The sequence below is a fragment of the Ursus arctos genome, unplaced genomic scaffold (assembly GCF_023065955.2).
Source record: "Ursus arctos isolate Adak ecotype North America unplaced genomic scaffold, UrsArc2.0 scaffold_6, whole genome shotgun sequence".
Classification (NCBI taxonomy): Eukaryota; Metazoa; Chordata; class Mammalia; order Carnivora; family Ursidae; genus Ursus; species Ursus arctos.
The window spans coordinates 16838441-17126798 of NW_026623078.1; the positions used below are offsets into that span (position 1 = coordinate 16838441).

At 41.4% G+C, this 288358-nt stretch overlaps 1 protein-coding gene and 1 long non-coding RNA gene across 4 annotated transcripts; one reads left to right on the forward strand and one right to left on the reverse strand.

Moving 5' to 3' along the window:
- Nucleotides 1-297: 297 nt before the first annotated feature.
- Nucleotides 298-62360, reverse strand: LOC130542898 (uncharacterized). Its single transcript, XR_008957774.1, has 4 exons — nucleotides 62191-62360; nucleotides 12983-13065; nucleotides 4844-4944; nucleotides 298-3626 (listed from the first exon to the last, which is right to left on the reverse strand). It is a non-coding gene; the product is annotated as an uncharacterized LOC130542898 (long non-coding RNA).
- A 25322-nt stretch (nucleotides 62361-87682) lies between these two features.
- FAM110B (family with sequence similarity 110 member B) lies at nucleotides 87683-236387 on the forward strand. Of its 3 annotated transcripts, XM_026516446.4 has the most exons (5): nucleotides 87683-88023; nucleotides 125957-126049; nucleotides 148072-148226; nucleotides 171710-171798; nucleotides 233523-236387. In XM_026516446.4, exon 5 carries the CDS (start codon nucleotides 233834-233836, stop codon nucleotides 234944-234946), a length of 1113 nt encoding a protein of 370 aa, XP_026372231.1. In that variant the 5' UTR covers nucleotides 87683-88023; nucleotides 125957-126049; nucleotides 148072-148226; nucleotides 171710-171798; nucleotides 233523-233833; the 3' UTR covers nucleotides 234947-236387. The 3 variants fall into 3 exon arrangements, with proteins under 3 accessions (XP_026372231.1, XP_026372230.1, XP_026372232.1); XM_026516445.4 differs by lacking the exon at nucleotides 148072-148226; XM_026516447.4 differs by lacking the exons at nucleotides 87683-88023; nucleotides 125957-126049; nucleotides 148072-148226 and adding an exon at nucleotides 166008-166524.
- Nucleotides 236388-288358: the final 51971 nt, after the last annotated feature.

The following is a 288358-nucleotide window of genomic DNA, read 5'->3' on the forward strand; positions in this document are numbered from 1 at the left end:
ACAGTGCTTATGTACAGGTTCATTGGCCTGAGCTTACAGACTACACTCATTTCTGAAGTTACTGAGGCCTGTACCTGCCTCCTCCCCTCCCCCAGCTGGCTTCATGTTTGAAAGAGGAGGAAAGCAGGAAATCATCAGCTGGTAAACTTTGACACTTTGGTGTTTCCACTTACAAATTAGAATATTGAAGCAGGAATGAAGAACCCACCACGCCGATCACAGTTCTAATACTTTATGTTAAAAAAAAAAAAAAATCCTTTGGAACAAGAATGAGACAAGCAGACTCTGGAAGGAAACTTTTTGTTGTTGTTGTTTATTTTTCAAAGAGAAATTGAGAACACAGAGCTCAGAATATTGATTTTGCTTAAGCTTAACTACCCGGCTGTCACTTTGTATCAATAGGCCAGCTACATGAACAAAAGCAAAGCATAGAAACAGAGATAAGAAAGTATCCTTGAGATGGAAGCATTTTGCAAGACTCAGACTCCCCAGGATAGAGAGCCCAGCTGCGTGATTTACCTTTTAAATTCAATATAGTCTCATATTCAAGTTATTTTTTTAATGTGCTTTTGGTTATTCGTAATTGGATTGTGAGATAGTAGTTTAAAGAGGTTTTAAGAATCAAACTTTAAGGAATCAAACTTTAAGGAAAAATTGTCTTTTTCAACTCTCAAAATGACCTAAATATTTGAGCACAACGTTGATTGGAAATGAAGTTTCTTAGTACTGAAAAATAAAGACAGATAATGGTGGGTTAATTCTTCACAACTCTTTAATTACTGGGCACCTGCCTCAGGCGCTGTAGCACCTACTTTAAGTAGTGTTTTCTCCTAATTAATTTTCTTTTCTTCTTGGTTGTATGACATCAAATGATCTAATGGCCTATTTTGAACAAAAATGAATAAATTGTCATTTATGGAGCTGAATGTATTTATCGTGATTATAAAGGAGTGAATATTTTAAATATATTAATTTATATAATGTATATATTGTGTTAGTTCAAGGTAGAATACTGACCAAGGGCAACAATAAAATCTAATTTCTAAAAGAGGCTATGCTTTCCCCCTTGAAGGTTATAATATCAAGATAAAATTTTATAACCATCTTTGACTACTTCATTTGGAATCTTAGTAAGATTTTAAAGCTCTTTCCTTCATTTGGAATTAAGTTTGAGGTTGCTAAAATTGACATTAAGAAAAAAAATTTTGTCTGCCTTCTTATCTCTCTCATCTTCAAATTTCATACACTTTTCTTTTTATATACAGAAGGGGAAAAAGATAATTAACCATTTTTCTACGTTTTACACCAAACAATGGCGCTAAACTTATTCGCTGAATTGATCTCTGTTGAAAGAACAAAGGCATAACAACTGCTTAAAAAGTGATCAATTTAGTCCTCGCCTATAGTGACTTTGTCAGAGAGTAAGTCCGTAAATGTCTCATATGCTAACTTCTAGCTGATGTCAGGTGCTGCTTACGTCCTGGGTTGAAAGGGATTGGAAAATGCAACATGGGGGCGCCTGGGTGGCTCAGTCGGTTAACCTTCTGCCTTTGGCTCAGGTCATGATCTCAGGGTCCTGGGATTGAGTCCCGCATTGGGCTCCCCACTCAGCAGGGAGTCTACTTGACCTTCTCCCTCTGCCCCTCCCCCTGCACACACTCTCTCTCAAATAAATAAATAAAATCTTTAAAAAGGATGCAAGCATTATCCGAGAAGCAGGCTGTGGGACACGAGTCATGGCTGTCCTCAGTGAGGAAACGAGAAGAGTGGCAGAAGTATGGTATATTCACCTTTTCCCACTTATAATATTGACCGTTTGTGATGACATGAACTCTGGCTTTAGAATCTAATAAAGTTACTGTTGCTTTATCTGATAAGCACTTATGATATTTTTGCTTTACACTAAACTGAATCCATTCTGGGGTTCTGACCATATCAATTTTTCCTGCTCCTGAGAACCAAGACCATAAAATATATTACATTAAAAAATATATATTACATAAAGCCTCAAAGGTGTCATTTTCTTAAGTAATTCTGTCTAAATCCACATTACCGTATTATCTTCTATGAAGGGAGAAATAGTGCCTGTTGGCTCTCAACTTCCTGCAATGCCCGAACTCAGAATTTAAAGTCATGACTCCATTGCGTAAACCTGGCTTCCCACCCCACTTATAAGCAAGTCCAAAGTTCTTACCTTGACCTCCCACCCCTATCCAACCTGACTCCGGACCCCTTCTCTGACCTCCCACTCCCGCTCTCGCTCCCTTCAATTCAGCCATTCTTAACTCCATGCAGGGTTCCTCGGAGGTTGAACCCAGTCTTGCTCAAGGGTTGGATTCTTCTGACTGCAACTCCTGCCCCAACAAGGTATCTGTGTGGTCCACTTTCTCACTCACTCTATTTCCTCTGCTCGAACATCATTGCTTTGGAAGAATATCCTGCAACAGAGCCTCTGTCTCCTCTGCTTTCTTTTCCTCCAGGACTCATCACTGTCTCGTATTATATTGAATACTTATGCACCGTTTTATCTTTCTGCCACTGGAAAGTAAACTCCAAAGGGCAGGAAATGTATCTTTTTTATTCTCTGCCAGAGCCTCCAACACCTTGAACACTAGATGACACTAGTAAATGCTCAATGAATGGATTCATTGATAAATAAAACACTGTCAGCAAGAGCTTTTTCTAGAGCCCAAACCCCAAGTCACAATCTCTGCCCAGACCCCAGAGACCTTAATATTGAGGGAAAGAGCTAAATCCCCACCCTTGAGGACCGGGGTTGAGTGGTTTCCATTTAAACTTCATGCACAGCAAAACCCCCCTTCTATACACACACACGCACACACACACACACACACACACACACACACACACACACACACTGTGGAATTCTAAATATATAAAACAGGATAAGAAGAAGTCCCGTTGGCCTGTTCAAGAGTGGAAGAACCTAGAGCACACTTCTTCCTCCCAGAAGGTCATTGTCAAGGCACTTCTCCAAGACCAGGGGCTCCGCTGGCTTCGCCGGGCTGCTGCCTGCTGAGTCTGGGCGTCTGTCTGCACATAGTCTGCACATTGTCTGGACACAGCCTGCTGTTCACAGTACACTCTCTTATTCTTGAGCCTTCAATCACAGAGCAGCCGATCTGAAGCAGAGTGTTGGTTTTTACAGGGACATTGTAGATAGCGCTTCACCGAATCAAGCGTTTCAGGTGCCGAAGGTTGAATATCATTCTTTTCTCAAACCAGCATGCTGGAGTGTGTGTGCCTCATAATAAGAATGTAATTTTTTTCACTAAGAATTATATAAGTTCTAAATTTATTTGTACTTGAGATAGGAATTCTTTGTATTTAATAAGCTTCCAGGATGCAATTGATGGCACTTATAGCAGCAATATTTAAATATTCATGAAAATATTATCATACTGTCTGCTACTTTGTCAGCTAAAAATAAACCATTAATAATCCATTTCCACGTTTGAGAACGCATCAGACAAGGAGTCTGCAAAGTCAGAATGTGTAGGTTTAATTGGAAGCTCAAGAAAATGACTTTGACGATGAATGTCCGGTAATAGAAAACTTACAGGTCTCAAATGGATTAAAATTCCCGTGGCTTCAGAAGTTAAAACCTAAGTAAGTAAGAGAGATAAATGCGGTGTGTAGGATGGAGGGAATGTAAGCAAGCCCAAGAAGGAAGTAACATCTTTCCTTACCTTAAAATTTTTAATTGATGTAACTTCACATGCCTTTCATCCAGGCCTGCCAGCTAATTTAAAAATAACACTTCATTTTAATCTCCAATGTTTAGTTGGAAATAATGAAGGGAGGGAAGTTAAGTGCTCGATCCAAATTGCTCAAGCCTTCAAATTCTTCCCAGCTCTCCTCTCCCACTCATGATATAGAAATAGGCAAATCTTTAAATTATATTGCTTATTCTCTATCCTTTGCTAAGGGTGCTAACATCTTCCACATGGACAATTACTTAAGAAGGGAGCTTTGAAAAATCTACTACAGGCCCGGCTCCTCGGATCCTGTCATCTTCACTCTACTCTTTTGTTATGTGCGAAGCTCTCACTCAAGAGGTTTCCTGTGTCTATAACTTTGCCAGCTGACGTGGCGCTGGCATTTTCTACACATGTATTAGTACTTTCTCACCATGTGGACAGAATCCAATTTAGGAACAGGTTCTATAGTCAATAAGCTAATGTGTTAGGGAAGTAATTTGGATCTGGAATATATTCCCTCATAGAAACAGGGGAACATATGGTAGTTAGGTTTTAAGGCAAGCCCACAAAGCCTATCTAATCTGTAATAAATCAAAATTAGCATACTAATGCATGGTTTGGAGGATGCCGAAGCCCATTTTCAGCTTTATGTCTATAGAAAAATGCACTCTGAAACCCAAATGGGACCCAAAGGAATATGTGTTTTCTGAGCAGGTGACACTGGGGGACAGGAACTCCATATGGAATGCAGTGCAAATAGTACAGGCAAACATCTTACAAATACAGTAACTTACAAATCTCTTTACCACTTCATTAATGAAGGCAGTGAGTCAATCAGACTCCAAACGATTTAATTCAAAAACGAAGGTGGTTACTCCTGATAAGTAGGCAAATCAATGCTGGGATGCCCCTGCCAGACTTTTGTGTTTGGGGTTCTTTGTAGGTCAAGTGATTATACATTGTATACAGATGAAAATCTGTTGCTAATGAGGCAGGCCCTGCCAGTAGGCTCTGCAGGTGTTTGTCAACCAAGGAGCGTGCCGTGAAGGGCCCTGAAGGATCCAGCTTCCCGGAGCGGCTTTCGCATTCACTTGCTTCCTTCTCTGGCATAACACACCCACCTTAGCGTAACGCAGGGGTTCGCAACTCACACATCAACAGGTCTGTAAGGGCAACTTCCACATTGAAAATAAAAGGATAAGACTCTTCTGCCCTCTTCTCTCTGAAAATACCAGAAAACAATCAAGATGAGGAGAGACAAAATAGTGACTATCACCACTGATGAAATAAGTAAACTGCTATAGAAATCTCTCTTAGCCTCATTTGACACCCCGGGAACAGCAAAGGACCCAAGACTGAACAAGGCAGAGCTGATCTTCCATCTCAGTGCCCAGGCTGTGTGGCAGCCTTGCACCTGCCACTCTGGGTCACATGGGGAGAAGGAAACGCCGAAGTCCCTTGCACATAACACCTGACCTATATCGCACTTGGCTTCACAGAAAATCAGAAGAGTTTGCTAATTGGTCTAGTTAGTACACATCTCTTTCAGAGATGATAATGAAACAGAAGGCTGGCCTCAGGCTTCTCCATAGGAGCTAGAAGTTCTAGAAGATAATAGCAGCATGTTTGACCAGGGAGAGAAAGCAGGACCCAGATAGTGCAAACCGAGTCGAAGACCACCTCAGACAAATGCACATGGACAGAATTTTATGAAACAATAGATCACTGCTCTTCCAAAATGTGAAGATGAAAAGAAACTGTCACTGACTGGAGGACACCACAGAAGGACGAGAAGTAAATGCAATGTGAGATCCTGGATAAGATCTTGGAAGAGGAAACAAGAAACTTATTCATTTAAAAACGGATAAAATTCACACAGAGTTTGCAGTATCATACCAAATCTAATTTTCTGGTTTTGGTAATTGTGCTCTCGTCATGCGAAATGTTTACACAGGGAAATCTAATGTGACTTTTACGACTTTCCCATAAGTCTAAAATGAGTTCAAAACAAAAAGTTTAAAAAGTAAGGCAGCAGATAATTATATTTAAACATGCAAGAATGTAAAGAGTAGATAGTATCCGTGAGTTCTTCTTAATAAACGTTAGAAGATAGATTTAAGCCAATGAGTAAATGAGGGGAAATCATGACAAAAGAATGGTTACTGGATCCCTTAAATATAGGATTGAATTTAAACCAACCTGTGGCTATAAAGCAAAGTGTGAGCATTTTACAAATTACAATGATGTATATAAATACTATTAAAAGGTGGGACTAGTGGTCAGAGATGAGAAGCAGGGGAAATACAATGAAGTATTTATGTATTAAAGTAAGGTTTCAAAAGATATATAAAACTGATCAATTAATTAGAAGTATAAGTACCTAAAAATACAGAAGTAAATGCTTGAAAAAACAATGATAAAGACTCGATCAGTCAAAATTGGGGAGCAGAAGAGGCAAAGTGGTAAGAAGTGAAAAGACATTAATTTCATCGTTGTTTACAATGGGTCATGAATAGATGCAGTCCCATGGAGAACCAAGTATCTTATAAAAGCCATTTATAATGGTACCACTAAAAGATTTGAAATCAGACTTTCTGAATTATAATAATGAGCACAACTAAAATAAGGATAATTTTTAAACTTAAGGAGGAATCATAAAATTATAATTATGTAGTTATAACAGCAGCATTGTTTTATAATAAATAGTAAAAGACCGGTAACAATCTCAATGTCTCTCAGTAGGGGGCTAGTTAAATCAATTACGAGAAATAAGAATACAATATATTTATTAACAGGAAAAAGACAGTATCTCTGTATTTTGATATGGAAAGATCTCTAAGATATATTAAGAAGAAAAAGAAAGTTCAGTACAGTTTGTGCAGCAAAGAAGAAAATGAAGAAAAAAAATCCCTACATCAGTGTTTGTGTGCTTATATCTTAGAAGGATACACAAGAAGCTAATATTGGTGGTTGACCTCTAGGGGAAGGAGTGAATTGTAGGACTTGGATGAAAGAACTCTCATTCACTCTAGATAACTTTCTGTGCCTTATATACATTTTGCATTCTATAAATCTATTATCTATTGAAAAGATAGGTAGATGATTGATAGATAGATAGTTGATAGATAGATAGATAGATAGATAGATAGATAGATAGATAGATAGAACTATTCACCTGAAACAGTGTTTAGAATAAAGCACAAGGAAATGCTGATTCCCAGTGTCTCCACATTACCTACAAAATTGTGCCAGCAGTGGAGGCTTCCATAGTTGGAAAACTCTGGCTCTTAGAGAGAGAGGCATGGTTCACATGGTGGGTGAGAGTGACCACAGAAGGGCTTTTGATCATGTCCATGCTCTTATTAAGTAACTAGGAAACTGTCCTGGAAGACAGAGGAGGTGACTTGGTCTTCTTATAACCATTCCTAGGGCTGATGATTTCATGACCAAGAATGGGTGTAAGGAATAACAAGGAAATCAAAGATGCCATGCAGAGTTCCAGCTTAAAAAAGAAGTTTGAACGTGGTTCCATTTCCAAGATAAAAGACAGGAGAAGTGGTGGTTTTTCCTAGTGGCTTTGGAGACGGGGGGATGGAAGTGGAGGAGGGGTTATTACTCTTTGCAGTAGTAAGTCAAGTGCACGTGGGTTAAGTTCGGTTTGTGCCTAGAGCACAGACATCCACACATAGATGCACATTGACTAGTTGGACTTAATCTCTATCTCGGAACAGAGATCTGCCTGGGAGATAATGATGTAGACATCAATGTGTGGCTTTAATTTCAGCCTTGGGAAAGGACAAAATTGATAGCAAGATAGGCAGACTGAGCAGGAAAGAATAGATGGAAAAGGAAAAAAAAATCAAAGCAAACCCCAAATGTAAAAATGGGCAGAGGAGGAAGAGCTATGAAGGAAACCAAGAAGAAGAAGCCAGAGAACTCACAGATTTCCCAGCATCCAAGGAAAAAGAACATTTCAACTCTTTCAAACGGAGAGCTGTGTTCAAGAGACATGCAGGGCAGAAGCTGGAGGGTGCAGCAGAGTCCAAAGAGAACTTTCTCAAGACAAGAGTCTTTGTATATTCAAACGCTAATGGGAGGTCCAGTGGACAGGGAGAGGCTTAAGATGAGGAAGTGAGAAGATTGGTAATGTTCCTGATGAAGGGGAGACCAGGGATTCAGAGCCTATGAGGAGGGTGAAGCCTTGGACAAGATGAGGACCACCTCTTCTGTCGTAAACAAGAGGAGGAAGAAAAGGAAAGGCACAGGTGCAAATACACTGCACATCATCAGGTAGGAGGGGGAAGTTCTGACCAAGAATCTGATGACAGTTCTTTTCTCATTGAAGTAGAAGGTGAGTCATCTCCTTAAATTGAGGGGTGAAGTGGTGAGGCTAGCAGATATTTTAAGAAGGCGTAGACATGTTATTATTACAGCTTCTTGGCAGAAAAAGAGAAACTGCCACCTAGAAAAGATGGGTGGAAGATGTAGGAATCCATCAATTTGTTGAGGCCAGAATTGGCAGGGTCAGAGTGGGCTTTGTTTTGGTTGGTTGGTTGGTTGGTTGGTTGGTTTTCAGCATCACTCAGCGATGGGATGTGGATACAAGCAAAGGGAAACCAGCTGTATTGATCCCGAGTGAGTTCAGGGAGAGAGACACAGGGAAAGGAGTTGGACGATATGAGGAGGTGGTTGAACTAACAGACCATGAGAGAGACCAGACAAAAGAGACACACAGAGGGCTGAAGGTCTGGAAGTCTCAGGTAGACAAACACATGGATACAATGTATACATTATGTCTACATCTATAAATGTAAGTTTTCAATACATAGCTAACAAAACTCTAGAAGATGCTTCTGCATAATTTTAAATGCAAATCAAAAATTTTTACCAGTCAGATTGGCAAAAAAAAATAATAGTAAGTTTGATATTGAAGTACCAAATGTGGTGAAGATATGAGGAAATGAATACCCTCCCACACTGTCAGTAAGACTATAATTTGGCAATATCTGTGAAAATTACAAGTGGCCACACTGCTTGAGCAGGCAGTTCCGTGGCTAGGAAGTGAGGTTAAGGACATACTCAGACAAGCGTTCCAAAAACGCCTGTAAGGGACATTCTCTGTGTCATGTACTTACTCATTCAGCGATTATTTACGGGGCACCTACAACGTTCAGGGGAATGATTGTCAAAATGTGATTTTCGAAAGTGAAAAACATAACACTCAGACAAATACCAAGTCAACACATGTCACTAACTTTATTCAACTCATTAATTATTGAGGCAAACAGTAATGCAGTAAAGCTGGTTCAAAGGAAACTTTGAGGAAAGGTGAATTATATGGTCCTTTAAAAAGAGAACATTAGCGTAAGATGGTTGGGGTGTGTACAAATGGGTTAAGTCCTACAGGAAGTAAACTGCCACCTTGGAAGTTATCTTTTCTACCGGACAAAAATTATTTGCTTCTTGGTAAGACACAAATCAACAAGTTAGGGTGTGTCCTTATGGAGTCAAACAATATATTCTCTTGGAAAAATAAATAATTTGGGGGTGGGCTTGTGGGATGATGCCCTAGTTTGACATTGAAAGAACGTGCTGCACTCTCTTGCACGTATTTCCAAATGCAGATAATTTTTCTTAGCATGACCTTGTGCTAGGGGTACAACAATGAACAAGGCAAACAAGTTCCCTGCCTTCCTGGAGGGAACATCCCAATGTGGGGGTGGTTATGTATGATACAGTATGTAGGATATGAGGAATAATTCTATGTTGACTCTAAAAAGACTAAAGTTGATTTGTAACTGCTGTTAGCCAGAGGCCAGAGGAAAGGTGTGTGCTCATTTCCATTAGAATGAATGACTTTGCATATTGGGCTAGAAGGAGCGCTCAGAATTGAGAAGCACTAGGGCTTCATTTCATCCCAAGGAAAGTAGAACGTCAGGAGGAGGGGAGAGGGCAGTGGAGGAACAATCCCTTATAAGAGTCGCCAGGAAAGCTGAATTGATAGTTAGGATGAAACAAAGTCCATCTAGCTGGAAACAGAAATTTGAAAGAGCACACTGAAAACACTTGGAAGGAAGGGGAAGGGAAAAGGGAGAAATAAGAGTGTGAGTCTCAGAGCAAAAAGCATAGAGCATGTGGAAATTAAGAGGAAGGGATAGCCTACTGGGGCCACCCAGGCTTAACACTGGTGGGAGTGACCAAGGATAATGGGGCAAGATGAGGTGATCGGACTCCATTTCTCATAAGAGTTCATCAAAGTTCAATTTCAGCTTCAAAATATAAAGAGCCTGGACATTGTCAACAACTGTCCCACAACTTCTCACAGCAAGAAAAAGCTGGAAAAACTAAAAATCAGTGACTTTTCTTAGACCTATCAGGGAACTGAAGTCATTAGGCAAATGGTCACCTCGGAATCCTGAGTAAGGTACCTCCAGGAAGATACAGAAACCAAGATCCACTTCCACAGAGCAAAAGCCACAAGAGCCATCAACTCGTAGGAACAGTGAAATGATAATGCTGACAAATTGCTGGGGCCCAAATGTGGACAATCATGAAGGTGAGAAACTCCTAAAGGTCACAGACTTAGAGACACTCCCTCACTTTCATGGTTTTTTTCTCTCCAGAAACCCCACTAGGTGCTCCCAGGGAGAATCCAAAAAGGATCCCCTATGACTCTGGCAGGCAGACGGGAAGAGCCTTCTCCATAACACATGGCTACTCTCCAGATAAAAGGAATTTGCAAGATCTCAATTCTAAAACCCCATCTCAGCTGGAGGAAGAGAATTCCTTCCAACTCCAGTTCCCTCCAACCTGCCTGTGTCACTTAAGGTGAACACACACACACACACACACACACACACACACACACACACACACACTCAGCAAGAGTCAGGACTTCAAGAAAATAGATTTGAAATCCTGCAGTCAGGGAAGGGAGTAGGGGGCAAGAGGTAAATAAAGAACCACTTATGAAGCTCATAGGCCAGAGACATAGGCCCTCAAAAAGACTGAAGTTTTATTAAGAGATTATAAGATGCTCTCTTCCCCCCACACTTGACAACCACACCAACAGGGCCCAGTATAATAACAGAGCATCTACCTGGAAAAGCTTCCAGACACAGATTTTCCAAGGACAAGTACTTAGGTAAGCCGAACATGAGGAGAGGAGACAAAAACAAGGATCCTAAAGGAATTTGATGCCTCTGGTACCTATCGCTACAGTAAATATTAAAACAACATAACATCTAATCAGGTTAATATAAATCCTCACACTAAATCTCTATTTATTTCAGTTCTTCTTACCCAATAAAATATACTTGAATTTCAGCAAAAATTTACAAGACATGCTAAAAGGCAGAACAAGGAGAAACACACACACATAGTCTGAAGAGACAGCAAACATCAGAACACACCGCAGATATGACACAGCTGTTGGAATTCTCAGGCCAGGAATTTAAAATAACAATGACTAATATGCTAAAGGCATTAATGGAAAAAGTAGATAACATGCAAACAAGTGGTTAACATAATGTACGCAGAGAGATAAAAACACTAAGAAAGTCTCAAAAACACCATCGTAGAAATGAAGAATGACTTAGATGAGCTCATCAGTAGACTGGACATGGCTGAGGAAAGAATCCGTGAACATTCAGAGAAATCCATTAGAAATTTCTCGAACCGACATGCAAAGAGAAAAAATAAAGAATGAAGAAGAAAAACCAGAACAGAACATCCAAGAATTGATGGATATCAGTAAGGATAAGATACACATAATTGGAATACCTGACAGAGAAGACAGGGAGAATGGAATGGAAGAAATATTTGAAGTCATAATGGTTGAGAATATCTCAAAATTAATGACAGACAACAAACCAAGGTACAGATCCAAGAAGCTCAGAGAACAAGGCAGGAGAGTACCATGAAACTCCTAGCCATGTCAGGGTCAAAAGAATCTACCCCAACACCCACCTGTTAAGTGGGTAGGTGGTAGGAATCAAACAGTCTGGAAGCATTTCTTCTAGGCATTTCAAACTTTTTGAGTTTGAAAGAGGCCTCCCTCTTTTCCACCTCTTACATCAAATTGCTCACAAAATGCTGCCAATTCTCCAAGAAATGTCTCTCAGATCCAGCATCTCCTTTATCTTCCTATTGCCAGTGCCTGAGCCCAGGGCTTCATCATCTGTTGCTTGGAATTATCACAATTTTTTTTTAATCTGTCATCAGTTTCTTCCCTACACACAGAAGCCAGCGTTATTATTAAAAAAAAAAAAAAAATCAGCTGGTTCTTTGGTACCTGCAAACTGAAATCCAAAATTCTGCTGAAAACCTGGCTACAGATCCATTTCCACTCCCCACCTGCATGTACCCAAACTGAGTTCAGTCCCTTGCCTTCCGGGCCTTGACACACGCTATTCTCTATTCCAGGATCACATTCACATCACTCTTCATCTGCCAACTCACTCATCCTTTCATATCTCGCTCAAATACTACCATCTCGATGAAGCTTTCCCTTATCCCCATTGTTAAATTAGTTGCTCTATAATATTGAGCCTTAGTGATTTTTTTTTTTTAATTAAAAGAGTGTGGGCAGAGAGAGGGAGAGAGAGAGAATCTTAAACAGGCTCCACACTGAACATGGAGCCCAACACGGGGCTCAATCTCACAACCCTGAAATCAAGACCTGAGCCGAAATCAAGAGTTGGATGCTTAACTGCCTGAACCATCCAGGTGCCCCGCCTTAGTGGAAATTTTATTAAACTTGCTGAAGCAGTTATATTACAATGTATTTGTTGACATGCTCATCTATAATCCTAGAATGAGGGCTCGCCAAGCCCAGAGGCATTCCCACATAGTAGTCACTTAATACATGTGTTGGAATAGAATGAAATAAAATGATCAGATAATTTTTGGAAAGGTGTTGTCAATAAAGGGTATTCATGATAAAGACAAAGGGAAATTTTCTGGATGAAAAGGAAGCCGTATCTTGGCATTTGAAGCTTGGCTTGGCATTTGATTTAACAATTTGGAAACAAGAAGCTGTTTTTGCACTTGTCCACAAAGTGAGGTGGCTGTGACCTTCTACACTTCACAAAAAGCAGGTCCCTAATACACAATCTCCTATCAGGGATTTCTTCACTAAAGCGAAGTCTAGGCACTCTCTTGATGGTGATGGTCCTTCTTCCCCATTATCTTTGTCTGGGCAGCTGTAAGAAAACATCACAGACAGGGTGGCTTATAAACAAGAGAAATTTCTTTCTCACAGTTCTGGAGGCTGGGAAGTCCAAGATCAAGGCATCAGCACACTGGTGAGGGTCCTCTTCCTGGTTCATAGCTCTGACCACACCTGGCAAAAGGGGAAAGGTATCTCTGTGGAGCCTATTTTATAAGAGGCACCACCCTCATGACCTCATCACCTTCCAAAGGCCCCAGCTCCTCATACCATCACCTTCATGGGTTAGGATTTTAATACGTGAATTTGGGGAGGATACGAACATTCAAACCATGGCCTCCATGGCTTGTCCTCACTGCCCAGCCTTGTCATTACTAGAAAAGCTTCATGCACCATGCCGCATAATCAAACTTCTGATAACCATGAATTATCAGAAAACTCTGTTAATAAATATTAAAATAATACATGCTTTAGGAGCATTTCCATCAAAAACTTGAAATTTTTTTTTGAAATGTTAGCAACTGAGGTTATTCCATTTTCTAATATTATTATCTATTTCATTTTGTTGGGGCCCAAATTCAGGATATAAGCTCAATTATAGTCATTCAGCGTGTAGTATTAAGTATCATTATAGTCATATAGTATTTTCTGGACAGGTTCCAAGAAGATCTGAATGCTTCTAGCTTGGACCTTTCTAGACTTCCCTAAACCTTGACCACAGTGAGGCCTCTACCAGTGTGGCAGCCCAGAGCAGAGGCTGTGGGTCAGCATGGTAAGCAGCAGGGACCGGCCTCACCAGCTGGGCTCAGGGCTTAGTCAAAGGAAGACCAAGCTCTCAACCACTCCCTTTCCTCACCGCAGGGTCCTGGACTTGGTGTTGTAGACGCTCGTGTGCTCTGTGGATAGAACTAGACTTAATATCATTGATTTTCTTTGAAATTCTATGAATTTTATTTTATGGCTTAAAAAACATCCTCTTGGAAAGTGTTCCATGGCATGAAAAGCCTACAAATGCCTGTAAGGTGTTCTTACCAAGGGATCATATTTCAGGGAAATATGAATCCCCTGAAATAGAAAGGCAACTTTAATGATATACGCCTTGTTTCTGAGAAAGCCCAGTGCTTTCACTAGGAACAAAACAGGATCTAGAGAGCCAAAGAGGTCCGAGGTGAGATTTCTTTATTTCAGCAGGTTTTGGGGTGGCTTTTATCGGCACCCCGAAATCTTGCTCCACCGTATTTCTAAAAACAAACACTATTTCTTTTAATTGCTTCTAGGTTTAGTGAAAGAGGGACAAATGAATGATGGGCGTGCTAACTGATCTTGCCTTTTGCTTAAATCCATTCATCCAGACTAGGCCTTACGAGCTCAGTGCTTCAGGAAGCCCTACCTACGTGACATCCTTGGGGTCAGGTTGAGTCATCTTGATCCGGGCATTTTACTCTTCCCCAATCTTTCTACAAATACTAGATCATTTTATTTTTAGTAAGTAAACCTGTATAGTATAGTAGAGTGTAGTTTATTACAGTGCAGTAGAGTAAGCATAAGTAAGTATAAGTAAGTAGAGTCAGCCTGTAGTGTAAGAATTAGTACCCTAGGGGTGCCTGGGTGGCTCAGTCCATTAAGAATTAGTACCCCAGTTTAGAAGGGGTAGAATCCAGGACCAGTGTGTTTTGGGGCAGAGTCTCGGCCTTAGCCTGATTCAGCAGGAGAGCTCTGCAAGGGAGCAGGCTTTTATATCCCTCCCCCACCTGTATCCTCTGTCTTCGTCATTGGCGGTGAGCTGCCCCTAGGCAATGGGGGGATGGGGAATGCAGACTCCCAGGCTCTTTCAACTCTCTGGCATGGGGTGAACTGGGTCCAGGAGCCTGAGAACAGTTCCATAAAGAGAGCCACAGGGGCCAACCATTAGAGGCAGAATCACACTGAAACCAGAGATGGGTGTAAAGATAAAGTCAAAGGGATTCCGGGGTTTTGGGTGGCACATTGATGGGATCTGCTACAAAGAAGCTGAGGGATTTTTCCAGGCAAATCTAAAATGAAAGATAGGCCTTCAACCTCTAAAATATCACTATTACATGGAGTCTCCCATTGTCTAGAAACCATGCTTTTTCAGAACATTTTTGATCTTCCTACTATGGGATATAGCTAAGACTAATTGCCACTCGATCCGTGCGGACTCTATTACAGCGCTACCAAAGTCGCTTAATAAATCCCAAATGATAAAATAACATGTCCTGCTAACTGATTTCTAAAAAAATCGGTAACATACTTTGTCAGGTCACTGGTGATGACTGTGGCTTCCCTCAACAAAACGCAGGCTGGGACAGAAGCAGAGAGACCAATGGCTGCTGAAAGAAGGGCCTGAATTGAATATCTCAAGTAAGATGAACGCACAGGAAATGAAACTTCATTAGCTCGGATGCCTCCATATGGAACTACTTGTTGGGTCAAGAGCTTTCCAGAAAACCATATGAAACCCTGGGAAATGTCTGTTTTGGATGCAAGAAATCTCAAGAGATTTTATGGATTCAGATCTTTGTTATGGAAAAAGGAACTTTGAGTTTAGCTTGGGAAGTTTGCTTTCTGGGAGATGTGCCAAACTCAAAGCTGACGTGATTTGCAATAACCTTGTTAATCAACCATAAAAATCACGGCTTTATCATTTTTTAGAGATAATCACACACAGTAATTTCAAATAGTAAGACTTATTGTGAGAAAACCATGTGCTTTAGCTAGGGTATATGTTTGTTTAAAAGACGACTGAACGTAAAAATCTCAGCCAAGAGCTTGCCTTGTACATAAATATCCAATATACTGATAGTTTTCAGATACCATTTGCCCATATTTTTAAAAGATAAAGTGACTTCAGAGGCTTTCCATGACTTCAACTTGGCTATAGTAATTATAGAATCATTTTTTAAGTAAAAGAAATTGGCTTTCACTGACAAAAGTCAGAAATTCATTCATCACTCACGAGTAGTGTGAAGCTGAATTTTTATGTAAACAAATCAGAATTTTGAAACCAAGACATAGGCAGACTCATTTTGACCCGCATGACTCTATCTGAGATTGTTATTTCTTTTAAATAATTGAATTTATACCTGTTTCTTTTTTTAAGCATATAGATTACCCGAGATTGTAGGTTGAAATTTTATAGAGAGCCTAGGAAAGCAGTTTTGAGAGTCTGGCAGGAAGAGAGTGGAATTGAACAGAGAAGCAGATCAGAAATGTCAATCCCGAGAGAGAGAGTGAAGAAAGCAAATTGAGCTTTCTCTCTCCCACTGTAGGCCCCTTCCCTTTTGAAAGTGCTTTGATGCTGCTCAGGATTCCACAGTGGATCTCAGCCAGATATGTCCAGTAGCAGAAACTAGAGAGCGTTTTTTTAAAAAAAGGTATAAGTTTCTGAAACTGCAAGCTCCCAAGATGTGTTCTAGTTACCCCTGGGGATCCCTGTGACAGGATCAGATGGCAACCAGGTCAAAACCATTTTCATAATAATGCAAAGATGTTATTCACCTTTTCACTTTTATTTTCCTTTTAGTAAGCAGCGGAGTTTTTCCAGAGACTACGTAATGTGTGATATCATAACAGATTGAATGCATGTTAAAAATAGCTAGAATAACAACTAAATAGACATAAAGCATATACTTTCCCAATAGGTATTGATGAAAAAAAAAAACAGTTAACTTGGTTTTGGCTCAGGTCCTGATCTCAGGGTTGTGAGGTCGAGCCCCACATTGGGCTCCATGCTCAGCGCACAGTCTGCACGGGACTCTCTCCCTCTCCCTTTGCCCTTCCCCCCTAAAATAAATAAATAAATAAATCTTTTTAAAAAACAGTTAAAAAATGGCTCAATCCCCTTCCCCTCCCAAAAAAGGCAAATAAAGAGGTAGTAGTAGGAGGGGCACCAGGGAAGAGAAGAAACAAAAAATTATGGAATACTAGAAAATAAACTTGAAAAATCACAATAAAGGTACATGGATTAAACCATTGAGGTAAAGGACAAAAATTAATCTAACAAATATTTTTAAAATAACTACATGTTATTTATAAGTAACACTGAAACAGAGTTGGCAAACTATAGCCTATAGGCCCTGCCTAGTCCCCCTCCTATTTACATATGGTCTTAGACGAAGAATGGTTTTTACAATTTGAAGTGAATTAGGAAAAAAAAAGAATATGTGACAGAGACTTCATGTGACCTACAAAGGCTAAGATATTTAATATCTGGATCTTTACAGAAAAACTTTATGAACCCCTCCTTTAAAATATAAAATTATAAGATCGGGAGGGGACACAGAATGGAGACAGATTTAGAACAGAGTCTGGTTTCCCTCCACTATTCAGATATTAGCTGGGTATAGGAATACGTTGGCACATTTATTAGCCTCCCTTGTAGTTAGCTATGGCCGACAGGAAATGAACTACAGCGACTTATACAGCTTCCAGGTCAAGTCTTCATAAAGAATACATCTGTCTCCCACTCTACTTTCCTTCCTTCCTATAGAAGAGAGAAAAAGGAGCCAGGAATGGTATAAGTCATCTTTGACTATGTGGATAAAGCCATCACTTGGAGCCCAGCAAAGTGATGAGATAGGAGCCTGAGTCCCTAGACAATTTATGAAATCAGAAGTATCCAGTAATCCCTGTTCTGTTCACCCCCAAATCATTACAGATTAGAAAAAAAAAAAATGGACTTCTCTTTTACTTAAACCATTGTTAGGTAGAGACGTTTGTTACTTTATACTTAGCCTGTATCCCAACTAATACATCAAGTAAATGTCACCTAAAAGAAATCTATGTTGCTATAATATCAGACAAAATAGACCTTAGAGCAAAAGAGAACAAAAGTGTCATAACGAATGGGGCGACTGCGTGGCTTAGTCAGTTAAGCGTCTGGCTTGCACTCAAATCATGATCTCAGGGTCCTGGGATTGAGTCCTGCATGGGGCTCGCTGCTCAGTGGGGAGTCTGCTTCTCCTTCTCCCTCTGTCCCTCCCACACTCCTGCTCCTGCTGTCTCTCTCTCAAATAAATAAATAAAATCTTTAAAAAAAAAGGTGTCATAATGGAAAGGCTCATTTCACAGGAAGATTCAATCATTCTAAACTTGAGTTTAATTCTATAATTTTCTGTATCTTCACAGACCTATAAGAAATTAACAAATCTACCATTCTAGTGAAATATTTAACACCTCTCAGAAATCAATGGATCAAGCAGGAAATTAGCAATAAGAAAAGTTAATATGCTTTATCTAGGGTATATAGAGACTGTTATATCCAACAATCGAGTAAGTTATATTCTTTTAAAGCACAAATAGAACGATTCTGAAAACTGACCACATTCTAAGTCACAAAGCTGGTTTTAACAAATTTCAAAGGATGGTAAGGTACAGAATGTAGTCTCTGACCACAAGGTAAATAAGTGAGAATTCAGTAACGAAATCAAGCAAAAGAAAAAAACGTATTTACAAATTTTATAAAACTCTAAATGACTCAGAGATCAAAGAAGAGATAATAATGCAAATTATAAAAGATCATAAATGACCACTAACTAAAATACTATGCAACAAAACTCGTGGCACGGAGCAAAAGCATTGCTTAGTGACAAATGCAGAACTGTGTTAAGTTTCATTGAAAGGTAAAATCATGACTCGCATACAGATACAAAAGTGAACACATGTTAAAAATTTTATCCTATTTATTAATCGACAAGGGAATCAACCCTATGTTACAACTGTTCAAAAGAGAATCCAAAGAATAGACACATTATAGATCAGGAATATTGAAAAGAATATGCAAATGGGAGTAAAACTGCATGTCTGTAGACAAGAATTAGTCTGTGTTGCTATCAGTTACTTGAAGTGAAATAAAATAGCTCAAAGACACTGACAACAGCAGAATCAAGGAGCCCAGAAGGTAGACCATGCATAATTTTCAAGGAAACACAGGTTTTTCCTTACAGTCACCCTCCTTATGATCAAAAATATTATCACAGAAAGATTATTCATAATCACCAAGTAAGGTTGATCTCATTAGCGTTGGAGGCCCAGCAAGAGTGGGAATTTTATCATATAGACCACTTTGAGATTGTTTTTTGCAGGGAACCAAACAGATAGCTTTTGAAATATGGGAGGAAGAGAGAGGGAAAAAAAAAAAAAAACAGCAAAATAAACTCAAAGAATAAAAGATACGGTGCATAAAGATAAGTGGGAAAATCATGAAAAAAGCAGAGTTCCTGCCCCTGCTCCAGGATGCAGAGAGCGGGAATAGCCTTGTACAAATCAGCCATACTCATTCCAAATTCATGACAGTGTTTGAGCCCATTGGGGAACTGAGGTGGCAAAGCAACAGCTGGTCTAAAATCAAAGGGGACATGGCACATGCAGGTAGAGGGGAGACAGGACAGCCAGCTTGGTGTGGCAGACATAACCGGACCCCAGTTAAACCATTAGACTAGAAGAGGTGAAAAGCTGGTGAGGATTGACTAGCCAGACAGCTGGTGAGGATTGACTAGCCAGACAGTGTGAACCCCCTGGGGGTTGCAGAAATCGAGTTTGCCACTGACTCTTTCTGTACAAACGCCATTGGCTGCTCATAGAAAGAGACCAGAAAGAGCCCTATGCAGCACACCGACTACTGAGCGAGTGAAGGAGGAGAGGAGAGGAATTCCAGAAGAAGTAAGAAAGGACTGCTGCCCTTAAGGCACTTTCAAAATCTCCAGGCAGCGGAGGAGGGAAACAGAGGAAAACCTTACACCTGGAGAACGAGAAGGATTACACCGACCTCACAACCACAACCAGCAAAGGGGAAGAAGTTCACATACCCCAACCTCAGATAAATATCGCAAGCCTGAATCAGAGGAGTAATCAAAACAACAGAGACCAACACGCCCAGCCCCAAGCTAACAAGCCTGAGATAATCAAGTACCAACAGCAGAATATTCAAGTGATCTTCTTTGAGGCACAGTTGCAAAGGGAAGACCTAAAACCCAAAATTCAGCTAACACCAGCCCCCCCATGCTAAACAAAAAGTATCTCTTAGAGCATTTTGAAACCTGTGGTATACTGACAGTTACCATAGCAACAACAAAGCTCCAACCCAGGCAATCTCTGACTCGGCCATGAAGCAAACTCAAATTTTAAAAAATAGAAATCACAAAATATGTTCTCAGACGATAATGGAAAGAACTCTCCAAACCTAATGATAAGAAAACAAATGACCCAAAAAAGAGGAGAGGAGGAAAGATCTGAGCAGATACTTTGTCAGAGGAGATGTAGATAGAGAAAATAAGCATAGACAAAGATGCTAAACATCACAAATTATTCAGAAAATGCTAATCAAAACAAAAATAGGGCACTTCTACACCCATGAAGATCTTAGAGAATGAAACAAAACACAACTAGAAATACCAAGTGTTCCCAACGATGTGGAGCAACTGGAACTCAGAGCAACTACTTTAGAATCAATAAAGCTAAAATCAGTCATTAGAAACCAGTAGTGAAACAAACATACTTCCCTTCCCTCAAGGCAAACAGACAGAAGGCACTAAAAAAATATACGTACCTATCCCTCATATCTTCCCCCAATTCCAATTCCAGTTATTCCAGTTTAGTAGGTTTGGGTTATACCCCTGACCCAGACCCCAGTAGACTTATAAAGATCCATGAGTGTTTCCAGGAACCACTAAAACACTCTTATTTTGAGCCCCACCATTGTACTTCATCTCAGTATCTCCAAATACTGTTTTAGATTAACTCTTTCCTTCCTTCTCTTTGGCCCCTCCCGTCCAATTCCAATTAGATGAACAGCCAGGTGGAACTCAGGCCATCTATGACTTTTAGGTTATTCTTTTCCAAGCAATGCCCTTAACTGTATAGGGTAATGTGAGAAGAAGCCATCAAGGCTTTTGGGGAGACCCAAAAAGGTTTGTCCAATCCCCGAGTTCATAAGACTGGCCCAAAAGTCAGTGATGGCAACATTCTGTTGGTACTAGGAAAATATCTGAAATCAGAAAGGGAAAAGGTGACTGAACTTTAATCAGACTTTGCTAAATAAAGCACAGAGTCTAGATCCTGGGGTGATGGAGCTAACATGGTCCAGACATTTTGCCATACTTGTTTCATGTTCTCCTTACAATGATCCCCAAAAGGAAGTAGATTTAGCCTCCTTTTACTTAAGAGAATACTTTCACTGGGCAAGCTTAACTAAACTGCTCACAGTCACACAGCTACTAATCGGCAAACATAGCGTTTGAAGCCAGATTTTGCTGACATTTAAGCCCTTATTAATTCTACTATAACCACGTGTCAGCTAATACGATACTTCATTTAAGTTTACTGTCAGGTGGCTGAAGTGATTTTTACTTGTTTTATTAGCTCCAAAACTGGCTTCACTTTCTTTATTTCTCCATGATCAACCTTTATCTTTAAAACTAAAGAATGAGCCCAAACCTCCCATAAAACTCTCATCTCACAAAAGAAATTTTCATAAATCCCATCTTGATTGACTCATCCTAGGGTGTTGAGGAAGACAAGAGATTTTTCATATCTGTATAAAACTAGGCCTGTTCAGTGTTATTATGCATGAACCTTGCCAGTAATTCTTTCTCTTCAAAGTGCTGGTATACCTGAATTCATTTGGCATAACAAGGCATTCTAGTCTGAGCCTCACTGATGAATTATGTCCCCAAAGGGATTTTTTTTTTTTTCTAAATAATGTTGAATTAGATTTAATCTGAGAACTTCTCCAGCCGGCTTATTTTCTTATAGCGAGTATTGAACTGAATCTCTCTCCTGACTCCCTTGGTTCTTTTCAGATGAGAAGAACCCATCTAATCAGTTCTACATCATTCTTGGATTTGAATAAAACCTTCAAAGCCTGTGGGACTTAGCATAGTAATAAATACCTCAAATGGAGGTAAAGAAGCAAAGGTAGGAAGAGCTGCCAGCATTAAAGGAAAAGAGGGAAAGAGTAGGCAGATAATCTTTTGGTTAATTGCAAATTAGGTCTGTCTGGCAAGAAGGGAACTCTTCCTGGTATATATTTTCCCTCTCAGGATCTTAACACAAGGTTACGAAACACTTCTTGATAGTAACTGCCAGTGGATATTGCCATTGTTTTGATATATATTATTTGAAAACTGATGTATGGAAGTCACATTCCAGAGTAACTTTTTATTTGGATGTTTACTCATCGCCCCAAACTCATCAAATTCTAAATGAAAATTACCAACTCCCTTCCTCCTACTTTGCCTAATATACATACTATTATACATACAGGTATATGTATCAGTATATTACATATACTATATTAATGGCTCAAGTGATTTTTCCTTCTTGGCTTACGTCTCCTTGGCAATGGCCTCACCATTCCCATACTGAACGTGGAATCATCTCTAATTTTGTATCTTCTCTAAGAGGAAGTATAGGGTGCAGAGGGAATGGCTTTGGAGTCAGATGAAACTGGGTCCAAATCCTGCCTCTACCCTTTATTGATTATGTGCCATTGCCTAAGTCATTTTAATCACTTTGAGCCTCAGTTTACCCATCTGTAATATGGGGATCATAAAGTCAACCTTACAAAATTATTGTGAGCATTAAATGAGATAAAGTACACAGAACATTCATCACAGGGACTGACGTATGTTAAGAGTTCAAAGTACTTACATTCTTATTGTTAAAAATAGAGGTGGAGTGTCCTTAAAAAAAATTGCCTGCTTTTTTACACAGGCCATGGAGTTAATAAGTCCATTTGAAATTTCACAATAAGCTGCCACAGAACAACGCAACCTATTTCAAAGAAAAGGTTCAATGGAAACATTCACTAAGAAGAAAACATCTTGGTTTATATACCCACCACTTTAAGACTAACCTGGCTGAGAGGAGAAATGACAACATTATCTAGAGCAGAATTCTCACAGTAGGACATGTGGTGGCAACTAGCCAGTCATGAATGTCCAACTGGTGAGTGGTGGAAGGTTCCAGAAGTACAGTCCTTTCCTTGGCTCTCAGGGGAGTGCACTGTTCACTTCCACAGTATTTCTAACTCACATTTGACTAAAGTTTAAGTATTGGTAACCTACTTCATGAGTGATGAAAGGTTAATATTAATTGATATTCATAAATAAGTGTATTTACTTGTTTAATAATGATGCTAATTCAGTATTCTACTATAAAGTACCACCCAAACTTAGCAAACTGTAAACTACGTATTTTGTATGCTCACAGAGTTAACATGCCTACAGTTTTCAAGAAAGCTGCTTTGAATTGGGCATTCAACCTCCATTTTTTTGCCAGATACTTACGTCAAGGACGTTGCTTTTATATAATACCTCCCACATAGGAAGTGCTAATAAATAGTAATTATTTGTGTGATTTAATTCCCCACAACCATTCATTTGCCGAGTCCTAGATATTCTTCCTCCGAAGTTTCTTCTATTTCTACCACAACCACCTTTACCCAGAATGGGATCATCACACAGCCAGAGAATTTAATACTTTCCTCTAATACTTTCCAGTCTTCCTGACCTTTCTGCTAAACCACCTACAGCTAAATCAAACTTCCTTAAATACCACTTCAGAGTAGAATTTATTGCCTCCCTCTTTCTTAAGATACCTAAATCGAAATGCGTGTGTGTGTCTAATTTTTAAAACCACCCTCCATAATCTGCCCTTCCTGTCCAGCCATCCCTGATTCCCACAGCCTGCCAATAAAAGTTCTCCATTCCTTGCAAAGGAAACTCTTCACAGATTCATAGGGGCCTTGGGGAACTCAAGAGTGATGTTCTGAGTCGGGGATGGGTGGAGCTTTAATAGCAGATGGGTGGAGATTTTTGCTACCCCTCTCCCAATCTTGCCAGTCATCAAGATCCATACTGATGCCTCTTTCAAACATTCTTTCCAAACCACTCTAACCACATTAATTTCCCCACTACCAAACCTCAGAGCACTTAAATACTGTGCCACCCAATCCGACACTTAATTATGCATTGTCTCACAAAGTTCTTTAACCACTCCATATATGCTTCCTATATATTATCCTTTCCTGTCCAACAGATAATTTCCCCAAGGATAGAAACTATGTTTTATTCATCTCCTACATTTTAAAATATTGATGGGTGTGTGATATGCATTGTAACATTTATTACTATCAGACATATTGCTAGGCATTTTAGCCAAATTATTTAATTTAATACACACAACAATCCTATCTGGTAGATATTTATTATTTTCCATGATAAAGATGAGTATTCTGATATTTGAAAGCAAAGTTATTTGCCCAAGGTCAGAGAGCTAATAGAAAGAAAAACCACAGGTTGATTCCAGGAATATCTGATCCCTGAGTCTTTTTTTTTTTTTTTTTGATATCTCATTATCTGTTAGAAAAAATTAAATTTATGGTAAAACATTTGAAACCGGTAAATCCAAGTCCCAGTCTCTGGTGAATTCTGCCAGACATTTAAAGCAAACAAAATGAAACAAAACAAAATATCTACCCAAATGGTTCCAGGAAAAGAAAGAGGAAAGAACATTTCAACTACTATTTTATGAAATTAGCATTATCCTGATACCAAAAGCAGATAAAAAGATTACGAAGACAGAAAACCACAAAAATGAATATCCCTCGTGGTTGTGATCCCTGAGTCTTAACTATAGTAGGTATTCAACACAAGGTTGATTGCGGATAGGTGTGTAATACCAGCTTCTTCCAATACAACTTCAGTAACCCCTACACCACTAAACAGAGAGTGGAGTCTCAAGTCTCAATAAATACTTGTTGGTTGATTGACTGTGGGCAAATGTCCTGCAATTAGCCAAATAAGCTTTCAGTATTTTAGTGGATAATACAGCCAATGACTACATTTTGCAAGATGACTGAGAATTGTTTCAGCTTATTTTCAAAACCTCAGAAGTCTACTACATATTTTCCATTTGGGGAAATAAACAAAGACTACCCAAATGAGAACACAGGCTGTTCATTCAGATCTTGTTACAGCAAGCGAGTCAACCATTATCACTTGCATTTGGCAGAGGCTCAAGGCAGGGGAGTGGGAAAGCTTTATGGTGGACAAAAGAGAAGTCTTCGGGAATGCCCTGATTAGCGATTGTCGGTCTGGAGTGGTCAGAGGTGGGCTAACTACAACAGGATATATTATGTGATTGGTTTGGGCAACTTGTATTTCTCTGGTTGGCTCTGAGTTGAAATGGGGGTGGGAGTGGCAGAAAATAGGGAAGCTGGAAGGAGCTGAGCAAGCCCTAGCCTTTCTGGGCCAGTTGCTGCAGAGGTTGTGGGTCAGAGATCTATTGTCCTATGTGTTCTGGCCATTATTCATTGGTATATTCATTCTCTCATATTTAACTGGAAGCTACCTTTTATCCTAATTTTTAGTTTGTAGGTATTTGGAATGCTGTTTGTGTTTTTTGTTTGTTTGTTTGTTTTTGTTATAAAGAAATCGAACAGCTTATTTCCAAAGACTTAATTTCAGTGGATCAATAAGTTGCTTTCTTAAGAAACGCAATTTTCTATAGAGGTTGCCCATTTCTTAAAAAATTAAGCTCTTCCTCCAAAAAATGATGAACAAGTAATTAAACCAAAAGATGACAGCAAATGTCATTTTCTTTACATAAAACAGTGAAATTCTAGTACGGATGAACAATGTATTTCAGAGACTGTAGATTATAAATAAGGATGTTGGCCTGGTTTCCACGTATACTAAAATGAACCCTCTCCCATAGCCACACTCAATACCATCTTAAATCTTTGATTTTGACATGCGTAGTCACTGGATGTCTTCTCCATTTTTACAGAGTCCTGCCTCACTTGTTTCTGTCAGTACCCAAAATACAAAAAGCAGAAATCCTATAAAGTAATGCTGGGCTGGGAGCAGGGGGTATTTGGGAAATCTCTGTACATTCCTCTCAATTTTGCTGTAAACCTAAATCTGTTCTAAAAATCAAGTCTTAAAAAAAAAAAAGAAACTTATAAGGTATAATATTTTTTTCCTGATAGCAACTCTATAACCAACTCACTTAAATTTTTGCCTACCAGTTTTGTCAAATCTGGGGCTTTAGGGACTTTAATCTCTGAAATACTTAACATTTGGAGATGTTCATTTTCCTAAATCACCAAGCCAACCTCTCCTCCTTGTCGTAAATTAAATGTTGTGTTTTTGTTTGTTTGTTTGTTTGTTTTTGCTGCTCACATCAGCTTGAAAGTCATAACTGCTTTTATTCAAAGCTTTAGTCTGGGTCCAAGAGAATACAATACTCCATTATTTAGAAGTGTCATTATCTCTTACCTGGAAAGAAGGGAAAAGTCAACTCACTCTTATCAAAACACTAAACAATTTTCTCAGGAAGAAAGTAAAATAAGAATCTCCTTAAAAATTAGGATTCTTAAAAATGAGAATTAGCATACAGTGTTTCGTGCTAGGGAGTAGACCAAGGGAAATGGGAGCTGACCTGGTTTTCAAGAAATTTTGATCTAGTCAAGCATTACACTCCTAAATAAGCACCAAACCCACAAGCGCAGGCAGTGAATAGAAAGAGGGAAAGACAAAATATTGGAATGAGGCATGAAATGCATGCCTATGGGAGTTAGGGAGGAGTACTAATGATTAAGGCTTCCTGGAGGAGGCCAATCTTTAGCCAACTCTGGAAACATTTATGATAATAATATATATTGTAGAATACTTAAAATATATTCTATACATCATAGGTGGACATGGTAACTCACCTGACCACTTCTACTTAGCTTGACTTCAACTTCCAAGGTATAATTTCTGCCACTATCAAACTATGAGCCTAATTCAGTCCCTAAATGGGGTAACATAAGGGAGATTTACTCAGAATTCAGCATTACATCAGCCCAGCTGCCGGTTGGAGTATTATGCCTAAGGAAATAATTTGCTATACTCTCTCCCAAATGTGGCTTCAGAACACAGTTTTCCCTTCTTCCTTTTTTCTGCTGCCATAAAAAATAAAAATAAGAAAGTCCAACACGCATGGTGTCAGAAAGCAAGCGTAAATGAAACATTAATGCACACACACTCACATACACAGCTTGACTCCCACAAGAGTGTTCCCTTTTTAATCCAGTTGAATGGATAAGTGGTATGGTCCAGGTAGGATTTGAACTTCTACCTCAGTCTGCTTCTTCGGTTATTACTATCCATGGAGTCACATGCATTTAGACTCAGGCTTGGGGGAGAAGAAGCAGCTTTGTTTGTGGCCCCGGGCCTCTCCTTCTAGGGAAGGAGAAATGCTTTCTCATTACAATTTCATGGCAGCTATGTCTTCACTTGTCTTCTCCACACTACACTGAATTTCTTCAGGGTAGGGGCTGAATTCCCCACAGGGAAACAACAACAACAACAAAATGACAATAACAGGGGGCCAAGATTCCCACCCTGCATATCTGCCCACCTGCATCTCTTTCTTCTTCTTGGCAAAGTCACCCTTCAGCTTCAAAAATTTTGAATTTCAGTCATCATGGAAGCCATCGTGAAATCACTTCCGGTTCGGCAACTACTTCCTCTGCTTCACCTCTGAAACCAGCAAAGCAGCTCTAACAATCTCCTGTGTGTTTGGCTGTGTTATCACTGAGCTCAATGCAGTTATTTTTTGATCTTTAAATAGCTCTAAATCTGACATTTCCAGTTGACAAGGATTTGGGGGGGATAAAGTTAGCACCCTTGACAGCTGCATTTGAGCTGGGTTTTGATGAACTAGACTAGAATGAGCCTGCCTCCAGGCAGGGCATGTGGGCCCATCTGTTTAAGGCTGATTATGAATAACTGATAATGAGTGACCAGACTGAAGTCATGCCCTGATAACAAGACTATTTGGAATAGCAAATACCACTTTTTAAAAAATATTAGAGAGAAATGCTATCTCCTTGAATGCCTGGTCTGGTAGTTAAGAGCCAGTTTACATTTTTCCAATTAAAGTGATTCATTTGGGGTTGTATTGGTGGCAAGAAAAGAAGGAACACTTTGGAAAAAAGAGCAAGTCACTAGGGCAAAGATATATTAATTATAAACAAATGATTTTAGGAGCAATAGTAACTATATAACCACTTTCTTTTTAACTTCAATACCAACATACTGATGAACAAGGAAGGGAAGGGAAGGAGGGAAAGAAGGAGTTTTTGGACTTTTTCAGATTTACCTGACAGTTTTGTTCTTCCTAACACTATAGCTGTACTATTAAAAGTATACAATGATAACTTATATGAAGTAACACATACTCATTATACCCACAGCAACCCAGATTAGGAGAGAAATAGAATAAGAATTCGAAATCCAGGTTCCTTTGGTGATAAATTATATTTTTATCAGCTTTAAAAACTGAAAAGGAGAAATCCAAAATCAACCAAACCAGTTATTGATGGAAATGTTTTTTAAAACAGAGTAATGAATATAAGCTTCCTGCACACAATTTTACTGGCAGCTCTGTTTTTTTCCACCGTTTCCAAAATCTGTGGCTTTGAGCCTGGCCCCATGCTGTCAGTCCACTTTAGCACATTTTGATGAAGGGAAAATGGAAAACATTGTTCTCTAAACTGCATCATAGTAATTTCTAACAGGGCCTGAATGTGCGCTAAGTATCTTGGTGTTCACACTTGATTTAGAAACCACTTTGAAGCTTTGAATTAGAGTCATCAATATAATAATTTGACAGCATTAATTCCACTTGGTAATAAAAAGTGCCTCTTTTTTGGACTCTTTTAGCATTACAAAGAAGCAAGGGCATTCCAATCTCTCCAACACACAAATTCTAGCTCAAGGGCACTTGTGTTCTCATATATATTCCGAATACATATTTTTGTTTAAAAATATGAATATCCATTAGCCTCTTCCCAGTCTCACCATTGTAATTTTATTTATCTTTAACATTAATCTCCCATGAATACTGAAGATTAAGGAATTGAAGTATAATTCACTTTGAGACATTCTGTGTCAACAGAATCTCAGCTCAAACCAGTTAAATATGATTTAGTTTTCTAAGGAGGGCAGGGAGTGTGAGAAATAAAATAGTCATTAAGATATCTAAGATGCTGCGGTGAGGGAAAATGCTCCAACCAAAAACCCCAATTAATGAGGAATTAAATAATGACACCATCTATGACACAATGGGGAGAAGGACAAGTGGATTACAACAGTGACCTATGACCCTGATCCATGACGTTGAGCAGGAAGAAGTAGGAGAATAGATGATACATTCAGGGCATGAGTAACGATATTCCCACACACATTTCCAAGATGGTTTCTGTGGTCCAGAAGACACTACATTTCTCTGTGTGTTTCTTAACGTATAGACATTGGGAAAATTTTCCTCACAATTGAGTTAACTAAGTAACGCAAAGTAAATCTGACTGTTGAAACAGGTGCAGGCAAATACCCTAGAATAATAAAATTAGTCAGCTGTAAAAACTACCAAAAGTGTTCAAGGATTTCTTACATCACTCATATTGTCAATGAATAATAATAATAATGATAACACCGTATAACTAAAAATTAGGACTGGTGGCCCCATGTAGGTTACTGAGAAAGCCTGCTTTGTTGTTAACTGCTTGCTCAAAATTAGCGAAATCAGAATTTGTGGGCTCTCGGCCAGATTTGAGGAAGCCAAGAGGTCTGTCTGTGTAGTATGCTGACTAACTGCCCTTCTCGTCCAACCCTGCCATTTCTTTCAGAGAATCCTGCCTATGTGAAAGTCCAACTAAGATGCCGCTTCCTCCAGGAAGACTTCCCTGAGCTTTCCCTATTCTGAAAGTTCCCTACTCTCCCTTTTCCCTATACATTGTGGCACAAATCACAGCAGCCTTGTCCACACAGAACAAAGACTGACTCATATTTGCGTTCCCATACCATTAAGAAGTTAAAAATAACAAGAGCTACCTGGTACACCAAGCTTAAACTATGTGCCAGGCACTGTGCTAGGCACTGTGTATCTATTAGCTCACGTCTTTCTGAGAACATCCCTCAGGTTAGGTAGTCCTTTGGTCCCCATTTTTCAAGTGAGGAACCTGAAACACAGGAGTTAGGTAAGTTGACCTAGATCCCAGAGTTGGCACACAGCTGACCTATCTCATGTTTTGTCTCACACCAGATAATTGAATGCCATGAATATGCCTAGATTTTATATTTGACAAACCAACCAAAATTAGCCTTGGAGAGTTAACCAAAGTCTGTGCATCCTTAACAACTTATTCTCATAGGGTGTGTGTGTGTGTGTGTGTGTGTGTAGGAAAGTTAAACCTACTTAGCCTCATAAATTGCAAATTTGCTTCCAAAGTGTAAAGACTTAGCACTGTACTAATTAAGCTCCGGCACAGTCTCCCACAGCCTGGACTAGAAGTTTGGGAGGGACTGGGTAGTGCCTGGCAGTACAGTGCTGACGAATCAGAAGTCCTGGTTGACTCTAGTCCTAAAAGAAAAGTTGCCACTCGTATGGGTATGGATATAGGCTCCCAGAAAAAAGGAAAAAAAAAAATGTGACATTCTTAGTTCCTTGTCTTTCCCCTCATTTTTTTTCCCTTTAGCATATTGGAAACAGTTATATTTTTTTTGCATTCTGTATTGGCTTTCTCTTGCTGTAGGAGCAAATCACCACAAGCTTAAAAAACAAATGTATGATCTCGCAGTTGGTAGATGTGCTCAGCTGGTTTCTGTGCTTTAGGTTTCACAAAGATGAACTGGAGGTGTCAGAGGCGCTATGTTACATTGGAGGCTCTAGGGATGAATCTGCTTCCACACCCATTCATGTGCTGAATTCGGTTCCTTGCAGCGGCAGCGCTGAGCTCCTTGTTTGCTTATGGGCTGTCGGGCTGTCGCCAGGGGCCTCTCTCAGCTTCTAGTCCTCCACTCACTCCTTAGCTCACCTCTCCCCACCCCCTCCCTCCAACTCATAGCCTGCCACCAGCAGGAGGGGGGATCGTGGGAGGGGAGCGGGAATCTCTCTCCTACTTGGAATCTTTTTGTCCTCCCTTTGTCCTCATCATCCACCACCCTCCCCTGCTTTCCTTTTTGTCATTTAAGGTTGCCTGGGATTATATTGGACCCATTGCGATAATCCAACAGGATTATCTCCCTGTTTTAAGGTTGGCTGATGAGTAACTTAATTCCATCTGAAAACTCCCTTCACAGCAGTGTCTAGATTAGCTCTGGATCAAATAACCAGAGGACAGGAATCCTGGAGGCATCTTTAGAATCCTGCCAGCCGCACATGTTGACCTTCAAAATGTAAACATGACAATGTTTTCTTAATCAGAAGTTAAGAACTTTGGTGCATTTTAATTTTGTGACTCCACATTCTGTGTTTTCGAACCTAATAGCTCTTCTGCCTATTAGGAACAGATATAACGTGAAACTAGAATTTAGGTAGATAGAATACTAATAAAAAGACTTTTACCAATGGGTGTATCACTTATATAACATCCCCTTATGATTCGTATACTGATAGAATTCAATGATACGAAATAGATGAATGTATTAACTGCTGGGTTTTTTGAAACTACCAATAAAACTGTTTATAAAATAATTTCAGCACCATGATTAAATTTTGCTTTGGATTTTGCATGCAGCATAATGATTCAAGCTTGCACAAATAATAAGCTGGGCAGGATAAAAATATATTCCTTAGAGATAAGCAAAATTAAATAAAATAGACCGTTGGTCACAGTTATATCATACTAATGGACAGCTGAAGAATTTATGAGAATTTTATGTATTCTGACGACGAAATCAATCGTCCTCAAAATCATTTTTGACACTATGCGGTACATAGTTGCGCTCAGTTTCTGCTGTTGAAGAATGAATGAATGAGATTCGGTGGTGGTAGAAAGTTTATTCATTGGCTCTATGAAATGCTCAATGAAAGGATCCAATAATTAACCTTGGCTTTCTTATCCGTGGAAGAAGTTTACAATCACATGTTATCTAATATCTCTCTAGCTTCATATCCTATGATCATGACTTATAATAATTATCATTCCGAGTTCTCACGGTTTATTCCACTAAAGATATTCACAAATGTTCAAACATAGAAAAAATGTGAATAGAATTTTTCCTCAGGAAAATTTAGAAAGCAATTAAAATAGGATTGCCATAAGATTTTATCAAGTGCATAGAGATGCGATTTGTTTTCAGTAACAGTTATCTGTCCAAAATCTATGAATCTCAAGGTATTAGTCAACGGCCCTAACTGGGGAGGACAGAAGCAATATGATGAGGAAGAAAGGACACGGCATTTCTTTTTTTCTTTTCTTTTCTTTATTTTTTTATTTTTTATTTTTGGCAGTAAATTGAAGGCGGGACTTTAGGCAAGGTACTTAACGTTTCTGACTCCACTTTCTTAATCTGTAAGAGAAACAGGGCTTGCCAAATGAGGGAATATTTCATCTAAATAATCAGTCTCACTCTACTGGGGCATGAGGCTGTTTCTAATGACCAGAGTCTTATGGGAAGTGGAGTTAGGAATGGCGGTAGACATTGGCTCTTAACTTCGCAAGTAGGTGGGTACGTAGGCTGTACACATTGAATGACATTGTGTGCCTCCATCATTGGAGAAAGACATGTGTCAATCTTTTAAAAATCTCCAGCAACGATTCTCCTGTGTCAGACTCTCACTGTTCATGTTTCCTCTCCTCTGACATTTCCACTGTTGCAACCAAAGGCCATTTCCTTTTGGTCTGTCAACAGTGGAAATTGCAAACAGCTGCTCACCAATCCCTTGGCTAATAGGTTCTCTGCACACAACATGTTATCAGATCTTTAGAGTCACCTCCAGTATCTGAAGAGGTCACAGAAAAGAATTTCAAAGTTGAAAGGGGCTTTAGTAAACATCTAATCCAATTTCCACCCAAGGCAGGAGTCCCATCTGTACCTTCTGTCATTGAGCCATCCTTCGGCCTCTGCACAAAAACTTCCAACAACAGGGGATTCATGACCCTCAAAGCAGCATGTTTCTTGTTCAGATTACTTGAATTGTTAGAAACATTATTCTTATATTTAAGTGGAATCAGATTGTAGTTTCTATGGAAATTTATTCTGTTATCTAGAATCAAACAGAAGGAGTTCATGTATTGTCTTTATCAGGTAGTTCACCTATAAGAAGAAATCTCTCCTGTTCCCCCAAATAGTTTATTCCAGTTTAAACTTTACCATTTCCTCGTATGAAATGGTTTACATTCAACTTGCTATCCTTTTTATTAGTTTCTGCATGTTCTGTATTTTGTGAATGTCACTGTTTTAAAAAGTTATTCGAATAACAAAATTTGCTACTTTTCAGTAAAAATAAATGATCTACAGTCATAGGCAAAAATGTGGCTGAAACTCACAAGCAGAATATTCCAGAAAATAAGTTGGACACGAAAGAATACAGCATATTTCCATTCATATAAATTCAAAGTCTCACAAGATTGCATATATAGATAATATAACTATAAAGAAAAGCCAGTTGACGATGTTTATGAAAGTCGTGATAATGCTTCCCTCTAGAGAAAGAAGGAAGTTGAGATCAGAGACATGGGGTAGGTTTGGGGGATGTTTTGGAGTGTCACTAGCATTTCATCCCTTAACCTGAGCGGTGATTTCATGATATTGACGTTCTAGTTTCATCGGTTTACATATATATCTATTTTTCTGAATGTATATTTACCAATTGTGCCCATTTAGCATTTTACTCTTAAAAATTTTCATACATACATTTTGACTCCATAATTCAGTTTCCAGAAAATTATCCCAAGCGCATAATTAGGGATATACACAAAGTTTTTAGCTCAAGGTATGTTTAATGCAACAATGATTATAAAAGAAGAAGAAGAAGAAAAAAAAGCCCAGGGTAAGTTAAATATTCAAAGTTAGACTGAGTTATTTGTGACAAAGGTATGTCTTGATATAAAAGTATATTCACAATTTTTTTCTGAATAAAAACATAAAAGAAGCTGCAAATCTGTATGATTATCTTTTTGAAAAAATCTGAAAAGGATTTCAATGAAATATTAATAAGCATTTCTCAGAAGCTTACTAAGGTTCATTTTATTTTCCTTCCTCTTCTTCATCTCTGCTTTTAGATTAATCTATAGTGATATGTGTATTGTATGCTTTTATAATAGAAATATTATCAAAAATAAAAATAAAACATAATGGACTTGGTGGGCTTGATAATTCTAAATGACACATGGATCATGCCCACTTGCGTCTTACAGAGTCTATTTTTCAGTGCAGTGAAATTTTGCACATGCTTTGTAGGAGTGACAATAGGACACTGTGAAAAAAGAAAGGGGGAAGAGTCAAGTTAAATACAAAACCGGCTGAATTCAACCCATATCTTTTTAAATTTGGTTTTTTTAAAATCAAAGTTATTCAACGGCATATAGTCACATAGCCTGTCAATGCCTTGTTAGAAAAAAGCAACATATCATGCCCCACCCTTTCCCTATTTCCTGCCTCCCAGACACTTTCAACTGTTTCCCCTTATTCTTTCAGTATATGTGTCTCTATTTTAAACAACATATTTACATGGCTTCGTTCTGTAGCTTTAGGTGTAACCTATCGACATCCCATGGCAGAAGGTAAAGATTTATCTCTTTTTCAGTACACCACGCACGCGCTTATTCCTGTCTTCACAACCTCCCAGTATCACAATTTTGATTATACATATTTAGTGTTTACATCGTCATGACAGGAATGCAATACTCACAGCTAAGTCATGTGCCATCCTTTGCTGAAATCCTTTTCGCTTTCCCTGGAGTTAATAATTATTTTTGTTTGTTCATTTGCTTGGGTTGCAATGTGCTTATCCTTCCCAGGTGTATAAACCCCAAATGCATCCCCCATTGTAACCACGTCTCAATTCAGCCAATGCCTCTTATATTTTTCAGGTTAACACATTTTTTTAAGAAAATTTTCCCAGAGCTTCTGACGGTCTCTAATCAGACCTGGGTGCTCACTCAGGACCCCTTTTATCTTCCTGGTTAACCCTCTTCCTCTCTCTTTTGTTGACCTTCTGTTTCCTGGATCCTGTGACTTCCGGCTTGGTGTACTCTCATTTTTTTTGTTTTTTTTTTAAGATTTACTTATTTATTTGAGAAAGAGCATGAGCGGGAGGGGCAGAGGGAGAGGGAGAGAAAAAAATCTTGGGATCATCTCTTTGTGAAAGTTCATCTATTTCACTCTGTCTGGATATTTTTTGAAAAATAGAGTCAGTCAGTTCAAGACTTTGTCTTGAATTCCTTCTTAAACAATTAATTCACCCCTGTTTTCATGCCTCTTTCTTTCTGAGTTTTCTATCATTCAAATGTTGAAATTTCTGAAAGTCTTGATTTTATCTTTTCTCTCCATTTTCCATACTTGTCTTTTGTTCTGCTTTCTAAGACTATTTCATCAAATAATTAGTCTCTACTGGGGGGCTGAGGCTCTTTCCACTGACTGAAGTCACTGAAAACTGTAGCTTCTAATCATTCCATTGGGGTTTCCCTTTCTACTATTATGCTTTTAATTTTAAGAGCACTTATTTTAATCTGTAAGTGGGCTCTTTTTTTGTGGCATTCTATTCTTATCTCATCAATGGAATAGCTTCCCTTATCTCTCTAATAATAGTTTTCATTTTTCATGTTTTAAGTAACCTTCTTTCTGTATTGTCTCTGTTTCTTCCAAATTGCCTTTTTTTCTCTCTCTCTTCTTGTTTTGGTCTCTTTCATATTCTGCAATTCTTGGTTGGGCACCAAAAAGCTGCTGGGGAGCTCTACAAAAGAGAATAGGGCTTGTCAATTATGGGTGTCACCGTAGGGTCATCTGGCTGAGCCCATTAGTTGGAGAACCTCCAATGTTCATATCTTTAGATCTTTTTCCCCGGGGGTTATTTGGCTGACAGAAGAATTTTCTAAAGTCTGCCTGGAGTGAAGAAGCCAGCATCCTAGGTCAAGCTGGGGGAAGAAGACTAGAAGTGGTGGTAAGGAAGTCTCAGTATTGAATATGCACACACTTTCATATAATCCCAACTTTCAATGACGAGCACCAGCTTTCAACTCCACCAGAAGTTATCCAGTTCAGCCAGAGATCTGCTAGTTTACGCTCCCCAGAGATGTACATCCAGTCTTCTACCAGAGCAAGAAGGGAATCTGAAAGTTTCCAGCTTCTTAAACATGATTTCATGAAGTCTTCCAGGCTCCAGGCCCACTTCTGGCCATCTTCCAGGGGGACTTGGCGCTGCCAATCCTTCGCTTTTAGGAGTTTGGTGTAAATCAGATGCTTCTCAGCTTTACCGAGCCAGCTGAGATTCAACTTTCTTTAGTGTGCTAAATCAGTAATCATTCGTTCATCTGCTTTCTAGCTTTCTAGTTATCTTCTCTTACAGTCTCTTTGCTCTTGTGGGCATATATATATTTTTTATTTTATAAATTTAGTATATTATCTATATATTTATAAAATAAATTTTATAAATAATCCAATTTATTAGGGATTTGGCAATATACACAGATAAACATGTGCATCTTAGTTGGAAACTACCCATATATTTTGTCCCATGAACTTCTCTTATGACCAGTTTTTCCAAATTTTATACATTTTAATGTATTTCTTGGCGGGGGAGGGCGGAAAGAAGGCATATATAGTTTTACCTTTTAATCTTATGCTTTTTTGCCCGTATTTCACCCTTTTCAGGTAATTTAGAAACTCAACCATGTGGTAGGAATGACAGTAATAATAAAGAGAGCCACTATTTTATGTGTACCTGACATTATACTAGATCAAAGTAATATGTATCCTTCATACTTCAGTGTTATCTGCACATCTGATAACCACATTTCTTCGTCTTCCTTTAAGTCATGGGTTGGCAAGTTACGGCCCGAGATCCAAACCTGGCTTGCTGCCAGATTTTGTAAATAGTTTTATTGGAGCACAGCCCTGCTCATTTGTCCACATATTGTCTATGGCTGCCTCTGTGCTACGGGGCACAGGTGAGTAGTTGCAGCAGAGACCCTATGACTTGTAAAGCCTAAAATATTTACTCTTTGGTCCTTCATAGATAAAGTTGGCCAACCCGTGCTTTAAGTTATTGATAAAATCTATTAAATAAGACAAGGCTAGATCTAATCCCATTGGTGAGTCACCAAACCTTTCCCATGGCTGACACTGATTTATTAACCAGTACAATTAGACAACGAGCAATAGGCCTGTTTAACTCGTCTTTCGGATTATACAGATCAAGTACATAAAAGGTAAAAACTTACAACAATTAATGCTGACTTTACATTGAATGGATTGTCTTCTAAGATAAGAAGTCCCTTTTCAGGGGCGCCTGGGTGGCTCAGTTGTTAAGCGTCTGCCTTTGGCCCAGGGCGTGATCCTGGCGTTTTCCAGGATCGAGCCCCACCTCAGGCTCCTCCGCTGGGAGCCTGCTTCTTCCTCTCCCACTCCCCCTGCTTGTGTTCCCTCTCTCGCTGGCTGTCTCTCTCTCTCTGCCGAATGAATAAATAAAATCTTAAAAAAAAAAAAAGAAGTCCCCTGTCAGTGTGTGTTTGAGCAGTGATAACATTCAAACACAAAAGAATCACCAAAGATGATATTCATGTACAGGATTCCTAAATCCTGTGCATGGGATTCTGGGGAAGCATGGAATCCTAAGGGATTCTAAGAATTCACAAAATGGGTTCTAAAAAATATTAGACCTGTTGAAGGGAGAAAACGGTTAAGGCTACTTCAAACTAGTGAGGTATTTTTTTACTCCATTCTCCCTTTTTGGCGATTCACAATATATTAGCACGTGAAAGATCCAGAAACTTCCTGCAAAAGAAAAACATGAACACCTTTGTTTATGCAAATATTACCCGTTGGAAATGATCTCTTCCAATACTAAAACTGTGATTTCATCATATCTGCATTTATATTATCAGAAACATTGTCAAATGCTTTGCTGACGTCATTGGTAGTAACCAAAATGAGTAACGGTATTTTTCAAGATTTTCGGAAACTCTAACAACTTTATGGTTCTCTGTCTATTATAGCAGTGTTTTACCTGGGAGCTAGTTTAAAGGAAGCTGACAGTTAATCAAGACAGAGTCAGAGCACCAAGATAAATGGTGTTTATCATTCATTGCTTCCCTCTCCCTTATTCTGAAGCCACCAGAGAGCAATGAGGGGAAGGTAAAGGCAGTAACTGTTGAGCTAAGGACCAATGGGATACTTGCCACAGCTGGAAGCAACTGGAATGCTCTGCGTTCCACAACCAACTAGCAAGACTGCTCCTTGGCAGATGTGTTCTGAAGTTTGTCCAGTCTGGGACAGTATTGGCCACTGCTTTTATGCTGTGCTGGTAGAGATCTGTTGAGGGCCACTGAGAGATTGTGGTCCTGTCATCTCTCTGTCCACTGAAATCCTCTCTATCGTACCAGCATTTCATTACTCTTTCCCCTCCCTATCAGAGGAGATTCTAGTCATTAATAAAAGTAATTTATTTGGGCACGAACTTAGTCCTCAAATTACCTAGTAATGACAAAATATAAACTTAGTACTTTTTGCTCACTACACACCAGGTACACATTCAGCAAAAGCCATCCTTACAAATTATTTCTTCTCACACAGAGCATAAAATGAAAAGGGTCCCAAAGGAATGAGAGGTTTTTCTCTACTTCCACAAACTTACAATGATTGATTTCCTGATACATTATCTCATTCAAGAATCAAGCTGCGTTATCATTTCTGTTTTACAAATAAATAAAACAAAGTTCGAGAATGACTAAATAACTTGTGGAAGGAAGGTCTCAGAAGGGAGCCCCAGGATTCACACTTAGATCTTCTATCTTCAAATTCCAAGCTTTTTTTTAACAAACATGCTGCTTGTCCAAATACTCTTTGTTGTTCTCATTCTCCAACTCCATTAGCATAGTAATTCTATTTAAAAAACAAAAAACAAAACTACAACTAAAATGGTTCACATCATATTTCAGTGGGACAGCACTGATCTCAGATTTGATGTAATCCCAATAAAATTCCCAGCAGGCCCTTATTATAGAAATTGACAAGCTCATTCTAAAATGTATATGAAATTACAAATAAATTGGAAACAGCTAAACAAATTTGAAAAAGAATAAAGTTGTAGGACATACACTCTCTGATTTCAAGTGTTACTGCAAAGTTGTAGTAATTAAGAGTGTGGTATTAGCATAAAGATAGGCATAGAGATTAACAGGGAAATATAAGAGTACAGGAGTAGATCTATACTTCTTTGGGCAATAGATTTTGAACAAGTACCAAGGTAATTCAGTGAGGAAAAGATGGTATTTTTAAGAAATGATGCTGGAATGATTGTATATCTGCATGCAAAAATAAAAATGAATTTGACCCTTACCTCACACCAATATAAATATTAATTGGAAATGAATTATAGGCTAAAACAAAAATAAACTTTTAAACTTCAGGAAGAAAAACATGATAAGATACATTCATGAGGTTGAGGTAAAAAAAAAATTCTTGGAAACGACACACAAAAAAGTATAAATTCAATGAATTTAAAAAATGATAAGTTGGACTTTATCAAAATAAAAAACATCTGCTTTTGGAAAGATACTATTAAGAAAATGAAAAAGCAAGCCGCAGACTAGAACAGAGCCACAATATGTAAATTTCACCAAAGAACTTGTATCCAGAAGGTATAAGGAACTCTGATAATTCGATAATAAGAAAACAAAAAACTTAATAAATAATTATTTGAATAGTTCCATCGCAAAAAATACATACATGTATAATGGTGTGCCAATAAGTCCTTGAAAAAAGTGCTCAGTATCATTAGTCATCAGGGTAATCCAAACTAAAGCCACAAAGAAATACCACTATGCACCCACTACAATGGCTGAAATTAAAAAGATTGACTCTCCTAAGTGTTGACAAAGATGTGGAGCCACTGGGACTACTATACATTCCTGTAGGACTACAAAAATGGTACAAAGCCTTTGGAGAACACTTTGGCAGCTTCTTATAAAAAAAAATATAACATACACTCCCAATGATGTAGCAATTGGATCCCCAGCTATTTACCCAAAGAAATGAAAATGTGTGTTCCCACAAAGATTTGTCCTTGAATATTCAGCCAAAAACTTTCCAATAATAGCTGAGTGGATAAACAGATCAAGGTATGATATTTGTATAATAGAATACTATGTGGCAATGACAACAATTGAACTCATGTAACAACATTGTTGACACTAAAATAAGATCTGAGCAAAAGCAGTCAAGACACCAAAGGGTGAATGCCGTGTAATGTCATTCTGGGAAATTCTGAAACAGAAAAAACAGTGTCTGATAACAGAAAGCAGATCGGTGCATGCCCCAGATTTGCAATACAGGTGGAGGGATTGACTTTATATGGGCAAGAGGGAGCCTTTTGGGGCAAAGTTCTATATCTTAGTACTGATGACAATCACATGCCTGTATATGTTTGTCAAAACTCATCCCAGTGCACATTTAAAATGAGTGTGCTTTGTACACCTGAAACTAATAGAACGCTATATGTTAACTACACTGGAATTTTTGTAAATTAATTAATCACATGGCTGTATTTTATTGTTTGTAAATTATACCTCAACAAAGTTGATTTATTTAAGGCATATGTACAGAAACAGAAAAAGATCCAGGAGCACATATGTCAGCATGGTAATGCCTAGATGGGAGAACTGTGGTTGATTTTTTACTTCCTTTATCTTGCTCCTCCGTGTAATCTAACATTTCCATTATTATATATAATGTTAGTGATAAAAAAGATAAAAGTAAAAACAATATCCCTTCATTAAAAAAGAAAAAAGCCACATCTGAGTTTTTCTCATCCCCTGTAGTAATTTTCTTATCTCATCATGAAGCCTCGGACAGGTTTATTCATCCCTTAAGCAGGTCCTGAGCCCAGGCCCCCAGTAGTATTTAGTGAATGGAACCGAAATGTTGGATTCACTTTGGCCATCACCAGTACCAAGACTCCCTGGTCTTCTGCCTCTTGAGAATCATTCAGAACATTCTCCACCCAATGCTCTTTTTTCTGGGCCTTACCTGCTGGCCTCCATCTAGTTTCATAGTCCTGTAGGGTGTGTCAAAGAGCATCCAGAGATGGACAGTAGTTAAAGAGGTAAAAGCAGATTTAGCCAAGAACGATTGCAAGAGGGGAAAAGAAATCTCAGTATAGAACTACACTCAGCTCTGGGGCACCTGGGTGGCTCAGTCGTTAAGTGTCTGCCTTCGGCTCAGGGCGTGATCCTGGAGTTCTGGGATCGAGCCCCACGTTGGGCTTTTCCGCTGGGAGCCTGCTTCTTTCTCTCCCACTCCCCCTGCTGTGTTCCTTCTCTCACTGGCTGTCTCTCTCTGTCAAATAAATAAATAAAATCTTTAAAAAAAAAAAAGAACTACACTCAACTCCAGATACAGCAAAAACATGTGGGCCTTTATATTCAAGGAGCAGCGTGAAAAGTACTAAGAAGAAACAGGAGGGTAGAGGGGAAGGAGGGGTTCTGGCTAAACCAATTTGGCAGGATTCTTGCAGAAGGCAGGCAGAAGGACCAGATAATCACCTGGGGGGTGGTGGAGGGTGAGGAATTTGATCAGATATGAAGGGTGGTCAGGTACTGAGGGCAGGGGATTCTCACTAAACTGACTTAGCAGGATTTTTCTTGCTCTTGAGGTCAAGGCCCAAGGACGGGGCCCAGTTCAAATGGGGCTTAAAGAGGCCTGACGAAAGTTGGGTCTTTGTCAGGTGCCTTTTCTTTTTCCACTTCAAATTGCCTGCCCTGTGTGGGGAGGGTCTCCTTCCCAGTAAGACCCTGGCAGGTAACAACCCCTGGAGGGGGTCATGGGCTGTGAAGACAACTCCTTCTCCCAGAGTTGGGCTGTTGCCTTTTCCGGGGCCCTGTGTGTGCTCCTTGTTGGTGGGAGAGCTTCTCCTTCTTCACAAGGTACTGATACATGCTTCCTTGGAAGAGCCTCAAATCTGTAGGGTGGGGGGGGTGTCCTTTGTGCAGTTTTCCCTCCTGTTCCACCCATTCATTCTTCGAAATCTTTCTTTCTTTTTTGACTAGCTTCTGCCATTGTTTTTTGATCTGAGGAGGCATTCCTTCCCCTGCCTAGAAAGTCAGAGGGTACAGAAGCATTACTTAATCCTTGTCACTTCCTCATTCCTCCGGTGTTGCAGGCCTTTGGTGTGTGCCTCCTCCAAGAAAGATAAAGAAAATATCTAGTCTACCCTGTATAGCACAGGAGGCTCCTCCGGGCCAGGGTGACAGGCTTGATAAATTGAATCAGGGACCATGGGTGTATTCCCAGGCAGAGAAAGGAAACTTCTTATACCAGCCAGCCAGATAGCAGGCAGCAAGCTGGCGAAGGTTCCCTGTACGTCTTACCATCTTGCTTTACAGTGCCTCCTCTAAAGCTGTTTCTCATCAGAGGCTTCTACCTATCAAGTCAACGAATTACGAGGAATCGCTGAGAAGGTGCGCTTTCAGAGAATGTGGTGAAGAGACTTGCACCCCTGCCTAGCTGTGCTTCTGCTCCTGGGATGGGGTAGGGGGCATCACAGAGGAGACAAAGTCCTGGTGGTACTGAGCACAGGCAGGACTGGCATCTGTGACAACTTCTGGGCTGTAGAAACTCTGGTCCAGGTGCCTGAGAAGTCTCCCAGACACACATAGGTGTGTAGTTACATTGATTCCATGTGTCCCCCAATACAACGCGCTGCCTTCCTGACTCCGAGTGTGTGCTTGTGTATAGAAGGGAGACAAGGATGTACAGTAATCTCTCTAGGATTCCTATAGTTGCACATAGATCAGTCGCTAAATGATATTCAATTACTTTAGTTCTTATAGGAAAGGATAAACCTGAATTTAATTCTCATGGGAAAATGTGTGGTATTTGAAAGCCCACAAGCCTCGCAAGGGCACTGTCATGGTCAGTATTTGAGAAGAGCATCTGTAAATGGTGAAACAGACTCCTAGAATGGTGGGGGAACACACCTTCTTGTCCAGTGCTCGGTATTCTCCATGAATGAGTGTTCAGTGCCGAACAGAGAGTTAATGGCACAGATACAGCATAATCGAAGTATTATGTATGCCATGTTCAAATCCACAGGTTTGGAAAATACAAGCTTCCCCTCTTTCCCTGCATCTTTCCTATTACATTTAAAGAGAATGCTTTGCAACATGCCTTATTATCAGTAGAACATGCAAGACAAGGAGCATTCAACTTTAAGAGTTGCTCACTAGAACACTGAGAATCTATGTGAGCTCTTCGCCTTTCAGCACAATGCTTTTTTGTGTGCATGGAAGAAAGACACAGGCACCTTCATTAAGTGTGATCAATGAGATAACCCTGTGTAGGTTCTTAATTAGGTAAGATTGAAGAGTATGTTAATCCATATGAAAGTTGCCATTTTTGCCTGTGAGGTATGGCATTTGTGATTGAATAAAATGTTTTGGAGTCATAATCTTCAGCTACGTGAGAACAGGAAATTCATTTATTCTAAGAAGGACAGAAATGGAGGAGCATAAATTTTAAAATTAAAAAAAATTTTTGAAATGCATATTTGCTGACAAAAAGTTTTCTTAGCATTCTAGTAAAGCAGACTCACAATAAAGTTGGTTCTGCAGATAGATAGGAATGTCATTACATGAAAGTAAAATGAAAATCAAGATATATGTATAATTTACCAACTTTCCTATTTTGGTCTGAACCTATTTATTTGGGAAAAAGGGTGAAATACAGTAAGGTATTCTTCATCAGTCTTCTCTAGAAATTAAAACAAAATTGTGGTTTTGAAACATTATATTTCATGTATTTCTGAAAATACCAAAGAATACTTGCATTTGTTCATTAAAATAATGAGATAAATAGGTTTGATATGTTGACAACTTAAACGTGTAATTTTCATTTTCATCAAATTTATGTCTTCATTCTGAGTGTATAATAAGTAGCTATTTTGGGATTGATTGGCACTCATTATTAGGAAGGGGAAGGTAGGATAGCGCTAAGGAGTCTTAAGACTATGACAGTCTAACTAACTAACTGGTTCTCTGGTGGCAAATTCAGCAGAATGGACATTCTCAACAAATCTTGGACCCTGAACTCCTGTCTTCTTTATCAAGGGAAAAACATCAATGACCCTGTTCGGTTGCAATACACTGACCCCAGGACTGTCAGTATATCACGGTTCACGAGCACCAACTATTTTGAAAGACATTTAAGAATGGAAAGTAAAATTATATATTACTCAAGGTTCTTTCTCTTTGGAATCCTTTGTACAGCAACAGCAGGCTTTGTAACCATTTTCTTACTGCGTAACAAGATGGGCTTATATTTTGTCACTGCTTATGCAAATGGACATCATTTTTAGCACATTTTGGCTCTTTGTGTTTAAGGACTTTGTCATCTTCCACATTCTACAGCTTTTCTGGCAATATGAATAGATTGTGTTCTTTCTACTCAGTTACATACAACATGCTTGGCAACCTCAGAGTGCTGTGCTAGGTATTAAGAGACGTAAATGATAATAAAGGAATTGTATGAAAGATTTAAAAAAAAAGTTTTTTTTCTTTGCCCAGAAAAAAAGTAGTCATCATTGGCCTAAGCCTTAAATAATACTACTTTGCACAGATTTTTTTCTGGAAGGACCTGTCGAGCTCCAGGATTCTGTAATTTTACAAACCAATTAAATTATACTAGTGGTGGGACAGAACAGTTACTCTGAATGTTCTGTGTTATTCTCTACAGTTCATACTCTTCTGCCTATTGGGATTTTAAAGATGGTGCAACAGTGAGCATGGCTGTGACCTCTACCAACTTTCTAAACAATTGAAAAATAAGATATTGGAATAAGGCAGTTGAAGAATAGGGCATGACTGGAGAATGTGGCTCAGACAAAAGGATACCATTATAGGGAACTTAAAAATTCATCTGGGGCAGCTTGGGTCAAAAAACAATGTGGGAGCAAGACAGTCCTGCCCCTCACCTCTCCCCTACATTTCTCTCTCCCACAGAGCCTTCTCTTAGAAGGGTAGTCAAGGAGAATGCTTATTCCTTATAGGCAACAAATCCCAAATGGAAGTGGCTAGATTAACATGCTCAGATTCTCCTCCCAAAATCACTACATGGGTCTTTCCATGTCTCTAGAAATAGAATGGATAAGACATACAGAGAAACACCAATGTTTTTCCATCTGGAAGGGCACATCAAGATGGAATCATCTTTTAGTCTTCTTGTTCTCTAACAAGGGTTGGGGGTCTGTGACTGTAGCATTTTCATTTTGTCCAATCCAAGAAAGACAGGTAGGTTTTATCCTACAGGATGCATCCAAATGCTGTGACAGTCTTCCCGGAGCACTGGTTGGTCGGGGCAGTGAGGACATATTTATTCTCCGTGGTAAAGAATATCACAATGGATTAGTATCATCTGCTGTGGACAGGCATGGGAAGGCGAGTGACTGACTATGTGCAACCCATTTCCCAGTCCTAAACCCTGGGGCCTATGAATGGGGCTCTTTGAAATCAGGAATCACCCAAGGAGATGAGGAGAAGCTGCATTATCTGCATTAAGAAAATCCTGCTCTTGGGGCGCCTGGGTGGCACAGCGGTTGAGCGTCTGCCTTCGGCTCAGGGCGTGATCCTGGCGTTACGGGATCAGGCCCCACATCAGGCTCCTCCGCTGTGAGCCTGCTTCTTCCTCTCCCACTCCCCCTGCTTGTGTTCCCTCTCTCGCTGGCTGTCTCTCTCTCTGTCAAATAAATAAAATCTTTAAAAAAAAAAAAAAAATCCTGCTCTTGTGATTGTTCCCCAAGGAGCATTTTTATTATATTGTCCTACAACACTAAAACACTCATAGGCATCCCTATTGTCTCTGGGATAAGGGTCAAGTTCTCCGCTTCCACACAGTATTTTCTCCTATATTCCTCTTATGGTTCTTCGGTGTCAGTCAACAAAGACTCTGTCTCTACTACCATAAAAATAGATCAAGCCACCTGGCAGAAACTTCCAGCTCTTACCTGTAATGTGTGTTTAAGAATCAAGTAATTGTGTGCTATCGTCTGAATATTCATGTGCCCTCAAAATTCATATGCTGGTATTAGGAAGTGGGGCCTTTGAATGTGATTAGATTATGAAAGTGGAGCCCTCATGACTGGGATTCTTCTTTTTATAAAAGAGACCTCCCCCCCCACAGAAATCCCTGGTCACTTCCATGGTATGAGGACACAGCGAGGAGGTCCACAATGAACCAGGAAAAGGACTCTTACGAGAATACAACCTTGCTGGTGCCTTGATCTTGGACTTCCAGCCTCCAGAACTCTGGGAAAAAAACTTCTATTGCTTAGAAGGCACCCAGCCTATGGAATTTTTGTTATAGCAGCTCAGAGTGCTAAGACACTGAATCCTTTAAAATTGCTTGAATACATGTGCAGTTTTCTTGGGAGAGGATTCACAGCTTTCATTAGACTTTTCAAAAGATCTGGGCCCTAAAGGTAAACACTCCACTCTTCACAGTCCCTGGCACAGATCATGGACAGAGAACAGCATGCTTTTCTAAAATATCCTTTTTGTCATAAATCCTGTCACCAGGACCACTTTCCCCTATAAAAACATGTCAAAGGTGTCACGTCACAGGATGAGAAGGGAGATACTTTGCATCTTCCGATAGCTTGGCGGTGTCTCCTCACCTTGCTTGGCTACAACCCTGCTTCACTAACACCACCTATCACTGCTATAATGATAGATCCAACTCTGCTCGCATTCCTACAAATACCACCAATCCCAGGGCCTGGCTTTTGGAAATATCCAGTGGCCCTGTTCATTGAGAATTTCTTAATTCTGCTTTTACCTTAATCAGCCCAGTTGAGCACTTTCCCCAGTAGGGACTGGATGAATTAGGGTGCTACTGTATTTCCCCCAGAGCTGTTCAAATGCTGGGCATGGAGTAGACACAGAAGAGAATTCTGGCTGAGGCAGAGTCCACCCCAAGTTCATAGCACCGTAAGGTAAGTCTAAAATGCCTGCTGTGCAGGTATTTGCCATTGCTCCTGGACACCATTGTTAACAAAGGGAAGAGCGGAAACTACTGTTTATGCAGGTTCTCCACTATTTTGGACCTGCAAAAAATTCCCAGACTGGCCCTCTACTGGACTCCTTTTTCCAAAGGTCTTTTCAAAGCTCAGTCTGTAAAAGCAGTAACTAAATTCTCAGAGAGAGCTTAAATCTGTCTTTTTCTCTTCCTAAGTTTCTGAGATTTCTTATTTTCTACTGAGATAGAAGGTTTGCTGGAAAAATTCTTACTATAATGTTTTTCACTTCTTTGTTTACAACCCAAACTTGAAAATGGAAGAGAGCGGTTTGTGGAAAGTTAAAAACAAAGGAAGACTAAACAAAAACTCAGTTTCTTAGATCTCTGGTTGGTGAAGCCCAGACCTTGGCAACTTTCTTTGATCTATCATTTCAAAAAGTACTTAAATGTAGAAAAAAATAATGAAAAAACATTTCATTCTATTTGAATTTAAAAGAAATGTTGGTAAAAAGTGAGAAGGATATATAGATTAGAAAATTGATTCAAAATGTTCTCCCAGATTCTCTTTTTCCTCTTACTTTTGCACCAAAGTGAGAGATTTATTTGTTTTCATTGAGAGCCTAATCTTAGTTTAAAAGGGGCATATGCTGAAATGTTCATTCATGGTTTTCTTCTGCATTTGTCTTTCTCCTATCTTTTCCTCCTTCTTGCTCTTTGGTTCCCCTCTGACCCACTCTACTCGTGTCCAAATTATTTAGTCATTATGGTTTTCCTTAGTGCCTAGGAATCTTACAAGTATTCTAGAGGTGCTCATTAAACTTCCTCCAGCCTAAGCCAAGAGAAAAGGACAATGGATTCCTTTCTCTTCCACCTCATGGACAAGGAAAAGAATTGCTCCTATCCACTCTCCAGAAGAACAAGGCTACTTCTGTGCTCATTCTAAGAAAGGTGCAAGGAACTTACTCTAGTTAAAAGTGGGAAAGACAAACTCAATCTTGTCACCCAGAAGAACTGGTAGCTTCCATGGAGGTTTCTCTTCACTCAGAACCACCCTCCCTCCACACACAACCTGCCCTGGGCAAACCCCACCCCCACTTGGACTAATGATTTAGGACTTGGAAGTTTCTGAGGGAGTATCATCTACAATACATCCTCAGGAATGCACCTAGTAATAACTTCTTCACCCCAAGGAAGCAAGTCAAGCACAGTTGAACTTGGAAAGTTTTCAAATCAGAGTTCCTATACTTTAGATGAAGTCTCCAAAATTACACTGAATCAACTTCATGAATTTTCACTTACAGGTGTAGCAGATTCTCTTGTCTCAAATCATGCTATTTAAAAAAGTAATTTGGATTTCTTAATTAGGTGGAGTAGGTAATAAATTAATTTGCTTAATTGCAAATGTTTTATCTGTTTGCTTTGTTATGCTAAAAAATGCTATTCACTAGAAATATCAGTAGGTTAAAGAAATGCCTCTCTTCTGTTTTCATTTCAGTGGTTTAGTAGAAAAGAAAAATCAGTTGAGAGATCTTGAATTACACTCAAACAACAGAGAAAAAAAAACATTTTCAAGGGATTTCTTAGTAGAAATGTTGATGTACTGGTTCTTAGCCGAGAAGAATTCATTTATGAAAATATTTTTAAGGCTCTATGAAACACCATTAAATTTAGAAGAATACTCTTTGGTGAAATTGAAGTATCAGGTTGCAACATCTAGCTTCATTTATATAATTGTTATTGTGCTGATCTTCAAATCAATATTTCTACAAAAAGAGGAAAGAAGTTTCCCTGAGTTATAATATGTTCTTAGGACTTATTCTCTTTTTTCTTCTCCAGATGCCACTTCCAAACCCACGTAAAGTAGATAATGACAAAGTCAGTTAGTCATGAGACTTCCTATTACTATGCATGCTGTTTGAGGTTACAATTTTAAATTCCTCTTCCAAAGTTACTTTGTACTAATCCTGAATTTGATGCATTTAAAGAGGATGCAATTTTTTAAATGGTTCCCAACAATTCAGCTTGACTAATATCTCACCAAATAACATTTTTCAACCTAAAGAGACATTTCTATAGTCTGGTGAAATTCTGGGATTGAAATATAAGGATGTGCCCTAAGTCTGGTCTTATAATGAAGATACTACAAACACACTTTGCAGATCTCCACTTGAAACTTACAAACCTTTCCCAGGAAACTTTGGGTAGTTCAGTGTCATTCTGGAGCCTCTATGGTTCCCTGACCTACAGCTCAAGTTCAGCTTAAGGAAAGTCCGTAAAGAATGCTCCATTTTAGAACCGTTTCTAGTAAACAGGAAAATAATGAATGACCACCAAGTGGGCTAATTGACCACTAATATGGTCCTCACCGTTTTCAGAACTCAGACACAGTTGTAGAGAGTTTTCCAAATAGATAATTATAAATCCACCACCATGAAGATCTGATATGTTAGGTTAAATTAAAAAATAACAGTAGATAAAAGATTGCATTTGTGCATATATATTCTTTTCATTCACAAACTGAATCAAAAGGTAACTTGGTTTTGTGGGTCATTATTGTTTGATGCCCATTCCTTAAGAGCATACTCAATGGTTCCTTAATATTTTGATAAAGTTATTGTACTCAAAGTCAAGGTTGTGTAGGCACATGTGGATGCTTTGTAAATCTACATAAATTTCTCTGGTTAATAAGCTTTAAGGGTAGCACACTCATAAAGCTTGTTCTGTTCAATATCAACATTGACATCATGGTACTGAAAGGCTTTACTCTTTAAAATCATAGACCCTGAGAACTAAGTGTTTACAATCATATCAGGGACTAGAACAGAATAAACAAACCCTACACTGAGCTAAATCAGAATGCTGAGCATGGTAACGCAGCCCCACTTGAGTCTGGGAGTAATGGAATTCTTTTCCTTCTCTGATAGAGCCGGTCATAATCTTTCCACTTCTATTAGAACTAGTCAAAGCCCTATTCATCGCCCAACATGATAAATGTAAGATCCACTGATGGACTGCTGAGGCTCTGTGTCCACATACAGGTCTTTCTTGCCCAGGAAGTATAATAAATTCAGTTTTGTCTTATAGTCACTTTCATATCCTTATTAACACTTGTTCTGTGAAATATATTTGTCTGGTCAGACTTGGATGTGTTTCTGTTTGCCACGCAGACAAAACGTTTGGAGCACGAAAATATCTTAATACTGGTTTGTTCTTAAGCCAGTCTTTTTGACCTGTCTGAACCATTGCTCAAATATAAATAAAGGTTCATGTTCACAGGATTGTTGTTAGGACTAAATGAGTTTTTTAAAAAGCAAAACCATTTTGTAAATTAAAAAGTGTTTACTAATGTTATTATTATAATAGTATGTAGATGCATTTATTATACTCTTCCTTAGATCCCATCACAAAGAGAAAGAAAAATTAATAGTAAAGGACTTGGTGAAAATACCTAGGGATTTAATATTCTTCCTTATCACTTTCGAAATAGGTGCTGTTTTTCAAGACCTGAAAATCATTACCTTGGAAAAAGGATATAAAAAAAAATACATAACCTTTAAAAACTACCAATTTAAAAGCATTACTCACTAGCTACATTACCTGCCCACATCATACTAGATGTTGGAGTGGATATATAAATATGCATACGAGACAGGTCCTAATCTCAAATAATATACAAATGATTTAAGCAGATAAAACCAATGCATGCAAAATAGAGAATAATGTAATACTAAATGCCATGATCCAGACTAAAATGCAATGTGAGTTTTAATAAACTATTATAAGTAATCAAAAAAATTTCGCATTCTTTGGCACTCTTTTAAAACAGGAGAATCTCAGTAAGAAAGAAAGAAATTCATCGGACTAAAAGAAATAAGTCATGAATCAGTCTGAAGGTCTTATGAGCCTGAAGGTATTATCAGTTTCATGCCATAGGAAATTACACTCTCATGGTTTATTTCGTAACTATTTTTGTCTGTAAAATCCATTGATATAGGGGCACCTGGGTGACTCAGTCAGCTAAGCATCTGCCTTCGGCTCAGGTCATGATATCAGGGTCCTGGGATTGAGCCCCCAGTAGTTGGGTTCCCTGCTCTATGGGGAGTCTGCTTCTCCCTCTCCTTCTGCCCCTCCCCCTGCTTATGATTTCTCTCTCTCTCTCTTTTCCTCATAATAAACACAATCTAAAAAAATATCACTGATATAGCTCATAAAGTACTATTTGAGGAAGAAAATCTAATGGATTTGTTGAACAAAGGAAAGAAAGAATTAAACAAGGGAAAAATATTGGGAACTAACAGTATTACATCATCACCTCCCAGTGGACAACCTTCTATAGTCACCTTAAAAATCACGATAAACGCAGATTCCTTGTCTTAGAACCTATAACCATTGAATCAGAATCGCTGGGGAGTGGGGGAGTAGTTCCCAACTATCTGAAGATTTAACAAGCACCACAGAGATTCTGATGCACTTAATCTAGGGAAAACCCATAGAGAATAACACCCTAAGAAGTAAAATTGTTTATAGAGGACATGGCCTCTTATCCCTTAAAACATTCTTAGTTTACAAGTTAGAAAAAATGTTTAATTTAGTAGATATAATTAGAAAACTTTATCCAACTTTCAGAGAATATATACATAACTTTCTTAAATACATACATAACATTTATAAATGTTCATCACATTCAATATCGGATGGGCTAGAGCATAGGTCTGCAACAAAATGAAAAGAAAACTTAAAAAAATTAAAGTATGTTTGGAAAACTTAAATTATACTTTTAAATAATTAGTTTATTAAAGGCTATATCTTAAGGGGAAATCAGATGTATCCAGAATGAATGAAAATACTATATATCGAAACTTGCAAGATATAGCATAATCAGTACTTAAAGATAAATTTATAGCCATAAATTCTTACCTTAGGAAAAGAGAAAGTTGAAATTTAATGAGCTAAAATGTCAAAACTCAGAGAAAAACATAAATTATTGGTCCCAAGAAAATGAAAGTAATCAGATGATAAAAATAAGAGCAGAAATTAAAGAACACAGCAACCGTATCATAATGAAGATCAAGAAAGCCAAAAATTGTTTTTTTGAAAAGAGTACAATAAAATAGACAAAAATTTCTGCTGAAATTGATCAAGACAAAAAAGGGTGGTGCGCACACAGACACAAATATGTTAACAGTGAAAACGGGATCCAGCACAGATAAATCATAGATTAAAACAATAATGACACAATAATATGGATGACTTTTTACCTATTTTATTTTAAATAAAATATATAATATAAATATATAATATGAATATAATATTTTATCTATTATATTTAGATTTAAAATCTAAAATACATTGTGGAAAAGATCATTAAACAAAATTAATTAAAGGAGATATACACAATATAAACAACCCTATAATATTTGATGAAATTGAATCAGTATTTAACAATCTTCACACAAAGAAAATATAGAATTTGGTTGTTTTGTGAACTATTTCATTTTTTGCAAAATCGTCCAAATAGGAGGAAAAAAGGGAGCACTCTGAATCTCATTTCATAAGACTAAAATTACCTTGATGTTAAAAGTATATAAGAAAAGCAAATAAAAATTAAATTTTATAAGCTAATTCACTCATGTGCATAGATTCAGGAATATATTTTAGCTAAATTACTTCAAGCAATATATGTGAAAGTGTAATCCATCACATCAAAGTGCTATCTTTCAGGAATCCAAGGTTAGTTTAACATTAGAAAATTTATTCAAATAATTCAGTACATTAGTAGACTAAGAGAGCAAAAACGGATAATATTCTCAATAAATTCAGAAAAAAATTATTTGATAAAACTCAAAACCTATTTATAATAAAAATTTAAACTTTTAGCAAACTAGAAGATAATATGCACTAACAATTTACAATAAATATTATACTTAATGATCAAATGATAGGAATCAGGAACAAAACAGTGAGGTCTTATATCATCATTTCCAGCAAACATTGTTCTGGAGACCCTAAAATTCAGGTCTGCATACATTGTACAAGAGACTTCCAAATGTCACTGCCACCGTGGTGCAAACACCAAGAGTCACCTGATGCAAAGCTGGCACTTCACACACCTGTCTTCTGTTGGAGATGCTTTTCATACCACAGCCTTCCAGATAGTAACTCAAGTTTATAAGCATTTAATGGCAAGCATCAGTTCAAAAAGTCCTCTGTGCATCTAAGCTGAACCAAGTCCTTACAGAATCAAGGACACCTGAGCCATGACATGATTCCTTTTTTTTTTTTTTTAAAGATTTTTCATTTATTTATTTTTGCAAGATAGAGCGTGCACGTGAGTGCGCGCAAGCCCTCAAATGGGGGAGGGGCAGAGAGAGAAGTAGACTCCCTGCTGAGCAGGGAGCCTGATGCGGGACTGGATCCCACATGACCTGAGCCAAAGGCACATGCTTAACCAACCAAGCCATCCAGGCGCCCATGACATGATACTTCAATAGAAGTGAAGGGGTGGGCGCCTGGGTAGGGCAGTCGTTAAGCGTCTGCCTTCGGCTCCGGGCGTGATCCCGCGTTCCGGGATGGAGTCCCACATTGGGCTCCTCTGCTGGGAGCCTGCTTCTCCCTCTCCCACTCCCCTGCTGTGTTCCCTCTCTCGCTGGCTGTCTCTGTCAAATAAATAAATAAAATCTTAAAAAAAAAAAAAAAAAAGAAGTGAAGGGGTGACCTGCAGTCACTGATCAAGGTTGAGGCTCATAAAATCCCCACAACTGTAAAATCTGTGAGGTTCAAATGATCCCAACTGTGGAAATTCTTTGTTCATTGTGCTTATCTAAGAAACTCTTCATCAGCCGCCTCTCGCATCTCTCCATTTCTGATTTCTGAAGACAAGGAATCCTGTCTTTCCATAACAAATTATCTCAAATATGGTAGATTAAAACAACAGAAATTTACTCTTTCATGGTTCTAGAGTCTAGAAGTCCACCATCATTTTCATTGGACCAAAATCAAGATGTCAGCAAAGACTTGCTCCCTTCAGAGGCTCTAGGCAAGTATTCTTCCAGCTTCTGGTGGCTGCTGTCTTTCCTTGCTTGTGCTGCATCACCCCCATCTTTGCCTCATGGTCACATTGCTTTCCACCTTCTGGGTATGTCATCTGCCTCTGCCTATCTCTTAGAAAGACACTTGAGATAGAATTTAGAGCCCACCTGGAGAGTCTAGGAAAATCTCCCCCATGTCAAGATCCCTAACTTAACCATATGTGCAAGATTCTCTTTTCATATAAGGTAATTTTTGCACATTCCAGGAATTAGGACCTGATATCTCTGGGTGGCCATTATTTAGCCCATGACACAAAGTGATCCAACATCATGAAGAGCAGCTGGAGGCCCTGACCAATAACAGTCTCTATATAGCCTGGCAGGGCTCCACTGGGCTTTACCTAGGATGGCTACCCTCAAACAGGTGGCAATGTTAGGTTCTGCCTTTGCAGGCCAAGAAATGATAATGCTTGTGGCTGCCATCATAGTAATCTGTAGCCACAAGCTTGCAGTTGCTGCTGGAATATATATAAGATACTTATTTTAATTTAATAGCACATCGGTATCTCAAAATTAAGAGACTGACTAGCACAGACCTTGATATATAACAAAAAGCCACTAAGTAGGTGTTTAGCTGAGCCAAAAAATACCATAAAGGTATTTGTCAAGGAGATTAGATTTGGAGAAAATGTTCCTTTATTACAGTAAAAGCTGTAGAAAGCATACCAGAATATTTGTGCTTTAGAAAGTGTTTTTTGGTTGCAAGGGACAGAGATCTACTCAAGAAAAGAAAAGAGGACTGGGGTGGGGTTATTGTAAGAATGTACACTGTGGGGGCGCCTGGGTGGTGCAGTCGTTAAGCGTCTGCCTTTGGCTCAGGGATCAAGCCCCACATCAGGCTCCTCCGCTAGGAGCCTGCTTCTTCCTCTCCCACTCCCCCTGCTTGTGTTCCCTCTCTCACTGGCTGTCTCTGTCAAATAAATAAATAAAATCTTTTTTTAAAAAAAAAGAATGTACACTGTGTACACAATTGGACACAAAGCTGCTCCTCTTTATCCCTTTCTCAGACCCCATTCATTTGCCTCAGCTTTTTTACATTCACTGTGCTTTTCTTCAGATATACCCACTTACTCAAGACTTCGGTTTGAGTGGGACCCATGATGGCTATGCCATTCAGGTTGTCTCTCAATAGCTTTTGGCAATTTCTTTCTGAATGACATACTTCAAACAACAAAAATGTCTGATTTCTTCAGCTTTTGTGAAACAAGAGCTACAATCAGAGGTTATGGATTGGCTGACTTCGAAGTCCTTGTCAATTCCTATCCAAGGGCAGAGTGGGCAAAGGATTAAGGCAGGGTCATGTGCACAAAAACACACCACCTGGGGTAGAAGGGGCTGTATGAGGATACATTTTCCTAACCCAAACTTTAGGCACCCTAAACTATATCAACCACAATCTTCTGTTGGAAATCTAGATCATTAAAATTCAAATGACTCCTCATGAAGCCAGCATAAATGTAAAGGTTAAAAATCTTAAAAAGCAAAATATACCATCTGGTTGTTATATTATAGGCATTTACTGGGGAATGGAGTTTTTAAATATAAGTATGCTCAAAATCTAATGTCACATTCGCAGTATTTCACTATTCTCTCTCTTCATCTCTACTGTTTCTAAAGCTTCAGTAAATTTACTAAATGTTCTCTTGCCTATAGTCTTATGTTCCAATTTGTCTTTATTTCCACTCTGTTCTCACTGACCTCTTGGACTAAAAGGATAGCTGAGCTCTGTGGGACCTAGATCTCAAAGAAGGGACACTCTATATTCCTTACCTAGCCATTTCTAAGATGCCTTGCTTTCTGCTTTGTGGGAAGACTATTCTTAAATACAGAACAAATGAGAAAAAAAAAAGAGAAACCAGCTTAGAGTTAAAAATCCCAAACCAGACCAGCCCCAAGAGCTTGCCCTGCTAGTTCCTGAAAAATGTGATGTCAACTGTGACGAAGATCTACTTAGAGATGTCCGGCTTCATATATTGAGTCCTACTAAGAATTGAGAATGGTGCAAAGCACTGAGTTAGGGCAGGACAGCCCCTGGCCTTGAAGAACTCCCCCTAGCAATTGAAAGAGACATGGACCAAATGATCACAATCTAATATTCAGGCAGAATAAGAGGTTTGTACATAGTGACAGCTAGAAGGATCTGGAAACATAGTCTTGGGTACTCAGGAAAGGCTTCACCGCGCTAGTTATCATGTTTAGTATATGAAGGATAGGAAACAATTCCCCAGGAAGACAAAAGAGAAGGGGACAATGGTGGTACAAAGATAAATATGTGCAGAAGTGTCTATTTGTATAAATACACCGAAGCCTAGTGGTGCCAAACACAGTGGCAGGAATTTTCAGAATGCATGACAAGAGAAGGGTAGGAAGTGAAACAAGAAGTATAAACTGAAGCCACATGGTGAAGGACCTGGATGGTCAGCAAAAGAATATGGATTTATCCCTAGGTCACTGGAAGACACAGAAGGGTTTGAGATAGAAGAGAAAGATGATCAGATTTGGGTTTGGCAAGGCAAAGGCAAGAGTAGGTTAAAATGGGGAAGGGTCTGCTGGTGGGAAATCATTGGGGACACCTTCATAACAATGCAAGTGAGGACTTCTTCAGGAGGCCTGAAACAAGGCTCAGAAACGATGGGGGGGTCAACTGGAGTGTTCACACTGAGTGAGAAGAGAACCCGGACATCTTCCATCAGGTTTTAACCCGAGCTTGCTGGCTTGATTCAAAAGTGTGGTGGACAGGGGCGCCTGGGTGGCTCAGTCGTTAAGCGTCTGCCTTTGGCTCAGGGCATGATCCTGGAGTCCTGGGATCGAGCCCCACATCAGGCTCCTCCCCTGGGAGCCTGCTTCTTCCTCTCCCACTCCCCCTGCTTGTGTTCCCTCTCTCGCTGGCTGTCTCTCGCTCTGTCAAATGAATAAATACAATCTTAAAAAAAAAAAGTTATTCTGTTCTTTAAAAAAAAAAAAGCGTGGTGGACGATGCTGTTAACTGTTAACTGAACTACTCGTGAGAGAAAGAACAGAGTTGGAATAGGTTTGGAAAATTTGGGTTGAGAAAGGGGCTGGGTAAGGACAGGGATAGAAAAGTAGCAATGGTGATCTTCAAAGGATTGGGTCGCATTTAAATCAGGCAAAACAACTCCATGACCACGCGAAAAACCACTGAATTGTATACTCGAAATGGGTAAGCTTTATGGTATGTGAATTATCTCTCAGTAAAACTCTTAAAAAACAAAAAGTCAGGCCAGGGAGAAAGAATTCACAAAAATGACTGAGAATTTCAAGGAGTAGAAGGTAAATATCCGTCAGACTTTTCCTTATTTTTCTTATTCTGTTATTTTTTATTCTCATTTCACCATTCCTAATTCTGCTTCCAATCTCAAGCTGCCTGTTTCATAATCCCCACCAGAAAGGGCCTACCATTCCTTTTAATGGACCCGAATTCTGATGACTCCGAGTCAGCAGTAAATTCACATATGCTAGTAGTAAATTCACATATTCATGTTTCTCACAAAGGGAACTTGTGACCAGAGAGAAACTGTAATTTTTATTTGATTGAGCACGTGCAGGTCGTCACAAGAATTTAATGCACGATAATAACGAAATGTTTTATTTGCTACATTTTTGTAAATGATTTTGAACAACCATATCAGGAGACCTTAAAAGTGAAACTTTCAATCGGATAAACCATAACCATACACAAATACTAAAATACTGATTGAGAAAAAATTCTTTATATTGGATATATTCATAATCCTGAATGTTTTTATACCAGTAATAAAGTATTGGTATGCTTACTGACATGTGACAGACGGATATGTGATCTCAAAGTCATGCGATCTATTTATACAGGCTAGAAGATGACAACCACAAGTTTTCTACAAAGAGAGAAGGAGATTGACAACAAATAGAACTATAATTTAAAATGGGAGGTGGGGGTGCAAGAAGAAGCCCACTCAGTGATCCTGTTAAAATGTAGGTCAGGTCGTGATTCTGTCACCTCCTCTGCTCCAAAACTTCCCAAACCTTCCCATCTCACCTGGAATAAAAGCCAAAGGCCTCCTCCTGAGCTTCCTGGACTCCCCCCATCTCTTCCCTTCCTGACCTGGTCTCCCATTCTCTGCTCCCATGTCACATGCTCCTGGGCCTCTGGCCCTTCATGGTCCTTGACCCTGCCACTTCTGCTACACGGCCCTGACTCTTGCTCTGCCCTCTGGCCAGAAAGCTCTCCAGATGGATAGCCACCAGCTCTCTCACCTCCTTCAAATCTCCCTGGCCTCGGCCCTGGACCTCCCTGTCCTCCACCTCTGCTCTGTATCTCCCCATAGCACCTGTCCCTGAAATGACCGCATTACTTTTTATTTGGTTTTCCTGTCCCCGTTTCCACACTTAACAATGGCTCCATACAAGCAGAGATGTTTGTCTTGTTTTGTTCACTCACGTGTCATCAGCACCCATAAGAATGCCCGACACATAATAAACTGTCTGTAAATATTTTTGAGTGAATGAAAGAATCTATTCCTTGAAGTTTGGGCTATACATATTTATCCAGTAAGTATTATAGAAATTAATACATTCTGGATCACTAAAGATTTTTCTCGTTAACATATACAAGGTATTTCCAATGAGGATTTCACCTCTTTGAAGTGCTGGGAATCCAGTATGAATCTTAAGTACTTGAAATGATACGCATCCTCTAAAGGAAATAGGTATATGCAAACGTGTGTTTATTTTTTTTTATTTTATTTTTTTTAAAGATTTTATTTATTTATTTATTTAACAGAGACAGCCAGCGAGAGAGGGAACACAAGGAGGGGGAGTGGGAGAGGAAGAAGCAGGCTCCTAGCGGAGGAGCCTGATGTGGGGCTCCATCCCAGAACTCTGGGATCATGCCTTGAGCCGAAGGCAGACGCTTAACGACTGTGCCTCCCAGGCGCCCCAAAACGTGTGTTTAGCCCAGCCTACAGTTCACTGCTGTTAACATCTGCCTTTGTATCAAGTATCTATAAGAAGCCAACTCCTACAGTGAGTAAGGCTGAAATTCTATGTATATTTCTATATCAAAATAATTTTTAGAAAATGAATCTTAGTGAAGTTTCTTAAATTCTTTTGCATGTGTATATATGCTTTCTTTAAATATATTTTTATGTGTATTCCTGTGTGTTGTACTTTTTGTATTGGTTGATTGTTAACTCTGGGTGCAGAGAATATTTATCTTTTTTTTCTTGGTATCATTTTCACAAGTTTTGCCAAACAGATTAGAGACAGCCCATGATATATGTTGCTGAATGGTTGAAAGCACATAAAGGCAAGACTAAGAAAGTACCACACGTGAACACTGTCGGCATAGTCCCCAGACTACCAGTTTGATTTTCTTACACTCATTTTGTCCAAGGCTAACTCTTCATAGAGCTCTGCCCTGATTAAATAAATAAGGAAAAAATAATTGGACATCTTTGGCATTTATATTGTTTGAAAAAATAACTCTCATGAGATATTAGAAAACACACGCGCACACATTTTAATGAGATCTTCTATTTCAGAGTCTAAAGAACACCTGGTTCATTTGGGGACATATATCATAATGTTAAGAACATGGAGTAGCTAAAGCCCAAGAGACTAAAGTGCAGTGGAAAGTATATTCAGCGTTATTGGAAATGTGTTTTATTGCAAAACAGTAAAGATTTATGACTGAGTCAGGAGGATTAGCAGTACAGTTTTCTCATTTTCTTTAATAAATAAATTATGTTAATAACAGCTTTAAAAAACATCAGCAAGGTACACTATAATTTTTAAGTTACATAATAAATAGTGACTAGAAACATTATTAAACCAATTAAAATTTATATTTAAAATTCCCCACTAAATTTATCTATAATTATTTTTAGAGGTCTGTGAGGGTTTCCAGCTTGCTGACCTGAATTTAATTATTGCTTAATGTGTTTTATGCACACATGTTCAAAATTTTTAAATGTTTTCTATAGATTATTAACCAATATGTCATATTCTGCCAGTCCAGTTGAAAGGCATTTGAAAATAAGGGGAACTAACAAGGAGTAAAAGCTTGCTATGCATTATTTCATATCCTGAATTTAACAGAGTATAAATATTATTCATTTAGTAATTCATTCTTTGAGGATAATTTCTCTGAGCATAAATAAAAGAGATGCGTAATGTTCTAAAGACAAAGATTACCTGCCAACATCAGAGTAATTAGCTAAATGTCCACTATGGAAAACAGATTTTTCTTTTCTGACAGAATGTAATGGAAGAAATATTTCAGGATTTACAACAACTATTCTGATGTCAAATTTATAATATTATTTCTTTCTTCATGAGTATGAAGAACATGGATGGAATTCTCATGAAATTCTCAGAGCCTTGGGGTTAGTATGGTGTCAGCAAGCAAGTTTTCCAGAGCCAAGTTGCACTGTGCCTTTTACCCAGGTGACCTCTGTAAACACCATCTGTAGGATTCTTTGCCTTTAAATAAGTCCATTTGCCTCTTTTGGGGAGGTATATACTGCAAGACATTTACAGAAATATGGTATATGAGGGCACCTGGGTAGCGCGGTCGTTAAGCGTCTGCCTTCGGCTCAGGGCGTGATCCCAGGGTCCTGGGATCAAGTCCCATATCAGGCTCCTCTGCTGGGAGCCTGCTTCTTCCTCTCCCACTCCCCTTGCTTGTGTTCCCTCTCTTGCTGGCTGTCTCTCTCTCCGTCAAATAAATAAATAAATAAAATCTTAAAAAAAAGAAATATGGTATAAATCATAAACAATGCTTCTCCACAAATTCTGCATTTAGATAAGAATATTTTCTTACAGCAAGTTGCAAATTATAAAGCCTCGAACTTCTGGATAAAAACACGTTAAGCCTCCCAATATAAATACCCCAGGAATAAAGGACCTGTTCCATGACTTTTCTCCCAACTTCTCAGCCCCTGTCTGACTATCACTTGCTTCTCCAACTGGCATCCATCATGGTCACTAACTAGGAAAAAGCATCTGAGAAACAAATATGGAGGGAACCCTCTGAGCCTAGTTTGGGGATGTTTCCATAGGCTCTCTGTTGCCCAGGTGTATGCTCGTACTTCCAGAGCCTCTTCAAATATTATTCTTGCTCTACACTCTGCTTTCTGGCCTTTTAGAAGCAGTGCCAACTTTACAGAGTTAGTAGCCCAAGTACATAATGTCCCTTGTGGGATATTGGGCTGGCTCTTTCTCCAGAAATCCTTCTCTTTTACCCCCTTAAGACAACTGACATTTCACCATCAAAGAAAACTTCACACCTTTGGGTTTCCATACAGAGAAACACCAATAGAAGGCTAAATGTTTCCAGACTTAGAAGTTTGATGGAAACAAGGAATAACTTGTATGTTAAAAGACCAACTTTCCAGGCTTCCCATTTAACAAGGAAGGGTCTAAATACCACTTGGTTCACTTTTTCCTGAATTTCCATTAATATCCTGAGACAATATTTAAAATACATATATAAAAGCTTGCATCTGCATTGTAAACTAACAATGACAGAAAATGATATGCCAAGAGTCTAGGGCAAATTTTTACTAACTATTGCATTCATAGGGCTCAATGGAGAAAAAGAATCATGGGTCACCTCACACTCAAACCAGCACAGTGTAGTTGGGAAGAAGGAATTAGGAAACATTTTGATTTCTGCTACATCATTCATTTCAACTTCCAATCCTACCACCCACCAGAGACTGAAACTGCCAGTAAAAAAATGCAGTCTGCACCCTAAAGGCAAAAAACCAAAACAAAACCTTAACAAAAAAACATTACAGGCAAGAGAAAAGAGAAAAATCCTCAAAGAAATGCGTACTAAAAGATCTTGTCTTTTAAGTACCTAACCTGGACCAAACCAACTGTGTTTTAAGCAATGAGAATGCAGGTAAAAAAATAGTACAAATCCCACCTCTCACCTCAGTCTAAAAGAATGGCGCTGAATAAATATTGTATCAGCCAAGAATCATTCTGTGGGAAATGACAGAAACCTAAATTACCTTGTGCCAAAGAGGGAAGTTTATTGGCTCAGATATTTACAAGGGAGGGGGAAAGGGCAGAGGTGAAGGCGGCCTTGGAGAAAGCCAGATACTACACCCAAGTATCTCTCCTCCCTCCCTCTCCACTTCCCTCCCTCCCTCCTTTCTTCTCACCCTTCATCTTTCACTCACCTTTCCTCCCTCTCTTTCTGTCTCCTTGGCTCCAGACTTTCCTGTCTCTGTCTCTTCCTTCATCTTTCCTTTCTCTATGTCAGCTTTATTCTTTCTAAGTGCTACACGCTCCACTCCACGTAGTAGGGGAACAGGTTCCCAGCAGCCCTGTACTCATATCCTAATGGCTCTAAGGGCAGAAAGAAAAGGAGTCTTCTCTGCGAGCTCTATTTTAATCTTGAAGGACACTGAGAGGCTAGGCTTGGGTTACATGCCCATCTCTGTGACAGGGGAGAGAGTAATATGACCAGCATGGCCTGAGTCATATGTCCCTGTCACCATGGTTGGAGTGAAAGAACAGGAGGAGCTCAAAGGGAGGGAGAAGTGTTTTGGAAGAAATGGTGAAAACATGTTCGTGCTTACTGCAAATGCCTGCAAATCATCAGAGCTTTTGCTAGGTCAGTATTAACCTTCTCTCCAGGTATGGATATTCTTTTTTTGGTACAACTTTATTGTGGTATCACTGAAGTACATTAAACTTATTCTTTTAAAATGTACAATTTGATTGGCTTGAACATATGTATATAGATGAAGATGACAAACATTTCTATCACCCACAAGATTTCCTCATGTTTCATTGCAACTCATCCTCTTCTACTCCCCTTATCTAGGCAGTCACAGACCTGCTTGTTGTTACTACAGATTAGTTAGCATGTTGTAGAAATTTGTATAAACAGAATCATGCAATAAAGGATCTTTTTTGCGGATTCTTCTTACTCAGGTTAATGTGTTTGAGAATCATCAATGTTATGCACATCCATAGTTTTTTCCTTCTTATGGCTGAGGTGTATTCCATAGTATGGATGTACTAGAATTCGTTTATCCATTCCACTGCTGACAAATATTTGGGTTGTTTTCAGTTTAGGCTATGACAAATAAAGTTGTTATGGGTTTTTGTGTATAAGTCTTTGTGTAAGCATGCTGTGTTTCTTGGGTTATTACTAAAAGTTGAATGACTGGGGCATACAGTTGGTATATCTTTAACTCTTCAAGAAACTTGCAGATTTTGTCCAATGTAGGTGTACGCTTTGACTTTCCCATTGACAGTGTGTGAGAGTTCCAGTTGCTCCACATCCTCATCAACACTTGTTATGACCAGTCTTTTATATTGTAGCCATTCTATTGAGTGTGTGGTGGTATTTAATATTTTTTTGCATTTACCCCATGAGTAATGATGGTGAGGATCTTTTAGTGTGTATACTGTCCATTTTTAGACTGTACATTCAAATCGTTTTCTAGTTGTTTCTCTTGTCGTTAATCATAAGAGATCTTTATATGTTCTTGTTTTAAGTTCTTTGCGCAATGTATATGTTATAAATATTTTCTTCCAGTCTGTGAATTGCTTAGGTATAAGAAAAAACAATCTCAGTGTTTGTATGCTGTCCCCAGCACAGAGCTCCTAAAACCTTTGGAACTTCCTGAATGATTTGAATGAGGTTTTTTGTTTGTTTGTTTGTTTTGTTTTTTTTTAAGTATAATCCACACATGTTACATTACTTTCAGGTGTACAGCGTAGTGATTCAACAACTCTCCACGTTATACTTAGGTCACCATAAGTGTTGCTACTATCTACCATCATATGTTATTGCAGTACTATCGACTATATTCCCTATGCTGTACCTTTCATCCCTGTGGCTTATTCAGAACTATCCTTTGTTATTCATAACAAGCCTCTTCCAACCACATTTGAGTATATTCTCATGCAGTGACTTAGAGTAGGGCCACTAGAAAGACTCAGAATGGAATTGATCATCACCAGAAAGACCAAGTGATTAGATGATTGGAACTTTAAGCCCCACCCACCTACCAGAGGGGATTGAGCTCTATACAAATTTCTGAGCAAGGAAATTTGGAAAACTTCCCAATTGGTGAATACATCTAAGTGCTGGGAGGGTAGCCTGCCCCAACTTCACTATAGGACAGAAGCTTCTGCACTTTGGATCCTTCCAGACATTGCTTTATGTATGTTTTTATCTGGCTATTCATTTGTATCCTTCATAAAAACTAGTAAACGTAAGTAAAGTGTCCTTCTGAGTTCTGTGAGCCATTCTAGAAAACTGTCAAACCTTAGGAAGGTGTTCTATGAACTACCAACTTATAGCCAGGTGGTTAGAAGTCTGGGAGGTCTGGGACTGGCAGCTGGCAGCTGAAGTGGGGCCAGTCCTGTAGGACTGAGCCTTTAAGTTATGCAGTCTGTGCTAACTCTGAGTAGTTAGTGTCAGAATTGAATTGAATTGTTGAACACCCAATTGGGTGTCTGGAAAAATTGGAGAATTGGGTATTTGCATTGAAAAACATGCCAGATTTTCATTTTTCTTAATGGTATCTTTTAAAGAACAGAGTTTTTACTTTTACCATAGTCCAATTTATCAACTCTTTCTTTTGTTTTTCATGCTTTTGGTGATCTAACAAATTGTTGCCTATTCTAAAATCTATATCTATTTTGAGTTAATTTTTGTTTATGATGTGAAGAGTTGAGGATTTTATTTTTTTTCTGTATAAATATATAGTTAGTTCACCACTATTTGTTTAAAAGTCTTGCCTTTCCCAGTTTAATATTCTTTGATCTTTTGCCTAAAATCAATTGATTTATATGTGTGGATTTATTCACAGCACATGGGAGTGAAAAGTGCCCCAGCATACTTCCTATATTCTAGACACACTGTTTATTCTGTTCCACTCATCTGTATGTTCATTTTCACTAACACCAAAATGTTTCAATTACCGTAAAGTAAGCCTTAAAATCAAATAACACAAAGCCTACTTGTGAGAAATCGATTACCTCTTTCAAAATGGTGTCATCTGTCATGGGTCCATTGCATTTTAATAAGTATTTTTCAATTGGCTTTTAAAGTTTATAAAAGAAAAGTCAACTGGAATATGGATTAGGATTGCATCAGATCAATTCATCACTTTGGGGATACTTGTATTGTCACAATACTGAGTGTTCTAATCCATGAACATTGTAATATAACACTCTACTTATTTACGTAATTTTTAAATTCCTCTGTGCAATGTTCTGTAGCTTACAGTGTGAGGGTCTTAATCTTCTTCTGTTAGATTTATTCCTACGTATCTGTATCAGTCAGAGTTCTACATATATATGCATTTGTAATAGGAATTCGATCTAGTGCAATTGTGAGAATCTCTAAGGCTGTTGTTTTTAATACTGAAACAGAGCAGAGAATTCTGAATGGGAGATAGACATAAAGAGAGGAAGAGCATAGACAAGCTAATACCCATGAATGTAAACTGAAACTTATGAGTATGAGTTGTCTGGAACCCATGAGAACACACTGGACCCTTATTAGTTCTTACTTCCTCCACCATGATGAATTGCGTGTCCTCCAGGAGAAGCTGACACCCTGAATCATGAAGTTAAATCACACTTGGCTCATCAGTAAAAGATGAAGGAGGATTTAAGGGTAAGTGGAAGAGTTACAGACCTAGGTGTTGCCCTACATCAAGGAGGTAAGCCAGCAGGTGAACACCAGCATGAATGAGGTACAGAGGCTGTTTGCCCCAACCTCTCAAGCAAATATGCAAAAGGGCTACTACTTTACTTTTGCATTCCAAATCTCGCATGAAAATAGGACTATGGTTTACCTGAACTGGAAATATTCAGGGAAGGGAACGCCAAGAAACAGTTCATCGCAGATGAGTTTAACACATTACAAAACCACATCAGTTCATTCCTTATCAATTTGCCACCCATATGTCTCTCTTCAAACCATACTCAGTGTCCAAATAGAAATAATAGCAAAGTCACATTTCTACCAAACATGAGGCAAGCAATAAAAACAGGATAAGACTTCCCCCCCAAAATGGATGCAAAGGCCTTTCTGAATCTCCGGTTGATGTTCATTCTCCTTCCAGATGATTTATACTCCTCATTTGACATTTTGTAACTTAAGTAGATATAAAATAAACTACTATTAGCATATCTTATGTTAACTAGGAGACTGGGAAAGGTGAAGAAAACAAAAATGTTGGTTAATATAAGCATTCATATCAAGATTAAAAAAATACTCAACTGTCACAGTACTTAGTATACAATAATTATAACTAAATTATTCTACTACCCATTCAAAATTCCCTTTGCCTTCAGAAAGTGGATCAGTTGGTAATATTGAACACTTTTGAGTGACCAAACCTTCATTCTTGAATGCTCTGGTTATTAACAATCCTATCTGAATTGGGTTTTTGTAGTTTCCAATGACTTTAGTCTCAGGACATGAAAGTACTAAGAACTGCCCCCAAGGGATCTCCTACATTCCAGGCATACTGTTCCCTACCCCCACTGTGGAGTAGCTACCCTATTGTTCCTTAATGGTCGTGATCAATCATCCCAGCCAATATAGTAACAACTTTCTTTCCTGGTGGTTCACTGAAGCATCAGAAAGTGGCCAGGTGACAGTCTTAACTTACAGCTTAGTGGAATTATTGTTGTTCCCATGGGAAGCATTCATCTTTTGGAATTAAGATCTCCAGATAAGCAGAGTCCAAAGTTGCAGAAACAGGAAACACAAATTTTTCTTGTAGATCACCAGGAGTCAGAGTAAGACATTTCTAATCCCTCATTCCTAGATGCCTGAATCCTGGGTATGGGAAAAACAATTGATTTGAAGAACATACTGCATCCTGGAAGAAGTTTTCCTACCTCTCCAAGGTGCCGTCACCTAACAGATGCTATAAGTGAGTCCTCAAAAGGCCAGTCTACCTGCTGTTTCAGGATGGTGGGAAACGTGGTAAGGCCAGTTAATTTCATGAGCCAGGATCCATTTCTGCTCTGCATCTGCTATAAAGTGAGCTCCAGCAATCAGAAGCAATGATGAATGGAATACCATGATGGTGGATAAGGCATTAATAAGTCCATGGATGATGGCGTTGACAGAAGCTTTGCAGTCAGGGAAGGCAAATCCATATTTGGGGTAATTGTCTATTGAAGTGAGAAGAAAGCATTGCCCCTTCTGTGATGAAGTAGTTTAAAGTAATCACCCTGACACCAGGTAATGGGCTGGTCAATTCGGGGCGTGGTGCCATAACTGGTACTCAGTATTAATTTCTGTTGCAGGTTGGGCATTCAGTAGTGGCTGCAGTCAGCTCAGCCCTCGTGAGTGGAAGGCCATGTCACTGAGCCCATGCATAACTTCCATCCTTGCCACCATGGCCGTTTTGTTCATGAACGCATTGGGCAATGACAGGGACAGCCAAGAATGAAGCTGACTGGTATCTATAGAATGGGTCAACTTCTCCACTTGATCATTAAAATTCTCCTCTTCTGACATCACCCTTTAGTAAGCATTCACCTGGAACACAAATAGATTCACATTCTTCACCCATTCTGTCAGGTCTACCCACTTTCGCCTTTCCCTGGTGACTAGCGCTTGCACGACCCTGAGAGTAAGAGCCTCCTTAAATTGTGTGTGCTAGGCACTTCAGTGGTCTCATTCACCCTAGTCCTGGCCCAGGTTCATATCTCCTTCTCCAAATTACTTAAAAGACCAAGAATATTGTATTTTAGAACTTCTATTGCCAATTTTTTTTTTAGAAATTGAGGAAAATGGGAAAGATGACAGAAAACAAGATGAATAACTATTGACGAATTTCTGCCCAGAAGTTTCAAAAACCATTGGTTCATGCATTCCTTTCCATGACATCAATAGCATGCCAGGCTGGGCAGTTTGGACTTTATGCTGAAGACAGTAGGGAGTCATTGGAGAGATTTAAGCTTATGGGAAAGGGCTGATGTCACTAGATTTATAATATTCATAGAAGTGTCTCTGATTGCAGGGTGGACCATGGAACCAAAGGGGAAGGGACAGAAAGCAGGTAGGACACATTTTCTTCCTGAATGAGCTTAAGAGAAGTGATAGCCATTCTACCTCAATAAAGCTTATAAGAAAAGAAAGAGTGGTCAGTTTTCCTCAAGCTAACCTAGAGGAGGGGCGGGGGAGATACTGGAGTTGAGAGCCAAAGAGAAGTTTCAAGGATGAGATAATACTTGCAGAGTCTTAGACAAATATGTAGATAACTAATAGATGAGAAAAGGGGGAAGGTATATTCTAGATAAAAGCGACCTGATGATAGAGGGTCTAGTTTAAGAATTAGCAGAGTATGTACAATGGCTGAAACCAAATCTTGGGGAACATAAACGCCTAGGGAAGAAACAAGTTTTTCACCAAACCATGAGAAATTCCTGTGCATTCAGTGGGATTCGCATCTATCTCTGAGTACTAACTTTTCTATTTTTTAGCCGTGGTCTTCAGGCAGTTAATTTACACATTCTTTCTCTGGCCCAGGTAATTCTAAGGCATAATACTGTGAAGGTTGTTTAGAGAATTATGTAAAATACAATTCTAAGCCCTCATATATTAGGCGCTTATAAATGGAAGTTATTATTATTACATTTATTAAAAATGGTAACTTGAAGAATCGTGTAGTTATATAAATTTATGAATCCCTCTCCAAAACTGATAATTACTGAATGTTACCCTCAAGTAGAATCTTGAATGACCCTCTCTTTGGGTTTCTCTCAATTTGGGTCTACCCAAAGTATTATCAATAATTTCAACAAATCCTAGAATACAAGTTTATTAAATTTACAAACAACATCAAGCTTGGAGAAAAAGTGTATTTGATAGCAAATTAGAATTCAAAAAGGAAGCAAAAATGGTAGAAGCTTAAATTATTAGGCACCGTTAGCAGAGTTTAAAAATAATAATAAATCTACCTGAACTTTCCTTCCGCTCTTCAAACACACTGGGTTAACTCATGCATTGCGGCGTTTGCACCAGTTTTTTCCTGGCCAGGAATGTTCTACTTGCTTGGCTGGCTCACTGTGTCATTCAGATGGCAGCTCAAAGATCACCTTTTCGGAGTGGCTTCCTTGAGCACCCCATCATATATAGTACTATCCTTCTACCTAGCAGCAAGTTATCATATCACTTTCTATCATTGCCTTCATTACATTTATCAAAGTCTAACAGATTTTCATTTCACGAAGCTCACCTGGAATATGGAAGGTGTTTCCTTTGCCTAATAACTATTTCCCTGATAAGGTTCTTTGATGACATTCACAAACACAAGGCCCTGCTTGAGATTCTGCCTAGACGTAGTGTGCTCAGCCGATCCCATACTCGGTTTCCTTCCTTCTTTTCAGGAAGTAGCCATCTCCAAGCTACAAAAGTAGCTCTTGGTGAAAGTGGGGAGAACAAATAGGGAGGCCATTGTCTCCATTGTCCCTTCTCTGAATGGGGCAGACTCTTGTTTTCTCTTTTGGCTGGCAGGAAGTGAGGGAGAAATTGCTGGATTCCAACCTTTTTTCTTGCCAGCAGCTTTGCTCCATTTCATCTGACCAAATAGCTCTAGGCTAGCAACTGTAATTCTTAATTCAAGTCCACGGATCCTTTTTGATACCTTCTGGAAAATTTTCTCAGAAAATAGTCTAATTGTTGCAGTAGGTTGACTGACAGTTTTGGTCTTTTCATTCTATTTTCAGCATCTTTATTTCTCTTTTAGAAAAAAGTTAATGGGAGTCACATAGGGGCTACTATCCAGACTACTTTTTAACCATTTCCATCTCCTCGCTAATACCCCTCAGATTTCTTTTCTTTGTATTGTTTGGCTACTTCCGAGCAGGTTATTTGTTGTTCTAAACACCCGAGAATGACTTTATACTTAGACATCTTAAGCTTCACCCTGAAGATTTGGTTTATTGTCCCAACCTGATGTGATCTCTTTAAAATCTGTTTCATATTTTTCCTTTAATTACATGCAACTTTGTATTGCTTGAGATGTAGTAGGTTATGTTCATGTTTAGAAATTTTGCAGTGTTAATGTAACTCCTTTCTTTGTACGTTTCAACACTATTTTAATTGAAATATAACTGGCATTACGGTATATATTTACATATATTTAATTAAAATGTAACGCATGAAGATTTACATGCTTATATATATTTAATTAAAATATAATTGAATATACAAATCTCGAGTGGAAGCTTGCTGGATTAGCACAAAGTGAACCTCCGTGTAGCTACCACTTATTAAAGAAACATCAAATAGCTAGCCCCTCTTAAGCCCTCCATGCTCCTTCCCGATTATTAATACCACCCTGTTCCCCCCCAAAAATCCCTCCTATCCTGACTTCTAAAGGCATAGATTAGTTGGCCCTTCTATTAAACATTATATAAGTCGAATTATATAATACCCATTCTTTTGTATCTGACTCCCTTTATTTAATAATGCATTTGGGTTTCACCCTTTTGGTTGCACATATCAGTAGCTTATTTATTCTTAGGCTGTAGAGTATTCCATTGTATATTATGAATATACCACAATTATCTATCAATTGTACTATCGAGAATATTAGTTATTGCCAGTGTTTGGCTCTTGTAAATACTGCTACTATGAGCATTCTTGCGCACGTCTTTTGGTTCATGTATGTACGCATTTCTTCAGGGGCATATTTCAAGAAGTAGAATTGCTGGGTCTAAGAGTATGAGTGTGGTTAGCTTTGGTAGACACTGACAAAGTGCTCGTATAGACTTACGCTCCTACCAGCTATGAATCAGAGTTCCAGTTATTACACAACTTGTCAGGTATTTTGGTTTTTAATTTTACTTGTTTTTGTAGTTATGTAGTGGTAATTTATTGTGATTTTAATTTGTAATCCCTTAGGCTGAACACATTATTTTAATATGCTTATTGGCCATTTGGATACCCTGTTCGTGAATCCTAAGTCTTTTGCCAACTTTTCTTTGTTGTCTGTGAGTTCCTTGCATATTTTGTGTATGAGCCTTTTGTAAGTCATATGCATTGCAAATGTCTTCTCCTACTTTGATGAACAGGACTTCTTAATTTTGATGTAGTTCATTTTATTAAATTTTTATTTTATGTTTAAATTACTGTAGCGTTATAACAGGTCTTGGTACTTAGTAGTAAGATTCCCCCAATTTTGTTCTTTTTCCAGATAGCCTTGAATAAAACTGTTGAAATTTTATTTAATTGTTTTCTTTGTGCATTTTTTAATCCAATAGGTTATAAATTACTAAATGGCAGGATCATCATTTTTTCACTAGGAAAACGATGTACAGATTGTGAAATTCTCACATCTATGTGATAAATCTCTCTTCCTCTGTTCTTTTCTATTAATGAAATTAAAATCTCTGCTGACCCCCAAATGAAATCAACAGTATTTCTATCACATTTTGGCCTACAATCAATCAATCAGGCAACTAAGAGAGTTTTAATTCACTTAGACAGATAACCCTGTTTTAACAATAGGAAATCATCTGACCTCTACCTTCAATACATGGTCTTAATTACCCAGAACTAATTGTTTTCTAATTTAATCTTCAAGGGCTATAAAACGCATAAGAATTTTCAAATAGTTTCCTTCTTAAATCCGCCAAGTTCTTTCTGATTGCAAAATAAAATATTTTCCTTATCTAATTATGTCACTTTTTTCATGCCTAATCCTTTACAGAAATTCAGAACAACTGATCAGTCTGCTGTCTGCCCCTCTCCACAGACTCTCAGAAACTTTAAGAATTGTCTCTCTTCCCTGTCCACCTATGACCTATTTCCGATTCCCCCCCAAAATTGTTTGCTATCTTTAAAATACAATAATAAAACCTAGACAAAACAAAGAGTGAAAGAAAGGCTATTTCTCAGACTTTGAAATGAAACTTTTTCCAAATATACCATTCCAGAACCGAATTGAATTTCATGAAACAAAGAGTTTCAAATCTAGCTCCTATTCGGCTTAAGAACTGCTATTGAGGTGGGCCTTCATTAATGAAATAATGGTTTGCCAAGGTGTTTTCATCACTGGCGTGCTTAAGCAGAGGCCATCTGCCCACGACGAAGTAGGCACTTTGTGTATGAGATTGAACTAGACATGCTCTCAGATCCAAAGCTAAGATAATTTGACCCTCAGGACTTTTCCTTTTAGTAATTCCTTAGCCTGCATTATATTGCATTTTCTGTTGTCAGTATTTATTACTAAGGGTTATCATTTTTCCTAATTCTAGATCATCCTACCTCTGATATACAATCCATTTTCAAGTCCCATTGGCTCTACTTCAGAAATACAACTCAAATTCATTAAATGTTCCTTCATCTTAATTACTGCCACCATGGTGCAAGCCACCTCCATCTGCTTCTCTGGACACTGTGAAGTTTCCAAGCTGGTCACCCAGCTTCCATTCTTAACTATCCCGCCACCCCCTGCAAATTTATGACATCTCAGCTAGATCAGTGTTACAGGAACAGAAAACAGATTATGCAGCTTTCGGGAGGCATGCAGAATAAAATCTCAGTTCCTTACCACAGCCTTACCTCTTCTCCAGCCTCACCTCCAACCTTTCCTTGATCATAAAGTCTAGTTGTACAGGTCTTCCTCGACTTAAACGGTGGGGTATGTCCCAATTAACTCACTGTAAGTTGAAAACACAGTAAGTCAAAAATACATACAATACACCTGTCTTACAAAACATCATAGCTCAGCCTTGCCTGCCTTAAATGTGCTTACAACACTTACATTAGACTACAGTTAGACAAAATCATCTAACACAAAGTCTATTTTATACTAAAGTGTGCACTCCCTCATGTAATTTATTGACTACTGTACCGAAAGCAGAAAGCAGAATGGTTGCACAGGATGGAATGGCTACAAGCGTGTTGGTGGTTGACCCTCATGATCCTGTGGCTGCCTGGGAGCCGTGGCTCTCTGCCGCTGCCCCGCATCACAACAGAGGAAATTCAAAATTCAAAGTATGGTTTCTCCTGAAAATGCGTATTGCTTTCACAGTGTTGTGAAGCTGAAAAATGGTAAGTTGAGCCATGGAAAGTCGAGACCTTCTATACTTGTCTTCCTTTTTCTCAAACACACCTAGCTGATTCTTCCCCCAGGGCACCCCTGGGGTGGGGTTGAGTTAGATCACATGGCCCAGAAGGGCTCGTTGGGGAGATGGTGTTTGAGCAACCAGCCGTGCAAAGAAGAGGGGAAAATGTATTCCAAGAAAAGGGAATGGCTATGGCAAATGCCCTGGGACTAGCTTTCTATAGCATCATTCTATGGAAAACAAGCACACTCATCATCAGCTAAAATGGTCTCATGCATTCTTTATTATTTGATTGCTTTTGCTCTCCCGCCATGAGAACAAGGTACAAGAACCCGGTCTGCTTGTTTCCTATTAGATCACCTTAGAGAAACTTCGCAGTGTATGTTGCTTGAACGAATGAGTGAATTAACAAACTACTGAATAGTGAGTAAACTCTTTTTATGATATGCCCATTCTTTCTGCACCTTCTCTACTGTCATCCTCCTAATTCTGACTTGTTATTGTAAAAACCTTACATCTAATTTAGGCTTGTAGTTTGTTGAGTACATAACGGGGAAGGTCTCATCTTGCTCCGTGAACTCTAAGAATCTATTTATACACACTCACACAAACATTATGTTCAGCATATAAATGTTTCCGATCTTTTAAAAATGTTGTAGATTCTTTAATCCTGGATTAGTTAAATTGTTATAAACGATTTGCCTGTCATTTGGTGAAGCACCAACAAAATGCTATTGCTGTGATCCAAGTCATCTTTCCAAATACCTGGGATTTCTCTTCTATAAAATATTATTCTTAGATTCTCTTTTAAGAGCTTGGAAGCTTTTCTTATCAGTGCAGAGAACAGAAATCCGAGTAAAAGGACCAGAAGCTGGAACTTTGCAGGCATATTTGTGGCTGGAGTTATTCCACTTCTTGTACATTATGTGGTTTACCTCAACATGTGGAAAAATACAGTAAGTTCTTCATTGCCCAGGGTGTAGTTACAGTCTCGTGTAACTTAGATGCTTTATACTTTTTACAAATATCTCATGATAAACACACAATATGCTGACATCCTTTCTGAATAGTTACTGTCTATTTGCTTAAAGAAGCGAACTTTTATCTATAAAAGCTCTTTTCAATAAGCATGGTTCTGCCTGCCCTTTACCTCTACTAAGAAAGTTCCAACCCCACAAATGTAGAAAAATGGCTTTAGGTTGACTGAGATCATTTATTCATGGGAGTATACAGAATAAATCAGACCTGCCTATCAGGAGAGACAAAAAGGAAGAATTCTGTTATGACTATACCAGATTTGCTTATAACAGGAAATTTACAACTTTTCTTCTCCAGATAACATAATTTCTCTACTATTATGGGAGGAGGATTAAATTAAGTGTACAGTGCACCCAGAGTTTATGCCTCACATATTACATTTTTTGCTATGAAACATTTTTTAAAAATAGTTCTAAGAAGTCATCAAAATATTCGGTTTAGTTTCTGACACTTTCAATGACCTCATCAATTTCACCAATAAGAAAAAGAATTCTTTTTGTATTTAGTCTTAAGGATTAAAGATCTATTGCTTTATTTTCTTTGGGATCTTGAGAATTCATGAGGGCTTACTACTACTTTGTTATATCTGTAATATTAGACATACTAATCTGAATAGAAAATTAAGATGATTTTAAAAACAGACTAAAACTTTTCCTTACTCCAAAATCTCAAAGTTGTTTTTTATGTACAATTTTAAAACATCTGTTTTATATAAAAAGTTGTTGAATATTAAATCATATAATTATGATTCATATTACTGTATATTTCTATTTGTACATTGAAAAGTCTTATTTTACCATTTAATCACACCCATTAACAGAGGTCAAAAGTGCTCAGCAATAATATTTTATACTAAACTTAGTGCTAAATGACCAGTGACTCTTTTCTGACCATTTAGAATCTTTGGAAACATTGTTCAGAAGCAACCATTCAACTGGCTGGTGTGTCATTCACAGATGATTCTTATTCTCATCATTTCTGAAGTTAACTTCCTGTTTTACAACTTTGTCCACCATAGACTCTCAGACCCCTTATCAGTTCTTCTTTATTTTATGTACAATTGTAATTTCTCCAACAGAAAAACCCTACACTGCTCTTTTTAACCCTCCCATTTTATAAAGTCATATTAAAATTTCATTTCCTCAAGGAAATTTTATAATCATCCTCCATCTGACTTCTCCATACAGCATCTGTTTGGTACTTATTTGAAATTGATCTTGTGTTATATTTATTGAGTTTATTTATCTGTTAAATTTTTTCATGGGTATATTCTCTTACTTAAGGAAATAAAAAATTACCCATGGATTGAAATAACATTTAATAATTTGCTGATAACTCTGACTCCTTCCAGCCCTTCTGCATCATATGCACAATGGGCTCTCTACAACATGAGTAGATCATTGGAAAACCTCTCATTATGACCAAACTCAATTATAGATGGGTGTGTCTCTACAAATTATGTTATCACTTTAGTGTTGCCGTAAGGGCAGAAGATTGCAACCTACATGTATCAATCTAGTCCCCATCAATAATTTATTAAAACGCTCTCTTAAATATAATATGCTTCTACATTTAAATAGTTTTGTCCTTTAAAAGACTCAATCATTAGGAACAGCAAAGACTTTCTCCATGCAATTGTTAATACATGTACATATATAGAGATAAGCAGATAGAAGCTTATGAACAACACAGTTATTTACTCATGTCATGTAACAGTTTGCAAAATGATTTATGGTACACTTAGAGTTACAGCATTGGATCTATGGCATCAGAGAGAAAATCAGAATCTGTGTGGAGAAAGACAGAAAAAAATCACAAAACAAAAATTTCTAGCACCAGGATTGCTGTGTGCCCTCCCCCAGGGAGAACCACACCTATGGGATAGCCTGTGGAGCTGGGCACTGGAGGCTCTCAGTTTTGTGTGGCAGCCCTGCAGAAACCAGAGTGTAGAGAAAGATATTAAATAATTTTAAATTTCAAAGCCAGTCCTTAGTTAAACAGTCTTAAAACTCTTACTGATGTCTAATGAATCTGTTATAACCCATCCTACCAAAATGTACAATGGTCCTTACCAATCATTTTATTTATTTGAGAATAAAAATAAGATATAACAATAAAAAGTAAATTATGTATTTAAGATACATGTGAGTAAAATAGAAGTGAGGGAGAAAGCACAAAATGTGATACGACTAGCATCAAAAATTAAGTACTTTTACGGTCTAAACTCTCTGCAAATATACCATAAGCATTAAAAATTTATACTGCTTATATGAGTCTTATGTCTCAAAATAAAAGAAGATTTTGTAGTGACATTTCAGTCTCCAGAAAAAGTCATCATTCAGGAAAGCTAAAAATATTTTATGCTAAATTAGTAACATAAAAGATTTCATAATAGCATATGATCTTTTGTATGAATTATATATTCTGGGTTACTTCTCAGTCATATAATAGCAACTTTTAAGCATTATTTGACCACATGAAATGTTGAAAATTAAAATTTGTTACCTATCATATCAGAAAAAAATATATACTTTTTAACTTAAATCTTTTTTAGAAGCTGAGACGCAGGAAAACAGAGATATTATCTATTTCATCAACAAATTAGCTAAATGCAAGTTAAGGAGTAGGTTGTTTATATTTACATAAGATAACCTTTCTGTATTTATAAAGCTATATGGAAAATGCAACATGTCAGGGGGGCTATACACTGGTGGGAAATGAGCATGTATGAGTACACATCCACTTTAATTAGCCCATTTTCACTAACCAAGAATATAAATTACGAACTGTGTATGTAGCCACCTAGATGGAGCTACAGATAGCCCAGACCATGCAGGAAAGCATCTCTCAGGATTTCACAAGCTCAATACTTCCCCCGCCTATGTCCTGTTGTATTTGGGGCTCACGCCTCCATTCTGGAATAAGTAAAATTATGATTCAAGAAAATATTATTGGAAAAACTCTTTCCTCCAGTGAGGATGGATCCTTTGCCAAATATTAGTCGATTTGGGGGCTGTCAATTCTGCTCCATGGGTTAATGTGTCTGTTTTTATGCTAGTACCATACTGTTTGGATTACTATAGCTTTTCAAGGTAGTTCAAAAATCAGAAAGTATGTCTCCAGCTCCATTCTTCTTTTTCAGGAATTTTTTGGCTATTTGGGGTGTTTTGGGGTTCCAAATGAATTTTAGGTTACTCACCACAGAAAAGACAGTTCCTTCAATAAATCTTGCTGGGAAAATTGGGTATTTGCATACAAAGAAAAGAAAAAGAAAAAGACAGAAAAAAAGATGAAAGAAAAAAAGAAAGAGAGGAAGGAAGGAAGGAAGAAACTAGACCCTATCTTAAACCACTTATAAAAATTAACTCAAAATAAGTTAAAGACTTAAATATAAGATCTGAAATTATAAAACTCCTAAAACAAAATATAAGGAAAAGCTTTTTGACATTGGACTTGGCTATGTTTTTAATTAATTAATTTATTTATTTATCTATTTAATGTATGGCTATGACACCTAAAGCACAAGCAACAAAATCAAAAATAAATTAGTGGGACTACATAAAACTAAAAAGCTTCTGCACAGCAAAAGAAATCATCAACAGAATAAAAAGGCAACCTATGGAGTGGGAGAAAATATTTGCAAACCATTTATCTCATAAGGGGTTACTATCCAAAATATGCAAAGAATTCATACAACTCAACAACAACAACAAAACATACACACAAATAATCGAATTTAAAAATGGGCAAAGGACCTGAATAGACATTTTTCCTAAGAAATTCAAATGGCCAACAAATACCTGAGAAGATGCTCAACCACGTCACTAACCATCAGGGAAATACAAACCAAAACCGAAACGGGCTCTCAGCTCACATCTAGTAGAATGGCTATCGTCAAAAGGAAAAGAAATATGTGTTGGAGAGACTGTGGAGAAAAGGAAATCCTTGTGCACTCTTGGTGGGAATGTAAATTGGAAATAGCCACTATGGAAAACACTATGGAGTTTCCTCAAGAAATTACAAATAGAACTACCCATCAAGCAATTCCCCTGCTGGGTATTTATCCAAAGGAAATGAGAACACTGACTCAAAATGATATGTGCACGCCCACGTCCATTGCAGCAGTATTTACAATAGCCAAGACGCAGAAACGGCCAAAGTGTCTAGCAAAGAATGAATGGACAAAGGAAATGTGGCATATATACACGATGGAATATTATTCAGCCAAAAAAAGGGAAGGAAATTCTGCCATTTGCCACAGCACAGATGAACTTTGAGTGCATTATATTAAGTGAAAAAAGTCGGACAGAGAAAGACAAATAACTGTGTGCTGTCACTTATATGTGGAATCTAAAAAACCCAAACTCGTATCAACAGAGAACAGACTGATGGTTGCCATAGGGTTGGGGAGGAGGTGAGGGTGGTCACAAGGCACAAACTTTCAGTTATAATATAAATATGTTCTGGGATGTAATGTACAGCTTGGTGACCATGGTTAACAATATTGTATTGTGTATTTGAGAGTTGCTAAGAGAGGATCTTAAAAGCTTTCATCGCAAGAGAAAAAATTTGCAATGATGGGAGGTGATGGATATTAACTGAACTTAGTGCAGGAATCATTTCATAGTGTACACATACATCAAATCATTATATTGTCCATTTTAAATTTATACAGTGTTCTATGTTAATGATATCTGCATAAAATGGTGGGGGAGGGAGGCATACTAGCAAGGCCTTGGGCTACTGGGGGAAGAAAGCAGAGTCAGCTATCAAGCATGCCCAGAGAACTGCTCTGCTTCCAGGATTCCGAAAAGCCCCTTCTACTCTGACTCCCCTACCACCTCCACCGCTCTGCCTGGGTGATTCACATCCTGTTTGGAACTAAAACTGCCATCACAACTCTATTTTCTCAAATATAATATTTTCATTTAGAAAAAAAATAACACCTTATGCACAGAAAATTAACAAGAATATTTGCTATTCATATTCTTAAACGTGAGACTTTATGAATGTTTTCAAATCCTAGGACGAGCTGGATCTTCCCGTAATTTCGCGTTCGCACTGGCAGGTGGGAAAGGAGCCCCGCTGGCTGTTGGGAACCGCATGCAGCTTAGGGACTTCTCCAGGCTGCCAGCGCTTCCTGTGCTCCACTTGGTCATGCAAGAAACGTTGCAGTGTAGAACTTATGCCAGTTCTGGGGACTGCAAGTTGATGAATATAAAGCGACATTAATAATTGCCCCACTATCAGGGCACGATTTATCTCAGTGAATATCTGATGAAATTTTGTCAGGTGCTCTGATTTTGCTAAGTAGTGTGAGAAATTTCACAAGAGGGGTTAGCTGCATCCCCTGTTCTCATATGGCTTACAGTCTTAATGAGGTTAATGAGGAGACACCCAAATACCACTAATTGAGCAGGACAATTTATTAATGCATAGAGAGGTCTGAGTTCTGAGAAATAGGCAATCTAATCAAATATAACAGAGGAAGACCTTCTAAGAACAGCATGATTAAGATATTTACTAAGAGTTTGGGAACCCAGCCAATCCAAAATTCAAAAGATTATTGTGGTTGATGATTATGAGAAAATTATGCTAGTATTTAAAATTTCTATTTACTGCTTTGCATAAAACTCCCAACTCACAGCTAAATAGAAAGTAGAAACTGTCACAGGAAGATGTGAATATTGATAAATGTCATAATTACATATCAACATTTTTGTAACCGATGTTGATTGTGTATCCATACTTCTGTTCTATCAGCAACACCAAAATGGCAACATATGCTTCTTTGTTTTTTCCCCCGAAAGATATCAACATACTATGACTTAGTCTTCCTGTATATTCTCTGGATTTGGGCTGGAGTGACTAGTGAGCTGGGGCGTAAAGACATTCTCTTTGTCACCATATTCCGTCTTTTTCTAACCTTTCTCCCTCTGTTCCTCTACCTCATCCCTCTTCTATGACAAACTAGCTGGCAATTTGCAATTGCCAATGTTCTAAAAGGATATCTACTTAGAAGTCTTGACTGCTGGTGGTGAAACTAGCAGAAAATTTAAAGTATGTGCAATTCATGAGTAAATAAAATGAGTTAGTCATTGACGTACTGCTCAAAAGATTGATTTTTACCAATTCGGAGAATGGAAGAATAACATAGAAGAGATAATAAAGAACACATTTGACTGGTATGTGTGATTACACAATGAACCAGGAAAGCTATTGTACTAAGCACAGGTAAGATGTGAATGACTAGATGCATGAGTGAAAACATTGAAAATGAGAGATTCGGTGACAGAATAAGTGAGGGAGGAATGAGTGGGTGAATGAGCTCAAATTCACATCTATACCAAAAGCACTCTGACATTTTGTTAAAAGTTCCTGATAATTTGCAGGTGATTTCTGCAGATATCAGAAATACCATTGCTCATCCTTCAGATTAATACCAGGTGAATGAAAAATAGAATGCCTACATGAAATTCTGAATATATTTTTACCGAACATCTAGAAGCCGTAACATACACTTGAAAAAGAGTCGGGGGGGGGGGGGGAGAAATGCACATTGAGAATGCACCTACTTTAAGCCTGTTTTAAATAGAAGAAAATGGTTATTATGTATCCGTACCATCTGTGGCTCAGAGACCTAATACTCCCTCACTTGTCCATTTCTCCTTGGTCTCTCCTGCTTATTACATTTTTTTTGCTCGTTTGCATCTCCGCCATAGAAAGGAAGAGAAAAGTTCAAATTAGTTCATTTTTCTGGCTACTAGTGAACTGGTTTAATATTTGATTAGCATGAGGTTTGAATGAAATCAGGGATTTCAGTTATTCATGCCACTTCTGATTTTTGATTCCAGGGAAAATGAGAATTAGTGGGCTGTGAACAAAATGGATTATATTTCTATTAAGTAAGTAGCTTAATGTTCTAAGTTCACCTTGGCACAAGTAGTTTAAAAGTGCTCCATATATTTGGTACATTATTCCATACCATGAGAATATAGAAGGTTTATATACATATTTGTAAAAGATTGATTGATTGATTGATTGATTTATGAGAGAGAGAAAGAGAGCAAATGGGCAGAAGGGGCAGAGGGAGAGGGAGAGAGAATCCCAAGTGGACTCCACGCTGAGCAAGGAGCCCGAAGGCCTGCTCGATCCCACAACCCTGAGATCACAACCTGAGCCAAAACCAAGAGTCAGATGCTCAGCCAGCTGCACCACGCAGGTGCCCCAGAAGGCGTATATATTAACTTAACATTCCATACACCATGCAAGCAAATTCTGGCAGCTTAAACCTTTCAAAAGTTTTAAAAATCTGGAAGCAAGTAAAAGTTCTGAGCCAAATAGTAACAAGAGTTCATGTATTTATTTTGTAAAAGCAGACACAACATCTCAGTCCTGAAGCATAGATCAGTTTTAGAGCTGGAAAGGACCTGAACAGTTTCAAGCTCCTCTACGTAATTAACTTGTTATACATAATATTTGGCAACCTAGAGTTTCTCAGGGAATTTTCTATTGTGTTTGGTGTCAAGAACAGACTAGGAAAATCAGTTCATTCAGTTCAATTGAACAGACAGCATCCATGTGCCTTCCATGGTCTCAGCATCGGGAGGTGGGGGAGAGGGGGAGCATTCAGTCATCAGCTCCAGCTCCTGGGTACCAACGATACCAGCTTCTCCTTCATCTGCGCTCTTTGTAGTGGAGTGTCTGGCTCCCACTAAAATCTAGGCTGATTCCTTTTTCTCGTTTGTCCTTCAGCTTCTTGAGAACTGTTTAAGTAGTTCCCTGTATTTCAATTCCATTTCCTGCCTGGATCCTGACTGATGAGGGGAGCTGTTCGTGCAGGAGGAAGGGAGAATAAGGATAACTTTAGCTATTGATTGACAGGTGGCGGATGAACATTAGGGGTGTAGGAGATAGCCAGGTGGAATCAGGTACAGCATTTGTGCTTGTCAATTTGTTTGTTTTAAATCTCTGATCCATTGCAGTCTGTTATTTGCATACAGACTACAAAATACAATGAAATATAATGTTCCAGCAGTGACAAATAGCTATAAAATTTTGTAAATGGCAGCTTCCACTTTTTAACCTCATCTTGCTCCAGAACAGTAATCAATTCACAGGCTACTGCTGGTCTACGGACAGCACGCTGAGTAGCACTAGTCCAGTAGAAAGCTAGGACAAAGAAAACAAAACAAAACAAAACACCTTCTTTGAAGATTAGAAAATGAGGTGGAAGTTAGAGATCAAAATTCTAGAGACCCTGACAAATTTCTGGCAGTTGGGGGCATAGAATTGGAAGACAACGGGTAGGAAGAATACATAGAGATTAATAGAAACAGTCTGGGGCAGAACATCAAGTGTCCAACAGCATCCAATAGCATCGTCAGTTATTACCGGAAGAGGCTACTCCACCAGGAGCAACTTGCCCTCAGGGTTATCTCTTATTGCACATTTCACAGTTTATTACATGTCCATGCTGATGATCAGAGAAATCAAAACAATTGAATTATGTTCATGAATACTGACCTGCATCATTTAATACTACCAACAACTATCATTTATGGAATATTCAGTCTGTGCTTTGCAATCTACATGCCTCATTTTTAATTGTAGCAATGGCTCTAAGCATAAATATTATAACCCCATTTTATGAACAAGAAGCTCAGGCCCAGGGAAGGTCAGTGACAAAGCCAAGGTCACAGAGTTAGTAATCAAAGAATTGAAAGACTGGTCCATGTGACAGATAATCTGAGAGAAACAAGAGGTGAAGATGGGGAAGAGAGATGCCAGACGAGGAAAGAAAAGCATGAGCTCCACAGCATGCCATTTGGGTCCACTGGGGCATTAAAGAGGCATTGTGCTTTCCTTGTGCTTTACTGATGAAGGCAAGCTGACATTCACGTTTACATACCCCAAAAGTCAAACGTTGAAATCCTAACCTCCCCAGGTGACGCTATAAGTAGGCATGGCCTTTGGAGGTGATTAGGTCATGGGGGTGGAGCCCTCATAAATGGGATTAAAACTCTCAGCAAAGGGGCACCTGGGTAGCGCAGTCGTTAAAGCGTCTGCCTTCGGCTCAGGGCGTGATCCCGGCGTTCCGGGATCGAGTCCCACATCGGGCTCCTCCGCTGGGAGCCTGCTTCTTCCTCTCTCACTCGCCTGCTGTGTTCCCTCTCTCGCTGGCTGTCTCTCTGTCACATAAATAAATAAAATCTTTAAAAAAAAAAAAAAAAAAAAAAACTCTCAGCAAAGAGACCCCAGAGGGCTCCAGGCTCCCTTCCCCTTTCTGTCACATAAGGACACAATGAGATGGCCATCTATGAAGCAGGAAGTGGGCTCTCACCAGACACTGAATCCCTTGGTATCTTGATCTTTGACTTCCCAACTTGCAGAACTATGAGAAATGAACTTCTATTACTCGTAAGCCACACAGTCTATGGTATTTTTGGTATAGCAGTTCAAATGGACTAAGACACAGGAACATAAATGTATTACATGTTTTAGAAAGAACTCCATCAAAACAGAGCAATTCACTTGAAAAATTCAATCACAGAGAACACCGTCTTTCTTCATTGGTGATACAGACAAACAGGTGAAGCATCAGTGTGGACAGAACTTTCGGCAATGTTGATGGAAATGTGTTTTGTCTGTGCTGTCCATTGGGGTAGCCATCAGCTACCAGTGGCTCTTGGACACTTGAAAAGTGCCTAGTGTGACTGAGAAACTGAAGTCTTCAACCAATTCAATTTTAATTCATTTAAATTTGAATAGCAACATGTGGCTAGGCACTAGCTTGTTAAATAGATGATTTGTATGACTCCGAGGCAAGTTTGGCTTAGAGTAAAAAATACATAGGCTTTAAGGTCACATGGACTAGGCTTTCAATCCTTTGATTACTAACTCTGTGACCTTGGCTTTGTCACTGACCTTCCCTGGGCCTGAGCTTGTTCATAAAATGGGGTTATAATATTTATGCTTAGATCCATTGCTACAATTGAAAATGAGGCATGTAGATTGCATAGCACAGACCGAATATTCCCTAAATGTTACCTGTTTCGTAGTATTAAATGATGCAGGTCAGTATTCGTGAAAGTAATTCAATTGCTTTGATTTCTCTGATCATCAGCATGGACATGTAATAAACTGTGAAATATACAATAAGAGATAACCCTGGGGGTGGTTGCCTCTGGTAGAGTAGCCTCTTCCGGTAATAACTGACAATGCTTTTCTAGTTAGTGATTCTCTTATCTCTGCCTTGCTGTGAGAGCTGTCCTTTTTCAGTGTGATTGCTTCTGGCAAATCCACTCTGCTCCTCCCAAGGAGCATTCCTCACTGCTTTCTCTATAACCTCAGAAGAACTATAGGCTGTTCAGGAAAAAAGACAAATGGAGCTTGTCCAATCAATAACTTTAATTTTACATGCAATTCTAAGTCAATGGAGTCTGATCAGATGGTCTCTCAAGTTTTCTTCTGCGGAATGAAGGGCACAAATTCAGAGACATTTACTTCAACCCTGGCGGATCATTACAATATTTTGGGAGAACTTCTAAAAAAATATGCATGCCTATCCCTCCTCCCCCTAACCTGGAGCCCTGGTGCTGTTAGGAGCACCCCAGGAGATTCTGTTTCATGGTTTGAAAATTATCAGTGTATCCCATTTTTCTCGGGTGGGCTCTGGACAGATGGGAGCCCAGGTTAAATGAGAGATTTCTGTACCACTCTAGGGTGAGAACATAGCACAGACATTACACGGATCCACCACAAGGATGTTGAGGACCTCTGAATATTGGGCTGAAATTTTCCCTTGGGGAATGAGAGCCAATTGTTTGAACAAGTGTCATTCAGAGCTGGGTCTGGATTCTAGAACTAGTTTCTCTTTACTTTTGCTCCTAATCTACCCTGTCATGTTTCTGGGGATGGTTTACCTACTTGTACATTTTGTGGGGCTCCAATCTGATTATGATATACTATCATTCAGCTCATGGACTTTTGTGCGTGAAATTTCACTAGTTGTTGACATGACCAGGTACATACCCATCTGAAGAAAAACTAGCGAAAACTCTTCTCCCTTTATTTTTTTTAAAGATTTATTTATTTATTTGAGAGAGAGAGAGAGAGACACCTCGAGCTCCAGAGGGGGAGGGGCAGAAGGGGAGGGAGAAAGACTCCTCAAGCCGACTCCTTGCTGTGTGGAGCCAGATCCCAGGCCTCTGAGATCAAGACCTGAGCTGAAATCAAGAGTTGGCCCCTTAACTGAGCCACCCAGGCACCCCCTCTTTACCCTTTAGAAACCACTCTTGCAATCAGAGGCTCAGAGCAATGTCTTTATGTCTGTCTGACCCACTCTCTTGCCACCCAAAAGTGACCTGTGAGTAATGGTGAAGCAACATACCGATTAGCGTATGGATGCTTGTTAGGTTACTAGCCAAATAGTGTTACATACTTTTGGAGACAATTTCTGTGGAACAAAAGAATTCCAAGCATAAGCCAAGGGCCCACTTCTCCTGAACAATATGCAACACAATAAAATTCCAGCACAACAAAGCAATTTCAACAGTCCGTGAAGGTCTGTAGCAGGCCCTAAAATTTTCAAACCAGAAAGGATTATGAAGGCACATTTTATTGGAGTAATTGGCAAGACAAAAAATTTAGGGATGTTATGGTTTAGATATATTATTGTTTTCTCTCTGGTTTTCTAACCACATCTTTTATTAATTTTTGGTTTTAAGAGGGAGCAAGTGAAAATATTAAACCTACGCTGGGCAGCAGTAATACCTTAAATGAGAACCTTAGTCGTATTAAAAGTTAAGGCTTCCTTATTTTGTTATGAAGAGGCAATTTAGGTGATAGAGAAACTAGGACTCATTGATTACATCCCTGATTTTCAGGGCCTGGATCACATGGGAATCTCTTATGGCTTGAGAAGTGAGTATTTTGGAAAGAAACCTAACTCCCAATAAGCTAGAAAGACAATTAGTGCATTTCCCTTGAAATCCAGGAGTTTTGATTGGTTTCAGAGGTGGCCTTCTGGAGGGGCTCATTTATGCCATCAGAACTCTTCCTGTCTGTTGCTCAGCTGGCTTTCCTCTGGCGTGGACTTACTCTCTAATAGGCTACGTCCAGCGGCTTCAGGCTTACATGGCCTGGCCTCAGAAGCTGCCACATCAGCTGGGAAAAAGGACCTCCATTCTCCCAGATTAGGTTACATGTATCTCCCCTCCTCCCTTCGTGCCTAGGGGATGAGATGCACTCTCATTGGCAGGCCTTGGTCACAAGCCCCTGCAATGGCAGGGAAAGTCTGTCATACGCAATGTGAGGGAGCAATTCCTAAAAGGAAGAGGTTGGGACAAAGAAGTTAATTTTTTTAATAGCTTACTTCAGGGTGAGAAAAGTTACTTCCGATTTGCTATGTGAATGATGAAAAATAACTTCATTCTACCATTACACGACTTTTGGATTTAATGGAGACCACAACATAATGTGTGATTATCACATGAAATGTGTTAGTATGCTGAAGGAAAGTTCCATTCAAAACCCAGTATCATCTCACTTTCTTAAAATAGTTCTCTTGTAAATAGCCAAAAGTTTATTGTGGAAGTCTGAGTTTTATTTATTTGACAATCTCTGAACTGGAATGAAACAAGTCACACAATTCAAATATAGACGATTTTTCTGAGGAAAAGGGATGAATGCAATTTTATTTCAAATGTGCAAAAGGTATAAAGAAATCTCTGCTAAATATTTTAGAGAAATAATTATGTTGTGAATTTGTATCTCATTCAATCGTTTTGATAAATATGGATTTCATCCACTAGAGTTCCCAATAGTAAAAACTAAAGTAGAATGTGCTTAGTATTCCTAAAACAACGAAACCCTCGAAAAACCAAGTAATTAAGCAAATTTAAAGAAAAACATTACCAAACTACACATTACGGCATGAACCATGATGTACCCCGAAACATTTACTTAACTTGGAAACATCAGCTGGCCCATACTCTAGGGCTGTACATCGTGCTTGAGATTTTTTCTATATTCTTTACTGTTTTTTTCCAAACATTTTTTGGAGTCTTAAAAAAACCTTCAGAAATTAAGTCTACAAATGATAAGCAGGCTCCACTGAGTATGTGGAAGTGAGTCCATAGAAAATGTCAGGCTCGAAGATCATCTGGATGGGTTGACTACCAGGTGGGGTTATCGCATTCACAAAACAGACTTCAGGTTCCCCGTGCGCTGGGGTCTGATCTGGGGCTTTCTGGCAGTTGAGATTATGTGGATTCTTCCCACTGGGGCGGGAGCGGCGGTGGGTGTGTGGAACGGGTTTGAAGGTGGGAGAGGGGGTGGGTGTGTGGGAGGGGTTTGGAGGTGGAAGTGGGGGTGGGCCTGTGGGAGGGGTTTGGAGGTGGGACCGGGTTTGGAATGGGGGAGGGGATAGAGCTGAGGGAGGTGGCAGGGCTGGAAGTGGGGGTGTGGGAGAGGGCGGGAACAGGGAGGGGGTGAGGAGGGGGCGGGACGGAGGCGGGGCGGGGCGCTCTATAGGGGCGTGCACACTCCACAAGGACACGCGCTCTGGGCCACAGCAACTCGCTCCAAGTTCCCTCCCTCGCGCTCCGCGAAGCCCGCCTGAGCCCTCCCACTCGGTGCAGACCGAACCATCGCGGCCGCCGCCAGCCGGGCCCTCCACTGCCTTGTGTCTCGAGCCCCCTTGGCTAACCGGGTCAGCTCTCTATCCGTGACCTCGCGGAGGCGGCGCGAGGACTAGGCGGCCCCTGCGGCCCGCGCTCGGCCCTCCGGCGGCGCCGGCGGCCCGGACCCCCTTCCTGGCGGGGCCCGACCTTCCTCCCCGCCGTCCCCGGGAGCTTGGCGCCCGGCGGGGGCCGCATCACCCGGGGCCCGGGAGCGCGACCGAGGTAAGCCTGGGGCGGGGGCCGGGGCGGGGGTCGCGCGGGTGGTCGCGCGGCGCCCCAACCGCGGACAATGCCCGAGCCGCGCGCGGCCGGAGCGGAGCCGGGTCCGCCTCTGAGCCTCCGCGCCCGGCCTGGGTGTCCATCCAGCCCGGCCCGGGAGCCGCACTGGCCCGGACGGACCCCCGGCCCGCTGTGAGGGCCGCGAGAGGAGGCGGTCGGCTGCGCGTCCGGGCTGGGCGTGGAGACCGGGCAGGGGCGCTGCGGAGCGGGGCGGGCTTGCGGGGCGCGAGCGGCGGGCTCCGAAAGCGCGCCTGCCGCTTGCTGCTGGAGGAGTGGGTAGGCGAGGGACCCGGACTCCGCTCAACCTCTTTCCTCGCGTAGTCTCCAGTCTCGGGGGCTAACTACTGGAGGGATCAATATTTCCTAGTCGCCGGCTGGGAATTCTTGCAAGAAATGCAGATTCAGAGGCTCTGGAAGTTTGTTTTTGGTTACCCCCTCCAGTTCCACCCATGGTCTCGATCGTCTCCACTTTCTTTGAAAGCACACAGGTTTGAAATAGGATTAAATTGTCCTTGGCTCACTCGTGCCCCCGTCACCCAGCGGAGCTCATAACTTGGCAGCAAAATGCGGGCAGGCGGTGGGAAGCCGCCGGTGCCTGCTGCCCAGCCTAGTGCCCTTTGATTGTTGTTGGAGCAGGAGCTGCGTGGTGGAAATGGCAGTGACAGTTCTCCCTCCGCGCAGGCTGGTGGGGAGGGTAGCAGAGATAACTTTGCTATGTGCTTCAGTTCCTCGGGAAAGTGGAAAGAAAGCACCTGGTGCCCGGCTTTTTAACCCTTTCAGGTTGTATGCAGATTTACCGAGCCACAAAAATGAACAGGCTTTCTTTGCTGCCTAAGATGCAGGCAAACTCTGGGTTTTTCCTCACGGTCATATCCTGTGCAAAATCTGGCACACATCTGTGACAACACTGCATGGCTGGCATTGTAAGGACTACAAACTGATTTGTTTTTGAGAAGGGGAATGTGAGAGTAGAATACGCATTTTTGCAGTATAGATAATATGACTTTCATTTTCCTCATTTCCCCTGCTGGTGTTGAAGACCCACATGTAGCATCTTCTCTCCAGTTTACATGTGGAGTCATTCCGTGGAAAATACCTGTACTAACCTGTACTTATTTTGTGACCTCACAACCCCCGGTCATTCAGATGAGCTAGTAAGCATAGTTATTTTAACATAAGGGCGAGGTAATGATAAGCCAGACTTCTTTGTCCATAACATCCCATTGATTTATTCTATGGTATTTATGGTGCTACTATAGATCTTACAACAGTAAAGTCACTAATTGAACAGGGAGATGGCCGTGCTTTGTCAGCTTGATAATCTGTAAAGTGCTTTGAGCTGTGCCTGGAACACAGTGTTAGGTAAGTGTCACCTAGTTTTATTTTTTATTTTTATTTTCAGTCCATGTGTTTTTCTGTTTGGAAAACAGTTGTTTTGTTTTTCAGATTGCAGCCTTTTAAATCATGGTCTATTTTAAGTCTGTGGTTTAATTTTAGATCAGAATTGAGGTTGGGTTGTTGTTTTGCTTATGACTGACAGTCTGTTCTGTGTATTCTTATGCACAATGTATAGCAGATCTGTAAGGGCAAGAACACAGTCCTGAGCCGTCATATCCAGGTACATTTCATAATAAGGAGGCTTAATTATCCTTAAGGGCCTAAATGTCTAAGAAGAAGCCTAGACAATAGGGGAAATGTGGGCTCTGGACCCTATTCTGAACCCCCTCGTTCTCTAGGTTGACAATAATACTTCTGATTCCTACTTGAAATTCCACTGTGGTGGCACAACAGTGAGGTAACACCCACTGGGTCAAAAGTTAATGAAGTATAAACATGCACATTGTATATACATCAACCAGATCCTATAATTCCTACTTGTGCTTTCAAATCTTTAGAGCAGCCTAATTAGCTAACACAACGAAAAATGGAAACTACTTACTTGCCATGTGTCTGCAACCAAATGATTGTGTTTGCTAGCTAGATATCTTAAAAGATTGTCAGGGGTTTACTTTCATTTTGAGATTCCCCCCCCACCCCCACCCCCTTTTAACTTTGAAATGATATCTCTTTCATTCTTAAACAGTTAACTTAGCTAATCAGAGGCATGGCTAACTCTTGGGGCCCTGCAGTACCAAAGCTGCTGTAGGCACAGTCTAGCAGTAGGTGGCGCTGTGGGTAACGCTGGTGGTCAGAATTGGAGGGGTTAATTTAGTAATCCCATTGCTTGCCCTCTCCCCCAAAATACACTCTTACCACACAAATACCATCTAACAATCTTTTTAGGAATAAACTTTTTAAAAAGTCTCTCCTTTTTATTTCAACCTTTTTTAGACTCTTTTAGATTTTTCTTTCTGAAAACCCTAGTGTTCCTGGTGTTAAGACAAACATTGCTTTGTAAAAATCTTATTTAATTAACTGTACTCTTTACTCTTATTTTTCCGTGATAGATTAAGATTGATCAATCAGAGCCTAGAGGATCTCCAACTAACCTGGACTTTTTTTCAGTACTTAACCTGTAAGAGAAACAAATGGTAAGAAACCCAGTTGCATTATGACTTTAAGAAAACGGCTTCTCATTTATTCTGATTTTTACCATTTTTCTGAGTCCCAATATGATGCAATGAGCATTGATATTCAGGATGAAGACTCTGAAGCTCTGCAAAGCCATGACTCATCCCCAAAAAATATATTCATTCTATTTAGTACAGCACCAAGGATAGGGAGTGAATAAGAAGACTCAGAACAAGGACTTTGTGGACTGTAATCCGAGTTATCTCTGTGGGCTGGCTCGGGGACTGGCCTCGTCCTAGGCAGTTGACAGTGGATTCTCTTTATTCCAATACAGGATAGTTGTTGTTATCTTCTCTCTTCGGGTGACATGGACTGACTGGCTGAGTCACGTAGCTACTAAGTAGCAGCGCTGTGCTTTTCACCCCGGGCCTGTGTGCCTCTGGAACCCATGGATCGATCTTTCCACCACACCATGTGGAATAGCCTCTGTTTTGCACATGCAGGAGGTGCTCAGTACATTCTTTTGGGGTTTGATACCAACACATCTCTTCTTCATAGCTCAGTAATATGCTTTGAATGTCCTGGGTAACGTTGGGAGTCCAAAACAGGAGAAATGAAGCTAATTTTAATGTTCAGGGATAACCTCCTGAGATTTCACAATACTTACTAAAGATTGCTTATTTTAGAAGGACTGAGGAGAAGGCTGGCAGGTTTAATTTCTTTGAACCATGTAAAGGCCAGTGCAAATGGTTTAGATTATGAAGTCGTGTTGGGTCTGTTTTTGGCTTTTTTGCTCAGGTGAGCTGGTGAGAGTTCTAGCCTTCCGTATACCTCCACTGGCTTTCCTTTCCTTGCGTTAAAGGAGCTTCATTCATTTCCATCACTTAACTACATCAAATAATTAAATACGTTATGATGATTAATGAAACACTGGATCAAACCTCCTTTCAATGTATTCACTTTTTTAATTTTACACTTTAGCCAGAGCTGAGTTTAATTTTTTAATGGTCATTTTTGTATTGAAAGCATTATAGAAATACAAAAAAGTAGTATTGGAGAATTGTTCAGAAGAGAACACAGACTTTGCACAAAATGTTTACCAAAGAAGCTAAAGGTAGCATTGATTCTGAAGTTTGAAAGGATAAGTTGAGATCATTTGCATGGAAGATTTTGGAGAAAGTAGTGAGAAATACAGTTTTTCATTGTTTATGGATGTCATCACCCACACAATTAACTACAGATAAGGAAGGTATGGGCAAGGCTTCCAAATGTTTGCAGAATACACTTTCCTTCTGTTTTGAAGCCTGGGTTTGTTTCTAGATGATCTCTTGTACAAAATTAATGACCTTAAATCATGCATATTCCTATTATGGCACATTGGGTTTCCTCCTGCTTGTGAAAAGGGACTGTGTGTGATGTTTATGTTTTTAACATTTTGAGTCTCATAAGAAGAGTCACATAAGAACACAGCATTCAAAGGCATAAGACTGGGTTTTTTGGCTTTTTTTTTGTTGAAACTTTAGTAGTTAGTAGATAAGCAATTTACTTCCTCTTTCCAGTGTGTTTGGTGATAAAAATAGTGAACATGTGGATGATTAAACAATTTCAAACTGGGACTAGCGCAAAAGCTGGGATTTTAAAATTGTAAACACTTTAGAGGGAAGTTCAAAGGTGAATACTATGCAAAAGGAAACAATATGTCATTTGGCAGACAGGTTTCTAGAAAAATTATAAGAATTCTGTGGTGTGTTTTATACCTCAGAGCAAGATCAATGGGTTTTGAAATTGTCCAGTTCCAGATAAAGCTTTTAAAGATACACTTTAGAAGCATATGGGAAATTTTTGAGTGGTTATGTTGTCAGGCAAATCATTTGCTCCTCAAAAACCCCACTGGAAGTTTGTTTTCTTTTCTTTTTTTTGTCTTTTTCAGGAGAAATCACAGATATGCTTCAAAATAATCATTGCCAGCAATTTTTTTTTTTGGTCTCATTGACTGGAACTTAATGAAAAGAAAGTAACTATGAGAAGGAATGTAGTTTAGTAATTTCTTCCATTATGATTATTATGTTAAATGGATATTTATAGAGGATTCAATGTGTGCCTAGGTACTAGGGATAAGCAGTGCCCAAGAAAGACAAGGTTCTTGCTCCTTTGAGGCTTAATGGTATATCAAGTGGAGGAAAAGCTAATAAAATAAACAAATAAATGAAAAGCTAGGGTTTTTTTTAAAGATTATTTATTTATTTTAAAGAGAGAATGTGCTCGTGTGTCTGCATGTGGGTGCACTCGAGAGGTGAGGGGCAGACGGAGAGGGAGAGAGAGAATCCTTAAGCAGACTCCCCACTGAGCAGAGAGCTTGACATGGGGCCAATCCCGGATCCAGAGATATGATCTGAGCTGAAATCAAGAGACAGACACTTAACCAACTGAGCCACACAGGTGCCCCCATGAAAAGCTAGTTTCAAGCAGTAGTTAGTGCAGTCAGGAATGAGGGTGGCATTCCCAGCTAGGCTGGGTGGTCCGAGAGGGCTCTGGAGGATGTGTGAGCTGAGACTTAAGTGGGAAAAAAAAAGAGGCAACCTCTGCAAGGTCTCTGGGCAGAGAGGACAGCTTATGCAAAGGTCCTGAGGCAGGCAGAACAGGAGATAGCATCAGAGGAATCAGGTCAGCAGGGCCTTCTAGACTATGGGGGTTGGGGGAGTGGATTTCTGTTTATTCTAAAGTAGTGGGAGCTGCTGGAGGGTGTGATACAAGGAGGACCAGGCTGTAGTGTGCAGATTCGGCAGCTCACATGGCCTTCCTTATGGAGAATGCATTGCCAGAAAAGAGTAGAAATGTGGAGACAGAAAGCTGTCCTGGTGACCAGCCAGTTGGACTAGAAGGAAAGAAAGGAAATGGGGAGGGGACCCGATGTTTGCACAATTTTGAATTTCTCCTAACCTACCCCACTATTGATCTTAAGCTGCATCATTATCGTACGTAACACCACGAAAGAAAACACACCGCTGGTTAAGCTGCGACATACCACTCATTGTGATATGACTCCTGATTTCAGGTATTAAAATGGGAAAATAGATGTGTCTTAGAATCAGTGAAATATGGTATACTCTGGAGCTGGAGCTGAGAGGGCTTGAATTTGTATTTTATTTCTGTTTGTGTATCAGTGATAGAAGTTGAATCCTGTTATTTGGAAGAATCTGGGGGTCCTATGTAGTGGAATCCCCTCCCTCAGGATTGGAAGCTGGTGTAGACAATTGCATCCAGTGTCTGTAGTCTTTCTGATATTTTCAAAATATGTCGAGCAGGCATTCACAGATGCTGTTGCCCCACATGCACTACAGGCCGCTGGTGTCAGAGATCAAGGAAAGTGGGACGGCCCAGATTTGTCAGATTCGAGGGGAGTCAGGGGCACCATGTACACCTTCAGAGTGGGTGGCAGAGCCCTGGGGAATTACTAGCTTTATTTCTTTGACACCAGGAGCAGGGCAGTGAGGCCAGGGTGAGGGGTTCGGTTTGGGCCATGAGGATTCCAGGCCAAACACTCATTTGAAGGCCAGCCTGTAACAGAGAGGCTGAGAGAAAGTTTTTAGGTGTGTCTGGGGGCAAAGATTGGCTCTGTGTGAACTTGAGTGAGTTATGGAGGCTTCTGGAACCTCAGTTTCCTGATATGTAAAATGGGGATAACCTCCTTCCTGTCGTACCTGCTTCATAGGGTTGCTGGGATGGTAAGATGGTGCTTGGGAAATGCGGAGCACTCCAGTGAGGCTGGGTGCTCTTACAGATCTCAAGGGCCGTTCCATCTGTCTTGTCTGTCCTCATCATATAGGTCGAGGGGTGAAAGTCACTTTTTCAGAGACTTACCCTGACCCCGGGACCTAAGGTAGCCCTTTCTCCAGCCACTCTCTTTCCCATCGTCCTGCTTTATTTTCTTCACAGCCCCCGCGTCTATCTAGAACCGTGTAATTTCTCTACATGTTCAAAGTATCTTCTCCAGGCTGAAAGGGATGCTGTCATGGCAGCTGCCCAATCCACGTTGCCTAGAACCGTGCCAGGCCCCTTGCGGGGCCTCTGAAATACCTACCCTGTGGGGTCCGGGTGTGACCTGCTGGTGAGGAGGTCTTTGCCTGTGGGACCTTGAAGGTGCAGCAAAAAGGTCAGAACTCAAGCAGAACTCTGCTCTCACCTTTGCGTTTGTGCTATGAGATGACTGGCTTTCCAGTGAGGTGGCTATACCTGAGGTCCCTCGGACAGGTTTTGAGTGGTCCTTGGTTGAGTATTTTGGGGACAGAGAGTCAGAGGAGAGGGATTTCTTGGGGTAGGACACGCTCGTGGGTTCGCCCTGGCCTTTCAAAGAGCATCACTGGCTTCATCCTCAAGCCAAGTGTCATCCAAGGCCTCCCTGATATGTGAGATGCCAGCTCTCAGGCACCTTGTCCTTCTATCAAAACCACAAGAGGAAACAAGGTAGAGAAATGTACCCACTATAAAAAGCAACCAGTGCTTGTCAGGCTGCCCTGGCTGTTCCGGAAGCCGGCCATGAAGTTGGGGCCGCAGCCGGCAGCCTGATAGACCTGCACGGACAGCAGTCTCGACTGCGGGCTCTCGCCCCTGTGTCTGAGCCAGATCATGTTACTTACGATGCCACATCTCATTATAGTGACTCTGGTCGGGGCATTTGGATGCTATTTGTATTTCGAAAAAGGAAATCATACCCACTTTAGAAATAAGCTTTCACGGTGCTCGCTTGTTGACTGTGGTCCTTGGGTGAAGTTTAGTGAATAAAATGCAAGGACTTCTTTTTTCTTCTTCTTCTTTTTTTTTTTTTTTTATATTTTCTTTCTCTTTTTCTTGTTTTTTTTTGTTTTTTACAAGAACTTATTTTCAAATGCTTATGTTGACACACTCCACAATCATAGGTGTATGCTTGTATTTATTCACTTACACGTGCAAACTATTTGTCATCTTTCTTTCCCTGGCTACCATGGGGCCATCCCTTCCACAGTTGGTCAGGAACAGACGGAAACAGAACCCAAAAGTGTTGAGAGATACCATTGAATCCTGACAGCACTTCTGTGTCTAGAACAAGGTGAAATGGAAGGCTCATTGTACTCTTGACTATGAGTTGGGGATTTAAAAAATCCTTTTAATCTGTCCCTGGCCTGTGCTCATTCAAATGATCATTAATTGGAATGTTGTGATTTTTAAGACTCAGATGTTGTTCTTCCCAAGACATTTTGTTCTTGTTTAGTGACCATGAAAGAAGAAGAGAAATCTTTGTGTTGGTTCTGAATGTGACTGGTCAGGGATGGTCTTCATAGCTTCTGCGGGCTTTGTTCTAACCTGCAGCACGAATCTGTAACCATATAAACCTTTTTATAATGTTTTGGTCAAAGTGGCCACCATCTCCGAGGGGATAGACAGGCTAACAACTTAGTTATTTAACCTAATGAAGATTTTCTTTTTTTCTAGTTCCCCCTGGGGAATTTATACTTATAGCTCTTGTAGAGGGAGAGGATTATAGTCATATAAATCTACATTTTGTGGAAAGTTGAAATAAGGTTCTATCTGTGTATGTGTGTGCGTGTGTGTGTGCGTGTGTGTGTGTAGAGGTCCAGTTGTCAATACGAACTTCGCAGTGGCCATGTTTCCCAGTTAGAAGTGGCTCTCCCGGCTCCCCAGTGGCACACATTCTGGCTCATGTGGCCTATTTTGCTTATCTGATTTCTCCTCCAGGTATTTTTTTTCCTCTCAGAATTCACCAGCACAGAACTGAACTGCTTTAGTTCTTAATCCCCACTGCTATTTCCACATGCCTTTTCGAGTAATTTCAGTGTGAGGCATTCAGCTGTTGAAAAGCTCTGTCTGCCCTTCGGACCTTTCCCAAAAGGTGTTTAGATACTGTGAGTTAATGATAAAGAGACTGCATCACCAAGACCTTTTCATTCAGGATACTAAGAAATAATCAGACATTTTGTGTCTTTTTTTTTTTTAAAGATTTTATTTATTTATTCGACAGAGATAGAGACAGCCAGCGAGAGAGGGAACACAAGCAGGGGGAGTGGGAGAGGAAGAAGCAGGCTCATAGTGGAGGAGCCTGATGTGGGGCTCGATCCCAGAACGCCGGGATCACGCCCTGAGCCAAAGGCAGACGCTTAACCGCTGTGCCACCCAGGCGCCCCGACATTTTGTGTCTTAAATACTTAAATATCCTCATTTTAATTTGGACTTTTTTATATGACCAGGTAGTATGTGTCAGTCTTAGATACCTCGTGTTGGTCAGGGTTCTCCAGAGAAACAGAACCAATAGATTTCTGTCTCTGTCTCTATCTCCATCTCGTTTTAAAGGAGATTTATTACAAGGAAGTGGCTGGTGAGGTTATGGAGGCTGGGAAGTCCCAAATCCGTCATCTGCAGGCTGAAGACCCAGGGGAGCCCATGGTGTAAATTCCAGAGTGAGGGGTGGGGAAGACAGATGTCTCAGCTCACGAAGTCAGACAGAGATCAGATTCTCCCTTCTCCCTCTTTGTTGTATTCAGGCCTTCGACAAACTAGATGAGGCCCACCCACATTGTGGGGGAGGGCGGTCAGCTTTACTCAGGCTATCCATTCACGTGTCAGTCTCATCCAGAAACATCCCTACAGACACGTACTCGTTCAGCCGTGTATCTGGGCACCTTGTGTCCCGGTCAAGTTGATGCGTAGACTTCTCTAGTCCTAATGCCATGTCACTGCCTGTAGTAGAAGAATGGAAGTGACCTCAGGCGTTCTGACCTCATCCATCCTCTGAAGTGTCCTGTTGCTCTTGTTGAAATTGTCGGTGTGCCTTGTGAATGGGGTCACGTGCATCTCGGTGATGGCTCCTTTGATGCGGAGGATACAACATCAGTGAAGCAAAGATTCATCTCTTCATTTTTAGGGAAAAATAAAGCTTTGTCACTTTTTCTTTTTTTCTGTCACGTTTTGGCTCCCCTGTCCCCTCGTGGAACAGAAAGTTACATAAAAGGAATATGATGTCAGCAGGTATTTTTTTTCCTTGCATTTTGATGTAAAACTCCTATAAGAAGTTTCCTTCTACCAATAAGAGGATAAATTCCTCAAACCTAAAATAGCAAACATACTGGTAAGCAAGACAACTTTTGTCTGTGCTCATAGATTTTTAATCGATTCATTGATGCTTTGTGGTCTAGTGAAATGACATGATAAGAATCATGAAAAGCATTTGGAAAGGGGTGAATTCTTCCCCCTGCAGCTGAGCTGATGTTGACGTTGGGAATGCACCCCATGAAGGGGAGAGCCCTTCAGATTGACGGGTCTTTACAGCTGACGTGCAGCATCTTGATATTGAAGTCAGGACCCTGGTCCACTTTGACGTCCTCTCTATTTCCCTCTCTCCCTGACTCTGAAATATCTCCCCTGCCTGCCGCTCTCTGCCTCCTTGGTGCACCTTCCATCTTAGTTCAGTCCTGGGCCATCTTCTCCTTTCTGGCTGATAGCCCTGCCCTGAACCTTCTTCTCCTTCCTGCCTCCCTGGTAGTCTCGCCAAAATTAGCTGAGGTATCGGTCTGTCACATTGCTTGCCTGCCCCAAGCCCAGACCACATACTCAAAACAAAGTCTTATTAAGATTCCATTCCAGGGGTGCTTGGGTGGCTCAGTCAGTTAGGTGGCTGCCTTCGGCTCAGGTCATGATCCCAGGGTCTTGGGATCAAGCCCCGCATCAGGCTCCCTGCTCAGCGAGGAGCCTGCTTTTCCCTCTCCTTCTGCCTGCTACTCCCCCTGCTTGTGCTCTTTCTCTGTCAAATAAATGAACAAAAATCTTTAAAAAACAAACAAACAAACCCCAAAATATACCATTCCTATTCTTCCCGGTGTGGCTTCCGTGTCCCTCCAGCCCCTTCCCTTGGGCGTCTCCCTGCAGTGCACCTGCTGTTCATTCTGTCCAGAGTGCCCGTTCACCTCCGCTGTGCTTTGTGCAATCCTGGTCACCCTAAAGCGGTGTCTATCATGCTTCCTCTCTAATTATTTTCCTTGATCATAAATGGTCTGAATAAAAAAGAGCAGAAGAGGGGGCACCTGAGTGCCTCAGTCAGTTGAGCATCTGACTCTTGATTTCAGCTCGGGTCTTGATCTCAGGGTTGTAGGATCGAGCCCCGTGCTCAGTATGGAGGCTGCTTGTCCCTCTCCCTTTGCTCCTCCCTGCCTGTCGTCTCCCTCTCTCTCTTTCTCTCAAATAAATAAATAAATAAATAAATAAAATCTTAAAAAAAGGAAGAACAGAAGAAACAATCATGTCTTTTATGATATTTAAATAACTTGAATGCAAGGGCATAAAAGTATATCTCTGCCTTATGACTATTGTATGACTTGATAGAGGACATAAATCATATTTAAACCAGCAGCTTCTTGTGAATATCTGCGTCAGTCTTAAGCCACTCTGCTATGTAAGTAGTTTGCATTTCAAGATTGAAGTGAATGATCTCTCAGATGCTGAAGGAGTTTGCAGCTGGGATCAAGGCACCACTATTGATAATATCCTGAGAGATCATGGAGAAGACGGAAGTGCCGGAATCAAGTCAAATGCCCTGATTTTTCAGAAAGTGACAAGATCCTAGACCTGCCTGTCCAGTATGGGGGCCACTGGCCACACATGGCTACTGAGCACTGGCTGTGTGGCTAGCATGGATTGAGATATCCTGTAGGTGTAAAGTACCAGACTTTGCAGATTTAGCTTGAAAACAGAATGTAAAATAACTCATTAATATTTTTTGGATATTTTGGATTGATTGGGTTGGATAAAATATATTGTCAAAAATGACTTCATCTTTTTCTTTTTAATTTTTAATATACCTATAAGAGGGTTCGAAATAACCTATGGTTCACCTTTGCAGCTTGCATTGTATTTCCATGGGAGGATGCTGTTCTAGACTCTACAATTCTATTATTTTACTCCCTATCCTTGGCAGCATTCTAAAACATAGTGTTAAGCAGATGGTTGTGTGCTTGTAGCAAAGGAAGTAGTAATAACTAAAAGCAAGAACAGTTCACTAGGAACAAATCATGCCAAGCTAACCTCATTTTTTTTTTTCCCCAATCAGGTTTCTAGCCTCGAAGGTCAGAATGCTTCTGTAGATTTCCATTTGGGTTTCTGTGAAACACTTGGAACATGTCCTCTGATAAGCTCAAGAACAATTTAGAGTACATAGAGTTGTGGTCGATTGTGTGGCTGTGTCTGTAGCTGGTTGAACTCGGTTCTCAGAGTAGCTCGTATTGATTGTTGTGTCAGAAACAGGCTGGGGATGCTCTCCGGCTTCCCATAGAGCTTGTTCCATCTTAGTCACATGAGGGAACATAAACTAAGGTCATTTGTGAAGAGGTCAAGTTGGACCAGATTTCAGGCTTCCGTAGGAAGGTACGTCTCACCAGCCATGTTCTGCCACCTGGTCTGGAGTGCATTCACTGCACACATTTGTTTAGTTCGTATGTGTCAGGCACTACGTTGGGTGCTGAGAATAAAGGTCAATAATATATTGTCCCTAACTCCAAAATTTCATCTGATGGGAAAGAAAACCCCCAATAAAACCGTGTGATCACACATTGGTGTGTTGACTGCCCAGCAATGCAGAGACTCTCACCTCAGCTCTGCTGCCACAAAGAATGGCTTAGTATTAATTGGTCTGAAACAAAATCATTATCTTTAATGGTTCATATCTAACAACTCAATACATAATGAATTAATTTATGAGAGGGTTTTTGTCTTAATTGGTTTTATTTATATTTTTTCCAGCTTTATTGAAGTATAATTGACAAATAAAAGTCATTTATGTTTAAGATATACAGTGTGATGTCTTGGTGTATGTATGCATTGTGAAATAGGGACCACAGTCAAATTAATTAACACGTCCACTATCTCACGAAGTTACTGTGTGTGTGTGTGTGTGTGTGTGTGTGCATGTGCACACATGTGGTGAGAACATTGAAGATCTACGCTCTTAGCAAATTTCAAGTAGAATAGGGTATTATTAGTTACAGTCGTCACGTTGTACATAAGTCTCCAGAACTTATTCATCTTATAACTGAAAATTAGTTCTCTCTCTTTTTTTTTTTTTAAGTTTGTTCTCTTTGACCAACATGTCCCCATTTCTCAACCCCCTACTCCCTGGCAACCAGCATTCTACTCTCTGCTTCTGTGAGTTTGACTTATTTAGATTCTTCCTGTAAATATGTGAGATTTTTTTCTGTGGCTGTGGTAGAAAGCTTGGTAATACCTACTCTGAAACATTTCCAGAACAAAATCACCTTGACGGTATACTTTTGGGGGTTTACTGGACCCATGTACTGGAGTGGGTCCTACAAACTACTATTTCTCAAAGAACGTTCTGGCTTTGCCCCCTAGATACCTTTATGGCTGCATTCATACAGAAGAGGATAATTCTGCATTCTGGTCAGGTGTTTGGAACTTCTGTTGAGAACTATGAATCTACTGAGCTCTTAACAATCTAAGAGGCTTATTTATTGTGAATTGTGAATGACTTTTTCAAGATTTTACTTAGCCCATCCCCTGCTTTGGTTTTTTCGACTTTGGTCTTCAAGTAGGTGGCTCTAGGTAACATTTAGGTGGCAAGGCGTTATTTTAGACTCTTCTGGAATCGTCCTCCTGACCAACTAGCCCTCTCACCCATCCCGTACTCTGCTTTGGTTGAAGGAGATTGCAGAGGCGGCCACACAACATCTCTTCCTGTATTTTGGTGGAGATGTCAGTAAGTACCTCTTGCATTGCTACCATCCAGTGTGCTCTACACTTTACACACTTAAAAATTTGTCAGAGACATGCAAATAATTTAATCATAAACAATAAAGTGAAAGCAAAATTGAAGCTCAACTGTAGCAGTTAAGCTGGAAATCATGACTAGTTTCTTCTCTATCTTGACCTGTTTCTGTGTTTAATTTTCTCTAGGTCTGTTTTCCTCTGATTTTATTTTTTGCTTCAAGGTATCTCACATCTTTTTGTGAAAGAAGGCAGGTTTAAAGTAAAACTAGAGGCTTTCTTAATGTAATTTTTGGTCTGTAAGTTGGTTATATAAACTATATTGGGAAGGTATGAGTTGTATATTTGACGTTCTTGAAACTTTCCTATTAAATATTTAAATCGTGGCAGTCAGCTTTTTAATTATTTATTTTTTGTAGATGAAAAAAATATTTAGAGGTCACTTTTTTTTTCCATATCAAATCACAAGTTCTGTTGAGCCCTGTGGCAGAAAAATTCTTACAACTTAATGATCTCCTGTGTAGAAAATCTCAAAGGGTAGAAAATCTCAAAGGGGGATCTGGTGATGTTTCTGGGCCATGAACAGCACATTCTCTGGGAGGGCTTGGTGGTGACCGTGTAAGGCAGGCATACCTCTTTGGGTTCCTGTGCCTGAGGGGGCTGCTGGAGGTTACCCAAGGTTACCTCATTTCTTTCTTGGAACAACACTGCAGTGTTGGTATTACTGTGGTCCCACCTTACTAATAGGTGCCAGGAGGTGACATGGAATCTTCAAGTCGTCGGGGAGTGGAAAAGCTGGTTTAGTGCCTGGACTCAGTGAGCCAGAGCTGCATACAGCCTCAGCTGTGGCAGAAAGAGGGGTTCCCACTGCCCTCCCCAGCCTGGTCATCCCTGGTGGTGCATCTCATTGCCCTGAAATGGCAGGATGGAGTGAACATTCCCACATTTGTCTTCTCTGGCAGGTGCCTCCCTCCCAGGAGCTGCTTCCAGAGAGGTCCTGCATTTCACTGTCCCCTGGGATGTCTTTCTGCCAGCCCTACTTTTCCCCCAGGCCTGAGAGGGATCATTGATGACCCTCTGTTGGGTTTTCCTAGAGCATCTCCCCATCCTAAGAGACTGTTTTGGAATTAGATGGTGTGCTTTCTGAAACTGAGACTGGCCGGGCTTTACTTAACGAAGATTTCTCCCAGTACTGCAAATGAAGGCAAATATCTGATGTTCCAGAATCTTTACTTATATGTATCAAGGATGGAATATAGCAGCAAGAAATGCCAAGGCCAGTGCAAGAGTCTGAGGGGAGAGGTTTTAGGATGTGCCCAATGGCCGTCCTCAGTCACACGCTAGGGGCTCATGTGGAGATGGACTATTATCCTGTCCAAGACAGCTGCCTTGGCCTGGCATATGTCTGGGCTCGGTAAATAGTAGTTGACAATACTAGAATGGTCTTCGTAGGGTGGAAGAATTAGTGAATTGTATGCTTTGCAGATTACCCGGCCAAGATCCATGAGGGAAAGTGATATGAAGGCAGATTTCAACTTAATGAAGGTCAGAGGTGACCCAGACCAGAATGGGCTGCCATTTAAAATGGACCCTCTATTGTTGGGATGGGGAAGGGGGTGTCCAGAGGGGGCCTGGACAGTTGGCTTTCTGTCCCCTGTGCTGAGACCAAGATTGTTTTTATCCTGACACATACCAGCTTCACCTCAACCCACATGGCTGTTGCCATTTCTAGCAGGATCTTTCTGACTTCTCATTTTGTGTTCATTTCATCATGCGTTAGAAGCTGAGTCGGCTCCACGGTAGACTTAACGGAATCTATTCAGGGCACTCTCTCAGGGACACAGTATTGGAAAATAAGGTCATGTCTCTCTTTAACACCGAAATAAACTGATAAATGCTTGTAAAGCAGAGTAGGAGAGGAGCGAGGTGGCCGGCCTTCCATTTGGGGGCGTTTGTTACCTCGCTGGAAATGAGACTGGGACACGTGCCTCCTGGGAACGGGGTTTTCTGTGCATCCCAGATCCTGGCCTCCACAAGTGCAGAGTTATGCATTTGCCTTCCGTTCTTGCTGGCTTGGCAAACGTCCAAGCAAAACAGGAACTCTCGGGGCTGACTTGGCAAAATACATACCAGTTCTTCCTCGAAGTCTTCCTTCAAGTTTGCCTACTGCAGTGGTCCACATCGTCAACCCAATAAGAACGTCTGGGATTCTGCAGCGCCCTGGGGCCCTACCCCAAGTAGGAATTTGGGGGCACTGTGGAGGTGACGTGTGACGGTGCTGCCCAGGTGGCTTTGGGAGCCCCCAGACTCCAACACAGCAGAGTCACCTGGAGAGAGAAACACAAATTGCCAGTCGGTTCCCAGAGTTTCTAATTCACAAGTCAAGGGGGGACCTGAGAATTTGCATTGCTAACAGGTTCCCTGTGGCTGTGCAACTGCTGAGCTGGGTGAAGTCCTCATTTTAGGGGTGCATGGTGCTATATTGCAAGCCCCCAGACACAGTAAACTTGGCAGGAGCCTGGGCAGGAGGGGAGGAGATGGGGGGTATTTGAATGTGGATTTGTTGTGGGAAAATGCTGGGGAGGGCAGAAAGGGTTACAGACATGTTCCCAGAGAAGATCTGCCTTGTGTCATAGGCTTTAACTTCTCAGCAAGAATCTGAAACAAAGTCAAAATTGTTAATAGAACACTTCCGCTTAATAAGCCACGTGTAAGTCTGTTTTTCTGTAACCATTTTGCACTTGTCTTTGTAGTCTGTGTGGATATTCGTGTTTAAAGTATCAGTTGAGTTATGGTTTGGTTTTTGGGGTACCATTTTTTAAACATTTTTGGATATTTGGAAGCAAGACTATGATGAAACTGTTTTATTTTAAAATAAAAAAAATAATAGAAATCTGTTTTTGGAGCATGTTCAGCTTTTGTAAGATATTTTTTAAATGTAGTCATTCTAAGATGTTTTTGTTAACATCAAAACTTTGGGCCATGAAAATGTACTTACTTCCTCAGGTTTAAAAAACGTTTTTATGAAATGATATTCTTTTTTCCTTGGGAGTTTTTGGGTTTTTAGCTGAAGCGTTTGATGTTCTTTGAGGTAGCTAAGCTCTTTTTTTTTTTTTTGTTTTAGAGTACATAATATTTACCCTCTTGGAACAATTTTTATTTCAACAGAAATTGATGTAGATATTATTAAATGGATTAAATTTGGAGGAATAAATATAGCAAAGGTGATTTCTAAATTTAGTCTTAGGTCCTTAAGTAAAAATGGCTTCAGTGAACTGAAACATAATTTTAAAAAGTTCCAAGAGTTTAAAGTAACGTCTAATGAAATGTGTATTCTATAATTAAAATAAGTCCTATTTGGAAACAAATTTAACTCAAAGAATATTGAGCTATTACTTACTATATCGTTCAACTCATTCTATTTTTACAGTTTAATTATATAGTTGACCCATTTAATCTGAATACCTCACAAAACAGAAACTAGGGTATCTTTTAAACAATTTTAGAATCTGAGAAATCTGATGTCTCTTTGGTGAGGGTGGCCAGAGGGAACTAGAGCGTGTATTCTCTATGGCTCTTTGATGATTTTTTTTTATCCGAAATAGATACTTTTAGATAAATGATTATACTGAGCAAAAAGGAAGCTAAGAGTTGAAGTAAAATCTGTCTTACCTCTTACGTAAGAAGTGACCCCAAAACTTAGTGGCTTGAAAAATGTTAAGTGTCCCATCTTGACATTTCTCTGGGGATTCAGGGTGTCTCTGGAGGCTGTGGTCACCTGGAGCCTGGATGGGGCCTAGAGAAGCTGCATCCGAGGGGGCTCAGCTAGGTGGCTGGTGAGTTGAGGCTGGCTGTTGGTTGGGGGGTGGAGTTCAGTTCCTTCCCACCTGGGGCCTTTCCGACTGCTGGTTGAACTATTTCGTTTTTAGGTCCAATTCTTGGCCAGGGAAGCACCAGAGAATGATTTTTCACAACGTCTAATACTGGCTCTCTACCCAACTCCACATACGTACCAAAATTTTCCTGAGGTGCGGCTTTGCACCGAAGTTCTCCAGGCAAACACCTGCAATGCTCTTTGCCTCAAGGAGCCCAGAAGAGATGGTGCGGTGATCAGAATGTGCTAGCCTGAAAGGGAGGGGAGGGAGTAGCCCAGGGAAGTTTTCCTGAGGAAGGTCAGATCCAAGCTGAGTCACATCTACCTGCCTAAGGAAAGGGAAATGTTAGCCCAGGATGGGCTGGGGTGGGGGTTGGGGGAGAAATTAAAGAGGGAGATTTCAGCCAGATGGGACAGACCCAGTCAAGGGACTGAGGCATGATACGGCATGGCCTGTCTGGGATGCTCCGAACAATTTCGTTTTGCAGTGTAAGCCGACATATTTCAGTGCGGCGATTCCAGGAATACAGAGACCTAGTGTGGCGGGTAGTGGTGTTCGGACTTCAGCGTCTAAGTCTGCGCTTTTGAACCATGCAGCTTGGACACCTGGTCACCTTGCCTGTCAGGCATATTTTCCCATTCATTCCTTCAACAAAGAATTTGAGCACCTGTTAGGTTTGAGGCATTGTACTGTTTGCCTTACTCTACTCCTAAAAGGAGGATGTGTCTCCATTTCATAGATGAGAGACTAGTTGAGGGGGATTCATTGACTTGCTAAGGTCCTATGGCCAGTGATGTGGGGCTGAGTGTCTATTTGCACCTTTGTGAAAACCTGAAGGTTTTTCTGTAAGAATCACCAGAGACACATATTTAAAATAAAGATTTCAGGACCTCACCTTAGACTTATTTATTTCTCAGGGAGGAGCCCCAGGTGATGCCTGCTATTGGTGAAGTCCAGAACCTAGCTTTTTGCTTTGGGTTTGAACTTTGTACAGTATGGGTTGGGAAATTAGAGAAGAGGGGATGCAGTCTCTTTTTTGTCTATACAAAAAAGGGGCATGAAGACCAAGAGATGGTATCTCTCTAAGTGAAATTATAGCAGATGTTACAGCAATATTTTCTGCTAAGAGATTTATTTCCAAAGTCTTTAAAAAATAAATTGTGAAGGAAGATACCCATCAGCTTCGGTATCTTGGAAAGCAACACACCATCTGAGTTTTGTTAATTGATTTTATTGATATTTGGTATTTGGTTTGATTTAATATTTCACTTGAATTACTAGCTGAAAGGTGCTAGTAGGTACTTAATACCTGTACTGGAGCCAAAAGCTGAGAAATACGTGAATATAAGAGCTTACACCAGTATTAATGTCCTGCGGTTTCCTAGGACTTAAACCAAAAAGAGTGGAATTCCTAAGAATCATTCAAAAAGGGTACTTTGGTGTTCAGGATTCCTCTGTATTTTATCATGTACTGTTCTAAGCACTTCAAGTGTTTCGGATCATTTTATTCCCAGAACCAGAAAAGCTTCGGCTTCTGTTTCCATGTCACAGGGATATAGAATGCACAGTTTATTTAGAAAAGGACATATAGCGGCACCTGGGTGGCTCAGTCAGTTAAGCATCTGCCTTTGGTTCAGGTCATGATCTCGGGATCCTGAGATCGACCCCGTGTCATTCATGCTCCCTGCTCCATGGGGAGTCTGCTTGTCCCTCTCCCTCTGCCTCCCCAGCCCCTGCTCCTGATCTCTCTTTCTCAAATAAATAAATAAAATCTTTAAAAAAAGAGAAAAGGACATATATACTAGTTAATTATTATGTTTTTTATTGCTCAAATAAATGTATTAAAATGTTCTATATCCTTATCATTTTTTTTTTGTCTACTTGTTCTCCCAGTTATTGAGCAGAGGGTGCTAAAAATCTTCAACTATGATTGTGGATCTGTTTCTCTCTTTAGTTCTGTAAATTTTTGCTTCATTTAGTTTGAGGTTTCATAATCGAGTGCATACACATTTAGAACTCTTAATGTGTTTGTGCTGAATTGACTCTTTGACCATTATAAAATACCCCTCCTTATTTCTAGGGATACCCCTTGTCTTGAAGTCTACTTTATCTGATAGTTATGTAGCCACAACTGTTTTTTATGATTGGTGTGTGTGTATATATATATGCATATATATACACATACACATAAAATACATATAACATATACGTATGTGCATTACTGCATTACATATATATATAATATATACAATTACATGCATACATATATACATATATATGTATAAATTCTGTTATTTCTGACCTATCTGGCCTTTGTACTTAAAGTGTGTCTGTTATAAATGGCATATAATTAGGTGTTCCTTTTTAACCAGTCTTGAATATTATCCCTCTTAATTGAGGGTTTTGTCCAATTACATTTAATGTAATTATTGATAGGGACAGTTTTAAGTCTGCTGTCTTATTATTTGTATTCTGTTTATTTGATGTGTTTGTCTTTTCTTTCTGCCTAATTTTGGATTACTCAAGTCTTTTTTTAGTATTTCATTTAATCTCCTTTTGGTTTTAATTTTTACTGGTTGTTTTAGGGATTCATCTACATTGAATTCATATTACACCTTTGAATTTAATCTAAGAATCTTATAACTGTACATTTCCATTTAGCCTCCTCTCATCCATCGTCCTGTTGCTTTACTTTTTTACTTCTACGTAAGTTAGAAACTCCATAATAATACAGTAGTATGTTTTGCTTCACAGCCAATTATCTGTTTTTTTAAGTTTAAAAAAACTTTAAAATATTTATCCACACTTTTACCATGTCTTTGCTCTTCATTCCTTCTTGTAAATCTGAGTTTTTCTGTTTGGTGTTATTTCCCTTCAACCTGAAGAACTTCCTCTATCATTGACTGTAATGTGGGTCTGCTAGTGAAAAATATTCTCATCTCTCATTTAGCTGAAAAGGTCTTTAATTTGCCTTCATTTTCGAGGGGTAATTTTGCGAAGTATCAGATTCTAGATTGACAGTTTTCTCTTTTTTCCTTGTAGAAAGTTTTCTCTTTTTTCCTTTCCTTTACGTAGGTCGTTCCATTCTGGCTTCTATTTCTCCTAATGAGATGTTCGCCATTATTATTGTCTTTGTTCCCCTGTATGTAATGTCTTTTTTCCCTTCTTGCTTTTTATTATTTTTTTCTTTTTATGGTTTGTTTTCAGAAATTAGACCATGATATGCCTACGTGTGGTTTTGTTTGTATTTTTCTGCTTGGGATTCATTGAGCATCTTGGGTTAATGGTTTGATGTTTTTCAAATTTGGTACATTTCATTCACATTCTTGAAATATTTTAAACCCTGTTCTCTCTCCTCTAATTATTCATATTTTGGATTGTTTGATAGTATTTCTCAAGTCAGTGCTACTTAGTTCATCTCTTTCCTTTTCTTTTTCTCTGTTTAATTTGGAAAATATAAGATTCCTGACTTGTCTTTTATGAGGCCCATCCAATAAACTTTTTTTTTTCAGATTTACATTTTTCTAATTAAGTTTTTCATTTTAATTTCAGTATTATGAACATACCATGTTATATTAGTTTCAGGTGTACAGTATGGTGATTCAGCAGTTCTATACCTTCTTCAGTGCTCATCATAAGTGTCCTCTTTAATCCCTCTCACCTATTTCACCCATCCCCTCTCCCTTATGGTAACCATCAGTTTCTCTCTCTCTCTTTTTTCCTTTGCTCATTTTTTTTGTTTCTTAAATTCCACTTACGAGTAAAATCAAATGGTATTTGTCTTTCTCTGACTGGCTTATTTCACTTAGCATTATACTCTCTAGTTCCATCTATGTGGTTGCAAATGGCAAGATTTCATTCATTTTTTTATAGCTGAATAATATTCCTGTGTGTGTGTGTGTGTGTGTGTGTGTGTGTGTGTGTGTGTACCACACCTTCTTCATCCATCATTGGGTAGTTAGGCTGTTTCCATAATTTGGGTATTATAAATACTGCTGCTATAAACATAGGGGTACATGTATCCCTTTGAATTAGTGTTTTTGTATTTTTTGGGTAAATATGCAATATTGTGATTACTGGATGGTAAGGTATTTCTATTTTTGATTTTTGAGGAACCTCCGTGCTGTTTTCCAAAGTGGCTGCACCAGTTTGCATTCCCACCAGTAGTGCACAAGGGTTCCTTTTTCTCCACATCCTTGCCAGCACTTGCTACCTCTTTTGTTTTTGATTTTAGCCATTCTGACAGGTGTGAGGTGATATCTCATTGTAGTTTTGATTTGCATTTTTCTGATGATGAGTGATGTTGAGCATCTTTTCATGTGTCTTTTGGATGTCTTTGGAGAAATGTCTGTTCATGTCTTCTGCCCATTTCTAATCAGATTACTTGGGTGTTTTTGGTGTTGAGTTGTATAAGTTCTTTATATATCTTGGATACTGGTTGCCTGGGCACCTCAGTTGGTTAAGCATCTGCCTTTGGCTCAGGTCATGATTCCAGGGTCCTGGGATTGAGTTCCGCATTGGGTTCCCTGGTCAGTGGGGAGCCTGTTTCTCCCTCTGCCTCTGCCTTCCTCTCTTTCTGTCTCTCATGAATAAATAAAATCTTTTTTAAAAATTAAAAAATAAATATTTTGGATACTAACCCTTTATCAAATATGTCATTTGCAAATATCTTCTCCCATTCAGCAGGTTGCCTTTTTATTTTAGTTGATTGTTTTCTTCACCATGCAGAAGCTTTTTATTTAGATGTAGTCACAGTAGCCCATCTTTGCTTTTATTTACCTTACCTCAGGAGATATCCCATCCAATAAACTTTTTACTCAAATGCTGTATTTTTAGTTCTGGATTCTTTTTTTTTTTTTTAAGATTTTATTTATTTATTTGACAGAGACAACCAGCGAGAGAGGGAACACAAGCAGGGGGAGTGGGAGACGAAGAAGCAGGCTCCTAGCAGAGGAGCCTGATGTGGGGCTCGATCCCAGAATGCTGGGATCACGTCCTGAGCCGAAGGCAGACGCCTAACCGCTGTGCCACCCAGGCGCCCCTAGTTCTGGATTCTTATTTAGTTCTATTTTAGAATTTATGTTCTGTACTAATATATCTCCGATCTTCTCCCATTATATGCTTATTTTTCTACATATTCTTTAACATATTTATTGTAGTTTATAAAGTTCTTAGCTACTAGTTTCATTAATGGAGTCATCCATGTTTCCTTTCTTATTCACTATGTTAATCTTTAATTATAGATCACATTTTCCTGTTTTTTTTTTTTTTATGTATTTTGTAATTTTAAAAATTGTATCTCAGGTGGTGTAAATAAAATAGTAAAGACTGAAGTATGATATTTTGTTTGTTTCAAATTGCAGAGCATGCAAGCTCTTCCTTCTTCATGGAGCTTAGGGTGAGGAGCTGAAAATTCAGATCCCTTAGAATTTAGCTAAAGTCTGGGTTGCACTTTTAATCAGATGGAGTTCACCTGATCTTCCTTTTTTTTTTTTTTTTTTTAATCTCTGTCAATATTTCAGCTGGGAGAGGATTGGACTACCATCTTAAATATTTTGATTCTCCTTTGCATTCAGAGATTAGGTACCATGAGAATATATGGGCTATGTGATTTATCTGGGCTTTCTAACCTCTTCTCGGTTGCTCTCTTGTCTGGTTTTTGGGAAGAAGGGTATGGGGTAGATTGGAAACCTTACTGGTAATTTGCTGTTGCATTTGTGGTTCTTCCAGATTCCTGTCTGTCTGCCCTACCAGGTCACACTGTCCTGTAAGGCTGCTCTCTCTCTGTGTGTTCCTGCCAGGTCAGGACTGTCTGTGGGATCTTCTTCCAGCTCTGCAGGCTAGCCAGGCACAGCCTTCAGATATACAGCCTGCACTGGCTTTCAGCTTGCCTGTGAAGGGCTTGTTTCTTATTGAAATGAGGTCATCAAGGCTTCTGTGTTTTTATCACTCTTTGCTAGACTGGCCCACAGAAAAGTATGTTTTTATTTTGTCCAGATGAAATTTCTTGTGACCACGAGATCAAAGGCCTTTCTACGTGCTCTGTATCCTAATTGGAAATGGAAGTCTCATATGCATTTTTGAAAGCAAATGCCCAAAAGTTTGAAATCCGTCAGTGAGTTTTCTGGATTCTGGTTGGGTTTGACCAATGGAAAACACTAGCAGATGAACAGTTCAAGTCGAAAGTGCTGAGTGACATTCTACTTTTTTCTTTTTCTAAGACTAAAATCAGATTTCTGTACAATTCTAATGAGCCACCCCTAATTACAGATACCTGACAATAAAATAAGACATCTGAAAGAGAATAAAAATAAAATCAATCCTTGTTCTCTGGCACTTGCCCTGAGACAAACTTCTTTTCAGTTATGGAACTGCCCAATCAAATGCAAGTCAGAAAACAGGAGCAGTTAAAGATACATACAAAAAGTGGATCCATCGCTGTCCTCGTCTTTTTAGACCGCTGTAGCAAACTACCGAAGACTGGGTATCTGGAGACTGTGAAGTCCAAGGTCAAGGTTCAGGCAGCTGCTGTGCATCAGGAAGGCCAGTTTCCTGGATCATGGATAATTTTTTAGTCTTATGTCTTTACAGGGCAGAAGGGGTGAGGAAACTTTCTTGTGTCTCTTTTATAAGGGTACTTGTCCCATTTATGAGGGCTCCATCCACATGACCTAACCACCTCCTGAAGGTCTGCTTCCTAATACCATCACAAGAGGTCCATTGCAATAACATTACTACCACTAATGGTTGAAACATAAAGGATTATTTACTGTATTTCAGGTTTCAACCTAGTGGTATTGAATGTGTTTGTCCTTTAATTCAGAGCAACTCTGAATAGAACTGAGATTTAAATTGGGAAGTGTTTTACTCAGCCATCAGAAAGGATGAATACTACCGTTTACATCGATGTGGTTGGAACTGGAGGGTATTATGCTGAGTGAAATAAGTCAATCAGAGAAAAACAATTATATGGCTTTTACTCATATGAGGAATATAAGAAACAGCACAGAGGATCGTAGGGGAAAGGAGGGAAGACTGAATGGGAAGTCATCAGAGAGGGAGAAAAACCATGAGAGACTCTTAACTATGGGAAACAAATTGAGGGTTGCTAGAAGGGAAGTAGGTGGAGGAATTGGGTAACTGGGTGGTAAGTATTAAGGAGGGCATGTAATGTGATGAGCACTGGGTGTTAGATGCCACTGATGAATTATTGAACACTACATCTGAAACTAATGACATACTATATGTTGGCTAATTGAATTTAAATAAAAAAAATAAATTGAGAAGTATTTGACTATAAAACAAACACCTTTAACCACTAAGCTATAAATACTCCCTTGTTTAACCACTTTTTAATGATCAGTCCATTTATTTTTCATGTGTTAGTTGGTCCTATCAATTACTTTTTGATCAACCAGTAGCATTTTATCCAATACCTAGTTTTGTGTGAACATTGATGTGAGATGGATATAAAAGAATTCAAAGACTGTTTTTCTTGAAATACATAATTTATTTGGGGAAATAAGGCTTACATAAAATAGCCACACAGCCAAAAAAGTGCTACAAAAGATCATATAATAAATGCTGTATTTTATGGAGCAAGTTGTATTTTTTATCTTGCAATTTGGTATTACCATGAAGATAGGAAAATTGCCTTACATGTAATGGAGCCATTAATTTGATGTTTACTAATAATAGTGTCACTCTTTCCTGGCCAGTCATTTATATTGATACTCATTTCCCCAAAGCTCTAAAGATTGGGAATAGCAGACATGAAAAATGGAAAGTTCAGTCCTCAGTGAAACCGTACCCTAACTTCTTTTACCGACATGCCAGGTGGTCTGGCTCCCAAGCCCTACTCACTTGCCAGAAACAGGTTGAGAAGGGAGCCAGGAGCAGCATCCTGTGGTGCGGAGGACGCTCGTCTTCCTGGATCCGACTAGTACCGTCCGACTCTTGCTTTATAAGCACAGCGACTTCTGTTGGGACTGTCCATTCACTGCAGACCTGCAAGCATCTGGTTCTGCAGTTCTGTTCTGAAGCTAAAGCTTTCCTGTGATGTGTGAGGTCAGAAGTGCCCAGTAGAGGGCGCCTGGGTGGCTCAGTCGGTTAAGCGTCTGCGGCTCAGGTCATGATCCTGGGGTCTGGGGTCCTGGAATCCAGCCCCTGCTCAGAGAGAGGGTAGTCTGCTTCTCCTTCTGCACTTACCCTGCTTGTGCGCGCGCGCTCTCTCTCTCTCTCTCTCAAATAAATAAAATCTTAAAAAAAAAAAAAAAAAAGGAAGTGCCCAGTAGACACAGGCTACAGGACGAACCCAGAGGACTTAATGCTGAGTGAAATGAGTCAGTGGCAAAAGGACAAATGCTGTAAAATCCCACTTACGTGAGGTACTTAGGAAGCCGAATTCACGGAGACAGAATTAGCAATTGCTAAATATTGGCTGGGGCGTGGGGAGAGGGGCAGGGGAGCAGAGTACAGAATTTATTTATTTATATTTAATGGGTACAGAATTCCAGTTTTTCAAGGTGAATAGTTCTGGAGGTGGATGGTGGTGACGGTTGAACAAGAATAGGAATGTACTTGATGCCACTGAACTGTACACTGAAAAATGGATAAGGTGGTAAATTTTATGTCATGTGCATTATACCACTGATTAAGAAATGTAATAATATAAAACCCGATGTCTCAGTAAATGCAAGTATTTAAACATTAAAAAAAGAAGTGCCCAGTAGATTGCATTACATTTCATTAAGATTATGCTTAATTTTTCTAGGATAGCAGAAAATGCCAGTGTTGATGTTGGCATTGTTCTATCCTTGCTTATTAATGAGACGAACAGCTTTTTTAAGAGAAAGCTAAAAGTAGAGATTCTTTGGCCTGAAGTCATTGCCACCTGCTCTGGAAGGTACTTGAAAGGGACTCCAGTGACACTTCTCACCTAGACAAAGAGCCCCAGACCTCAACGTTGTTAAACAGAGATCCGTCTCTTGAGAACCAAATAAAAAACAGCAGTGTGGGAAAGCTGCTGTGCCTGCATGTTTGATGAGGATAACAAGTGTGTGTGTGTCTTGCAAACAGTGTAATTGATACTTAGAGTCCCTGCGGTCCAACGTTGAATATATCATGGAGACTAATTTTTTAAGGCAAAAAAAAGGTGAGGAAAGACAAGCATTTCTTTTTTGGTATTTGAGCGTGCCTGGCAGGATGGGAAATTGCCAGTTTTTAATCATAGCAGAAAACAGAATTTTGTTGACATAATTTCTTGGCATGATAGGGTTATTCAAGTACTATTGCATAATTTTTATTTTTTGAGGAACATAGTGATTGATTTAATTACTCCCTGATGTAATTTACTCATCCAAAAATTATAACTTATAAAAGTAGAATTATCATATGAGCCAGCAATTCCACTTCTAGGTATACAGTCAAAAGAATTGAAAGCAGGGTCTTGAAGAGATATCTGTACACCCATGTTCATAGCAGTATCATTTACAGTAACTAAAATGTACAAGCAACTCATGTGTCCATCAGTAGATGGATAAGTAAGCAGAATGTGGTATGTCCATACAATGCAACAGTATTCAGCCTTCAAAACAAAGGAAATTCTGACACATGCTACAACATGTAGGGTGAACCTTGAAGACATTATACTAAGTGAAGTAAGCCAATCACAAAAGGACAGATACTATATGATTCCGCTTATATGAAATACTTGGAGTAGTCAAAACCGTGGAGACAGAAAGTAGTTGCCAGTGGTGGGGGGAGTGGGAATGGGATTTGTGGTTCGGTGGGTACAGAGTTTCAGTTCTGCAAGAGAAAAAGAGTTCTGGAAATGGATGGTGGTGATGGTTGCACAGCATTAGGAATGTATTTAATACCACTGAACTGGACACTTAAAAACAGTTTTAGATGGTAAATTTTGTGTTGGGTATTTTACCTCAACAAAAAATTTTTAAAAATAATAATTTAAAGATCGGTCTCCAGATAAGATAAATGCTTTTGCCTTGGGTTAGGAAGTTCCTTACTGCTACGTTTTTTTCTTGAAAGAACTATTTTCCATAATGTAGGTTAATAAGGGATTTTGCACATAAAAATTTGAGTAACTGCAAAATACATGTTTTCTACAACACTTTCTCCTGGACAAAGAAGTACAGTGACTTTGGAAGTATATTTTGGATTTAGGAGATCTCTGGTGTTGTACAAGTTTGAAAAAAAATTTTTTTAAAGTTTTATTTATTTAAGTAATCTCTGTACCCAGTGTGGGGCTTGAACTCACAACCCCAAGATCAAGAATCACATGTTCTTCCTGCCTGAGCCAGCCAGGCACCTCACAAGTTTGGAAAAAAAAAATGTTTTTTAAAGATTATTTATTTGAGAGAGAGAGAGAGAGCATGAGCAAAGTGAGGGGCAGAGGGAGAAGGAGAGAGAGAATCCATAAGCACACTCCCTGCTGAGAGAGGAACCCCACACTTGATCCCAGGACCCCAGGTTCATGACCTGAGCCAAATTCAAGAGTTGGAGGCTCAACCAGCTGAGCCACCCAGTTGCCCCTCAAGTTTGAAAATTTTCAAGGAAGGAAGCTCTTCTATTCTTTTTTCCTAGAATAGCATATTAGTCCTGCAGGATATATCAAAATTACTCCCGCTTATATTCATGTCCTTGCATCTAAATAACTGTGCCACCCAGCTTCATGCTGGCATGTGGGCTGGGAGCTACTTACCATGAACTGTTTGCTTTGTGATTTTATTAATCTTTTCTAAATGAGATATTATTTCAGGTACTGACTCACAATCATTAAAACCCTGGAAAATGACGATAATAGTAATTGGATCATAAGCCAGTTGATAAGGTGCTAGGTTTATAAACACATCTTTGTATAATAAGCTCTGTGTTGAGTGTTAAAAATGGACATTTGAAATGACACTCTTTCTACAAAATGTGTTGTTTGGAACCAGGTGCATTTATCCTTAAGATAAATTTGTGACATGGAGACTGTAGTAAGCCATTTACGGGTTTTTCCATGATGACATTTTCAGAAATTTCTATCTTGGCTATAACATTTCTTCGACCAAATGTGGTTTGCTAAGTGTTATTTTTTATAGAGACTCAATGAACAAAAGTGATGGGATACATTTGAGTAAATCTAATGGAACTTTTTAGTGTGCTTTTTTTTTTTTTTTTTGGTCAAGCCTAGAGAAATATAGGGATCTGTTTAAATTCAGTCCAAATAAATTAATTATTGGAACACATAAAAAGCCTCTTTTGAAGGAGTCTTCATGGTATGTGAGGTGATTGTGGTCTTTTTGGTTTGAACCTCAAGAGATTCTCTAGTTGTATAATCCTGTCTTTCTGGAAAGAAAAGGTAATTTTCTAGGTTTAGAAATCAGTGATTCATAATCAAGTGATTCCTGTGTACTTGGCATTTTTACACATTTTGTTGAAATGCCTTATTCCAGAGTAGGTGGTATCTCCATTCCTTAATGGAGGCGCAGGCAGGACAAGGTTGCGGAGCCATCAGACAACATTCAGCGAGCGTTTGCCACGTCCTGATTCCTTCACTACCTCCTTCATAACACACTGGCACGTAATCCTCACAGTGACCCTTTGAGGTAAGGGCTATAATTATCTTCATTTTGTAGACCAGTGAACCTGGGCTTTGAGAGGTTAAGTTAGTTCCTCTAGGTCACATAGTCCGTGAAGGCGAGGAAGTCAGATTTGAACCCAGCTGATTTCACAACAGCCAAGAGTGTCTGTGAGGTAATCATTTTGGTTCTAGTACTCTATCCCAACTGAGGCTGCCTGGATTCATTAGAGAGTTGCCCACCTCCGTCTTCTGCAGCCCTGAGATGACAGCATTTGCCTGGGCTCACCCTGCACCCCCTGCATAACCCCAGATGATACACTGCTATTGGGTATAAGGTCAGACAGGACGTACAGAACTGGGGTATCTTGGAGTCCCTGACTCGTCAAAAATATCTGTGGAGTATCACAACCTGAGCTAAGTCCTAGGGATTAAGAGAACCAGGCAGGGGTTTAAGTTTCAGCAGGGAGATACAGCCATAACTGATCTTTGGATCTGGGGTGAATGTTTTCATGGAGACCAGTAAGGCGCCATGGGCATGGAGAGGAGGGAGTGGTAAAGTGTGGACTGCTGCTCAGAGGAGGGATTGTATAAACTATGTGGAGGCCAAGTGGGCTGAAGCTTCCAGACACACATCAGGTGTGGGATATATCAGACAGTGAATGGCAGACACAGCGTGAAGGCAAGAAAAAGTGTGGCCCCATGAGCGTGTTCTGCAGTGATGCGGGATTATTGGACACAGCATATAAGGGAGAGTGGCAGGAGAGGCGAATTTGTTAGGGGGCCCTGTCTGCCAGCATGAGCGGTGTTTGGCTTTGATTCTGTCGTGATACAGAGCCACTGCAAGAGCTTAAGGATTGTAGGCATGAGGGTGGGTAGGAGGGCAGGTCCTAAATGGATATGAGAAAGATCCATGCGCAAGGTTGAAAATCTGGGCTTTGGGAGACAGGTTGTGGGATGACAGCACATTATGTTGAAGTATTGGTAATAGAATAGGGCTAAATTCTCAGCTCAGTAAACTTATGCTGCCAGGTCTTCCTACCTCATGAGGCAATCTCTTCAAATGTGAGATTGGTCAAAGCTGGAATGCTCCTACCGTGGGCCATATCTGCGCCTCTAACTTCTGCCACTCAGAATGATGTCTCTTCCTTCCCAGGATTGTCCACCTTCCACCCCCACTTCCGTAGCTGATTTAAATATTGCTGGGTCCTTTTCCTGTTTGCCCCTGCCTCAGTCTGTCAAGATCTGAGGGTATCTAACTCTCTTAACAACCTGGATTGTGTAGGAGAAACAGGGTAATTCCAGGCTTGTACATTATCTTAGGGACATTAGCAGTGGGTGGATGGTAACAGGTAGAAGATTGAGGCACCTAAGCTGGGCTTTGGAATGGGACTTGTAATGAGTATGTCCAGAGTGTAATGGAATGTTATCCACACCCCTACAGGGTTGGTCCATTTGAAGTAGAGTAGACTTGTGTGTTATGTGTATGGAATTTGATAATTCTGTTAGTTCAGCCTGCGATTTCACTAGTATTTATGCCATAGGTAAAGAGTTGTGTGATAAACTCAAGCTCGTAGGTCTTTTTCAGATTAATTAGTTTAGAACTCTTATCGCAGAGTGCATTGCTTACATTTTTTGGTTGATAAACTTTGTAAGGGCAAAGAAAGGGCTCTTTTTTAACCTTGGTGTCTTTTCTCATCTAGTTACCAACACATTGCGGCCCCTCAGAGAATATTTGTTGAATGAATGCAATATTTTTCCTCTGTATTTGACACTAATACTGTAAAATTGTTCCATCTTTATACCTTCAGAATCATGGTTCTATTATATAATATTTTAGCCATTTTTAACCTGTGAGTCAGCTATAACTTTGATAAGCCTATCTTAAGTTTTTATTTACAGCATAGATAAGCATGTCCAGTAGACCAGGTCAAAGCCCTGTGGATGCTTAAGAGGTGTTTCTCAATTAACGTATCAAAGAGTTTTATAGAATAATTTTGGAATTGATTTATAAGCTGACGCATATTTCTTCACATTTCCATACTTGTCGTTTTTTTCCTGCGGATTTCTTGGTAATTCTTCAATCTCCTATATATTACCCTACCTGGATCACCAATAGTTTTAGGAAGATTTTTCTTTTACAGTGAGGAGGTTTATTTTATTTTATTATTTTCTTTAAAAATTTTAAAGATTTTATTTATTTGAGAGAGCAAGCATGAGTGGGGAGGGGGAGGGCGGTGGGAAAGAGAGAAGCGGGCTCCCCAATGAGCAGGGAGTCAGACTTGGGGCTCCATCTGAGGACCCTGATATCACGACCTGAGCTGAAGACAAATGTGTACCCGACTGAGCCACCCAGGCGCCCCGAGCAGGTTTATTTTAGTCTACATGTTATTAGCCCACTTTTTGGAAATCTATTATAAAGCTAAAACTTATTGGAAGTTGCAGAAGAATGGAATAACTTACTTTCCCTATGAGCAGTAAATTTGACTATTGGTTTTTTCTTTCTCTTTTTTGGTGGTCTCCTGGTACTTAACCATCACTGATTATTAAGTATTTGAAGATGTAGAGTGCCATCTGCTGAAGGATTTTCAGATCTTATTGATGAGGTTACTGATTTCCGGGTTAAATGATGATGGCCCTGAGTCCTGTTTTGTTTTTAGTCAGTTTTGTTGAAGTATACTGAATATACAATTGAATTCACTGATGTTAAGGGTATAATTCCGTGAATTTTCTAACTGTGCACAAGCATGTAGTGCTACTACAATCATGATGTAGAACATTCCATCCCCGCAGCATGTTCTGTCAGTCCTTTTTGCAGTCAGCCCCTTCTCCCCACACCCCGGCCCCTCACAACAATTGATCTGCTTTCTATTGCTATAGCTTCGCCTTCTCAAAAAGTTCATATCCATGGAATAATACATTTAGTCCTTTGCGTTTGGCTTTTTAGTATGCTTCTGAGACTTACTTATGTTGTCATATGCGTCAATAATTCTTTTCTTTTTATTACTGAGTAGTGTTTCTTTGTGTGTAATTTGTTTATTTATTCATCAGCCGGTGGACATTTGTCAGATTTGGGGCTATTATGAATAAGGATATTATGAACATTTGTGTACAGGTCTTGGGAATTTGTGTCTTTAAATTTCTTTTGGGTAAATACCTTGGTGTGGAATTGCTGGGTCATATGGTAGGTGTTTAACTTTATAATAAACTGCCCAGTTGGATAGAAGAAAGAGAAATTAAGGAGTTGACCTACTTACAATTGCACCAAAAACCATAAGATAGCTAGAAATAAATCTAACCAAAGAGGCAAAGAATCTATACTCAGAAAACTATAGAACACTCATGAAAGAAATTGAGGAAGACACAAAGAAATGGAAAAACGTTCTATGCTCATGGTTTGGAAGAACAAATATTGTTAAAATGTCTATACTACAAGAGCAATCTATACATTCAGTGCAATCCCTATCAAAATACCATCAACGTTTTTCACAGAGCTGGGACAAATAATCCTAAAATTCCTGTGGAACCAGAAAAGAACCCCAATAGCCAAAGGAATGTTGAAAAAGAAAACTGAAGCTGGTGGTATCACAATTCTAGACTTCAAGCTCTATTACAAATCTGTAATCATCAAGACAGTATGGTATTGGCACAAAAACAGACATACAGATCAATGGAACAGAATAGAGAACCCAGAAATGGACCCTCAACTCTATGGTCAACTAATCTTCAACAAAGCAGGAAAGAATGTCCAATGGAAAAAAGTCTCTTCAAAAAATGGTGTTGGGAAAATTGGACAGCCACATGCAGAAGAATGAAACTGGACCATTTCCTTATACCATACACAAAAATAGACTCAAATGGATAAAAGACCTAAATGTGAGACGGGAATCCATCAAAATCCTAGAGGAGAGCACAGGCAGCAACCTTGGTAACCTCGGCTGCAGCAACTTCTTGCTAGACATGTATCCAAAGGCAAGGGAAACAGAAGCAAAAATAAACTAATGGGACTTCATCAAGATAAAAATCTTCTGCACACCAAAAGAAACCGTCAACAAAACTGAAAGACAGCTGACAGAAAGGAAGACGATATTTGCAAATGTCTTATCAGGTAAAGGGCTAGTATCCAAAATCAAACTCAACACCCAAAAAACAAATAACCCAATCAAAAAATGGGCAGAAGACATGAACAGACATTTCTGCAAAGAAGACATCCAAATGGCCAACAGACACATGAAAAAATGCTCAACATCACTTGGCATCAGGGAAATATAAATCAAAACCACAATGAGGTATCACCTCACACCAGTCAGAATGGCTAAAATTGACAAGTCAGACAACGACAGATGTTGGGAGGATGTGGAAAAAGGGGAGCCCTCTTACACTTTTGGTGGGAATGCAAGCTGGTGCAGCCACTCTGGAAAACAATATGGAGATTCCTTGAAAAGTTGAAAATAGAGCTACCCTATGACCCAGCAATTGCACTGCTAGGTATTTAGCCCAAAGATACAAATGTAGTGATCCAGAGGGGCACCTGCAACCCAGTGTTCATTGCAGCAATGTCCACAATAGCTAAACTATGGAAAGAGCCCAGATGTCTATCAACAGATGGATGGATAAAGAAGATGTGGTATATCTATACAACAGAAAACTACTCAGCCATCAAAAATGAAATCTTTCCTTTGTAACCACGTGGATGGAACTAGAGGTTATGATGCTAAGCGAAATAAGTCAATCGGAGAAAGACAATTATATGATCTCACTCATATGTGGAAGTTAAGAAACAAAAGAGAAGATCACAGGGGAAGAGAAGAAAAAAATTTAAAAAGACAAAATCAGAGAGGGAAACAAACCATCAGAGACTCTTAATCATAAGAAACAAACTGAGGGTTGCCGGAGGAGAGCGGAGTGGGGGGATGGGATAACTGGGTGATGGACATTAAGGAGCACATGTGATGTAATGAGCACTGGGTATTATATATGACTGATGAACCACTGATCTCTATCTCTGAAACCAATAATACATTACATGTTAATTAATTGAATTTAAATTAAAAAAGAAAGAAACTGGACAATTATTTTTCAAAGTGCCTGTAACATTTTGGATTTTCTGCCAGCATTGTGTTAAGGACCCCAGTTGCTCCATATCCTTGCAAACACTGACTGTTTTTGCCCTTTTAAATTTAATCATTCTTGTGAGTTTTTAGTGGTATCTCCTTAAGGTTTTACTTTGCATTTTCCTACTGACTAATTATATTGAATATCTCTTCCTGTGCTTACTTGACATTTGCTTATTTTCTTTTTAAACGTGCTTAAATATTGCCTTTTTTTTTCCAATGGGTTTTTTTGTGTGGCGCTGAGTTTTAGTAACATGAATGAGTGATTATGAAGAAATATAAGGAAGGTATTTTGTTGCTGACTTATTTTCAAGAAAGGAATTCCTTTCAAAGAATATTTTATTTCTTGCACCATTTTTTTGCTGTTTTGGGCATGATTAGAGGGATTCTTCTGTTATTTGTTAGTTTATTTGTTAGTTTATTTCAATTTATTTTACCCTGCTTTCCAACATATACAGTTGACTTTTGAACAATGCAAGCATTAAGGAGGCTGATCCCCCACCATGCCCTAGAAGATCCATGTTTAACTTTTAACTCCCCCAAAACTTTATTAATAATCTGCTGTTGGGGCTCCTGGGTGGCTCAGTCGTTAAGCGTCTGTCTTCGGCTCAGGGCGTGATCCCGGCGTTATGGGATCGAGTCCCACATCAGGCTCCTCCGCTATGAGCCTGCTTCTTCCTCTCCCACTCCCCCTGCTTGTGTTCCCTCTCTCGCTGGCTGTCTCTATCTCTGTCAAATAAATAAATAAAATCTTAAAAAAAAAAAAATAGTCTGCTCTTGACCAGAAGCCTCACCTGTAATATGAACTGTCAATTCACACATACTGTGTATGTTATATGTATTATATGCTGTATTCTTACAGTAAAATACGCTGGAGAAAACAAAATGTTATTAAGAAAATCATAAGGAAGAAACAAATACATTTACAGTACTGTATTGCTTTTATAAAAAAAAAAATACGGGTATAAGTGGACCCTCGCAGTGAAACCCACGTTGGTCAAGGGCCAGCTGCTGTTTACAATATCCGTCAACTCATATTCTCTGAGAAAATCCAAGTGGTTCTGTTAACTAGCCCTCTAAACACATGTTCGCACATACACGTTCATCACACGCAAACCTTGACTCAGTTAGATGCCGCTGTGGAAGCCTCCTTAATTATCTTCCTCATCAGCCTACAGTGAGCAAGGACATCGTCTCATGCTTTTGGGTTTCTTTGCACCTGGCGCTGTGCAGTGTGAATAATTGAGGAGTGAACAAATAACCGTTGATGATAATAAGTTGCTGATCTAGGTAAATTAAGTGCTCTTGAGTGATTCCAGAATTTTAGAGACTACAAGTTCCGTCTGAACTGATGCATCTAATAGTGAACTATCTTGAAATTCTTACTTTAAAAACTGCTTATATAAGCTTTTACTGTAGAATACCTACATTTTGCTTGCTAGCTATCTGTAAAATCTTGAAAATGTGTTGTAGCAAAGCTATGATTATGATTTGACTGTGACTAAGAGAGGGAAATTCTATTTTTAGAGTAGACATATCTAGGTTAGACAACCTAAGAGTATCCCAAATTTTATTTCAGATTTCTCACAGGCACTAGTGGTTTAATCTGTCTTTTGCAGTGGAGCAAAAGGCAGAGTATGTTTTTGATAATTCTGAGTAGTGTTTCATATTAACATAAAGTTAAGTTGACTCAAAGTGGTGTTCGTGCTGTGTAGAGGAAGAGATGTGTAGAAAACAGATGAAATTATAAGCTCTGAAGAGTTTATTTATGGAAATTAAAGATCAGTTATGATCTATTGGAGCACTAGATTGGCATCTGTGAAATCTGAGATCTAGGACCTGCTGAGCTTGTGACTTCAGAGGAGTCAGTTGACCATCCGGGCTTTCGTTTCCTTAGAAGTGAAAAGAGTGGGTTGGAGCAGCTGACCATAAAATGCCTTAGCTTTAAACTTTGTGCTGTGAATTATTTTTATTAGGATGGTTTTGATGTTACATGGTAACTTTGAGGATAAATACAATCCTGAAATTCATTTATGGTATTATTCTGCATCCCGATTATAATGGTGTGACTTTGACATTTCTCAGTCGTTAGAGGAAGGGCTGACCTCTATGTTGTTTTTCTCTTTCAAAGTGTGAGAAAGAAAAGGCAAAAATAATGATAAGGATGAAAAGGATTTTTTTAAAGGAATTTTTGATACAATTTAGGGCAAAACAAAAAACACTAGTTGGAAAAATAAATATAAAACTTTTTACTTTGTTATTATGAGTCACCATCAATCTCAAATACCTCTGGGCTCAATTTAAATAAAAATTTCTCTAATGCTTTGTTAAATGTATGTGATATTATTCATTTGAATTCTGGAATCAGGTATTTCAGCAGGTGAATAAAACCTTAAGTTGCAGGTAGTAAATTATCAAAAAGAGCTGTAGAAGTTGGAGTTCATATTTCTATTTTAATCTGGTACTAATTGTTATTTTATGTTCTTGATGAACATTATTAGACACAGGGACAGGGGAAAGAAGATTGTTTTGAAAGTTTTAAATGTGAGTGTGGGAAGTCTCAGTCTTAGTTGTTATTTAAAGAGACACTTTTAGGCTTTCTTTTTATTTATTTATTTTTTTGAAGCTGTGCAAAATCTAGGTCAAGATTTGCAGCCTTACTAATAAACTTCTGGCACACCGTTCATTACATCACTCCAGAAAGAAGATAATGATGGTGGGAACGTTGGCATTGACCTTAATGAAGTGGTTCCTAGCCATTGTCTGTCGAAGTCCCAAGTGCTTCCTTAAAAATTTTACTATTGATTATTCCTACGTCCATGGGAAATATACAGTAAATCTCAATAAAAAATAAATAAAAAAGATATCTATTACCGTCAGAGCTTTTCCTTCCCTGTCTCTAGCTCCCACTTTCAAGTAAACAAAGATGGAGTTATTTGGATTGATGGTATACAAGGAAAGCAGATGTTGGAGGAGAAAACGTTTAAATTTTCCACCACAGTATTTTTTTTTTTTTTTAAGATTTTATTTATTTATTCGACAGAGCTAGAGACAGCCAGCGAGAGAGGGAACACAAGCAGGGGGAGTGGGAGAGGAAGAAGCAGGCTCATAGCGGAAGAGCCTGACGTGGGGCTCGATCCCAGAACTCCGAAGGCAGACACTTAACCGCTGTGCCACCCAGGCGCCCCTCCACCACAGTATTTTCTTGGCGCCTTGCCAGATATTCAGATAACAATCACTTTCAGGATTGATCCAAGTGTATCCAAGTATAATAAAAGCGTTTATGTGTCCGGCAGACCTGTGGACTGGACTTTCCTCAAACAGCCTCATTCCCCTTTGTAAAATGGAATCACAATGTTTCTGGGCCTGGGTACGTGCCTGGTCAATGTAATTGTTTCCTTCCTAAAAATGAAACATTGTGTGCTCACAATTTGGGACGGTGCTGCCTCCAAGGTCTGTCCTGGCTCCAGGAGCCAAAAGCCTCAGGACAACTAGGCATGTGTGTGTGAGCTCATGCATAACTGCATTTGGAGAACGAGACAAGCTGAAATGCCGATTTTGTAATATTTTATTTGCTTAGAAACGTTAAGAAAGTTCCAGAAGTATGTCTGTTTCCCTCTGCAGCAATGCAGCTGTTGGTGAGGGGCTACTTGTTTCCTACGTGGTTTTCTGACCTGGAAGGACTGACAAGTCGTGTGGGGGGTGTTGAGTTTGGAGGGGCGCTGAGCCTCTGGGGGTGGGGGCTCCAGGCAGATGGCAGTACACAGCCTCCTTGTCGGAATTGCTTTCCAGTAAACGCACAAACAAAGCCCACCCCGTGGTTGATTTTTGTTTTCTTCTAGAATCAACTTGAAGTTTGCTAGAGCGGCTGTATTTGAAAGAGGCTTTGGGCTCGATTCCCCCCTCCCCCGGTGTATTAAGAAATATACTGTCTCTTATTCAGTGAGAATTGGTCTCTTTTTAATGATACTTTAAAAATTAATCACTTTTATTCTCCAGAATAATTTTTAATCTTTGTTCTTTCCCTTTAGAAATCCCCAGTTGGACATCCAGAGCACCTACCCTGTTCTTTCTGCGTCTTGAACATCACCAGGACTCTCTGAGGTCTGAAAGGGAAATAAAAGGTAATTCCATGTGAAAACATCTATTATTAAATTTATGCGTAACCCTGATGATCATAAAGTAAATACAACCTTTTATTTGTCGAGCAGAATTTAGATGTCCTCCCTTTGCATTCCATCTTCCCTTCCTTTCCCCACTTCTATTCTTTCCTTTCGCTGTCCCTTTCTCTTCTCTCCTTCTTCCCTCCTTCCCCCACCTCCTCCACCCCCCACTCCTTCTTTCTGAGTATTCATCCAACAAACCTTTGTGAAGTCTGTCCCGTGCTGCTCTCTGTCCTGGGCACACACGCTCCATCCCCAGCTCTCGGCCCTGGCAGAGGTGAGAGGGATGGGCAGAAAGCTCTGTGAACATGCTACCCAACCAACCACGAGGTCTGGTGGTCTGGCTGCGAGTCTGGCCTCAGCCCCTGCCCCTGGCTCTCACTGACCCCATTGGCCCTGAAATGCATGGGCTGTCCCGGCCCTTTTTGAAGTTGCCTGGGTGTTTACTTGCAGTGGCTTTTTTGTAAATTCTGAGGCTATTTCACCTCCCCGGTTTGGACTGTTAGCGTTGCAGTTGCTCATGAGGACAAGTAAATCAGCAGCAGTAAGTATTCTCACTTGGAGGGGGATGTGTTGTATTTTTTGCAATCCCTAACATAATACATAGATTGCATCAAAGTGAGATGTCGCAGACCTATAACACAGAATGTGACTGTCCACAAGAAAACCACTCCCCAGAGGGAATACTGTTTAAATTGAGGTGCAAGCATGTTATTTTCCTCTCCATGCATAGACTCATGTTGTTAATAAAGGCCTTCAGTCTGTCGTAGGTGCCAACTGGATTAATCCAGTTGGCAAAAATATCAGGGGTAAAGGTGGTCTCATAATTTCCGCTGAATATAACACCTTATTTCTGTCTCGTTCTTGGTCCTTCTAATTGAAATGGCAGTTTCTGTGAGGTTGGGGCCACTGGTGCTCCCACTTGCTTGGTTCATGTTGGTGTTCTGTAGTCCCTTTGCAGTCAAGCTGTCCGTGAGGCTGCATCTTATTAAGAATGCATTAGTCAGGCATCTGGGTGGCTCAGTCGGTTAAGTGTCTGCCTTTCCACTTGGGTCATGATCTCAGGGTCCTGGGATCGAGCCTCGCATTGGGCTCTCCGCTCAGTGGAGAGTCTGCTTCTCTCTGATCTCTCTCACTTTCACTCTCTCTCAAATAAATAAATAAAATCTTTACGAAAAAAAAAAAAAAGAATGCATTAGTCATTGCAGTATTCCCCGGGGATCCTGGACTCAGGTCAAGGTGGGCACCCTCATCTTGGGTGCTAGGTGGGAATGGGGAACTTCTCCCTAAGAGGAAAACATCCTCCATAGAAAATACACTCCAGCATGATGCTTGGGACATTCGTCTCATTTCTTCACAGTGCGTCTGTCTGTCCTTAGGGTGGGGGCTGTAAACGAGTCAGCTCATTGCCAGCACAGGTGTCTTCCTCCCAGTGGGACTGCTTCTTACCACGGCTTCCTGCCTTCCTCCTGGAATAAGGCTTCCTGGCCTCACTTCCAAGACTCGGCTCCCTACCTACCTTCTCCTTTAGGCTTTGTTAACCTCCTCACACACTGTTTGAATTGACCCTACCCCTCCCTCCTTGATGCCCCTACTATATCCGAGCACATTTGGCCATGATCTTAACAGCCCGTATTTCATGTTGTTTGTCTCCCTACACCGTTAGCAGTTGAGGTGGGCCCCTGGCTTAGTTAGCTTAGTAACTGAGAGCCTAGTATGGTTGGGCACTTAGTGGGCCATAGAAAGTAAGCGGTTGGTGACCATTGAATGGACATGGGGCATCCGTTCAGTCAGACCAAGGCTCCTTATTCTGTGATGCCTTGTGCTCTGGTCTGTTAGAAGCCCTGGCCTTTGGATCACATGTTCCTGGGACCATTGAGCTGTGCCAGCTTTGAGGTCAGGTTTCAGTTTTCTTGTTGTGAGTTTCTTCAGGGAAACTTGGGGGTGGGTCCCAGCCAGATTTAAGAGTTGGCTTGTGGATTAGAGGGTTCAGCTCTGGCCACACCAGCTCTGGCCCCTTTCCTGTCTGCTCTCATAGCCCTTCTCGTAGGTGGGATGGAGGGCAGACATGGAGAGCCAAATTCCTTGGGGTTGGTGGATAAGAGTGTGGCTTCGGCGTTCTGAGGATCTGGGCTCCGCCACAATGTATGTGGTGTTGGGAGAGCTGTTTGCTCTGTGTCTTCATCTGTCAAGTCAGGATAATGGTAGTGCTGCATCGTAGGGTTATTGTGAGCATTAAATGAGTGAGCTGCAACGTAGAAGGGCACATGCGGAATGCTTAGTATCTTTCGGTACAATCACCTTCTGCAGAGCAGAGATAATAACATTTACTTCTCGTGATTACTATAAGCATTAAAGGAGGTGGTCCTATACAGTTGACCCTTGAACAACACAGGTTTAAACTGTGTTCACCTATATGCAGATCTTTTTTCACTAAATATTTGTACAGTATAGTAAATGTGTTTTCTCTCCCTTATGGTTTTCTTAACACGTTCTTTTCTCTAGCTTACTTTATTACAAGAATACAGTATGTAGGAACACCTGGGTGGCTCAGTGGGTTAAGCGTCTGCCTTGGGTTCAAGTTATGATCCCAGGGTCCTGGGATCAAGTCCCTCGTTGGGCTCCATGATGAGCGGGAAGCCTGTTTCTCCCTCTGCCTGCTGCTTCCCCCTTCTTGTGCTCTCCTGCTCTCTCTGACAAATAAATAAAATCTTAAAAAAAAAAAAAAAGAATACGGTATGTAACGTATGAAATATGGTGAATCGATTGTTTATGTTCTCAGGAAGCCTTCCATTCTGCAGTGGGCTCTCAGTAGGTAAGTTTTTGGGGAGACAGAAGTTATATGTGGATTTTTGACTGCGTGAGGGTTGGTGCCTAACCCACATGTTGTGAACTGTAAGATACATTATGGCAGGCACATAGGGCACTACACAAATGGTAGCTCTCAGGGTTACAAATGGCAACCTACCAATAGCGTTATCGGCAAATGTATTCAGAACAGGACAGATATGGTGACCCGGAGTGCTGGCTAATACCTAGCAGTAGTATGCAAGAATAGCTACAAATTCACGGGGCGCCTGGGTTGCTCAGTTGGTTAAGTGTCTGTCTCAGCTCAGGTCATGATCCCAGAGTCCCAGGATAAAGCCCCCACTGGGCTCCCTGCTCGGCTGGGAGTCGGCTTCTCCCTCTGCCCCTCTCCCCTCTCATGCTCACTCTCTCTCTCTCACTCTCTCTCAAATAAATAAATAAAAAAAAATCTTAAAAAAAAAAAAAAAAGAATGGCTACAAATTCAATTTGTCAACCAGACCGTAGGTATTTATTGACAACATTATTTAAAATCTCATCGTCAGCTTATTAAGTCACTGCCTACACTCTGGACACAAAAGTTAACTCAGAAAGGCTTTGTTTATGATTATTGGAGTGAATAGTTAAGGCTTATATACTCCTCTCATCTTTTTTATTTTTATTAGTATCAACTTTTTAAATAGGAAGGATAGCCTTCTCTTGGATCTTTATGAAATTGTAGAGCTACCATAAGAATAAAGGTATTAGGGGTGCCTGGGTGGCACAGCGGTTGGGCGTCTGCCTTCGGCTCAGGGCGTGATCCCGGCGTTATGGGATCGAGCCCCACATCAGGCTCCTCCGCTATGAGCCTGCTTCTTCCTCTCCCACTCCCCCTGCTTGTGTTCCCTCTCTCGCTGGCTGTCTCTGTCTCTGTCGAATAAATAAATAAAATCTTTAAAAAAAAAAAGAATAAAGGTGTTAGATCTTCAGTAACTTTAGAATGTCTAAGCCTACCTACGCATGTCTTAGATCACAACGTATATGTGTAAATATTTCGGTCTTTCTCATTAGACAATGCCTTTCTCTCGTCATTCTTAAGTATTGAGTATGTTAAAGTATTATCACCCATGTTACAGGGTTGTTCCAAAACTATAAAAGGGGAAGCAGATTGAACTCTAATAACATTTGATTCTATGATACCTAAGTTGAGTGGCACTTACAAGAAAACCCTGACATTCTTTTTCCTATACTTTGAACCAAAACACATTTGAGTCTTCGGTGTATTGGTGTATTAGAGAACTTCTTACCATTTTCTAAAAGATTTGATTTATTTGAGAGAGAGAGAGTACGAGTTGGGGGCAGGGGCAGAGGGAGAGGAAGAAGCAGACTCCCGCTGAGCAGGGAGCCCAACGTGGGGCTCAATCCCGGGACCCCAGGATCACGACCTTAGACAAAAGCAAAAACAAAATCGACTGAGCCACCCAGGTGCCCCTCTTACCTTTTTTTTTTTTTTTTTAATCCATTTGCTTTTGGTATATTTGAAACAAATGACATTCCATGGCTGAAGAATGTATTTTAAAGAAAAGAGTATATCATTCAAGTGACTGTGAGTCACCTTAGGGTGTGAATGTATCTGAGCCCTTCTGGTAATAAAAGCTTGTCTTGTTATCCTTGCACCCATGCCTGGCAGAGAGCACGCTCAGTGAAGATGGGAACTGAATTAAAAACACAGCAAGGCAATTGGAGAACTGAAAATGCCCTTGTTAGAATACTGAGACTATGATGACTTTTCGAATTTGCCTTTAGTGTACTGTAATTCAGTTGAAACTATAAATAAAGGCCTTTCAGTGGGAGTGACTTTTTGTGTGATAGTATTTGGAAGCAGTGATACTAGTTCTTTGTTCTGTCCTAAGTTTAGGATACTGATGGCCTGGGGTCTGTCTCATCTTTCCTTCTGCCCTCCCTTACTGCGACCTCTTTCTCTTCTGCCCCCTCTCCTTCTCTATCTGCCCTCCTGCCCCCGCCCCCAACCTCCTGCCTGTTTTTGAGATGGACTTTGAACAAGGCCTTATCTGTCCCTGCCCTCCTGTTCCCTGGGCAGTGGCCTGGGTGTCTTCTTCAGAGGTGCTGAGGAGAAGTCAAACTAAAGCAGCAACTGACTTTAAGCAATAATGCTGCTACCTCTGCCTTTTCTGTTGTGACTTGTATTTGGTGGACCCCGCCCCCGCCCCCCCAGGGAGCCTGCAGCCTCTCTGTTAGGATCCGTGGCTGTCCATCTCTGAACTGGAGTTAAATCCACCTCTCTCTCTTTTTTTTTTTTTTTTTTTAGATTTGTAAAATTTATTTATTTGAGAGAGAGAGCGAGAGAGCAAGAGAAAGAGCAGGGGGAGGGGAAGAGGCAGGGGGAGAAGCAGGCTCCCTGCTGAGCAGGGAATCCAACGCAGGACTTGATCCCAGGACCCTGGGATCATCACCTGAGCTGAAGGCAGACCCTTAACTGACTGAGCCACCCAGTTGCCCCCTAAATCCACCTCTTAGAGTAGTTTTGTCAACATCCTTTGCTACATCTTTCCTCAGCTAATTTGGGAAGAAAACATTCTGCTTCTATTAACATCACTGTTTTCTGGCAGAGAACAATATTATGATTGTGTTTCACAGGAAAGACCCAGGCTCAGCCAGAAGTGTTAAGTTCTGTTTGAAATCAGACTTATTCTCTTATCTGCCAATATTTATTCCTCATGATAGAAATCTAGCACTGTGACTCCTGAACTGGCTTAGCTTTCTTCCCAGCAATAGACATTAGCTTTTCATTATGATCTTTAAAAATTTTGGTGTCTGAATATAAGTTGACACAATCATTATGATTTTTTGTTTTGGAGATTTGCACAATTTAAAACGTTCAACTTTGTTACATGGTTGCACATAGATTATGGTTTGCCCTGAGATTAAGCAAGTAAAAAGAGAGCAGCTACTTCTCAAAATTTGCAGCCTGACAAGTGAAAGTTTCTGGAAACCAGGGAGTAGTTTAGTCGGTGTTCTGAATGGCATGTTGGTGAGCCCCTCCCCTCCATATCCCCGCCCCCTCCACCCTAAGGTAACTTTTGATTTAAACTCTCATGGAGACTTCTTTGCTTTTGGTATAGATCTGACCTGAGTACCATCACGGAACAAACCATTTAAGCGGGAATATATTTGTATATGTAATACACAGTTTTTCAAATCCTAGGAACATTTGAATTTTTATCTTCCAAGTACTGAGTGTCCTGCTTTTTATTTTTATTTTTTGAATTTCTGTATTTACTTAGATTTTCCCAGACTGAGTTTTTCTGATTAATATCCAGTCAGTCTCCCTTCCTTCCTTTTCCTTCCTTCCTTCCTTCCTTCCTTCCTTCCTTCCTTCCTTCCTTCCTTCCTTCCTTCCTTCTGTTATTGTCTAGTTAAAGAAGAAAAACATCTGATGGTATGTTTTAGTTTTTCAGGAGTTTTTTGGGAGACCATTAAGTTATTGATAGACCTTTCATGTATGAGTGGCATTAAGTATGTGTTAATTTTTTTTTTGCCAACTTGTTTTTCTAATCCTAGGCTCTGATTAACCTACAAAGCCTGTTACCTACAGTACATAAATTCTAACTATTACTATATACGATTCTTTAAAAAAGTACTTAGTGCTTTTTAAAGGTTTTTCATACCCAAATATGTAATTTGGTTTTCCTTCTCTAAAAGGAAATTTTCCTATTGTATTGATTTAAAATGTTCCCAATTTAAGTTGCACACTTCAGTCATACAGATGAGGCTCTGTTTTAACAAGGAGTACTGTGTATAATCTTTTAAGTTTTTCTAGTAACATCCCTTTTCAATGAGTACCCTTCTTGGCTATGTTTTCTGACTTGTTTCCTAAGTTAATTAGAATCGGAGAACAAACACTTCTTCTCTCTCTCTCATTGTTCAGGGACACCTCTCCACCTGCCCTGGTCAGCATTCCATCTCAGAGGCTCTTCTCTTTGTCATCTGAGCAGATAGGCATCACCAAAATACGACGAAGCAGGGACTCTCTGGGTTTGAAATGCCAGCTGTAGTGACCAAATGAATTCTAAATTGTTCTGACCTAGGAACTCACCCAATTTTTGTTTCTTAATCCTCAAAAGGTACTATTAGGAGGATCTTTGTTACTATTGGAAAAGTGAGCTCTCCTTCTCTCCCTGAGTGATTGCTAACACATGTATAAATGTGTGTCAGCGTCTTTTCACTTAAATTTTGAATCTCAGATGTTACTCATTCTGGATCCGGTGGCAAAGCTGCCATCGTGCTTCCCCATCAACCCTGGGAATGTTATTGATGACTGTTCTCTGGACTAGAAGCTGTGTTGTATTTGCATTCGAAATCATGACTTTCTTAAGATAGATGCAGATTTCACGTTAGCTCCTTGATTTTACAGAGGAGAAAATTGGGACCATGTTATCATTGCCGTCACTTAAAATATTTACAAGAATTCTGCAAAAATATCATTTTCTACTGTTATTCTTAATGTAGTATTTTTATGTAATTAAAATATTTCTGGAAAGTAACTAGTACATTAAATCATGTTGAAAGTGATTAAGCATCAGTAACCACCCCAGTAAGGGACAGATTTCCTTTATCTGGGACCTATAGGAGCCGAACTGGCATTGGGATTTCCTAAACAGTCACGTGTTTCTATTTGTCATCTAATGTTCACATAACAGACGTGTCTTGGGCATCCACAGTACCGACCATATGGAAAGATTGGGCTCCTGCCTTTGAAAACAACACACTTAATTTGCCAGATCGATTTCATCTAATCCTGAACTTCTGTAAATTTAGCATTCTCCCGGGCCACAGAGTTTTTTTGATAGAAATTTCCTGAGGCAGCTAAAGAAAGCATATGATCTCCGTGACAGTTAAGGCAGCTGCATTTCCCCTTGTCCTTCTCAGGTAATTCTGCACAGTGTCGCCTGTAGTGCCTGGAATCAGGGTACAGTTATCCTGGCTGGCTGGCAATCCCAGGGCCTCCTCACTGGCCCTGCTTTAGAGAGGTAAACTGAGCCCTGAGTCATCCTCACTCTAAGAGAGCTGGGAGAATGTCCTTGTGAGAGCCTCCTATGTGTAGGTCATGTTAAAATTGCAAAGAGCTTAGATTATTCTTAATGTGATTCAAAGACTGAACTCCTTTCCCTCAGAATGCATGTAATGTGTTTAATGCCTACGAGATCCCATGCTGGTTGGAGAGGGCTGGCCGCAACCCCAAAGCACCATGGGTTTTGTGTTCTAAAGAGGGCCTTTGTTACCAGCTCTGATTTCTTTTGTTCCCTTTGGAACGAACTCCTTGCCATCCATGTAGAAAGTCTTGTCAGTGTGGGATCGCACTGAGATCACACAGTCTTGAAATTTTATTCCCTAGTACTCTTTTCACACAATTTTCAAAATAGTAATTTAATAAATTGTTTCTGTTTCATAGGCTGTGCTAGGAGCCAGGCCCCTCTGTTGGACACTGGGAGGGGCAGCAGGGATTTCAGAGCTGAGTCCTGCTCTGCTCCCTCGCAGTGGTTTGAGTCGCCTAGAGAGGTCCGCTCCTTCTCTGAAGGTCACCTCTTTTTTGACATATTCTACCAGCCTTGGCTCTCTCTTCTTTTTTTCCTGCAGGACATTTAACTTTTTCTTGCTTTTGATTTGGGCACAAATTATTCTGTCCCCAAAGCTAATTCATCTGCGTTCTGTGACAGTTTATTTTTTTGAACACGAAAGCAAAAGCAGTTTGTTTTTCTCTAAGTGTTTCATTTTTACCAGTATCTGAAATAATGCTCACAAAGAGAAGTTGATATACGCACACTTAGAGACCCAGGTGCTCCTGGAAGGTTGCCCCCTAGATCAGGACAACCATTTTTTAAACTCCGTTTTCAGCGAGGCTTCCAATGTCTACCCATGATGTTTTTCCTTTCTCTCCTGCCCTTATTTCATCAGCCTTGTTGGGCATATGATGGTTTATTGGTAAAATAAATTTTAGTGACAAATGCACACAGTTTTTGTTTTAAGCAGGGGGGTTAGAAATGGGGACATCTTAATTGCTAGGGTACACCATGGTAGTTTAACCACCCGAATAAGCATTAAGTGGAAATGTTCATTCCAGCGAGAAATAGGACCACACCAATGTAAAACATGGTAACGTTTCCCTCCCCCTTCTCTTATTCTATTCTTTTACCAAAACTGAAAACATGCCAGCATGATTGGATATTTTTGGTGATCCCCATCACTTAATTGGTGGTGATATTTCAGCCACCATGCTAGCATCTGTTCTTTCATGATACTGTGTCTCTCCCCTCCCTCCTTCGGATTGGTTAGTATTCCTAATTAGGGAAGCCACAGCCAGAAGAAATGACAGCAGGTGCCCTGTAAGCTGGGGAGTGTCGTTGCCAGGTAGGGAAGGTGAAGGCATTGCCCTGGATGGCACAGTGCGCTCACCATAGTGGTTACCAACTGTCACAAACATGTGGCATTGAGGTTCTGGGCTACACTGGTTCGTGGAGGAAGAACTTGGGGTCAACGGCACTTCCTGGTGTGAACCATCTGGTAAGTGTGGACGTTCCCCAAACTAGTGTGTGTCTCGCCACATTCTCCATTTTAGCTACAGGACTTGGTAATCCTGCAGTGATGTGATCACCAGATGGTCGGCAGACGGCTCACTTCTGCTTGAAGTCTGGAAGCGGCAGCAAGAATTAACCATCTTTCCTTGTCCCTGAGTCTGTCTTCTAGGGAACAAACAGGGGTCTAGCTTCAGCTCTTAGTAGGGCTTGACCTCAGATCCGCTGTGTAAAGTCTCCAAGGCTTAGCCTCCTCCTGTTTACCGTGCAGAGAAGTAGAGTCTGATTTCTCTGCTTCCACAAGACATATAATTTTTGATTTGACCATTATAATCAGGTGTTAAATTAGAACAAGTAATGTTATTGGACTGAAAATAATGTTATTCCTTCTTCTTAGATACCATGCTCTATGCTTGATCCCAGGATATTACGCTAATTGCGTGTATGATGAAGACATTTTAAAAATCACAGATGTTAATTGATGAAAAAATAGAATGTCTGCATTTTTATTAAGCTGTCGAGAAACAGAGTTTGGGTGCTTTTTCCTGATTTTCTAGCCAAAAGCAATGGTGATGAGAATTGTGGGTAGGATGACAATGTCACGCAGGGACGATATTGTGTGACCTGTTTGGGTTTTGGCTGCTTTGTACACAGCCTGTTTCACACAGCATGTCTTGTTTCTGGTTCATTCACCCTTCTAGTTTACCTGGATTTTCTGCTATGCAAATTTGCAGTGAGCTCTCCCCATCTCATTTCGTAAGCAAGGGGAACTCGTTAGGTGCAGCTAACATAGCAGCCCGTATGGAAGGGTTTAAGAGGTAGTCGGGACAGCTGTGGCACCGAGGTAATGCACGCACCCCCCGTGTGCCAGAATTGATGGGGTAGGACTGCGCTTTCCAGGCCACTAGATGAAGATGTGGGTGAGGAACTTGTTTCCTGGCTGTCGTGTAGTTTTCCACTATCTAAGAGCTGCAGTCTGCATCAAAACCAGTTACCAAATCTCCCTTGGTCCTCGTAGAAGAATTGAAATAGAGAAAAAGCAGCTGTTCATTAACATGCCAGGCCTCTCTGTGATTTCTTGATGCCCCACTTCACACTGTGGAGAGGAGCCTGGCTCCTTTCAGCCCCCGAGACTTTGAGCGACACTTTGATCTTCAGAACACATCCCTCTCCCTCAGGGCACCGGGAGCGACACTGTTTGCAACTGAAACGAATGACATGATTTTCCAGGGTACGAGTGTAGCGCCCCAGGGAGTGTAGCGCCCCAGGGATCAGCTGATATTTAAAGAACATGAATGAAAGCAGGAGACACCTCCCCGGGGCAGGACGAGAGCTTCCGGACAATTACTCCCTTCTGGGACTAGGAGTCTTCTTGATGGCTGATTGTGTGAACTGGAGTTGTTTGTCCACTGGTGTGCATCTCCCCACGAGGAGAGGGGGGCCAGTAAATGCATGTCAGCCCAGGCTCTGGCGGTACATGGCTTCGGAAGGCCCTGAGCCTCAGCCCTGGTGGCTTGTTAAGGACGACCCGTGTCACTAATCAAAGCACTCAGGTGCATGGCAGTTTGCTTTTCAGATGTCAGAATGACTTCAAGTCATGGGTTTTGCCTTCGTCAGAAAGTTGGGATGTAAAACAGCATGATCTCATGAAAACTCTAACCTGTGAATCAAGAGTTTTCATTTCCATTCTGGAAGAAACCCCTGACTAATTCTTAAACCCGTGGCAAGTTACCTGATCTCTCCCTGCTTTGATGTTCTTGCCCAATGACGCTGATTCCAAATTTGAACACTTACACAGGGTCTACTGTGGTCAGGCACTGTTCTCGTACTTTCCATGTATTACCTCATTTAATCCTCATAAGGGCTCTGGGTTACGCTCTTATCCCCATTTTATAAATGAAGACACTGAGGTATAGAGAGGTGAAAGAGCTCGTCCAGGGTTACACAGCCAACAGTAGTGAAGTAGGATTTGCACGTAATCAGACTGATTCTAGAATTCCATTCTCTTAAATGATATGCTGGATTGTCTCCCTCTCTGAAACATTAGTATAATGGTCCCCCTGATTCCTTTGTATGTGGTTTGATTGTGTAAGAATACATTTACTCTTCCCCAGGAAGTATTTGAACCAGTGAATATGACGACTATTTGTCTGGTACTTATGTACATTTTGGGGGGGCTTGTGTAAAGCGCCGTGCTACTTGGAAATGACTTTCGGCAGCAGCCTGGAATCATACCTAGCATTTGGGTGCTCAGAGGCACCACATACACTTGTACAAATGAATCGTGGATGGTCCTAGGGTGCCACTCACACAGACCACCGCGGTCATGACATCTCTCAAATTGCGTCGTCTGCGGCCTGTACCGCTGTATGCCCAGCCCTTTCTAAGCTAACTGATAGCCTTATTTAGAAAACCTGCACATTCATATAGAAAATATATTGCACCCATGATAATAGTGCATGCTCTATAAGCTCACCTTAGTGTATCAAAGCTACCTTTGAATGAAATGAAAAAATAAATATCTTACGTAGCAAACCTCGATCTGCTAAAACACCCATATGAAAGCAACGGCGACCAGGTCGATAAAGAAGCTGGTAGGACTGCAACAGAAGAATCAGAATAAGTCCCTGTACTAATTTCTCATTTGGATGGACATTAGTTGGCCAGACCGTGGTTATTAGAATTTCAAACGAATCAGCTTAGTAATTTTGCAAATTATAGGCCTCACCCAACAGAGTCACAAAATAAAAGCCGGTTTGAAATATTTCAGCTGTCACTTAGCTTCAAGCCAACACAACACACTCACACATCAGAGATTCATGACTGTTCTTTAACGAAGTCCCGGTTCTGGTTAAAATCAGGTAGCGCTTGGAAATCCTCATGAGACAAGGACAAAATACTTTGTGGATGAATTGAAACGAAGCCCTCAAACTGTTGTATCCATTAAATGCATTGAGTAGTAAGGAGGTTTAGGACACTTACACTATTTAGTTTTAGGAAATCACGAGTTAACTGGGTGAAATAAAGCTCTCTTTTTAAGCAGCTTTAATTAGTTAGAAGTTGAAGCTTAATAGTCTGTTAAAAAGTTATTTTAAAAATTAGTGAAGTGAATTAATGGTAATCTGACAGTAAGTCAGTGTGGTGTACGTCTGTGTAATTAGAATAGTTATGACCACGTTTATTACAAGGGGAGGCGTAGCCCTGAGTCTGCCATGTTGAGTGGCTCAGAGCACACTGGAATTGCATTCTCTAGCTGCTCAAAGCACTTCTGGATACATCAGCCATAATCAGGGCTGCACAGCGGTATGGTCTCTGACAGCATGATCACACTCTCCCTGCTGCTGTGTGGCTCTTCCGTGAGATTCTTGTCTAGTCGAGGTGCGTGGTGAGCTCCCTGAGGGCAGGAAGTCTCGTCTGTTGATTGCTGTATCCCCAGGGCCTGGAGCAGTGCCTGACACCCGATGCGTGCTCTAGTAATAGTCACCAAATGAATGCATTGAACTATGTCCTGATCTAGGACTTCTGCATTCTCCGAAATTATTTGTATGTTTGTATGTATGTCTCAGTGCCACTTCTATAATTTCTTCCTTGCCCTTTCAACTTTAGGAACCCACTTAGAGCAGAGATTTGAAGACGGAAATCCATGTGCACTTCTTACCGTAGATGAGCACATGGACTTGTGTTCACATGTCTAAATCTTCAACTTGTGTCGCCTACACAGATTCACTTTTGTAAGAACATGACTTATGTGAAGTCAGGCAACCACTAGTTGTGCAGTTCAGACGACTGCATCTCCAGCCTTACGCTAGACTGCGCCATTCTGCCAAATGATGGCCGTGGGGTCACGATTTATTGTAGTGATCACGATCCAATTGAAAATGCAATGCTTGGTGGCTTGACAAATGCTGGAGAGAATTTTCATAACAGCACATAGGGTCTGCAGGTCTTATGGCTTGAACCGAGGAGCCTGTTATATAACTGTGACAGATTTTGAGAGCTGATGTTGTTGGACAACCATGATGTTAACACACTTTCAAAGCAGAAGAAATTTGGGGGGAAGAGTTACAAAGAGAAAATATCAGTGATGGTAGGAGCATTTTCAAACAATACTGAAATGATATTCTGGGAGCGAACCTAAATGGGTGGAAAATGGAAACTCAGTAGATTTCTTTCCTTTGAAAACAGTAAAGACTATACAAGTATGAGATACCCTTCTTCTTTTGGAAGCAGTGACATGAGGAATCTGAAGGATTTCAAATGGTGAGGTAATTCCCTTTCCTTATTCCAGCAGTCCTGGCCTGACCAGGAAAAAGGTAAATATTAGATACCTGAGTTTTGGCATCATGGTCTGTGTTTGGTAGGATGGTTGTTGGGAGGTTTGAGGGCTAGGGTGTATACTCCCAAACTGTAGCCTTATCTGGGGTGTACTGGGAGCTGCCATGTTTGTTCCCTCCTGTGTCCTCAGCATTGTTGCTGGAGGCCACTGGGCCTGGGCTGTGGTTCTAGTCACTGAGGCACGGCAGCTGACTAGCGGTGCCAGAGACCGCCTGAGACCGTGATTAATCATTTTCTCTTTTCCCTTCTCTCTCTCTCCTTTTTAAACTGATGTTAATCAAGCAACAGTTCTTTGTAAATCTTTGAAGAGGTAATTTCCTATCAAACAGTAAGAGAGGAATTCTGTCTTTGTACAGTTTATACTGTTTTGGTAAATGACTGCTCTCTTGTAATACTCAAGAGGCTGTTTCATGCGCGTAATGGATATTGAGATTTTAGTGTTTTTAAAAATAGCTTCTTCGCGTAGGAGGTTAGTGTGCTTGGTCACCAATTGGAGAATTTGGGGGAAAAAAATGTTAATGTCAGAGTAGGACTTAATTTAAACTTTAGCTTCTTTCTTTCAACTCTCTTTCAACTTCTCCAGAACAGTTATTAGCATAAAAGCTTAATGGATTCACATTCCCTGGGTTATATATGTGCTGCTGAAATTCAGTATTTGGTTCTAAATACTTGCTTAATAATCCCTAAACCGAGCCTAAAATGCTGGTGTGCTTAAACATTAGTTCATTATTACAAAGCCAGTCATATTTTGAGGATAAAAATAGAAGCATTGACTATTCCTTCGGTGCAGGTTTGGTGGAGAATATGTTGGTGCTGCTGAATATTTTTCATTTTAGAAAGAACGTTAACATTGATCTCACCATTGTTCTTACCCTGCTGAATCCTGACTGCCTCTTCTTCTCCGTGGAGTCAGTCCATCTCCGCTCCTTGCCTTGCACCTCACAACATGTCTGTGTGTTCTGCTGTCCTGCTTCTCACCTTGGGCCTTCCTTTCCCTTCTGCCTTCGCTCGGCACTACCTTTTTTTGGTACTTTCTGGAGGTTCTCCACCCTGATGTATAAATCTGGGACACTTCATTCCGTCTTCCCCTGACCTCAGGACCCCATGACCTGCTGGTCTGTTTTCTGCTGTCTTGCTAGGTCAGAGGCGCTCATCTCCTCCATGTCCTGCCCTCTTTGTCCATCCACTTCCTGTGACTGAAATGTACACTCAGACCAGGGCTCTGTCTCAGCCATTCGGTCGTTTTGCACCTGGAACATCACACCCACACCTGGTTCCAGCTATTCTTCACACATTGATTATCTCAACCTTTTTTTTTTTTTAAGATTTTTTAAATTCTTATTTGAGAGAGAGACAGAGAGATGAGAGCACATGCACAGAGGGAGAAGCAGCTTCCCCAATGAGCAAGGAGTCCAATGCGGGGCTCAATCCCAGGGACCCAGGATCATGACTGGAACCATAGGCAGATGCTTAACCCACCCAGGTGCCCTGATTATCTCAACCTTTACGTCACTTGCTAGAGTCACTTAATCAATAATCTACTACAAACTCAAATGCACTAGGTCACGAATGGATCTCCAGATTTTCCTGCTAAACCAGCATCCTCTCCTAGCTTTTCTGCAAGAGTATCATATCACTAAGTTTCTATTACTAAGGAACCATCTTGGGAAAAACTTGAGCATCACCTGCACTCCTCAGCATTCGCTCATTAAGTATTTTGGTTCTTGGACTTTTCATATTTGCTCTTTTCTTTTTGTCCTTCCTGAGTTCCAAGTCAAGCGCCCGTCTTCTTTCATCACCTAACATCGCTGAAGATGTCTCCAGTTGGTTACTCTGTCCCGCAGGTGTTCCCTATCCAGTCTGCCTTGTGTGCTGAGTGTAGGCGCTTCTTAATAAAATAGTCTTCATGTCACCTTCGTTCTTAAAAACCTTTTACTAACTCCCATAGACTGTGGGGGTAAAAGGTACAAATAAGGTAGGTCAGGCGCTCACCTTTTGCCATAGGCGAGCTCTGATTTACTTTTCCAGCCATTTCTGTTCTCCAGCTTGGAATCCTCCCCCTCAGCTCTGTTGGTCCACGTGAGATCTTGAATGCTTTTTGCAAACCCTGCTCATTTCCTCTGCTCTCATTTTGGCGTAGAATCCCTGTCCCCTTTCTTCACGTAGCTATGTAATAGTAATACATGCTGTAGTCAGCAAAACCGAACGGGCATCTCGTGCCTCCTTTAAAGACAAAACTCTCACTTGAATTTATAGCACTTATTGTTTTACGGTCTCACAGTTAGTTTTGGGTTATTGGTGGGGTTTTTTTGTTGTTTTATTTTTAACTGTGGTATAAAAACAACAACAACACACAGAACATAAAATTTACCATCTTAATATCTAAGTGTACAGTTCTCGGTGGTGGTGTGTTACTGTTTTATATTATCACTTTGAAATTTTCTAGCCATGTCTCTACAGCTGATATATAAACTGAGGCCTTGGGTAAAGTATTGTTTGCTTCATTGCCTTCAGTCGTGCATTCATTATGTGCCTATTGTTTCTAAACACTACGTTTTGCATCCTTGACTTTGTCTAGCGCGCATAGCAGATGTGAAACATCTGACAACCAAGTTTAAGACATTTCTTTTAGGAATAATTTTTAGTGTTGGAATTTGAAAACAGCTTGTGTGAAGAGTCATAGCTCATTCTTTTAAAAAATAAATGCCAGGGGCGCCTGGGTGGCACAGCAGTTAAGCGTCTGCCTTCAGCTCAGGGCGTGATCCCGGCGTTATGGGATCGAGCCCCACACCAGGCTCCTCCGCTATGAGCCTACTTCTTCCTCTCCCACTCCCCCTGCTTGTGTTCCCTCTCTCGCTGGCTGTCTCTATCTCTTTCGAATAAATAAATAAAATCTTTAAAAATAAATAAATAAATGCCAAATAAGACAAGCATTATCCTGGGGGAAATTTCTCACCTAAGAAAAATCTTTATAATAGGGATTAAGATTTTTATTTCCTCCCAACAAGACTGGTAAGGTAGATATTTGGCATGTGTGTGTTCTTAAATTGTAATGTTCAGTATTTCCTGTTATAATCACTCTATCTCTTCAATTACATGGTTATTGTCATTTTATATTGCTGGGTCAAGAATGAAATGTTTTGTGCATTTGATTTAGGCCCCAAACTCTCATATACTGTACTCTGTTTCTGGGAAGTCAGTTTGGTTTTAATATAACTTTCTATTTGGAGAATGTTAGAAGTTAGTGAACTAAATGTCATTCCCTCCCATGGATGGACACCATTTTGTAGTACTCAGGCTATTGTTTTAGACTTGATGGTGACAGACTGAGAACCATCACCTTTCATATGTAAGCAGATGACAGTGGATTGAAGTATTTTATGAAAAGTAGTTTTCTTTAATTAAAAAAATGCAGTTGGTCACAATCCTTAAGCTTACAACAAATGTCAGAACTGCCATTAATTAGGTTAGCTGTTTCTGTGTAACTCTTAATTGTCTTGGGTGGATGGATGGACGGATGGAAATAGACACTTTTTTTTTTCAAAATTCTGATTTTATTTTACTCTAACTTTTTTTCTTTAATTTCATTCCATTTTATTTCTTTTTTAAATTGAAATATAGTTGACACCCAATGTTACTTTAGTTTACTGTGTACAGCATAGTGATTCAACAACTCTATACATGATGCTGTGCTCATCACAGATGGTGTAGCTACCATCTGTCACTGTACAACACTGTTACAGTACCGATGATTATATTCCCTATGCTGTACATTTATCCCCGGGACTTATTCATTCCCTAACTGGAAGCCTGTACCTCCTACACCCCTTCACCTCTTTTGCCCTCCAGAAAATAGTATGGAGGTTCCTCAAAAATTTTAAAATAAATATACTTATGATCCAGTAATTAATTCAACTACCGAGTATTTACCCAGAGAAAACAAGAACACTAATTCAAAAAGATATATGCTCCCCTATGTTGATTACAGCATTATTTACTATAGCCTGGATATGGTAGCAACCCAAATGACCATCTATAGATGAATGGATATAGAAGTTGTACTCAACACACACACACACACACACACGCTGGAATATTACTCAGCCATAAAAAAGAATGAGATCTTCCCATTTGTGCCAACATGGTTGGACCTAGAGAATATTATGCTGAGTGAAATAGGTCAAAGAAAGACAAATACCGTATGATTTCATTCATTTGTAGAATCTAAAAAACACAAATGAATAAACAAACAAATGAAGTGTACGCTTTCTTAATTGATCACTCACTACCATCACACCAAACATCATGTGATTCCCAGACTATCCTGCATCTTATACATCACACATACCAGTAATGATACTGTATTGATTGGAATTGTTTTAATTCTTTTTTTTTTTTAATTTTTTAAGAGAATGTGCCCATGAGCAGGGGGCGAGGAGGAGCAGAAGGAGAGGGAGAGAGAATCTTAAGCAGGCTCCATGCCCAGTGAGGAGCCCCAGGCGGGGCTTGATCTCACAACCCTGAGATCATGACCTGAGCTGAAATCAAGCGTCAGAAACTTAAACAACTGAGCCACCCAGCTGTTTTTTTTTGTTTGTTTTAATTCTTAATAGAATTGTTTTTCCTCTCTCCTTATAGCCTGAGGGTTACTGGAAGGCAGGGGCTGACTTATGTATCTGTTCTTAGTGCCTAGCAGAGAGCCTAGCATGGAGTAGAAATGAAACAAATGTCTATAAATTGAAATAACAGCAGGATTGCTTATAAAAGCAAAATGAAATGCTGAATATTTATATTTTAACAATAAATATCTACTCTCAAGAAAGGCAATAGGCAAACATCCTCTGATATTTACTTTTTCTTATAATATGTAGATGACATGTGTATTTTAGCATTCCCTGGAATTAGTCAATAAGCACTTACAAAGGATATAGTAGATAACCAATTACTATTTTGATGAATAAATGATGAACACTTTTCCTAATATATATCATAGAAACCTAAATCAGTTATAACGTTGATGTTGCTCTTATTGATGTTATCATTAGTAAAATATTGCAGAAGGGCTGATTCCTATTTTAACATTTCTGAGAAGTGCTGCTTATATATGGTGATCTTTAGAATAGTCACTATCATTAAAGATGTGTATGTCCTGGGGCGCCTGGGTGGCTCAAGGTCTGTTAAGCGTCTGACTTTGGCTCAGGTCATGATCCCAGGGTCCTGGGATTGAGCCCCACATCAGGCTCCCTGCTCACCAGGGAACCTGCTTCTCCCTCTGCCTTTGCCGCTCCCCCTGCTTGTGCTCCCTCTCTCTCTCTGTCAAATAAATAAATAAAATCTTAAAAAAAAAAAAAAAAGATGGTTATATCTTGCTTGTCCTCAGATTTCATAGTTTTATAGGAAGGATGAGATTTCCTTCAATGCTTCTTATACTTTGCTTTCTTTTTCATTTGTTGGTTACACATTCATACCCATGAGGACAGCTGATAATCCTACCAGTCGATGGGAGGAGGTACTTTTAGGATAATGTTATTTTTATGTGAACAGAGGCTAGCTTAGAAGAAAGCGTGTTAGTTTTCTGTTGCTGTGTACCAAATTTCCACAAGCAACCATTTCTTAGCTCACAGTGGTATTGCTCACAAGGCATGGCTCAACTGGGTTCTCTGCTCACGGTTTCACACTCAGGTTATTGGCGGGACTGTGTTCTTGGTTGAGACTTTGGGGAAAAATCAGTTTCTAAGCTCATCAGGTTTTTATCAGGATTGAGGTCCCTGTGTCCTCGCTATCAGCCAAGGCCAGCCATCAATCAGTTCCTAGAAGTTTCTAGAAGCTACTGGCATTTCCTTGCCCTGGGCCTGCCTTTTTAAGTGCCTCTCATCAGCTCCAGCAGAATCTCTCATCAGATCCCCCTCACTTCCGATCTCTTAGTTTCTCTTCTGTGAGCAGCCAAAGGAAACTCTCTGCTTTTAAAGGATTCATGAGATCAGGTGAGGCCCATCCAGGTGATCTTCCTATCTTAAGGTTAGAGCACCATAAAACATCCCTAAGCATAGGAGTAAAATCCACTGTATTTACTGTCCTGGGATTATGCAGGCTATGTACAGGGTTGGGAATTCCTGGGGGCTGTGTTAGAATTCTCCTTCCACAGAAAATTCAGTTAAGATACTTGGGAAATGCCAAAAATTTACTTCCACACTTTTTTTTTTTTTTTAAAGATTTTATTTATTTATTTATTTGACAGAGATAGAGACAGCCAGTGAGAGAGGGAACACAAGCAGGGGGAGTGGGAGAGGAAGAAGCAGGCCCATAGCATAGGAGCCTGATGTGGGGCTCGATCCCATAACGCCGGGATCGTGCCCTGAGCCGAAGGCAGACGCTTAACCGCTGTGCCACCCAGGCGCCCCTACTTCCACACTTTTATTTTGGAGGCTGAAGACTATGTTTTATAGCCTTTCTCTTTCTCAACCCTACTGTATTTCCATAGGAAAGAGCAGTAGTCTGTCCTTCTATAAAGAGATGTCCTTACAGTCAGTAGGGCTTAGAGTTTACTGTTTGTGGTTTTCATTCATTGATCTGTATTCTTTCAGCCAATCACTCCAGGGCCAGTGGTGGCCAGATGAGGCCTGGAGTCAAGTGTGCAGAGCCTTGCAATTAACGTGGAAACCAGACTGACCGAGGTTAAGTAAGGGCTTACTCCAGGAGAAGAACTTGACAAGTGAGGCCACGGGGAAGGCTATGAACTTGACAAGCTAGACCATAGGGAGCCGCCCTCCATTCATGACCAGAGGAATGACTTGCCAGAATCACTGTTTTTGGCAGATTGACCTGGAAACTGTATTATGGTTAGAGGTGAGAAGCCAGAAGCAGGAACCAGCCAGGAATTCAGAAGCGAATGTTTATTTATCAGTGGCAAGGGAGATCTAGAAATTAATTAGGTTCCTTGCATTACATTAATAGTAGTGGTGCTAGAAAAATAAACAAGAGTGGGGGAAGCTAAACACGATAAAAGAGAAAATCAAGCTGCTTTGTATGATCTGTAATCACCTGAGTAGAATTTGATTAATTTTAATGGAGACCATGGATGAGTGTTTTTTAGGATGCATGTCAGGTAAACAATCAATTTCTTATTAACTTATTGTTGCAGTTGGGCTTATAAGTATTTAAGTGCCTATACGTTTTTCTTCTCATCCAAACAATTTTGCTAACCAGGGGCATATGGAATGAAATGGATACCCAATACCAGATGTGTGTTTGACATGGATTTGTATTTATACGTATAGCATTTGGCTTTGCCTGTTGCCCTACTACCCCTTGCAAAAAACTGCAACACTCCCTTTAAATGAGATGGATAATGGATCTGTCCCATTTACTACTGTAGCGATAGGTTGTTCATTGCTTCTGAATACCACACTTTTCTCTTTGTTGAAATCACATACTCCTGGTTTTCTCAGAGTCAGTATTCAGAGGGAGTTTGGCTTTTACTTCTTATTCCCCCCATTCATTTTTTTGACTGAAGAATTTTTAAGATACAAACAAACAAACCTGGAATACTAGACAGTGAACATATCTGTTTTCACGTAAGTATAAAAATGCTGGTTTTGCAACCATTGAATGTGGAGTTCTCGCCACATCATTGGCTGATAAAACTATAAATAAACTCGAACTACGGAGCTTTGTACCATGAGAAGGAGAGCATTTAGCTTCATTTTTTGTGACTAAAAGTTGCAGTGCAACCACAATAAGAAAAGGACATGGTAATTTGCAGGGTAGCGGTGGAACCGGAGATGCTGACATGCTGACGGGTTTTAAAGCAAACCTACAGAGGAAATAATTTATTCATTCCATAAATATTTATTGTCTGAGCCTGATCTTCTACGGCTGGGGATATAGTAGGAAACAAAAACAGACAGTGAGTTCTGCCCTTGAGAGGCTTCTGTTTCCGTGAGGTGGAGCAGAAATGTGGAAGATAAATAAATATAAAGGAAACTGAAGGTTGGGGATAGATGGTGTGTTGTAGGGTGAGGCAGTAGCATTTTAGAAGGTATGCTAGGCAGGGCTCTAGGGTGACCCTGGTACTGGGCGGTGGGGCCAACAGAGCGTGGTGAAGGTGCTGTCACTGCTGTGGCTGTTTGATTATGGTATAGAAGACCGCCTCTCAGCAGACTGGGGTGGGAATTCTCCTGCGGACCGTGAAGAAGGGAACTGTGAGAAGGCCACTTGGCAGGGGACTGGGTGCTGCTCTGCTAGTGGTTGAGAATGATCCCCGCCCACAGCCCGCAGGAAAACCGGGACCTCAGTCCTGCACCCCCAGGGACTGAATTTTGCCAACAGCCACAGGAACTCAAAGGAGAACCCCAGGCTCCTAAATGAAAGCTACCCAGAGGTCACCGTGATGGCAGCCTTGTGAGACCTGGAGTCAAGAACTGAGGTAAGCCACACCCGGGCCTTGACAGATACTGGGAGATGTTAACTGGGTGCTGTTTTAAGCCACAGCATTTGTGGTCATTTGTGACACAGCAACAGAGAACTGATACAGATGGGGGGCCAAGGAAGGCCTGACTAGGAGGGGATACTTGAGTCAAACCTGTACCTGGGAGAGTATGAGCCAGCCATACAGGTTTCTGTGGGAAAGGGCCGCAGGTAGAGGGAGCAGCCAGGAGAGCAGCATTGTTGGGGTGGAGGGGGGCCCCATGCCCATCAGAAGTGAGGTCAGAGAGTGTTTGGAGCCAGAGTGGAAATGGCCGTTGGGCTGTTAGGGTTTCAGCTGTTGCCCTAAAGGCGATAGGCTGTCATTAGAGGGGTATGGACTGAGGAGTCCAGTGACATATGTCCAGTGACATATTTTCAATTGCTTTATCTCCATGATAAAACATGTTTTCTGTTCTTCTGCAGCATTTGAACTCACTCTTAAAGTTTTTCTGTTTGCTTTCGATAGATGGTATTATCTCTTGGACCCTGGTAGGTAGGGAAGTGAAGCTGGGTATGAAGCACTGTTGCCACCTCGTGCTGGGAAGATTCTAGCACTAACTAGGAGCAGACCTCTTCTTCCTGAGGGCAAATAGATGTGTAAGCCTGGGGCCTCCCAAGAGCCCCAGGGCAGGTGTACGTAGCTCCCCAGGTGAACAAGAGCAGGCAGAGCCTTCCTGTATCTTATCCTAGACCTCAACTTCGTTACCACAGCATGGATAAGCAATCAGTGTGGCTTTTCAAGATGGGGTTTGCAGAAGACCCAGGACTTGCTGGTATAGGTTTTGTTTTGTTTTGTTTTGTTTTGTTTTGTTTTGTTTTTTTGAGAGAGAGAGAAAGACAGCAAGCACGAGTGGGGAGGGGCAGAGGGAGGAGGAAAGAGAGAATCTTAAGCAGGCTTCATGCTCAGCACAGAGCCCGATGCAGGACTCGATCTCATGACCTTGAGATCATGACCGGAGCCGAAACCAAGAGTTGGACGCTTAACCAACTGAGCCACCCAGGCACCCCTAGTTTGCTCTTTGTCTTCAGTTAGACACAACTGCACTGTTAGATAGACAAAAATAGGAGGGTACCCTCTGGGACTTCAGCAGATAGGGAAAGATTGAGACTCCAAAGAGCAGGGCAGTTGAGAGGAGGGGAGAGAGTAGTCTCTGGGCCCCTGTGGAATCTGCATTTACCAAGAGCCCCAGGGCTGGTGTATATAGCTCAAGCCTCTTTGGAATTGCTGGGAGTGTGGAGAGCCATGTCCCTCACACGCAAAAGACCTCTACCTGTGGGTACATCTGCTTTTATATAAGTAATCCCTTTAGTTCATAAATTTCTTTTTTCAGGCTAGTTACATATTTATTCCTATTTCTTCCAAGTTAACGATTACTCCATAGCGCTTTTTCCTCTTTTTTTCCTTTCTCCATTTTCCATCATATTATCAGCTGGGCTATTTTAATCTAGTATCAAATTGCTACATTGTCAAAGTAGTACCTTTTTTAAAAAGAGTCACACAGGCAGTGATATGAAATCTTTGGGAACTGAGATAGTTATTCATGCCTTCTCTTGCCCCAGAAAGGGCTTGAGCACCAAACCTTGAGAGTTTGGGTTTCAACTGGTTGACCTTCTGGAACGAGGACACCGTGCTGACCTTGTCACCCAGGACAGTGAGCAATGGGGTCAGAGAACGGCCGTGTTTGAATGTACGCACCCAGATTTATGGTGTTAGAAGTCCAGCGTACCTGTCCTTCCTACCTGCCCACAGCTGAGGGTCTTTGTGATCTTTGCTCACCTCGGACTTCATTGGCACAGGCTCCCCCTCCTCCCGCCCCTGGGTGGCATCTTTTTTTTTTTTTCCCATTTCCGGTTATATTCCCTTTGGGCATGGAAATAGTTAACCATTCCTGATCTAAAGATTACATCTTAATTAATTTTCCTTAAACCTGTGAACACAAATTCTTTTGTGTTATTTGAGAAGAATACATCATGCTTTTCCCTCCTCCCTTAGTGTTTTGTGTGCTTTCAAAGCACAGTATTTTCAGTGCCCTTTTCAAGTTGAGGGAATCAATTGTGCTCTTAAGTAACAGCAGTGAATTTTTTTTTTTTTTAAGGCGCTTTGGGCCTGTGGAGATCCAATCCCCTTCAAATGAAGCCTTCCCTTGTAAGAACACTTTCTCTAGCCATCTTGAGTCACACATAGGATCTGCTCTGTTTCCAGCTGTGATCAGCGTTAACACCTGCTAATGTGTTGTGTGCAAGAAAGGATAAACACCCTCAAGTCTTCTGCTTCTTGATAAAAATTAGCAACTTCCAGAAACTTGAGAAACATTTGCCACATCTAACATTATACACTTGGTTACAAAGGATTGCTTATTTATAGATCTTTTTTGCTCTGAAGCATCAGCTTCCAATAGAAAAGACCAGATTCCACACTGCTTTAGAGGTTGACAAATGTTGGCCCATGGACCACATCCAGACCACTGTCAGGTTTTGTAAATAAAGTTTTATTGGAACCTAGCCATGATCATCCGTTTATGTGTTGCCTATGGCTGTTCCATTCTATAGACGCAGAGTTGAGAAGTCATGACAAAGACTGTGTGACCTGCAGATACTCAATATCTGACCCTTTACAAAAAAGTTTGCCAACGGTGGTCTAAAATAGCTAACTTTTTTTCAACTAAAACTTTTCAGCCATAACGTAATTTTGGAATCATTGATATCTCCGGCTTTTTAAAGTTGTCGGGGAGAGTCCATTGAGAAAAGAGCCAGTGGTTTAAAATAAATAAAAATTCAGGTTGTTTGGTTTTCTACCACCACTTCCATTTCCACAGGTTATCAAAATGTATTTAACTTAAGCATAATGTGTGGAAATGTAAAATAAAAAGCATTTCAGGTCACAGTAAAAGAGAACATTGGCGTTTCTATGTCACCTTAGTATTAGGTTGCATTTTCACACGGCTCGATAACATTTAGAATTCAAATCTTCATGAAGGCATAATTCACACGTCGCCCGAGGTCTCCCTTATAAGCCACCCAGTTTGACATGTTTATAGCCTAAAGTGAAGGCTGAATTTGCTTTCACTAAAATCAAATGAGAGCTTAGTTTGCATGGGTTTCTGTGTATGTGTGCGCGTGTGTGTCTATGAAGATTTCAATGCTTTTCTGGCAGGTTAATTACATTTTCATACTAATGCGTAGTTTCTTTGAACTGCTATTATATTTTCCATAGGCTTTTGGTTGTTAATGTGTGTTCCAATATGATAAGGACAGATCCCCTCTCTCCCCGTGCCCTTTCCATCCCATCACTGGTGAAATTGCAGGGTATTGTCATACAAGCCAGACCCTGAGAGAAAACGTTCTCTCCATGGCTGTCTTGTGCTTCAGGGGCTAAGGCAGGACACAGAGCTCAAAGTGAAGAAGTCTGTGTTTTTAGTGGAAACGGTCTGCTTTGCTTACCCGTCCAGACCTGGTAAATGAGGGCAACAGAGGGGTTGTGTTAAATGTGGCAAAATCTAATTACTGCTTGATTTATAGCCATATCCACAGTATAGCCAAGGGGGCAAGTTCACTGCCGTGAAGCATACTTGGCTGGTTATGGGCTGCCTGAAGGGCTCTGCTCTCCTCTGCTGGCCCCTGCAGTAGGAGACTGCTCTCATTGGTGAGGGCACTGGGCCGGCTTACAGGTCCTCAGGCCCAGGGGGGACATCTGGCCAGGGAGCCTCGGGCACATGATGCTGGCATGTGTGAAGTCGTGCTGGGTTTGCTGGACACACACACACACACACACACACACACAGAGCAAACTGAGACAGCTCCACGCAGTGTTTTTGGCAAGGCTGCTCTTCTCCATTTCCCGAGTATTGGGAAACGAAACTATTTCCCTAAGGACTATAACAGGAGGCTCTGCTTTCTTAATTGTTCTTATTTCTTGTGCCATTGTGAATCAAGCTTGAGGATCCAAATTCTCCAACACGACTATTTTCCATCAAGAGCCCCCCCCCCCGCTGACCCGTCCCACTCCCTTGCCAGTTACCTTTAGAAGCTGCCCTAAAGGGGCGCCTGGGTGGCACAGCGGTTAAGCGTCTGCCTTCGGCTCAGGGCGTGATCCTGGTGTTCTGGGATCGAGCCCCACATCGGGCTCTTTTGCTGGGAGCCTGCTTCTTCCTCTCCCACTCCCCCTGCTTGTGTTCCCTCTCTCGCTGGCTGTCTCTATCTCTGTCGAATAAATAAATAAAATCTTTAAAAAAAAAAAAAAAAGCTGCCCTAAAGGCTCAGAAGCTCAGAAGCAGTAGTGTGCCTTCATGGTGGCAAAGGCGTGTGTCAGGGTTCGCTGCCAGCGTGTCCCTCCTTTGACCGGTCCCCGCTGGTAGCCTCGAGGTCACAGACCTCTCAGTTCCTGAACTATGAAGTGGTGACCATAGTTAGTGCCTGCTTCATTGAACTGTGGCAAGGATGAAGTGATGAATGTGTCTGTCATGGGGCCAGGCACAGAGAAAGTATTCAGGGAAGGTTAGCTGTTCCTGGGCCAGCACTGAATTGAAGACTCACCTCTGTCTTGTGTTCTCCTGCTCCTGCCCTTCACCCTCACAGGTGGGAGACCGTAGTGCTTTGATTTCATTTGCATTGTCGCTGGGGACGGGTAGTTTATCACTGCTACATCTTGGAATTGTCTGCATGGGGCATGGGGCTATTTTTTTTTAATTTTCTACGAACAGTACACCCCCTTATTAGTTTCAGGGAGCCAGCTCTCACCTTTCCTTCTCCCATCTCAAAGTTGTGAAATAGTTATCCACACAGCTGTTTTTATTTAAGAAGAAACTGAGGCATGAAGAAATTCAGTAATTTTACCTAAATCCACATAACTCGTAAGGAATAGAAGAGATATTCAAGCCCAAGACTATCTTAAAGCCTCCTAGGACCTCAAGATGCTTAACTGTGAGTTTGTTTCTGTGACATACAAGTCAGAAGAAAAGGCAAATGGATATAGTATATCCTATAAAATGTGTTTTAATTTCTTCCAGAAACCTGCTTTATGACAAACATGAGACCAAAGAAAAAATGGTCAGGTAAAAACAGAAGAGGCAAAAATAACTTACAAGAGAGGCATTTTAAATGGGTGCTAACAGCAGTTAACTGTTGAAAATAAGCTTTCCCAGGGCCTATAAATAGAAAAAAAAATTCTCAGGCCCTGATAGAGTAATCTAAACATAAAGGTGCAACATGACATTCAAATGAGTAAACTATAACTGACATGAATTCATGTGGGACTGAGTCATCATTTCTTCTTTATATATGCATGACATACTACATATAAATAAAAGGTTGGAAAGTTCAGAAGAATTTAAAATAAAAATAGATTTTAATTAAGATATCAAATCAGCATTAAGGCCCTTGAAACTTCGTGATGAGACAATGTTGGTAATATCGTGTCTTTATTTATAAAGTATGGGATTTTTTGAGGTAAGATTTAGAGATCTTAAGTGTACAGTTTGATAAGGAAGGTCTAACAAACATACACTCTCTTAGAACCACCCTAATAAAAATGTAGACCGTTTCCATCACCCCAGCAAATTCTCTCTGCCATTTGGCAGTTAGTTTCACCTTTTCTACCCCAGAAGAAATCATTGTTCTGATTTCTATCACCATAAATTAGTTCTGTCCGGTTTTAAATGTATATAAATGGAATCACAGCAAATACCCTTTGTGTTGGTTTCCTTTCATTCGGTATCATGTCTTCCAGATTCGTCTGTGCTCTTGTCTCAAGAGCTGGTTCCTTTTGTTGCTGAGTAGTGTCTCATTGTGTGTACATAGTGCAGTTGCTTTTTCTCTGGTCTTCTGTTAATGGGTATTTGGCTTGTTTCCAGTTGGGCATTTGGAATAAAATTGCTGTGAACATCACTGAACAAGTCTTTTTGTGGACATATGTTTTCCTGTATCTTGGATCATACCCCTGAGTGGAATTACTGGGTCAGAGACCAAATGTTTGATTGACTTCAGACCTTCCCATTAGCAGTGTGTCAGAGTTCCAGTTATTCCACATCTTTGCCGACATTTGGTATTGTCTTTTTATTTTTAGTGATTTGAGTGGCTATGAACTAGTGTCTCATTGGGTTTAAATTCGTGTCTCCCTCACGACCAATGCTGAGTACCTCATGTGCTTCCACATCTCTGTGTATCTTCTTTTGCAAAGTGTCTGTTGAAGTCCTTTTCCCTTTTTAGAAGTTGGGTTGTTCATCTTTCTATTATTGATGTGTAGTCCTTTATTTTTTCTAAAAGTTCTCTTTCAGATATATGTACTAGATCTATTTTCTCCTATTTAGTTTTTGCCTTTTCTTTTTCTGACAGTGTCACTTGATGGGCAGAGGTTTTTAATTTTTTTAAAGAACAGGTTGTCAGTTTTTTCTTGAACAGTGTTTTTTGTGACTCTGGGAAATTTTAACCTACGTCAAGGTTGCAAAAATATTCTCATCTGTTTATTCTAGAAGCGTTACACTTTTAGATTTAATTTGTAGGTCTGTGATCTGTCTCAAGTTGATCATTTTGGTCCATGTTTACTATTTTTCTAAATGAGTATCCACCTGTTCCATCATCATTTTTTGAAAATACTTTTCATTCTCCATTGAATTGTCCAAGTTCCTTTGTCCAAAAGGAACTTGTGTATTTGTGGATCTATTCCTAGATTCTTCTGGTTCATTGATGTAGCAGTTTATTTTCATTAATGCCACAATGTTGGAATTTCATTGTCTTTGTGCAACAGCTTACGGTCTTTCTCTAGGAGGAGGACCCTTATCAGTGGAAGCACAGATGACCCAGCATGCAGGTTCCTCACAGTGGGACACATTGCCACAAAATGTAAAACATCACTAATACTTGACATGGAATTTTGCAGGTGGAATGTGTTTTGCGGTTGGATGACTTTGGTTTATTCAGATATGAAAAATTTGGTGTAATACATTCCATGTCACTGCAATTTAGGTCAGAGAATAATGCTGAAAAGAAATATATATGAAGGAATGAGTGAACACAGACTACAGAACAGCCCAAAACTAGTATATCAAAAAGGAAGATAGGTTAATTGAAATTTCAATTAATTTCACACAACTGAATTCAGTGTTTTAAATGATAGTGCTTTAGTATTGCTCCTTCTTGGTTTTCAATGGAGTATTTTTTCCCTGTAAAATACATCCTTTCCAAAAGGTACACATCTTTGGGGATCTTCGGGGAGGACAGAGATTAAGTTGGTTTTCCAAAAGAAAAAAATAATAGGAGAAATTCTGCGTAAGTTCCTTTGCTGAAAATGAGGACATTAAGAAAAGTAGTAATTACAAATCAAAAAAGATCTTCCTTTGCTGTGCTTCCTCCCTTGTTCTATCCTAGGCTGCGGCTTGAGGCAGGAGACTCTGGCCCATCTATGCAGGGCCCTGACTTTCACCTGGAGCATCTAAAAAAGTTGACATGTTGATTTTCATCTATCGGACCACCCATCACTACTGATGGAGTACCAAGACCTTTAGGAATTTCTAATTACTTCGTCCAAAAACCAAGGATCCATTCTTTTGTGTGGATAAGCTGTGCTCATTGTAGGCAAATTGAAATTAACTAATTTCCTCTTGCACCCCCAACTCACCCTCAAGATAACGGAACACGGGGTACTGAGTTTTTAAAGCCTGGCATTGACTCACATCACGTATTCAAATTGGATATGTTCTTAAACAACATTAGAAATAAATGCAAAGATTATGCTTACCTTTTGGAGAAAGATGATTAAAACTGCAAATGCTTCTTTAGTCCATAAAGTGTGCCAAATACCATCAAGATACGGGGTGGGCAGTTTCTGTGGCTGCCCTCTGGGCTCCGATAGTGCTTTTCCACTAATCTGTTAGGTACTTTATACCATATTTTCCTATTACAGAACATTTCTGTGATGTTAATTTAAAAGCCTTCTATATAACTTAGTACGCAAACCGCTTGTGTAGGCTTGACTCAGACTTTATGATAAAAACCATTCATCATGGGCTATTCCATGTAGGAAGAATTTAAACTCTCCTCTTCATTAGAAGACCTGCCTTCAGTAGAATTAAAATAGCTTCTCCCTGAATGGGAGCACTGATTTGGCAATGATCATGAGCAGTCAATTCAAGAGGAATGTAATCGAATACTTGAAATTTAAATTAGCTTGTAATCTGACATTGAAAATAAAGCAAAAGAGAAGCCCAAGAAAGTTTCCTTAAGGTGAATTAATGTCCTTCAAATCACTTCCAGTTTCAAAGTTAATAACATACATACGATAAAAGTCATATGCAATGAGGCTCATCTTTTTTGTGCTCCTTCTCCCTGATACACTGACACCATGATTAGAAAAACGCTTCCTACAGAGAGAGCACCCACATCCGCGGAAATGATTTTCAGATATCACTAGAGATTTGCAAACTGCCTCAGGAATGTTTGGAGGAGTAACTTTTCTCTTTATTGTGGCCTTAAAGCCCAAAGTGATACCCCAAGAAAGAACCTTCAATAAGTAACACGGATTTTCTTGTTTATTTAGACACTAGTCAGATGTTCCTATTTTCAGAGGATTCTCTCTCTTCGAATACCTTCTTCCCCATTCTTGAAGGACACGTTCTTTTCCCCCTTGAAATCACTGAGTGGTAAGCGCTCCAGGAGAAGAACACTAGTTAAATGAAAAGGGTCCCATAATTATTGTCACTGGCTTTAACAGGATTACATAAGAAAAGTTGTTTTTTCGCTGTAAAAGAAACCATGGAAAAGAATGTCTACATATGGAAATAGGAACAGGAGAAATACAGGGAATCCAGATACAGAAACTAGTCACCAGGTATGAAAAACGTAACATTCACAAAAGAACTGGTGGGGGTGGGGGAGTGATTATTTTCAGTAGGAAAAAAAAAAAGTCTTGGCTTTACAGGTAATTACACATTTAACAGTATAGATGGTGTAGAGCTCAGGTTGCTTCAAGGCAAATTTCTGTTAAACAATTCCCACTTGCACATTAATTTCTATTGTGGCACTTAAAAAAATTGGTCCCTGGATATAATAAAATTACCTTTAAGATATACACAGGTAATGGAAATATCTTTCTGACAAAACCATCGAACCATTGTCTATTAATAATCCTGAGCTAGGGTTCACAAGATTTTTTAAATTGTGAAAGTAAAAACAGGAGATGCAGACATGCTGAAAGATTGTTTTGCTTTACTTTATTTTAAACTCGATTCCTACTGTAGTGGTAACAATGTATAAAGCTTCAGAAACCTCCCAAGGTCACAGTCAGTCTTGAAGCCTGCTAATGTTCCTAACTTTATATCCAGAGAAATTATTTTCCATTTCTTTCATCACTTAAATTTACTGGCTTCTTTCCAGACGTTTGAACCTGGCGATGTCTTCCAAGTGTGTAAGAATGCTTTTAGATAAAAGGAGAGAATTATCCAAATAACTAAGGCAAGGAGTCTCTGAACTGCACTTAGCAATGAGGACTTAACGCCGTGCCAGCAGAGGCTTGCCCTAATGTCTAATCAGCAAATTGACTGACAATCCAGGCTGAACTCTTGGTTCCCACTCTAATGGTTTGACTTACGGTAGGGAACGATTAGCTCATCAAAATCATGTTTGCTGAGGCTGCTACTTACTCACTGGTTACTTACTTGCTGGTTAGCGAAGCGAAGTTGCACCGTGAAGACTGGCTGTAGGCTCTATCTGTTGACCAGGACATGAGGCAGCAAGAATCTCCAAGCCTGAGGCATTAGAGGGGCTGTACTCATTAAAAACTTGCCACCCACAGGTTTTTATTTTCCATGGGTGGGAATGGGGGAAAAAAACACAAAGTTTTAATAAACAATTTGTGCTCAATGTTAGTAATAACTCAGTAGAAAAATTTAAAAATTCAGGCAAGTCAACCATGCAGAGATAAAAAACTATTCATATTGTGGGATTTGCTCCTAGACTTTTCCTCTGTATATATTCAGACATATGTGTATACATACACGAAGAGGTAATTTTAACAAAAATGGTATCATAATATATGTTGATTTATGACTCTCAGTTAATATTTAGCTTATATTCTCATTTAATAAATACTCTTCTAAAATATCACTTTTGAATAACTGTATAATGTTCCATTAATTTTATTTATACACCATAATTTATGTAGCCAGTTGGCTGTTGTTGAATACAATTTTCTTTCTTCCTTTTTTTGCTCTATAAGGGATACCGTGATGTGACAAATACCATAACTATATATTTTTACATATATCCTCAATTATTTCTAATTTATTTTTGCACATGATCCTTAGAATGATTTTCCCATAGCGAATAGCCATGGGTAAAGGCATACACATTTGTAAAATTTTGAGGATGTTTTTTCCCACATTCCCCCAGAAAAAAAAGCCATGCTTATTTAAGTTCCAGAATTTCTAGATGTTATTAACAAGCCTTAACAGTATAACATTTCCCATCTGGGTTGTGCTCAGGGCATGATAATTATATATTTATATTATATACTTCTTTTTCTAAGAGAGGGTCTGTTTTTCTAATACCATTAATATCATTTGGCCTGGATGTTTAATTTTGCAGTCAGCCAAGTGTGAGGAAATTAGATAATGTTTACAAAATGCTAAGTACTCTCTACATGCTTTCTGTATGTATTAACTCATTTAATCCACATAATATCATCATCCTCATGTTATAGATGAGAAAATTCAAGCATGAAGAAGTAAGTAATTTACCCAAGGTTTCCAGCTGGAAAGTAGCTGGAATGGGATAAAATATAATGGGATAGGAGGTGAGAAGTACGTGACGATGTTGTTCTAGCAACATAATTTCTCCCAAAGAGTATCATTCAGGAGGATATAACTTCCGAAGTTTTGATATGACCCCCTTGAAGACATCTATCCTTTGGCTCCTACTGACTTCAAAAGTTTCAGAAAGACCCCAGATGAATTTCGTAACAGATTATGTTTTGTTACATATTTGTTTGGATGAAAGTAATCGTTCGAAGTTAGTAATGTTAAAACATAATTATGAGCATTCATACCATGCATAGCTGAAGTTCTTCCATGAAACTTTTGCTTAAAATAGCAGCGTGCATTACTCATGCAAGATGATATGCCTTGATTTTGGACAATAATTGTAGAGACACACTCAAGCACTAGTGCTGATGCTATACAGAACTATTTATAATTATAGGAGACGTCATTTAACTGAAATCTGAAATGTTTAGACATTCCACTTTGGGAGACAAAGCCACAATTTAGGATGTTAGTCCATTTATTGTAATTTAAAGGTTTGTAGGAATTATCCATGGTCAGTAGAGAAAGAGTCCTTTTGGTAGAACAGGGATTATTGATAAGGTAAACACTTTCACATCCCAGAAGATGCCTGTCAATGTCTATAAAACATGGTATGATTTGAGAACAGAAGGGAAGGTAATAAGCTCAGGACTATTGCTGCAAGCTAATTCATAACTTATTATATTATTTTATATAAGATTATTTATATATATTACATATATGTTATATGTGCTATATTTATATTTATCATGTGCAATATATGACATGTATTATTTAATATTTAATATAATATTATTTAATAATATTTAATTATTATACCCATGGGGTGACTAATATTTTGAGTATAAGAACAAACTGGTTTTAGTGAGAAACAGAGCAAGATAGGAACTGATTCTGAGTCTGGAGTCCCTGAGCAAGTCCTAGTTTGTGGCTCCCCTTTCTGAATTCTGCAAGCCCCCTGCAGGGAGCAAAACTGCTAGGTTCTTACTGTCTCCCTCACCTGTAAATTCTGTGAAGGGAAAGGCTATATTCTCAACCCATGATCACATAAAAGGGGCTCAGTATATGTTTCTGGAACTAACGAAGCAATGTCACTTTAGTATTTTAGATTCTCAAATAACCCTCTCTTCCTGTCCTAAACTTCCATTTCTTAAAAGCTGCTAGTCAGAATGCCAAGGATTAATCTTATTGGTTATTTAAAATCATTTCTGTTAAGGTATAAATCACTGATGTTTTAATCAGTGATTTTGTTGTTTTTGTTGTTGCTTTTGTTGTTGTTAAAGAAAGTTTCTCAGTGATGTTAATTTTTAATTGCCAGAATGCCCATTCATTGCAGGCTGTCTGCTGTCCAGTGCCATTTGGACATGTGGGTTCTGATACTAACATGACCTTAGCCATATATGAAATGTCCTTGTGCATTCTACCTCATCAGCTGAATAAACTCATGTTTGACTTGTAGATGTATGTAAATATAAATGAAAGGAAGGTAGGAGGTTTGATTTCTGAACAATATCGAAGTTCTTCTATTATGCAATGCTTTAAGTTGTGTGCAAGGGAGACTTTTAAAATTCCCTGTCGTTGACTATTTGACTTTATAATTAGGAAACAATCATTTGGGTTAAACTGGGCTGCTCTAGAAAACAGGTGAATCAAAAAGATGCTTTCCTAAGAATATTGTGTTTATGAGTTAGGATCCTAAGATGCCAAATAAAACCATCTTAATGAAGAATTTTCTTAATCTGATGTTCATTAGGCATGTAAGTGTGCTTTTTGCATCAAAATTTCAAAACTTTTACCCTAATCATTTAGTTTCTCAGTTTTGGGGGGAAGGTCCCTTTTGCATGACTATATCCCAGCTCTCTTCTTAACCCTATCGACCTGCACAGCAGCACCTCTGTAGGTTCTTAATTTGAGCCATGTTGTGCTGAACATTGAGGTTACCATTCTTTTAACAGGTTCGAGAGCTCACCTCCAGTGCAGGAGTCTTGTGTATTTCTGCAAAATTAGCACAAGTAGGAGTTGGAGTCCAGTTTTCCTGTAGAAGGGCAAGGGACTGGCTGGTTAGTGTTAGGACTTGCGGAGGTGTGGGGGCTGGGCAGACCTATGCAGCCTGCTAAGGTTGTAGGCACTTGGTACTTTTGTGCCCTAGGGTCAGGGTGCTAGATGTTGGAGAAGGATACAGAGGACATGGGACATAACAGATGTAAATTTTGTCTGTATCAACTTTTTTGGCGGTTAGTCCCATACCCAGGAAATTCTTTGTTCTCTTCTTCTACCAAGTGACTTCTCACCTCTTGGCCTAAGAGGCCAGTTACATTCCTGGTTAAATAGGCATAACGGGGGTAATCCCAGTGCAATATTGACCTGTGATTAGCCATTTCAAAGTCCAGAGTCCTCACCTCAGTGGTCCATTGGGTGGGCCAGGGTGGCAAACAGTAAGAGAAGCAGAGAGCGTGTAGGGTCTCATGGGTTTATTACGGGGGGATACAGCAGGAATGTGGCCCAAGGAAATGGGGAGAGGGGGCCCCTGGGAAATTATCTGTCCAAGCACTGTGGTCGAGTACCACTGACGTGTACTGTGAAGACATGCATTTGTGGGTCCTGTGAAGTCCCTCCCCGAGGGCATTTGGACTGCTCTGGATCTTCAGTGTACGGAGAGACGCCATGTGTGTGAGGGTGTCAGACATGCCTGACTATGCTAGCAACTGCCGCCATTCAGAGCAAACCTCCATGACGGTGTCTCCTGAGCTAGCCGCCCCTCAGATTCGTAACTCCTTAGCTGTCTCACTGTTCCCTGAAGAAAAAAAGAAAAAGGCGATGGCTTAGGCAAGGCTTTGAGAAGACGCCTCAAGATGCACAAGTGAATTGTAAACCGAGTTCCTCCAAGAAGACTCACGCAGTCTACGTCTGAGGCCTGGCGGGATGATTGTCCACACACATCTTTATCAGCGGGTGGCTTCTCAAGTGGCCCTGATAACGGACTCCCACAAAGGTGCCCTGCGTTGATGTACAAAGGAACCTCTGAGGCCCTATTGATGCAGTGGGGTCGTTTCATGGTAAACAGGGCAGCATGCTAAGCGTCTGAATGAAGGGGGCCCCGAGGGCTGCATGTGGCCTTTGGAGCAGCTGGGGTAATTTCCAGCAGCCCCATTCCATCTTTCTCAGCCTGCCCACATTATACCTGCATCAAGCACACTGTATGGTGCATTCTAGAAAGAAAAAGAAAGAGAGAAAGAAAGAAAGAAAGAAAGAAAGAAAGAAAGAAAGAAAGAAAGAAAGACGGAAGGAAGAAAGAGAAAGGAAATGGAGGGGAGGGAAGAGGACGGAAGAAAAAATGAACAAATGAACAGCCAGTGTTTGGGTGTTACAAACAGAGAAGGAAGGAGCACTCTACTTCCTAACTACATATATGTTTTTCCACCAGTTGTCCTACCTCTTGTAGCCAGAGGAGACTTTCACAGCCTGGGCATGCTTTTCTTTTCCTTGGAGTTGGGAGTGAGTGGTATGCTAAAGCCCCTCACATGAGCTGATGGTTAGCATCTCTGCCCAGTGACTTCATGTTGGTTGGTGGCTTGACATCCTTCAGTGGAACTGCTACTGGTCAAGGCCACACCATCCCAGGCTGGCTGTCCTGACACTTGCTAACCCATACTCCACATGGGTTGGGATCCATGCCATGACCTGGACCATGGCTCCACTGCTGGTCGTTGCTCCCTCGGCTGGCAGAGCTGGGGGAGTAGAGCTGGGCTGCGGCTCCCCGTCAGTCAAATGGAGCATCATTGGCCATGGAGGTCTAGCTTTTGAGCAGCCCTCCCCAACCGCAGATCCTGTTCCTCAGAACAGAAACTGCCCTCCTGGATCCCTTTCAGCAAGTTGGAGTTTGACCAACAACCGAAACTGAGACTCTTCTGATCAGTCAGAAGTTATCTGGGAGCCATAGGCTTAAACAGCATCATTTTTAGTTCGTGAACCCTGGTTTCTGTTCCAAGGAAAGAAAAGTTCAGCAAAGCTCTACATGGAAATTCTTTTTTTTTTTTTTTTTAAGATTTTGTTTATTTATTTGAGAGAGAGAGCACAAGCAAGGTGAGGGGGAGAGGGAGAAGCAGGCTCCACTGAACAGGTAGCCCGATACGGGGGCCGATCCCAGGACCCCAGAATCAGGGTCTGAGCCGAAGGCAGATCCCCAACCGACAGACACCTAGGCACCCCCTCCATGGAAATTTTTGATACATAGGCTTTCCTCTCCTCATTCTCCAAGGTTAGGGAATCAGAACAGAACTTGAGGAAATCCATTCAGGGAGGTGAACAGTGTGTGTGGTGAGTAACTGATCTTCCTTGCCCAGTGTAGCAAATGTGAGATGTACCTGTTATTGTTCTTTGCACAAGGAAGGGTAAGTGAAGGTTTTGACTTGGAAGATAGTGGGAACTTGTTACTCTTTAGAAAGAACTGAAATGGAATTGGCAGTCAGAGTTTCAGAGGGCTGGAGTCAAGCTCTCTTCCTCCTTCAGTGTATGCTGTTTCCAGCTGTGTCTCCATGTCCTTCCTTTGTCCTTGGGCCCCACCAGCCTCTCTAGGACCTTCACACACCCTTGGCCCTTCCCCACACTCCCTCCAGAAACCTTCAAACACAGACCAGTCAGTCCACCCCCACTTCACAGCGGCTTACCCCATTGTGATTACTCATTTGTTAATGAATCACTTAATGTTTATCGCCCTCATTAGCTTGGAAGCTATATTGGAAATCAGAACACTCTGGCTCTCAATGTCCAGCAATGCCTTTGCACATAGTAGGTGCCAGAAAAACTGTTCATTAAGAGAATGAATGATTTTTCAGAATCAAGGATGAGTTGATGAAAGTTCAAAGACAAAATTGCTTATTCCCAAGGTCAAAAAAATATATAGGCTCACCTAGCAGAGTGGCAGTCAGAAAGATTACCAATTAACTGTTACTCTGTTTCAAACAAATATTGGTTCCAAACATGGTGGAAGATAAGACCGAAGAAAGGACAGTCTCTTCCGTCTCTTAGAAAGGGTCTGTTTAATGCTTATACGAAACAGGCATGAGAGAAATTAATCAAACAGCTTTTTAAAGTGCTTTTTTGAGCTAGCAGTCCGTTAAATGAAGGGGAAGGCAGAGCTGTTCGATGTTTCCTAGATAAATGCCTCGGAGTGTTACTAGTCTGTATCCTGGCAGCCTCTGGGGAGCTGTGCCTTAGGCCAAATCACTGAAGCCAATTCCTCTTGGAGTTTTAGCTCCTGATGATACTGATTGCACTTTGATAATTTGATGGTCCATGCTTCCAGGTGGCGCACCAAGCAATCGTTTTCTTTAGCAGAGTCGCCTCCATCATATTTTCCCAGAGTTTGTGTCTCTGTGTCCATTCCCCCACACGTGTTCACTCTTGAGTTTATGGACCATGAGTTGCTGTGCTCTCCCTTGAAGTTTATGGGCCATGCCGTCCCTTTCTGTAGCTTACTTCCCAAACAGGTGTGGGACACAAAGACTGGAGGATGAAAACTGATCTGTAGTCAGGATTCCTTTTCTGTGGCTACTGATTAATCCCTGGGGATATTTGGTTCCTTGAAGCAAATCATAATGCCTTTTGAGAATGTCAGCTTTCTATAAAGGTTTTCAAAGGAAAATCGGAGCAAAACAAAACTACGGAAATGAGAAGCTTGTATAGTATCATTGGATTAGAACTTGACTGGTAACACATTACCAACTTCTGGGAATTACTGAAAGAAGTTTAACATATGAACAGATTTGATTAATGTCACCCTGGGATGTTAATTTTATAAAATATACTGAGAAGAAAGAAACGACTTTAAGGGAGAACAAATACATAAATAGGCTGCAGGACAAAAAGTTGCATTTGACTAGCTGACTTCCCTCCTCTCCCCGTCTCACATAAATGTGTCATTTTAAATTGCTCGAACTTCTCATTATCAACTTTCCCCAATTTATATTCCATAGAAAACACTTTTAAAATGTGTATCACCTAATCTATATTGCAAATCATTAAGGAAATACAATTATATGCCTATAATTTCCTGAAAATACCTCTTAAGATTGGTTCATGTAGAGTCAAGTGAAATTGTAGCAATTACATAGACAAAAAGGAGGTGTAATAATTTTTGTTACTAGACTGAATACCAATAATGATTCTCTGTGATGAATCAAGTCTGCCACTGGCTTGTCACTGTTAATTCTACATGGTGTTTCTGCATGGTGTTTCTGACAAAACTATAGTGGAGAAGTGTTTAGATACTTTTTTTAGAGTAGTGTGATGCTGGAAAAGATGGTAGACTATATGATGTAGCAGAAAGATTGCTGCTATTAATAATAGCTTGATTAGAACTCGCTGTGTGCCAGTCCCCGTGCTAAGTGTTAATAGCTCATTGACAATAATCCTGCAAGGTGTCTCCCATTATTGCTTCGGGGACATAGAGGAATCCAGTCACTCGCCCAGTCACAAAGGTAAGAAATAGCTGGTCCAGAACTTAAACCCAGCCAGTCTGACGGTTAGGTGCCTGCCTTTTATCTGTGCATCAAACCCCCTCTACAGGATTTGGCTTCTAGAACTAATTTACCATTAAATTGTGAGGTGGGCAAATTTATTTAATTTTTCTTTTATAATACCTTCTGATACCCTTTTTCTATCTTTTGTAGCTCTGAATTATTATTCATCACCGTAGTCAAGATTATGACTTTCAACACCTTGATTAGCCTTTTTCCACTATGGATGGAAATGTGCATGGTATTTCCAACTATGTTGAGAGATTAATTAGCACTTTAGGACAAATGAGTCGCAAATTGCTAACCAGGGTAAATAAAGCGAGGCTCTGATTTTATAGCACTCAGATTTTAATATCTTCCTTGTATCAATTTTATTATTTCTCAGTCCTGGAATCTGGTAAGTTTAAGTAAGCTGGTAGTACCGTACATTGATTTAACTACTCTGTGTGTGTCCGCATTGGAGAAAAAAACAAGAATGTACTTTTAAAAATCACTTACAGTTTATAAGGTGATGCATTAATCTTCAAAATGACAGGAAATCAAGATGATTTTGTCTGTGGGGTTTAATTTATTAAAATTTAATTTGCTCACGTGCTTTGCTCCAAGAGCTCTGTGCTAGCAAACTAGCTATAATTAGATTAGCAGCCTGCTAAGCGCTGGTGACAGCCTGCGCCTCAGAGAGCATGTGCTGGATTCTGCATGAGCCTCTCCTCATTGGTTGCTAGCATTGCTGCTCGCCAGTTTGATAGGTTTCCACAGTACTCTTTATGCTGCATTGGAGACATAGATACAGAGATACTCTTCTGTGTTCTTGCATCGGTGGAGGTGCTCAGCTGGTAACGGTAAAGAAGGAGGAGGGCACCAGAGAGAAGGTGTCTGTCTTTGTTGTAGTGTATCGGAGCCACCGGCTGCCGGCTGCCGGGGATCAGCGAAGAAGTTTCAGTTCATGGTAATTACTTTGAGGCTTTCTCTCGCAGGAAAAACAGGGCCATGCATGAAATGAAGCGTGTTCCTCATGTCATCTGTTTAATTCGATCTTGCTTTTGTTAATATCATGCATACTCCAGTGTTCCCGGACAGTGATACGCTCTCCTGGAGAGGGCTCGGCTGGTAAACAGCTACCCTGTTCATGAAGGAATATTGTTTTTACCTGGATTCAAGAGTGTATGTAGTGGGGAATGATGCTTATTGGTTCTCTTCTGTTTGGGAAAGTCCGATGTTGCATCAGTGTAGCTGTCTTTGGAGGTGCGTTTCAGTAGCCGGTTGACTTTGTTTGCATTGAGTCCAGACTGTCATGAATAATGAGCAATCGGGGAGAGTTCAGTACTTTAATTAGGACGGGGCAGCGATTCTCCCGGTGTCGACGCAGGGTCTTAGCAGAAGTAATGTGCTATTGTTTCTTCAAAGATGTGTGCAGCCTTCATTTTGGATGGTTTTCTTTGTTTCACCTTTTGTAGTTTTCATGAAGCCTTTTTAATATGGAGAATATTAGCATATCCCATTTTGCCAAAAATATACATAGGTGTGTAGTCAGCCGTGCCAAAGGGAGAATTTTTCACTCGGGGCTTTGTTTAACAGGGACATTGCTTTCGGAGTTGGAATGAAATCGCAGAAAGGTGGGGTTCTTACCACTTTGCCTAAGGTTTGACAACATTTAAAAATTCCTATTAACAATTGCCTGGGTGTTTTTTCCAAATCAAACCATAAATGATCTTAAGTTCTATAATAAAGGTGGTCTGTTCTGGAGGAAAAAGATCTACATGGCCAAGGCTGAGCCGAAAGAAACCCAAACAAACGCAGTGTGAGTTTTTGTTTCTCATGGTACTTCGCCATAGAGTGGTTTCACACCAGGAGAACCCCCGTGTTATCATTTAGTCCTCTACTTAAAAATTGATGTCCTTACCGTATCAGCTTGTGGAGACCACAGAAACTTGTGTATTGACTCACCAGTCACACGGCTGGCTGGCTGCCACCATGCGTCTCTGCTATCAGTGGAGAGCCCTGCTGATAGCTGAAGGCTGTCAGGAATTATTTCTCTGCTCCTGAAAAGCCAAACATTGCCATTTAACTATTTTGTTAAAATAACTGCTTTGATTTAAAGCTCTCATCTGGTTGAAGGGATTCCATATATTCTCTGGCAGAGGAAAACTTCAGCATGCTAACTGGGCTTCTCCCCCCTCCCCATTCCACGTTCCCCTCCCTAGTCTATCCCGAGGGGTAATAAATATCTAATGTCATATTTCTCTCAGGTAACAGTGTTAAGAAAAAATAAAGAATATTGTGAAAGGTTGTCCTTTAGTGTGATAGGGCATCATCTATAGTGACAAAGTTTGATAGTTCAGTGTAAGGCAGGGTCTCTAACTACGGGTGGGCTGCAACGGTTCTGTGTCAAGACACCACGTGTGACGGGCTGAATGTGGGGAGGGTCGCTCTCCTGAGAGCTCTTCCTTCCTGTCTGGACTCCCCTGACACTAGCCACGCCTGGTTCAGACTTGAGAAGGTTGCGTGGCAGTGCCAGAGAGCACAGTTTGCTACAGTGCTCTTGCTCTCCTTCACACACCCGGACCCCACTCCCCCTTTCAGCCCGAGGTTCTTCCCCTGACATGCGTTCCTGCTGCAGGTGTGGAAAATAGCCTACACCTGAGAGCCAGGCTTGGACCCTTGGGTGGGGAAGAATAATCAGATGCATTTCCATGACTGTCTCTCCCTGTCCTTTTCTCCATCTCCTGAAATACTTCCTAAATTGCCTTGGCCTTACAGAATTTCTAAGCCGCCTTAGAAGTAAATGATTGCTGTCCTCCTCCGTCAACACTGTGAACCTCCTTTTGTGAGCACAGCTCCATTAGGCTGTGTGTCACAGGAAGCTATGGGAAATAGTTCTAAGTGACGCTGACAGTCCTCGGCTGAATCTTAAAAGACTTTGTGTGTCTAGAAGGAACTCCTTAAAAATGTGATATAAATATAAATGTGCGTGGATATTGTGTAATGTACTAGGATATCCCAAAGGGCCTTTTAACATATACTAAAAGGGCATTTTTCATATAGCACTAAATAAAATGTTATTTATCTTTCTGCAAAGTAACAGAATCTGTACTTTTATCCTCAGGTGAATTATAGCTCTTTTTTTAAAAAAGTATATTCAGGGCAATCTTTATGTATTTCTGAGATAAAACAGTAAAAATAAATTTCTTAGACACTTGAATATTTTGTTCTCTCCCCTCCTTGTAATTCTGTGCCTCTTTCCTGATGAAAGAATGACATTCCTGACCAATCAAACATAGGTCCGTTAGCATGAACGAGAATATAAAATGTATAATTTTTTAAATTAAAACACGAAGTGATACTTTTTAACTTTTTCCCCTAGGAGCTCATAATCACAGCAGGAAAAATGGGAATGAGTTTAAAAACAGAGTTATTCCGTGTAGAATACGACATGCCACAAAGAGCTGGGCTGAGCACAGTCTGAAAAGAATTGTAGAAAAGAAGGAGCGATGTGCACTGCATGCTCTGGGATGTAGGGTTGCAGTTTAATACCGAGGGGTGGCTTTCTGTCTGGATCTGGCTAGATTCGGGCATCTCTGATACAAAAAGAACTGAGGACATCTGTCATTAACAATTGATTACCATCTCAGGATTGACCCTCCAAAATTTACCTGGGTTGGAAAACTATTTGAAGAGACATCGGGCCTCTCATCTAAGTGTATTTCTTTTCTTTCTTTATTTTTTATTTTTATTTTTATTTTTTTTGTTATTTGATTCTGTAGTTACATGCACCTACCATGTGCTGCTAGGGTCCGTGCTAAGCGTAAGTGAGAGGTAGATAGATACACAGCCCTTTCTGTAAGAAGTGGCCCTATGGAAGAGGAGAGAGACTGAAATGAATAGTAATACATAGCAATATGGGGTGGAAGGAGAACAGAGGGGGCGCCTGGGTGGCTCAGTCATTAAGTGTCTGCCTTTGGCTCAGGGCATGATCCCAAGGTCCTGGGATCAAGCCCCGCACTGGGCTCCCTGCTTTGCTGGGAGCCTGCTTCTTCCTCTCCCACTCCCCCTGCTTGTGTTCCCTCTCTCACTGGCTGTCTCTCTCTCTGTCAAATAAATAAATAAAATCTTAAAAAAAAAAAAAAAAGGGTAACAGAGGCATTTAGCTTGACGATAGCAAGGAGGGGTGACCAGTTGCTTAGAAAGGGTGGGGAGGGAGGGCTTCAGGAGAAGAGACATAGTACCGCCCGGCCCCCATCCAGAACTCTGTAATTGCCGCATCCATTACCTCTAATGTCTAGTAGGGCTGGTGTGGGCCGCAGATCTGGGCCATAGCTTACATTGACTTTCAGTTTCACTCTGTGGTCTTATTTGTTATCTATAATAAATGTAATAAATACAAACTCTCATTTTTTTTTTCCTCCGGGTAAACCTTTTCAGAAGACACAGCAGATCATTGCATGGAAGTATTTTTGCTTTAATAGATTTACATAGCATGGGATTTAAAAAATATATTTTTTAATGTCTCCAATAATTTAAACATATCCATTAGTTTCAAAGTTCATCTTAAAGGCACCACCAAATACTCTCCTTCCTGGTGGACTCCTAAGTAATTTAGTGGTTATTTTTGGAATTGCTGGTATTGCCAGGAATGATCATTTGCCATTGGATGCCTGTTGATGCTTTTTTTTAAGTCATTTATTTTGTGCTGCTCATTAAAGACAAGCTTGTGAAATTGGGGCTTGGATTATAACACTGGCCTTGAACCCTCCCATGAATAAGGCCTTCTGCTCTCCTTACACATTTAATTGAATTTAGACATATTTGAAATCTTGCTAAATTTGGTGGGAAAGTCCACTTGAAGGATCGCGTGTTTGCATTAGATCTTGCCGCCAGTGAAACGTGCATTTCCAGTATTCGGAGCCAGCCGTCAGGGAACCCTCCAAATTCTGCGGTGTTTTGCCCTACTCAGGCTTTATTACCCCCTTTTTCACAAGCGGCCATATAGCAGCCTTTATTTCTCTCTGTCTTATCCCCACCCCTTTCTCACTGCGTTGGAAGTCTTCTCCTTCATGAAGAGCTGACAGCCCAAGCTAGCAGCTGCCCACCTGCTGGCCTCTGGGACACAGCTCCCTGTGGTTTTTCTCCTGCCTCGAAATGTTTCTTCCCAACCTCCTTCTTTCCTGCCCTCCTTTTAAGTAGACATTCTCCAAACTTCTGTGCTTCCTCAGCTTCCCTGTCACGTGCTCTCCACTGGTCGGTTCATCCAGTGCCACAGACTTAACCACTACTCCCGTGTCCCCGCGTGTCCCCTACTCCTGTCTGGCCAGCCTCCCGCGCTCTTCGTGCCTCATGGTCCTCCCTGCCCCTTCTGCCTGGAATGTGCTTCCCCCAGTAGACCCATGGCTTTGCTCCCTCACCGCCTTCAGATGTCTCTAACTGCCACCGTGGCGAGACCGTTCTGAGATAGCACTTGTTGTATTTAGTCTCCCCTCTCTGGAACGTAAACTCTGAGGCCAGAGATTTTTCTCTTAACCCCCAGAGCCCAGAACAGAACTTGGTCCGTAGAAAGTGCTCTGTCAGTACTTGAGAATGAATGAATGCATGAGTGAATGAATGAATGAGTACTGGCATGGGAGTGTGACAGTGCAGGGGAAGGGTGCTCCTGTGGCTATCAGGAGCTCTGCCGCAGCCAGCTGAGTGGTCCGTGCCAAGCGCCTTAACTGAGTGTTCTGAAATGTGGATTGTGCACCAGATGGGCCCCGAGGCCTTTGAAATGCTAACACCCTGTCACACCTTGGGTAGACTTGGACTCAAGATATACAGAGCCGCCATTCCAGAAATGCGACGGTGTCCTGTAAGCCTTTATTTATGTGACTTCTCACAACCTGATGTTTATATCCTTCTGTATAATTGCTGTCTCTGGTTAAATGTCTCCTTAAAAAAAAAATAGTTGAAGTGAGCAGAACCCTTAGCTTCTAAATGAAGCATGTAAGAAGCAGCACACTTTGGTGTACTTACATGTTTATCTATTTTTTTAATTTTTCACCAATATTTAAAAGAATTATCATTTTCCGTTGCTATGTGTATTTAGCAGGCTGCCTCTTTTTGTCAAGTAAAAAAGCAATAGCCATTTTTTTCTGTATTTCCAGGTATTACATGCTGCAGAGGGTTGCTGAAGATAGAACGGACTCCCTGTGACACCTGCCCCCCATCCATAAAATACTCATTCCTCTTTCAAGTAAGTACGTTGCTTTATTTTGGCCCATTCTGAGCAGAAGGTATTGATTCTCTCTGAAAACTTGTGCCATTATTACATTAAGACAAAGAGGCTGAGGGCTGAGGTTTCAGATATTTTGCTGTCTGGAAAGAAAAGGAGAAGAAAAGAAAAAAAAAAGAAAAGGAGTCCATGTCTTTGAGGTCTCTACCAAGTCTGAACTAACAGTAACCATGATTTACTTTTGCTTTTGCAAGGGTTTCCATGGTATGTCTTCTACATATTTGCTTAGTAGTTATGGTTTTTTCAAAAGCCATGTTATATTTACCAGTAATCACTAGTGAGGTACTTGGAAGTGCATGGATTTGAAGACAGTATTAAAAAGTGAGCATCTTTGCCCTTTCATGAGAAGTGCACCGTGGTTGGGGAATGAAATGGTGTTTTCTGACAGGCCAAATGGTATAGGGCCAGCAACGAGCACCCTGGGAGTTTTGGGGAGAGAGAATTTTGCAGGATGGTCTCCCAAAAGAGGCCATGTCAAGAGGGCAGAACCTAAATGCCAGGGACAGACTGAGAGTAGGGGGCAGGTGCTGACAGACAGCCAGGCAGCCTTGGGAATGTGTGTGCTCTGTGCAAGATACTGCTGGGTACTTTGCCCCATGTCCATAACACCCCAGGATTCCTTCCTGGTCTCCAGAGCTGATGGAGAGTCCGGAGATATCCTAGAACCGGACCCATCTTTCCATGAAGGAGCCAAAGAAGTGGATAAATAGTAGTCGAAGTCCAAATGGTTCCTCCCTTTTCCAGAGAGGTTGAGTTCAGTATCACCAAATGAGGACATTGGGAATGTTTAGGAAGTTGGAGATAGCTCTCCAGTTGACTGATGTCTCCAGTGACTTAAGGAGTAGTAAAGAGCAGCCCTCATGAGAACGCAGTCTTAACCTCAGCACCATATTCCCGAGTGACCACATACTTTGATTTGATCAATAGCCTTCCTCGAGCCTCCTTTCTGGCATCGATATGTAACAGGCCATTGCCTATAGAGTATGTAATGCATTGTATGATTTATTATTATTGTGTTATGCATGACCTTGCTGGGTAGATGTTACCACTCTCCAGGAACCTCAGAATCCAATTTAGGCTGACAGGTAAGAACCAGCCCAGGCCAGGTAGAATTCTTCAGGTGGAAAGAGAAGCATTACAGAAAAAGCCAACAGTGCCCCTCAGTGATATATCCTGAAATCCATCACTCATCACCATAGGACCTTATCTTCTGATCCCAGATCTAAGACGTTCTGAAATGAAAGCCCTGGGCTCCTGTTGGCTGGAGGGAACTCCCCATCTCCCATCCCCAGGTCTGAGATTGCAGATTTACACCTGAGCACAGGTGGATTTAATGGGGAATGCCTCCAGCCGGGCCTGTGTTCTCCACTCTGCCTCATTCTAGGAGCCCACCCATCCCCATCTGCCCACAACCGAGGAGTTTTCTGTGACGTGCTAAAAGCAGGAGAAGTCCCCAGCAAATGGGCCTGTTGGTTCCTCTTATGATTCCCAGCACCCCTGCTCTCCCACACACTGCTATGTGTGGTCATGCTAACCAGTGTTCACCAGGCTGTTTCCTGACAGCACGTGAATTTGCAACCCTGATGGCCAGGAAAGAACAGAGGGGTAGGGTAGACATGAGTGTAACCTCAGCTCCACTGTTTACCAACCCGCGAATGGACTTTACTTCTCTGAGCCTCAGTTTCCCACATACCAACTACGAATACCAGCAAGCTAGTAGAAACTTGCAGAAAGCTAGGCGCATAGCTATAGGAGTGCCTGGTACAGCGAGAGGCGGAGGACCCCTCTTTCCCCCTCCCAGGCAAATTCTGGAGAAGACGGTCAGTTAAACTTCACAGGCATAACCGTCTTGCCTTTGTCAATATTTGTCATATTCTTATTTAGCTAGGACCTGCACTGGGGAGATTAGAAAGGATTCAACCACATGACTCAGCAGTGCAATGTCATCTGGGTTGGAGACACTAATTCTTGGCCCTGTATCCCATTCTCAAATAAAGTCAGGTCATTTCAAGCTGATTTCAGTTGTTTTTATATCAGTTTTCCCATAAATAAGATGGAAGCATTTATTTTAAAGTGTGATAAAGATTGCTGTGAAAAGCATAGTTTTTGTCGTACTATCCAAATGTTTTCAACTGTTTTTTGCGATTTTTGCATTTAAAGTTCATTAAAGCTTCGTTCTTTTCTGAGCTCTTACATTACAGGTAAGTAGCCTTACGAAGTCATATGTACTAATCTTGTCATTATTGGATTTCACTACTTCTGCATTTAAGATTACTTTGTTTTTAGAGTACGAGGTGTGTCTTTTTAAAACATGGTTCCTTGTTTAAGGAAACTAAAAAAGAAAAGGAAGGCATAAGGTGACCTTGTGATGTTCTTCTGGTTAAACTTCTGAGTTTTTTCAACCTAGACTATGAAACCTCTCCTGTGTGCTGTATATGTGAGTCATTTTTAAAGGAATAAACACTGATTTCTATGCATTATCCACGTGACTGCAATTTCAGGGAATAAGTTACAATGCTCACTTTGTTTTTAGTTTCTTGTTATCTGAGTCAAGCTTAAGTCACTGATAGAGTCAGTTTCTCCTGGAAAGTTTCCTTTTTCAAAACTTGAGACAGATTTTTTATTCTATTTATAGTGTAAGCGCTAGGTACTTAAGAAATTCCTGGAAGCAGAAACAACCTGTGCATGCCTTTTCTCGTGGGTTAAATGGTCCTAACCAAAAATACAAGCTAGTTTTCCCCAAACAGCTTCTTTTCCGTTTCTGAGTTTCCTAAAGCTGGTGCTCCGTAATGAAAGATTTGTTCCTTGTCCATGACTCACCTACCTTTCACGCCAGCATCTCTGACTTTTGCCTTTTCCCAGATCAGCTCTTTGCCAAGCAAATGACTCAGAGCTCAGGTTCCATGGGTACTGTCAGGTGTGGCTCCTCGGAAACCTGCTCAGCTGACCTTGAGCAAGGTCTCCCCAGGAGCCAGGGAAGCCAGCCATGGTAATGAGAGCCACCGTGCAGCCCAGTGGAGCCAGGTTTCGATCTTGCTCGCTGCTTTTTAAAAAAGAAGAGGAAGAGGAGGGGCATTTGCTGGCAAAAGTAGCTGGGATTTTACTTGTTTTATTCTCCTTCTTCACAAAAATCACCCAGGCTTCTGTAAGGACACACGTAGAGATAGTCTCTTCTGTAAAACAAAGGACTCCTATCCTCAGAAAGTATCATTCTATTTTTGAGGATTTAACACGTGTTTATTACGAAGTTCAAGAGGCCATTATTGATTGCGATTTGAATTGTTAGATTGCCAATTAAGTTATTTGACATATTTAAAAATGCTATTTTCTGATCAAATGAACGAAATTCCGTAAGTCAACTGTGTGTGTCTAGTTTTTTGTTGTTAATTATTAATGGCTATTACAGTGTAGATCAGTTCATTGTCGATGTAGTCACTGCTTTTCTACAAAAAGCAGCAGAAGAGTTAAGCCCATAGTCTGTGGAAAGCTTGCCTTGGGAGTGCTGTGCTGGTGGCATCACGTGTCTCTGTAGTCCGCACACTCGCCCTGCAGAGAGGGTATTAGAATTTTCATTGTGTGGATGAGGATACAAGAATTGAAGAGGTTCAACCTGATAACAAAGGGCAACCGTGTGACAAGACGCACTGGGTATAAACCCAGTTCTATCCCAGGCTCTTCTTTCAGCCATTTACCAGACTTTTCATACCAGTTGATTTCTCTATTGTGATGGGTTCATACATGGAAAGATAGTTGAGGGTCATTGGACAGTGGGAAAGTAGAATGGGGAAGTCACAAGAAAATATGGATGTCTGGTGGAATATTAGATCAACTCGTAGAAACCGTGGGCAGTCTTCAATTAATCAGAGAAGGGATGAGACCAAAAAGTCAAATAATGAGAGAAAGGGACCATAAGAGCACACCCATTAGAGAGAGAAAGATACCCACAGAGTGATTGCAGCTGTAATGGGTGAAAAGCTAGACTATCAAGACCTTACTCTTCTCCAACCTGCTGAGAGTCTGCTCCATCATTAGGTGTGAATTGAGAAAGCATTCGTGCATCCTGACTACTCAGAGAAGTTCAGAGAGATGGAGGCCCTTCAGGACCATGTGATTAGAGAGCCTTGAAGTGTCGTCTCCGCACCGGTCTCTCTCTTCCATAGCCTGGTGCTGTGGTCTGAATGTGTCCCCCACCCCGTTCATATGTTGCAATCCTAATGGCCGTTGTGATGGTGTGAGTTCATGGGGCCTTTGGGAGGTACGTAGATCATGATGGTGGAGCCCTCATGATTGGATAGTACCTTGTAAGAGAGGCTCCCGAGAGATTCCCTTGCCCTTCCTGCCATGTAAGGACAACAGTAAGAAGCCTGCAACCCAGAAGAGGGCCTTTACCAGAACCAGGCATGCTGGCACCTTGATCTTGGATTCCAGCCTCCAGAATTGTGAGAAAGAAATGTTTATTATCTCTAAGCCGCCCAGTCTGTGGCATTTGGTATAGCAGCCCTAACAGACTGAGACACCTAGGGCGAAGCTGGTCTCTGCACATGGCCTTTGGGTAGTGTTTGGACACACCTGCTCTTTAGCTTCACAAAGCACTGGTCTGGCATGGTCTGGAACTTTGTCTCTTGCTCTTGCTTGAGTCTCGTGGGTCTAACTCTCTAAAGGGCACATTGAAAGCAGAGCTCAGCTCAGCATCCTCCTCAGACAAAGAAATACAGTTTTGACCACGACAGTCAACAGAAGGAGCATCCTCTGGAAGGAAGCCCCACCGAGTAACTGCTGGCTCTTTACCATGCATCCCCAGGCAGCCATCAAGCCCTGCTGGCTTTTCCTCATGCATCATACGCTGGCATCACCATCTCTACACCAGACTGACTTAGCCTTATTAGAGCAGTCAGCCCGCCTCTGGTCTCTGCTGCCAGTCCATTTAGCAAGCAGAAAATTCTTTTACAAACACTGTTCATCTGGTTACCTCCTTGCTCCCAAACCCTGTTTTCTCCCAGTTACCTATCGATCAGATTTAAAGTCCAGAGCCCTGAAGTTAAAGGCACCTCTCAACCGGCCTCCCCACACTCATCCAAAGTCAGCATCCGTTACTCTTCTTGTGTTTCCTACACACCTGGCTCATCAGGTGTGTGTGCCTCTTCTTGCCCAGAACTCCTTATCAGTTCCTCATCCTCAGAGTCCAGGACTTCCTTTGAGGCCCATTTCAAAAGTTACTTTTTCCTCTATTTAAAAATAAATAAGTAAATAAATAAACTTTCTGAGCAAAATCCAGGAATTTCTACCATTCATTCATCCAACAAATTCATTCAAGAAATTGCTTCACAATTTAGTATATACCACATACCTTTATAGGTAGTCTTGGAATTATCTTTTGTTTTAAGCATCAATATGATTCTCAAATTATATGATAAGTTTATTTACAACTTGTCTCTTACTGTAAAGCACACGGACTCCCAGCAGTGGTGTAGGAGCCCCGGCGGGCATCCATCTGGTGCCTGCCCTGAGGGAGCATGCGCTGGGCTGAAAAAGACTTTCAAAGACTTAAAAAAAGACTTTCAGAAGCTCCGCAGTATCGGGACAGTTCCAGGGACTGATAAATTCCTGAAGAGGCACCAAGTTCTTTACTAACGTGGCTCGCCCTTCATGAAAATAACGCTTTTGTTCAACAGCACGGAGTGGAAAGCTATCATCAGTTCTTATGTCTCCAGAGGAGGGTGACATCTAAGTAGACTTAAAGAAAACACAGTCAAGAGGAAAACACAGCGTCTCTTCTGGAAGGTAAACAGACCCACCGACAGCAAGAAACACAAGTAGAAACTCGGTCAGAATCCCACCCATACGTGAGGTCCAGTTCAGGTTTCCTCTGTTGTGTGAAGACCTCACTGTCTCCTAAATCTTCATTTATTCAGAATTGGCATTACAAGTACTCCTAGGCCCTTGTGACGATGAGTGTGTGTCATGAACTTTCCTCAGAGTCCATGGAACATACTTACCGTTATCTGATCTCTGTTACGGTAAGTTCCCCCTGCCTCCTGCTAGCGCATTATACGCAACTTGATGGTAGGAATAACGTGTGTACCTGTGTCTTTAGAGTCCTGCACAGAATTGAGCAAACTATAGAGGATTAAGAGCAGTTTGTGGACTTTAATAGGGACTGAAAGGCCTTGTCTACACGTAAAGAGGAAAGTCACTGTAGGTTTCTCATCTGCCTTTTTATAAGCTCTGGTGGCAGCCTCTGCAGATACAAGGCATGGCAGCACCAGGGGTCAACAGGACCAGAGGCATCATTTCAGTGAAAGAGAAAGACACCGTCTACTCATGGGAAAAGAAAGGAGAAAATGAAGTCAGAAAAAAGGAAGAAAAAAAAAGAAAATTTGAGTTATTTGTGGTGGGTTATAGTTAAACATTATGGTATAGAATTAGAAGAACTTGAACTTCAGCTTTAAACTAGTCAAAGCAGGGAGTAATCAAGGCATAATTAGCTTTATCAAAAACTCTTTAAGTCTGGACTCCTCAACTGCATTTAAATATGGTTCTGTTTACAAAATTTAGTTTAGATACAAGTCTGTTCTTTAGCTCAAATTCAGTGTTCCCTAGCGACTCACAGATTCAACATTCAGAAGCTCAATTATTTGAGCCTGGCCCCAAGTTGAATAGTTGCTTTAATTTGCAATTTGGGGGAGGTCCCACCTCAAAAGGCACACATCAGTGCTGATGAAAAATAAAGAGTGAGCACAGCCATGCCTACTGTTCACACTCACCCCTGCTTTGCATTCTGCCTGTGTGTTAATCCATTCATCTCTTCTGTTAAAAAAAATTTGTATGTATGGGCAGAACAGAAGTCCTGGTTCCATGCAAGGAGAGTATGACTAATTCATGGGTAGCTCAGATCCATGACATATGAAAGATTACAGGACTACATCTTTGGTCTCTTCTCATAGATCATAGAATAATCTATGAATGCCAAGGGTCTATTATTCTCTGTGTCCTCTGAAACCTCCAGGTACGTTTCTGGAAGGTGTGCTTGTGAGCAAGATCTTGCCAGCTGACCTTTTTCTTATATAGTGGGGGTACAGAGAAGACAGTGCAATGTATTGATGGGGTACACTCCCCACTTTAGAGACGAACACACTGTTTTCAAGCATCATTTTAATGGCAGTTCATCTATAAATAGTGTCAGAGTTTCATATTTTAAGTGGTTTTATAAGACTCTCATGTTTGTCTTCCATCCAGTTAGCAGTGGACTTGAAATCTCATTTTTTTAAAAACATGACTTTTCACTGAAGAGCTTAACACTTTTCATACCCTACCGCTCTCCATCTCCCAAGTAGAGGGGGCTGCAGAGCTATTCTCTTCACCTGTTAATGTGGATTACTTTCCAAAGAGGTTCCACTGAGGTGCCAGTGGGGTTTTTATACGTCATCGCGGGAATCATGGTAAATATCCCCACCCAGTAGTGTTAGATCCTAACCCCAGCACAAGGTGCTAGCTCCCGTCCTGTGTTCCTAAGACCCCCTTCTGCACTCCATCGTGCAGGGATGTCAGCGTGGGCAGCCCTGGTCAGACAGAGTCGGGATTGGTACGTGACTATCTTCCCCAATCCCACTGCCTTTTCCACCTCTGCCTCGGGCTCTGTCTCCCTGCTCCAAAACTGGCAGCAGACCGCAAAACTAAGGGAAGAAGGCAGGGCTTCATTTTCTTTTATTCTACGAGTTTCATTTGTAGTTCATTTCATGCTGTACTTTTAAGGAATCCCCCCTCCCTTTTTTTTTTTTTTTTTCATACCATTTAATCAACCAGGAGATCTTAGAAAGCTGATACCCTTATAGATTTAAGGTTTTGACCATGGACTTGTTGCGAACCAGAAAGATGCAGGCATTTGTTGAATTCGGGCCTGAGAAGGTTTTACATTAGAAGTGTTTAGAGAATGTAATAAACTGTCTTAGAATACACGTGGTATGTTGATTTATAAGGCATTTGAAGACCGTGTTCGTCTTCTCGCCCACCGACGTGTATTTCTCCACTTTGAACCTGCCCCGGGACTTGTCCCTGTTATGTAATGTGCTGATTTCTGCTTTCATGTAGCTGATTAGTCCTTCCAGCGTTCCTTGATGCTGCCTGTTTGCAGGTGAGACTTTGCCCGCTAACCTGGTGTTTGTCCGCTGTGGACAGTGCTCACACCCTCATAACTGACTCTCTAGCCGTTCAGAGCTAGTCCTCCAGGAGGGCAGACCAAAGCAAATGGCCTCATTTGGAGCCTTTGAAAACATCTGTCTTATTCTTAACATCCTTTGGTCACTAAGCACTTGATTAAGATATGCTAAAGTACAATTAGGAAAAGTCATATGAATATGTGACTTTAAGTCTCTCATTAAGAAACAGAAAGTTAAGGGGCACCTGGGTGGCGCGGTCGGTTAAGTGGCTGCCTTCGGCTCAGGTCATGGTCCCGGGGTCCTGGGATAGAGCCCCGTGTTGGGCTTCCTGCTTCTCCCTCTGTCTCTGCTGCCTGCCAGCGCCACCCCCCCATGCCCAGCTTGTGCACTCTCTCCCTCCACCCCCTCTTGCTCTCTCTCTCTCTGTCAAACAAATAAATAAAATCTTAAAAAAAAAAGAAAAGAAAGAAAGAAACAAAGTTAAGAGATTACTTGAAGACATTTTATGCCATATCTGCAGCACTTGGGGGTTTCTCATTGTCCTTTATTAATGACACTTGACGTCATGCATTAATCTGTTTCAAAGCACTTTATGATTATAGACTTTTGCATCCAATCGATCTCGTATTTTTAAGACTACGGAAATCTGGTTTTGAAGTGCTGTCTGAAACGTTCTTTTATTTTAAAGTAAGAAGTAGCCACATCATTTGGCACTGAGTCGTGTACATACATAAGACCACTGTGAACTTCTTAGGATATTTTATAGAGAATGTTACCTCTGTTTTAAACCTGTACATTATTGCTGTGATGTGTAAAATACTTTACAAACTGCCTCCTTTGATTTCCAGTCTTCCACTGGTCGTTAATGGATGGTGATACTTTAAGAGTACATCTTCATACTGATATGTTTCCTGGGGAAGACAGTGCAATGTTTTTTGGGTTTTTTGGGAGGGGGGATTTGGTTTTTTTTTTTTTTTTAAGATTTTATTTATTGATTTGACAGAGACAGAGAAAGCACAAGCAGGGGGAGTGAGAGAGGGAGAAGCAGACTCCCCGCTGAGCAGGGAGCCCAATGCGGGGCTCGATCCCAGGACCCTGGGATCATGACCTGAGCTGAAGGCAGATGCTTAACCGACTGAGCCACCCAGGCACCCCCAAAGACAGTGCAATGTTGATGGACAAATAGCTCCATACTATAGTAACTTACATGATGTGGCACAAGCAGAAGGTTGTGAAGCGGTGTTTGGCTTAGCATTCACTGGGCCTTTTGCAGGGACCCGTGAGGGTGGGAAAGCTTTTATGTGCGTCAGTTATTTCCCTTAATTCTCTTAACAGGTAGTTGTTGGAAGAAAGCAGATAATTAGGAGGCAAGATACAAGCCCGTGTTCATCGGCCTGCAGGTGCAGCCTTCTCATACACCTTGCTAAAGTGTGTCGAGAGTGATGGCCTAGGTGCCAGATGTTACTCAGACTTTGGAGCTAAAATGTTTTCTTCCTATTTAGAAACCATATTCTTTGGGCAGATTAGATTTACGAAAGGATTCTCTGAACCAAAAAACTTGCAGTAGATGCCAACAAGAGTTCCACGTCAGGCTTTATTAAATAGTGGCCTCAAAGAGACCCATGTTTTCCATCATTTCCTTCCTCATCGGGGGCTGGTGGAGGGTGGGTTGGGGACTTGGATGGGTCACCTGGCCATCTGGGACTCAGGTCATTGGGCTTTGCTGCCAGCTCTGATTTGAAACTGGCAATTTGCTCTTTTTTCCCCCATAGACTTACACATTTTATAAAGCACTTTCACTTCCACAGCCTTGGGGGGGGGGGGCGGGGGGCGCAGTCAGCTCAGCTTTATAGACGAGGCAGCAGAAGCATAGGAGAAAAGTGACTTCTCAAAGTAACCTGGCTCATCACTGTGAAGACCAGCATATAAACCCATCTGTCTCCTTCCACATCACAACTCTGAAACAAAACCTCTACCTCTCATTGGTAGAATGAATGAGCTGAACTTCGTCAGTGGTTTTCGGTACTGTTCCCTGAAGTACAGAGGTTTCCAGGCTGACGGGGCACTGAGATTTGAGGCCCTGCTTCTTCCAAAACCACTGTGTGTCTATGTGTTTTACACACTGATGTACATAACCTTTACTTTAGAGACAACTTCTGTAGCTAAAAAAATGCTTTGAAGACTAGCGAATGTCAAGATTCTTATTACATCCTAAGCGCTACCCTTTAGTGCCCAGCGTCAACTTAAAAATCAATGAAATTAATATAAACATGAGTAAGTTGTCAGTGGGCAAATAGGAGTTGGCTCACCAAGTTAATTTGCAGCTTTCCAAAGATGTTTCTGTTGGGTAAGACAAAAAGAGCTCCCCAGAAATAAGACTCCCTCATAGCTAGCTCAATACCAGATACCCCCTTGAAGCCCTAGTCCTACCTTCTCTGAAGGTTTGCTGCTCTCCTTGCCTACTCATGTCTACCTGCATACTCCACAGGGCACAGGCTGCTCCCTGCTCACCACCATTCACTGACTCCCATCAGTTACAAGGTCAAGTTCATGCCCCTTCACTTCAGATAAAAGATTCCCCATGATAGTCTGTTTACCTCTTCTTCTCTGTCTGTCTCCCCCCACCCCGCTTCCACCACAGTTTGCCTGTAGGATCATGAAAAGACCCACAGTGTCTGTGAATACCAGGTTCTCAATGCCCTTGGGCTTGGGTTTAAACTGTTCCTGTCCTGGCATTCAGTTTCAGGAGTCTACTTACACGCCTTTCTTCCAGGATGGCTTCATTACCCTTGGTTCTGTGATTTAACCCCACCTGCTCCCCTCAGGTGGTTTCATGGTCTCTCCCACGCTTTCATTTCTGCACTGAGATCCATTCTTTCAATTCCACTGGTATCTCTTTTTCTCTCTAGTTTGATCTCCTGGGCGCCTGGGTGGCTCAGCTGGTTAAGCATCTGCCTTCGGCTCAGGTCATGATCCCAGGTCCTGGGATCGATTCTTGCATCAGGATCGAGTCCTGCATCGGGATCGAGCCCCACATCGGGCTCCCTGCTTAGTGGGGAGCCTGCTTCTCCCCCTCTCCCTCTGCTGCTCCCCCTGCTTCTGCGTGCTCTTTCGACCTCTCTCTGTTATATAAAATCTTAAAAAAAAAATCTGATCTCCTCGATGACAGAGCATAGATATCAGTCATTTTGTGTTATCAGTCATTTTGTGTCCCTCATGGTTAGAATAGCACCTGGCTCATGGGAGGGGCCCAATAAATGTTTGCTAAGGTGAAATTAAATGAAAAAATAAATTTTATTATAGTATATATTTTAAACAATGCACAGAATATCAAAAATTTACTTATTTTATACCTGTGATAGTGAGGATTATAGATAATTTCATAGTTAATTTTAAAGGATAATCACCTTTTGGTTTTTCCATTAAATCTTATTTTACTATGTGTATAGATATATTCAGTGAGTTTGTATATTACTGTGAACTTCCCCACTTTACCCAGTCACTCCATAGCTGTCTTTACTGTTTTACTGACTCGATAAATTCCCAGTTCCATCAAGGCCCAAATGTTTTCAACATATCTAGTTTAGAATTCCTATAATAAAATGACATTTCAGGACAGAATTCTCCATATTTTGTAGTTAAATTCTGAATTCAATGAAACCTTCCTTTTTCTTTCCATAATCTATTGTCCGTATCCTCTTCATTTTTGGAGGAGATTTAAGTAGAGGGATTGTATATGCTTCTTTTTATGGGATGCCATGAACACTTAGTTTAATAAACCACATTATATTTTCCGCATTTTCCAAACTTCAGGTAGGTTTCTGATTGTCACTTGATTGCATGCACTAGAATTTGTGTGAAAGTTCCAAGAACACCGAACCCTGCTTTCGAGTTATGACTTCTGCTTGGCGCAGCCCCATCCCGAATGTGAGGAAGGAGGGACAAGAGTTATGACCACGTTCCAAGGGGAAGTGATATTTTATCTGAAAACCATCAAGGACAGATTTTTCTGCTTTTCAGGCTCCCTTTTTGATCAGAGCATTTACAAGATGAAACCCACGCACCTCAACTTGCTGCCTTGTAAATTTGATCCCTTGTAAATCTGCGACATTTTTCCTTGTTACAACAGTTTTATATTCCTATATACATAAATACTGCCTTTGACAGGATCAGAGCTAGCGCCATGAATATTCCTTTAGCAGTGGTGGGAACTCTGCAATAAAGCGTTGAAGTTTTAGGATGACAATCAAACGGTGCAACAAAGGGCAGGGAGAAGCTAAAATAAAACCTTCACAGATGAGTGGTTTTATTTCACATCAACTCTGTGGTCTTAATACTGTCTATCAATTGATGCCTTTGTGCATCGTCCCCGTGAATCGGTGAACTTTAGTGTACAGGGCTCATAAAGTATTTTGTCACTTGAAGGTCATCTGTGGCTAAGCTGTAATCTCTACAGTTCTGAGAACATTCCACATCTCCCTCAACCACATCATTTTCACTGGGGATCTGTTTCGATGTTTACTGCTTCTGTTTTGACTGCTGCTTCTCTCAGTGTAGTGCTTAAATTGTGGTGCCTTAAATTCACAGTAATTTAGTTTCATGGTTTGATCTATTTGTGGGTGCCTTAGCTTTATGAGTTTTGCTTTCCACGAAAAAATATAATAGAATCTGAGCCAAAGCCATTACCTCTATTACCCAACGTACATTTCTTTCCCTGGTCTTTTTTTTTTTTTTTTTTTCCTGATTAGCACAGTTTTACTTTGCGGTTATTCTGCTTGGTGTGATAAATGGATTATGGCCAAAATAAAGACAAAAATAATTATGACAATTTAAAAACACAATCTCTGGGCATGAGGAAGCCATAAACATCCTAACATTGTAATGATTTGATACAGAGAATTTGAGAAATAGATATAATATGGGTGCATTGCTAAGTTTTACTTCTAAGCTAGTTATTCATGGTAAAAGTTCACATAGTCTTTATTTATTTTTAAATCAGGTAATCATCTTTTCGAAGAAAGCGTTTCATAGAAGTAAAACACCACCAGAGTTAATTTTTACTTTAAAAGCATATTTTTGCCATGATGGCATCTTCTAGAAAATTTTATTCATTGTACATCTGAAGTATGATTTCTGTACTTCTCCCCAAGTGCGTCATACGTTAGCAAGATTCGGGAGCAGAACTTCAGTTAATTAGTTTTCTTCAAAATAAAGGCTAAGGTGTCTGAATACTCTTCTGGAGGGTTCCTTTGAGAACCTTGGTGTCTTTATCTCATCATTTAAAAGGGTTGACCTGAGGTTTTTTCCACAAGGCCTCTTGAAGGACACTGCCTCGTTTTTAGTAGTAACGATACTAATCCACAGTAATAATATAGCAGAGGACATTTCTGGGATGCTTGCTGTGCTCTTTTCCCTCTTTTAAGCATTTCTCTGGATTTTTCTCACTTTGTCCTCACAACATCCCCTTGGTCCAGATGAAGAAACTGAAGCACGCAAGTTCCAACCTTGTGAGACGACTTTCTGCTAGGGGTCAGCTGTGCCTTGCAGGTGTGGTCCAGCTGTGCCTTTCAGGTGTGGTCCAGCTGTGCCTTATGGGTGTGGCCCAACTGTGCCTTGCAGGTGTGGTCTAGCTGTGCCTTACAGGTGTGGTCCAGCTGTGCCTTGCAGGTTGTGCCTAAAGGGTTTGGTCCAGCTGTGCCTTACAAGTGTGGTCCACCTGTGCCTTTCAGGTGTGGCCCAACTGTGCCTTGCAGGTATGGCCTTGCCTTCACCAGTATAGTGAATCATTGACCATACAATCTCTGTAATGGGCCAGAAGTTAAGGCCACTCCAGAAGGTGAGCAATGTAAGAGAAAAGAGAAGGGCATTTTCATGTTCACCTCTCCAGCCAGAGTTCTATTTGAAGCCACACAGAATGGGAACATTTCCTTAAAAAAAAAAAAAAATTCTCTAATGAAGACGCCCCGGTTTACGGATTTGTGAGTGCTCATTTCTGGGTCATGGAGCATCTACTGCACTTCTTGTTTCCAGTTGGGACGTAAGCCTCTGTCTTTATGGAAACCATGCTTTCTACCTGATCCTTCTATGATCGCTTGGTCATTTGTCCCACCTTCGCTGTCCAGCTGTGTTCACGAAGCCCCTGCTGGACAGCAGCCACCTACCGTGCTTCCTCTACATGGAGGGTGTTGTACGTGTCTAGCTTTCTGGCTTAGCCCCTCCTCCATCAGGATTCCGCGTCAGACTTTTATAACCAGGTGTGCTGTCACCCACAGCATGAGTTAAAGTGAAATCTGTGGGGGAATTTATCACCACCGTGCCTCCCTCAGAGCACATGCCTGATGGTCGTTGACACATTGAAGAGTCGAGAAAAACATAAAGTTTAGGGAACTTACACACATCAGTGCCATGTGCGTTCTCATAAAAATCAGGACGCTAGCAAAAATCATAATTGACGGTGATCCTGAAAACCCCAAATGCAGATCTCCCTTCTCCCCATGTGGTCGATGGGTTATAGGGAATGTGTGAACTGATCTCTTGTTGGCAGAGCAGCCTGTAACCATAGAAACATGCTTACTAGTTTCTAAACCCTTCTGGCTAGTTCCAGGAACATTAACTCTATACTAGTACTGAAAAAATCAATCTAAGATTCGTGGATCTGGCTTTTGAATATGTATAATTATTGGAAGAAGAGCATTCATTTCAAATCACAAATAGACTCTGCTCATCTGAAAAGTAGTACATTTGCTATTATTAATAATAATACTTCATATAAACAGAGTAACCACTGCTAGTAGACTGGGGTTCTCTTGCCACTAACTAAGCCTTTTTTTCCCCATACATAGTTTTGGGCTTGGCATCGGAGTGATCTGGAAGAACATAATTCTATTTAGTCATACTTGGCTGTTTATGTACTATTTTTGTCTTCTAAACCTCGACTTCCTTATGGAGACATGCTGTATTTTACCAAGCCTACTGTCCCTGCACAGACAGGATGAGTAACTGTTCACTTTTCCCCCTTAACAGTAGGTTTTGGTTGCAGTGTCTATATTCCTGTTAATTTCTTAGTTTAAAAGTGGGAACAGTTTTTAAAGGAATGTACAGAAATATCCAAGGTGATATAGTAATTAATCATGATATATTAAATATTAAATGTAGTTTTTAAAAATGAATACTTAATTTAAAAAATTGAACACGAGTCATTTTCAGTATTTAAATCTATTTTGTAAACTCTGAGGAAAGTAAGTTTGTTTATTCATTATGGTTGTTAAGTTCTTGCTTGTAATTCAGGTCCAATCCTCTGGTCTCCCTGGGCATATTTAGTGCTCCCATGTACCACATTGATTTGCAGATATTTCCATACATGTTGTTAAGATGTTTAAATGGATATAAATGTGAATGCTGTACATATATACACACACATATGTATCCAACCATACTGTCATTTGCTTTCAGAGTAGATCTTGCCTACTTCTTATGTATTTTTGTGATCTTTCTTAAAATTTCTTTTTATTTATTTATTTATTTATTTATTTATTTATTTATTTATTTTTAAAGATTTTATTTATTAGAGAGAGAGAGAACCCGAGCAAGGGGGGAGGGGCAGAAAGAGAAGCAGGCTCTGAGCAGGGAGCCCGGACATGGGGCTCGATGCAGGGACTCAAGGATCATGACCCTAGCCGAAAGCAGACGCCCAACCAACTGAGCTACTAGGGCCCCTATGATCTTTCTTACTACATGTTTTCTTTTCTCCCATGTAGCCTATGGCCTCACATGTAGGTGTCCCTAATGAAGGCTGTGTGTTTTATGTGCTTCATTTTCATTTTTGAAAATTTTTGGTGATTTCTCTCCATCTCTTCATTGTCTTTCCTAATACCCAATTGCTAAACATTCAAAAATATCACCCTTTTGTTCTGCTGGCCTAGTCACAGTTTGTGAATTTGTCCATGCTTTTGCTTCTCTGGAGTGCTCTGTCAATACTGTCTGCTAAACTTGGGAAGCCTGGCTGGCTCAGTCGGTTAAGCATCTGCCTTTGGCTCAGGTCACAATCCCAGGGTCGTGGGAGCCTGCTTCTCTCTCTGCCTGCTGGTCCTGCTGCTTGTGCTCGCTCTCTCTCTCTCTCACAAATAAATAAATAAGATCTTAAAAAAAAAAAAAATACTGTCCTCTAAAAATTTTTCCTGGCCCCTAATCCCTGATCTTTGTTTGTCCCTTTCTTTTCTCTTTTTTTTTTTTTTTAATATTTATTTATTCGACAGAGATAGAGACAGCCAGCGAGAGAGGGAACACAAGCAGGGGGAGTGGGAGAGGAAGAAGCAGGCTCATAGCGGAAGAGCCTGATGTGGGGCTCAATCCCAGAACGCCGGGATCACGCCCTGAGCCGAAGGCAGACGCTTAACCGCTCTGCCACCCAGGCGCCCCTGTCCCTTTCTTTTCTCTTATATGGTCGATTCGAGGAAATCTTTTGGAGGTCAAGGATTAGAAATTCTGTGCTTCTAGTTCTCTGTATTATCCAGCACATAGACATTCACAAGCTATAAATACTGAAATGCCACTTCCTAAATTTCACTGGGCTCTTCCTCCTATACTTTGAAAAAAAACAATCATTAATGCAATTTTGGGTACTTGAAGTTATTCCCATAAGGTGCATTCTGAAGGTGGGTGAGTTCCTTCAGAAAGCAGCATGCAAGGGGCTATATTTTGGTCCCATTCTCAACTGAATACATTTCACAAATGGTATCAGCCTGCTAGCACTGCTAACCCAAAGTCTCGAAGCCTGAGTGGCTTCAACAACAGGAGGGTGTTGCCTCTCTGTCCTGGAAACAGGGAAGTCTGAGTCAAGGTGTCCAGGCTTCATTCCTTGTGCCCTGCCTCCCCCTGACGTGCTGGTGTCTACATCTTTGGCAATTTCTGGTGGCAGTCTTCAGTATTTCTTGGCTTGTAGAAGCATCACCCTGATCTCTGCCTATATTTTCACACGGTGTTCCCCCTGTGTGTGTGTCTGTGTCCAATTTCCCCTTGCCATAAGGACACCAGTCATATTGCATTAGGGCCCACCCTCCTCCAGTATCACCTCTTCACTAATTACATCGGCAAAACTTTATTTCCAAGCAAGGTCACATTTTTTGTTACTGAGCAATAGGAGGGACTTCAATGTATGAATTTTAGAGGGACACAATTCAACCCATAACTTTTATCATTATAGTAAAATTCGCTTTATATCTAAGTCTGTTTAGTGATTTACAACAAGTAGATCTTGTGTTTGGATCATAGTACAAACCAAACACAGTCAGGGCAGGTGCTTTTAACAAATGAAGTCTTGAGCATTTATGCCTTGGCCAGCTCCACTAGGCACTCTGATTGTCACGTACTTGGAAGGTCCATTTATGCCTAATCATACTAGCTTAGCCTCATTTGAACAATAAATTCATTATGTCTAAATGTGTACCAGCAGTTGTCACTTCCAAATGACAGTGAAATCTCTTAACATCTTTGTCACCTTTTCATCTAATGATAATTTCATGTTGACCCAAAAATAACCATGACCAGATGACTATTTAGTCAGAATAAACCACAGTATTTTATTAATCAGAGCTATATTGATTTCTTATCTAGATAAACTGACTTCTTCCAAAATCTAATATTTTTTCTGTTTCAAGAATTAATTTCTTGATGGTGTTCTCTGACATTGTAATTTAATCTTGGTGTATTTAAGACACCAGCCAGTAAAAGCGCCAGGGTCTAAGTGGCCGATGGCATCTAGTGGTTCACCATCGTTTGTCCCTCTTGGTACCTGTTTCCTTGAAGCTACAGGTCTGTGACCTCCAGCCATGAGGCAGTAGAAACTGTCAGTTGGGAGTCCCAGGGCACAGGCTTCAAGCCCAAAGGGAGACACTGAAGCAGTAGCTGGAGCTATGCCTTTTGCCAGCCTGTATTCATTCTATTTAAATGATGCTCGGGTCCTACATCTAAAACTTGAAAGGAAAGGAAATCTTCAGTATTAATGCTGCTTTTAGTTATTTTCTGGACCAGCACTTCTTACTTTTCCTTTCAATTCAATGATGCTAACTTATTCACCAACACTTTCCAAGAATGTGTTTACGTGAGAGCAGAGCCAGGATGTTAAGAGACCCAGATTGCAAGTAACGTTGCCACTCTTCAGTGGCATTCAGAGTGAGTCACCCTGCCTCGGTTACGGAAGGAGGAGCACTGATTGACAGAACTTGGAGAAGACAACATGGAGCAACAAATGGATATTCCCCCAAATCACTTTACTTCCGTTTTAGAGCTCAAAATTGGGAAATTATCTATTCACAGTGTACCAATTTCTTATTGTGTAATTTGATTTTCATGCTAGAGGCTTACTGTTCTTTATATAATTTGATCTCCAATAAAAGACATCATTTTCATGTCTGACTCTCCGCTCAGATTATATCTAAGTCAGCTGTTCAACAATATTTTTTTCAAATGTAGCAAGCTACTTTAAACCAGAATCCATGGGTTCTAATTATGTAAAGGATTTATTTGGGCAAGTATTAGTATAAAACTAATTACATCTGTTGCATAAACGAGTTGATTTCTGCCAAGGTCGTCACAATATATATCTCAGCCCTGAGTGGGGTTCACATCTTAGCTGCACACGAGCCCTCTGCCTTCTCGCACCTGTGACTCCTCATACCTTAGCTATGCCATTACCCAGGATGTTCATTGGTCACTCAGGCTAGAAACCTCAAAACTGTTAAAGAGATTCAAGAGAACCTCTCATCACTACATGATCAGACTTGTGCTTTAGAAAATCCATCATCATCTTCCCATGTGCAGTATTATGTAGCGTGGTGCTTAGTACAAAAAGACCTATTGAATGAAGCAACTCTTCAAAGCAGTAAAAGGGTTGAATATGCGTGTAAGGTCTTAAACCTTAATTTTAAAAATTTGTTATTTTGTTGAAAGCAAGTTTCAGCTCTCAAAATTAATTAAACTTTGTAAGGGGACACAGAGAGAGGTTTATACAGCTGACCCAGTTAACGCAATATGTAGAGTAGGACATGTATAAGCACCCATGACCCGTATCAGTCTTGATAATAAACTGCACAGGCGCAGTACCCCCATGTTCCCATCATTTTCACTACTTTGACTCCTTCCAGGAGACATAAAGGTACAAAAGTGAGTCATATAATAGTTTTATTTTCCCAGCACATTCTATCTCCTTACTTGGCACTTACCAGCCTTTCCTTGAAGCTCCCCTAGTGCTCTGTTCATAATTCTAGTAGACTGCATATCGCACACTCCAGTGTAGTCATCTGGTTGCGTTGGCCGCTAGAGCACACTTTGTCAGAGCTGGAACCGTGTCATTCCGTGACTCGCGCTCATCACCGCGCACTGGGCTCCTTCCTCAGCCTGCTCAATACGTATTTGCAAAATGAATGAAGAAAGGATGAAGACAGGGCTGTTTTGACCCTACAGCCAGCTCCTTAACCTTTGCTTCTCTGCAGACCTCGGTTTCATGCTTTGATTTTCCCAAGGCGAGTCTCTCAAGGTTTACCTGTCAACTTAAGAATCACTGTACTGTATGGTGACGAACATAATATAATAAAAAAACATTAAAAAAAAAAAAAGAATCACAACTGATTGGCTAAGATGTTTCCTGGAAGTGTAATACAGAATCATGTGGTTTAGACAGTGTGGCAGCAAGTATGGCAGCAAAACCTTTGCGATCTCATAAGCATGCCGCGGATGTTAAGGAAGTCTAAGAAGGAAGATTGCAGAACGCGGGAGAGCCAGCTGGGTCCTCAGACAGAGTAGAAAAAACTCTGTTGATACTACAAATAAAAAGGAAATGTAAACATATCCTTGTATATAGGGACCATTTTCTTCCTCACTCTCTTTGCACCTCAGAAGGGGAAAGACCACAGGGCCTACTGTGACTAGATTAAAAGACTGCAGACTTTTTATAATGTAAAATTGATTCTCATTAAAACTCAACCTGCAGTAACTAGTTTGCAGCCTTCTGAGCTGTAATGCAGTATTTAATTGCTTTTGGAATAATTACTCTCCACCGTTTTTCTACTGATATTCTTTATTTTTATATTATCATTGCGTATTTTCAAAAATTCACATTTGTTTGCCTTTAAATATTTGAAATTATGCATATTTTTATATGCAAATACAACTAATCAGAATAAAAGCACATTGTATGAAGTTATATTCCAAAAAGTTTCTCAGATGACATGGCTCGGAGATTTCTTAAAGGATAGAAGAACACTTTATTAATGGAGAAAACCAAAGTCTGTCTTCTCCTGGGAGTATAGGTTGCATTTTAACTGAGTAATTGTCCATCAGCCCCTTCATATTATTGACATTTATGAGGCAGTGGATTTCTACACTAGCAGTTCTTTACAGAAAAAGAAGTCTCTTCTTGCCTTTCCTGAGAGAAGGGAGCTTCCTCAGAGGGGTAACCATTGACTCTGCAGCCCGAGAGCTATAACCAGCAGTGGGACTAGGTGCTCTGGGACTTCGTTGTCTTTTCTAAGGGGGAGGGCATAGTTTCAAAGACTTTTGCCATTCTCTTAAAATTGCTTTAGGCTCCATGTTGCCTAAGGTTGAAGAACAAATTCTAGAGCTGGAAACACCTGGGTTTCATTATAGCTCTGCCACCTCATTGTGGGGGGGTGATCTTGGCAAGCTAGTAAACTTCTAGAAGCCTCTGTTTCCTTGTGTTGTATGCCTGAAATGACAGCTTTGATATAAAGTACTTAGTATATAATGTTATTTTGGTATTATTTTGATGGTCCAATTTTCATTGCATTAAAAAGGATGGTTGAATTCATTTCTTCAATTTTCAGGTGTCATTTCAACTCTGAATGTGTATGCAAAGCTGGGGGACTTGGTTTTTGCCCCCGCATAAAGAAATAGGAAATAGATAGAGGCCATGGAGTTAGAACAAAAATGTCTAGTGGTTTTACATTCTCCGAATCATTTCTCTTTCCTTTACTTGGTTCTAATCTACATGAACTTCAGTCACACAGTTTAGTTAACAAAACCAGCTGCCCAATATCACAGTCCTGATTTCAGTTACCCCAGTATATTAACTGTCATTGCATGAAGTGGAGACATCATAGCCATCTCTACAATCCACAGATCACTGCATAAGTAGCGGGTACTCATCATGATGAATGAGCAGTCATGTCACTTCTTTCACAGTCTGTCAGTGATGGGTCACTGCCCATCTCGCATCCAGTTCACCCAGAGACGGGTGTATAGTTGTATCACCCCCTTGCCTCCCAGTAATAACTAACTCCCGACATTTTATAAAAATGTGTTCTTAAAAAGGGAATTGGCCAACCAAGATGGAAGTGCCACAGAGCAATGAGACTGGAATCGAAGGGAAACAGAAGAGGTTCCCTGGGGAATGTTGACCCTGTGTCATTCGAGAGACTCCAGATACGTGGTAGGAGCGGAGTGAAGGATGTTTACCGCATCGGTGAGGAAGGCGGTTGTGCCCAAAAAGATAAGGATGTTCCAGAGGAAGTGACACCGTCAAAGACTTCATGTTAAAGGGGTTTTTGGGGATACTCACTGAAAGCATAAAGGATTAAATGTTAGAAGAGGAGCGTGACAGTTCAGCCAGACATAGAAAAGATGCTTGCCTCTTTCCTGTAGGGTGAGATGGAGAAGACACGCATCGATCATTTAAACTACTCTTGCTGAGTTCTCACAAAAAATTAAAAATTCTCGGTGTGTATATAGTGTTTTAAACTGTAGTGTTCTTTTCACTATGCATTTATAATCAACAGTAAGAGAGTTTTAAGGTAAGATTTTATTTGATTATTTGCTAGAGAGAGAGTACGCGCGAAAGAGAGAGCAAGAGAGAGTACAAGCAGGGGGAGCTGCAGGCAGAGGGAGAAGCAGGCTCCCCACTGAGCAGCGAGCCCGATGTGGGACTCCATCCCAGGACCCTGGGATCATGACCGGAGCCTAAGGCAGCTGCTTAACTGACTGAACCACCCAGGTGTCCCAGAGTTTTAAGGTTTTGACAAGAAATTTTAAAGGCCCCAGAACTTTCATAATTTTTGCCATGGATTGTAAGTACCTATTGCATGGTTTCAGCTTATATGGCTCTTTTCCTCGGCATCACCTGGCAAAGCGAGGCCCATCTGTAGGGAAAAATAGTCAAAACAAATCCTGTTGCCATTTGGATTTTCTATTCCTGAAAAATTAGTTCACACATCCTCTTTAATATTGTCATTATTTTCCTTTGAAAAGGAAAATGCTTCCTTCTTTTATTTATAGCCTTTTAAAGGCAGTTCATTTCGTAACAGATGCCTTATTGATCATACAACTTCTCTGACTTTCAAATATTCGCTATTTTTAATTTCCAGGAAGTCCAGGAATTAAATATTTAAAGACTCCTATTTTTGTGGTGCTTTTAGTGAAATATTTTTGCACTGTGAAAGTTAATTGTTTCTTTGTTTTCATCGTAAAAGAAGGTCCTGCTGGTAAGTTTCATAGGCAAACAGCCTGACCACTGCATTATACATAGCAAGTTGTAGTGACAGTTCTTTGGCGATTACTAGATTTACCATTCATATCTGCAGTCTCTGGAGGGGTGAGAAATGTAATTTTGTTTGCTAGCTAAATCAACAAGCTGAGGAGATTCGTTGTGTATCTCATAGTATGCATGCAGACTGTTTGGATTTTAAGATCTCTAGAATAATTAAAACGGTCTTGTAGCATTCAACCTTATAATAATTACCTATAATTTAAAACCGCTGAATTAGTTGGTTTTGAAAGATGTTAGTATAATGAATAATAATAAGGGCCCCTGGGTTATCTTGAACGTCTTGTGCTCTGGTGTGTGGAAGAGAAAGGAACCTTGATTACAATTTTGGAGAGTGTCCCCCGTGCCACCAGCATGTCTGCGTCCCCTGCCGTCTCCCTGCGGGGCCTCACGCTGACAGCGTGCTTGGTCACATACAGTAATGAAAAGCCTTGTACTGGGAATGTTTGTGCTTTCAGAGATCGGTTTAATCATGTTCAGGGAGTGGAGCTGATTTAAACAGAGCTCAGAGTAATTCTGATCGTGGAAAGATTGACTTTCTGCGGTGCTTTTCCCGTTCTTTCTAAAGTAACCTCTTTAGCACTCATGCAGCAAGGAAACCAATTGCTTTTGTCCTTTTCCAGATCTGCCCCCATTATATACAGGAATCAGCATATAGTTTTTCATGTAATTTATTTTATCCTATTCATCAGCTCTCTAAAGAGAAAAAAAAATTATTTTTTATGCCAAAACATTGTTTCCTGAACTTGATGTGGAGATTCCCATGACAAACAATGAAGAGGTGACAGACATAGTAAAGAAAGGGGGGTCAGAAATGGGGATTTTGAAGGTCCTTCACTAGTTCTCAGAGTCTAGTTTGGTTTTGGGGTTTTTTTGTGTCTGTTTTTTGGGGTTTTTTTACGTCCATCCAGAAAAAGGGCAATTTCAGGAATAGGAAAATGAGGAACGTACAGACCTGAGCCAGCACGGATGCAGGCAAGACCTTCAGAGTCATTGTAGGCCCACTGAAGGCTGCCCCGAGCCCCTTCAGGACAGGCTTTCACTTCAGACTTGGTCTAAACCATTACGGGAAGCCTCTCCTTTGGCTTGAATCCCATGGGAGGCTTTCTAGCACATTTAGGAAAATGGGTGACTTGGAATTCAGTGTTGTTTCTCCTTGGCTTCCTGGCCAGCGGTGTCTCCTGCTCAGACCCGGGCCTCCTGACTGCAGCCTGCTGCTCCTGATGGCCCGGAGGACAGCCCACCACACCACAGGCCTGAAGGCCCCAGCCGCTTGCTTCCCTTCCTCCCCCTCCTCCAGCAGCGGCGAATTCCCACCCTCCCCGGTTTGGCTTCTGGTAACTCACGACCTAGCTGGGACCATTTCCTCAGCAGGAGTCCCTCCCCTCTACCACTCTGTCACTCTGTGAACCCCAGAGAGTGCTGAAGAAGTCTTTCCCGCCTTTCTCAAGAGCTTCATTACTTCTTTGCCTTCATTACTTCTTCTTCCAGAAGTAATTTATTCTTGGCCACCATGATACCTCCTGTCTTGGGGGTGCCTGTTATGCACCAAGGCACTTGACATGCATGATGTCGATTCACCCAACGGCCATCTTCAGCCTGTTACAGACGCTCATAGATGAAGGAACAGCTGCCTTGCTGAGGAATTCGCCAGTAAATAGTGGAATTTGGATTCCAACACCTGTCCTTTTGTACAGCACATCACACAGTGTGCGGTTATCGCCTGCTTCATTTTTAGCTTCCCCTCCAGGCTATAAAGTCCTCTGTCTTACCTGCTTATCGCTTCCACCTCCACCCTAAACATCCAGCACCACGCTTGGCCCGGGGCCCTTGTTCCATAAATAAAGTTTATTGGAGGACCAGATGAGTGACTCAGTGAAAGTTTGAACCAACTCCCAAGAAGCTTCAGAGTTAGAATAAAGACTACAATCCAATTTTAGAGGCACCTGGGTGGCTCAGTCAGTTAAGCGTCTGCCTTCGGCTCAGTTCATGATCCCAGGGTCCTGGGACTGAGTCCCGTGTAGGACTCCCTATGCAGCAGGAAGCCTGCATCTCCCTCTGCCTCTCTCTCTCTCTCTCTTTAATAAATAAGTAAAATCTTTTTTAAAAATTTAAAAAATAAAAAAAAGTAAAATCCAATTTTATAAAATTAACATAATATTTGCGGGAATATTTTTCTTCTGTACCTATTTGGCCATGGTGAGAGTCTAGGGCTCATTTTACCCTCTGGCCTCGAACAAAGGCACAGTAGGGTATGGAATAGTGACCATTTCGTGTTCCACAGTACTAATCCTGCATGGACCCCTTTTCTGGTTACTGGCCAGGTGGCATGTGAGGGCAGTTTAGGGAGGCGGAAGCGGGCTGGTCTCGAGTTTCTCAGCCTCCAGCCCAAATGTGTGCTCCACTCCCACAATGGAAGGACAGCCAGGAACGCGAGGTCGACGACCCTGGACAGCGGCGAGGTGCCCGGGACGCTGATGGAGAATCCGGAGGGCCGGCAGGCAGGCCACCGCCATCAGAAAAGCAGAAGGTTGTGGACTTGCCAGAGTGTCCGTTTGAGCCAGTGTAGTCCCCCCTGCTGTGACCGGTGACCCTTCAACTAAACAACACCCTAGTGCTTTCCAGTCATTAATCTGCCCTTCTTTGCAGCTAATTTATAATGGAAGTGAGTCAGGCCTGGAGAGAACAGTCTAGGGACTTATTCAATTTATTTTATTCAAAGGCTGTAGTGAGAGGCTTGGAGACAGGGCCAAATAGAAAACTTGGAACATTATGCCATCGTGTTTATTCTGACGATTCTTCTCTTCCATTGCTATCAGCTACACCACACCAGGGACAAAGTCCCTGAAAAACTGATGTGTTTTTCCGACAGAAGTCATCTATGATTTGGGGCTAGCGGGAATTAAACTTGCTACCTGTGTCATATCCCTTGTTCACATCTGGGCTGCTTAGAACAATTTATTCAAGGAACCCTTCAAGGCAGATGATCATATTGTCATACCCATGAGTTTGGAGGAGGAAATGTACTTACTAGTCTATTGGTCCTAAACCAGAAAGTCCTACTAACTGCTATGACTAGAAAAAGGAAAAAGAAATGTATGTTAGTTTATTTATGACATGATTGTGCCTTTTAATTAGTAGAGAAAAAAGAAAGGAACTGGTTAAGATGATTAAAACTTACATTTTTCTTTGGAGAGTCAGTGGCTCATTAATGGCTCAGAAAGTGGTCATGGTTGGGAACGTTACCCTAATTATGTGTAGTGAAAAGTTAATTCCGTTTTAAGTAAAGGTAACAGTATTTCGAGTATATTTCGAGCATTATCTTTCCTGTCATTTTTTTCTTTCCCCTCAATCAGAGCCCCTGACTCAAGATTCTTCTTCTTTTAGAAAAAAATGACTTCAACACTTGATTTGGACTGTGTTATTGGCCAAGTATTACACTTTCTTTTTTATTTCAAATTCAGACCAACAGGGGTTAGAAAATCAGATTAAAACACAGATTTGGGGGGGGGCTTTTTTCAGTTTTTGAGAAAATTTCCACAGATAGTCAATTATATATATTAGGCATTTGAACATGTCACTTGAACGATAGTGTAAAGTTGTCCCAAACACTTTGAGTGACACAGAGGGGGAAAACACTGATAGTGATTATTCTCCAAATAAAAGGTTACTCTTTAAATAGCTATAAAAGATGCTCCAGGAAAATAGACTCCAGTTACAGTAGGCCAAATATAAAATCTTTAAAATGTTATTTTAGAACATGACTTTTCAGAAGATAGCGTGATTTCTTAATTGTATAAAACAGACTTGATTGAATACTCTTACTTGATTATAACAGTTCATAAATTTTATGTTCTAAAAAATATTGGACTTCTGAATAATGTGAATTAATTGATCTTTATGAAAATAATTTTAGGTTTTGTATTTACTTACAATTCTGTGAATCTCTTGGCAAACATAAAACAACATTCTAAATACACATGCTCGGGACGCCTGGGTGGCGCAGTCGTTAAGCGTCTGCCTTCGGCTCAGGGCGTGATCCCGGCGTTCTGGGATGGAGCCCCACGTCAGGCTCCTCCGCTATGAGCCTGCTTCTTCCTCTCCCACTCCCCCTGCTTGTGTTCCCTCTCTCGCTGGCTGTCTCTCTCTGTCAAATAAATAAATAAAATCTTTATAAATAAATAAATAAATAAATAAATAAATAAATAAATAAATAAATACACATGTTCATTTTGTACTAGCTCCAGCCCCCATTTACCCATAAGTTTAAAAAATAATGCTGAGCTCAGAAAAGGGCTATTTCAATGTAATGGCACAAAAATACTCTCCTCACCCCTATGCTGTCCATTCAATGCCTTATTGGCTTACATTTAATGCAAGTTTTTAAAAATTTAATTATCTGGGTTTTGAACTCAGCAGATTTAGGAGCAGGAATTGTGAAGGGGTTGGGAAACTTCTGGACCCATGAATAATGACAAGACAATTAGAACTAACAACCTGGTTCCGTGAGAACACCAGAAATCTAAGAAAGCAGACCTCGCCAGGCAGTGTTTCTGTGTACTGTAGTTACATAATAACCAGGAATGATCGATAAACAGATATGCAAGTATATAAGCTACTTTTAAAGGATTCCATCACAAATGCTCATTTAAACAAACTGTTTGGATCCTCACAGAGACACGTGGTGAGTTAGCGCGAAGCCGTTAGCTTCTGATTTCTCGGTCTCCCCAAGTGTGCACGAGCCCGTCATCCACCCACAGTGGGAATCGGTGAGGGGTCAATGCTCTCTCACTCACTGAGCACACAGTTTGTGCCGGGCCGTGTGCTAGGCACTTTCCGTGTCTTATTTAACTGAAATAAGGAAACAGATTCACCCTCGGATATCCAGATACCCCATTGTTCAGATCAGTGACATGTAAAGCAAAGGCCATTGGTAAAAAGCAAATCTCTTTTTTGAGTAGTTTTTAGAACTGTTTAAAATTGTAACGATGTTTAAGTTTAAAAATCAGTATCTTCTGGGGCGCCTGGGTAGCGCAGTCGTTAAGCGTCTGCCTTCCGCTCAGGGCGTGATCCCGGCGTTTCGGGATCGAGTCCCACATCGGGCTACTCTGCTGGGAGTCTGCTTCTTCCTCTCCCACTCCCCTGCTGTGTTCCCTCTCTCGCTGGCTGTCTCTCTGTCACATAAATAAATAAAATCTTTTAAAAAAATAAATAAAATAAAATAAAATAAAATCAGTATCTTCTTATCGACAGTTTACCAAGTAATTTTTACAAGTAAAGTTCTAATTTGATTTTGCTTGGAACATCATGAATATATCCTTGTAAAAAGGATACTTCCAAAGTCTGAGTAGCCAAATCTGTACCTTGAGCATTTGCTTGTTGTGCTAGTAATGACCCCTCCTCCCATCCCGCAGTGCAGCGTCACCTGAATGTGACTCCCCTGTGCCGTGCAGGGTGCTGCTGAGGGCTGGGCCTGGTCCCTGGGTCTCCCCCAGTGGGTTGGTGGCCCCACGTCATACTTACGCAGCTCCGACCTGATCCAGCCTCGTTCCAGATGAGTGCTGATGCCCATGAAACCTGGAAACAATTTCTAGCTCTGTCTTCCCAAGAACATTCCCATAGGAAATATCATCTGGCTTTATGGTTTTAAGGGATCTTCTATAGTTTTCTGCAGAAGAAGGAAACAAATCTCGGACTGGGGGTGACTCATTAATAAAGGTCTCCTGGGTACAGATCTTTAATGGTGTTTCATAGGTAACCATGCACGCAATTGCTCTGGATTCTTGTCTTGGCTAAAACTTAGTAAGCATAGATGATAAATGTCAGAGGAGAGTGTAAGTGACTTCAGCATCATTTTTGAAAGGCTTATTATGCGCGCTCACAGCCCCTTGTCCATTTATTTTGGTATTCTGCATTTTAAAGTAACTCACATCCCGCCCCGGCATTAATGTCATCTGCAAACTTAGTAAGTTTGCTCTAACCTGCCATCTGGGTCTTTAATGAGCATGCCCTGTCCCTTAAGAAGGGAAAGACTCACTAATAACTCAAAGGCTAATATTTGTAGAGGGAGACACTATTCTCCCAGATTATCGCTATGATATGAGACAGAATCGGAAGTCCTGATAGATTCCACCTATGACTTGTCCACTTTCCATGACAAGAGACTGTGCAGTCTGAGAGAATTATTCTTAGAATCAGAATTGCTGGTCCTCAGGCCAAATAGGTTTGTATTTCATGATTACTTGTTCTGGTAATGGCACAATAATCAGTATGTCCATGGATTCTCAGAACTTTCTTTGAAAGCGGTAATTATGAATAATCCTCATTGGTGTTCTCTCCAGGTGTGTTCATTCTCACGCCCTGTGGCCTCCACTGTCACAGCTGGCCTCACACTGACCCCAGGGACTTGACATTCTTGATTATGAGACTCCAGGTTCATCTCTTTTGAACCCCAGGCACAGGACACCAGGCTCTTCCTTCTGGACTCAAACACTGAAAAGGGATTCCCCTTCTTCGTTACTTGGATGAGCTGGCAAAGTGGAGGGAAGGGGAGGGGGCGGGCATGGCGCTTTACGTGCCTTTTCTGTCAACAAGGTGAGAGATGAACCCACTAGGTGAAGTAACCAGTGTTCAGTAAGGGCTACCTATCAATGTGAGCCAGGCACTCTTCTCTTTTGCCTGGGGGCACGTAGGTGGCTCATTCGGTTAAGGATCTGCCTTTGGCTCAGGTCATGATCTCCAGGTCCTGGGATCAAGCCCCGAGTTGGGCTCCCAGCTCAGCAGGGAGTCTGCTTCTCCCTCTCCCCTGCTTGTACTCTCTCTTTCTTTCTCAAATGAATAAATAAAATCTTTCTAAATAAATAAAAATGTTGTGCGCATGTTAATAGAGTTGACCCTGACTTAATCCTAGGAGGTAGGTAATATTTTATCTCTTTTGACAGATGAGGAGATTGAGACAGAGAGAATTCAAGTGTCTTGCCAGAGGACATTTAGCGAGTCCGGTAGAGGCAGTGTCTCAAACCAGCAGGTGCCTCTCCAGACTTGACGCTGTGCTGCCCTCTGATTAAGAGCGGCAGGAGAGATCGTTTTCACTGGCATCAGACCTCTAGTGTTGCTGAGTGCTCTCGGCTTACCTGTTCCCCTCTGCTGCAGAGTTTGTTGTTGTTGTTTTAATTTGCAGCTGGATCACTGTAAGTTCTAGGAAAATCCGTTTTCCTCAGAATCTGTGACTCATCTTGACTAACACTGTTTTTTAAAATATTCCATTGTTCACCTACCTGTGCCCAGCCCGATGCCGCACCCCATTCAGTTTCTTATGAACTGCTTTCCTGGCTCATTTTCCATTTTCTTGAGAACGACAAAAGGGAATTTCCCTCGTATGTCTTTTGTGTAGCTATAGAGTGCTATTAGTATAGTGTCTTTACCAGAGAGTAAATTCTACACACACACCCACACCCACACCCACACACTAACCAAGGCTCTGCTAAGGTCATGTTAGAGTATGTCGGAGCTTCTTGGGACCTTTCCCTTGTTTCTGACCCTTATCTTCCAGATGTCAGTACTGTGCGCAGATGCCTAATGATAGAGCGTGCCTTATTCAGATGTTGAGAAATGCATTACCCTGAGTATGACTTGGCGGGGGGGGGGGGGGGCTTTTATTCCTGGTACAAAGTTCTGTTAGTAGAAGCAGAATAGCATAATGATTATGACTGGACTTGGGAGTGCGAAATCCCTGGATTGGAATCCTGGTTTAGCCTCTTGGCAGCACTTCAAACTCTGGCAGGTTGATTGACTTATTCAGCGAATATTTGCAGACTCCAATGTGCCACGTACTGTTCTGGGCTCTAGAGATGCAGAGAGCAAAAGAAACCAAGGCTGCTCCAGTGCAACTTAATGCTAGTGTGGAGACAGACAGTAAATAAATAAAAATAAGATCATCCTGTGGGCTCCACCTTCACTATATTTCTAGAAAATGACTGGTTCTCATGGCTGCATTGCTGTTACTGAGGTCCAAATCCCTGGAATCATTGAAGTAGTCTTCACTGATCCCTGCTTCCATTCTGGGTCCTACAGCCTATTCCAAAGAGCCCCAGCTAGCTCATGAGTCCAAGTCCTCACTCCTGGGCTCAACACACAGCAGTGACACCCATTCCCCCAAAGAGGTAGTTGTGGTATTTATAACAGCCCACAGCATGGCAAGGTCATGCCCCTTGGGTGGCCCAGCTCCTTCCTCCCATGCCCCCTGCATGTGTGCTTCCAGGCCTCTGCGCTTGTCTTTACAGCATCTCTGTGATCACCCTTTCACCTCCTTCAAAACTTTGCTCAGAGGTCCCTTCAGTGAGGCCATCCCCGTCTGACATAGAGAATATTGCCTAAATGTGGAAGGAGCTACCGTATCTGTTGAACATACAAATATGCCAACGCTAAAATTCAGACCAGATATGTTCCTTGATAGTTCAGTTTAATAGTTCAGTAACCCATCAGAATAAAAGCCTATTCTGAAGGTCTTGGGAACCCTCTTCCTTACAGACACTGACATTTGGATATGTCGTGATAGTCAACCCAGAGATGATGATGAGTGAACATTTAGCCTATTAAGAAAGAGATAAGGAAAAGACAAATAAATTACTTTATCTGTTCCTGTCCAAAATTTCTTCCATTTCAGGCTTGTGATTCTGGGTCCTGGAGGCTGGGAGTTATAATAGACTGAAGAGCGTCAGGAATGGTTTGTTAACCGCAAACCATTTCAAGCTTCTCCTTAGTGCAACGCACACAGCGTTTGGAGGCTGCCTCTAGGAGTGTAAGCCTAGCAGCTCCCTCAAGACCTAAAGAAAAGCAAGTGAGGAGGCCAGAAAGCCCATGTCTGAGGACCCCATGGGATGGCTTAAAGCAAAGAGCCTCTTTTGTGGCAGGTTTATTTTATAGCGTTTTTGTGCTAACCCTGTCCAGAATCCCTTAAGCAGGGGAAAAAAAAATCGATAGTAGGTAAACCAATTAGGGAACCTAAGTGAGGTGGTTTCTGTGAGTCTAATAAAGCAGAAGGCAAGCTGAGCCACATGAGAAGAGCTGATAGGATTCTGGGCCGTGCTTTCTTGGTGGCAGCTGGACACAGCTACGCGAACAAAGAGTAGTTTGTTCAAGTTTACTCCCTAGTGGGACGATCCCTGAACCAACATTCAGGAACAGAGCCAGAGAAAACTTAGAAAGGGGGAAAGCTGCAGAGGCCAGAGCCATAGAATGATTGCCAAAAGTGAGGATGGCAGATATGGGGGGAGGGCGGTTAGCCTCTCAGCACCGCCATTTCTTTGTTGGACAAATGCGATCGTGAGACGCATGTGGTGTGGAGCCAGACTGCCTCGTTTGCAATCTAGCCCCCACTTCTTCCTGGCTGGGGTCGGGCGGACACTTTCTTGAGCAAATTACTGAACATGGTAACATGTTAGGGCCTCAGGTTCTTCGGCTGTAAAGTGAAGGGTAGGCGCAGCCCCTCCTAACTGCTGTAGGAGCCCATCTGTTAATATTCGTAAAGCACCTTGGAACAGTCCTGGCACACAGGAAGCGCCATCCTGGAGTCATGCCTGTAGTCATTCCTCGTGAATATGAGTATCAGTAAACATAGTCTATAACTGAAAGGCATTTTTGCAACTTCTTTATTTAATCTGCATTAAACTGACTAGATACTTAGGTCCCCTGTTTCTTCGGAAAACCAAATGAGACTAAATACAGGACCGCATTTTAAAAATTTAAATCAAGGGGTGCCTGGGTGGCTCGTGATCTCGGGGTTGTGGGATCAAGCCCGGCATCGGGCTCTGCACTCAGCGTGGATCAGCTTGGGTTTCTGTCCTACCCCTCTCTCCTCCCGCTCATTCTCCCTTTCTCTCTCTCTCTCTCAAATAAATAAATAAAATATTTAAAAATAAATTAAAAATAAAAATTTAAATCAAAAAGTATATCTATCTCTATAGACACTTATGCAATCCTGTGAAATCCCTTGACCTCTAAAATAGTATCGGAAAGATTCTAGAGTAAGATCCTTAGATTAAAAAAAGATACATAGTATGGGCACAAATGTCATTAACCTCAAATAAAAAAAAAATTTACCCAGTTACCGTCAATCTCTATATTGATAATAATGCCATTTCCATAATCCCAAGAGACTTAATTTGATATATTCCTTTTCTCTTTCCTCCTCTCTCTACTGACCTTGTTCCATGACATCATTTTTCATAAATTTGATGAATGAGCACGGACTGTCCTGGAAATGCCAATCCCGGCTACTCCATGCAGTGCAGGTTGATACAGTCAAGAAGCAAGCATCATTCACATCTCAAGAGCCAGAAAGCTCTGGTGTCTTTCAATGAAAAGGGAAACTAGCCATACATTCCAGGGCATTCAGATTTCAAACACTTCCCATTCTAAAACCAGTCATGTATTTTGCGGGATGGGGGGCACCAAATGTCAGGTCAGAGCACTGTTTCAGATCAGTGGCGGGGAAGTTTAGCTCAGTGGCTAGTGGAAAGCTTTGTTCCAATGATTACTTCCAAGCAGAGGCTTCTGGGGGAGGGGAAAGGATGGCCATGGTAGATTCTTCCGTAGAGACTGCACTGAGGATGCTTTTACTCAACACACTCAGATTTTCAGTTGCAAAACGACGGGATCTGTAGCAGCTTCTGTTATGAAGATCTTCCATGCCATTTAGGTTAAAAGCCCCAAAAATTCCTCTTCGAACCTTACAAGTGTGGTTAGAAAAGTACTTCTTTTTACAGATACAACTTCAGATGTTAGTTTGGTGCAGACTGCAGAAAACGCTTTACCTCTTCTACTCTAAAACACGTAATAATAATAATAATAATAATAATAATGATACATCTGCAGAACCACTCAACCATATTTGTGCTTCCGGCCTTATAATCTCATTTTTAGATTCTCATTTTAACATTGCCTACAGACATTATTCCTATATATTACTTTAAACATTCAAAATTAGTATTATTCATGATTCTTCTGAACAAGGAGGATAACGGGATCCTCTAGGAGACAAACTCTGATAAGTGCCCATCGCCATGGCCACGATCTCAGGATGGCTGAACTGAAATTCAGGATAGAGCAAATACAAATCAGGTAGCATCTCTGAAGAAAGTTAGTATGCATGCTCTCTTCTGTCTTATTTTTTTTTCTCTTCATCTGGGTTTGGGGAAATCGTGGTATGTAAATTTCTCACTGTGATAGATCTAACATTCCAAACTTGCTTCTCCTCGGCAAGGTTTCGAGAAATCGATTGAAATATATGCTTTACTTTTCTCGTGGGTCCTTGTAGTCGTTCTGTTGTGATCCCCATAAGATGGATTCAGACAACTTTGATGGCTTGAGTTCCTCCTGCTGACCTGTTTTCAGAAGTTCTTTAGGACTGTACCGCTTCTCAGGCTGCCCTGTGCAAGGAGAGTAGCTGATGGCTGCGGCCAGTGTGCCCTTTGGAGCTCACTGTGCCTGGCAGCGTTCTAAGTGCCTTGCCCATGTTACGTCCTTAACTGTGACCATCTGGTAGGATAGGTGATATGTGTCATTCCTTTACTGTCAAGAAAGCCATAATCTGTTTCAGGGACATGCTGCCAGTGAGCAGTAGAGCCCAGAGTGAAGCCAGCATCTGTCTGATGTCCAGGTTCATACTTTCAGTCACTATTCATACTGTCCGTGAACAAGTGAGCAAAACATCCTGCCTCCCAGCCCTGTGTCCCGGACTCAGTGACTCCACAGGCACCTTCCACAAGGGCATATGATTTCTGATGGAAGGAGGGCAGAAGAAAGGCACCTGGCCAAAGCATATTTAAAGAAGATAGGCAAAATGCATTTGCTCATGAATATTTATCATTATGTAGGACACCCTGTACATTCCACGTTGCTTTCTTATTGAGATTGCTTTGGGAAATCACTTTTTCTGGGTGTTTCCCTTTTGATCTTCCTGATCTAGCTTTTCTTGTGTGCAATGCCCTATCAACTGCTTAATAGTGAAGAATGATGGGGGATGTAGGAGTAAGAGAACAACCCCACTGATACCTATTATCTACCAGGAGACATTCCAGGCAGGGTACCTCAGGGAGTACCTCTGGTATTTCAACAGGTGAACTTCTTTCTCTCTAGTTTATCTTTGTATCAGAATACTGGCTTATAGACGGCTGGATCCCATCCCAGAGCGGCTGCCCCTTGCTGTGGATAAGGGTAATCCACAGCGAAGGAGCTGCTCAGGAGCTCAAAGGGAGGGAATACCTCGCCCATACTGTTGAGGTTTGGATTTATCTGCCCAAGAGCCGTGTTATAAACAGTCTAGCAGTTTAAGAACATGCCTCTGGGATCCATGAAGTTTAACAAGAATGGGTGTAAGTGAGCCACGAGACTGGGAGAGGAGAGGGTGGTGACTTAAAATCCCAGAGGGGTGACTGGAATCATGGGGCTTACATTCTTGTGCGGGAGACAGACAAATAAGATTTCAGTTAGTGGCAAGTTTCTGCAGAAAAATAAGTATTTAATAGGTTGGGGAGTGATGGGGTGCGCGGGCTGTGTGGCTGCTGGTCTGAGACCAGCTGAGCAGAGGCCTGGCGAGGAAACCAGAAGGTCATTGATCTCCTTTGACCATCATACACAGCGTTTCAGTCGTCTCACTGATGTAACAACAAAACCTTCTGTTTATTGTGATGTAGGTCCGAGAAGTCTGGTAGGGTTCTGCAAACTAAGGAAAAGTTATTTGGATTTTAGTTAATATTAGGGTCCTAGACTCCAGACATCCATCTGAGAATGCTTCATATTGAAAGTATTAAATATAAAAAAATTTAATCTGGGCTAGATGCAGATGTGATGCAGTAATGATTTAAACTCATTTTTTATTGTTTCTTTTTTTCATGAATTGCCCAGGGAATATGCCAGACAGCAGAAACTATATTAAGGTTAGAGTCTTCATAGTTTATTTGTAAGTTAATTCGATTATAAACAATGTAATATAGTTACACATCCCACATAGCTCGTGCCCTAGAAGCCTACCTCCTTTCTTTTAGAGAACTGTCCTGTGTCATAGTTATTCATGGCCTCCTTTTGTCTTAACGCCTTTTTTCCTGATACACCTAGAGTCCATTTTTTCCCCACATGTTCCAACGTTTCTGCCATATGCCTTTGAATAATATTTCACAAATACTCAAACATGCCTCCTTCCTGGAGCTCTTTATCCCTCAAGGTCATTTCCAGGCCAGTTCCTCTCTAAGCTGCCCCACAGCTGCTGTGCTGTGACTTCCCAACACAATGCTACAACCTCCCTCGGGCCTTGGGGAGGTTGGGGAGGGGCCGGGGTTGGGAGATCTTCTCTTTTCTTGGATTCCTGTATCTTTCTTTTCTAGGTTTATTCTCCCATCTGACGAAGCACACCCTCTATGAGTTCCCTAAATAAAGTTTGCCTGGAGGTGTACTTTTGAATCCCTGCATGCCTAAAACGTGTCTATATTCTCTCTGTGCTTGAAGAAGGATGGCCTGGGTATACGACTGTAGATTAAAAAGCGTTTTCCCTCAGTTTTGAAGACATGGCACCACTGTTTTCTGGAATGCTCTTAAGAAGTCTAGTGCCATTCTGGTTCCTGTATGTGTCCTGTTTTTCTCTTGAAGCTTTTTAAAAAGATCTGTTTATCCTGATGTTCTGAGATTTCATAGTGATGTGACTTACTGTGGATTATTTGTTTCTTTATTTTTTTCTTCCTTTATTCTTTGTTCTTTGGACTTCTCTTCCTAGCTCTGGATGCCTGTGTCCTTCCAAGACTAACCTTTTTTAGTATTATTTCTTAAATAATTTCTCCCCTGCCTTAAACCTCTATTCTCTTTGCCTAGAGTGTTTGTTACTTGAATATTGGACCTTCTGGATGGAGCATCTCATTTTTATCACTTTTTTTCATAGCTATTTCCTAACTTTGTTGTTTGTTTTTTGCTCTACCTTCTGGGAGAGTTCCTCGATTTTCCTCCAAATCCTCCTATGGAATCTTTACTTCGATTAAATATTTAATTTTCCAACTCTTATTTTTGCCTTTTTTTAAAAAAGGAGCATTTGGTTTTTATTTTAGGGCTGCAATAGCTTTATTTATTTCTCTAGACAATTTCCTAGGCCTTTTGAAGTTTTCTTCAAATGTCCTTTGAATACCTTGTTTTCCTCCAGGTTCCTTTTTTCTGTTTGATTATTCGGGTCTCTGGCTTTCATGTTTGAGGCCTAGCTGCCCATTACCACTTAAAAGGGAGTTACTGAGAATCTGATGGGGATCTCAGTGTGAGAAGGTAAGAGCTGTGGATGGAGGAATGCACTGTATTGAATCCTGTGCTGAGCCAGCTTTCTCCAAATTGGAACCCCTAAACTTCACAGAGGTGCCCCTTTCCCTCTGCCCCAGTGCCTATGCGCACGCACGCGCACCCACACACAGCCCTACCTGGGCTGATCAGTTTCTTCCAAGGGGAAAAAAATCCTTCCCAGGAAGCATCCTGTATTCCGGCTGCTGTCATGGACAGCTTGGCAGAGGAAGTGAGACAGAGACCCCACCACTTGGCACCTTCATTGTAAGTCAGTCCTGCGGGCTGGCAGAGGCGGGGTGGGGGGCTTGCCTCCATTCCCTGTCATGGTGTGGGGGGCACAGAGACCCACCAGTACTGTGTTTGGAGTTTCTCAGGCTCCGTATTTTCAGCCTGCTTTCTAGCCCCTCCCCCCCCCAGGCCCATCCTGCACCAGGGTCCTGCCACTTTGGGGGTGTTGCCAGGAAAATCCACCCACTCGTCACTGGGATTTTCCAGCACACACTTAGATGTCATTTCCACCATCCGGTTAGATTAGCTCCTACTCATCCCTCTGCTTTGTGTGTCTCTTGCTCTTTTTGCCGTTTTTATTCTCTTCTCATTTTAACAAGATTTGGGGAATGAAAGGAGATAAAGGAAGTCATGCTACCATTTTGAACCAAAAGTAACATTTGGGATTTCTTCTCCACTTTATTTATATATGTTTCACATTATTCAAATTATAGCAGTTGCTAGCTATATTCTCCATATGATGCTTCCATCTTTAGAAACCATTGTGCAGAAAATACTAAATTCTGTAACATACCAACATGAGAGGATAAGGATTTTATACACTAATTATAAATTATTTAATTAACATGACTTGTGCTTTATAAAGATCAATTGAGAAAGACCTTGTCAGCGGTGCCAGACTTGTTTCCATAGCTGTCCTGCTTGTAGACTCTGACATACCGTTTCTCGCTATACAGACTTGCTTTGGAAGACAGAATAAAAGCAGATTTCTAAGTTAATTAATAGTGTTTGTGACAGAGATTCAATTTTGTTCTATTTATATAGAAAATGTGTTCTTCTGATTCTTGAGGAGGTTATGATATCCATATAGGAAAAAGGTCTTTTTAATTTGATATGCTCTTTTATATCTCTGTTAATCTGCCTTATTTTATCTCTCTTTTATCTTTTTTAACATCTTATTCTGGGGAGAGGATCCCGGTTATTTAAGAAGAGTGTCAATCTACAGAAGATAATAGTGGAAATATTCAGCTCTAAAAGGGAAGATAGGGTTCCCAAGGAACATCTTCTTGGCCTCTAGGTCTAATAATTAGGCTTGGTCTCTATTTTACAGATTAGAGGCCATCCATATATTGGCAGAACCTTCAGTACTAGGTGAATTAGGATACTCAGTCATCCTGAAATAAGTGAATTGGAACAGATGGGTCTCTTAAGTCCCTTCTGATGATAAAATGTACTGTGAAACCCTCAGCTTTCTTGATAGCAAAGCATAGTGGACCATTCCTCAGAAAAGTTCTAATGGATTCCTTCTTGGGTTGCACTATCTATGGAAAAAGTTGCATTCCCAAAGCAAAACAGATCTCATAGACTAGCTAGATGTAGAAATTGGGATTCCATATTACACTGTACACTTAACTTTGTTCATTATCTTTGTTGCACTCTTTCAATCCCAGAAATAACAGCCTGCACCCTAGGGTTACATGTAAAGGTAGGCAAAGGCAAGAAGGGGAAGACATCCTAAACTGGCCCGGTAGATTTTGAGATATGCCAGAGGGTAGGAAAATTGCTTTTTATCCATCACCAATTCTCGAACAGCTTTCCATACTTAAACAGAACTTAAATTTGCAAAGCATGTGTTTTTAAAGCTTTGCCACTGACTTTATGCATATCTCTGTTAGAATGGTCATTTAAAATATAGAATGAATGAGGAACACTTAGGAAGTGTCAAATATGAGATCACTGAATCCTGTTCTTCTAAGTCAGTTACATAGAAGCTGGGGAATTAAAAAAGAAAAAATGATTCATTCCTTTTAAGTTTGGTAGACCAAGAAGTCAGTTCTGCCCCAGATCCTTTTTCTTGGATGCTAATTTTTTTCTTTTTAATTTCTTGTTAAAATAAGTTTAAAGCACTTCAATCTGGAGTAGGAAATCATTGAAATTCTGGAATTGTTCCATTGGAATTATATGGAATTTTTCCTTGAAAAGAGCTTTGAGAAACAATGGCAAAGAACACTTATGAATGTATTAATTTTTTTTTTTCTAATCTCTACACTTGCAACTTGGTATCTTCATAAGCATGAGTAAGTTCATATGTTAATGCCTTATTGTCTTCAGTACTATTTTAATGACATATTTCAATCCATGCCAGATTCTGAACTGTAAAAAGGAAAAGGCACTTTTTTTTTTCCAAAACAAAGTTTCGTTTTAGAATCTCATAACAACTTAGAAAACACCGTCCCGTCTTCATGCTTTTGAGGCCAAAGTTTGAGTCTTAGGTGGTTTTTTCAATATTAAAATATGAGAAATGTTAAAGCCTATTTCTCCATATAAAATGTCTCCAAATCTGACAAACATGTTCATTTCTATTATAGTTTAACCTGTCATTTTTAAAATCTGTGTTATTTTTAAAATAGTGATTTGTTCATAATGGGGAACAGATTGTATGTTCCCCCCACATCCTGGGCAAGGCTTTTTTTTTTTTCACTTTTTATTCTGAAATTACAGATTCATAGGAATTTACAAAGATAATAGAAATTCCATATACTGTCTCCTGGCACCCCCCACCCTCACGGTTGTGTCATATAATTATAGTGCAGTATCAAAGCCAGGAAATGGACATCGTGACAATGTGTGTGTGTAATGACGTATATATGCTACTTTATCACGTGGGTAGTTTCATGTAACTGACACAGTCAAGACACTGTTCTGTATCACAGAGGTCTCCCTTTCCATACTCCCTTACACACACACACACACACACACACACACCTCCCTAACCCCTGATGACCATATATGTGTTTTCCATCTCTGTAGTTATATGATTTTGAAACTGTTATATAAATGGAATCGTTCAGTATATGACTTTCGGATATTGGCTTTTTTCACTCAGTGTAATGCCTTTGAGATCCATCCAGCTGGTTTCGTGGTTCGGTAGTTCTTTGTCATTTCTGACTAGCATTCTGTGGTATGGATAAGCCGAAGTTTAATTAACCAGTCACCCATTAGAGGGACATTTTGGCTGTTTCGAGTTTTTGACTATTACAAATTAAGCTACTGTGCACAAGTGTGGATAAGTCTTATGTGGACACAGGTTTCATTTCCCTGGAATAAATGCCCAGGAGTACAATTCCTGGGTTCTATGTAAGTTTACACTTAGCTTTAAAAATACAAAAAAACAAAAACAAACACCTGTCAAACTGTTTTCCAGAGTGTCTCTACCACGTAGTACTCCCACTCAGTGCATACAGTGATCTAGCTTCTCTGCGTCCTTACCAGCATGATCTTGGTGGTGTCACTTTTTTATCTTAGTTGCTGTAACAAGTGTGTAGAGATAACTCTTTGTCATCTTAATGGCCAGTGACGTGGAACATCTTTTTCATGTGTTCGCCCTTCATTTGCCCTCTTTGTTGAAATGTCTCTTTGTATCTTTTGCACATTTTCCAGTTGGACTGTCTGTTTTTTCAGTTGAGTTTCGAGTTATTTATATATTCTAGATATGATTCCTTTGTCAGATACATATTTTGCAAGTATTTTCTGAGTCTGTAGCTTGTCTTTTCATCCTCGTAACAGGGTCTTTCACAGAGCAAAAAGTTTTTCAATTTTGATAAGTCCAGATTATCCATTCTTTTCTTTTTTGGATCATGCTTTTGTTGTTATATCTAAGAACCTTTCCCCAAACCCAAGAATCCCAAAGATTTTCTCCTGCGTTATATCCTTAAAATTCTAGAGCTTTATGTCTTCCAAGTAAATCTATGATCTTTTTGAATTTTTGGATAACGTATGAGGTTTAGGTCCAGATTCCTGTTTTGGCCTATAGATGTCCAATTGCTCCAGCACCATTTGCTGAAAGGGCCGTCCTTCCTTCATTGAATCACTTTGGAACCTTTATCAAAATAAGCTGGCTATACTTGTGTGTGATGATACTTGCACTGTATTTGGGTTCTCGTAACGTTCTATTGATCCGTATGTCTGTCCCTCCACAATATCACGCAGTCTTTATTACTGCCGCTATTTGATAAGTCTTGAAAGTGAGGACAGTGATTCCTCCCCTTATATTCTTCTTTTTCAAAATTGTTTTACCTCTTATATTCCTTTGCCTTTCCACGTAAGTGTTAAAAGAATCTTGTGTGTGTTTGCATGTAACTGACAGGAGGTTTTGCTTGATACTCTTCCTGCCTTGCACTAAGTGGCGTTTCAGCTACGTTGCTTCTCTCTGCTTCTCCTTTGTTGTCTATATTGTCTGATATGATTGTCTACTTGGAAAATATCAAGGGGTCTACCAAATTTTTTTTTCAAAAAACCTCTAGAATTAAAAAACGGATTCAGCAAGCTTACAGGGTACAAGATCAACATACAGAAGTCAATTATATCTCTAGGGACTAATAATGAGCACATGGAAACTAAAATTAAAAATCCACTATTATTTACAATGGCTAAGAAAACAAAACCTGAAGGGTGGAGCTCACAAAATACATATAGGCCTTATATTCTGAAAACTGTAAAACTCTGACAAAGAAATTTGGGATGATCTAAATAAATGGAGAGATATACAATATTAATAAACTGAAAAACTCAGTTTAGTAAAGATGTCAATTGTCCCCAGATGGCTAAGCAGATTTAATGTCTCTCAAAATCCTGGAAAGATTTTTCTGTAAATACAGTTTTTGTTTTCATGCATTTTTTAAAACAAGGACATCTCGAATTTCCACATGTTTTGAAAATAATGACTTGACCAGGGAAATGATTTTCCAACATTACCAACTACTTTTTTAATAGTTTAAATTACAGGAGTGCCTGGGTGGCTCAGCCGGTGAGGCATCCACTCTCGGTTTCAGCTCATGACATGATCTCAGGGTCATGGGGTCAAGCCCTTTGTTGGGCTCCATGCTCAGCAGGGAGTCTGCTTGAGATTTTCTGTCTCTCTCCCTCTCCCCTCACTCGCATGCCCACATGCACTCTCTCCCTCCATCTCTTTCTCCAATAAATAAATCTTTAAAATAAATACTTTCAATTAGAAATAACACCTTTACTATAAGACATATGCACAATAGCTTCTATATGCCGGGCCACATGCTGAGTGCCTTCCATCCTTCATGTCATCCATCACAGCCACCCTGGCAGGAAGGTGCTGTTGTCATCTCCATGTAACAGACAGAAAAGCAGAAGCACATGGAGGGAATTTACTCACCCAATGTCACAGGACCAAAGCATACAGAAGCAGGATTGAAACATACACCAACTACAGTCCAGAGTCTGCCCTGCATTCAGAGGTCTTGCTGTCTTCCCCAGTGTCAGCAAGGGACTCACACCAACTTCTTTCTCAGATAACCCTACTTTTTGAAAATACCCTAATCCTTATCTTTTTGCTATCTGGTTTCCTGCAAGGTTGTTTTTGTTGTTTATTTAAGAGAGAGAGAGAGCCAGGGGAATGGGGCAGAGGGAGAGAGAGAATCTGAAGCAGGCTCCATGCTCAGCACAGAGCCTGATTCTGGGCTCGATCTCCCAACCCTGAGATCACGACCTGAGCTGAAATCAAGAGTCAAGTGCTTAACCAACCTAGCCATCCAGGCACCATCCCACCCCTGCAAGGTTGCATTTTTAATATTTCCAGTATACCATAACATTCCAGTTCAAGCTAGAGAGTTGGACCCAAGGATTATATTAAATTGTCCAGCTACAAGGCAACATTTAATAGATACTTTTCAGAATAAATTTTTGTGGGGGGAAAGGGGTTTCATGTAAAAGAGGCTTTCCCATCTGTCAGAGAAGAATGACTATAGAAGTGTTGTCGTTTGCCTGACAAGTGGAAGAAATGGATTTTGGAATGACACATTACTTTTTGTAGGTGTCGGGGAAAGTAGGTCACTTTATAGTATTTATCATAATATTTGAAAAAACTGACATTGAAAAATGAGAAGTTGAATATTGAGTAGTTCTTTGTCCAAAGACTGGAAATAGATTACTGAGATATTTTCTTCTGAGATAGACAATAGCTTTTTTAATATAGTTTCTTTTCTCCTGCTTTGCCTTAAGATAAATTTTGATGTAATGGTCCATCATAGTTTCATAAAAGGAGTCATTTCGCCTTTACATATATTTTTTGGCTTCATTTATTGAAATATTTTTCTAGATATATTTGTATCCACAAGAAGGCTCTAACCTCCTTGTGCTCCAGAAACAGCGATTGGAGAGATCGAGAGAGCCTTGGTAAGTAAAGCAGGTGACCCTTTAAAAGCCTCCTTCTGTCTTCAAAGCTGTTAAACAAAAGAGAAAAATCCAGTGCCCTCCCTCTAGAAATCGATAAAGAAAAAAGAATATCACAGAAGAGTTAGATTCCCTCCAAGCCAATGGAGGGGGAAATTACATGAATCAAAATGTTCATTTTGGAGACACGGGCATTGCCTCCAGCGGTTCCTGGTGCTGTCTCTCAATTCAGAGCCAGTGGCCTCCTGTTGCAGGCGTACGAGGTCCTGACTGCAGGATTTAATGACTCCCATTTCTAAACTGCAGTTGTGGATAAATGCTTTCTGAAGAAGCTGGGATGACGTGATCTCAAAAACAAGCTGACACTCCACATGCAGATGTAACACTGTTAGTGCCACGCATCTACCTCTGACTTCCAGGTCTCAGCCACGCCTTTCTGGCCCCTGTAATCATTCCTTAGCCCAAGACATGGCTCCTACATGGTGATTTCCATGGTCAGCCCATAAACTCATGGGGCATCTTCAGAGCTCGTGCACTGCTTGAAGGATCCTACACAGTCTGTATATGGAAACACGCTGTGTAAGAAGTACGAGAATTTCAGGGTCATAAAGAATGTGAAAGATCAACTATGGTACAAACCAGAACTACTAGAACAGTGTGGGAAGAAATGTGGTCAGCTAACAAGGCACAGCTGGGTCTCTGTGCCCATGGTTGACAAGATGTCCTGCTCTCTCTTCCTTACCCCCTTTCATCCAGCCCTCTTCATCCATACCTTACTCTTCTTCACTGTTTCTTGGAAGACTTACACTGCTTATCAGAAATATTCTTGCCACTTTCTTGGAGCACCTGAGTGGCTCAGTTGGATAGCATCCGACTCTTGATTTTGGCTCAGGTCATGATCCCGGTTGTGAGATCGAGCCTCAAGTCAGGCTCCCCACTCACCAGGGAGTCTGCTTGAGAGAATTCTCCCTCCCCCCCTCCCTCCGTCCCTCCCCCGCCTCAAAAAAAAAAAAATCTTGCCACTTTCTTAATGTAGTCTACTTAATTATTCTTTCAGTCCTTAATAACTTAGGACAGTTTATCTTCAAACGTTTCTGCTGACTTCATGTTCTGTCTTCATGTTTTCTCTGTTCTCCTGTTCCTGTCTTCTTGCTTTGAACATAATAAATTAAATCTAGGCAATGAGAAACATTTCAGAGAAACAGACTTACTGGAAAGGCACTTGGTATTCACCTGCCACACCGTCCCTCCCATGGCAGGAATCCCCTCTAAAATTTCTTAGACAGATGGCAAGCCTGTGTCTGCACAGACCCTTCCTGGAAGAAGAAGCTCACTCTTTACAAAGGAGTTAGTTCCAGTGTGGGATAGTTTTAACTGTTCGAAAATTCTTCCTTCAGTCAGTCTGCAGATTGCCTCTGCAGTCTCTGATGGTCCTCTGATAGTATTTCTCCAGCTCATTAAAAAGAACAGTGGCTGACATGGATCGCCCCCTGCGCTAAAGTTGATCCCAGTGCCATCTGCATGGCGCAGGTAAGGAAAGCCAGGGAGATGCGGTAGTAAGGGCTGGAGCCAGGGTGGGAACCCCAGAACCTGGAGGGTGCAGCCATATGAGCCTCTTCTTTCCTCCTTGCTTACTTAGCCCATCTGGTCCTCTGTAATCTGTTTCTTTCAGATGCCTTTCCCCCACTCACCATTGGAATGGTTACGAGTTAGTGTTCTCTGACTTTTAGTCTTTGGCTCTGCCCCCCTGCTGTTCTGCCTTAGAACCCAGTCATCATATCTCACCCCCTGTTCTCTGAATTGTGAGGTCTGCTCCCTGGAACGTTGTGAATGCCACACTCGCGGCACTCTCTCCAGCACCAGCAAAGGAGGCTGGCGCAGGGTCAGTGCTCGGTCCGTACTCATCAAATGATTGACTTCCTGCCTTGGTTGTTACATACTCTGTGAACTCCGAGCCGTTTCCCCCTGGGGTCTCTGATTTTCCACTGGTAAACTTTAAATTCGCGGAAGTGATATGTTCTTCCTCTGTCTTATAGGAGATAAAATTGTAATTGATCAGATGATCTGCTTTTGGCCGAAGAAGCAGCAAAGGGAGAGTTGTCGCTTCTTGTCACCATTAGGTTTTGCCTCTGTGTCAGTCTGTAATCTATGCTAGAAGATAGCTGCTGACTCACTGGGGTCTAGGAACATTCTCACAGCAACATCGCTGGTTCTCTGTGCAACTTGCAGCGTCGGCCACGTGCTCTCTGCCCCATGCCCACGCACAGGCTCCGAGGGGGTCCGTAACCTACCACCATGACCCGCAGCAGCGCTACCCCCTGCCATTCCTTTAGAGGCGTCATCATTTAGAAAGGTCTCCTCCAGTGTCACAGGCTGGTTATAAGACGTCCCATTCAACCTTCCGACACCACTAAGCCATTGCTCTGCGCCTGAAAGTTTGTTTATTCCCCTGTTCTCCGTACATTTGTGTGAGGTCTCACTCCTGCGTGGTGCACGTGTTTCTCTTTCTACTGTATTATTCCTGTCAACATACACGTGTGCTGTCATCTCTACCATCTTAAAGAAAAAAAACCTTCTCTTGATCCTGCTTCCCCTCCAGCCATCACCTCCTCTCAAAGCTCCTAAACAAGCCTCCAGCACTCAGTCTTGCCTTTCTTCCATTCTCTCCCCAGCAGACACTTCACCAAGCTCTTGTTACTGAAGTCAGCACGTCATTTCCACCTCGCCACATCCTTGTTCTCTTTTTCTTTTTAGCAGCTATACTTACCAGACTATGTGTTTTCTTTATTTCTCTTATTTGTTGCCATGTATATGGACGCCATATATGTGGTTCATTTTCTTCACTGCCTGCCCTATAGTAGATGCTCAGTAAACATTTTCCAAATGAACCAGGCCCCTGCTGGTGCTTCCTGCATTCTAGACATTCTGTGCACACACACTTGCTTAAACATGTCCCTTTAGAGGGCTGCTTGAGAGCAGGTACATGAGCCAGAAAGGTAGGGAGAAGAGAGGGCAGGGAGGTTATAGGAAGCCGTCTTTGTCATAGCAAGTGGGTCTCGGTGGTCTGAAGGATTCATGCCCTTCCATAGGCAAGCCCAGAGGTGGGCTCGAGCTGCCATCAAGACAGAGTCTGGTTTTTACCTCCTCAGATGTTATTTGTCTTGCTATTTTTCTGGCATTAAGAAGACATTCTAATTTCCTTAGCAAGATATTGGAATAATTATTTTCCACTAAGGAGGGTGAAGTGAAATTTTGAGATCCCCTCAGAGAACCTTACCAGACCGAGCTTTTATTGTCAATGCCACACACTGGATTTATTGGGCCTATTTTTCATATGTTATGAAGGCCATCTCACCAGGTGTTCAGAACACCCTCCTGCCTCTCATTCCCCCTCGCCGTTTCATCCTCTGGCACAACCCAGCACCGCTCTCTGCGGTTTCTCTCAACAGCAGGGGACACAAATTTGCCACCGCAGCAGGAAGGAGGTTTTGTTATGAAAGCGGCCCGAGGCCTGGCATCAGATGGGCTGGGGGTGGGAAGGAGGGCGCCTGCTCGGCTCTCTTCTCCCTTCCTTTCTGGCTCATGTCCAGACCCAGCCCCTTGTCACTCCTTCCAGGGACAGATGTTTCCATGACTGTTCAGAGCAATGCAAGGGCACAGGTTGAGGATACAGACAGACCTGAGCTTGACAACAAGCTCCTTCAACTGACCAGCTTCAGGCAAGTCCCTTTAACGTCTGAGCCTCAGTCTCCCCGTGTGCTAAGTGGGACAAATGATACGTGTTAGGCAAGGCTGGTAAATACAAGGCGCCCATCCCGTCCAGCCTGGGGTCCGGGAGAGGAGAGGTAGCCCCACCTCCACAGATGAGGAGAGGTACCCCCACCTCCACAGATGAGGAGAGGTATCCCCACCTCCACAGATGAGGAGAGGTACCCCCACCTTCACAGATGGGGAGAGGCAGCCCCACCTCCACAGATGAGGAGAGGTAGCCCCCACCTCCACAGATGAGGAGAGGTACCCCCACCTCCACAGATGAGGAGAGGTACCCCCACCTCCACAGATGAGGAGAGGTACCCCCACCTCCACAGATGGGGAGAGGCAGCCCCACCTCCACAGATGAGGAGAGGTAGCCCCCACCTCCACAGATGAGGAGAGGTACCCCCACCTCCACAGATGAGGAGAGGTAGCCCCCACCTCCACAGATGAGGAGAGGTAGCCCCACCTCCACAGATGAGGAGAGGTAGCCCCCACCTCCACAGATGAGGAGAGGTAGCCCCACCTCCACAGATGAGGAGAGGTAGCCCCCACCTCCACAGATGAGGAGAGGTAGCCCCCACCTCCACAGATGAGGAGAGGTAGCCCCCACCTCCACAGATGAGGAGAGGTAGCCCCACCTCCACAGATGAGGAGAGGTAGCCCCCACCTCCACAGATGAGGAGAGGTAGCCCCCACCTCCACAGATGAGGAGAGGTAGCCCCCACCTCCACAGATGAGGAGAGGTAGCCCCACCTCCACAGATGAGGAGAGGTAGCCCCACCTCCACAGATGAGGAGAGGTAGCCCCCACCTCCACAGATGAGGAGAGGTAGCCCCCACCTCCACAGATGAGGAGAGGTAGCCCCACCTCCACAGATGAGGAGAGGTACCCCCACCTCCACAGATGAGGAGAGGTACCCCCACCTCCACAGATGAGGAGAGGTACCCCCACCTCCACAGATGGGGAGAGGCAGCCCCACCTCCACAGATGAGGAGAGGTAGCCCCCACCTCCACAGATGAGGAGAGGTAGCCCCCACCTCCACAGATGAGGAGAGGTAGCCCCACCTCCACAGATGAGGAGAGGTAGCCCCCACCTCCACAGATGAGGAGAGGTAGCCCCCACCTCCACAGATGAGGAGAGGTACCCCCACCTCCACAGATGAGGAGAGGTAGCCCCACCTCCACAGATGAGGAGAGGTAGCCCCACCTCCACAGATGAGGAGAGGTAGCCCCACCTCCACAGATGAGGAGAGGTAGCCCCCACCTCCACAGATGAGGAGAGGTAGCCCCCACCTCCACAGATGAGGAGAGGTAGCCCCCACCTCCACAGATGAGGAGAGGTAGCCCCCACCTCCACAGATGAGGAGAGGTAGCCCCCACCTCCACAGATGAGGAGAGGTAGCCCCCACCTCCACAGATGAGGAGAGGTAGCCCCACCTCCACAGATGAGGAGAGGTAGCCCCCACCTCCACAGATGAGGAGAGGTAGCCCCACCTCCACAGATGAGGAGAGGTAGCCCCCACCTCCACAGATGAGGAGAGGTAGCCCCCACCTCCACAGATGAGGAGAGGTAGCCCCACCTCCACAGATGAGGAGAGGTAGCCCCCCACCTCCACAGATGAGGAGAGGTAGCCCCCACCTCCACAGATGAGGAGAGGTAGCCCCCACCTCCACAGATGAGGAGAGGTACCCCCACCTCCACAGATGGTTGCTGCTATCTTTCTCTTTTTAGACTTAGTGATTGTGCCTAAAATCAAAAGCCAGGGAGGTGATGAAGCACTGAACACCAGCAACCATGTTTTGGCACAAGCAAAATAATTCTTGTTAAAAAATAATGGAAAACTCCATTTCTCGCCAAACAAACAAAAAATGCTAGAGACTGAGGGGGGGGAAAACTATTTTGAAAAGCCTACTCCCTTTTATCACTTTGAATGAGTCATTTTTCCTTAGTAAACAGGAGTGGGAAGCTTAAAATTAATCAAGATAGAGGCGGGGATAGCATCATTTTAAAGTGAAAGCACGAAGGAAGGTAGTAAAGGGAATAAAAATACACTGTATGTGAGCGGATATTGAAGCCAGAGCGTTCAGAGCTTGTGAAAGATGCTTTTGTCCATCCAGCAATGTCTGTAGTTTTTTAAAGTTTTTATCAGATTACTTTTACTATAGATTGGCGATTACCGTAATCCTTAGAGAGCCTCCTAAGTGAGCAGCCGTGTGTTTGTTCTGTTTCTTTTGGCAGCAGGAGCAGGGAGATGGGGAAGGAAGCGAGGCCTTTTTGATAGTTTTAGTGTTTGTTCTTTTACACTGAGGCGGAGAACCCATCCTGACCCGGACACGTGTCAGACAGGGTCCCTCCCCCCGAGAGATTCCGTCAGAGAGCGTGGCCTAGAAGAGGAGGTCCTGGCGGCCCGTGAGGATGGACAGGTGGGAGAGGCCTGGGGCCACACGCCCAGATGTATCCTTGTCACCAGGGTCTCCCCCTCCCTTCTAATGGCAGCCTGCCTGCAGACACCTCTAAGCTGCCTAGCAGAGCCAACAGTTTGGCCTTCTGCCTGCTGCTATACTTCCAGCAAGCTCAGACGCAGAGCTGGGATGGGCCCGGGCAAGTTGAGTGAACTTCTTCTTAGTCATTCCTGAGCTCCTTGTCACCTGGACCCAGAACTAATATTTCAAACGCACATTGTGGTGAAGCTTTACCTCGTGCCATTCTAGGTTTGAAAATGATTGGTGTAAGTTGTGTTAGGTGCTAAAGATGAAAATACGTGCTGCAAAACTAGGCGTCGATCTACTTACATATCTTTCTTTGAAAATTATTATTTGTCCCACGATTCAGTCTGAACCCTTAAAAATGAAAAAAAAAAAAAAGTTATCTTTTCTGAGTACACTTGAGGCAAAGAACTAGTTGTCCTAACAACTGCTGTAGTAAGAGCTATTCAAAAAACAGAAAGGTTTCTAGGTGTTCCCTGGTAAATGAGATCCACAATATTTGTTTGTTTCTTTGAAGTGAACCTACTGGTTATGCTTTAAAATTCTACCTTGTATTGATTTCCCTTTGCACCGTATTTGTGTTCTAAGCACACTTGAGTGCAATGTGTTCGTTAAGTTGTGAATGAACAGTGTCTGTGCGTTCGTGGACTCTTGCCCCATACTCGCCAATCAAAAGGAGGCGCTTTGAGTGTTGTTTCAGATGTATAAAGTGTATTCCAGGTTCCACTTTCTGAGCTTCTTATCTGACATCTTCATTGAGTCTTTACAATTTAAATGATGTGCTAGATCTTCTCCTGGGTGTTTAGCATTTTATTTCTGCCTACTATGTGCATGGCTGGTGGCTTTCCTAGAAATAGCAATAAATAGCATGTGCTCCCTCCTCTCTGATGCTCTGGGTCGTCAGATAGAACGAAATCGCAGTCTTATGTTGCTTGTTGTTCTTTTTAATGTATTTCTCATTATTTCCATCAAAGTTCAGTTAACGTTGATAGATCTGCAGTCAGTGGTATCCAGAAAGAAAATGAAATTAATGGAACCCAATTTATAACACTTCACCTTCTGTGCTTGTGCATTTAAGCTGTTAGCAAATAGCAAGGTTATTTGATTTCACAAAAAGTTAGGAAGGTAAATAGTAAATAGCCATTTGCTAAACTGTAACTAACCAAGAGTAGATTTTAGAACTAAAATATAATTAGTGTGGGTTCCTTAGCCATATTACTCAAATATAAAACATGTAAAATGCATCACACATATCTTTTTAAGAGCTCTGGAGTGACAGTGTGACGCAGTGAGGTGGGCCCAGGTGTACTGATAGAGACCTGGGTGTGGAGCCTACAGCTATCAGTAGCTGACCATCCTAGCTTTCACTGTCCGGACATGAGTCTCTTCATCTGTAACATGGGGATCATAACACTTGCTTTAGAGACATGGACAGAATTGAATTTAAAAACCTTGGGCGCCTGGGTGGCTCAGTGGGTTGAGCGTCTGCCTTTGGCTGAGGTCATGATCTCAGGGTCCTGGGATCGAGTCCTGCGTCAGGCTCTCCGCTCAGTGGGGAGTTTGCTTCTTGCTCTCCCTCTGCCCCTCCTCTCTGCTTGTGCTCGCTTGCTCTCTTTCTCTCTCTCTTTCTCAAATAAATAATCTTTAAAAATAAAATAAAAACCTATAAGATGCATTCATACAGTCCTGGGGCATCATATGTGCTTACTAAGAAATGGTCATTATTAACAGGTTAATTTTTAAACATGATACATAGGAATTTACCTAATCCATTTACAGTGAACTTGATCCACTGTCCAAAAAATGCTGCTTTGCTTTTTCTCCCTTCAAGTTGACAAATGTTTCACAATTTTATTTTAACACATCATAATGTGTATTTCAGAGTAAATATCCTTTTACCCCAAGGCTGATCCCTAGAAATTAAAAATATTTTCAGAAATGAAGGTTCGTTCTGCATTGTCACCCTTAGTCTTTGCTGTTGAACGTACGCGCTCCCATTGCCGTAGAGTGCAAGCTCACACAGCTAAAGGAAAAAGCAGTGTGCGGAGTGCAGATGCTTAGAATCGATATCGGCGGAGAACAGGGTGCAGGGTGCCCAGATCCGCACAGCCCTGGATTCTGGTCGGGTCTCTCAGAGGCCACTCGCAAGTACTTACGCTCTACACTTATACGGGGGGATCAGACAGCCTTCCGGGGGTAGTCGTGAGGATGGATGCGGTGGCAATCTTCGCAGTATTTCCATGAACAACACACTGTTGTTGGGAGTTCATAATCTGTGAGATCGTTGAGTCCCTGCAATATCGTTAGGCTCCTGGTCTGCCTAAGTAGGGGAACCAGCTGACACTGAGACCCACGTTTAGCTAGCAAGTCTTCTAAAGCCTGAGATCTGAGTGGACTTGTCTGTAAAAAAGGACATTGGTCCCTTGAACTCAACATTCATTTAGAATTTGGCCGTGGCCTCCCACATTCTCACAGCTGAACGTAAAGCCACATAAAACTCTCTCTGGGAGAGGATAAAAGTGTCCAAAAGTGGGATCATTTTATGTTTGCTTGGAGAATGCGGGCAGTCCTATCGGGATTTCATTAGGAATTCTAGTAGCCCTGCTTTTTAATTACTTGTAGTTATTTTCATGAAGCAAGCCATTATATTGCCAATGATTTTTGGCACCAGCTACGTTCTCAGACTTGATTTCTATAATCTCAGGTGGAAGGCGGGGCTCCCCCCACTGGAACAAGTTGGTGGCCCTCTTGTAACAACATTTTCTTTACTTTCATTCGGCCAAGAAGAATGTTGAACCAGAAATGTGATTTTTTTTCCTCTGATCCGCTGTTTCATTTTCATTGCCTTAAATAGGAGAAAGGCATTTTAAAAGAAACCCATAACATTTTTTAATAATGGATTGACTTCAGAATGAAAATGAAGCATGTGAATATGTTTTCTAAATGACCTTGAGAATGACACTGAAGTAAAGAATCCATCATGGATTGAGATTTGACCTGCTATTTTTCTTCTACCAATTTTAGGTTTGATTTCATTTTTAATAATGGCTTTATTATTTACTCTAGCCTGATTCACTCATATAACTGTTTGCTTTGAAATTTGAAACCACATATTTTCTCTGTAACTCAAATAAAAATGGGTTCACGAGAATGACCTTTCAGACAGAAACTGCATAATCCATCCACTTTGACAGAAATAGCGCGCGCGCGCACACACACACACACACACACACACACACACGCTATCGCTTGAGAGTAATGGAATCGTTTTAAGACAAAAGATCATTCAGTTAACCGTAAAGCTTGAAATCTAATGATGGTGATTATCAGTGCCAAGTTGTGGACACTGGAGACGAAATGTAATAACCACTCCCATTGACTGAGCAAACTTGGTGCCGAGTTCCACGCTGAGCACTTCATGGAATTCCCACAGCAGCTCTAGGAAGTGTGGGAATCATGATCCATAGATGAGGAAACTGAGGTACACTGTGCTTGAGTAGCTTCCTAGGGTCGCAGACCTGTAAGTGGCCAGGCTGTGCGAGGTAAGTGCAGTTGACCTTGACCCCGAGAACCTGGGCTCTGGACTGAGGAGGGGCAGCGAGTCCAGCAAACAGAAAACCTGAAGGATATTATGCGAAGCCCTTTTGTTTTCTGCCCTGGATTTCTGAGGGTGAACAGCAAGTGTGTACTCATTTTCCCATGCCCTGAGAATTCACCTGGCCAAGTTCTCCTTTCCATCCCTGGGATGAAATCTCAGATGGGACCCATAGCCTCTTCGGTTAGTCTTAAATAATTGAAAGTTCTCAGATCAGTTTCAGGATGAAAGAGCCCAGTCCAGCGTTTATCACGACCAAAACTCCAACCTCTCATTCGGTTTAAATGAACTTCTCTCTCTTGCAGCTCAGGCCTGTGTTGGCTTGGAAGGGGAGGAGGAGGGTTTGCTGTGGAGGAGGAGACTTAATAAACAGTGCAGATTTTTCCCCTCTTTTCCTTGCTCCAGCTCCTTTCCCACTCATCATTAGGTGTCACTTGTGACCTCTCCCAGTAGGTCCTGTGAGGGTGTGCGAACGTGCAGGGCAGGCAGAGTGCTAAGGGGAAGACGACGAGGTTCCTCTCCTTGGCTCCGGGCATGGGAGATTTCAGAGCTCCGTCTCTGGGAGCTTTTGGGTTCCCTGGGGGCAGCTACGCCCCTCCTACCGCAAGGGGGTGCTTTCCCCTCTGTGCAGGGCTGCTCGCTTCCTTTGGGGTTGAATCTTTGGGGGAATTCCTTTTACCATAATCCCAAACCAGTTTTTCCCAAGTACTTATGTGGACCTAGAAAACTCCCACCCTTGTACGCATGGAAACACAGCTTCCTCTCACCTATCTGAGACCAGGGTAGACATACATAGCCACTGCCCAGGTCTCAGCTCTGAGCAGAGAGCTTGAGACTGCCTTTGCTACTGATTTCTGGAGGCGAAGTTGTCTCCTGTTCCCATCTTTGCCCTCTGGGTAACACATTGCAAGCCCTCCGCTCTTCCCTCTGGACTTGCTCGGCTCACAGCGCCACCTGGAGGATATTTCCGAAACACGGTGCCTCCTGGGTTGTCAGGATAATTTTCGCACATTTATCAAAATGCAGGCACAAGTTTCGTGCTGCTTCACCAGTGTGCCCCAGCACATTGTATGAGAGCCAGTGAGATAGACATCACTTCTTGGTCCATATCTGGGAAGTCATTAGAAGCTAAGAGTTGGCCTCTCCGCATCTGTGCACCCATTCCAACATCTGTTTCTGTCCTGCAGTTGTGTAGAATGGTCTTATCAGGAGAAACAGGGCTTAACAGGGGCGCTGAAAAAGTGGGGAAGTGGTTTACCCAACATGTGGAAAATTGAAACAAAATAATGGAAACCTAGGGCCAGGATTGGTTACCAAATAACATATGAAGACCTCCTCTAGCCAACTGAAAAAATAAGCTGAAAAATGATGAGGATACTGGAATCAAAAGTTGAAATGTTATTAGGAAAAGCCCCTGGGGGCGCCTGAGTGGCTCAGTTGGTTAATTGTCCGCCTTCAGCTCAGGTCGTGATCCCAGGGTCCTGGGATCGAGCCCCACATTGGGCTCCCTGCTCAGTGGGAAACCTGCTTCTCCCTCTCCCGCTCCCACTGCTTGTGCTTTCTCTCTCTGTCAAATAAATAAATAAAATCTTTTAAAATCTTTAAAAAGGAAAAGCCCCTGGCTTCCAAGAATATACAAGTGTGATTGGCCAGAAGATAATTTCACTTACAGCTTGGAGCTGATGCTGACGGCAATGCTGAGGTCAGAAAAGAGAAGAGTCAGCCGTCAGAATTATAGATGAGCGGGATTCACCGGAGGACAAGAAAGAACGAGGCACGTCATTCAGTAATTGCAAAAGTACAGGTCCTGAAAGGGCAGTGGTTTTGACTTAATGCTTCCAGATGGTTGGCCCTCTGATTTCTTAGTTTCTGTTCAATCAGTAGTGTGCAAATTCAGTCCGTATTTGGAAACATACTTTCGCCACTTCCCCGTTTACTTTTCCACTTTCGATATGCTCCTTTACTTTTGCATTGTTTGTAAGTTATTTTCGCAGCATAAAAGAAACGAATACAAAGGAGTATGCACTCGGAAGGGAAGATGTTGAAAACATGGCATGTTCATTAAAATGAATAAATCAGTGTCTTCCAAGTGGAATGGCATTGCTTCCTTTAGCCCCCAGAACTACACATTATTTATAAATGCATTTTGCTTCTAAATATAATTTTTTGTGATAACCACGGTATTGTTAACTATGTGCGATACATATTAAGGAGGTGACAAATTCTGTGACACCCTGCTGATTCAAAAAACATCGGCGGCCCGATGTGTGCGTGAGCACAGCTGGTTTGCAGGGGCTTGCCATAGTTGGGTTTGGCTCAGGCCTGGTATGCAAAGGAGGGAGGAATGGAAGAGAGACTGTATACTTGCCCACAAACCACTTCTCAGTAGTCATACCGGAAGCCCAGAGTCATCCTCAACACGCCCCCTCGCCCTCCACAGCCAGTCCGTCTCCAGGGTCAGCCCAGTGTACCTCATCAACATCTCTTGAAATTGTCCATGCTTCTCTCCATCCCCAGAGACAACCTCTCATAATTGTTATGTCAACAAAAAGTGTCTGGGCCCTTATTGAACCGCCTCAAATCCCATAAAGAGGTGGGTACTATTTTTATACCCACTTTGCAGATGGAACACTTGAGGCACAGGAAGGTACAGTAACCTGCCCAAGGCTACTCAGCCTTTATGGGGCTGAGCCAGGGTTCAGACCCAAAGGCAGCTACTCTGAGCCCTGCCGCTGTGTCCCTCCCCTGGACAGTTCTGACCGGCCCCTCTCCACAGCCCCTCTGGCTCCCCCCTCCTGCCACCCATTCTCTGCCGCCAGGGGGATTTCTTAAAAATACAGATCTGACCCTGTCACTGATGCTTCATTCCCCTTCAGTGTGCTCCCCGTACTCTGTCTAAAATCTGGAGTCCATCTGCCCCCACCACCCCCATGGGGTATCTGACCACTGTCCCCCTAGCACTCCGCACCAGCTACTGGCTGTCTTCGATGTTTCTGGATTGTACCATGAACTCAGTAGACAGCCACTTCGAGAGTGGATGGCCCCGCCTCCCGCACCTTTATTCCAGATCCTCACTGCCTTTCATCTGACTACTGAGAAGTGGTTTGTGGGCAAGTCCTTTAGGACAGTCCTGCCACATTTGTCACAGCATTATTCAATTCATATCCGTCATATGCATTTTGAATCCTTTTTTTCTAAACTGTCATGACTTCCTGTTTCTTTACACCTGACACCAAATTGCTCCATCAACAGGTACTAACTGATGGAACACAGCCCATCATTCCGTGAGCACTCATATATTGTGAGTGCATTTCTCTCACATTTGTAAGGAATTCAAAAGGTAACATTGTCCTGTGAAACTGTGCATTTTTATTTCACTGACAAGGATGTTTCTCTGTCCTTAAATGGGAAAACCAAGAATAGAGCTGTGAGAGTGACCCCCCCAGCCCCAGCAAGTTGGAGTTTGATGGCTTAAAGTCAATAGCACAAATACTATTACAAAGAAGTCAGAAAGCGACATGGCACAATTGTATATGTATTGTCGGTGTTCTGTGATCAGACATGTTAGGAAATTAGAAAGATCGGTTCTTCAAGAACCCTTATTAACCTCAAAGGTAAAACTGCTTCTTTTATTATTTGCCTCCAAGAATGTTTGAACTGAAGACGTTTTCAAGCTCAACACATTCAATTTTCATAGATAAGGTCACAACGTGGAGATGTTCAGTGATTAGAAATTGAATTAGACTCCCCCTTGACAACAATATTACCACCTCTTCCGGGCCAGAAGGCATGTGGGAAATGGCCAGTCTTCACATATTTAAGAAACTTCTATGGGTGGGTCTGGAACTGTGTTCAAACTCAGGTCCTTGATCTAACTGCAATGCTTGCTTTCTACTTACAATTTAAAGACCAATTAGACATTAACTATCTCTTTCTTTTTACTTACCAGAAGCACTTGGCCTACAGTGTTTCACAAATTGAATTTTAAAATCAGGAGAGTTTCTGCAGAGCTCTGGATCTGCTGCTTCAATAGTGAACCGCAGTCCCCATAGCAGCCCTTAGCTGGAGGCCCCTTTCACACGAGCCGCAGTTGCCCATGATCAGCCAGACCTCGGGGGCATTGAGGTGCGGGGTGCCTGGATTCCAGGAACTTGGCTTTTAAGCATTTTTCATATAAAGTGTATGTTTCAGGACTCATTTTCTGTCCCGGACTGCCTTCAGGGTTGCAAATGCTCTTAGTCCTAGCTCACTGGGTCTCCCCAATGTCATACGTTAGGGGAGGATGCTAGTCTACCTAGCAGCCCCTGTGAGCATCTGGCAGATTTGACGTTAGAAAAGGTTCAGTCCACTTTGGTTTAAAAGTTTTGAATTCTCTGCTTGCTATTTCCGTGCCCCCAAAGCCCCAGACTTTAATTCATTTAAGAGACAAGAAAGCTTGGTTTGTTTTCCTCTGTGCCAGAGGCGTTTCGTTTCTAACCTTGTGCTCCCTAGTGCAGCAGTGGGCTTCCTTCCCTTTCCCCTGGCCGCTCCAAGGCTAGACCAGCTTCCTGGGCACCACCTGGGATCTGCGAGAAACGCAGAAGCTCGGGCCCCACCCCAAATCTACTTCAGGACTCTGCATTTCAAGGACATCACCAGGGAGTCCCAAGCACATTCAAGTTTGAGAAACACTGCTAAAGTGAGTGGCAGCCACCATTTGTTTCTGGGCCCCCTGTGCCTGGCTGGTGTGCCACTTCAGCCCTCAGAGCCAGAGCAGGACTCCCGCCCAGATAATGTGACCCTCTAGCCTGGCTTCTCCATGGGGAAGGAGCTGGCAGGGCTTTGCCCCCATCGCCCTAGGCCAGATCGCAGTGGAGTTCATGTGTGCCCTGGTTCAGTGGACCGTTTTCTACCTCGGCTCTGCCATGCTTTATTCTCCAGTTCATTTCAGACTTTCATGAAATATTCAAATGAATATTCAACGTGGTCGCATGTAGCCAAATAGTTTGTGAGTGGACGTTTCTCTCTCCCTCTGGCTTATGTTCCCTCTTCTTAGCCATAAGTCAAGGATCAAGCAGGACTGTATAATGACTGTTGTTCATGCAGTCCTCTGCCGCTGAGATCTAATTTTCCTTTCCTGGAACAAGATGAGGAAATAGCAGCCTCTCCTGGCCGCACCTGAGGGGTCTGCCCAGGTGTCAGGGGCCAGTGGCAAGGCTGAGTCAGCAGGGGGTCATGAGCTATGGTGCTCCCTGAGCACAGTTCATGGTTGTCAAATTAATGACGTCGAGATGTAGCCCCAGGTTTCCGGGTGTGTCATCTACCATTTGACCCGTCTTTTCAAATGTACTTAGTCCACATCGTAACAAAGCCTATACTGCAGAACTCTGGGAATATACAGCTCTGTCCCAGCCAACACTGTTGAAGCATTGAAAGGTGAAAGAGCAGAAGTTAGGGATTATAGAAGCATCAGAAGAAGGAGCAGCCTAAGCGCCTTTGTTATGTTTGAAGTAGGTATAGTTTGTGGGCTAAAACAGATGGTCTAGCCCCCGACCTGTCCTACAGCATTGTCCTCTGCTTTCGGTTCTTCCAAAAAGATGCTTTCTCTTGTCCTCTCCAAAGAGTTCAAATTAAAACTTTTAAACTCTGAACATGGTCATGTGTAAATATCAGTGTGTTGAAACTTATTAGGGCAATTGGGAATGACAGAAGAAAGAGAGAGGGAAGGGGCAGAACCAAAAGGAAATGAAGTGGAAAGTGGTTGCAGTCAGTGCCTTTCTCACATAATTCTTTCACACTGGTTTTGTTCTGGAAAATGCTCCCTAAGGTTAGATGGCTTGGAGCAGAAGGGCGTGCCTGCAGGAGCCCTCCTGAGGGCGTCTGCCTCTCTTTACCCATTTTCACGCCTTTTTTTTTTCCCCATGATGAAATCTGTGTGAAAGCAGGCCAGTGAGCTTCCTTAGGGGTGCGCCCTGGTAAATGGACTGGTGTTCGTCAGTCTTGCGAGTTGAGAGTAAAAATTCTTATTTAGTGTTCCAATGGCCCCAGAGCCCGCCATAACAGACAGGGCGTGCTGCAAAGTCGGGGCAGTGGCAGTGTGGATATTTGGGCTTCTGGTCCTCGTGTGATGGAATTAGAAGGGAAGACAGGTGTGCCGGCCACCATGGGCTTCAAGGCCAGTTCACATTAGGTGATAAGGACAACTCATCATTCAGAGACTATTTTCCTAAGAACAGTAAATGCAGGAACCATAGTGCAGTCAGTCACACGCCAATAGTCCCAGTTGCCATTTTGAAATTGGAAATAGTTCATTCATTCTTAGCGCCTCAGAACCACACGATTTAAAGGGAGAAAGGATCTTGGGAATCTCATCGAAGCAGATCGTATTGCAGATGAGGAGTGGAGGCCCCAGGAAAAGAGGTACAAGCTCTGTCACCTACCACCCACTGGGCCACCTTCCCGCTTGCCTTGCGGGAATTTGCTTTGGTCCTTAAGCACAAAGCTGATGAGTGCAAATCTTAATCCTGTCCTTCACTCTGCCCCTAAATGTACTGCCACTGTCCCATCTGTGGACACATTTGGAAGCCCCAGATATGGAGTTGGAGATCTTACACATGTAGGGGAGAGTTGGGAGGGTGGGTGGGAGGTGGGGTTGCCTCTGAGCCCAGGCTCTGCTACCTGTTCTGGCTCTGAGCTCCTCAGTGAAGGGGACCCCAGTTCACCTTCCCAGTCAGGTGAAACCAGTGTGGTGGATGGAGAAACGCAAAAGGCGCCGCAGAGAAATTGCCACTCCCCTCTGGCATTTCATTCGAAATTTGTTCAAAAAAGCAATCTCACTTAATCTTCATGAGAGGGGGGAGGAGGTGGCTTTTTCAACTAAATTGAAGTATCATAATAGAACTGCACAATTAAAGGAAGTCATTATGTAGGAATTGCCTTGGGGCTTCTCAAATCTCGCATCGGAAAATATTTTTATCAGAGCAAATCCTTTTGCAGATTACTAAAATTGTCTCTTAACAAAACATGGCGATGGGTGTATTTGGAGATTAAGTTTTTAAAAGATGATAAGGGAGAACTATCAGGCTTCCCTTCCCCCACCTCCAAGCTTGTTCTTAATAGACACCTCATTTTCTTACCATGATAGCAGATAATTTTATAGTAATAACACTCTGTTTATTTTGTAAATTAGTTATTTGATGTTAGTTGAATACATTACCCTTAATGTTCCTAATTATAACCAAAGATGCTGAAAAAATCTGTAACCAGTTACTTTGGGATGCCGATGCATTCAAAAATGTTCTCTGCCAGCAATAACAGGCAGGGAGAGGAGTTGTTCTTAGAAAAATGCTACATATATTGTGCACTAAGTAGAAAGATGGCTTATAGATTTATATTGGGAGTACTGATAAATGTTTCCTTATAGTGGTTTTTGTTGAGGGAGAAGGTGGTCAAATTGTACAGAAAGCCATGAATAATAGGGCCATGAATAATTAACTATTATACCTGTTTTTTATAAAGTAACATATTTAGGTATGATTGACATCTTAAGATTGTATTCTTAGTTCCCTAGGGGATTTGGGGAAATACATACCACAAAGAAACTTTTGATTTCTGCTCATTATGTGTGAAAAATTATGGAGCACTTATCATTAAATTATCTAGTTACAAGGTTAATCTAGAGGTTTTTCTAGTTTTCTTGTTTAATTAAAAAATAAGTTTTTAGTTAACAGAAGGAACTTCATACATAGTCTCGCTTTTCAGAAGAAAGTGTTTTCAAATATACTGGTTGGCGAAAGTAAGATAACTGAAACATGCTTTTTAAAAATTTTTTCGTCTTTGCTGCCAATCCCCTTTCTTGCCAATGTTTTCAGTTTTTGAAGAGTTAAAGAAGTGCTCGTTTCAGATGTTATCGAGAGATTGGGGAGTAAGAAATCAGAAGTTTTGCTTCATTGAGAAAGAGACATACTCTAATTCACCGCTGCTGTAGCCTAAAGCAGATACCGGATTCATAGGAACCCAGGGGCGTTCAGTGAACTGGGAACGCGGCTCTGCCAAACCCGCATTTCCACATTCAGCCAGGATTTCCTGAGTTTGATGCAAGGAATGCCAACCGGGCGTGATCAGGGGGCGGATCTCACCAATGGGGAGGCGGCTGCACGAGCCCACGCGTGGGAAAGATCAGCCCCTCTCTGTCCCCCGAGCACCCGTGTCTGACTGCGGGCGCCAGGCGCGGGCTGGGACGCCGGGCGCGGGCTGTCCGCGCTCCGGGACCCTGGGAATCGCTGCCCAGAAGCGGCCCTGGGCCGGAGGGCGGCGGGCGGCCAGCGGAGGCGGGGGCGCCGCGGGGTTTCTCTGTTGCTACAGCCGTGATGTCACTCGCCCATCCTAACCCGCGGTTGGTTGTTGTGTGTTTCAGCTCTGCCTGCAGTTGAGCACAAAGACCTGGAGGAGACTCCCACATCCTTCGGGGAGAAGAAAGGAGGCAGCTAAGCAGATTAAAGGAACTTGTGGCTTGTGGCCTTTTGGAAAGGGGGAAAGTGAATTAGAGGCCCCGGTGGCAGTTAATGAGCTGTGAGATGAGGCGCCGCTGCTGCTGCTGCTGCTGACACCCAGATTCCAAGCTCCGTCCGCGCTGCCCTTTGTGCTTCATGTACATGTGTCTATTCAGCGCATCCGGAGGCGCCCAGACCAGAATCCAACACGGCTGCCGGGGAGAGACCACCCACCATGCCCACGGAGACCCTACAGACAGGTAGCATGGTGAAGCCGGTCAGCCCCGCGGGCACCTTCACCTCGGCCGTCCCCCTGCGCATCCTCAACAAAGGGCCCGACTACTTTCGCAGGCAGGCCGAGCCCAACCCCAAAAGACTCAGTGCCGTGGAGAGGCTGGAAGCGGACAAGGCCAAGTATGTCAAGAGTCAGGAGGTCATCAACGCCAAGCAGGAGCCCGTGAAGCCGGCCGTGCTGGCCAAGCCCCCGGTGTGCCCCGCCGCCAAGCGCGCCCTGGGCAGCCCCACGCTCCGGGTGTTCGGCAGCCACGCCAAGACCGAGAGTGGCGTGCAGAGGGAGAACCTGAAGCTCGAGATCCTGAAAAACATCATCAACAGCTCTGAAGGCTCCAGCTCGGGCTCGGGACACAAGCACAGCTCCCGGAACTGGCCGCCCCACCGGCCAGACTCCACCGACCTGCACCGGCACTCGTTCGCCGAGTCCCTGAAGGTGTACCCCACGCAGGGCCGCGGCAGCCCGCAGGAAGGCGGCTCCCACGTGGGCAGGAGGCTGCTGGAGCAGTCGGCGGAGTCCTTCCTCCACGTCTCCCACAGCTCCTCAGACATACGCAAAGTGACCAGTGTGAAGCCCCTAAAAGCGATCCCCTGCAGTAGCTCCGCCCCTCCTCTGCCTCCCAAACCCAAGGTCGCGGCCATGGCCACCATGAAGTCCCCTGAAGCTGACCCGGTGGAACCAGCCTGCGGAGTCAGCCGAAGACCCTCGCTCCAGCGGTCTAAGTCGGACTTGAGTGACAGGTATTTCCGTGTGGACGCAGACGTGGAGAGGTTCTTCAACTACTGCGGACTGGACCCCGAAGAGCTGGAAAACCTTGGAATGGAAAACTTTGCAAGGGCTAACTCCGACATCATATCCCTCAACTTCCGCAGCGCAAGCATGATCAGCTCAGACTGCGAACAGTCTCAGGACAGTAACAGTGACCTTAGAAATGATGACAGTGCCAATGACCGGGTGCCATATGGCATTTCTGCCATCGAAAGAAATGCTAGGATCATCAAGTGGTTATATAGCATCAAACAAGCTAGAGAGTCACAGAAGGTCTCCCACGTGTAAGACAAAGTGCGTGCAAAGGAGGGAGGGATGGGTCTCTGTGCATCCGCAGTCGTGAAGGTTGTGAGGTCTCCTTGAAGTGTTGTGAGCTTCTCCACTCTCTTTGTGTTGCTTGTTGTGCAATGTTTCCAAGTTGCATGCCTGTCAACATGGGGACTGACCTGGCTTCCACGTCAACCATCGCTGCAGAGCCTGGCTGAACACAACGTCATCTGCCAAGAGTTTCAGGCCAGAATCCGATTAGGGCTTCAATCTTAAGCAAAACTGTTTACACGAAAAACGGTATACAACTTCTTCAATATTTATGTGGTTCTTGTGTTTTTATATCCCGAGTTCTTGTGTCTTAATTAAAAGTTTTATCAACTGGCTTTTAAGTTGAGAGTAGAATCTTTTTGAAATAAAAAGCCAATTTGCCTACGTGTGAGCCCGAAACAATGGGGAAAATCAGTGGGATCTGCCACCAAACAGATACAGTGACTGACCTAAGGTAGAGAACCAGGCTGGGTTTTCTGAGGAAGAAAGCGCTGAGCCTGATGTTAATCATTTGCATATTGGAATTCTCCTGCCACTTAAGTAATGGTTGGGGCAACAGTGCTACGTTTTGTGTCCGAATCAGTGTGTAAATGTTGGTGCTTCTGTGTAATACTGACCCCAAGGAAAGACAATCAGAAACAATGAAGGTGATTAAATCTAGGAGTTTGGGTGCTGGGGGTTTTGTTGATGTTGTTCTGATTTGGGTTGATTCCGAAATTTCTACTATGAATCTTTTGACGGGAACGGCCATCCTAAAGCTGATACTAAATGTCTTTAAAGAAAAAAAAGTTGTTTGTTTTTTGATCAAGAACTAATTCTATACTGACTCTCTTCCCCTTCTCCTTCCCTCCTTGTGTCGTTGATTTATTTGGGAGAGGGGAGCGGGGCTTGTGCAGGTGTGAGCTATCCGAAGGCATGAACACAAATGGGAATACCAGCCATATCGGTATAGAGCCTCCCATTCAAAAGCAAATACCTTCCATAGCTAAACCATATCTGAGCAGTGCGATTGTGTTGTCTTGCATATGTTATTCTTTCAGGCTGTGGACCTTTGTTGCAGCTCTAGGAAACTGGAGAGACATGATGCCATGTAGCTTTTCCACCCTCTGGTCTCTAGTGCTGCATATCGACTCATTCCCGCTTTCCCCAGTAACTGTCTTGCAGGTGGGTCGTTAGCTGTGGACCAGCTGACAGCCGTGGTGTGTGGTAGCCGAGAGGTAGACGTGTAGCGGTCTGCTTCGTTGCTCCGTGGTCATGCTCGGAAGTGCTCCACAGCACTACCTTGACTTCATCAGCTAATGGGAAACTTTTTATGGTGTAAATGCTGTAAGACTTTGTACATACTTCAGTTGTTATGAAATCTTTAAGAAAAAAGAAAAAGTTACGCTAATAAATAGCTTTGGTGCAGGCACTAACGGTGGTGGTTTCTCTTTGTCCTCTTCTTTGCTCCCGCCACGAAAAGTTTAACTTTGGACTGTGAGCCAGAAGCAGATTTGTGATAGCCTTGAAGGAACATGTTTTCATTAAGTTACTTTTGCCATATCACAGTTATTCTGAACAGCGATAGCAGTGTGCTTTTGCTAAAATAGTTTCGTCAAGGTTCCTAAAATATGCTGCCTCTTTTACTTGGTTCACACTTGGTTATTTTTACCTTTTCTTAAACATCAGAAATTTTCACATCTTCCGCGAGACCTTCAGTTGTAAATATTTATGAGTTCTTACTGTGGAGACCTACCTTTGAATGTCATTTGTACAAGCCCAACATCATTAGCATTACAGGAGTTCATACATTTGTCCACTCGTTCGTTCATTCCTCTTTCAACAGGTCATTTGGTGAGTGGCCCCCTTTTTGGGCCTGACAGTAGGCACAGGACTGCTGGGGTCAACAACACAGTCTCTGCCTTCAGGGACATAGATGCTCCCCTTTAAGAGAAACCGCATTCCTCTTAGTGGACAGATCGTAACTCCTCTTATTAGGACACTGAGTATTCAAGTATCTATTGAATCAAGTTATTTGAAGATTCACATTGCTTCAGAAGTTACATGTACTGTGTAAATGGAAAAGAAAGCATTGCTTAAAAAGCAATTTTCAGAAGCAGAAATGATAAGATTCCCAACTATTACTGTTTCTAACTTTTTCCTTCTGGAAATCGAATGTGGTTCCCTGACCCTCTCTCTGCTGATTTGGAATTCTTTCTGGTTCTCTGATTAATTATCAGTTCCACTAGACCTCTACTTCCCAGAAGAAATATTTGGAAATGTAGCTTTCAGTGGTGATGACACAGTGCATTCAAGATGATAGAATGAAAATAGGTTTCTTTCATTTAGTTCAAAATAAGTATATATGTGTGTGTGTGTGTGTGTGTATACATATATATTCTTCCCTCGCGGTTAAGGCAGAAATGTGGCCATTTGAAATATTCATGGCTTAGCATTTATATATCCATCTCTTTCTAGAGCTATTGAAATACCAAAAATAGATGTCATTTTTCTAAGGAAACCAGTTTTTTGGGAGGCAAGCACTTCTTAGCTAATTTAATATCACTGTCTATGCTGTTTTAGTCATGGATTCTGATGAAGCTTCCAGCATTTCAAAACCACGTTTAATCTGTGTCCCACCATAATTCAGCCTAATCCTCTGTGGCCTTATTTGTACAATGGACAAATGTGAGCCTTTTGGTTCCCTTTATGGAAGGGGGGAGCTCATTATTTTCTTTTTTGTTCTTGAAATTAGAGTTTCTATAAAGGACTGTTTCAGAGGCTTCATATTAAATCCTAAGAGTAAGACATTTCCTAATTGTGAAGTCCTTTTTACAAAGTGCTGGTTCTGCTAGTGCACGAAAAGTATCTCGTGTGTGCGTGCATGCTTGTGTGCGTGTGTGCGTGTGCGTGTGTGTGTGTGTGGTGATAATCGTCACGTTGGTAGGAATAGAGAGTTATCATGTAGTTCAGTGTACTTTTCCCTGACACAATGCAGATTGAAGCATGATTTCACAAGATGGCTCTAAATACTGGTTGTTTCCGAAAACCACCAAATTTTAAGACTACTCCCAATATCCACCCGCTCTGCCGTTGTCTTAATCCAGGCTCCCATCTTCATACCTGAACTGTATTCTTCCCGTAACCTCCTACCTGGAGGTCCCTCAGCCCCCAACCAATCTCCCTCCCATCCCATTTCATGCCAAAGACATCCTAATCAACTCTGATCGTGTCGCTCCTCTATGTGAAAACATCCTCCAGCTTGCACATGTTGCTGAAAGGAGATATCCTAACTTCTTATGAGAGAATGTGGGGCATTTACCTTTCAGACCCCATTTTCTGTGTCCCCAGGCCCTCAGGCTCCAAGCAGAGGAAGTTTCCATTGAGAACTGTTTGCCACTGTATTAGTGGTCTATTGCTGCAAAACAAATTTCCCCAAAGCTCAGCAACTTCAAACAAATATTATCTCCCTTTCTGCCAGTTAGGGAGCCTGGTGTGGCTTAGTCAGATGCTTCTGGCACAGGGTATCTCATTAGGCTCCAGACAAAATGTCGGTTGGGGCTACATCCTCTGAAGGCTTGACCGGGGCTGGAGAACCTAAAATTCCAAGATGAATCATGTGGTGGTGGCAAGAGTCCTGACAACATGGCGTCTGGCTTCCTCGAAAGGAGTGACCCAAGAGAGAAAGCAATGAGGAAGCCACAGAGCCTTTTATGATCCAATAACTAAAGTCACACCCCTTCACCATGTTCAAGACATTTAAAGCATGTCACTAAATACAGCCCACACTCATGGAGAGGAGAGTTAGACCTCATCTTTTAAAGGAAGGAATAGCAAAGCATTTATGAACATGTTTTAAAAATCACTACTGCTGAATTTCAGTAGCTTTTCATTCTGTGAGGAATGCTTTTTCCTTCCTCCTTGACCTTGCTGATTCCTGCTCTTTCAAGACTCAACACAACGATCAACCAGTGAGATTTTTGCATTTCTATGATGTCTTTTCCCATTACCTACTAATTTTTGTCCTGCGCATGGGCCCAGCCTTTGCAAGCTTAAACAGTGCCTTTGTGTAAATTGTTAAAAGGTATACCTTCCTCAAAACAATTTCTTTTCTGCCAGATTAAAAAAAAGAACTGTCCTAATAATTCATAAGTCTCCAATGATTATAATGTGAACTGTGATCTCAGAGAGGGCCAGTGCACAGCACAGCAGCCCAGAGTATCTAGTAGATGCTTAGTAAGGGTTGGCTGGATTTTTTTTAACCTATCACTTTCAAGTCCTGTGCCAGTTACTCTATAAGTGTTAGCAAATGAACCCAGGCTGGTAGTTACTGTCCCATTTTACAGGAGAAAAACCTCAGTTCCATGGAGGTGAAGCCCCTTAACCAAGATCCCAGAGGAAGTAGAGGCAGAATGGGACTTGAACTCTACACTGCGATTCCAGCTCTGCCCCCTCCCCCTGCCACAGCCCAGCTCAAACCACAGAAAGGCAGACTGAAGTGTTTTGTATTCTAAAACCAAAGTGCTCTTAAATTCATCCTGTTAATTTCTTCTGCCTGTATATACAAACATGTCTCAGACACTCAGAATTTCAACAATTTCATTCTTACCAAAATGGTAACCAATAAAATTTAGAAAAAGACTTCAGCTGTTCCATGATGTGTAACACAGAGCCTGCTAAGTCCAAAGAGACAAGGCTGTTGTTAGAAGAGTGTTTTTTCAGTTTTGAGTGTGCTGTGTTTTGGAGGTACATCCTGTCTTTTTTGGCCAAGGACTTTTGGAAGGGTAAACAGAGATAAATGTCTGCCCATAATTCAACAATCAGGAAACACATTTTGGCAATTTGGTGAATCAGCATCCCTCCCCTCGGCCATCCTTGAAGAGGTACATGGTGTGTTCTGCCCAGAAGATGTACTGGGGAAGGAATAACAAGGTTAAGGGTGCTCCAGAGGAACTGAATAGATTCTTAACTCAGAAAGGATGATTAATCTCACCACGATTTTGAAAATGTGAAACCTGCCTTGTCCACTTAGCCCCGTAAGATGACCAAGAATTCTATTGGCTTCCACATGGCTTCCAAGAGATGTACTATGAAGGACCACAGGCTCGGTGGCGGTATGGTTGGCTCAGAACAAGTCACCGTCATGGGGGGTTTCTCTCATATGTTCAGCTCGCACCCCCTTGCTTTGGCAGAAACCCAGCAGAAGGAGAAGCCAGAGGGAAATGGGCCTCAGCCGCCTTTTGAAACCCCTTCCTCCAATAACTGAGAACAATCCCCCTAAAACTTTGCCTCCATTCTCTCATCTGTAAAACAGAAGGAAAGTCATCTAATGTGTGTTCCTTTGGCCTCAGGGCTGTGACAGCACTGAGAGCTGTTTCCGGAACTTTAGATTGAGGTGTGGGGTTAACGAAAATTCAGAGAGGACTGGATTCATGTTGTCATGGTGAGCAGGATAGCAGGCAAGGCCTGAAGGGGACCAAATACTTCCCTGACGGGCATTTTATGTACCTGCCACTGAGAGAGTTCTAGCTGGAGAAGGAAATGGAGTCTGTAAAACGATTCTTCTCTGAATGGAAGGAATCTCCAGAAACATGACAGGTTGTCAAAAGCTGACAGAGTTGAACGTGGCCAAGTGCACACCGACCTACAAAACCATGATAATAATAATGATATAGTCATTCACTAATTGGGCATTTTTTTCATTCCACATTCATGAAACAACTATTAGTATGTCTTAGATGCAATGCTAAAAGCCCTTCGTCCCATTATCTCATTTTATTCTCACAAGAACTTTAAAAGTGAATTGGAATCCATTTTGCAGATGAGAGATCTGAGGATTGAGCAACTTCTCAAAGGCACACATCCAATAAGGGGCAAGAGTGAAGTGCAAACCCATGTTAATAAAGCACATGTTAAGACTCATTCCATAATGAATTTTTAGCATCTAGGAGGGTGGGAGCCATTTTCACTTCTTTGTGGTAGGTACGATGTGTTACGGAACATTCCCCAGAAGCTGAACACGCAGTTGCAGATACTGGATTGTGATTCTTCCATACAGTGAGTGACCGAAACCTGCTTCTCATATTCGATCACATCAGGACTGAAGCTTCTGGGTTCTTCTGAGAGGGACACTAGTGATCAACTATCCCTCTCGTACTTTACAGAGGAGGAAACAGGTGCAGAGCCATGAAGCGGTGGGATCCAGACGGGGCTACAGAGCAGGAGGGTCAGCCGCTGTGGCTGGAACAGAGACGCGAGTGTTCCCCCACCCTCACAAAGGACCAGCGCCAGGGAACGGGGGCAACATGCAGCACTAACAATTCCACCACATGGCTTAGTTAATATATATGTTTCCTGTGCAGTATTCCTTGTCCTCAAAAACTAGCAGATATTTAAAGAAACTTTAATTAGTTTTTCTATTAATATGCATTAACCATAGCAGATATAAAAATACTTAATGGAGATGAAGGGATTTCTCTAAGGAAGTTTTTAGCAGTTTTGAAAGTACTTAGTACTGTTTTCATGTTATTTTAGTAACTCCGCTGTCCATAGATGCACCATATTCCTCAAGAGCTTAGGGACTATTTTTTATAGGCCTGATTCTTTGCCTCCTCTATTCTCTGATGCAGACTTTGCCACTGGCTGAAGTATCCATTTGCTTCTCCTTCCAGATCACAAGAGGATTGCATGTTCACCCCTCCAAGCATTAGGTGTGGCCAATGAGCCATGAATGGAAGTGAGCATGTTAGAGTAGGGAGGAACCAGTCCCAGGTTCTCCATGTTCTCTTCCCTCCAATATGGCAGCCAGAAAAGTTCCAGGAGGTGGAGTTCCCATTAGAGTTGCCATTAGGATCCTGAATGAAGACAATGGGGACGAGAGCCCTCCATCCCCAACACAGAATGGATATGTAAACCCCAGGGGATGAATCCTGTCCTTGTAAGCCACTGTGATTCGGGGCATTATTTTGTCCTGCAGCACAACCTGGCCCATCCAGACTATTGCCTCAGTAGAAAACTAACCAATAAGACTTAGAAGACTGCCATGTTATTCCAGCAAGAAACAGGATCAAAGGGCCAGCTCTTAACACACTGTTTCCCAAAATGTGCCCCTGAAACACTATATTTGAATTCCATGAGGTTCTCAATACAAAGCAAATTCCTGAGCTCCTTTCTAGACATCCCAAGTCAGAAGTATAAGGAGTGGGCCCAGGAATCTGCCTTTTTAACCAATACCCTCCAAATGGCTCTGGGGCAGGTTAAAATTCCAGATTTCCTAAGTTCACAGTTAATCAACTTTCAAAGTCACTAAATGGAAAACAGGGAGAATGCTATAGTTGTCAGATATTGGAAAATACTCTTGATACATTTTGGAATCATAATTACAAACTCTAGTCCCTGGGGTCTTATTTTCCAAAAGGAAAGCACACAGGAGACCGCCTGCCAGCTCTCATAGACACAGCAGGCAGAGTGACATCGCACTGCGACCTCTGTCCACTTCCTGTGCCCACGCCGTGCTGGCCTCTGGAACCCTCCTCTGGACCACTACCATAGCCTCTGAGTGGGTCCTCCACTCTGCTCTCCCCTCAATTTACTCCCATCAAGCAATCAAAAGTGACCTTTGCAAAACCAACAGCGCATAGAGTCATTCCGCCGCTTTAAACCGTTCAGTGGTTTTCCACAGTGGTGATGACAAAATTTAAAAAATGCCTCTCCTCAGGCCGTAAGACCCCAAGGCGTCTCCTCACAGCCTTGGCCCCCCCAACACCAAGGCTCCCCATTCTGTCTGCTCCCACTCGTGTTTGTAAACAGCACAAGCTCCTCTTACCCCAAGCCCCAGGGTCCAGGACAGTGCTGCCCTCCTTCACAGACCCTTTTCCTCTTGATAGTCCCTCCTCACATTGCAGACTGATCACTCCTCAATAAATCCCCTTCCAGCTACTCTATGTAAAGTCGATTCCTTGTGTGAATTAATCTCTATCCCCTGCTAATTTCCTTCCTGGCACTTAGCACAATCTGAAATCCTCCCATTCATTAAGTTATTGTCTATCATGGGCAGCCTTTTACCCCCTTTACCTGGTTCAGTGCTTGGCACAGGGATGCTGAAAAATACGTATCTTCGGAATGAATGGAGGAATCCAAACCTAACTCCTCACCCAATTCCACCTCATGGCCTCGGAATCCCGTCATCAGCTTGTCCTTCTGCCCCTCTTGTCTCTAACAGTGACACTGTCATTCTACGAGTGAGAGCCGGGGTTGCTGTTTAATAGTTTCTTGCCCTAGTATTTGTTTTTTGGAAAAAAAAAAAAACAGTGCATTTAAGGTCACAGGAGTCCACAACATGGACCTTACTGCATAAAAGGGTTTTATAAGGAAGAATTTCTCACTCATCGCACAGTGACCTTAAAAAGAAGTGGAAGTCTCCTACTCACTCTGTACCATAGCACAAAGCAGTGAGGAGCTGTACTTGGGATAGGATGGGGGGGGGGGGGGGAGAGGGGGGCAGTGATCTAAGAATGCCTGGTCTTTATCTTGACTTTGCCTCAAATGTCAAGGAATGAATAACATACCCCATTTCCTTGCTTAAATACCGAAGTTTGCCTTTTATATGAAAATACAAACTCGAGGTAGCACTACTGGGTATAAATCATTGGAACCCTTCTGGCAGACTGTCTCAGGTTCAGAAACACCTCCCATTTTAGCCTTTCTGTTCATGCACACTGACCTCTCAACCATGCGCTCACCATCACCTTCTCTGAAAATTCTGCTAACTGGGGAATTAAAATAAATAAATAAATAAATAAAGGGAAGTCACGCATGAATGCAATTGCTCTCTCAACTGAACGAAACTGCGGTGGCTGGTAATTGAGAACATATGGAAGATGGACTGGGAAAAGGGAAACTGGGAGGGAGAGCACTTCGTTGCTCTAACGTGCTTGGGGTAGCATGTTTGGCCTTGGAGAGTGTAAATAAGTGTGAAGCTTTCCAGGATTTCTAGGCATGCTTAATCTGTCCTGCTTGTTTCCTCCCCTCCCCCCCCTTTTTTTCTTTTTTTCTTTTTCTTTTTTTATACTAGATGGAGAACAGCAGCCAGGTAAGTTATTTATGTGTCTCTCAGCTGCGGCAGGCAGGCGCTCCAAATGTTTCAGGCAGACACATCATTTCTCCACCGAGTTCTCGACCGTTTTAAGGACTTGAGCTACTGAGCATTTTATTTTGGAAGAAAATGTTGATACATTTATTTAGGCACTTCATGGGCATGTGGTTATTTCACTAAAGGCTCTTCCTATGTGCTCCCAGTGAACGGACAGCTGCACGTGGTGCAGGAACGTGAGGCCAAGGTCTGCAGTTGTGAGAAAAGGACACCATGTGGTCTGAACCCAGGCTTGGTGTGTTTTGTCCATGTTTCGAATTCCTCAGAGCATTTCCGTGTATGAGCGTCCGATATAAAACCAACCCACTCCCCCTCCAGACTACTGGCTCTGAGTTTAGGGATCTTCTTCCAAGTGCTGAGAATTCTCTGAATTGAAGAACCTGTAAGCTGAGCTTTGGACAGCATTTTGGGTTCCCGAGGGTTTGTTTTCAACCTTTAATTCACCACCTGATGCCTTTTAAATCCAGTTTAATGGTCGCCATGGATTTTTGTGCTTTCTGCTCTTAAATGATTATGTGTTTGTATGCACACACATGTCGGATTTCTTCAAGAATTTATTCCAGACAAATGTGCTGAGGGTCAAATTACACTACCGTTATTTTTTAAATTAAGATCCTGGCAAGTTGGGGGAAGGGGTCTTTGCAGGGGAATTTGACCTGATATGTAGCCTGACAGGTAGTAAGGCCAATTTCAAGCTGGAAAGAAAATGTAAAGCGTCTTCCCTTCTTCCACATGTATGGACTCTTAACCCTCTTCTGGTGATTTGGTTGCTTTTGCACACATTCGGGTTAAGGGGAAAAGAAAACATTGGAGAGCAAACATCTTGCCTGGTGAGAAGACAGAACAGCTAAGAAGATGACATAGTTGTGTTTGGTTTTCCTCTTTCTGTTCATACATGTGCCCACGAGAAGGGAACCTCCCCTGAAGGCAGGGACTGTCCCCACTGTTGTGTCGCCACCACCTCGTTAACTGTCTGGTATGTGAGCAGTGTAGGTGCTTCAAGTTTGTTGAATAACTATGGGGTACGAGAAAACCCAAGATCTCTTTAGGAGTCCTAATCTGAAGGGAGAGACCAGAAAGGCTCAGCAGGGTCCTTTCCCTTCGGTTGTGCCCTGTCCCTTCATAGGTCTCCAACTAAACGTACTGTAGCCGTCCCCTGCTTCAGCCTCCTCCATCCCATTTCCCTTCTGGGAGGGACTGCCCTGTGGCAGGCTCTGCTCTAAGCCTGGGGATGTGGCAATGAACCCTCCAGGTGGAACACCGCCCCCCACCCCACGCCCCCACAAGGAGCAGATATATAGAATATGAGACAGTGACACAAGCTTAGGAGAAAAGAATAAAACAAGGCTGAGTGCTGGGACCACTGGGTGGCACAGTTGGTTAAGCGTCTGACTCTTGGTTTCGGGCAGGTCATGATCTTAGGCTCCTGGGATCGAGCCCTGAGTCCGGCTCCAAGCTCAGCATGGAGTCTGCTTGAAATTCTCTCTCTCTCTATCTCTGCCCCTCCTCTTTGTGCTCATGCTCTCTCTCTCTAAAATAAATCAATAAATCAATAAATAAGTAAACAAATTCTTTAAAACAAAAACAGGGCTGTGTGATAGGCAGTGGTCTTACTTGGGTTGTCATTTGAGGAAAAACTGAAGCAAGGGTGGGAGAACCCTTGTAGATATCGGGGAATCTACAGGCTACAGACACAGCAAATACGCCCTAGGGCCAAGAGGGCTGAAGAGAAGCAAAGGGGGTCAGGACAGCCTATTTAGCTACTTAGTAATGAGTGTCTAAGAGAGAAAAATGTCGTAGAGGTCAAATGCCATTTAGGGGACCCTCCAGGTTAAACAAAACCTCTGGGATCTCTGTGGGAACATTTCCATTCCAAGAGGGAGTTTTAGTGCAAACTGGTTCCTAAGTGTATATGAGTCCGGAACTACTTTGGGGGGAGCTTGGTTCCCTCAAGATCATAGAAACAAGCTGACGGCCAGACAGGTGGATAGCCTCATGACCCACCCTGGTCACCAGCTGCGTCCCCAGTGCATCCTAATGGAGCCCACGACAGTCAGACATCCAGGAAAGAGAAGAACAGGGCCACAGCGAACTGCTATGTCAGACGACAGACAGAGCGTTGGGGAAAGATTATGTTCTCCTGACAGAATATTTGTTTGCTTAGTCCGACTTTAATTACCACCAATTGCCACTGCTTGCGAGTCTTATTTTTGTTTTGTTTAATTAATAACATTTCTGTAACAGAAAAGTATATCATACCAAATAATACATGATTTCAAAGAAACACCTTTTTTATGATAAAGTAAAAGACATGTGTATAAATATATATACATATATAACTATATAGAGATATATTATGTATACATATATAACATACATACACTATGTATATATCTATAATACACATTCATGTGCTATGTATGCATAAAATATATATATATATATATATATATATATATATATATATATATATATATATATATAGTATCGGTATTAGCTGGTCAGCCTACTTGAGCTCAGATTTCAGTTTTCAGTGGTGAGTTGGAGAACACATTAGCCCCCAGCCCCACTTGGAGAACAATGGCAATGGAAACCAACAGAACAGTGCAGACCAGCAAAAATTCACAGGGTGGAGGGTCCTAGAGACAGAAAAATCAGTCACTTAGACTGGAACCAACCAGAAACGGAAGCATTTCTGAGAGCTTGAAACTTCACTGTCCTTGGCCCAGCCATGGCAGCATCTCACATTCTCCTATCTGCTCTGGAAAGTGCCAGACCCTCCCCACCTCCCCACTCTGAGTTGGTATCTGTGGATTCAACTCCCAGTTTTTTCTCTTCCCTTCCAGCCATGAACCTTCAGCAACTCATACAGACTTGCTGAGCCTCTGCTGCTTTCTTGGCTGTAAAATGGAGACACTGTTGCCTCTTCCTCAGGAGGAAAGAGTAACCCTTTTGTGAGGGATAAATTTGTGTACACAGTGGCCCCTGGTGTCTCCCCTCCTCCTCCCTGTTCTCTTCATTTCATGAATTTCTGGATGTATTGTCACTTCAAAGGGGGCTTGAACTTTAGAAAATGATTAGCCATGGGAAAACTTTCTTTCCTGCATTTACATAAGAATTACCACTGCAGCCCAGCTCATCCCGGGTTTTGTGGAACACAAAGGGAAGTAGTGGAGAGGACCCAAGTCCTGGGGCGTCCTTGCTGCCTCCCCTCTGCCCCAGCTTCTAGCTCAAATCCTATGAACCCCAAATCAAACTACCTCCTTTCTAAGCCTTCCCGTCCTGCCACACCACATACCTGGCCTTCTCGCCTCCCTTCTGCACATGCGTATGACAATTATTCATCGTAGAGAACATTTGGCAATAAACCACATATGGCCCTGTGGCATGTCTTCCATTGTTGTTTTAATTGTTGTTTAAAAATGTTGTTTAAATCTCACATTAGTCTATTTAACTTTTCCCACTGAGAAAGCAATGGGAAAACCCACCCATCTAAATGTTCACACTGTGGCTTCATCTGGGAAAACCCACTTTGCATACAAGCTGCCCAGAATTAACTCCCACTTGAATTTACTTTGTAAGACTTTCAGGGTTTGGTTTATCTATAAAATTAACTGTAGTTCTAAAAATCGTTTTGGTTCAGATGGGAAGTAGAGACGCGTAGACGTGTGCAGTTAATTAAAACCCTAGGTAGACAATCCCCGCCCTGAATTGAACACTGCTATTCCTTTCATTGTGAGTGCCTGCAGTCCAATATCCTTTAAAGCAATTGGGTTTTCCATCGTGCTACATTGTTACAGTAACAGGAACTTTAGTGAACTTGGAGAAGGAGGGAGGGAGGGAAGGAAGCCAAGCAGAGGGAGAGAAGTTTTCCTAAGTGCTGTATACTGTTGTGAACTTGACTCATTGCAGTAAGGTTTTTTGTAGAATTTACGATGTATTACAACTTTCCATGCACTAGAAACGACACGACACGCTGTACCTAGTAGATAAGTTGTTCTATCTACTCGCAGTAATTCAGGGCTCAGTTGTGCAGAACTGTATGATGGCACTGAACTTGAAATCGAAAGAGGCAGTTTGCTGGAAAAGTGACCAAGAATGGTGACTGAGTGAAAACAACCCTATTTGCCGAGCTTGTCTGAGATGATTTAGTTGTATAGCTCCCACCGCCGGCCTAGAAAGGCTAAGGCGCTGCAAGACCATACAACAGGGTTAGAGAATGTTCTAGATGCTACCAGAAAGTGAAGTCTTTGAAAGACTTAAAAGTGTGGAGCCGAAAGGATTTTCTGTGTGAAAGCTTTCTACAGATGTGTGTGTGTGTGTGTGTGTGTGTGTGTGTGTGTGTGTGTGTGTATTCATACTTTTATTAGAGAAGATGTACTCTATAATTTCGGGGTTTGAAAATGTGAATAGAGGGGACAGGATTTTGCAACGTGGGTTTTGTTTGCTGATTCTTAATCTATCTGAGCCAGTATTTTAAGCACACTGTTCTCATTTCCACCCTGAGACCTTGCAGATAAAATGGATCTTCCTGCCGACAACGCTCAAGGCTGGGACACGCACCACACACCAGCTTGCCGCGGCTGCAAAGACAGCCTCACTGGCCCCGTCCCCTAGCCTGCCCCACAGTCAGTCACAGACCGGCAAAAACAATGGCCCTGTCTCTCCACAGAGCACTGGGGTGCTCGGCAGGGCTCGTTAAAACTCCACCAGCACTGACCCCTGTGTGAGGCGGCATTTCTTTTAAATGACTGCAGTTTGTCAGTCTGCAAAAGGAGATTGCATCCCTGAGGATGCAGAGCGAGGACAGGACACGGGGGCTGTCCCTGGAACAAAGGGCACAGTCTGTTCTGTTCGGATGGTGAGCTGGCTGAAGAAGGGAACAGCAACATCCATCCAAGAAACAGAGGGGAAGAAATGGGAAAGGGGGCAAGCCAAGGACACTTCCAGAACTAAATGTCTGACCAGTTCAAGGAAGGCTCCTCGCCTAGATCTTGGTGGCGAGGGTTTGATTTGTAAGTGCTCAAAAGTAGGTTAACCTCTACCAACTCTTCTCCTTCAAAATGAATACCTAAATATTTTGTCAGGGGGTCATGTCGCCGACTTGGCCCAATGGCCCCAGTGGGATGGCCCTGAGTGGACACACAGAACAGGGCAGCCAGCCTGCAGAGACCACCAGGCTGCCTGGCACCTAGCCCCAGCCCCGGCCACAGAGCCTCTAGATAAGAGGGACACAGAAAGGGCTGGCACACTGCTGTCCTTTCCTCACTCACTGTTCCTGCTTCATTGACTAGGAGGGAATCGTTCATGGTCTACGGTAAATAAGCTACATTGATCTCAGATATCCCCTGTGCGCTGCAGTCCTCGGAGGTCAGGCCTATGGGCAACGCTGGTTTGACTTGCAATGTGTAAACGGTACCCCTCTGTATTCCCTTAGGCACCTGCACCACCCCCGCCACCACCTCCTCTCATGCATCCGGCTCTCAGGGGAGGGTTGGCCTGTGACCCAGGCAGGGCCAGTTAGAGAGTGTCCCAAGTCCCAGGCCACGGAGCCCAATCGGAAGTCCTTCCAGTGAGAAGGGGGGAGAAACTCCACTAGAACAAGCCAGTAGGGGTGACCCTGGAGCTACTGGGGGTCACCACGGAGAGTGATGCCCAACCAAGATAGGGCTGCTGGTCAGCCACGTGCATCTGACAGTTCCATAAGCCAAAAAGAAAAAAAAAGGAAAAAATCCAACCCCCCACCCCCCCTTTTCCACATTAGTTTCAGTTGGGTTTTCTGTCACTTTCTACCCAAAGAGTCCTGATGAATGCCCTATGTATGGTGTCTTTGAGAGAGTCTGTTAGTTTAAAGACAGTGAATAATTGCACAGAGTTACTCCGAGACAGTTTCCAGGACTCAGGCTCTCCTTGGAGGCCGTGCGCACTTGAGGTCTTCATGAGAGCACTGGAGCAGAACCAGAGGGAGCCCATCCATGGACTGTTAAAAATGGTCTGGGCCAGGGGCGCCTGGGTGGCTCAGACGGTTAAGCGTCTGTCTTCAGCTCAGGTCATGATCCCAGGGTCCTTGGATAGAGCCCCACATCAGGCTCCCTGCTCAGGGGGAGTCTGCTTCTCCCTCATACTTTCCCCCCTCTTGTGCTCTCTCTCTCTTACTCTCAGATAAATAAAAAAAAAAATCTTAAAAAAAAAATTGGTGTGGGGCAAAGAGCAGCATTCAACCACCCAAGTCAGGGACTCCTGGGGCTGAACGGCCCTCTGAAATGATGGGCACTTTAATATATAAACTTGCATGTTCAATTTTGCAAGTAATACGTTGTAGTTATAGAAAAACTGGAAAAACTGATAAGATAAAAAGAAAAAAGGGATTATTTCTCCATAATTCTCACTATACACATAGCTAAAGATGTCGCTAATACTTGACTACCACTCCATTGCACTGGGAACACACAGACCGGGCTGTTATTATTATAATTTCAAGATCTAGCACTATGCCTTGTAAGAAGCGCAATAAGCGATTAGAAAAGTGAGGGAATGTGTGCAGAAAATGGTGCAGCACAACGAAGCTCATCCTTCCCAGCTCCTATGAAAAACTCATATTTGCAAAGTACTCTGGAATAAATAAAGGAGGCTACTTGGAGCTGGAGACAAAAGCCCTGCTTAGGGGGCCTACCACAGGCTTAACTCCTAATACAGTTTGGAGAAGCTCAGGAGTGGTTCCGTGCAGCGGTTGGCTTTGGAGTCAGGCTTGCATTCAGTCTTGGCTCAGAGACTTTCTAGGCTTTTGAGCTTTAATAAATGCCAGGTGCGATGATCACATAGGCCAGGTGCTTCTGCCGAGAGGTACTGCCATGATTCTTCCTTCTCCCGGAGAATCAAAGCTCCGCTACACAGCGGCTCTCTTCAGCCCTTGTCCTGGGCCAGGGTGTGTCCTCCTTGGTGTGTGACCTTGAACCTGGACCCACAAACCTGAAGTGGGATTCATTTCCCTTTGGATAGATCATCTTGATATTTAGAGATTGGATCCATTTGGGGAAATAACACAAGGAGAATAATATGAATGATCAAAGTTTACTTTTATTTTGGGATAAGATACAATTATAGAGTAGAGGATGCATTGATCATTCTTATGTAGTTTAAAAAAAGAAAAGTATCGTAGAGCCATTCCAAAAACAGAACTCCAGAATATTTTAAGAAACAACACCTCTGTGAGAATGTGTGTATCCTCTCCACCATAACTGCTCTGCAGGAGCCTCATTTAGATGCATGAGTTCCAGCCAGCTTATTGAAAAGCATATGTCCTTATCGTAATACCATACAACCCAATCACTTTGGAAATACCCAGCCGCCTTAGTTTGGAGATGTGTAATGTACTGTTTGTATGGAGTCAGGTGCCTCTCGCGGTCACACTGATGTATTGTGGAAGAGAGCGTTCATGGTACACAGCCAATATATATGGGCTTTGTCCAGCCCCCGACCCACACAGAACCTAGGGAGCCTACTCAGCCGCACTCAGTCCCAGTCACTGAGGGGATTACAAGGACCAATTTTCAGGCTTTTATGAAAAAATCCAGGTATAATCATTAACAATGACAGGCAAAGTGACTCTTCAATGTTTATATTTGCCAGTCTTTAAAAATCATTATCTGAACCTAAATTCAAGCTTAGATCTTAAAACTCTTTTTTGATAATAAAGCAGAGTTCAAAAACCATGTTAGTTTTCTTTCTATATGATGTAAAATTGTATCAAAAAGCTATTTTAGTGAATGTTACATTGAAATAAAATATATTATGTGGGGGCGCCTGGGTGGCTTAGTTGGTTAAGCGGCCGACTCCTGATTTCGGCTCAGGTCAGGATCCTGGGATCATGGTCCTGGGATTGAGCCCAGCATGGGGCTCCATGCTCAGTGGGGAGTCTGCTTCAGGATTCATTCTCCCTTTCCCCCTTCTCCCCCTCTCCCCTCTAAAACAAACAAATAAATCTTTAATATATATATATATATATATATCATAAAATGTATAATGTATAAAATGTATTTATATATAAGATGTGACGCTGCATTATGCATGTTAGTGGCACCCTATATTAGGCCATACTATATTGTATTAATCATTGGTATGTTGTGCCATATTAATAACAATCACCAAAATATTCTGTCTCCAAATGAGAAAGAAAGAAAATAATAATGAGAGCCAGCCATTAGTACACAGATCTTGTTAGTTAGGTGCGAGCACTGAGCAGAGGGCCCTTCAAATGTAATCACACTTTCTTCTAGCAGCATCCTTGAGAGAGAAGCACATGATTCCCCTCTGCATGGCCAAGGAAACCTATACTCGGGCCACCCAGGTAAGATTTTGACTGTATGTCCTCAGTCTAAAGCATTATCTCAGGGCCTGAGTTTTTAGAGTAAAGTCTGTGGGATGTTGAGGTCTAACCTGATACTTTTAGGGAGAGCTTTCTTTTTTCTGTCTCCAAGACACAAGCATATCTCTCTGACTGGGCCTGTGTGGGACAAGAGGCTGGAGGTCAAGCAATGTCTCCCTCCAGACCAGCTGACCACTGGGTGTTCCCTCATAGTGGGGAGAATTCAGGCACACTGGCCTTCAGTTCTGCGAGAGTACCAGCAGAGGGTGGGTGGCTGGGAGGGGTGCTGGCGGGAGAGCTTCACTGGGTAAGGAAGAGCATCCATCCCTAAGAGGTGTCTGTCCCAGCCTCTGCCCATGAGGGTCCCTTGTGCTTTTCTTCCTCTAATGCCCTTACCATCAAATGCCACCTCCTTCTTTGTTTCTTTTTCAACACCACTTATGGAGATTAAACAGCCTTCCCTGACACCCTGGTCATACGATCCACGGCACTTTTTGCAGATTTTGCCTATTTTTGGTTATTTGCTCTTGTGTTGATTGTCATATGTTATACATTAGACAGTAATGGAGAGCGGGACAATGAGGTCTTCTTCTCTGATGTACCCCAGTGTTTCACCACAGTTCCTGGGACATGAATATTTATTGAAGGAGTTTTTAAAAAGTTATGTAAATCCCTTGATGTAGTCTTTGTGTTATTCATTGTTGATGTTACCAGCGTTCAGTTTAGGCAACTAATGAATGTGGAAGAAATTATGGAGTTAAGATTTCACCACCTTACCACGAACAGAGCAATAATTGATTCAGGCAAGAATCATTAACGTATGCCAAAACTTCTAGATACATGTTTGATGAGGAACAAGGATATTTACATAGCTTCAAAGAATCTTCCCACAAATTACTGGTTAATTAGAAAGGAAAAATGGTCACCTTATAGTAGAGAAACCTAACGGATACCAACTTAATCAATGGATCCAAGTTAACATCACCAGTGTTGGGACCAACCAACGTCATGTGATTCCTGGTGTGATGCACCAAAAGGACTGAGCATCACCTCCATAGAGTCCATGTGGAGTAGGATTGGAACGTGGAAGGAGCAGAAAGCCTTTTCCTTGGTTCTCATGACAACCCCAGTGATTATAGGAATGACCCATCCCCATAATATAAGCAAGAGAGCCCCTGCAGTGGAATTAGATGACTTGGTCAACAATTAGTGCTAGAAGGTGTCAGAGTCCCACCTTTAGCCAGGACTTCCAGCTCCAGCCTTAGTCTTCCCTCCATGTCCTGCTGCCTCTCCAAGGGCCTCAAATCCACACGAAAGATGAGTGAGTGGCTCCAACGATGGGAGGGAGCCTAGTGGTGAGCACATAGAGAGGGAATCTGAAGGCTGCAGGTCCAGTCCCACCACGGCTACCATCCATGGGAACACTGGGGGGAGGGATTCTTTGCACCCCTGCTTCCTTTTCTGTAAAAGATGGTTCCTATCTCATCTATGATTCCGGGAAGTAGATCTTTCTGTCTAGACTTTTGATACATAGACTTGGCAACCATTCATTTGCAGTATGACTTGGAAACTTGCTATGCATGTTTTAAAAGAAGTAATTTCCTTCAGAGTCAGATGTTTTGACACAATGAGTATAATATCTTAGATTGGAGACAGGAGCAAAGAAAGGAGAAATCATATGCCATTAGGAAAACCCTTCCAGGTATAATAGAAAATGAAACAAAACTTCTAACACCCCCAACAACAGGTCAAAAACATCCATTCATTCATTCAACCATCCATTCATTCATTTGTTCATTCATTCATTCATTCATTCAATCATTTCGTTGAACCATAATTTCCAAAGCCACATCGCTATCAAACACATGCTCATTATATAAAACTACTCTAGAGGTTAGAAACCTAAGTCTTCATTGGCTTGACTGAAGTACAAAAAGAACACTGCCCCCCACCCTGAAGAGGAAGGAGTTTTGGCTTTAATGTCTTCATTCCAGGGATATTTAATGAGGACTAGTGTGCGCAAGGCATGATGCTCTGGGATACCAAGGAAGGTTTAATGTAGACCGTGAATAAGGGGATGAAGGATGAGTAGACTGTGCTTGCGGAGATGGAAGGAAGGAGCCCTACGTGCAAACACAGGGGAGAGAATACGGTCCTGTACAAAGAGCTGTGGGTATTGTTCAGTTCACTTGCCTGCAGGATGTGTGCGTATCAGGAGAGGACAACAAGATCAGAAGGGTAATGTTAGGGTTAAAAATCTGAAATCTGTCTTGTAGCTCTTTAGGATTTTGTCAGGAGGATGATTTATTTTTAGCAAAAGTTCGATGCTGTAGTTTTTTTGTTTGTTTGTTTGCTTAAATGATGCTAGCTGAAGGAACCATGGAATGTTTGGAATGTCCCCGTAGCAAACAGGCAGCAGGGAGAGAGCTGGAGCCCAGACCAGAGCCCCAGAAATGAAACCTCTGATTTCAATGGCTACTTGAAGGACAGTGAGTTGGACGAATCTCAGGGTCTCTTTTGCTGTTTGGATTTTTAAGTTCTCTTTTTAAATACTGTGCAGTGAAAAATAAATACACCTTCTCATCCACTAGACAAGGTTGGTTTCCCCCACCCCTGGGGAACCTAGTCACCTTCCTCAGACACCCCTGGTTATACTCCAAATCCTTTCCCATGCCTCCCACCCACTGACACTATCCCTGTCTTGCACAGTGATGAGGGTCCAGAAATGGGGGTAGAAGATGGGAGGAGGAAAAGCAGGAGAGCCCCCTGAACTATCAGATCTGGGTGGGTCACGGAGCACCCCACACCAATAGGCAGAGAAGGGGGGTGTTCAGAGAGATTGGGGTATTGGAGGGTAAAGGCACGTCCAGTCTGATGGGAAAGGCTCCCCTTCCCCTGGAAGTAGGGAGCGCAAGAATGGGGAATGACCCAGCTGCACACCCCTCCACTAGCTCCTGGGGGTTGGGGAGGTGTCCAAAATGCTGTGCCACCCTCCCCTCCACAGATAAGAGCAGCTCCAGCGCAGGTCAGTCGGGCCTATGAGGGCAGCAAATGAGATGCAGAAGGGAGGGATTTGGGCTGCAGGTCTCGGACACCTGTTCCAGCCCCAAAGCTCTTTATTCCTGGGGGGCTTGGATCACACCCCATGCCTAGATTATGTAGAAGGAGCCGATGCTAAAGTTGCAGCTGGAAAGATCCACTTAGGTTATGCAGTAGGCTACTTGAGAATCCAGAAGTATACAAGAGGGAAACAGCCCATAAATGCTTGATGCTCAAGCATTAGCTCTCATCTGAGTTCTCAGCAAATGTTATTGACAGTCCTGGGCACCTCTGAGAAAGTATTCGCGCATTTTTGACAGAGGCCAAACTCTTTTCCTGCTGGTGATAGTCCCTCGCTGGGAAGGTGTCAGAGCCTGAAGCGTTCTCAGAAACCCCTGAACTGAATTCTTTGGAGTCACCTGCCCTCCACTCACGTACCTGCCTCTGCAGCGGCTTCTGCTGTGTGTTTATAGGAAAACCAGTCTGTGGAGAAGAAGCAGGGAGGAATTATCTGAGAGAGAACCACTGACAAGATCAATGATGGCTTTGCCCCGGGGCTTGAAGTATCTTGAAGGATCACAGAAAGGGCGCCTCCTGTGTATCCACATACTTTCCCAGGCAAGAATTTTCCATCAGACTGTATAATGAGAAAGCTCACAAACCGTACAGCAGCACTATTGCGAGGGGTGGGGGGTGGGGGTCAGGGGACTGGTGCTGGTCTGCAGAATGATTGTTACTACTTCACAGAGAGATCCATGCAGAAATCATGAGTAAACATTTAGAAACGTTTATGGCAATTTGACATGGTCACGACACTCCAGCCTCTGACCAAGGGGTCCTTCTCCCTGAACAGAGTAGAGACCAAAAAACACCATTCTGTGACAGATTGGAAATGAAAACAACAAACCAAAACCCAAGTGATCCTTCATCGTGGCTAGTTTTAGCCGCAGTGCTATGGCAAGCACAGTGGGGAGGGGACTGACTTCGGTGGTTTATCATGAACATGCATGGAGTGCCAGCCTGTGCCAGCAGCTGGGGATGGAGGCCTAAAGATCGTCCTTGAGGAGCTCACGGTGCAGTTGGCAAAGCCGATGCGCCAATGGACTCACGCAACCCAATGGGATAGACGCTAGACTAAGCTTACTAGTTTCCTCCCCGACACCTCCAACCAAGGACGTTCTTCTTGGTTATTTGGGTGCCTGGTATTAATGATGCTAGTGTCCATTTATTGAGCATTTACACATGCCAGCCTCTAAATTTAACACTTCACATGCGTTATCTACTTAATCCCCACCAGAAGCCTCTGGGACGGCTACCTTATCGTCACTTTCAATTGATAGATGTGGAAATTGGGGCCCAGAGAGGATACAAAATCTTGCACAAGATCATAGATTTAATAAATGGAAAAACCAAAATTCACAGAAAGCCTGACTTTAGGATCCAAATTCTTTTGTTTTTTTTAAAGATTTTATTTATTTATTTGAGAGAGAGAGAGAGAGAGAAAGCACAGGCAAGGGGAGGGGTAGAGAAAGAGGGAGAAGCAGACTCCCGGCAGGGGTCGATCCCAGGACCCTGCGATCATGACCTGAGCTGAAGCCAGACGCTTATCTGACTGAGCCCTCCAGGTGCCCTCAGGATCCAAATACTTAACCCCTACCTATGTCAGCGTGCCAGCTTCAACCACAAGAGCATCACATTTCCACTTGCCCCTCTTGTGCTTCTGCCTATGCCATTAGGAGATCCTTGGGTAGCCAATGGTCTAAGGAAGATCCTTAGAATGGAGCAGATCTGGGCCTAGGTCACAGTTGAGAACCAAACTGGGCAAAGCCAGCCTCCATCAGGCAACACCCACTTAATGGGCAAATGAGGAATAAATGTTTGATGTTGGATGTATGAGGGTTCATTTTGTAGCAGTACCTAACAAAAGTTTCAAGAAATGTATTTGTCAAATAATGTATCTGGTGCCACGGGGGCATAGAAAAAGGTACTGACTCAGTGGAAGTGGGAAGGAAAGCATCCTCCTAGAGGATTCCCCTCCCTGAGTAGTTACTTAAGCAGGCTTATCCACGTGTGGATCCCCAGTGCTGTAACCGGCACCCAGCACTGGGCTGGGAATTAACATAAACTAGGTGAATGAATACCAAAAATAAATTAGGTTAATATAAAGTGACGTCTATAAGCTAAAAAAGACTTTTTAGCTAAAGGATTACAACGGGGTGCCTGGGTGGTTCAGTCGGTGAGGCAACCAACCCTTGATTTTGGCTCAGGTCACGATCTCAGGGTCGTGAGATCAAGCCCCATGTCAGTCTCCACACTTGGCACAGACTGCTCTGCTTTTCCCTCTCCCTGCCCCTATCCCTGCTGGCACGCGTGTGCTCTCTCTCTCTCTCTTTCTCAAATGAATAAAATCTTTTTAAAAATTTTTAAAAAGGATTAAAGTTATCAATATTGAAATTTACAACCTAGAGGCAGAGTATTCCTCAAAGTTGATAATAATTCCGTGTCTCCAATCTGAAGCAGGCCCAGCCAGCCCTTCGTCCCTGTGCATCCTTTGATGTCACATAAAGCCAATGCCAAAAATGCGGCCCTTTCTTTCTCTTTTCAAAATGTGGATATTCACTCAATACCTGCATCTGTCCTTTGCTGCCTGGGCTCAGAGCAGAAGTGGCAAAATGCCACGAGATCGACAATTGGCCCCAGATTACCGACTGGAAAGAAAGCCAGAGGTACCAGCAAACTGAAAGGCTTCACACTCAAAAGATTCTGGCTGAATTTGTGCAGATGCAAGAGGTTTAAACAAATATCCAAACTTCTGCATGGTTATCAAGACTGCACCGCTGAACCCGTCACACACACAGAGATCGAAAGCAAGAGAATAAGAAAGACTGAGCGAGCTCATGAATAAAAATTACATTTAACTGTAAATGCCCCCTTGCTCCTAGTGGCTTCCCACAGAAGGAGGATAGACAATATTTTGAACAGATCAGCCAAAACCATCAGCATATGTAGGTTACATCTGAAACAAAGTCAATACCACGTGATGTATCCTTAGCAGACTCAACCCTAACAACAAGATGCAGTAGATTTGTGTGTGGTTGTATATCTAGAGGTGGAAATGGTTTTTTCCTGAAGAATGTATTTCTATCTGATCCACATGAATATTTGAGATATATATATATATATATATATATATATATATATACATATATCCCTGGGCTTTCAATTTGTCTGCTGCTTGAGCAGATGGCTAATAGTATAAAAACTTGGAACTTATTAAAACCTCTGAATCCCAGGCCACTTGGCTTATTTTGAATACCAAATTAAGTATTTGAATGTTTTAAATTAAAACACATAATTCTTACCACCTTGATTAGGGGTTTAGATTCTGTACTCAGATTAACTAATGAAGTCACAAATCATGGAAGATTTTTTTTTAAATGAGGCATGATAGAGCCTCTTTAAAAGATAGTTTGTTCCTCAGGATGGAGGAAGGAAAACATTTCATGCCAACACTTTCTACCCTGATTATTTTTATACCATACATTATAAAGACATCTTACTTTCTTCTGTGCCACTCATGTGGCGTTTTCACTATGTCACTCATCAGTCAAATGTTCTTATTTTATTGTGTATTAAACCAACTTTGCCTGGTGGTTCTGAAACTCCCTGGACATGTCCAAGTCTCACTGGCTTTACCTCCTTTCATCAGGGATCTACTATTCCCTTCTCTGTTCTACCTCCTAACCAATCCATTCCTGCCTGTGGCTTCCCAAATTATTTGGCAAAGATATGGCAATAAGTTAATGTGCTATGATACTTGGTGACTCTTCGGGGGCGGCAGGAGGAAGGAAGAAGCCCTGTGTCTTGCTGCACTGAAGAGCAGGAAAGGGGTATCTTGCTGCCCTCTGCTCCCTCCCAGCTACTGGCCTGGGCAACTTCTCCCACGGCCCAACGACTCAGTCCCTGCAGAGCTGATCCCCCGTGGGCAGCCTCAGATGCTCCCTTCTGTGTGGTCTTGCCTGTCTGCCCTTAGTCCTCACGTGGAATCCCTGAAGTTAAAAGTCCCCCAAACAAACAAGTCCCCTTCCCTGGATTGATCAATATCCTCCTCCAGCTACTCTGTCTCTTTTCTCTCTGCCTGTTCAAAGCCAAATTCTTGGAAGGTTTGCCCACATTCTCTGCTTCTTTTTCATGTCCTGTTCACTTCTTAACTCACTGCAATTAACTTCTGATGCTCTCAGGTCACTGAAACTCCGCTTGTCGGGGTCCCCCGTGACCCCCGTGTTGCCAGGTGAAGCGAGCATTCCCAGCCCGCTGGGCTCTTGCTAAGTTTGCAGGAGCAAGGGCACATTCACCTGTTTCCTCCTTGGCCGGCCTTCCCCTCCTCCCCTGTCATGGCTCCACCCTCTCCTGCTTTCCCTCTCCCTTTGCCGGCCCCTCTCTCGGTGTCCTTTGCTCTCTTTTGCCAAAACTTAAAAAAACGGTGAAATGCTTCAGAGCCCATTTTTCTACTCTGCTTTATTTTTCCTATATTCTCAGTCTCATTAATATGCTGATGGCACAGACCTGTATCGTCAGCTCCAGCATCTCACCTGAGTTGTATACTTCTAAGGCTCGCTCTCTGCTTGTTATCTCTACCTGTGTGACCTGAAACCCAAAATGAGATACATAATAACAAAAGACCACCTAGTCATTGATCTCACTTCTCGACCTCTCTCATCACCCCTCAGTCTCCCCCATCTCGGTGACTGGCATTGTTGTCCACTACCCCCACTTCAGATCACGAAGTCAGTCCTATTGGCTTTATCATCACAATGTATTCCCAATTTCTTTACTTCTTTTCACCCCACAGCTACCACCCTTGTCACCAAGAATATGGCTCCAGACCAGTGGTTCTCAAAGTGTGGTCCCTGGACCAGCAGCATCCGCATCATGGGGGAATTGCTAGAAATATAAATTCCGAAATACTGAATCAGAAATTTTGGGGGAATGGCCCAGAAACCTGTGCTTTAACAAGCCCTCCTGGGGATTCTAATACAATTCAGAAGGCTAACTTAACTCTTTCTGCTTAATTTTTGTCTTAGATCACACTGTCCTGCAATAAAACTTCCAATGGCTACAACTTGTTAAAAAAAAATTAACCATTGCACATACAATTCTACGCGTTAGGGTCCCTTTCTACATCTCTGATCACATGTCGTGGCACATCTCCCATCCTACCCCAATGCTCCTATCACATTGGCCTTCTCTGTTCCTTGAATATGTGAAACTCGTGTCTACTTCAGTGCCTCACATTGACTGTTCATTATTCCTGCAATGCTCTTCCCACCCCACCCCCCCCCGTCTGTCTTGTTCTCATTGGTTAGATTTCAGCTGAAGTGTAAACTCGACGAAGAATCTCCCCAACCTTCCTATCTACTCACCTGATCATTTTCTATTGAGTAATTCTTTTATTTTGCTTATAATATTTATCACTACTTAAAACCATATTATTTATCATTTTACCTGGTTTTTGTTTGTCTTTCCTGATAGAATTTAAAGTTCAGGATAACAGTGACCTTATCTCATTCATTACTCTATCATCAATGCCTAGAACAGTGCCTGACACAACCACATTTGTTGAGACTGACCATCCGTGTTCTAGAGCTATCTTTACCTTGAACTTGGTTGTCTGACCTTGAGTTAGTAACATTTCAGGTCCTGAATATCTTGTCCTGGATGATTAAAGACATTAGAGTATATAATTCCTAAGTTCCTGTCCATTTCTATAATGTGTTAAAATCTATAAATGTAAATCCTCTTTCTGCTTCATGTTTTAAAAATCATTAAAAGCATTTCAAATAATTATTCTATATACAGTAAAGAAGTACCAGAAAAGATGTTTTAAGAAGAAAAGAAAATGAGAAAAGAGGTAATAACAGAGAATGAAGGATAAGGAGAAGAAAAAGAATAGGAGGAAGAAGAAGAGGAAGAAGAGAAAGAATCTTCTATGGTCCCACAAACCAGAAATAGTTACTGTTTGAATTTTCATGTATTCTTTTTTTTTTAAAGATTTTATTTATTTATTTGACACAGAGAGAGACAGCCAGAGAGAGAGGGAACACAAGCAGGGGGAGTGGGAGAGGAAGAAGCAGGCTCCCAGGGGAGAAGCCTGATGCCGGGCTCGATCCCAGAATGCCGGGGCCACACCCTGAGTCAAAGGCAGCCACTTAATGACTGAGCCACCCAGGAGCCCCGCATTTTCATGTATTCTACCCAATATTTTTGCTATGGGTATTTCCCTTCCCCATCCTTAAAAATGGGATTATGTTATACTTTTTTGTAAATTCCCAATTACTCAATGTTTTATAAAAATCTTTTTATAGGTATTAGTTAAGGTTCTTATTTGCAATCAACAAAATTTGACTCTGGCTGAAATTAACAGAAAAGGAACTTAGGAAAAGGGTATTGAGTAGCTCACCTGAAAGGCTGGAAAATCAGGGCTGAAGCTCACTGGGCAAAACAGCACTCAAAATGATACCACAAGATTGGAAACTATGGATACAGCCATTGCCTCCCATGCAATCCATCACCAGAATAAATTTTTTGCATCAACTTTCATTTCAATATATGACTGGTGAACACCTGTATTATGCGCACATCCCTTAGCAGCAACAGAGCCAGGAAGAGAAGTATCTGGTATTTTCAGCTTCTATAGTTGAAGCCAAATTTGGCTCCATAAAATAAGGAATTACCCCAGTATAATTCTTCATAGATACTACATAGCCTGAAAAAAAGGTAAATTTCCAATACAAATCACCTCTTAATTAAACAGACACAATGACAGACACAATGACACACACACACACACACACACACACACACACACACACACACAGTACAATTATAATGCAACATATAATGCAGGTAACCCTCTCGCAACCGAAAATATGCTCACCACTTCCCCAAAAATGATCAATCCAAGTTCTTTAATTACTGCAGCCATCATGATCCAAAATGTCAAAATTATGTCCATTCTTTCTTCAGTTCTTCATAATCCTTTTTTTTAACTCTGTAGCCCATGGACTACATGGTACAGTCAACAACCACTAACACACACACACACACACACACACACACACACACACACACACACACAGAGATAAAAGAAGAGAGAACAATAGTGGTTAATAAATATATGCATGAAAATACAAGGAATAAAATGCAATTACATGCCACAGTCCTTGTTTCTGCAACTAGTCCCCAGGCTTTATTTGATAATTATGTCTTGCCTCTTCCTCTGCCCAGTTCTTTTGCTTTAAGCCAGCATTTTATGGGATGATGAAAATTCTTGTTTCTAGAGGCTGTGTTCCTTTGGTAGTACTTATTTTATAGGGTTCCTTTAGTTTTTCATGTACCAGTTCATGTCCTAACTACTTCTGTAGTTTATTAGCAACCTGATTTTCCCTAATCACCCCAGTAAACCATAACCCTATTTTCTTACCTGTTTTTCCAGTGAATGAAGAACCTAAAATAGCCGGGTAACAATCTCAGCATGACCAGCTACATAATTTGTAGAAATGTTTGTGAAATGAAAGGTGGGTCCCCTGTTAAAAATGTATGAAGAATTTTAAGATGGGAACAGCAGAGTATTAAACCAGGTATGGGGGGCCTCTAAGCATTGGACACTGTGGGACTACAGTGACCACATGTCCACAGGTCGGCCCTGAGTCTCAGTTCTTAATCCAATGGAACAAGCATTGCGTCCTATAGTAGACTATATTTTATTGCTGCATCAATACATATTTCATTCCACATGCTCATCTTCCAATGTATTATTAACACTCCTGCACTGAAAGGTGAGGTCTATGTCCCCTCCCCTTAAACTCGGGAAAATCCTTGAAAATGCCTTGACCAACATAATGCTTCTCTCACCCTCCCTCCCTCCCTCCCTCCCTCTATCTCTCTCTCTCCCCCCACACCCCCCCCCCCCCCGTCTTCTTCCTACCTCACTGTCTCTCTTTCCATGTAGTCTGGGAACTTCGAATTACCCTGAAGTTGCATGCTGGAGAGATCTTATGAAGAGACTACATAGTGAGGTACTCAATGAGCTCCAGCTGTTCTGGCCCCCAGCTGTTCTAGTCTTCCCAGTCCAGCCACTAGACCAAATGAAGAAGAAGCCTTGGACACCAGTCCCAGCTACCATCTGACTACAGCCTCATGAGAAATTTCAAACCAGAATCCTTTAAATACATCCACATTTTTTACCCAAAGTCATCATGATAGATAATAAATGATGAATACCATTTTAAACCATTAAGTGTTGGAGTGAATTCTTTTTCTATAGCAGTAGATAACTAATCCATATCCCTTGAACAATAACCTCCAGCCAGAAAAGTCCAAGTCTTAGGGATGGGAAACAAAAAAATCATGTAAGAGGGTCATTATGTATAATAGTGAGAGATTCGCTCATCCTTACATCCAATGGTACTTGGATGATTGTGTTCTATTTATAGAAAACAGCACAATATACGGAGGTCGGTTCAGACCTAATACTGAATCCTAGAGGATAGCACCACAAACTTACAAGGGTGGTTTCCCAGTTAAAGCTATAATTGAAATGTCAATAAGTAGAATGTCCATATAATTTATCATTTAAAGAAGGACATTTTGAGAGCAAAGGGAGCACTTTGAATAATTATTATGGAACAACAAATATAAATCAAGGCCACCCTAGGCACAGCAAAATGTGTGGTCACTCTATCAACGATATACTTCTCGGTCATGGTATATATAGTAAGACCAGTAAGTCACATAAACACAAGGAACAATAAATTCCTTGGTCAAAAATAATGTCGGGATACCATGATAGAACATAAAGTTTTCAGCAAAATCAATGATAAGTGGATTGGGACACGAAAGTAACTTCTAATACAGAATATCTGTGTATATTCCACTGGGGACCAATTCCTCCTCCTCCATGAAAGGCACACAAGTGACTGGCTGGTCCACCCAAGATGTGTCACCCTATTGGGACTCACAGTGGTCACTGCTGCTGTAGTTCAGCAGCCAGATGACCATAGTAGATGGTCAGTAAATGGTAGCTGGTAATTACAAGTTTGTGTTTTGGTATCTGGTAGACACACTTCTGTCTTACAATTTTTTTTTTCTAAAGATGCTTCACTTCTTGAGCCTGTATTATTTTAGCTGAATTTCAGAATTCTGTTCCAGTTTCCAAAAATCTCTTAAGGGATTCTGATTAGAATTCTATTACATTTATAGATTAATTTGGGAATTAATAAAGGCTATAGAGGGAAAGTTGCATTCTTAGACATGCAGAGTAGTAAAGGTATTCTTGAAACGATTTCCCACTGCTTACTGAATACCTGGCATATGATATCTCAAAACGGGTCCCGTTGTGAGCACTTTTAAATGGACTGTTTTCAAATCTTTCTTGGAAGAGCACAAAATCAAGTTTTCCCAAATGGTTATTGAGATTTGTTCATGGGAACAGTTCAAGTAGAATGTGTAATAATAATCTGCCGTTCCTTAGAAAATATCAATTAGATATATTGCTGTGTTGGTTCCATCCAATGGTAATCAGACATACGGTCCTAGGAGCTTCATGTGATTTACGTAAGTGATCATTTCAAAATGGTTCCTTTAAAATATTTCTTATATTTTAAAGGAGCAGCTTCTCTGGTGGGTCAGTTGCATTGGTATGAGGTAGAATTCCATTGTTTTTAAAGATTTTTATTTTTAAGTAATCTCTACATCCATTTGAGGGCTCAAACTTACAACCCTGAGACCAAGAGTTACATGCACCACCTACTGAGCCAGCCAGGTACCCCTGTTTCTGACAAGAAAAACTATTATGCATTAGTTTCTTGCTTGGCAAAAGAAATCAGATCGAAACAAAAGATTATTATCATTTATTTTTTGAGAGTGGGAGAAAACTACATATGGTAGTAGATAAATATTTTTTTAAAGTTAAAAACCATTAATCAGGTAGATGTAATACAGTGATCTGAAGATTCTGTCTTGCTTTTCTAATCTCTTGAGACAACTTCACAAATTACTTAGTGAGGTTACAAATCTTGTTAATTATACTAGCATCTAGCATAATTAATATTAAAGCGCATTTCTGTGGCATTTCCATATTAAGAATTACTGATATGGGTAAGAAGTGGGTAAAGATATATGAGATTTGCTGTAAAATGTCTGGTTTTATGGGAAAAAATTACTATATAGGCCTTTATCCTTGTTACTTCTAACGCTTCTGGTTAGAAATGATTTTCTTGCACTTCAACTGGAAGGAGATAATAACCTCAGAATAAAAGTCATACAAAAGTGGCTTAAGATTATTTAGTTGCAGAGACATCCAAGTAGAAAAGGAAAAAAAAAAAAAACCCATAAGATTCCTTACTACCCACTTAACAGAAGAGTCATATTAGAGCACACTCTTCCCTTCCATTTAAATTTTTATTGAGGTACATCATACATACAGTAAAGTGCACAATTCTTAATTGATAAATTTTAGTATATACCATGAATGAACCCCTCCCCCAGACCAAATGACAAGATATCCCAGAAGGCTCTCTCAAGGGTCTTCCAGCCAGTATTTCCCCCAGCCAAAGGTATTTTACTTCCGTCACTGTAGATTAATTTGCCTGCTCTTGAACTTCGAGTCAATGGAACCACTTGTAAATACAGTATGTACATTCCAACTTCCTTCACTCAACACTATGTTTGTGAGATTCATCCATTTTGTTGCATGTAGCATCTATTCCATTTTCATTTCTGTGGTTGAAGAGTAAAAATTGAACAGTAAAAACTTCAAGAGAGTTTAGAGAAGAGCAAATAAATAACTAAAATTTGGTGAGTTAAGCATTGGTCTGCATCTACATTTAATCTCCAAATGAAAAGCACCATGATTACCCCCTTATTCTTTATACTTCTCACATCCCAGAATGATCAGCCATGAACCCCAGGGGACCTCAAAATGGAAACCATGCATAAGAATCACCCCCATAAGGAAGAAGAGAGGTGAAGGCACCTATAGGATCAGGACAATGAAACAGTTTACAAAGTAGTTATTGAATGAGTATCATGAGTATTTGGTTGAATCAAAAGGAATATTTCTCATTGTGGTGAAAACATGCTAACAGGTTGGAGTCTTAAACTGAATGGTAATGACACCAAATTAAAGATGAGAAAGATTTAATAACTATGAGAACATGGAATAATACAGAAGTCGATTATACTATTGCCTTCTCTGGGAAGTTTGGGGAAAAATAGGAAATAAGCATTTCCAATAATCATATTTAAAAATATTCAACTTTATATCACAATAAAGTAGAGTTGACCCTTGAACTGTACAAATCCACTGATATGCACATTTTTTTTCAATAAGTACAGTATGGTACTATAAATGTGTTTTCTCTTATGATTTTCTTAACATTTTCTTTTCTCTAGCTTACTTCATTGTAAAAATACAGTGTCTAATATACATAATATACAAAATATGTGTTAATCAACTATATTATCAGTAAGGCTTCTGGTCAGCAATGGGCTATTAGTAGTTCAGTTTTGGAGAAGTCAAAGTTATGCACAGAATTTCAGTTGCACAGAGAGTTAGCGCCCTTACCCCCATGTTGTTCAAGAGTCAACTATATTAGAACAATAATAAAGAGAAATTTGCAAAAGTTAAAAAAGGTACCAATATCAGTGCTGGCCAGAATGTGGGGAATGAACACTCTAAATCACAGCCGGTGGGGTATAAATCAGTACACCATTTCTGGAGAACAGTTTGTCAGTATGAATTCACTACCCTCTAGTAGTAATTTCATGTCTGGGAATTTCTTTTCAGGAAATAATGATGAAAATGGAGTTATAGGCAAGGTGTTTATTACAGTACTATTTTTATAACAAACATTTTCTGAAATTTAAATATCCAATAATTAGAGAATAGTTTCATGAATATCATATAGCAATATGATGAAATATTATACAGCCATTCAAGACTTACTTTTAAAGGACTACTAAGTGGCATGAGAAAATACTTTTGAATAATGCCAGGTAAAAAAGAAAGAAATAGGACAACAGCTGTCATAAACTGTTCTCTGTTTGGCCTACATAATGGTTTAAAAAAATTAAGGTTTATGGGGCATCTGGGTGGCTCCGTTAAGTGTCAGACTCTTGGTTTTGGCTCAGGTCATGATCTCATGTGTTGTGAGATGATCCTTGCATCAGGCTCTGCACTCAGGGCAGAGTCCTGGGAGTCTCCCTTTCCCTCTGCCCCTCCCTCCCTCCCACTCACGTGCTCTTTCTCTCCCTAAAATAAGTAAATCTTAATATTTTTTTTGAGTTAAGTTTCTGCAGAACAACATGTTAGTCCCCTGTACTGTTGACAGTGTGCTAATGGAACATGGTCCACAAGAAGGGACACATACTCAGGGTGTCCTAGTAAGTGAGAGAGTGACAAAGTGTAGGAGATTAACCTTACAAATATAGAGTGGCGTGCTGTGATCTGGGCAAGCCAGGTCAACCCCTTCATGAAAAAGGACAAGATATTGCATCTTGTATCGCTTGGATGTGCAGGCAACATATACTGTACTTGGGACCACCACAGCTCCAACCATTTATCAAATGACTCTGAAGGCTGCCTGTTTTGAGGGGAGCCCAAAGCAACAAAAGCCACTGCTGCAGGTCTCTGCCCTGCCATTCATGCTGCATGGCCCAGTAGACCCACCAGTGCTAGAGGATTCTTTGTGTGGCCATCCCTAATTAAAGGGTTGTAGCCCAGATCTGTAGAGTTCTGGATGGAGGACTTGCTTTCTGCAGCAGGAAACTGTTGAACAGCAACTCCCATGTGCTCCTGGGCCCTAGTAGAGATGGAGCACTTGACAATGGGATACCAAGTGACAGTGTAATCAGTCTGGCCACCATGTGCTGGGATCTGTCACAAGCAGGAGCAGGCCTGGGAGAAATTTGTTGTGCTATGGAAATAGTACACAGTGGGGGATCCTATCAGGGCAGGTGGAGAGAGCACAAGTAAGATCCAGCAGTATGTCACTTCCTTTAGTTCATACCTGTGGCCTCCAAGGATGTTCACAAAGAGGAAAAACCTGAGGTTCTTCTGGGATTAACTCAATATGTATTTGTGTGAGCTGAAAATGGATTCATGCTTCAGTAGAGCCAATTTTGACAAATGGCAACATTCATATAACCCACACGTTTATCAAGACAAGTCATCTACTTCTTAGGAGTGATACGTATACAGACTTTCTCAAAGACAGGAATATAAACTAATTTCTCAAAACTATGCTTTACAGGAAAATGACATCATTCTGTAATTACAGTACTAATCTTAATTAACTGTGGCTTTACTTGTAGTCCAGTTATTTAGCCTGAATTAATGAATAAAACTCACAGTTTAGCTAGTACACAATTACTAGACTTCTTAGGCCCATTTTAAGTGAACTGTCAAAATACTTTACATCATATATTGGTTTATATGGGCAATAAATAAATATATAATTTTTAAATTCTTGGTCATTTGCTGTATTTCTCAGGATAACATTTTATATTCATAATATAAGACACAAACCCATTATTTTTCTCTATTTATCTATCATCTATCTATTTAAATATTGATCTACATATCTGTTATCTATCTATATCTTGTATTCTGATACCTTTTAGCTCTGCTTGGGAATAACCTTTGGGTTACATTAGTTTTTGTCGAAAATCAGAGATGTCCTGATTCAGGTACTCACGAAGTTTTAGTGACAGTTTGTTTGCTTGTATTCAGTAACAGAAGGAATAGAATAGATCTTCAAATGGATTCTTTGGTACTAGTGGCTGTTCTAAACATATCTAATTTGAATTTTTCATTTACACAGCTGGTTTTATTTGCTCTGAGGTATTATTGCAAAAAGGATAGAAGCGGCACATGTGTTATACTAAGCTCAAAGCTCATTTAAACATTTTATCTTCCAAATCCTGAACTACAATTGAACCTTTCAAAGTTCAGATTTATACTTACTCGTGGAATTATTAAAATCCCTATTTTTATAAAAGAAGTCACAGAAAAAATATTGAGAATAAAATCTGCCTCTCAAAGTCTACTAAGTAATTATAAATGGAACTAAAATTGTTGACTTAATTTTCCTTAAATAACTCCAAGGAGTATGATTTAATGATACAAATAAAGCAATTCAATATTTGCTATTATTTCATTTGTTTAAAATATTATTATTTATTTCTATTTCTTTATTATCTAGGCTCCTGATTCAAAAAAGTCAGACACAAAAGGCCTCTTGAATGCTGTCCTATCTTCAAATATTAGAAAACTTACCCACAAATATTAACTTTATGTTTTGGTGATGACTTTTTTTATGGCATCTATTATAAAGCTACTAGAGAAAGAAATGTAGTGATGGAACCATAAAAAAAATACATAAAATACGTTATGTGGAGGATTTTATATTCATCTTAAGACTAAAAGCTACTGTAAACCAGGATATTCTGAATAAAATAAATCATCTTAAGTAATCTCTTTGGATGTCATATTTTTTTATCTAGTTTCACTTTAGAAAGACGAAATGCATTATTTGTAAAAACACTGGTTTCCCCTCACCAAAGGTGCAATTGATTACCTATGGAAACAGAAACATGCCTTTAGCAAACCTGAGGAGTGAATGCTGTGATTTGCATCACATTAAATTCTTGCTGCAATGATCAGTCCTTTTACTTAGTGATTTATCTCGCTCTTGGAAGGTGGGCTGGGGACAGTTAAGGAGGAAGATGATTGGTACCTTGGTAATGGCAGGACCAAGGGTATGAAGGCAGTGAGCATGGAATGATACTGGGAAGGATGTGCCTTTTTCTATGGCAAGACCCTTGGCATGGGAGCCCAGATGATCAGACATGGTGGAGAGAGAATGCGCCAAGGCACGAAGTCTTGGATGCAGAAAAAGAAGGACTTCACTGTGGGCGGTAGAGAAAGGCTATTGAAAGAATATTTTTAAATAGGCTTTAGGCATAACTGACTGGTTTAGGAAGGGTACTTTAACGTGTTTATTAGTTATTTTATTTAATAAATAACACTGAGTTCTGAAACTGTGCCAGGTGCATTCTAAATGATGGCAAGACAAAGAGACCTTTGGATGATTCTTTCTCTCAAAAATTTCATACAGCCTCTGGTGAGATTGTATAGGAGGAATTGGAGAAACAGAATGATGAGGGCAGTTAGAAAACATTTTTAGCAGCCCAGGAGAGAAAACCTAAGCTAAGTTGGTGGCAGGGGGAATGAGGATCGTTCATTTGGGTTGGGTTCATGATAAAACTCTATGTAAAGTTGACAGAAGTTGATAAATCATTTTATATGGAAAAGAAGTGGAAATTTTTAAAAAGATCTCAATAATTTGGTAAATTAGACATATCAATAACACAAAAAACATCCTGCAAGTGCAGGTTTTCAGAGCAGAATTTGGGTTAAGACTAGGATGAACTGGAGTGCCTGGGTGGCTCAGTCGTTAAGCTTCTGCCTTCGGCTCAGGGTGTGATCCCGGTGTTCTGGGATCGAGCCCCACATCAGGCTCCTCCCCTGGAAGCCTGCTTCTTCCTCTCCCACTACCCCTGCTTGTGTTCCCTCTCTCGCTGGCTGTCTCTATCTCTGTCAAATGGATAAATAAAATCTTTAAAAAAAAAAAGACTGGGATGAACTGATTTTCGAGGTCTTTTGAGGTATCTAGTTTGGTCAAGAGTTAGAACAAGAAGCCATGGTTGGGTTAGGGAGAGAGTGACCATATACTTTATCATCCACACCAGGACTCCTCTGAGAGTGCACTGGACACTATTAATACCTACACCAGGACAGTAAACACAAATTGGAACTACCTCAGGCAACCCAGAATGGATGTTAAAACCATCCACCTCATCTCAATAGTTGTCTTTATAGGATAGTATAAAATTGTTAATTCTGCGCCATGAAATATGTCATTAAATTGTGGTTTGGGAGACATTGCTACTAGATTATACCCTGGGAAGTTTTTCAAAGCTGTATAAGAGGCTTTGGCCAAGTGAGAGTTAAATAAATGCCCCTGTTAATCTTTAGAAGTCCATTTCATAGCCACCATTTTGCCACAGAAAAAAAATCAGATGGAGGAGAAGGTAGGTAAGTTACAATGCTTCTGCAATCTTTGTTTTCAAGACCATGTCCAGGGCTGGCAGGAGTCCACTGCTGTCTGAGCAGTTAGGGCAGCAGTGTGGGCTGTGGCAAGTATGGGAAGGGGCAAATGGGAAAGCGCGGTGATGGGACATGCTCTTCATAGGAGAGGAACAACCTTCAGAGGAGGGAATGTAAAAACAAAATGTCAGGGATCAACGACAATGTGTTTGCTCACAGGAAGCATTTATTTCCTCATTGCATCTCATTCACTAAAAATGTGTGTTGGAAGATGCCTAAAGAAGTGTGAGGGGGATAGTGAATGAAATGGGATGTCTGGAAAATATTCATCTAGATGCTAAGTGGAGGCCTTCTAAATTTTCATCCTCTAAAAATGAAATTATTTTTAGGAAAAATATTACTTAGTTCTGAAAGTCTTACCATGATATGCTGGAGCCAGCTCATACAAAATCACAGGAATCCGTTGTTACATTTTCAGGAATTTTTCAAGCCCGTTGTTAAATATAGCCATTATTAAAAATTGCATAATATATTATACAAAATTATGTTAAATTATTTTATTATGTAAAAAGGTATAAACACTTGAAACTCAATCATTTCTAACTATTATATTGCATTGTACTCTACTCCATGCTCTTCAGGATTTTTTTGCTTCTTTTTGTACCAATTTTGTAGAAAAACTATAGAATGATGGCTACTTGTACATCTTGCCCCAACGCCATTATTTGTGTCCGGTTGATAGCTTGAAATTGTTCATGATGGGCATATTAACACCCAGAATATAGGTAAACATTACAAATCAGGGCAACATTCCAACCCTCAATCTCAAGAACTAACCAGCTCAATATTTATATAGATAGTAGATAGTATCTACCACTTCAACTGTATGTTTTATGGTAAGAATTAATTAAGAGGGGGCGCCTGGGTGGCTCATAGGTTAAGCATCTGCCTTCAGCTCGGGTCATGATCCCAGCACCCTGGGGTCGAGTCCCACATCAGACTCCCTGCTCAGGGAAGAATTCGCTTCTCCCTCTCCCTCCCCGCCCCAAGCTCCTGTGCACAAGCTTGCTAGCTCTCTCTCTCTCAAAGAAATAAAATCTTTAAAAAAAAGAATTAATTAAGGGAACTGCATGTAATATTAACTTTAGTACAAACCAGTGGCCAGGTGAATTGTTAATTGCAAATTATAGTAGACAGATTGTTAAATGCTTCTATAGGACTCCTTTCTAGAATAAACTTTCAAGAGTGACAGCAGCATATTAGCACTCATGACAAAAAAGCGACTATTTAGGAACCACCTGACCATTCACTTTAACTGAAACATTTTGTAAATATTTCTCTGCAACATCTGCACTCTAGTAACCATACATTCACAACAAAACCCAGAATCTTAGCTTGGGCACTGCTGTGTGTTAGAAAATATATCTTGTGTTCTGTATTCCTGGATCATAGGCAACAAATCTCAATTTTCTGAGAACTGGCTTCTTCCTCAATTAATTGTCCACTCATAGACTGCCTGGGCTCTTTTGACATTCTTTGTATTATTTTTACATTTGTATTTACTGCTTTATCTTTTCGATGATTTTTTTCTTGATAAAAATATGCTAACAGAGAAAGCTTACTTACAAAGCCTAAATTAATGTCTTTTTAACCACAGTAGTTTTGCGATGACATGTTTATGTGCCAGAATTAAATAAAGTTATATTTAATTTTTCTAACCAATGGATGTAGCTCGGATTTAAATAGCAGTGGCCCCAGTAACATGCTCCCCGCCCCCCCCCCCCCCCCCCCCCCCCGCCCCAGGAGAACAAAGCCAAGATGATCTGCATTTCCTAACGTGGAATTTCAAGGAGTTGCTACTCAGCTGATTTTCATTTTAACTTTACAATAGCTCCTTTTATTTGTTTTTTTTTGTTTTAAAGATTTTATTTATTTATTTGATAGAGAGAGAAACAGGGAGAGAGGGAACATAAGCAGGGGGAGTGGGAGAGGGAGAAGCAGGCTTCCGCCTGAGCAGGGAGCCCGATGCAGGGCTAGATCCCAGGACCCTGGGAGCATGACCTGAGCCGAAGGCAGATGCTTAATGACTGAGCCACCCAGGCGCCCCGCTCCTTTTATTTGTTGTTTTTGTGTGCTGGTGTAGATTTCACTGAGACTCCTTTATCAGATTGGATAACCTAACAACAACTGAAAAGTCTGTTCATTTCTCTTCCTTCTGCCTGTTCTAAGAGGCTTACAAAAGACTAGCATGCCTAAGTGGTGCATTTTAATTAATAAATCACTAAATAGGCTTACAGCCTATCAAACTCAGTGGATCAAGAGGAAAAATGACTTACATGAGGCACCTAAGACGTAGTATTATTTAAGAAAAAGATGCAATTTAACATAATACATTAAATACAGCCATTATTTGTAGTTGGTAGGCTCCATCCTTCCCTAGATATATGGAATCCAGTAGGAAGACAAGATTCTAATGACTCTTTCAAAACATTGTGGTAACTGTGTGGGTGCTTTCAAGGAGCTACCCATATGAAGAGATCCACATAGGAGATTCCAGAAGGTCTTACTGTACCATTTAATTTAAGTCTTAGCTAGAGCTAATGACTGCAGCATTCACCATGGACTGGGCAAAGTTTGGAAGTCTCTTACCTTTCATAACCCTTCCTAAAAGGGTCTTGTAGAAGAACACAGTAAAAAAAAGGAGAACAATTTGAACACAGAGAATTACTGAAACTTTATCTCTTCTTCCAAAAATAGTTTCAGCATTAAAGCTAAAAAGTGTTTGGCTAAATGTTAAGCAACAAAGCCATTAACTAATTGCAAAGTGACACGCTCAGTGCAAGCCTCCAGTAGAGAATTTTTTTTGAGGTAGTGCATTCTCCAAAGACATTTCTATAATAAATCTTACGGATGTATACTCTCTTTAAAGATAAATAGGAGCTAGGTAGGTAATAGGGATAGGCAGACACATGTATCTGAAGGTGTGTGACCAACCCCATTTCTCTCCCTTCACTCAGTGCCCGTTCCATATGGGATCCAGGAACATAGGGTCTTCTCAGGCTCTTCCTTCCGTGCCCACTGAAAAAATGCCCAATGCGTAATGTAGGTATGTAGGCTAAGCCTCCGTCCTCTCTATTTTAAAATTGCAGCTCCATACTCACCACAAACAATATGGCCACCTATCCGGGATGAGGAAGTATTTGGCTAAAGAATTCACAGATGTCTTAATAGGAGCCCAGGCCAGCCTTGGGCACCAACACACAGTTTCTCTCTTTACCCTGTAACTATCCCAGGAGTGTCACTGCTTTACGCATTGTTTTGATAAAAGCCTCCTAGAAGGAGCATCTTAAATACAGAGCATATGGAGGCAGTTGGCAATGCCCCCCAACTGAGAGAGAGCTCTTGTCAGTAAATCAGGCTCCTTCTATTGTAAAGTCCATTTTATGTTGCTAAGGGAAAAATAGCACTGAAACATTAGTCATCTAGAAAATGTTTTTCAACTCAGAAAGCAACAGAATGTATCTCTGAGGAAAATTCATCTGAGGCTACCTCCACAAATGAAACAGGAGGTTTCTGAGTCTAGAAGTTTGATTTAAGAACCATTTCTACATAAATAGATTTATGCTCACATTTTCAGGTAAATGTAAGTAGCACATCACCTATTTCATAGGTGACCTTCCAGCTAAAAATGTTGGAGGGGGGAGGTTGGATGGGAACAGTTGAGGAAAATAATAAGAAGATAATTCTTCAGGGGCCCCTGGGTGGCTCGGTCCGTTAAGCTTCTGACTCTTGATTTTGGCTCAGTGGAGTGGAGGGATTGAGCCCAGCACAGGGCTCTGCGCTCAGCAGGGAGTCTGCCTGAGATTCTCTCTCCCTCTCCCTCTGCCCCTCCCCTGCGCACACGTGTACACACACACACACACACACACACACACACACACACTCTAAAAATAAATGAATAAATCTTTTTAAAAAAGAAGTTAATTCTTCAAATGAAATGATAGGATAATGTTGTAGCCTCGCATTTTTTGTCTCCTTTTCTCTTAAATCACTTTCTGATATAGACAACAAGTAAAGAAAATTATAAATACTGTTAGAAATAAACCTGAGTTCCACACAATTGACAGTAGAAGTGAGATTGGCAGGTGTTTTGATTGACATTAGAAGTCTATTCCTGTTTATTTAATTCTGACTTACCATTATTTTGATATTACGTTAATAGAGGGGAAAAGACATACCATCATCTTGTCAAGCTTTGCAAAGAAATAGATCTGATTTCCTACTGGGAAATTATAAACATATCTTCTTTCCTGTTGGGATAAAGTCAGAACTGCGGTTCATTTCCTATTGGCCATATATTGGCTGCCTCTGTGTCGCCGAGAGTGTAGGCATGGTAACATCGTTTGTATACCAGGGTCATGATTGTGAAAAATATCTATGCAGGAAAAGGATGCAAAGGGCAGCCTGGAGTATAGGAATATGAGATCATCAAATGCATATGTTGGTTCATCAACTATATTTTGAGAATAAATTCTCAAATGTGCATAATTAGCATGTGCTTTTCTTCGGAGGGTTAGTTTTTTTCTCTTCTGAAAATGTTGGGTTTTTTTTTCTTTGTTATAGCTCAATGAGTATTTATGAAAAGATTCAATTTATTGAAACTACGGGTTTACTTTTCTTTTTTTGGTTAAATGTAATTACATGTTTATCAGAAATAGATGAAGAGTATTTAGAATTTCTGGTATATATAGGGCCAAGTCTGACCTAAGGGACTTCATATGAAGGGAAATCCACCTCTGACGTAGGGAAGCTGAAGGGACTCCATTTACAAAGGCCCCGTCTGCTGTTCTTCTGCTAGGCCCCATTTACTCATGTTCTGTATTTTGCCTCTAACTGAACCAAAGAAGCTGTGTTCCCACTCCAAGGGGGAAGCAACGAAGTTAATCCTTCTCTGAGTTTAGTCATTGGCCCCCAAACACCTGATAACATGTAAGAAGAGATGGATCCCAAATACTTTCTAGGTCATTAGCTTCAAACACACCTCTGTGGATGCTGGTATCAGCACCCTGGGTGATTTACAAAATAACGCCTATTGTTCACCTGCCACTCACCTTTGATTGGACCCTGCCCTGGATTCCTGAAGGAGTATGGACCCTGGACCCTTTTCAATATAAGCCCTCACCCCAAGCAATGGCGGGACTCATTCCTCCTTCTTTTCTGAGTGTCTGTCACTCACACTATTCAATAAACTCTACTTTCACTTTCTTCTGCTCAAGTTTGATTTCCATTCTGTGCAAAGCCAAGGACCCTCTTGGCTGGCCCTGTGGGACCCCTCTGGTCCTCAAACCCAGCCTGCCTGAATCACCTCCATTAATTAGAACTTGATGGGAGTTAATAGTTCCATGAAGCCTTTCTCTCCCTCCATGGATGTTTGAGAGAAAACATGCGTTCTTGCATTAGTAACAGACTATTGCCAAATGTGATCACCACATAGACCTGGGATAACTAATGAAATTAAGTCTCCTCTGTGGTAGCCAAACCCATCCTGAGGGACCACCGTTCACTCCTTTTTATGTGATGTGTGTCAGTTCCTTTAATCTCTAACCACCTTCTGTTTTTCCTCCTAACACGGCCCTAGTCAAGTCCTCTGGTATCTACAAACCTAATCAAGAAAGGAATCTCTACTGTGTCATCAGGGCTTCAATGCAGAAGCCAAAATAAGAGTAAACTGTAGAGATTTAATGGACCTTTAATAAAACATCAAGTAGTTTTTAAACTGCATTTCAGTGTTCACAGAGTAGAATTCTTTCCTCCCCTGTCTGTTTTTAGTTTAAGATTGCAGAAGTCATTCTTTCCCTTATAATGATAACAAGGATATGAAATTAGACAGAAACAATTTTATTTACTTATTTCCAAAAACAGTTACTGTAAGCCTACTATGCGTCAGGCACTGTTCTAGACCCCAGGATGCAATAGTGACAAGACAAAGTAACTAAAAGAGTTTATGTTCTAGTGGACAATCCGGGCAATACAAAATAAACATGTAATGTCATGGCCACAGCGATAAATGCTGTGAAGAAAAACAAAGCAGAATAGGTGGTTGAAGGATGACCTGGGAGAATAGAGATAGGTGGTCAGGGAGGATTTCTCTGAGGAAGTGACATCTGCACACAGAATCGTTGCTGACAAAGGTAAGGTAGTGAGCCACATGAAGAAAGCCTAAGGAGGGGCATCCCAAGCCAAGGGAATAAGAAATGTAAAAGCCTTGAGAGAGGAAAGGCCTTGACATAAAAGGAATAGTAGAAATGCTGATGAAGCCAAGATGGATCAAGCATGGCCAACTTTCAGAAGAGGTCAGAGCGCCTGACCAAAGTCAAATCATGGGTGGCATTCTGGATTATGTGAAGGGCTTTGGATTCTCTTCTTGGTAGGGTGGGAAACCACTGGGAAGTCGATAGCAGAGAAATTACATAACAGATTTATATTTAAAATAAAATCTTTCTGATGGCTGTGGGAAGAATCAAATGCGGGGGTAAGGGGAGGAGAGGGAGAAATCAGGGGCAAGAGCAGAAGCAAGGAAGACCAGGCAGGAGATGGTGGCTGAGACTTAGACCAAGAGATAGAGACAGAAGCGGCAAGAAGATGTCAGACTTGGATACATTTCAAAGGAAGAGCTGATAAGATTTGCTGATGGACTGGATGTTAGGGGAGGGATGAATAGTGGGGATAAGGATAATTGCAGGATTATAACTGGAAGAATGGAGTTATAAGTTCTGGAAACAGAGAACACTGGAGAAGGAGCATGTTTTGGGAGTGTCTTCATTATGGCCTTGTTACGTCTGAGGTACTATCTAGAAGTCAACATAAAGTTTAGAGAAGTAGTCTGGGCTAGAGAAATAAATTTGGTAAGCATCAGGATTGAATGGTATTTAAATCCATCAGACTGGGCAAGACCCTCTAGGAGATGAGCGTAGATAAAGAAGAGGCCTAAAGACTGGGCAATGGGCTCTGGGACCTTCACAATTTAGCAACTGAGGAGAGGTGAAGGCAGCAATAAAGGCTGAGGAGGCACAGGGAGGGTATGGTGCTCTGAAAACAAACAAAGTAAGTATTTCAGGAGGAAAAGAATGATCCCTCTGTCATATCCTCCAGAGAGATTGAGTACAATGACCTTGTGGCCTTAACTAATTGTGCTTTCAGTCTGGAGACATGGGTAAAGGCTGAGTGGGGTGGGTTGGAGAGAAATTTCAAGGTGAGGATGTGGAGGAAGTCTGTAGAGACATCTCTTTTTAGCTGGGTGGCTACAAGGCAACAGGTTAGTACGGCTGAGGCTGAGGGGAATGAGGATTCTTGGGAGAACATTTTTATTTTTATGGGAATTGTAGCATGCGTGTTGACAGTCCTGATCTAAGAGAGGAAACGAAACTGATAAAACAGTAAGGAGAGGAAATGATTACAGGATCAAAGTCCTTGAGTAGCTGAGATCCGAACATATATCAAGTCATTGGTTTCCTATAGGGGTGGAGGGCGTTCAAGCTCTGTGAGAGGGCGCACAGAGCAGATGGGCCAGCGACGTCAATAGGTCGGTGGATTTGATGGAAGGTAGCCAAGGTAGTTCTTTCCCTAATAGTTATTATTATTTTTTAAGTGAAATGAGAAGGAAAGTCATCATCTAAGAGTGTGAAGAGTAAAGGAGCCTTAGGAATTTTTAGAAAACAGATGTCCGATAGTCCTCTCAGAGAGTGGAATCATTAATTGACTAGGGAATAAGGTGAATTTTTGAGGAGTGTTGAAGAATTACTTGAAAAATATGGCCTTAAACTTACAGTGAGCCTGTCCAGCTTAGGTTTGGGCCTTTGCTCAGCCCGCCCTGCTGCTCACAGGTGGGATGTAGCAGATGCAGAACCTGAGTTGTTCCAAGTGAATATGAGGGACAGTGTTGGGCATAGATTAGAAAACCTTTTTTGAAAAGGGTCAGACCGTCAATATTTTAAGCTGGTTTTGTGGGCCGTTCGGGCTCTGTCACAACTATTCAGCTCAAAAGTGCAAAAGCAGCCAAAGACAATACGTAAACTAATGGGTGTGGCTGTGTCCCAATTAAAGATTTTAAAAACAGTCAGAGCGCTGAATTGGCCTGATGACCTTAGTTTACTGTCCCATTGTCTAGGGAATTGAGAGTGCACGCAAAGGACTGACTGTAGTGACGGACTCGAGGCTGGGTGATGGATGGAGTGGACACAGGAGGATGTGATAAACTGCAAACGACTTGAAGGTCTAGCTGGGGTTAGTGAACTACTGGAATAGGGACGCTGAGGAAAATGAACTGGAAAGAGAGAAGTTAGCGGTTAGTCTGTTGGCTGCTCGACATCTCCTTGTGAGAGACGACACACTCATTGGGTAGGAGCCATATGAAAACAGGAGCCTTGGAGTTTTACAGGCACCCTTTTAATGTTCTGGGGCTGAGTCGTGGTGAGCAGAAGGAAGGAAGGTTCTTACCAAGAAAAACATGGTGCTCTGGAAGCTTCTCTCAAATCAGGGGCATCTAGAGTTTTAGATGTTTCCTACATGGATTGCCTCGAGCAGCAAGATGGGCGGACATCCCAGGACTCAGATCTCTCCTGAAGCCCGTGAGTGATGGCATGGCCAAAAAGAAGTCATTTTCCAAGAGTACATGCACCCTGAAGTCTACTTTAATTCATTTGTTGGTTACTTCCAGCGTATCTGGTACCATATCTCTTCCAGATCATCATTTGTTAATGTTCTATGGGAGGGAAAAAGACAGGGTTATTATTATTTTTGCAAGATCATCTTACTTGATATCTACCACATGACATTCTCGATATACCTCTCGCAATTCATGCAGTATTTATGTTGTAAGTCTTCTCATTAGGAAAATTTAATGGCCATTACAGACATAAAATACTATTATTAGTAATTCAAATATTGGTAAATATAATTATTTGTAAATTAGCTCATCTATTTGCTTATTCATTCATCTTACATGCTAGGCAGATAAATATTGTTGACCCTGAACAATGCAGGAGTTCAGAGCACCAATGTCCCCCCCAACACAGTCAAAAATTCCAGGATAACTTTTTTTTTTTAAGATTTTATTTATTTATTCGACAGAGATAGAGACAGCCAGCGGGAGAGGGAACACAAGCAGGGGGAGTGGGAGAGGAAGAAGCAGGCTCATAGCAGAGGAGCCTGATGTGGGGCTCGATCCCATAATACCGGGATCACGCCCTGAGCCGAAGGCAGACGCTTAACCGCTGTGCCACCCAGGCGCCCCCCAGGATAACTTTTGACTATCCAAAACATTAAGTACTAATAGCCTACTGTTAACCAGAAGCCTTAATGATGCCATAATAGTTGATTAACATATACTTTAGTATGTTATACATATCGTATGTTGTATTCTTACAATAAAGTAAGCTAGAGAAAAGAAAATGTTAACAAGAAAATCATAAGAGAAAACACATTTACCCTACCGCACTATATTTATCAGAAAACATCTGCATATAAGTGGTCCCACGAAGTTCAAACCCACATTGTTCAAGAGTCAACTGCTTATTTAAGGCATAGTGTCTGCCCTCAAGATACTTAAAGTGGAATGGATTTTGTAAATAAATAGTCCCAAGACACTGAATTAATTGCCCTGACAAAGCAAAGAGTAATTCATTTGTTATTCATCACAATTTTCTTTTTTAGTACTTTCTATAATGCCAGAAAAATAAAAATGAGTAAGATATTTTCTTTCGCTACCATGGTGCTCAGAGGCCTGGCCCATGTGGGGGTGGATACACAAACAATTTCCAGACACTACACTTACTGCTACTACACGAAGAGTGCAAATATGCTATAGCAGGGGCACAGAGGAGGTCGAGGTCACTTTGCCTGGAAGGTCAAGAAAGGCTTCACAAAGGTGAAGACTCCTGAGCTGGGTCTTGTTAGGTGGTTGGGATATCAGTAAGAGCAAGGGAACATTCCTGGAGGGAGGAATGGCAGGTATGTCCAGTTCAGGTTGGGCTAGAGACATAGGACAGAGGAGGTGAGTAACAGACCCCGAGGCTGAAAGGTAAGAGAGCCAGAGAAGGGGAGGAGCCCCAAGGAAACTGAGACTTTATCAGGCAGGCTGGGGAGCCCCCTAAGGGCCTTGATCAGGAAAGTGAGCATCGCATTTGCACCTCAGAGAGATGGCAGGAGATGGATGGATGGGAGAAAGGTGTTACTGGAGGCAAAAGTTTTCTAGTTTATTTTTTTATTTTTCTTTTTCCAGGATTACTTAGTCTATTTGAGTAGTCTAGTAAACTTTTCGGAGGGGGGACGGAGTTATGGAAGGCGCTTCTCAGGGAAGTGTCCAGGGCAGGGCAGGGGGCCTGAGCCACCCGCCTGCTCCCAGGGCAGGGGATGCCAGAACTTCTGGGTCAAACAGAACACAGGCAGCCTCTCTCGCGGGTCAGTCTGGCGGCCCCCCCCCACACTGTGGCAGGTGTCCCCCGCACCGGTCAAGTTCCCTGCCGTGTCCCTGTGCCCCGTGGAGCAGCGGCTGCCATCTGCGAGCTGAGAGCCCAGGCTGGCGGCTGGAGCAGGTGTGGGAAGGTGTTGTGGCTGGCACTCGATGCTCGGCTGATCCGCTCTGAGCACGTGTTGACAGCTCCACGGGAGCTTCTGGGCGCCCACGCAGAAGAGTCTCCGGCTTTCTGAAAATTGCCAGGTGCACCTCCCTGGGAGGTATTTGTTCCCAGTCCCCTAGGAAGCTCCTAAAATATCTCCTAATTCCAGTGAGCTCTCTGTGCCTTCGATAAAGCCCCCTGGGGTGCTGGCGGGAGCCGCTTTCAGCTGCCTCGAAGTCCGGAGCTCTGAGCTCCAGAGCGGTACTCTGGCCAGATGTAGCTGTTGCTCAGTGGGAGCTCAGCACTGCAGCTGTGCCGCGCAGTGGCTTGCTGAGAGGGGGGAAGGGGGCGCGGCGAGGTGAGGGGGCCTTCCCAGCAGGTGCGCTTCCAAGTCCCTGGCTACTTTATTTTTTCTTTACTTTTTTTTTAATGTTGGTTGTGACCAATTAAATTGATTTCATGATCGTTAATGGGCTGAGTTATGAAACACACAAACTCAGAATTGAATGTTTCACTAGGTTCTTTATAATTTTCATCTATGCTGGTTTTAGGTCCCTTTACTGCTTACATCTATCATTTCTAAAAGATTTTATTTATTTGTTTGAGAGAGAGAGAGCGAGAGCAAGAGAGAGCACGAGCAGGGGGAGGGGCAGAGGGAGGGAGAAGCAGACTCCCCACTGATCAGGGAGCCAGACATGGGACTTAATCCCAGGACCTTGCCATCATGACCTGAGCCAAAGGCAGCCGCCTAAGAGACTGAGCCACCCAGGCGCCCCCGCTTACATCCATCATTGCACATAGCAGGCCACGTGGTAAATCTTCATAGATGGGCCCTTTCCTGTTACCAGACGGGGAATTCCTTATGGATAAGGAGCAAGACGTAGTTCCCTCAGTGTGCACCTACCTTAGGTCTGGCTGTGCAAGCTCCAAATTACTGAACTGAACCAAATATGTATTGCTTTATTTTCAAGAGCTATGGAGAAATTGGTGGGTGGAGGAGAAGGCCTACTAGCGATATTCGTGGTGCCCTGAAGCCATATCTACCAATGGTGGAAAGAGGGTAACAGGCTTAAGCTTCTAAAACACAGCTTAGCTAACATTACAGAATTGAATAACCTGAAGGAATTAAAAAAAAAAAAAAGGAGTTCTACTGTGCTTAATGAGATTCTAACTTCTTTAAGGTAGGTATTTTTTAACTTGCTTGTAATTTATTTTCAAAAATGCTTCCTCATTGTCCAATACATGAACATGGCATAAAAGCAATTTTGGAGGCAATATTAGAAATGCTAAAGTTAGGGTCTAACTTAAAAGGACTGTCAAAAGCCAAGGTGGAAAATGATGTCGTACACAGTCAGCCAACGGTTGTGTCTCTATTGGACGGTGGTGCTGAAGGCAGTGTTAGCTCTGTGGTTTTACCGCATTCACCTACTTACATTGAACCCACAACGCTCTATTGGACAAACTGAATAACTGTCTTAGCAGACTTGAGTTTTGATTTTTCTCCTCCACGTTGCCTAACACTGTTTGTGGCCACTATTTCACTAGTAATTAGTCACTGGATAAGATATAACATCAAAATGAATTCCATATTGTATTCTCTTCAGTATAATTTAAAATACACCAATGCCTTCAGCATCGTGAAATAAGAAAAAGTGCAGGCAGCTCTGTCTTGAAGTCCTAAGATGCAGGTGGTATCTGGAAAGTTGGGCCATTTTTAAAGAACAGTGGCAAATAAGTTATTTATATTATTTACATTTAATAAATTCTTTCTAGCTCTAAAAAGAAAGTGATCCTCATGTGACCTGTAGGAATGGGAGGGGCAATAGTCCTCATCATTACTGGTTTGGTGCCTGTGGTTATGGTACCAAGAATGGGTGTGTCCTCTCTAGGCTTACAGTACATGACATTTATGACCTAATGTTAGAATGTTGACCTTTATGATTGATGCATAGACAGAGGCGCATTCTCAGATAGGATTTGTTTTTCTTCCTCTGGACACTGAAGACCCCAACTAGGTAACTCAATGTCTTCACGAGACCGAAATAATGCTTTGCACTTATATGAAAGACCCACACACTTAAAAGATTTATCGATCATGAATCAGTTTGTGTCTAGCACGTTTCTACAGATGAGGTCTTGCGGCATTGTTTATATGGCTGATATATCAGAGATGATAAACAGGTTGTCTGGCTTTTCAAGAGGAAGACGAGAGAGAGCAAAAAAGAGGCATTCTTTAGTGAGGAATCTCATCATGCAGTCACAGCAGCTGGAAGTCTGTTTATCAGTTTATTTCTTGATGTAAAATTTAGTAAGCAATCAAGGAATTTCCAACATGACAGAATGTACTTAATCACTCTGAAGCAATCACTTATCCACTGGTCAAAATAGGACACTGCTTAGCTACCAGAAACCCCAGGGAGCCTTCCATCAAGGAGATTCTAGCAAGATGGCACAGCCACTTCCCTCTGCTTAAGGCTCCATCCTCTTCATATCGGTCCCTGTTGCTCTCCACACCAGTAGTAGATGTGGGAAAGTTCATAAAATCAAGTTAAGGAAAAGCAAGAATGATCGGGGCTAATGAAGAAGTGAATTGGAATGAGTTCCCAAGGAAGACTGTTGAATCATGTTCACTCTCTGCTACGTGAGCTGTTTTGGATGTGATTCCAAAAAGTATGTGCGATGGTAAGTTTTACGTGCCAGCTTGAAGGGTGTGTTGGGTATGATTAACATTTAAATCAATGAACTCTGAGTAAACAGATTGTTCCCCATAATGTGGATGGGCCTCATGCAGTCTGTTGAAGGCCTGAGTAGAACAAAAAGACCAGCTTTCACAAGTAAGAGGAAATTCTCCAAGAGAGTGGCTTTGGAGTTCATCTACACCATTGGCTTCCCCGGGTCTCCAGGCTCCTGGCCCTTTAAATGGAAATTCACCATCAACTTCCCTGGGTCTCAAGCATACGGGCCCACTCTGCAGGTTTTGACGTGCCAGTCTCCATACCTATGTGATCCAATTTCTTATGACAAATTTCTTTGTGTGTGTGGGTGTGTGTGTATCAGTTCTGTTTCTCTGTTTCTCTGGAGAGCCTTAACTAATACAGTACGATATTCATCAACAGACCAATTGTACCAGTTGTTCATCAGTAGACATACAGAACTCTGGATCCTATATTTATTGGTCTCTAAAACCACATGAAAGCTGATTACTAGAGTAGATATGCTTTGTTATCAATACCTGGTTTACTTGCCACTCTTTGAATTTCTTCAAGACCCTGAGAAGGCACAGGTCTGGATGGTCATGATTGTACCAGGTAATCCAACCCCCTTGGCCCAGAGGTGGACCAGAGGTGGATAATGACTAGGGGCATTGGAGGGTAGCTCCATCTGCTGGTCTGAGCTAAATGAGTGTTTGGTCTTACAGATCTGAACTAAAAGATGTTGAAACAGTCAGAGTAGACATTGTTGATGAAAACAAGTACTTATGAGGCGCTGGGATGGGTCAGTTGGTGAAGCATCTGCCTTTGGCTCAGGTCATGATCTTGGGATCCTGGGATGGAGCCCTGAGAAACAATGGGCTCCCTGCTCAGCGGGGTGTCTCTTTCTCCCCCTCCCTCCACTTGTGCTCACTTTCTCTGTCTCTCTATCTCAAATAAATACATAAAAATCTTAAAAAAAAAAAAGAAAAAGAAAACAAGTACTTATAAAAAGCTTTGCAACCATCTTCTAAGCCTACGGAGGCTAACCAAAAGCACAAGAAGGGGAGAGCATGCCTACTGTGAGCTAAAATGGGAGGGGCCTGAGGCTGAGAGAAGGAGAATCATGTATTCACATGCTAAGAACTACAAAGGCTAAGAAACCTGCTATGCACAGAGAACACTGAGAAAGACCCACCCCCTGCCAACATACTGTGGATTTGGTTCCTGGCTCCAGCTGCACCATTATTTGACCTTGGGATAAGTCACTTCTCTTCTCTGGGCTTTAGTTTTCTCATCTATATCATCAAAGTTTTACCTTTCATTATGGAATTCTAGAGAATCTGGCATTTTTAAGTTTGTCCTATGAAATAGAGATTGTTTAATGATGAGTTTTCCTTTAATATTTTTAGGCTCTGTATTCTATTGGTTTCATCTGTGGCAACAATGGGTTGTTTTCCTTAGAAAACTAATTTTCAAGTTTTTTTTTTTAATACCAGGGAGCCCTTTGTTTAAAGGAAGTCTTACAGGGAGATTTAAGTAAATAAAACAGATTTAAAAGCTGAGCGGATCTGATCAGAGTAACTGGGGCCTGGAGCTTCACCCCGGTGGCCTTTCCCAACCTGCCTCATCCCCACACACCCCACATCTCAAGCTCTTCGGACTCCAGCATGGAAAGCCTTTACCCTTGAGAAAGAGCTGAGATGAACACGGAAGAGGGAGAATGAAGTTAGTATAAACTGCAGGAGCAGCTGGAGACCAATGGGATTTTAGAGATACACAATCTGGAAGTATTTCCTGCCTTGGCATGGTGAACTTCAGCCGATAGCACAGACGGGGCAGGGGCTGAGGAAAGGCAGCTGCAAAATTGGGGCCAGAGGTGAATGGGTATTATGGAGCAAAATAACAGGAGAAAGCAAAGGTGTATGGTGTGGTGTTTTTGTGTCCCTGGCTTCAAATGACATAGAAAATAAAAGAACAGTGAAGGAAGGAAAACATTTTTAAGATACTGTTGAGAGATTTAAAAGAAGGAGACTTTTTAAAGGGCTACTATAATTAATTAAAGAGAGGAAAAGGGACTTTTCTTACATATTTGCTAGGAAAGACCAGATTTGGTGTCGTTTCCATTGGAATCAAAGGAGCTGAGGACACAAACAGAAATGGTGGAGTAAAGATCTTCAGAAACTCTCTCCGCCATAAAAGCAATGAGAACAATGGCAGAACTTGTCAGAATCAACTTTTTCTGAACTCTGCAAATTAACCAAAGCTTGCAGCAATCTGGGGAGGACTTATTCAAGTAAAAGAGCTAAATCTCAGTAAGGATAGTGAGCTCTTTGGTGTTTCTACTTCTCCTATCCTCATTCTCCCCTCAAGCTGCTCAGGAAACTTGAACACTTATAGCCAGGAATCATGGTGAAAATCAGCAACCTGGCAGCTTGGAGGCAGAATGGGGCTGGTAGAGCTCCTTCAAGACCCATCCTCAGAGAATTAACATTATCTGACCTGTGTGGTATTTTCCTGCAATATCCCACTTGCAAGATTCCCTTTATTTGACCTTATTTAAAGCTCACCCCATACAAACAACCTTTTTTCCCATGGACATTTTTTGAAAATAATCAGAAGCAATTGAATATTGTGGCTACCTGAAGTAAAAGATAACAGTTGGAGCAAACAAAACCTGACCAAAATGATTAATAGGTAAAGCTGGGGGCATGAGATGTCTCCATAGGGAGCTTTGAAAGGCTGCAACATGTCGCTGGGAATCTAGAAAGCCACATGCTCATATAAGGCTATTTGTATGCCCAGGGTTGTGCACATGCCTCAGAAAAGACCAGAGAAGGCCCAAAGCACTCATTTTGGGTCAACCTTGAGGTTCTGCCCAAGCAAAAAGTGAAAACCAGGACAGGGTTGTAAATAGCCTGGCTGAATGTTGAAGGCATGCCTCAACACATGCAGAACTTCTTAGCAAATACTGATAGAAGTACTGGTCTCAGGTAGTAAAGGACATCTCTTTCTAATCATTAGTTGACGAAAATGCTAACCAGTCAGAGATGTCAGTGGCCACACAAAGAATGCAGACTTTGCAGAATTAGTTCAGAAAAGTCATTGAGCAAATAAACAACAACAAATGGTCAAAACAACAAACCTGGGAAGAAAAGAGAGTCTGATTTCCAGAGTTTCCACATTATATTATTTTAAATGTCCAGTTTCAACAAAGAACTAAGGGACTGGCAAAGAAACAAGAAAGCATGGCTCATGCACAGGAAAAAAAAATCAATTAATAAAAACTCTCCACGAGGAAGCCTGGACAGTGGACATAGAAGAAGTCTTTAAATCACCAAACAGAGACTATCAATAAACAGAGAGAAGTT

Excerpts from the sequence above, each read along its gene's own strand:
- FAM110B (XM_026516446.4), top strand. The coding sequence starts at position 233,834 with ATGCCCACGGAGACCCTACAGACAGGTAGCATGGTGAAGCCGGTCAGC.